General features: G+C 42.8%; 3 protein-coding genes across 6 annotated transcripts in view; all 3 read left to right on the forward strand.

The window, feature by feature from the left end:
* LOC133418771 (synaptopodin 2-like protein) overlaps window positions 1-11,364 on the forward strand; it is a 13,583-nt gene extending 2,219 nt beyond the window's left edge. The window contains exons 2-5 of the mRNA XM_061707605.1: window positions 1,387-1,538; window positions 2,222-2,503; window positions 2,661-3,049; window positions 7,884-11,364. Of these exons, the coding sequence (XP_061563589.1) occupies window positions 1,387-1,538; window positions 2,222-2,503; window positions 2,661-3,049; window positions 7,884-10,570 (3,510 nt within the window). The 3' untranslated portion in view covers window positions 10,571-11,364. The remainder of the gene's footprint in view (window positions 1-1,386; window positions 1,539-2,221; window positions 2,504-2,660; window positions 3,050-7,883) is intronic.
* Window positions 11,365-22,120: 10,756 nt separating this feature from the next.
* Window positions 22,121-42,473, forward strand: myoz1b (myozenin 1b). Its single transcript, XM_061708045.1, has 6 exons — window positions 22,121-22,263; window positions 24,479-24,553; window positions 33,701-33,867; window positions 33,941-34,007; window positions 34,101-34,287; window positions 41,851-42,473. Exons 2-6 carry the CDS (start codon window positions 24,481-24,483, stop codon window positions 42,080-42,082), a joined length of 726 nt encoding a protein of 241 aa, XP_061564029.1. The 5' UTR covers window positions 22,121-22,263; window positions 24,479-24,480; the 3' UTR covers window positions 42,083-42,473.
* Window positions 42,474-45,425: 2,952 nt separating this feature from the next.
* On the forward strand, window positions 45,426-152,895 carry usp54b (ubiquitin specific peptidase 54b). 4 transcript variants are annotated; one of them, XR_009770510.1, is made up of 21 exons: window positions 45,426-45,486; window positions 66,130-66,730; window positions 82,506-82,598; window positions 95,652-95,786; window positions 98,385-98,498; window positions 98,616-98,698; window positions 101,627-101,732; window positions 105,677-105,823; window positions 111,690-111,839; window positions 112,525-112,717; window positions 112,932-113,114; window positions 113,481-113,700; window positions 119,004-119,384; window positions 119,639-119,766; window positions 119,842-120,000; window positions 126,003-126,150; window positions 131,159-131,955; window positions 139,759-139,886; window positions 139,989-140,120; window positions 140,341-140,480; window positions 150,778-152,895. XR_009770510.1 is itself a non-coding variant. In XM_061708539.1 (20 exons), exons 2-20 carry the CDS (start codon window positions 66,575-66,577, stop codon window positions 150,862-150,864), a joined length of 3,540 nt encoding a protein of 1,179 aa, XP_061564523.1. In that variant the 5' UTR covers window positions 45,426-45,486; window positions 66,130-66,574; the 3' UTR covers window positions 150,865-152,895. The 4 variants fall into 4 exon arrangements, 3 of the variants coding, with proteins under 3 accessions (XP_061564523.1, XP_061564524.1, XP_061564525.1); XM_061708539.1 differs by lacking the exon at window positions 140,341-140,480; XM_061708540.1 differs by lacking the exons at window positions 45,426-45,486; window positions 140,341-140,480 and adding an exon at window positions 47,642-47,692.
* Window positions 152,896-241,671: the final 88,776 nt, after the last annotated feature.

The raw sequence follows: 241,671 nt of genomic DNA on the forward strand, positions 1-241,671 counted from the left end.
GTCAAGTGAGTTGATTAAAATACTTTCTATTTTTAGCTCATGCTGCTTTTTCTAAGTCATGGGGATTCTAAATAAAAACGAATGTAGCTGAGGGGCATGGTGGCGCGACTGGTAGTGCAGCCGTCTCCCAGCAAGAAGGTCCTGGGTTCAATTCCCACCGGGGACGCTGTGGGCGCTGAAGTGCGTGTTAGTTCCCCCATGACTTCAGTGCCCACACCCTGGGTGGGGTTGGCGAAAGGATCTTTCTGTGTGGAGTTTGTATGTTCTCCCCGTGTTCCCTTGGGTAGCTAATGTGTAAACCCTCACAAAAACATGCACAGTCCTGGGCTACACATGTCCCCTCTGGCCAACCGGGGCGCCAGATGGGGTGGGGAGGATCCGGCCGGAATAACATGATCCTTCCACGCGCTACGTCCGGCCGGAGAATCCTCACCCTGTCTGGTGAAAAGATGCGGCCTGCTCACTCCTCAGGATAAGGAGGAGACCTCCTGGGGTTGGTAGAGGATGGCAATGCACAGGACTGTAGCTTAGGTAGGAGCACAGTCCCTGGGAAAAAATCAGGGATAAAAAAATATTTAAAGAAACAAATGTAGCTGATTTTAGTACTATTTGTACATGAGATAGATAGATAGATAGATAGATAGATAGATAGATAGATAGATAAGAAACCTTTATATATAATGAATCCACCTAAAACATGCAGTTAACCCTCTGTTACCTAGTTACCCAACTATATACTACCCAGGGCAGTTAGAATGTACAATATGTTCATATAAAATGTTCAACATGACCAAGCAGAAGCTGAATAAACAAAGTAGTGGATACCTGTGCATCTCCAGATAGATGGAAGATGCTGAGAATGGGACAGGTTTTATTGTTTCTGCACAGAAGACTCACCTCAGTGATGCTGAGGTGAGCTGAGGAGACGAGAGGTGATACTGATGCTGCTGCGGCTTTATATGTCCCCACTTAAACAATTTTTACTGGTTCTTTTTATCAGACCAGACTAGATTGATTTTTCCTTTCATTTTTGTTCATGAAAAGCTTCTCATTTTTGTGAATTACTGTAAAAATGAGGAAATTCCCCAAGTTCAGAGTCAGCCAGTAAAATGACTAATTTGAAAGGAAACATATTACCCCCCCTTTTTCACAGATACTATACTTTGAAGTCTTAATGAAAGGTTTGGGAATAGCTTTGCTCAAAATATCTCTCTTTAAGGGAATAAAAGCCAATAAGTGTATGTACTTTGTACAAAAAGTCATCTAATCAATGAGATCTGACTGTTAGGTACTGAAAGATTGACCCAGAACTGGCTAAAATATGTGTATTTTCACCGCAGTAAGACATAAATGTGTGTGCGTTATGAACTTCTTTCCTGTTTTTAGGTACGCAGGCGCAGCAAAGCATGCCGAGCTGGACTCAAGGAACATGATGAGCTGGTTGCCATCGGCGACCAGAAGTGTGCAGAACTCAGCCACGCTCAGGCCATGAGCCTCATAGACACAGAGAGCGCCTCGCTGGACCTGAGAGTTAAAAGGTCAGGATTTGGACACACGTGCAGTTGTAGTTAAAGCTGTTGCACGTGACACAATCTTTGCATTGGAAACTGTTCTGTTTATTTTTTTATTTTTATTTTTAATCGTAGATCTGGAAATATGAGATTTAAAAAAATCTTGTTTAGAATATTCATGATTTATTGACTCCATGGTAAATGCTTAAATTTGTCTTTTATGTCCTAATGCACCAGAAATTATTTTTTTTACTGTTAAAATAAGCAACAATAACAGATTATTTCAGTTTTTACATTTCTCTGTTGCTGCAAAAGTCTTGTTTGAAGTAAATATTCTGCATTGAAAAAAATCTGCAATTTTTTTTAGCTTTATTTTCTTGGTCTTCATTTTTTTGTCTTTTTAAAGTAAATAGTTCAGCTTTTTTTTGTTTTCTATTACTTTTTTTAAACTCTGGAAACAGATACAAATAATTTCACTAACACTAAATAATTTTCAGCCAGAATTTAGAGTTAATTTCTTATATTTTCTCTTTTCAGAATCATGTTTATTTGGTCAAGTCAGGTCAAACAAGACTGGGAATTTGACTCGGTTATTTTTGCTCACTGTACAGTAAATAGACAAATTGCAGTTCTTATTTTGCAGTTTGACGTGATATTAAACAAACGTATGTATTTTACATATTAATCTTTTGTCCTACGTTTGCTTTCAGGGCCCCCCCTGGATACCACTCCTCATTTTACACCAGTCGCTCTGCGTCTCCTCGATCCTCCGCCAGGGTCCTAGCTGCCCCCGTGGCCTCCCTACTGTCCCCCACCGAGGGACCCAGGGGTGTCACCTCCCCCCCTGACAGCGAGGCCTATTATGGGGAAACAGACAGTGATGCAGACATACAGTCACAGACGCACCAGCGACGCCAACGACGCACCCCTCCTCACGCACGCTCTCCTGCGCGCTACGACAACCAAGAGGAGGAGACTTCAGAGATGAGCGGGTAAGAGAACTCTGAAGTCCCCTGAAATCTCAAGAGTGACAGTGAAGCCGATCCAAGATCCATCGTCTATGTCAACTTAACTACCTTGAGAGTCTTTCAGTGTTGAATTCCTACATTTAAACTGACAACAACTTTTGTGTCTTGTCATTGTTTGAAGATATGAGAGTGCTGCAGATGCAGGAGTCACCGTGCAGGGGCAGTGGGATGGTCCCTCTCTTCCTGGGGTGCCTCGTAGAGAGCTCGTATACCTGCCCCCCCAGACAGAGTGGACCACTCCCACACACACTCCACACACCCTAACCCCTCACACACTAACACCAACCCTTGATCAGGGGATGGTGGATGGAGAGGGGGAAGGAGACAGTGGCTTCCAGGAGACAGGGGGCAGCACTGCACCGGCCTGTGCACCTTTGGTGTCTCCAGAACGGGCAAAAGAGGCTTTGAGGTTGAGCTCCCGGAGTCAGCTGGTGCCCATGGTCGGACCCCAGCTGGGCCCCGTGAGTGACGAACTCTCCACCACCTACATGGACAAAGCTCGACAAGCCAGTGAGTGTATATTTAAACTGTTTATTCACATAACAAAACGCTTGAAGAGGCATTTTCTTTGGCACCCAGCCATAAGTGACACATTTATGCAAACTAAGCAGCACATGCATCACAGACTGAATGGGAGGAAGTAAGTGAGCTATGAGCTGAAAAAGCCGCTGACAGGGTATAGGATTTTTTTTTACATTAATTCAAGGCTGCTTGATCAAACAGAAATTGTGACTTTGTTCCTCCTCGTGCATATATACACACTGTATATGAAAGATGATGGTCACCACTGTGACATCACCCACTGGTTGCTCGTCCACTGGTTTCAAGTTTCAAGTTTGCCATTTTACCATCTATATATTGCGTTTTTGGATCTACAGATGATCGTCAGAAGATGCATCTGATGGTTCCACGATGGTATTCCAGAGGCCAGTCTAGAAAAGCAGGCGTCGGGGGCCAAACTTTATGGGAGGCCGAACCCTTCTCCTCAGTCCTTTTAACCGTTGTGTCTCCGTACATGTGCCTGACTCGGTGGGATCTATTGACTTTTAGTTACCATTTCATACCACCGGTGGCAGCACTCCACAACTTTTATTTTTTCAATGTGTTTAATTTTTGTTTTGAACATCTGTGAAGTCTGAAGAGTTGCTCTTACGGCCATGCAGGGCCGCCGCAAGGGGTGTGCAAACCGTGCGACCGCACAGGGCCTCGCGCCCCAAGGGGCCTCGCACTATGGGCCGTTTTTTTTTTTTTTCAAATTTTTTATTTTTTTTCCCCTTATAAATATCAACAGTCACGTTCCATTACAGACCTAAATGTGTACTAGTCTGTGCATATCAATAAATATATGTGCAATGATGCGCGTGTCTGTTGTTCAATACAACTGATCAGACCAAGCGCAGACACAAGCTGCTCTGATCCAGACGGGGGGAGTGTGGAACAAACTGTCACACAATGTCGAGAGAACGAGACAGAATCAGGAAATTTCGATCAGGGGATGAAAAAAGAAAAAAAACTAAAGAAAATGGAAGAGTTTAATGCCTCTCTGAAAGGCTCGTTTGATAAATTTGTTACAAAAATCACCGATCAGACCGGGTCTCAAGCAGCCGCGGGGCCCTGCGTCGAGGCAGGCCAGATGATGATGAGGCAGGGGAAGGTATCCAGTATTTTGCTAATTGGAGAGTTAAAATTGCGCATATAGACACCCGATCCGACCCGATAAACCCCAAAAATTTCGCGCGAGGGCCCCCCCAGCCATTTCGCACAGGGCCTCGCAAATCTCCCAGGCGGCTCTGCGGCCATGTATATATCATTAGTCTTGTGATTAGTGCTGACTTTTAGAAACTGTTATTCAGGTACCACCGTTGTCTTGGAGGACTGCACACAGCCTTGTATTAGAGTGCACAATTGTTGCAGCTTTTGTAAAATTGGGCAAATAACCACATGGGTCTCTGGAGACTCGCTCCTGGAGCCATCCTCAAAGAGTCATTCAATTTAAGTTTTTGACCTTCCTGCATAGACTTTAAAGTCACCACTTTGAATAAACAAGGCATGTTGATTTTCACAGATGCTTTCATGAAACTAAAGATAATGTGTACTTGTCTGCAACTGTATTTTGCTCACTTATAGTGCCAATGTTAGGTTCAGCTTTCAGTTGGTGTAGGCGGGTGCTGTTTTCTTACACTTTTGCATGGCACCAAGAGTTCACCTTCAAATAATACTTTGTTTCCCCTCCTGGTGAGGCACATTTATTTATTTATTGGTTTAGTTGATAGGGACAATGCAGTTAAAACATAGTTTCAGTACAATGACAGCAACTGATGTTCTGCACATAGAGTTTCTAGCTATTGCTAATTTGCAACTCCTGTCCCTAGATCTGATTGTTATGAAAGCGGAAAACAAAATCTGGTTACTTCAAACTCAATACTGTACCTCCTTTGCCCCAGGTTCACATATTCAATTCAAGTTTTAGTCTGCTGTGTGGTGAATACAACCTTTGCTAGATTGCCATCTAGTGGTCATTTCATGCAACTACAATCTCTATTTACATTCGCCTGCTGGCTGTGGTGAGGTGAGATATACCAGATACTGACATATGTAACCCCCCTCCTCTTTTTCCAAGTGCGGGGATCCCTGAAACATCAGTTCATGAGTACATCAGCCTTCAGAGCATTTGCGTATTTATAGCTGCTGTAGCCTCTGATTGACAGGCTGGGCATAGCTCTAATTTACAGACCAGGCGTGCATGTCATATATGAGTGGTGTGCTTTCAGTCAACATGGATAAGCCGTGGTGTTGAGATTCTAGTCTAGTATCCATTGGCAACAGTATACATATTTATGTCCAGAATCGAGACTGACTGATTCACGCCAACTCTCTGAAAGCTGAAGCTCATGAGACGGTAAACAAAAAAAGCTAATTAGCCAAAAGCTCAAAAATGCTGAACTTTGCCCCTTGACCTTTTATGTTTTTTTCACTTTTGCTGGCTGATTTGTCACTTCAGTAAGGGAGACAGTGATAAACTTAATAGCAACGCACTGACCGAGTTCTTGTTTCAGCGAGTGAATGTCACAGTGACGGATGATCTGTCATCAAGTTCAGGAACTCAATGAGCTGAATGACTTTCCTGTAGGATGAGGGTTTGGGTCTGGCACGAGGAGCTGCGCTATAGGACAAACAGGCGCTGCGGTGTCCGGGGACCTGCTCTTTCTCGTGTTACACGCAAACACAAAAACTGACTTTGGCTCTGCAAACGGGATTATGGGCTGTGCTGCTACAGAGCGGTGTGTTCGTCTGCGCAGCACTTTTACACAGGTGTGAGTTGTCAGCAACAAAGACCGGCACATCCGTGGAGAGTTATGGGGGCACTTTCTGCTTTAACCTATAAGTGGCTTCATGAACTCATGTGCATTCACTCACAACACACACACACACACACACACACACACACACACACACACACACACACACACACACACACACACACACACACACACACACACACACACACACACACACACACACACACACACAATGACACTGTAGCCTAAATATCCGGTGGTGAGAAGTCTTCCCCTCTGTGTGTGTGTGTGTGTGTGTGTGTGTGTGTGTGTGTGTGTGTGTGTGTGTGTGTGTGTGTGTGTGTGTGTGTGTGTGTGTGTGTGTGTGTGTGTGTGTGTATGTATATGTGTATGTGTGTGTGTATGTGTGTGTGTGTGTGTGTGTCAGACAGAGACCGGACAGGTGTTTGATGCCTGTCAGGCAGACGGACAGGAATAGAGGGTTGACATCATGCGTTGGTTTGGGTTGCCGCATGCAGACAAAGGTCTTTACATGGGCTGTGCTCTCATTGAGAGGCAGGGAGACAGACACTGAAGGGGCCCCCGCGCACAGCGCACATTTGGACTCTGTTTGGGCGCGCGTGGGTGGGCCTAAGGGACGATAAGGACACACACACGCTCAGTGTTGTGCGATGAGGGACCTCACACCTTCTTCAGGTTCAGATAGAGGTGGACACGCCGTGTATGCAGGTAAGCCCTCACGAGACAGACTGATGCATCTGAGGCTAAGTCCGTTCCTTCAGGTTAACTGGAGTGACCTTATTCCAGTTGCTTACCTCATTTCTTAGGCTTGGATGAAACTTTATAAACCATATTTCTGTTTGTCAGTATATTATAACTCCTGAACGATAAGGCCGAGATGACTTGACATTCAGTGCAGTAACCGCATGGATCAGAAGCTACAGGTGTTTTATCTCTGCTGGTGATGTAACTGATGGCATCGCAGCAGAGACTTTGTTGCTATACCACTTTGGTCCTGACTGGAAGACCACCCCCAACACCTAATGGATGGATTGGGATTAATGTTTTGTTTTTTCAAGCATTTATGATCCTTAAAGGATTAACATGAGGTTTCTTAATGTGGTAGAAGCAGCTAAATATGTGTAAAGTAATTCCAGTCCTGTCAACTCTATGAATCCTAGATTAACACCAATTAGCCACCAAACTAAAACAAACTGAGCTCCCTGGAAAACTAGAGGTGCAGATCTGCAGGTGCTGCTGTGGATTTTCATTATCTTTGCACTTGTGTGAGTGCACTTGATTATGCATCAGAACCACCGAAACAATGTAATCTGAAATCTAGTTTCATAGGAATCGTTAGTATTCTTTTAGTTGTTGACCCATGTATGGGTCCACTTTATAAAAGTAATGTGAAATATAAATGTGTGTGCATGTGTCTGCGTGTTTGTGTTTGTACCGCCTGCATCAGTCTATAGTTATGTTAGGAAAATATTCCCGACAAAGCAAGCCAAGGTACTAAAGAGACTCAAATAGCCTTGGACACATACAGTACACACATTTACATGTACTGGTGATCAAAAACACACACCGCTATGAGTCCATTTAAAATAAAAACAATAATAATAATAATAATAATAATAATAATAATAATAATAATAATAATAATGATGATGATCTAGCCCTGTGACTTTAGTTTTAAACTAATTTTACCCAGACCTTTTGTGGAGGGGAGACGCTGATCTCACCTTGTGTGAGTCAACTCTGCAGCCAGCAGGAACTCTTTGTTCTAAATCCACAACACACTCTCCTGTCTGTCACTTCTAATGCTCGTCCCAGAATCCTCGCTGTGATAATACCGCATCAATCAGGCGCCCACCCACAGCTGAGGAGAGCTGTCACACTGTCGCTGCTTCCGTGATTGGTTTCCCGCTCTTTGTCCTCTGTTTTTCAGATTTCCAATTATTGCTTCCCTCCTTTTTTTTGTTTGTGCTCATTTCAGCGCATTTGTTTTTAGTCTCTCACTCGTTCCTTTTCTTGTTTTGCAGAGCTGCCGCGTCGGGAGAGTGTGGTGGAGAAGCAGGTGAAGGAAGCCCGCACTAAATGCCGCTCTATCGCATCCTTGCTGACTGATGCTCCCAACCCCAACTCGAAAGGGGTTCTTATGTTCAAGAAACGCCGGCAGAGAGCCAAGAAGTATACTCTGACGTGCTTTGGGAAAGCAGAGGGAGACAGAGGAGCGGAGACAGAAGGAGAGACGGAGGAAGAGGGAGGAAGTTCTATCCTAAGTGGCTCAGAGGTTGATGAAGAGGGATTCTCGTCATCGTTTGACGAGACGTGGGATTCAGGTTATCTTGACCTGCTGGACAAAAGAAGCTCCGCCTGCCCGTCGACCACACCGACGACTCCAACCACACCAACAGCCAATCACGGCGCAGAACTAGACATCTCAACTTATCAATCTCCCCAACGCATGACTTTTGACAGTCAAAACCTGGAACTGCAAGACTCGATCAATCACGACTCAAGCCTGGAGAGCAACATCACCAAGCAGCTAGTCAGCAACCGCCCTGCACACATGTCTCCTCCAGCGTTGGCTCTGAACAATGGGGGGTCGGTGGCTGTCAGCCGGGCCAGTGTCGTTCTGACTCCGCTCTCTCAGCCATCCCTTCGAAGTCAAAATGGGCACAACGGCGACCCCAGTTCTAGACCTAACCCTGACTTTAATGCGAGCCCGAATGCAGACTTGCACAGCAGCGCCGGTTTCGGTCCTAATCCCAGTGTCCTGAACCGAACTGCACGCCCCTTCACCCCTGGCTCAAGCGCCTCTCGTGCATCTGTGACCTCCGTGATGTTTCGCCCTCCCCAGCCCAAACCTACAGGCATAACCATGGCAACCAAGCCTGTGGCAGCAGTATCCATGGTGAATATCCTGCCGACTCAACATCCACCGGGGCAAGATGCGAGGAGAGCGGTGTCTAGCACCTCTCTTTATATCCCCCCAAGAAATAACAGCAGTAACACCCCCTCCTCAGTTAACTCCCCCCCTTCAGCTCTCTCCCCTCCCTCCTCCCTGTCTTCTATATCTCTCTCTCATCCTCCCGTTGCCAAACCACAACATTTCTCTCCTATGCCCACAGTGTCTGTTACTCCCCCAACCCCCCTTTCACCATCTGCACCTAAAGGTTCTCCTATGTGTCCCCCAAGTGCTCAGACCTTCTCCCCTCCAGCTCCTCCACCATACCTCTCTCCTCCTGCTCCAACCTACCCACCCCCCTCCACCGTCAATTCAGCTGCACAAATCTCCTCACCAAGACCTCCTCCTGATTTGACTCAGGTCTCCTTCCCCGCTCCTCCTCCTACAAAACCACTCCCACCTCCACCTGCTCACCCTTACGTCAACACGGCAGCTGTAGGGACTCCTGAAATGACCCCCCTGGCTCCCGCCAGTCACTCAATGGCGACACGAGAGCAACGGATCTCCGTCCCAGCCGCTCGCACCGGCATCCTGAAAGATGCCCGTAATCGTAGCAGCAAAAAACCAATGTTCAGTGCACTCAAGAGCAAAGATGTTAACCCAAACCCTGACTTGCTGTCGATGGTCCAGAACATGGACGACCGTTTTGTAAGAGCCCCGGGTAATGAACCTGGAGCTGCCCCCAGTGGGGAGGCGGGGCATGAATCAGGGCCCGAAGAGGACTGGCTGAGGCTGGGGGCCGAGGCCTGTAACTTCTTGCAGGCTCAACGGGGGCCCAAGCCCCCACTCGTGGCTCCCAAACCACAAGCCCCTCAGGTGCCACAGCTTGCGGGAAAGGGGGGTCAGCTGTTTGCCCGCCGACAGAACAGGATGGATCGGTACGTCGTGGAGCGAAGTCCCTCTGTCACTGCGGCACCTTACTCTCCTGCAGATACAAGGGAGCCCTCACCCACACCTTCCCTCCCTGCGGCCTGGAAATACTCTTCCAGCATCCGAGCCCCGCCCCCAATTAACTACAACCCCCTCCTGTCTCCTTCTTGCCCCCTTAAGGCCCAGAAGAAACCCGAGGTGACAAAGTCTGGGACTGCTGGATCCAAAGGGCGAAAAGCAGGCATGAAGGCTGTGGACATCATGAGCCACCAGCCGTACCAGCTCAACTCCTCCCTGTTCAGCTACGGGGGCGGGGTTCCCCAGGAGACCTTCAGCCCCCAGCAGAGAGGAGTCGCAGGGGCTCCTCAGAAGACGGCCCGTGTCTATGAGGTGAAGCGCTTTTCCACACCCCCTCCGATGGCCACGGGACCCTCCCTCAAGGTTATCGCGCCTCGATCGGCGACGACGCTCGGAGAGCCAATGACACGCTCCGATGTCTCGTTTGCTCCGCCTACTCCCGATGCCACGCCCTACCAGCTCTACCAGCCACCGCCTCAGCCGTACCAGCCTCAGTGGGCCTCCTCCTCCCTGTGTTCCCCACCTCCTCCCGCTCCCACTGCTCCGCTCCCCCAGCTCCCCACCTTCTCCTCCGCTCCAGCTCCAAGCCCACTGCAGATTCCCACTTTTACTCATCCACAGTCCTCACTCACTTCCCAGGCCAACAGGCAGTTCAAGAGCGCGCCGGACCTGAGTCCTCTGAGCCCCGCTGCTGCCCCCCAGCAAGCACCTCCCGGCTCTCTACCCAACAGAGTCCCCAGGCCCAGGTTCAGCACGTCCACCCTGGGCCTCCAGCCTTGTGTGTGGCGTCCCGGGTCCACGATGCACTGAGCAGATCCAGATCCTCGTCCGGATCGACCGGGCTCCGCAGCAACATGCAGCAGCATTTTGCTTCAGACTTACCCATCTGTTCTTAGCTTTTGAATATTATTCCAGGCTTCAGCAAGCGGCTTTATTTGGACACACGTTTTATCAGAACGTCTGCTTGGATCGATCTGACATGCAGCCAAGTTTAATTTCTTAAGTCAGTATATTCAGTCATCCCGACACACTTGGCTGAACGGTAATTGAAGGGAACCTTGTGCTCGAAGATGGAAAATTCAGTGTGGAAACCCGAGACATGGTTTAGAAATTGAAACCACGTGCAGAGAGAAAAAAAAACGGGAAGAGTTTCTTGGGAAAACTAATAAAGTTTTGTAAATATTGTCCAGAATGGTGAAGTTTCAACATAAAAAGGGGAACAGAGGATGTGTTATGACAAGACTGCTGTGAGAGAGGTGTTGCAGAGAATGGGGAAAGACAAACAAGAAGATGAAATGAAGAAACACCGTAGAAATATCTCTGAAGTGACAAAAAAAGTGTAGACATGATCAGTTGCTTCACACTGTAAAAAAAAAAAACTGGTTGCTTTCTGACAATATCTTGTTTTGTTAGCAGTATTATTGTGTCACAGATATAAGGATTTGAAGATTGATGAGTGTGTTTTCTTTCGTAGGGTAATCCTTTAACGGTAGATTTGATTCCTCTTCTGTTGATATAAAAACAAGAAATGTATAATCTGTCTGTTTAGCTCTGATTCTTTTCCAAAGAGACATGCAGCTGAATAAAAATAGACATGACTCACATCAGCTGTCACTCTGTTTCTCCCTGTGTCACCACGTCACCCCTCACTCCCACTTCAGGTTACTGTCTCCCAGCCCTCCGGTTTATTATTTACAGTGGGGCAAAAAAGTATTTAGTCCGACACCAGTTGTGCAAGTTCTCCCACTTAAAAAGATAAGAGAGGTCTGTAATTTTCATCACAGGTATATCTCAACTATGAGAGACAGAATGAATAAAAAAATCCAGAAAATCATTGTGTGATTTTTAAAGAATGCATTTGCAAATTATAGTGGAAAATAAGTATTTGGCCAATAACAAAAGTTCATCTCAATACTTTGTTATATACCCATTGTTGGCAATGGCAGAGGTCAAACGTTTTCTGGAAGTCTTTACAAGGTTTTCCCCACTGTTGCTGGTATTTTGGTCCGTTCCTCCGTGCAGATCTCCTCTAGAGCAGTGATGTTTTGGGGCTGTCGCTGGGAAACACGGACTTTCAACTCCCTCCAAAGATTTTCTATGGGGTTGAGATCTGGAGACTGGCTAGGCCACTCCAGGACCTTGAAGTGTTTCTTACGAAGCCACTCCTTCGTTGCCTGGGCGATGTGTTTGGATCATTGTCCTGCTGAAAGACCCAGCCACATTTCATCTTCAATGCCCTGCTGATGGAAGGAGGTTTTCACTCTAAATCTCACCATACTTGGCCCCATTCATTCTGTCCCTACACGGATCAGTCGTCCTGGTCCCTTTGCAGAAAACCATCCCCAAAGCATGATGTTTCCACCCCCGTGCTCCACAGTAGGTACGGTGTTCTTTGGATGCAACTCAGCTTTCTTTCTCCTCCAAACATGACAAATTGTGTTTCTACCAAAAAGTTCTATTTTGGTTTCATCTGACCATATAACATTCTCCCAATCCTCTTCTGCATCATCCAAATGCTCTCTAGCAAACTTCAGACGGGCCTGGACATGTACTGGCTGAAGCAGGGAGACACGTCTGGCACTGCAGGATCTGAGTCCCTGGTGGCGTAGTGTGTTACTAGGGGTGTAACGATACACTAATCTCACGATACGGTACGATACACGATATTGAGGTCACGATAACGATACGATACGATACGATACGATATTTTAGCAGTATTTTTTTTAACAACCTTGCATGAGGAACATATCACTAGAAAAAAAATGGTCTTTTATTTGAAAGACACAAAATACAAAACAATGCTGTGCATTTGCCCTATTGTTACAGTTTGTAATTCTTTATAACTGTTTAAGTTTTAAGGAGAAAGCCAGGCCAACCATTTTCCACAAACTGAACTAAAATTAAATGTCAGCATTATGCATCTTCAGTTTCATACAAGTACAAATATTTAGCCACAAACTGAATAGTTTCTCTCATGTATGATTTGACTTTTTTCTTTTCCAGAAATTTAACAACTAAAATTAAATAAATAAATAAAAGTGAATAAATACATACAATTTTACATCATAAAACAGATTGATTCATGCTCACCTTCAAGTGTAAGAGGAGATTTATTTTTGTTAAGAAGGTTATTTTGGTAATTCAGGGTTCATTATTTTATAAATATATTCTTTATATTCTGATGTAAATCAGGGACTATAATTAAACTAGTCAGTTTATCTGTAGTGCTTAGTCTGTTTTAGATTGGGCGGAGTGATACGCCACAGTACGGCACTAGGTGCTGTGTTGACGTTCTAAAATCCTACACTGTTGAGCGGACATTAACATACACTGGAACTAAGCAGAAGTTGTCCCCGTGTTTATCCTACTCACGACCCGAAAAAGGTTTAATTTAATAAGGTAAGGCTTAACTCTACACCAGACTTAAAAGTTCAGAGCTCAAACCCCCCCAAGAGTCCCGTGATCGGGACCGCAAAACGGTACTAGTTTCTTCTGAGCGGAGTCAGATTTTGGTCCGCGGGTCGAGGCGCGGTCGCGGTCGGATGCGCGTTACTAGTCAACACAATATATTAATATTAATAACCCAATAATATCGCAATACAGTTTGTCACCTCCACGACACGTATCGTGATGGTTCCTTTGTTACTTTGGTCCCAGCTCTCTGCAGGTCATTCACTAGGTCCCCGTGTGGTTCTGGGATCTTTACTCACCGTTCTTGTGATCATTTTTACCCCACGGGGTGAGATCTTGGTGCAACCCCAGATGGAGGGAGATTATCAGTGTATGTCTTCCATTTTCTAATAATTGCTCCCACAGTTGATTTCTTCACACTAAGCTGTTACCTATAGCAGATTCAGTCTTCCCAGCCTGGTGCAGGTCTACAATTCTGTTTCTCATGTCCTTTGACAGCTCTTTGGTCTTGGCCAGAGTGGAGTTTGGAGTGTGACTGTTTGAGGTTGTGGACAGGTGTCTTTTGTACTGATAACCAGTTAAAACAGGTGTCTTTTATACTGATAACCAGTTAAAACAGGTGCCATTAATACAGGTAACGAGTGGAGGACAGAGGAGCTTCTTAAAGAAGAAGTTTAAGTTACAGGTCTGTGAAAGCCAGAAATCTTGCTTGTTTGTAGGTGATCAAATACTTATTTTACCCAGGAATTTACCAATTCATTCAGTAAAAATCCTACAATGTGATTTCCTGGATTCTTTTCCGCCATTTTGTCTCTCATAGTTGAAGTTACCTATGATGAATTACAGGCCTCTCATCTTTTTAAGTGGGAGAACTTGCACAATTGGTGGCTGACTAAATACTTTTTTGCCCCACTATATGTACTTTTTCAAAACATTTCAAAACTTTTTCTTTCTTATTAGATAATAGATCTCTTGTAATCCAGATATATCAGCTTCAGAGTAATTCATTTTTAGAAAATGTTGTGATGGAAGTTTAAACTTTGACCACCTGGAGTCACTGCAGGATCTGTCATCCGGACTTGTTGCACCAGGACGCTGCGGTTGACCGATCTCTGTTTCAGTTTAGATTTCACATTAGTAACAGCTCATCAACGATCATTCATTTTTCTTTATTCCTAGGTGTTGTTTTCCCCCGTAGAACTGTAAACAGGTACAATAAAACTGAGGCTCGGCTGGATTTCTGCATCAGTGTGTGATGGCTGTTGGCCTACATTTCAAAACAGCTCAATGACGTTCATCTCATGGCCTTGGAGCCGTGAAACCCAACCACAAATATGGATCTGACCTTTGACCCTTGACTGGGATCAGTTAACAGACGAGGCTAACTTTAGCTGCTAGCTTTAGTCCTGTTTAGGTGTAAAGGTAAGACCAGCTGCTGTGCTACCGGGACAGAAAAACACATGCGGACCGAATTCCTTGTGTTTGCCATATCTTGTTATCATCAGTGGTGTAAAGTAACGAAGTACAAGTACTTCGTTATTGTACTTAAGTAAGATTTTTGAGAATTTGTACTTTTATTGATACTTTCATTTTTCTGTACTTTTACTTTTACTTCGTTACATTTTCAAGGAAAGAATCGTACTTTTAATCCGCTATATTTAAAATTGGACACGTCGTTACTCGCTACAAATTAAAGTCTTACATTAAATGAAAATGTAGGCTATTGCCGTGAGAACAGCACACCGGGGGCTGATTTATGGTTCCGCGTTACACCGGCGCAGAGCTACGGCGTAGGGTACGCGGCGACGCACACCCTACGCCGTAGCCTACGGCGTAGGGTGTGCGTCGATTTAACGCGGAACCATAAGGCGGACGGGAAGGAAGGGGGGCGAGTGAATTGCCCGTGATTGCCCGGCGGCGGCTCCGTGACGAGACACCTGGGGCGGACGGGGAGACTCGGCCTCCCCGAGAAGGAGACGCATCTCCCGGGGGAGTTGCGCTGCAGAGGCGGGCCGGAAAGGCCGGAGGAACCGCTGTTGCGTCGAGGACCGATGAAGACTGAAGCCTGAATTATCGGTCCGCGTTAAATCGACGCAGAGCCTACGGCGTAGGGTACGCGGCGAAGCGCACCGTACGGTGCGTGTCGCCGCGTACCTTACGCCGTAGGCTCTGCGTTGGTGTAACGCGGAACCATAAATCAGCCTTGAGCGGCAGCCGACGCTCAAGCCAACAAAATTAAAATGGGGTAATGGAAACAAACGCTAAAGGGGTCAGAATAATATCACCATTATTTAGAGTTGTAAGCAAATTCTTGGATTCTTCATTTCTTTGCAATCCTTTTGAAAATAATTTTGTACTTTGAATTTTGTACTTTGTACTTTTTACTTTTTACTTTTGTACTTAAGTACATTTTACACCATGTACTTTTGGTACTTTATTATATTTAATTTGAGGTACTTTTATACTTTTACTTAAGTAATTTTCTTAATGGGTACTTTTTACTTTTACTTAAGTAATTTTCAAGCAGAAAATTTGTACTATTACTTAAGTACAATATTTTTGTACTTTTTCCACCTCTGGTTATCATTACTGATTATTGTGGTAAATCAGTTCCAAAATCATCCTTCTTGTGCACTCTTTCTCTCTGTAGTTAGATCCGACATGAGGCACCCTATATGTCTGTCTTCTTTTTTTTTTTTTTTTAGATTTTACAGTTTACTTTTTACAGTTTCTTATTAGTTTGTTTGAGTCATATTTTCTATGGACGTTTTCTGATTTTGTCGATATGCCAGGTGACCACCAGCTCCAAAAAGCAGAAATCCTGTTATCAGAAATCCAATTATGTAGACGTCTTCAACATCCTCGACCGACAGTATGGACAGACACACGACCCTCCACTTCTGCCAGGACTCCATCGTGTATCCAGCCGCACACGACCCGTCGGGGCAAGAGGGGTCCCCGCTGCCCTGTCTTCTCGTCGGTAAAATGTGGTCAATTGTGTTTAGAGACCAGCTGACCAGGGCCATGGTTTTAAAAATGTCGGAAGGTATGGAAAGAGAGGCGCCAAAATAGATTGACAAGACAGCACAAGACAGAGCAGCAGCAGGGCAAATAGGGAGGGAGTGGGAGAAGAAAGCATCCGCCTTCGCAGAGAGCAGGAAGAATCATCAGAAACACTATTAATATTCAGCAACAACAACAATAATAAGATGTACACCAGCCATTTTATAAAATATGATTTATTTTGAAGAAGTTCTTATTCCCGTTGTCTGTCCATTTCAAGTGGACTAAATAAGAGTTGACCCCTCTTACCCTTAAAAAAAAAAGAAAAAAGAAAAGCGTTGAAGAAGAAGAAAACGAGCTCCAGGTTAAATCCATCCAGCTACGGACCTGTGACAAGCCTCCTGTCACGGGCTTTCGAGTGCAGCTCCTGTCAGGCTGAAAATAGGCTGCAAGTTGCTAATCAAACCCAAAGGTTTGCTTGGTGGAGGAGGATGTACCGGGAGACTCTCAGAACGGGAGGGAAGCACATCAACATGAGCCCACAGGCATGTAAAACTTTCTTCTGTTTGTGTTGTTTTTCATGTTATCAAAAGCCCCTCGCCGCCTTGAACAGAGAAGCAGCGGGACTGACAGATTCGGGGCTCTACAAAAAGCTGTCAAATCTTTCCTTGTATCATTTAACTGGCAACCTGTGAATTCAGGAGATTTAGTTTACTCCATGTCACAAATTCTTCTTTTTCTCTTATTGCTCCCTATTTTAGACTGAAAGGAAATGCACTCTAGTCTTCTTTCAGAAGATTATACCCTTTTGTTTGTAGCCTCGCCTCATCCCGTTCTGTGGGTGGTGGGACTCAGAGTTCATCAGGCAGGAGCCCCTCATCCTCTACAAGCAGGTAGACCATCACAGGACAAATGCACCCAAATAAAAACACCTCAACTGATGCAATTTACTAAGGTTCTCTCAAATTTGGGCTAAAATGAAGAAAAGAAAAAAAGAACCAAAACAAATTTCTTGAAAAGATACTGTATACACTCAATTTGACAAAAGCAATACAAACAAAAAATGGGATTTGAAAAAAAAAAGATAAAAGCAAAAAAGCTACATGCAGAAAAAATAACTCCTGACACATATCTGTCACTGTGTGACTGACGTGACCTCTTTTTCTAGCTTGGGGGTAAATGAGGAAAATGCAGTTTTATATTGAAGTTTTTGCATTCTTTCAGCTCACAAACAAACAAATAAATACCCTTCAAAATGGGTTACACTTTAAATTGAAATGTATCTAAATTAAATTACTTAAAATGCTACATTTAAAATATGTTGTAAACTCTAGTTTCAATGTTGACTCCTGAAAGCTAATTAGCAGGAGTTAATTTAAGCTGATTTTCAATATCCTGTTTTGTGGACTATGCACACGGAGCAGGAACATGACAAAACAAAAGTAATGATGCTTGCTGAGGAATAAATCAAGACATTAGCCAGCCAGATCTGCCACCCAAAAGTACCATCTGTATTAACAGATGTTTCATGGTTTATGAATTTGGTTATTTTCTTTTTTTCTTTGTTGTAGCCAACTGTCTACTTTGTACTGGACTTTATATTTATGCAGCCTTCATACATAATGTAGTTCTTTGTTTCTGCAGTCACACAGCTGAATATGGGTTGGACAACACAGACGTCATCTGAATGTTACATTTTTTTTTTGTCTGCACACATATTAATGGTTAATACCATGCTGGTAAGAACCTAAGGCATATATATGTGCATTGCTAATATAAAATACATATGATATATTTTTTTAATATGTCATATATTTATCTTAATAATATATATACATATATATATATATATATATATATATATATATATATATATATATACGCATACACATACATATATATATACACATACATACACATACAAACCCTTTTTTTTGGGAGGGGGGGGTGACATCTGCTGCTAATCCAGGACGCGAGAACACACATGGAGGCGCACGTCGAGCACTGGAAATCTGAAAAAAACAAAAACAAAAAAACAAAACAGAACAGACACGAAACAGGCACGGAACCGGCAGAAACACGAGCAGCAACCGTCCCAGGTCCCGAGACCGAATCGATGCCCAACCGGCAAGAGGCCAGCCTGCCCGGAGAGACAGAGCCACCCCACCCGCCGACGTGGGCAGGTGCACCCGCCCCAACGAAACCGGCCCTCCAGGACCAAAGGAGCACCCACCGCATGGGCAGCGGGGGGGACCGGAGACGGGCCCGGAGAGAGGGAACCCCCCAACAAGGCGACACCTGCGCGGGCCCGACAACAGAGGGCCAGAGACCCAGGCATCCCATTCATTCATCCATTCATCCATCCAATTTCTATAATAATAATGATATAGTATACTAACAATAATAATAATAATTAAAGCTGCAAGCAGCGATGAACGGGCCCTCGCACCCTTGTGCACGTTCAGGCGTGCTGCAGTGGAAGCGCTTGTATGACTTGCATGTAGATTCTTCAGGCCTGGACATTTAGCGGATGAAACCACCCACGACTCTCTATACCAAACCATTCAAAAGTTATGGCAGAGAATAGGGATTATCAAATATCGACCAATCCGAAGAAGGGGCAGGGAGAATTTGCACCAATTATGGTCAAGGACTCAATACCGAGTCAGATAACACCCATCACGAGTCTTTATGTCAAACCATTCAAAAGTTATGGCAGAAAGTAGGAACTATCAAATATGGACCAATCAGATGAAGAGGGGGCGCGCTTTTTGGCGTTTATCGTCGCCACGGTAACGCTTTTGACTGAGAAAAGTAATGCGCGTCGTCGCAGGATCGAGACGCACATTTGGATGTATAACACACCTGGGTGCACGTTACGGTTCGGGCGAAGAAGTGGCCAAAGAAATGGCATAAATTGTGCCAAAATTACACGATTAATTCAAAATGGCCGACTTCCTTTTCGTTTCGGACATGGCGCCAAGAGACTTTTCTTTAAGTTGTGCCATGATACAGGTGTGTAGCGATTTTCGTGCATGTACGTCAAACCGTATGGTGGGGCTTGAGGCACGAAGTTTTCTAGGGGGCGCTGTTGAGCCATTAGGCCACGTCCATTAATGCAAACCATTAAATATCAAATTGTTCGGCAGGCCTGGCTTGCGTGCAAAATTTGGTGACTTTTGGGGAACTATCAAATATGGACCAATCAGATGAAGGGGGGACGCGCTTTTTGGCGTCTAGCGTCGCCACGGTAACGCTTTTGACTGAGAAAAGTAATGCGCATCGTTGCAGTTCTTTTACTTGTTTTTAAGTGTCTTAACGACCTTGGCCCTTCTTATCTCTCAGACCTGCTTTTACCATATCGGCCCTCGCGGACCCTGAGATCCTCCGGTAGTGGTCTTTTACCTGTTCCCAAAGTTAGAACCAAAACCTTTGGTGAAGCTTCATTTCACTTTTATGGCCCACCCCTGTGGAACAGCCTGCCGGAGGGCCTCAGGACCGCAGAGTCTGTCCATGCTTTTAAAGGTCGGCTCAAGACTCACCTTTTTAAATTAGCTTTTAACTGAGTCCCTTTTCCTTGTTTAGCACTACTTACTAATTTTTCCTTTATGTCATTGTATTCCTCTTAAGTTCCTCTTAAAGCTTTCATTAATTACTTATTTATTTTCTTACTTATTTACTTTTTTTTTTTTTTTTAATGTTGCTTCTACTGCCTTAGTGCCCATAAGTTATCTTTTATATTAACATTCATTTATGCTGTTTTTATCCTCCTCATGGGGGTCCTGCTCCAGGGCTTTATAGGTGGTGTGGGCTCCTCTCTGTGTGGGTCGGGAGGGTCTCTGCGGCGGCATCCCCTGTAGTCGTGGGCTTGGACGGCTCTCGGTGTGGATGGTTCCCATAGGATGGTGTTTCCTCACCTGGTCTATCAGTGCTCAGCCATACTCCATTTTTATCACAAGGGTGGGGGGTGCCGGGTGTGTATGCATCTGTATAATTATAAATGTAGAAGTGGCCGAAGAAATGGCATAAATTGTGCCAAAATTACACGATTAATTCAAAATGGCCGACTTCCTGTTCGGTTTCGGACATGGCGCCAAGAGACTTTTCTTTAAGTTGCGACATGATACAGGTGTGTACCGATTTTCATGCATGTACGTCAAACCGTATTGTGGGGATTGAGGCACAAAGTTTTCTAGGGGGCGCTGTTGAGCCATTAGGCTACGTCCATTAATGAAAACCATGAAATATCAAATTTTTCATTAAAAAGCCCACTTTTACAGGAGAAATAAACATCTGTATAGCCTGGCATCATAAACACGTTTGGTCCCCATAGCTAGAGTTCACATCCACAACAACTGTAAATCCATGTTATGATTAAGGGTGTGTATTAAGAGTGACAGCTGCATTGCAGTCCTTGGATAGCCAACAGAGGTGTCAAAAGTATTCACATTCATTACTCAAGTAGAAGTATAGATACTAGAGTTTAAAAATACTCCTGTAGAAGTTGAAGTATCAACTCAAGTTTTTTACTCAAGTAAAAGTATAAAAGTAATGTTTTCAAAACTACTTAAAGTATAAAAGTAAAAGTAATGTAAGGGGAAAAAAAGCCATTAAGGAAAAAAAGCCATTGAAAATGAATGCATCTTAGTATAATGCAAATATATTAAAGAACCATATATGTGTACTATTGAGCATTAACATGTGTTTCAGAGAGCAGAAGATATGATGACTAGTTGCCTATAAGTATTGTAATGGTGCAAAAAGTCAAACTTCAGAGGCATGTTATCATTTATCCTAACCTTTATTGGAATGTACATCCAAGTTTAGTTGCAGGAATCTGATGTAAGAACAAAACTGGACAAGAACATCTGTGCCACAACCACAACCAAATTCACTCTATCTGGATGGAGCAATTTAACTGGATAGGTTTTTTTTAAAGGCCGAAATGAAATAGAGTAACAAGGCTGTTTTTAAAATGTAAGGAGTAAAAAGTACAGATAATTGCGTGAAAATGTAAGGAGTAAAAGTAAAAAGTCGTCTGAAAAATAATTACTCCAGTGAAGTATAGATAACCAAAATTTCTACTTGAGTAAGGTAACGAAGTAGTTGTACTTCGTTACTTGACACCTCTGATAGCCAACTAAATGAGTTTATAGTGTGTGTACCAGCAGTGCTCATTAGGAGCTCCAGCAGTCCTTGTTTTAGTTGCAGTAAGACTCGTTTTGGTGGCGATATCAGATATGAGGAGGACATTTGCATTAACCTGGATCTGGTCATCAATAAGGTGTCATCCAGAGCCCCCAAAATTGGGCTTCAAATTCACCCTTCAGAACACCCATGGTGACATCACAGTTATTTTCATACAATTTGTGGATATAATATAGTCTCTATTAGCATCATTCATGTTTTGTTAGAGCAACAAGTGTCAAACCAACTGAATCATATATGTTATGTTAAGAGCTAAAAGGATTACCTGTTCAACAGAAATGTGGCCACCATGGGTTTCACCATTCAGTCCTTCTCTCCCCTCCATCTTCAGGAAACATCCTGGTTCTAGTTTCCTCCAACGTAGGCTTTCTGTTTGGATCCAGACAGGTTTTTGTTGCCTTGTCCCACTGATCTCATTTGCTATGTCTGTGTAAATTGCCGGTCACAGATAGCCGCTTGCCTCCAACACCGGTCACATGCGCTGAGCACGCATTAATCATGCACATGTAAATACCAAAGTCTGGCCAACTGTCAGAAGAGGCAATGAGTGGTTTCTCCTCACCCAGGGAAAATGATTATCAAGTAAACACAAACTGCTACTACTCATTATTAGTTACTTTCTGACAACTTCTGAACTTGAAACATCACACTTACCTCTCTTGGTGCCCCCCCCTCCTGTCCAGTTCACCCCCCCCCCCCCCCCCCCCCCCCACCCCTACCCGCACTCCTCAGACCTGATCCACAGCACCGGAGTGGTCCTGCTGATAGGGTTTCACTCTCCGCAGGGCAAAGAAGAGGGCAGGCAGTACAATACACGCTCTGGGAATCTAACATCCTGTTCTTAGGACCTGAGTCTTCCCGTGGATTCCTGGGTCTGACAGGTAAGAGCCAGGTGGGGGTGAACGTGTGCAGCGGCACTGGTGGTAAAGCTGAGGACGTCTCTCTCCCACATGCTTTGAATATCTGTGGATTATCTGGGACCTGGTCTTTAAGGAATCAGCTAATCTTGGATCCAGGCGATTGGATTCAGACCGGAGCTCCGCGGGCGGCAGCTTCTGGCTGTACGGGTCCCCTAGAGAGCCCAATCTGAAGGAATTACCGAACTGATATCAGTTTACTGCTGAACGAGAGAGCGATTAAATTAATGCAGTTTTGTGTATGATTTTACAATTATAATTCCTCTACAATGAGTTTATTTGGATATCGTTTAAAGCAAACTGGAAACACCTCTTGTTGGGCTTCTCCCAACTCGCCCTCGACCGGCTCTTACCCAACTCTGCAGTCGGGGAGGAATGTGGCCCTCTGCAGTGGAGTTTTTAGTCTGAGGGGATGGATGTATGTGTTTATTTGGGAATGTGCTGACTGATGCCCTTCCTTCTCAGCTGTCCCCTCGAGATTTATCTGGAGCTAAAACCGGCCGGTCGAGGGGGACAGGAGTGCCTCTTCTCTGCAGCGAGGTCGGTAACAAGACCCGGGCCCTCGCTCACAGCGCAGCCTCAATCACGCTGTCCCCGAAACATTTAAAAACACCTGTAATCCCCACTTTTTAATCCTGCCGCCGCCGCCAGCTCACATTAATCACAAGAGAAAAGCTATTTGAGCGCAAATCTGTGTGTGCGCCGGTACATTTGTGGGCTGTGTATGTTTCGCACTGACGACTGTCCACCTCTCCAGAAAGCGATAGATCACCGGCTCATAAAAATAGCTCACACGGGCCTGAATCCCCAGCTTGGAAATGAGCTTCAATTACAGCGGATGAGAAGCAATTACATTAACTGCCTCCCTGTAGACGGGGCCCTCCTGCTTTCTCCCTTGTAGCGGGACTCACCTCCAGCTTTACGTAATTGCTTTCGACCTGTGCAATTGACTGCAACATACTGCCTGGGCCCCGACCGAGCAGTTGGTCAAGACAGAGACGGGGAATTGGCGTCCTCAAGGGTGTCCAGAGATAATACAGCATGTTCAAAGTGTGCTTGACTTGATTAAAGAACCCCCCCGAGGTCCTGCTGGAACTCACTGCAATCTGAGGCTGATGCACAGCTTCATTATACACAAATACCTCTTGAGAATAAGCATGTACTTTCTAGGACAAAAATTGATACGTTTATTGTATCATGTTTCGCTGCCAGGCACCAACTCCCTGATTACTGTGCAAAGCTTTTTACTGGACGTATTAGAGAGCAAATAAACGTAAGGATTTCGACTATAATCCTTGGTATTGGATTAAGCCTGCACTATATAATCCTACAAATCAATTAAAGAGAAATGAGTTTATTGATAGGGCATGAAAAAAGACATAGGTGGACTACAGTGTGGCATAAAGTTAAAGTAATTGTTCTGTCACCACTCTGAACGCTTGAGTATGACGGCCACCTTGTATGATTTACAAGAAAAGACACTTGGAACTGTAAAACAGACCTAATCCATACTTCTTCTTTAATGCATGAAAACATAAATTACGGAATCTAAAGACGCTACCAACTTCAAAACTTTGAGAAAAAACACAACCTTGTTTCGGATGCTCAGATGCCAACACCACTCCCTAAAACCAGCTGCTATGGGCAAAAAAGGTGGTTTTGTACTGCATCCCTGTACAAATAAAAACTAAAAACATTTTTGAAGACATTTTTGAAAAAAAAAAAAACAACAAACAGAAAAACTGGCAGAATGTGTACATTCTGCTGGTATTGCTGCCTGGAAATTGAAGTTGAATCCAGAGAAACCAGGGCGCCCGACAGAAGTACACGGAAATGCTTGTCTTTGTTGGTTGGGATTAGATAAGAAACATGAAATGATTTGATCCAAGGCTTTGAATGAAAGTAGCTGTCTGAGACTGCTGAAGTTTTGTAAACCACCACTTGAAAAACCAAACCAAGCACTACAAGAGGCTTTGTGACTGCACTAAATGGGTTGGTTGTTTATTACAAGAGCTTGTAGATTTTTCACTTTTCATAAATTCTATCTAAAAAAATGAGAAAAAAACAAGGAGCTAGAGATGCAGGGGTATGTGATTCTCAGCCCAGAGGGAAGGTCTTTTTCTTGTAATGGCAAATATGGGTCTGAAAACTGAAAATGCTGCTCTTTTCTACCTTTTAGCCATGCCTCTCTCAACTCCTGCCCCTTCTAACAAGAGGAAGATCATCACCGACCTGTCCAACATCAGCCAGAATGGTAAAACGCACTCAAGAAAAAGAAAAAAGAGAACACATTTAAACAGTTTAAACAAATGTTGCCGCTGACTCTTGCTGGCTGCCTGGAGTACATGTATAAACTAAGCTGCACGGTTGTGAATTATTGCATGTGGTACTATGATACCGTAATTGAATATGGAAACAGACACAGAGTAACAAAATATCTAACATGCACGCGGGATCTCCTGAGGGATGTGGATCATTATCAGATGCCAAAGCAGCTGCAAACCTGTCACCATCACAGGCAGCAGGGATGACCAGATAGTACGTCTCTATGAGAATCTATGCAACCTGCAAACGTCTTGCCAAATGCAATTAAATAATATCCATCAGAGGTTTCGCTGTCTTTGAAACACATTGAAGGGTTAAAATTAGTTTTTGTGGTTTTCTGTCCCTTTGCTCTTCCCTTGTTTTAGTCACATTGGCTCTCTGTGCTCGGCGGAGGATTCTCCCTGTTTTTCCTCCAGAAATGTGAATCAGAGATTTTACTAACTGAAGGACAGCTCCCCCAGAAAACGGTGTTTTATGCAGTCGCTTCTGCCAGACCCACCGGTTGGTCCATCTGTTCAAACTCTAATTGTGCAGCTTAGACTGGTTCAAACCCAAAAGTATGTTGCTTTTAATTATAGCGGAGAGCCCAAAGTGGAAAATAAACACAATAATTAGGAAAACTTTTCAGTCATGGCTATTATATTTGTACTTACACTAACACAAAGGATTTTTATATAATATTCATAATAAAAAAATAATTTTTAAATTCGTTGTTAAGGAATGTTTAATTATTTATATACACTCACAGTCTCCCTTAGTATAGGCAAGACCAACAACAGTAGCTTGGGATTTTTGCAATACGTGCATGGCACTATGTCACGCGTCAACAGAGATAAATGTAGCTCACAGAGCTACATGGGACGTCGCAGTAGAGGAGACTAAATCTCAACTCACACTGCCAGCAGCTGCCACAGGAGCTGGAGGGGTGTAACATTTCCCTCCGTCGTGGGAGGTAATAGCAGCGGCGTGATGGGAGTTCAATGAGTGCTGTGTGAATTGGCATTGCTGAAAGGTGTAATGAGGATGTGAGGATGGCCAAAGAGGAGGAAATCACTCCATCCATGGACACTTTGCAGAAAAAGTAAAAAGAGATGCAGCGAACATGAAAATAATGTAACAAAAAAACATATGCAGCATTCAGATGGGAAAAAAAAAGATTTCTTTAACCACAATAGTTGGAGACGCACCGACTCAGCTTAGTGCACTATAGGTACTGCGTGAACCCCCTGCAGTGCTTAGAGGCCCGGCCGGAGTGTCCTTCCTGCTGAAGCTGGCTTTCTCCAGGTTTGGCACCATCTGAAACGCTAAACTGAAGCCAGGGGAACAACCAAGAACAAGCTTTGTTTTCTATTAAGGACAGACTGAATAAATGAGTCAGTGGCCAGAGAGGTGAGGGGCTTGTTGCTGACAATGGATCAGAAAGTAGAGGAAAGGGATCCCATGATGGGGAGGGGAATATTGTGCTTTCACTGTGAATACACGTGTGATGACTGGAGGCAGAATGAAGAGGGACTCACCAGTACGTCTGTGTGAAAGTGGTTTATGGATCTCATGACTATATTGACTAAAGCAAATATGAAAGAGTGGCCGAGCAACAGATCGAACAAGAGTAAATTTCAGACAGTGATGCACTGCGACCTAAATAACCTATAGGGAGACCCGCTGAGCTAAAAACCAATTTGTCCAGCTTTAAGTACACTTTCAGGGTATACTTGCCCTTTGCTTGAACACATACTTTACTTCTCTTCTGCTACATTTCCATTCAGCCATCTTCATACCCTCTTTGGTCTGTTCAGCATTATAATCATTCAAACAAATTTTCCAACGTTTTTCCAAGCACAAAAACCTCTGATGCCTCATACATTGTCCAATGAGTGGATTTAGTGACTAGGTTTTACCCTACATAATTCACTTCAATATTTACCCTTTAAAAAACAACCTTGATTCAAATTTTGCACCTGACATGATTGTTACAGTGGTGTGGATGAGACATTACACTGAAAGGAGGAAAGAGTGTGAAGTAAGAGATTCTCTGTTTGACGGGATTCACTGTCATGAGTTTGCCTCTTTATTTACTGACAAAATTCACAGTTTTGCATAAGATCGTTTACAAATTGTCTATGCTTTCTGGTATTTTTCCTGAAACTCTCAAAAAAACATCTTCAAGTTACTTACTCATGAGCAGCTATAGGCTGATATTAAACATACCCTTTTAGTAAAATCATAGAAAAAGCTGTTTTTCAACAACCGCACAACTTCCGAATCCTGACACTGTCAGTCAGGCTTTCAGCCACACCACAGCACTGAGACTGCCCTAGTTACTTGAACACAGATAGTGGCGACATCTCAGTCCCAGTGCAACTGGATCTCAGTGCTGCATTCAACATGGTACACCATAATACCTTACTACACCAGCTCAAAAACTGGCTAGGACTCAGTACTTAACTATATTAGAGTAAGGTAGGGTAAGGTAAGGTAACTTAATTGATACCCGAAGGTAGATTTGTTTGCAGGTAAAAAGTAGAAACTTACAACAACACCATACAGTACAGTGACAGTGACACAAGACAAACAGGATAATAACAAAACCGTCCTCTTTGCTTGTCCTATTTATTGTGAGTCCTATTTAAAAGACAAGGGGCTTCTTTGTGTCCATTGGCAACTATGAATCTGAGTGAACACAAATAACCTGTGGAGTTCCCCAAGACTCCAATTTGGGGCCTGTGCTCTTCAACACCTATATGCTCCCAACCGCTCAAATTCTGTAAACTCAAATGATAGTTTTTGGAGCCAAGAACGAAAGACTGAAAGGGAGCACTCAGCTTCGGAAAGTGATGTTAAAAAACCAACAACCTAACCTGAAATCTTGTAGTTGTCATAGACTCTGATTTCAATGGTCAAATTACAGTTTGACCATTACAGTTGTGAGGTCAGCCTATTATCACTCAAAGAACATGTCAACGATTAAAGGTCCTTATGTCTCAACAGGACTTAAAAAAACTTGTCCGTGCATTTATTTTTAGTAGAACGGACTACTGTAACACTGTCTTTACTGTAACAGTCGATCAGACAGGTGCAGCTAGATCAGAATGTGGCTGCTCCGGTCCTCACTAAGACCAAGAGAGAGGATCGTATAACTGCAGTCCTCAAACCTTCACACTGGCCTCCTGCCTGTCAAAATACTACTGTTAGTTTATAAAGCAAGTTTAGGGAAAGTTCAGTGTTTTTTGGTTCAGTTTGTTTCAATGGACACACCCTGACTTCGGGAGGAATTTCACTGCTAATATTTTCACTTTCGCTGCCTCTTTAAGAAGAGGAGTATGATATTACCAAATGGCAAGGATACTGTAACATGCCAGCAGCTTTATAATCAGATCTGGAAAAGAAGCATAATTCAAGCTAGGGTAAGGGAATATCAGAAGCATGGTGATGACAGTGTCACTGTGCTCAGTAAATCAAATTATAAATATTCATGCCAATACTTAACCACATAACACTTCACCACTACAGAAATTACTGCTACTTTAGCATTGTCTTTACATAGGAACCTGAGGTAACTGGAGCTTCACCTAATCTTTCTTCAAAAAGATCCATCACGAATTCACTGATTCTACAACAGATAAATTGCGTGCGCCATACATCTCGCCAAATGAGCAACATCTTTTGAAGGAGACTTGAGAAGAAATGAAGCACATACTAAAGAATGGAAACACTGCCGCTATTATGAAGGGGCAACAAAGGGCATGGCAAACAATAGCGGATCGCCTGAATGTTTAAATAGCCTAAAATACACATTTTGTAACCACTACTCTTAACGGAAAACGTTAAAGTCATATCATGCAAGGATTTGCTCAAACTAACAACTTTAAACTTATGAATGAACTTTGGAGGTCTATAATGTAATTTGCGTATCTGAGAGCGGGTTAATCCATGTTACTCTGGGTCTTGGATAGCTCAGTGATTTGAGCGGGCATCATTTACAGAGGCTATTGCCCTTGTGCAGGGAGCGCAGGTTTGAAGACGCGCAGGCTTTTTCCTGCGTGCCCCCCCCCCTCTCTTTATACCCGTCTCCTGTCCACCTACCTTACCACCTTTTTAAAAAAAACAAACGTTTCTCTTTTTTGTTACACATATTATCAATATTCATACAGTAGCCTACGAACATAAAAGAAGAAAAAATGTTGACTATAATGTAAAAATGACTTTTACTAAGTTAGAAGGTAACTGCTCACATATTTCATCCCTGTATTTGTTTTAGCCGTTACACTGACTGTATCCCATCCATAGAAACTTCATACATGGTACATCATTCCACTACTGAATATGCAACATAATCACACATTTTTTTTTTAAAGGTTTTTTTGGGCTCTAGTGGCCCTTTATTGGAGATGCAGACTGGAAAGGGGGTAGAGAGAGAGAACGGGGAAGACACGCAGCAAAGGTGCGCGGGCTGGATTTGAACCCGCGACCGCTGCAGGAGGAGGACTGTAGCCTCAGCATATGGCCCGCTGCTTAACCCACTGCGCCAGAGGCATATCGACTATTGGCACCTGTCCACACAGGTTAAGGGGTGTTTGGTTAATGGTGGAAAGAGCAAAGATTCATCAATTCAAAAAAATTAAAGGACCGGGGAAGGTTATGAAGATGTGCATATATTCTTTTAATGCCAAATACACTCTTCTGATGGTGCGGAAAATAGTGACCTTACTAAGATTTTTGGCACCCCTGACGTACTGTAGGAATATACCACTTGTGAAATATGTGAGCCCAACACAGATCACCTGTGCAACGCTGAAGGCGTGGCTCCGCCCAACACGATCACCTGTGTAGCGGTTAGGGTGTAGGTCCGCTTGGTGTGGTGCTGAATTTTGGGACCCAGCGGGTCGGACCTGTACCGAAACACCCCTTTTAATCTGAAAGCCCTTCTCAATATAAGTGCTTCATCATATACGTCATTCAAAAATGGGCGAAAATGTGACTTTTTTTAAACAGTCCAAAACAGACATATATGAAAGTATTGATCGGCGTGACCGCTGACTGAACAGATGAGGCACCAAGCTTAACTAAGCCTGGCTGTTAGCCTGGTCTGGAGCAGGCTAACAGCACAGGATATATCGCCATGTGCTACTGCTTTTGTGAAACCGAATCCAGGCTTAATTCAGCCAGGATATCCGCAAAATCCCGGCCTAATCCGGTATCCTGGTTTTGTGAAACAGCCCTCTGTTTCTGTTTGACTTAAAGCTGGATTATGGTTCTGCGTTAAATCGACGCTGAGCGTGCGCCGCAGGTTGCGCCGCAGGTTGCGCCGCAGGTTGCGCCGCAGGTTGCGCCGCAATTAGCACCCCACGGCACATGCCACGCCGTGACTGACGTGTACCTCCCAAAAATTGTAACTACGCGTCGAGAGGTCGCAGACCAACGCAGACCGAGAGGGCTGTGATTGGTTCGCTTGGTAGCAACGCATTTCCGGTTCGGGTTCGTGAAGCATTAGTGAACTTTCAGCGCTCTTTTCTTCGTGTGTGTGTGATTTTTTTTGTTTTGGTTTTTTGCACAATAGTTGTCCTTATCTCTTTGATTCACTGTGACCGGAAAAGTCGGATAAACCAATCAGGAAAAGAACGCACACCCCTATCGCTCGCGGGGGGTACTGCACCGCGGCGAAATGGAGTGACACAGAAGTCCGAAGGATTCACGACGGCGTCACGGCAGCGGCGTGTGCTCTGCGTTGGTGTAGCGCAGAACCATAATCCAGCCTTTATTCAGCTCTGGTTATTTGTTTTGGATGCACCGAGTTCTTGGATTTCTTGCATATCACAGTGTTTTTGGTTGAATTAATCTGGTTGTTTTTGCAAACCCCAACCTTCAGTCTCCTGCATTTGGGTCCAACTACAATCTCCAAGTTGTGACATATACAAAGAAAAGCTCAAGAAAAAGGTTTATACAGCCCTTAGTTATGTCCTTAGGAATAGGAAAAAAGCCTGGAATATACTTGCTGCAGAGACTATATAGCTTAACTGGATGCACGTTCCTCTTTTTGTCTTGGCAAAGGGACGCAGTCCTCTTGGAATATTGAACATTTTGCATTCATCTTCTTAGAGGCTGGCAATTTACAACACAACAGCTTCACTTGGGAGTTGGGGAGTTGGGAGTTACTTTCTTCCCATATGCTCAGACACTATTGAAGCAGAGTGTCCCAGTATGACTGCAGTTCTGTTTTAACATGTCTTGTTTTGAATTAGTCTCACAATTAACATTTGCATGATGAGTTTCTCCTAAAATCCAACCCAAACGGCACGAGAATGAAATTGAACATTGGTTTGTTTGTCTCTAAATATCCTTACATCTGTAAATCAACAATCTTTTCCTGCCTCTCATTAGTTTATTTTCATTAGTTCAATTTTGGTCATTCTGCTATTACATCAGCAGCCACATCTGTATCTTTATAGTTTGTTTTCAGTCATTAAGGAGCTTATCCTACTTACCCTCTATTTTGCCCTGGTTTATACCCCTACATCTCTCCATCATCCCTGCCCATGTGTTATTTTGACTGTTTGTACCGTGACTTTGTCAGCTTCTATCTTGACCATCTGTCCACTCCTGCCTCCATCAGCCTGTCCAGTTCCTCTCGGTCAGCAGCGAGCTCCGGTTTCACATTCTTCACAATTAACACTAATAAATACACCCCCACAGGAGGATTCGCTCCCCTCAGCAGCCTCGACTATTCTCTCTTTCCCCTCTAACACACACATGCACGCTTAACACACAAACCCTTGCACAAGCCTGATTTACGAGATACTGCTAACAGTCCTGGCTGCAGCGCTGCAATGCCAACTTGCGGCTTTAAAAATGTGCATGCGTGTATGGGCAGTTTATGGCTCAACTCCAGGTGTTAGGGGTGATTTCAGAGTGTATATGGTGGATGAGGAGAACATTTTTTATGAGAAGCTGTGTGGACAAGTGAAATCCATTAAATCTCTACATCAGTGAGAGACAGGAGCGGCCACAGAGGGGATGTGTATTATAAGGATTTCCCTCCATAAACAACAAGACTCATTGTGACATTCCCCAGTGCCCTCTTCGTCCATATCGCCTCGGCCTACTAACCCACACGACTCCACTTGAACGCATCCTTTAACACCACACAGCAGCTTCCCTCTCCAATTTATCAGAAGCACGGTCTGGCACCCTCACAATACACACAAGCCTTTTACAGTTTTATATATAACCCTCTACTATATCACACATGGGGTGCACCATTAACTTTTTTCTTTTTAATTTGCTAATGGGTTCAGGCAGGCGTAAATTAATCTGAGACAAGCCTGCACAAGCCGATCAATCTGCTACTGTGATGGACGTATTAGACCTTTCATACAGTTTAGTTTTTTTTTTTAAGTCTATTTTAACCACCTATAGAAGTTTATATTGGCTTTTTTTTTAAGTAATAGTTCATGATTCTTCTATACCAGTGGTCTTCAACCCTGGTCCTCGGGACCCCCTGTCCTGCATGTTTTAGATGTTGCCTTGCATCATCACACCTGATTCTAATTAATGGTCGTCATCAGCTTGTCATCCAGGTCTGCACAAGTCTGTTAATGACACAGTCACTTGTATCATGGTGTGATGAAGCAGGGAAAAACATGCAGGACAGGGTGTCCCGGGACCAAGGTTGAAGATCACTGTTCTATACGAAGAATGTTATACAATTTGAAATGAGCATCCCATGGAAAAAGAGTCTTCCAGAGATTAAGACAGGGAGGGATTTGTCATCTAAAGTACATTTTGTCATTTAAAATAGAAATCTCTGTATACCAGGTCCTAAAAACCAATACAGATATACTGTAATGTCTGGGTCTCCATGTGGCACAAATTAGCTTTTTTATGTTAAAATATCAGTTTCAAGCTCATTTGAAGAATATAATGTATCTATGTTACTGTATGTTAGGACCCAAATACAGGAAATGGAGACAGGAGTACAAACAAAAGTCATTTAATGTAACACATAGTACTGATCAGGCAAGAATCCAGAAAAAAAATCTCTACTTCTAAAGCTCAAGGAAAGCCCAAAATAATCAGGAAAACACACAGACTAGGAGGAACACTGCCAGGGAGCCAAACAGACCAGGATGATGAACAGAGGTTGAACAATGCCAGAAAAAGAGTCATGCAACCATGACACATGCAACCATGACACATGCAGCCATGACACATGGAACCATGACACATGGAACCATGACACATGGAACCATGACACATGGAACCATGACACATGCAACCATGACACATGCAACCATGACACATGGAACCATGACACATGGAACCATGACACATGGAACCATGACACATGCAACCATGACACATGGAACCATGACACATGGAACCATGACACATGCAACCATGACACATGCAGCCTTGACACACGCAACCATGACACACGGAACCATGACACACGCAACCATGACACACGCAACCATGACACACGCAACCATGACACACGGAACCATGACACACGCAACCATGACACACGGAACCATGACACACGCAACCATGACACACGCAACCATGACACACGGAACTATGACACATGCAACCATGACACATGGAACCATGACACATGGAACCATGACACATGCAACCATGACACATGGAACCATGACACATGCAACCATGACACATGGAACCATGACACATGCAACCATGACACATGCAACCATGACACATGGAACCATGACACATGCAACCATGACACATGGAACCATGACACATGGAACCATGACACATGCAACCATGACACATGCAACCATGACACATGGAACCATGACACATGGAACCATGACACATGGTGCTGCATGAAATTCTGGAGGAAACCACAGAACCTACCGAGATATGCTCATGAGCGGAGAGACCTTCTTTATTTTGGCCCAACAAAGAGATTATCTTCTGCTTGTATTCAAACAGAAACCTCTTTGTGGTGAAAGAGTGCAGGGGATCCGCTCTGTTTCCAAAAGCTCACAGAGTTATGCATTTTGCTGCTCAGTTCCCTCATTTGGCCCTCATCCTTTTTTCCTTTTCCTACCAGAGGTTGAGTCGGACCCCGAAGCCAGTGAACTGGACTTGGGCACCAAGATCAAGACTCCCAAGGATGTGATGCTGGAGGAGCTCTCCTTGCTCAACAACAAGGGCTCAAAGATGTTCAAGATGAGGCAGCAGAGAGTTGAGAAGTTCATCGTGACCAACGAAAATTTGGTGAGAGTGAAGGAGACTGGTGGACTTCTTGTCTTAGGTGAATGTGCGTTCTGATCAGATAATTGTCTTCCAGCATAACCTACAGAACCTGCTGACGCCCCCTCCTGTCCCACCGAAGCCTGAGATGCCAAAGGAAGAAAGTAGGCCCGTACATTCAGAAGTTACAATGCTCTGTTTCGGCTAAGTTTTTAACATTTCGTATCGCTGGTGCTTCTAAACCCGGCGTGTCTCAGAGGTGGAGGAGACGGTGGATGAAGAGGCAGAGAAGGCAAAGCGCAGGAAGGAGTATGTGCGCTCCTATGTGTCCCCGTGGGAACGGGCCATGAAGGGGAATGAGGAGCTGAAGGCCACCATGAATGCTTGCATGCCAGGACCCATCATGTTCCACTCAGACATGCCTCAGTACAAGAGCTTTAACAGGTACGCACATCCACTCAGACTCTAGGTCCTGTCCTAGTTTCACCTGAAACTAATTCACACCTGAATTACTAACTTCCATTTAAGAGCTGTAAACAAGCCAGAGAACTGTTTTGCAGCAATCAAATCTGTAGGGAGCCAGGGTGAACCCCTGCCTCTCGCCTGTGATGAGCTGGGATAGACTCCAGCAGACCCCCGTGACCCTGCAAAGGATAAAGTGGGTATAGAAAATGGATAGATGGATGGATGGTCACATTAACATGCCATTGGTAAAAAGTTTTAATAAGAACTATTAAACCACATGAGCCCCTACCATCACACCACCTCCACCTGCTTTACAGATGTGGCTGTCTGATTCTGGTTTTGATGTTCCAGACCTTTGCCAATCCTCCTTCCAGCTGTCCTTTCGGGGCACCTTGATCTAACTGGTTTGCTCTTTGAATCCTTCTCCTTATTTCAGAATTTGATGACTTCTTGATCTTTGTTCTCCTTCAATAGAGATTTTTTTTTATGAATAAGTGTACTCCATGGAGTTGATGGAAACAGTATGTTTCCCATCTCATTTCATCAGAGTACTCTCCTTTTAACAGGATGTACCAAACTCCTGGTGGTTCTGCTGTCTCTGTGATGGAGTTGTTCTGATTTTGCTGCCTGAGGACGACCTGTTTCACAAGAATACGATATGTAAATAACTCCTGACATAAAACGCATATGGACTTATAATAGCATCTCATCCAAAGTGGATTTTTCTCACAGAGCCCACATCTCTATGACAACCAGAAGACTACTGCTCAAGTCGGCTGTTTTTCCATGACTTTTAATGCTCCGTCGTCTTATAATAGTAATGTGTTGTTTATGCAGGTTGCTGTTCTTTTATTTTGACTCATTTTGCTGTTGTTATTCACTGTTTATTTATGTCCCATATTCTCCATGTGCTTTTGTTACATTTATTTTTTTTCTGAATGCATATTTTTGTTCTTGTCCTATTTTGCACTCTACAAATATTAACTTAACATTTAGACACTGTATATACTGGCCTGACTCCACCAGCCATGGACACAAGCTTTTTGCCACAGGTGGGAGTTTTTCTCCTGGGTCTGGCTGCAATTTTCCACTTTCTTCAAAGAGAAAGACTTTTAAACCCAGACCCGAGCAGCCACTACGTAAAATATATAGACAGTTAAGCTGTGTGCACTGGGCTCTTGGTTTGTGTTTTGTCCTTCTTTTTTTAGATTATTTTATTTTCAGCATTTTTTCAAGGTATATACATGAACACACAAACACAAAACTTCAAAACCCTCCCCAACCCGCCGCAAAAAAATAAAATAAAATAAAATAAATAAATAAAAGAGAGAGAGAAAACATAAATAACAAATAAATGAGGTTGAGAGGCAAGATAGACAACAGTAAGCGCTGACAGCAAAAAAGCTTATAAATCTACAACCCGTCCATCATAGAGGCTGACAATGTGTCCATATATGCCAAATAGGGTTGCCACATCTCTGTAAACGTTTGATAGTCTTTCCTGAGTGTATATGTTATTTTTTCAAGTGGAACACAGCTATTCATTTCTGAAACCCATCTTCCTATAGAAAGATGGGAGTCAGACTTCCATGTGATGGCAATACACTTCCTGGCAACACACAAGGCCAGTGCGAGAAACTTCTTTTGAGCTTTTCTTAATTGAGCATCAATTTTTGTAGTATCTCCTAATAGGCATGTTTGAGGATCTAATGGGAGACGCACTCCTAGAAGTTTTGTCATGATGTCAGAAAAATCATGCCAGAATGTGTTTAGTTTTGTGCATAACCAAGTGCAGTGCAGGAATGAGCCCTCTTCTATCCCACATCTAAAACACAGGCTAGATATCTCAGGTTTATATTTATGCAATTTCAGTGGCGTAAGATAGGACTGATGTAGAAAGTTATAATAGGTCAGCCTGTATCTGGAGTTAATAGTGGCAGTTAGACTTTTTTGACACAATTCAGACCAGAGCTCTGTACCCATCGTCACACCCAAGTCCAACTCCCATTTCTGCCTTGATTTATGTAAACCTGGTTTTGGAGCATCCTCCATCAAGAGAGAGTACACTTTTGAGATAAGACGTGGTGCATTACCCTCATGAAGCAGTCCTTCCAGATCATTGAGCATGGGTAAAGACATTTCAGATCCCAAAACAGATTTAAGAAATGATCTTAACTGTAAATAACAAAAAAAGTTTCTGCTGGACAGATCATACTTCCTCCTTAGGTCCTCAAAAGACATCAGGGATCCCTCCTCATAGCAGTCCTCCAAACGACGAATCCCCTTCTGGTGCCACATTTCCAGGGTCTTATTATCCACTGACATCGGTATGAGTTCATTCTGCTTCAATGGTGTTTTGGGTGAAAATATATTTTTTAGTCCAATATTTTTCCGGACTTCATGCCACATCTTGATGATATTAATCAGGACAGGGTTGTCAGTTCTTCTGGAGATAGTTTTAGGTGTCCATTTATAAATAAAGTCTGCAGGTATATTTTCTTTAAGAGCAAACATTCCAATTGAAACCCAAGGTGGGACATTATCCCTTTCAAAAAGAAAAGAAACGAGTCGCATTTGGGCAGCCAAATAATGTTTTTCAAAGTTAGGCAGTCGAAGACCCCCCAGTTTATAGTCCCATGTAAGTTTTTCTAGTGAGACCCTTGGAGTCTTACCATTCCATATGAATTGTCTAATATGTTTATTAAGGTTTTTAAAGAAACTGGTTGGCACTGGAGTCGGTAAAGACTGAAAGAGGTACTGCAGCCTCGGTAATATATTCATCTTAATGCAATTTATTCGGCCAATCAAAGTTATAGGTAAATGTATCCATTTCTGTAAATCCTCCATTATTCGACTAGCTAGTGGTAAGTAATTCAGCTTGTACACATTCTTAAGATTGTTATCTACCATAATTCCAAGGTATCTTATCCCACTTGGAGACCATTTAAACGGGAATCTTTGCTGATGTTCAGCATAGTCAAAGTTTGAGAGTGGGAGAATTTCACTTTTGTCGTAATTTACTTTATATCCAGAAACAGATCCAAATGTATGCAAAACAGTTTTTAATTTAGCAAGGGAATCAAATGGATTTGTTAAGTACAAAATTATATCATCTGCCATAAGGTTAATTTTATGTGTCGTTTGGCCCACTTTCATACCCTTTATCTCTGAGTCTTGTCTGATTGTCTCGGCCAGAGGTTCGACAGCTATAACAAAGAGCCCAGGGGATAAGGGACACCCTTGTCTGCTCGATCTACTCAAAGGGAAAGCTGTGGACATTTGTCCATTAGTGATTATTTTGGCTTGTGGTTTCCTATAAAGCGTTCTGACCCAATTAATAAAATAAGAGCCGAATCCGAATTTAGATAGAACCTTGAATAAATATGGCCACTCAAGCCTATCAAACGCTTTTTCAGCGTCCAGGGTAACAGCTATACTAGGTTCAGCATCCGAGGTTGCCATATGAATAATATTAAGTAACCTACACATGTTACTGGCAGAGGATCTCTTCTGGATAAAACCAACCTGATCTAGGTTTATCAATTTGGGTAAGAATTTACTCAACCTATTTGCTAAAGCTTTAGAAATCAATTTGTAATCCGCATTCAAGAGTGAAATTGGCCGAAAAGAGGAGCATTTTAAGGGGTCTTTGTTCTTTTTATGGATCACTGTAATTATAGCCATTGAAAAAGAATCAGGAAGGCTTTGTGTTTTAGATGCTAGGTTAATTACATCCATAAGAAGAGGTATAAGCAAGTCCTTAAACTCTTTGTAGAATTCGGGGGGGAACCCATCCTCCCCTGGTGATTTATTAGATTGAAGTGTAGATAGAGCATCTCCGATTTCTTTGGTGGTAAATGGTGACTCTAGAACCCGCTGGTCGTCCTGATTCAGTTTAGGCAACTCAATATTATTTAAGAATGTATCTATAGTGGTTAAATCTTCTGGTGATTCTGACTTATATAAATTAATATAAAACTTTTTGAAAGCTTCATTTATTTCTTTTGGGTTCTGTGTAATACAGCCACTTTCAGCTTCAATTTGGTTAATTGTTTTTGAACTCTCCTCTTTCTTTAATTGCCAGGATAGGACTTTATGAGTCTTCTCTCCAAGCTCATAGTACCTTTGTCTTGTTCTCAAAATATTTTTCTCAGCCCTATAAGTGCATAATGTATTATACTTAAGTTTTTTATTGACCAATAAGCTGTATATCTTCTTATCCCTATGTTGTTGAAAGTCTTTTTCCAGCCTAAGAATTTCTTTCTCCAATTCCTCCATTTCTGCAACATGTGATTTTTTAAGCCCTTTTGTATATGAGATTATTTGTCCTCTTAAATAAGCTTTTAATGTGTCCCATAGTATGAAACTATTAGGGGAAGAAGGACAGTTTGTTTCACAAAATAGTTTGATATGATTCCTGATGAATTTACAAAAGTCACTGTTTTTAAGGAGGGTCGGATTCAGACGCCATCTGTACATGTTGGGCATTTTATCAGGCATTACTATGGATAGAGTGAGTGGAGAATGATCAGAGAGTATCCTCGGTAGATAATCAGACTCTAATGCTCTGTAAGTCACTTGTGTTGACAGTAAGAAAAGATCTATTCTAGTATGTGAGTTATGACGGTTTGAATAATAAGAATAGTCAATGGTTTGGGGGTGTATTTGCCTCCAAACATCTGTTAGATTTAAGTCTTTCATGAATGATAGAGTAGTTAAAGCTGACTTAGACATTGAAGTGGTAGTTGCTGATTTGTCCAAAATTGGGTCTAAACAGAAATTAAAATCTCCTCCTATGAGGATATGTTCACGACCCCCTGATACTTTAAGAAAAATGTCTTGAATAAAAGAAATGTCATCATAGTTAGGGGCGTAAAGGTTTAGTAAAGTCCATTGTTCCGAATAAATTAGACAATTTATTAAGATGTAGCGGCCTAATGGATCACTAATCGTTTCCTGAACAGTGATGGGAATGTTTTTATTTATTAAAATAGCAACTCCTCTCGCCTTAGAGTTAAAAGACGAAGAGAAGACTTGGCCTATCCATCCTCTTTTTAATTTATTGTGCTCTTGCGTGGTAAGATGGGTCTCCTGGATAAAGGCTATATCTGTTTTGATCTTTTTTAGATATGTTAACACCCTTTTCCTTTTGACAGGTCCATTGAGACCATTGACATTAAAACTGACAAATTTCAACACTTTATCCATGTGAAAAGTTTTAAGATTCGACAGTAATTTGTCTCGTAGCCTCTCAACAATAAGCCTAAAGAAAATGTCTCTCTTTCAGTGGAACCAAACAAAAAAGCAACAACAAAAAAACAAATAACATAAAAACCTCCCCGTTCCCTTAAGCACCGACCCCCTGAACACTCGGCACCATCCAAAATCCCCAACTGGGACCCCCGTTGAATGCTCCTTAAAACTATCATGCCTAACTGACACCTTATTGGGCCTGGAGCTCTTTTGTAGCCCATATAAACTTATAACACTCGTACATAAACAACCTTAAATGTAAACATTGTAACACCCGCTTTAACCAGAAGTAAATGAAAGTGCAATCTCAAAAATAATTGGATAAGCTCCCTTTTTATCTATAATGTCCAAAATAAATTGGAGGAAAAAACGTGTAAAAAAAAAAAAAAAAAGATTAAAAAAGCAAATAAAAATAAAGAAAAAAATGGATATGGCGGGGATATCGTTGCACTTACATAAAAGTCACTATATAGTATGTAGAAAGGATATGCAGGAATCATTTCTCCTCAGCATTAGAGGAGCTGAGGTGCTGCACCTGTAGTCACCAGCAGGGGGCAGGACTAGTCGCCTCCCGGGAAGCCTCGCAGAAAAGATGCCGCTGCTTCGGGTGATTTGAAGAACTTTTTCTCTCCATTGGGTAGGAAAACTCTCAAAATCGCTGGATGTAGGAGGGTGAATTGGAGCTTCTTTGCATGCAGCTCCTTCTTAACATGGTTGTATTCCTTTCTGCGCTTCACCAGGTTTGCGCTCAGATCTGGGAAAAACATCACTGCGTTTCCATTGAAAGTGATCGGCTCACCTTTTTCTCTGGATATTTTAGCGGCTATTCGGAGGATTTTATCCCGATCCTGGTACTTAAGTAGACGGATGAGAATGGGTCTGGGCCGTTTTTCTCCTGGCTGGCGGGACGTCGGGGACCGGTGCGCTCTTTCAATAATCAGTGGCTCGGGAAAGTGCTGTTCTCCCAGCACAGAGGGGATCCAATCTGTAAAAAACCGCACCAGATCCGTTCCCTCTACGCCCTCCTGTAGGTTGACAATGCGTACATTATTACGCCGGCTTTGATTCTCTAGTTGGTCCACTTTGTCCACGAGAAAATCCTTATCCTTCAATAAACGGAGGACATGAGAGTCCAACTCAGTCAGCTTGTCTTCAGCTGAGCTGATCCGCTCCTCCGCCTCCGTAATACGTGAGCCCATCCCGTCTATCAGCGTTTTCAACCCCGAAATAGAATGATTAATTTCGGCAGTTTTGGCGTCGAGCTTCTGGGAGAGTGCTTCGTTACCGCGTTTTATTTCTTGTAGTATGGCGTGGCTTCCTCCCACTTCACCTTGCACTTCTGCAGCCATGTTGTGCTCAATGCTTGATTCGCATGCAACAGCTTCCCGAGAAGAAAAGTGGTCGATAATTGAGCTTTGCATCTTATTTCGAGGTCTCAAGTCCATATTCCACCAGTTGGATAAAGTCCGAGGTACAGCGGGCGTTATTTATAACTTAAAATCGAGTTTTCTTTAAGAGCTCCGGAGCACGCGTCTTCCTAGCTCAGCAGCATCACCGGAAGTCTGTTTTGTCCTTCTTAAACTAACTGTGCACTCACCAAAAAATGAAATAAAATAAAAAAAACACCTCCCAGATCGGCTTTATTTTAAATTCCCCGTAGCCGGACAGCAGAGGTTTTCTTGCACTTTTGAGCAACAGATAGTTTCACACTCATAACTGAGAGTTGAAAGTTTACTACTTGGGACCCCCGTCCTGTTGGATGACCCATCTTCAACAATGTGTGACACATTGATGTGGTATGTTTGGGGTTTGTGCTGATATGTTGTATTTTGTTCTCTCCAGACATGTTCTTGTTGGAGAGAAGATGTTTCCTCTCTGCAGAATCCGTACATGTGCAATCTTTTTCTACTTTTATCCTTCATACCTGCTTATTACAAATCGGGGTCACGGGGGTCTGCTGGAGCCTATCTCAGCTCTCTTCGGGCAAAAAGCAGGGGTACACCCTGGTCAGGTCACCAGCGCATCGCAAGTCATGACCTTTTACAATGAAAATACTAACTAAAGTCTGATTTGAAGCTGAATCTGAAGCAGTTTTTCTAAAACAAACTAAATGTGTTGTATTTATCTCAATTCAAAATCTGGTGAAGATCAACTGATATGCTATTATCCCCCAGTGCATAATAGCACTGGCAGATGGACAGAGGGTGTACTTTTTTCCTCATTACTGTGTGCTCTTTGCAAAGCATCTCCTTAGGTTTTTTTTCTTCTGTTTTTTTCTCCCTTCCCCAGGACGGCGCTGCCATACGGCGGCATGGATAGGGCATCCAAGATGCTGACCTTTGAGCTCCCAGAGCTCAACTTGCCCAGCGAGGAGCCGGAACCTCTTCTCAACAACCACCCTGACATCCGCTCACGGCCGTCGTTCAACCGCACGCCCATCGGATGGATCTGCAGTGAGGACAACTCACAGATCCACATGGACCTGGAGGTCCCCTTTGATGGAGAAACAGATGACCTGTGAACACCGGAGCAGACACGAGCATATTTACAGCACATACAGTCGAGGACACACATCCAACAATGCACTGGACCTCAAAATCACTCTCATATATGAAGAAAACACTTCCACCCGTGAGTAGGAGATGGAAATAACTGGTAGATTATAAGATTATAAATCCATTTAAACACACAAAGGAAGCTAACTTAATGGGAAGGAATTATAAAGACTCAAAGGAAAAAGACAAAGTATGTCCCTGGTCTCCTGTGTGCTTTCTTACCCTTAATTACAAATGAGTCTTACACTGCTTTTACATACTGTGAGCTAATGTGAAACCTGTGTGAATAGCAATAGATAAGCTCTCTGCACTATTAAAACATTGTAAATATGCAATAAACTTCCCCCTCACAGACGATCTAATGACTTTTCATTTTTGCATCATCTAGAATGGATTTTTTCTTCTTCTTTTGACATAAACAAAAAAGTGCTGCAGAAAAGAACCTACCCTGTCGCTTGGTGGCGTAATTACAGACCGACACAACCAATAACACAGAAGTATAAACGCCAGCAACGGCGTAGGGGATGTTTGTGCGTTGCTGCAGAAGCATAAATCAGGCTTTAGTCAGCTACAGTTAGCTACTTTAGCTTGGCTGACTTAGCTTATTCTAACCTATGGTGCTAATCAATATTACTTCAAACTCAGTCTTATCAAATCTGTTTTAACATCCTCATTTCAACTGTCGCAACTGAAACCACATCCAAATGAATGATGAGCTGAAACGAATCCTAACAGACCTATGGGCGCTGGGCCTTAAGTTTGCGGGTTTAGCTTCAGTTATTGCGTTATACTTTTTTTTTTCACAATTTGTTTTTTTATTGGGCTGCACGTGGCTTAGTGGTTAGCACTGTTGCCTCACAGCGAAAAGGTTTCCGGTTCGACTCCCTGGCCAGACGGGGGTCTTTCTGTGTGGAGTTTGCATGTTCTCCCCGTGCTTGCGTGGGTTCCCTCCAGGTACTCCGGCTTCCTCCCACAGTCCAAATACATGCATAGTAGGTTAATTGATGATTATAAATTGCCCGTAGGTGTGAGTGTGAGGCCCTGTTTACACGTAGCAAAAATGGTGGTGTTTTCATGCATTTTGGCCGTTCGTTTACACGAAAGCGAAGCTCAAAGTCACCAAAAACGATCAATTCTGAAAACTCCAGCCAAAGTGGATATTTGCAAAAACTCCGTCTTGTAAACAGAGGGAAACGGACATTTAGGCTTGAAAGATCCTTGTGTTTGTTTGTCTGGTGCACCATAAGAAAACCATTGAAATAGAATCAAAGTTACATGTAATACAAGCTTTTATTATATCATGCACAATGTTTTCCGGCTGGAGGTACACTTCTCTCAAACCACATAGGCAGGAGAGGAATGCACCCAGTGGTCATTGATTCAGTCGTATTTATACTGAAAAAGGAAGTGTTTGTACGTGAACCCCATCTGTGGAGCCATCTGCGGAGAAAGACACCCAAACACCTCACACCCCCAGCCCCACATCTCCTTTGATTGCCCCCCACCTGAGGTGTCAACCCAGCAAGGATCCAAGACAACCAAAACTTAGCTAAACAGTCTAGTCATAAAAAACAGGAGGTAATCCTAACATGAAATCCTAACAGGCTTCAGAACGTCACACTATGCGACAGAAACGTCACCAGTGTGATGTGTTTTTCAGGATTCCGATTGGCATGCTTCTCGTTACACTGCCGCCTGTAGGTTTGGCATGCTCATAGCACCCCTTAACAGCGTATTTATGTGGGTTCGTGTAAATGAAGAGATTTTGAAAACGATCTGATGTAAATTATGGTATTTTTCAAAACGTAGAGGGGGAAATATCCATTTTGGTAAATACCCGGCTATGTGTAAACGTGGCCTGAGTATGCCTGGTTGTTTATCTGTATATGTGTCCCTGCGATGGACTGGTGATCTGTCCAGGGTCGACCCCTGCCTCTCGCCTGTAATGAGCTGGGATAAGCTCCAGCAGACCCCCGTGACCCTGCAAAGGAGAAAGCAGGTATAGAAAATGGATGGATGGATTTTTCACTTTAACGAACATACATTCATAAACATACCACTCAAAAAGTGTAACCCTTTTATCCCCAGTTCTTGCGTTATACTTAATTCTTTGGTGCTGGTGTTTGTTAGGACCTGGGTTTGGTTTAACGTTGGTGTTCTGGGGTCTAGTCTTGTTTCTTCAGTCCTATTCTGTTTCTGTTCACTTCACTTCCTGTTTTACTTGGACAGTCTGTTCAGTTCTTCCTTCTTTTCAACCCCCAGCTGGTTGGGACAGATAACCACCAGTCTGGTTCTACCAGAGGTTTCTTCCAGTGTCACCGAGGGCTTGCTCAGGGGGGGGGGCATTTTATTGAAGAAAGGTTTTAGTGCAATCTGTTGGTTTCCATAGTGAATCAATAATTATTATTGTAATTTTATCAGTTATGTATTAACTGGAACAACTGGAATGAGTTGAACTGTGTTGCTGAAGTACCTTGAAATGACATTTAACAGGATTTGACGCCAAATGAATAAAGTTGAACTTAATAGAATTGTGGCAAATGACAAAGGATGGAGGCTTTACCTGGTGATATTTATTAGCTCGAAATCCCTGAAGATTTTCTGTATTTGCTATGTTGCCACATTTGAAGTGTAAAAGTAAAAAGTAAAATGTATTTATATAACACCTTTCACAGACAACGGAATGTCACAAGGTGCTCCACAAAAAAATAAAACAACATCAATTATAACAACATGAATAAAACACTACAATTTAAGTAGAAATATGATAAAAACAAGACAATACAGATGCATGAGCGAGGTAAAAAAAAAAAAAAAAGGCTCAGCACTAAACGGCGTCACCTAGCGTTTGAAAGTGTAATTACAAGCGCCACTTATTAATACCAGCTGCGTGTGTACAGTTGTCATTTTCACCAAGCACAAGCAGGTCAAAAGCTTCTGTGACCAATAAACAAAACTGGTCGAGAGACTCAAACTTTATAAGGAAAGTGTTGATTTACTGAAACACTAATGTCAAGCACACCTCCTCTGCCAAACTAAACGGTGTCGCCATGACTTCTCACCTGCTCTATGAATAGTGTGTGCCTGTGAACTGTGTGTGTGTGTGGGGGGGGGGGTCACGCTGGGGCCCAAACAGGTAAAGGATGACGTCATCGCCACTGTCACTCATCCCGCCGGGCGTCCAGAAGGCGGCGGCATCGGGCCGGCCACCCCGGGTCACGTGGTCCAGCCGAGCGGCCGACAGGCGCGGTATCGCGAGAGCGGCGCTGGATGGCGCTGGTGGGGGCCGCGGGCGCGCGCGGCTCGTCCTCGCCGCGGTGCGATCACACGTTGGGACACGCGAGCGGACGGAGACGGACAGACAGCAGCGGTGAGTGGAGACAAACTACACACACATGCGGGCGAGACAGACCCGGGGGAGGGGGGGTTACTTTGGCGTGACAGAGTGAGTGCGTGTGTCTTTACGCGTGTCGGCCAGATGCGGTGCCGTCCAGATGTGCCGGGAGGATGGATGACTGTCCACCGGTGTCCGGTCGCGCTGCTGCGTGGCTGGTCAGGTGTTGCGGGGTCAGTCATTCCCTCCTGCGCAGCTGCCCTGGCCCCCCACCCCGATCACCCCCACCACCCCCACCCCGCCGCATCACTCAGCGGGTCGTGTTCCTCACTTACAGGTGTTTCTGATTTCTGCGTTTGGCAACACTGTGGGCAGGGGTGCAGATCCGATGTAAGGATTGGGGGGGACACCAACGTGATTTTAATTTTTAATTTTTTGCCAATATGCAACTCATACCATGCCATAAATTGGTAAAGGCTCGCCAAAAACTACTGCACAGGGAATCATTTATTGTGCTTACCTTTCTTGTTTATTTGTCCTAAACAGCCAACAGTGTGTGTCACTGCTTACTTAACTGTTATATTCGTAAATCATAATTTTAAGGGTTTTGGGCATGTAGTGTCTACTCATCTCAAATTCTTCTCACCATCTTCCTTTTATCCTATGGACTACTTTATGCACGATCAATTGATATATGGATGAAATATGGAGCCCTAAACAAGTTGTTTAAACTAACTGATCATGTTTTAACACAGTTATGGTGGTAAACAGTTCTAAAAAAAAAAAAGGACCCATTGCTTTCATTCTGTACACCTCAAAACGGACCGTGGATGTATTATTTTTTTAGAAATATATTTATAATAAATATTCTACATATTCAACCTTTAAGTTTGAAAATACATTTGTTCAATTTTGAATAATTTAGGGTATTTTTATTGGGGGGGACAATTCACGTTTTTCAGAAATTGGGGGGGACATGTCCCCCCCGTCCCCCCCCGGGATCTGCACCCATGACTGTGGGGACTTGTTGATGGACCCCCCTCCCCCAGAGGCTGCAGACCCCTCCACCCTCCACCCCCCTGGGGGAGGTGGAGGGGTCTGCAGCCTCTGGCCGAGGCGGGTCCCCACCGTGGAGATTTACGGCGGGGCTTCGATCCGCGTGATTGATGCTCCGGCCCGCATCAGGACCACAGCAGCCGACAGGCCCCCTGTAGCAGGAGGGGCCGTCCCGGCCTCACGGTGGGGCCGGATCACACGCGGGACGCAGGTCTGCCACGGCAGCGCACATTCTGCCTCTAAACTAAAGTCCAATGCTGATTCAACTTTAACGTTGTACTTTATCACAGTTTTTAGACCTTATAAGTGAAACAATACATTTTTTTCTTAACCCTTGTACATTTTGGGTCAAAATGACCTAATTCTCCTTCCTTCTTCCCTTCCTCTTTTCTCCCTTCCATCTTCCTTCCTTCCTTCTTTACTCCCTTCTTTCTTTCCTTCTTTTCTCCCTTACTTTCTTCCTTCTTTTTTTCCCTTCCTTCCTTCTTTCCTCCTGCTCTCTCCTTCCTTCCTTCCTTCCTTCCTTCCTTCCTTCCTTCCTTCCTTCCTTCCTTCCTTCCTTCCTTCCTTCCTTCCTTCCTTCTTTCCTCCTGCTCTCTCCTTCCTTCCTTCCTTCCTTCCTTCCTTCCTTCCTTCCTTCCTTCCTTCCTTCCTTCCTTCCTTCCTTCCTTCCTTCCTTCCTTCTTTCCTCCTGCTCTCTCCTTCCTTCCTTCCTTCCTTCCTTCCTTCCTTCCTTCCTTCCTTCCTTCCTTCCTTCCTTCCTTCCTTCTCTCCTCCTGCTCTCTCCTTCCTTCCTTCCTTCCTTCCTTCCTTCCTTCCTTCCTTCCTTCCTTCCTTCCTTCCTTCCTTCCTTCCTTCCTTCCTTCCTTCTTTCCTCCTGCTCTCTCCTTCCTTCCTTCCTTCCTTCCTTCCTTCCTTCCTTCCTTCCTTCCTTCCTTCCTTCCTTCCTTCCTTCTTTCCTCCTGCTCTCTCCTTCCTTCCTTCCTTCTTTCTTTCCTCCTGTTCTCTCCTTCCTTCCTTCCTTCCTTCCTTCCTTCCTTCCTTCCTTCCTTCCTTCCTTCCTTCCTTCCTTCCTTCCTTCCTAACCGGCCTCACGGTGGAGCCGGATCATCGTGGGGGGAAACAGAGTCCCCCCCGCGGGGCGCAGGTCTGCCACGGCAGCGCACCTTCTGCCCTCTAAACTAAAGTAAAATGCCCTTTTAACTTTAACGTTGTACTTTATCAACAGTTTTTAGACTTTTAAGTGAAAGAATACATTTTTTTTCTTAAGACACAAACAGAAAATACTGCGTTAATATTACAGGTAGATCAGTTAATCAGCTGGATGATTACTGGCCATTTTTAAACAACTGGAATCAGCTGCAATTAAAACTCATATCCATCAAACTCCAGATAATTTGCTTTAAAAATAAAATAAAAACACGCAAAAAATAGAACAAAATACCTCTGCAAGCAAAAGTGTGTATAGATGGTTACAACACGTTTGTACTTTGCCTTTGCCCCCCCCCCAACCCTACCGAATGACGTTTAATACAATTTTTGAGTTGTTTGCTAATATGAAAGCATTAAACATTACTACAGGGTTACTTTGCAGCCATTTGGTGCCAAAATCACGGTTAACAGTTTAATGACGTCATTAATAACCCTCAATCTCCAAACTTTAATTTATGGCGTCGGTCAAATTGGATGAATGATGTCGCCAAGTGGCCAGAGGTGTCATGTCTTGACATCTCTACTAAGCTCATTGAATCTCTGGCTGATGTATTTCAGACAGTGTCTCTTCAATAAGGCACAACCTTTGAATAGTGTGACTTTTAACTTCAGAACCAACTACTTTTTTGATGTCCATTTGATGAAAAGATAACGCTGGTTTTAGACTCTTATCGTAACTCTCAAAGGCTTGAAAGAAGACAACTGGACTTTATTTTCTCTTGTTCTGTCTCAAACTGACGAAGTCCTCAGATTAGAGGCGAAACATCTTCAAGAACAAAAAAGAAAGAAAGTCCAGTTGCTTGTTTCAAGACTTTGAGAGATGATATGACAAACAGCATTAGTTTTTACTCAAAAGGGGGTGTGGTCATCTCAAGTAGAGGGGCGTGACGTACAGTAGAGCCGTCACTCATCTATTTATGATGTAGTCCATCAGAGGTCATTACTCATAATGGCATCACGGTTGACCTGATCGACTTCACCGACTCTGAGTCACAGACTATTCATAGAGCAGGTGGCAATTGATAACAGCGCACGTATAAACGACGCAGCAACACGTCCGATGATAGAAAAGCAAATTGTACCATGTGTATGTCTGACTTAATGTGAATAAGATAAGACTGAACTGTTATGAGCAGTAAGATGAGCTGATACTAGTAGCAGCAATGTTGGTCGCTTCAGTCAGAGAACGTGAGGTTTCTCTGAGTTTCCAAGTCGGATATCCGACTTCAGGGGGGCATTCCAGTTGAAACCTCCGACGCGGATCTCAGAAGTTCTGACTTATTTGTGCAAATGTGAGTGTGACCTTCCTCTGAATTAAACTCTCCCACACAGATGTTTGCAAGGGCATAAGGCAGGTATCTGCCTGTGCCTTAAAACAACACAAAGGGCTTTTCTCATGTTAAAACATCAATTTTAATTTGATTTCCAGAGACAGCTGGCTACTTTTTAAGGAGTGTAACTCAGCTCTCGCTGTTCCCTCGTGTCCTCATATGCTCGGATCTTTACAAAATCTATTAGCACCAGCGCAGCTCTGATGGTATATGACAGCTTTAATCTTTCATGCTGTTTCTACTGTACGATGAGATGGACTGTAGAGGAAGTTAATTTGAACAAGTTTGTCCTTAAAGCTTCAGTGCAACTGGAAATAACCACAAGGCTCGTGGAGTTTTACTTTCCTCTGGTGTTATTTAATTAAGCATAGTGGCGGGGGGGATTTGCTTGATGTCATGTGGCACTCTGTGGTGGGCCCATTGACACGTGACGTGAAAAACATGCTTTTCTTTTTCCAGTTCTTTGTGTTAAATGTTAAAAAATGATTTCTATCGCTAAGATACCAACAATTCTTTATTATTATTTATAAAATGACATGGTTGTTAACTTCTCGGGGTCACTAATTGATGTGGGGCTGGTCATGTGTGACTGATGCCGACTGCCGTCTTTGGGGCATTTGTTGACATTTAAGTGGAAGTGTGGCCGCCTGGCTCGCTAGGGTCACATATACGGGATTACGAAGGGGCTGATGTATAAGGATGGGCAGATTGAATAGGGGATGAAGAACGTGGGGAGGAAATGAAGGCATGTCTTCTCTGACCTTTACCACCCACCACATGTCCTTTTTTCATGGCCCATCCTCTTTGACAGGCCACTCTTCATATAGCTGTATGTTCCACCTACTTTTCTTTCTTTCCCTCTTCCTTTCCTTTTTCTTTTTTTCTTCCAAGTTTTGTTTCTTTCATCTTCTTCTTCTCATTTCCTGTTTTCCTCCTTCCTTCCTTCTTTTTTATTATCGGTTTTACAACATCTACCTCTCTCTCTCCTCTCATCTTTTCCCTTCCTCTTGATCCCCCTTCTCTCCCACTGCGATGACCTAAACATCCCAAAAACCTCTCAGGATTCCCAGCATGCATTGTAAATAAGGATGGTTACGTAATACTTGAAATATTAAGGAAAATCTTCACGCCTCTTTATGTTTTCTACTAATAGGATTAGGTGTGCACATGTGCCTCGGTTACGGTCGGTTGCATCTAGGTTACGGCGTGCACGTGGGTTTGTTTGTGTGCGTGCGTGCTGATAAAAACTATGTTTGTGTACACTTGAGCGTCGGGGAGTCTGAGCACGGGAGTGACCTTGACGCTTTCGCCTTCCAGCCAAAAAAAGAAGCAGAAAAAGAGATTTCTGCCCCGCGTATGTGCTCGCACATGAAGCTACACGTGCGCCATCTGTATGTTCGTCCACATGCGCAAGTTCTCCTTAGCTCCGAGGAGCGAAAGCGGGGGAGAAAGAGAGACACGGAGGGGAGGATGAACTCTGCGCCGTCCCTATTGTCAACCACGGCTATTTGAAGTTACACATAACCCAGTTCTGAGGAAAACCGCTGTGTCTGAGGGTCTGTGAGCACATGCTTGTGGAGTTTTTTCTCCAAAAACTGAAGGGAAAGAGGCAAACCTGAATGGAGAGTGAACAAGGATGGGGAGGAAAGGAAGTCTGCAGTAGAAAGCAAGAGAATAGGGAAGGAATGAAGGGAACCGGAGGGAGAGGAGAAAGACAGGACGAGGTTCAGAACAATCAGAGCTTTTATAATTGACAGGGATATTTAAATATCCCCGTCGCCTTCATGTTTGCTTCAGAGGGAGGGAGACGGTGCGAGAGACGGGCCATTGTGCTCACAGACAGTATCAGCTCTTTGTTCAGCTTGCTTGACACCGGTGTCGCCGCCGCCGAGCCACGCTAACCCACGGCAGGCCGGGAGAAAGAGAGCGACTGTAAACCCAGAAACGCTGTCTGATGTTAGCATGTTGCTTTCATCCAGCACTGAGGCCCGTGGTCGCCCGGTGGAATTCGTCCTTCACAGCTGAGAGAAATAAACAAGATCAGAAAATGGGAAACAAATGGGCGAATTAAGCTAATGAGAACTGGGCGAGATGCTGATCCTCTGAAGTACTCTAGATGGGCTTTGAACATTTAGGAACCGATAATGAGCTAGATGTTGTGAGCTTTGGAGCATGGCATGTTGTTAACTTTAGAGGGAAACTTTTGGAGCTCACTGATTTGGGATTGAACGTTCCTCCTCAAACCTGCAAACAGTTGTTAGTTGCTGTTTTACTCAACCTTCTGGATTTTTCTCTGCATTATGTCCTGTAATTACCAAACTTTAAAGGTTTTTACTCTTGTTCCCTTAAAACGTGGCAACTCTGTTTGAATAAGTTGATGCATCGCGGCATCTAAAGTATCTGCTGAAGGACTTTCCCTTGAGATTGTCTCGTCACCCCGAGGCGAGGTCCAGCGTGACTTAGAGATGCACCGATCAGGATTTTGAGGGCCGATCACCGATCTTGAAAACCAGTATCTGCCGATCCCGATTTTGCCGATCACCGATCACAGCGTGAAATCAATACATTCGTCAATATTGTTGTCTCATGTACATGACACTGACCTTGTATTATTAGGTATAAAAATTAGGAGATGAGAAAGTATCATGAATTGTCTGTTTTAGTTCAGGCTTAGGCAATGTGCAATATTTCACCCTTTAGAAACTCTTAGAGACGACTTAGACTCGGCTTACAAAACAAGTGTAGCTCACTAGCTTCAGCTTCCTGTGGTAATAATTATGTACAACATGTGCAGCAACACAGACAACAGCAGAGTTGTAAACTATAAACCTTAGTTTTCCTGTGGAAAGAGGAATATGGGCTCAAATTAATGCCATAAGTATTTTGTATTTGTAAATAAACTTTGTACTTGTAGAAATATTTTGTGCGTGTGCAAAAAATATTTGTACTTGCAAAAAATATTTGTACTTGTAGAAATATTTTGTGCATGTGTAAAAAATATTTGTACCTGCAAAAAATATTTGCACTTGCAAAAAAAATGTGTACTTGTAGATACAAAGCTACAAACTTTTTTTACAAAAGCTACAAACGTTTTACAAAGCTACAAACTTTTTTTACAAAAGCTACAAACTTTACAAAGTTACAAACTTTTTTTACAAAGCTACAAACTTTTTTTACAAAGCTACAAACTTTTTTTACAACTACGAGTTTTGGCAGTGTTTTGACGTGCCAAAACTAACAGCCAATCAGCGATCTTTAGCACGGGTTTCAAAGGGTTTCTGGAGAGCCAATCAGATCATTGCATCGCCTACTGACGTCGCCGCCATATTGGATGTGGCAAGACTGCGCTGCAAACTAATACAAGTAAATTGACTTATTTTCATAAAGCACCTTTCTACAAAGAAATGTACGTTTTACGTCTCATTTATTCATTCGCACATGCACTAATATACTTGGGAAATAATTAGGCACCAAATATAATATATTTAATTTTCTCAGACGGCAAAAATTAATAACTTTATTGATCCCACATAGGAGTAATTCATGTTATATCAGCTATAGAGAACAAGGTAGTGCCGAAAAACAATATATATCCCCCCTCACAAAAATAAGAAAAATACAGAAACATATTCTCTCATTAACAAAGCATATTTTACATCTTTACACATTACATTACATTTTATGGTATTGTTATTTTATTGTCTGAAAAATGGTTCAAATATGTTATTTTAATTTTTTTTTAATTCGTTTTGTTGATAAAAAAATATGTCTCTATTTTTGTGAGGGGGGATATATATTGTTTTTCGGCACTACCTTGTTCTCTATAGCTGATATAACATGAATTACTCCTGTGTGGGATAAATAAAGTTCTTATTTTTGCCATCTGAGAAAATTAAATATATTATATTTGGTGCCTAACTGTTTCCCAAGTATATTAGTGCGTGTGTGGATGAATAAATGAGACGTAAAACGTAAATTTATTTGTAGAAAGATGCTTTATGAAAATGAGTCAATTTAGTTTGCAGCCCAGTCTTGCCACATCCAATATGGCAGCGACGTCAGTAGGCGATGCAATGATCTGATTGGCTCTCTAGAAACCCTTTGAAACCCGTGCCAAAGATCGCTGATTGGCTGTTAGTTTTGGCACGTCAAAACACTGCCAAAACTCGTAGTTGTAAAAAAGGTTTGTAGCTTTCGTAAAAAAAGTTTGTAGCTTTGTAAAAAAAGTTTGTAGCTTTGTAAAAAGTTTGTAGCTTTGTATCTAGAAGTACAAATATGTTTTGCAAGTACAAATACTTTTTGCACATGCACAAAATATTTCTACAAGTACAAATATTTTTTTCACACACACAAAATATTTTTACAAGTACAAATATTTTTTGCAAGTACAAATATTTTTTGCACACGCACAAAATATTTCTACAAGTACAAAGTTTATTTACAGATACAAAATACTTATGGCATTAATTTGAGCCCATAGAGGAATGAAATCTTAAAATAAAAATTAATTATGAATTATTAAACTTTGCTAAAGCTTTAGCGATAGCATCCGCCGCGTGTCAGGAAACTCTTGTGAGTGAAACTCTTCACACTAGAACTTCACATGTCCCTCGTGAAGCCGACTGACACGACTGTCGTCCTGCATAAGGCTCTGGACTGTATATAGTTTGGTAAAACTCCGACAGGATTTCATCAGTTAAATATTTACGACGCGGCAGCGCGTACCTCGGATCCAAGCTGCAAATGGCGCGTTTAAACCCGATGTCTTCTATAACAGAAAGCGGCTGATAAGCAAGGCTTATGAATTCATTACCTCACGATGTAGTTCTTTATTTTTCTTGCTGTCGTTTATAAGATAAGATGGATCTTTATTGTCTCCCTTAGGAGAAATTTGTCTTGGACACGAGGCACGGCGACAATCATACTCCAACAAACATAAACAACCCTGAAGTCTTTGCCCAAACATAGAATCAACCACACTATAATTAACCCACATCAGTTCCCACTTCCAGAAAACCCATTACACAATAGAAGAAGAAACTTATTGCACAGAGCCCGACTGAACTAATTGCACGGATGTCCACATTATTGCACTGACCTACACAAAAGAACCTACACATTGTTGCAAAGCCCGACTAAACATATTGCACAAATGTCCACATTATTGCACTAACCTATACAAAAGAAACCTACACATTATTGCAAAGCCCGACTAAACATATTGCACAAATGTCCACATTATTGCACTGACCCCCACAGAAGGTCTCTGTTACGTTCAGCGGAGTTAGCGGCGTGGCTGCACCTCCTTTTCTTTCTCTGCCTTAGCATAAACCAACTTTGAAAACTCAATATACTCCTTCGTGTGAAAAAGTTTCGAATGTCTTATCAGCTTCGTTGTGTTGAAATTCTTTTGTAACATTCCTCCTCGTGGTATCTCCTTTGCACACACTTTGCAAACTGCAAACTTGTTGTCCTTTTCAGACATTGTAAAACTCCCATACCGGCGAGGCCATTTTCAGTGTTGATGTTTTGTAGAGACGGCCACGCCCCCTTAGGACAGCTCGATCTGAGGTGCGGGAATGCCCGCACGGGCGGTGTTTGTTGTTGTAAACGTCATCAGATCGGCTCGCTCTGAACTATTATTTTCCGATCTCCGATCAAAACCGATAGGGCATTTAGGCCCGATCCCTATCAGTGGCCGATCAATCGGTGCATCTCTAGCGTGACTAGTTCAGTACGGCAGAACCAGTTCCCACACAAATCCAGCGTCGAGCCCATCCGGCACTTTTGGGATGGCTGTCGGCCAGACGCCGCCACTCAACAGTTGCCAATCCTGCTAATGCTCTTGCGAGAGAATGGAAGCAAATCCCTGCAGCTAAATTCCCAAATCTGGACGGTCTGAAAGCATAAGAGCGGCTGCTACCGCAACATCTATGCATGCTTGTTTGGACAGAATGGTTTGCAGATATTCACATATTTCAGGCCGTAGTACAAAATATTTTGTTTCCATAAATGTGTTGGTTTTTTTAACAGTTTTTTTTTTTTTTTTTTTTACATCTTGTGAGTGTTTCACAAAGTATTATAAGAACATGTTAGCACTGAATTGTAAACATGGGAAACGTACGATGCGCTGCTCTCTTTACACCACAAATGACGAGCCCAGATGAATACTGACGTATGTTTTTAGATCTGCTCTTACAGATTCAGATCAGTTTAAAGAAATGCTTCTCCAAAATGAAGACTGATACAACTCTGAAACACTGTTTGAAAAAGCAGTCTTCAATAAGGGACATAACCCCCACCGCATACGCTCGTGCTAGAAGCATCCATAGCGTAGGTTTCCAATGAAGTGACGTCAGGCGTCGCAGGGACGATCTGCAGGTTCCTTGCGTCGCTCTGGCAGCGTTGCTTCTGTCACAAGTTGGGGAATTTTCAACTTTTCTGTCTTTAATGTGAACGTCAGCCATTCAAATTACAGGAGAATTCTCAGGAGAATGATTGCATGACTAATCTAGCAAACACCTTAACACGTCCTCACTACTGTAACTGGGCCCCTGAGCAAGGCGTAATTGCTCAGTTATTTATATACTTGGGGTCATGTGGTGCTACTGGTCGCTACGGGTCTTTCACTACCCTAAACCTTTGCCCAGGCGAGCCAGTGAAGGTTAATCAGGTCCCAACCTGTCAAGTAGCTCGATCCAACCACGGATCACCCCTTGTGATCCATGTTGTTGCTTCTTCAGCAGCATCTGATGTTCTTGACGGCTCAGTGCGGCCCCCTGATCCCCAGAACCTTGGGGGCTCTGTGAAGTGACTCACCGGAAAATCCTCTGGAGCCAGTCTCAGTTGGGTGGCTCCGGGTCCTCCCGCTCCAGCTCTGATATTCACCTGGGAATTCTGGGTATCCTCTCAAGCGTCTCTTTCGTCCAGTCCTCCCATGGTTCAGTTCAGCTTCCATCTAACCCTGATGAAGACTTCCCACCCAATCTCAACCCGAACCCACCTCCAATGCTGCCGAGCTCCTATAATGTTACATGCTGTAAGACAAAAGCATCAAAAGATAGAAGAGAGAACATGTAAAAGTTAATTGAAGCGCAAAGATTCAATATATTCACATAAACCTGATTAAGTGATAGGAAGAGATTGCTTCATGGGGGGGAGAGAGAAGTGGCAGACGATGACTGTGGAGGAAGAGTTTTCACAGGAAGCTAACATGATTTACAGCTATGTGGGTTAAAGAGTGGAAATTGCAGAGCGCCAGGGATCAAAGAGGCATCCAGCCATCCTACAAAGTCTGCCCTTGGATAAACCCTTGCAAATGTCTCGCATGCCAAATTCTTTGAGCTCAGGAATAGTTGAAAAACTGGGGAGAGACTAAGTGAAAGAAATTGAAGAGATAAAAAGAGGGTTAGGAGATGAAAACATGGGATCGAAATGTTCCAATAAAGGGGGGGAATTTGAGAAATTAAGGGAGAGGGAAGGAAGGATGGAGGCGATGCTGCATTATCTGGTACAGCCATATGTGATTGTCCTAGTTTTATAGTGGTAGTAGTGGTGGGCGTCCTCACATCAGGGGATGACAGAGTAGTGGATCCATAAAAACAGCTGTCTGGCCTAAATGCTCCCAGTTGTGCTCATCTGACATCTATCGATCCACAAGTAATCATCTGCTGTCAAGAGAAAAGCTAAAAGAAAAGAAAAGAAAACCCACACACATATTAAAGTCAACGTTACAGCAGGTCGACTGCAACACCACAAGATAACCGGGACACATTTGGACCCAAAAACCCTCTTGACCATCTTCAGCGTGTTAGGGATGATCTTACCAGATGTCCCTGAGGTGTGAGGTGTGGTGGGAGGGATGGCATCTGCTCAGGAGAAGGTTTGAGCTCTGTCCATCTCAGATCTTACACGCTGAAGATTAATAATCAGAAAATGCTGTTGCGTGGGGAGAAGTGTTCACCCCATTCTATTGAAAAAGAACTATTTTCTCTTGGACATTGTCCCGTCCCTCTACGAATTGGCCTAATTTTCCATAAATCTAGTCAGAATTGTTTCTATTTTAAACCAAAATATCTTTGCCAAGAAAAATGTTCTCGACTAGAATTCTGAAAACTTGCAAAATAGTGTCTCGTTGTCTGGAAACAAGTTTTTTTTTTTTTATACTTTCATAGAAATAGGTTTTTTGGTTATACTGCAGTAAAATTAGATAGGAAGAGATGCTGCAGTATTTCCGTCTCTTTTAGTGAGCGTGTTGTGCTGTCTGGGTCATATTTCTCCATACCCACACGCTAAAGGGACATATTTTTGTATTTTGAATATTTTAGTCAGTCAAGCCTCAAAATGAAAACTTGAAGTGGTTTCTTAATAAAGCACTTGAGTTTTGGCGTCTAGGCTCTGATCTAATCAATCCCCGTTTATTAGCCGTACGCAGTGATACGGGTATGTGTATTGCGGGGGGTGGGGGGGGGGGGTGGGTGTTGATGATGAACCCTCCTGCACCACAGAGTCTGAAAGCCATGGAGGAGGTGAGATTTTAAGAGCGTCAGCAAGCTCGCCGGGCGACAGACATCAGAAGGCATGTGAGAGACGAGTACCACTCGCTCCTTAAATAGACCCACGAACGAGACGGAGTAAAACATGCAGAGGGGTGAGAGCGAGCTTCAAACGCTGCACGACACGTCTGCCTGACACCGCTCCCGTACCGTGGCTCCGTATAAACTCCTGATTATTAGAGCGTCAGAGTTTAAACAGATTTGCTCACTAAAGTAGTTACGGGTCAAAGTGTGCACTTACTTCATTTCATTTCTAAGACTAAACAGTCACGATTGACCACCAAATAAGGGCATGTGTATATGAAGCAGAATCTGAAAGGCATTTTATGCATTTTTTCGTGACAACTAAAGCGGAAACAATGCCTGGAGACCAGAGGCTGTATTGGAAGAAGAGGACAAACCCCTGGTGATGTCACCCATATTGTTTCTGAGGAGTGTTTTTGAACCCTCCTTCTTCTCCCTCTGTGTGGCGCCATGTTGGAAATGGGCCAAAAGAGCAGGCCTGGGAGCCAAATTAGCAATTGTAGCTTGGAGAGTTCAGCTTTTGGTGACCTGAAATGCTAATTGATATTTCTTTGCAATCATTCTAATCAAATCTGTTTCAACACCCTCATTTTAAATGTTGGTTACTCGACGTGGACGGGTCCTGAAACAATCAGAGGGGCCAGCGACAGCAGGCCAGCAGCCTCCGAACCCTTCCGGGCCAACCCAGAACCGGTCCTGCCATCTCTCAGTCGAGTTAACGTCACAACGACCCCACGATATCATCACAAGATGATGATGATGCTCCGTTAGCTCTTTATAGTTCAGAGGTCAAGTCAGCTGAAACAGGAATTACTTCCAATTCATAAAATAAGTTAAAAGAATGATATAAGTGCTTTTTGAAAATAACTGTCTGCAGGAGGATTTATTGGAGCAATTGAGGAAATGATGGCACTAAGAATTTTATTCCGAACCATCATTTCTTAAAATGTGTGTTAAAAGCAATACGTCCTCCAGCGGCGCAATTTATACCAGAGTTTTGTTCATGTAGCAAAGATCTTTTTCTAATTTCTTCCCATGCATGTAAATTTATATGAAGCCATTTTCTCTCAAATGCTTCATTGGTGCTGCACCTCAGATGGAATGACCTCTATCACCACTTCATAAATCAGTTATCTCCCTCCCTCGCTATCTCTCTTTAACGCGCGCCGTACCGACAGGTCGACAAGCAGGTGGAAGATGCAACTTTACAGCTCTGTATGGTGGCCTCTGAGCAGGAATTCATATGAATTAATGATTTATGTGAAAATGTACTTCCAGATTTATGAAGATCATCTTAGGCTCGTTGTGTTTATTTTGCATCACCGCAGACGTCTTCTTTTAAGCTTACAATGAAGTCTAAGGTAAAGTAAAGCGTACCATGTCCACCCTGGATTCAGTTCAGTTTATGAAGTACCACAGGGTTATATGAGTCTTCCCAGGCTGCTTTTCTTAGTAATGTCACAACCTTACTGTATTACACGTGGAAACCCAACCTTTGACAGGCTCAAAGTCGACCTGCGGCTGATTTCCACAGGTGACAGGATGAGACCGTGTAGACTTCCTGCAAACACAGTGTGCGGCTGCACAAACGGCTTCCTCATCTCAGCTTCTCCCGGGAAACGTCTCCCGTATGTGCAGTTGCTGTCTGGGCAGCTTCCAGAGAAGCAGGTCTTCCTATACGGGGTCAGGGAATTTGATTGACTTGTGTCTTGACTCGCTTTGGCTGCCAGGAAGTCTCCACCATCAATACACATCATCATCACTCGCCAGACCAGCGTATGTGTGTGTGTCTGTGTGTGTGTGTGTGTGTGTCAGCCAATGCAGCACAGTGTGTTTCTGTTAAATCACATGGTGCAGCTTTTCCCCCGCGTGCCTGCTGCTTGGCCTATTTCCATGGTAACAATTTGAAGATGTGGGGAAGCGCACACGAACACACAAACAGACTTTCCACATATACGGCGCTCGTGTGAGGGCTCGCCACAGCGGTTTTTGGCTGTGTGTGGCTGTAGGGTGCAGCCAGAGAGAGGATGTGTGATCACAGACTCAGCGGGAGACACACACACACACACACACGTACATATTGTATAGTGAGACAGAAGCTCAGCATGCTCTGCTGTATTGGAGAAATGGCACACAGGGGGCATGCCATCCAAATCCCTTCATAAATCCTCCGGCAATTTGGATTTGTTTGTTAATGGATGAACAAACAAACAAACGAACGGACGGACGAGCGAGCGAACAATGGATGGACGGGCGGATGGACAGACAATCTGTCAGTGTGCAGCAGCACTGTGCGACACGTCGGCAGACTGTTATTTGCCATTCTTGTCGCCATATCAACCTGCATCTCTGTGAAATCCCCTCATCACTCCCCATCTCCCCACCCATCAGAGTGGCTATCACTATAGCAACAACCCACGCTTTTCACCTTCTCATTGCAGCATCCCTGTGCCCCCCCCCCCCCCCCCCCGGCTTTATGCCAAAAGGGTGCTGTGGTGTAAACGCACGCTGGCTATAAGGCAAGGGAGCTTTGCCAGAAGTAGGGACGCTATAGGGGAAGGGAGGAAGGGAGGAAGAGAGAGCGGAAGGAGCACTGCGGACCTATTAACTCCAGCCCTGCGATATTATGCAACTTTCTTTATACACACACACAAGCACACATTATAGGGTGACAAACCCATGCAGATTGCTTTTCTTTTTAATCATCACACATGTTCAAACGCTGTGCATGGTAGAGTCGAACCAGCATAAGCTCTCCATAATGTCCCTGAGCACCGATTAGGAAATGACATAACGGATTTCTCCGAACGGCTCCTGCGCCGTACCACTGATGGAATGTCGCTCTGAGTGATGCTGTGTTCATGTGACGACTTACCGGATTCACGGAAGTTGATTTCAGGCTGAAAGTACCTATCAGCTACCGTCTCATCACCGGGTCTGCAGGGATCAGCGGAGGGTCACGACGCAAAAGGCGCTCCTTTGTGATGAATTGTGACTCTCAAACATTGTCAAACATAAAATTAATTATTCAGGAACAAAAGTGAACAAATCCTGCTTTGAAACTAAAATGAAGGCGGTAGATGGGCAGTATTTTTCACAGGACTCAACGACTGCTCCTCAAAGTCTGATTGTTTTTCTTCTTTCAGTCTGGGGTATTTGTCGGCTATCTTAAAAATACAGTTGATATTTAGTATTATTTATTAACCTTTATTTAACCCAGCCCATGAGAGTAATAATCTCATTTTCAACAGAGCAGCTGAGAGCAACAGTTCATAAAATGTTTACATGTATACCACAAAAGATTGACATAACCCTTAAAGATGAGCAGGATTAAAGCAGCTCGAAAGACGTTTCAATTTCATTTAAAGGAATATTTGCTTACTTTACGAAGCGTCCGTCCCTGCCCCAAAGCGTGTATGCATGTAGGTAGATAGGGAGAACACCAAGATTAGCCTTGTAAAAGACAAAGCTAACCGTCTGACCTGAGCGTACAATGTGCAACGGTAAGTGTTCGAAGGTTTGTGATGAACCTGAGAGCTTCGTGCTGGACTGCGTCCAGTTTATGTAGGTACTGTAGTATGAGGAAGCGTGCATCTACATCACATCACCATTGTCCAGCACAGACATAAAAAGCATCACAGAAAGTCTCTTTTTGGGTTATAAAAAAGTTTGTTTTTTGTGAGTTGGACATGTGGCATAAAAGAGAGCGTATCACTCAAAAGAGAGCGTATCACTCAAAAAATCCCAGTATCTGTACTGTCAAACTAGATCCTGGAAATATAGTGATAGACGGAAGATTAAGGGAATTTGTTTAGTTGTTTAGTTTAGTTGTCATTTAAGTCTCGTTTCAACCGACACAAGGTGTGTTGAACATTTACACTGAACATTGTACACCATTTATGTGCTTATTGGCACGACAAACTTGTCAATAAAGATTGTTAGTGTATAAAATATCAAAAGGGGTCCAGGACTAATCCCTGAGGAACTCCCTTGGTTACACTGAGGTATATGGAAGTAATACTTTCTATTTGAACGTCTTGAGATCTACCTGGTAAAGGATTTTCAAAGCATCCAGCAGTAAAAACACTCAGCATGACTCAGTCTTCGCTTCAGTATGTTGTGATTGACTGTGTCAGAGACCTCAGACGGATCAATGAAAAGGGCTGCACAATAGTGCTTACTATCTATATATTAAATTACGACATTTATTGCATTTAAGGTTGCTGTCTTTTTCTAAATTCAGATTGATATTTTAATAGAAAAAAAAAAAAAAACTCTTTCAATTGTTTACTTACCATTGATTCACAAACCTTTGCAAGAACAGACCTCTTGTAAGATTTTCTTCCAGTTACCAGGATTAAACCTTTAATTATGTAAAGATGAAGCTATTCAGTTTCTTAATTAAAAACCTAGCAAGACATCCACTCAACACACCAAAAAACTGCAGCAGACACCCTGTGGTTATACATTTAGTCATGTACACTATCATGCCTGTTGGATATCTTAAGTCAAGGGATAACAATTGGGTAGAGGAAAGAAAATACATGAAAGTACTTTAAGATTTCTTTGGAACGTTGAAATCTCTGTCAACGTATGGTTGGAGTTTCAGGAGGTGCTTCGCAGTGAAACCATCCATCGGGCCGTGTCTGACATCTCACCCTACTTACTGCATTGTGCTTCACATATTTTGTTTGTAGTATACCCTATATGGGTAAATCATTGTATCCCACAATGCATCAAGTACTTTTGGTCACAATGATCCATTATGTTTTATCTTTGTGACAGCAGTGATGCAATGAATGGTACTGAAAAAATGACAAAAGTCGTACCCAAACACTTGTTCTGATGATGAGCGAACTGGGGGGAACTGCTCTGTACTTGAGAGAGAATATTGCACTATATAGTGAATGAGGGGGATTTCAGACACTTCTACAGATTTACTCTAGCACCAACTAGAGTCCAAATGCTCCTTCACACCAGATGGTTCTGGGTTCACCGTCACATTGGTAGTTCAGTGGTCGGGAATCAGGACTAGATTTCTATGAGTGATACATTGCCGAGCCATTTTTCCAATCGCCAATCAGTGATTGAGTCAGGTGCAGGGGACTCTAGAGGGAGAGACAGGCAACTGTCATACCACAAAACATTTATCTTTTATTCATTTGTACCACTGTTGCGGTTGTGTGAAAATCCTTTCCTTCACGTGCTCTATGTTTGTTCGTTCATGCTCAGTCCATTGTCAAATAACCAGCTGTGATTTACGTGGGGTTATGTGCTGTTACCTGCATGGGATTTGTTGATAAAGTTCAGCAACCTCAATTAGACAGGTTACAAGTTAACAACTTTCATAGTACTGGGTTGTGATCAAGTGACCAAGATGTAGACCTGCAGGTTTGCTTGAACCATTATACAAGATATGACATCTTGTTGACATCATGAGTTGCAGGCAAAAATCATTTGATTCAACAATTGCAGACATACATGAAGCTGGGGCTCAACTCTGTTTCTTTTGGAGCTGACCAAACATTTCCACCCTAATGTTTTTAGTGTGTCATCATCAGTCTTTGCAAGCTTTTTATCAGTCATAAAACTAAGATTTTATATTGTTTTGAAGTCAAAATGTATATGTATCTGTCTGCTGTACACCTTCTATTAGTATTTGCTCTTACAAGGGCATATAAAGTAAGTTTGTAGGGCATTTTGTGATACTTTATTAATAAGATAAGATCAAAAAATGTATTTTTTTTGTTTTGATATTTTTATTAGGGGGTAAGGCACAGTTGAACAGGAATAAACAAAAAAAAGATATACAGTCTACCTCCTTTTTTTTTTTTTTTGGAATTAAGAACAGAACAAAAAATCCACACAAAACAATGACAAATACACGAAAATTATTATATTCTTATATACAAGTAATATTTAAGTATTTAAGCTAAACAGTATGAATTAAAAAAATAGATGAATAAAAAGGGGGAAAAAAAACCCAAAAAAAACCCCAAAAGAAAAGTAAATAAAAAGATAAATAAAAAGGAGGAAGAAAGAAAGGAATGAGAGAAGAGAGGGAGGGGGGGGATCCGTCAATCAGGAGGCAGGGACTGGAGAGAGTGGAAGAATGTAAGAAAGGGAAGCCACTTATTATAAAATTTGTTGCAACTACCCTTCAGTGAATATTTAATCTTTTCCAGCTTCAGAAAAAACATGGTGTCGTTGAGCCACTGGGTACTAGAAGGAGCCTTAGTCGACTTCCAGTGGAGAAGAAGGTGGCGTCTTGCCAGTAAGGAAGTAAAAGCCAAAATGTCTTTTTGGTTTGAAGTAAACCGGCCATGGTCCTCTGGGAGCCCGAATATGGCAACATGGGGGGAGACTTTTATATTCACCGAGAGTATTTTTGACATGGTGTCAAAATAATTCGACCAAAAGCGAGAAAGTAGTGGGCAAGAGTAAAACATATGGGTTAAATTGCAGGACGAGGCATGACATTTGTCGCATTCGTCAGTGACACTGGGATAGATCTGTGAGAGTCGAGCTTTAGAAAAGTGGACTCTAAACAGTACTTTAAACTGTATAAGTGTAAGACGAGCGCAGGATGAACTTGTGTAAATTTTTTTAAGAGCAGCGTCCCACCAGTCATCCTCCAAATTTAGATCCAGTTCATCTTCCCAGGCAGCCCTAACTTTAATAACTGGAGAGAGATCGAAAGACAGAAGGTCATCGTAAACCTTAGAGATCAGTGATTTTTGAAGTGGATCATGGTTTAAAAGCACCTCCCACTGTAGAGTCGGCGGAGAGGATGGAAAAACTGGAAACAAAGCTTTAGCGCAGTGTCTAATCTGAAAGTATCGAAAGAGATGAGAAGGCGGGAGATTAAATTCACCTGAGAGATCCAAAAAATGTATTTGAAAAGGCTGATAACACAAGCCTGATTGTAAGATATCACCTCCCGCACTCGTGTACGCCAACTGTCTGACCAGTTAAAAGCTTGCAGTGTCTGATCAGACCACTGGAGGTGGCCAGTTGGAGCAGAGGTGATATATTTTTTTTATTTTTCAGAGCATCTTACCCATCCATCTTGCCTTAAAGCAGCACTACGTAACTTTTCCACCTTAATCTAATATTTCCAGAGTCATTGTGATGGTACATCAACTTCCAACAGGTTTAATGACACCTCTGTCATGGTCTGAGGGGTCTGTATCACCTTCACTGGCACTATGTACCTTTGAGGAGCATGGTAGGAACCCTGTCACACTAAAAAACTACAAATTTTTACGGCTTTGACTGCTTTACGGCATACGTCACTTCCCCCTCCTTCCCAATTTGTAGTCGAGACGAAAATGGGTGGGGCGTGGAGCGCAGGAGAAGCTGGTAACCCGTTGCTGTGTTGTGGCTGCAACAGCTCCACACAACAGACGTGGGGAAAAGCTCGCTAATGGTTTAACTTTTCACCGCTTTCCTGCTCGGAGGCAGAACCACGGAGGCCAAGTATCTGAGATAAAAGAGTAAAAGAGTCGTCGGCTCGGTTGGATCGCGGCTGTAACGACCAAACCTAACCTTCCACACAGACACACGTGTTGGATCGGGTTTTATTCTCCAGCTAAACGCAGTTGCTGGCCAGCTCTCTGCGGTGCGATTAACCCCAATCTGCAGATAAAACTAGTTTGTTGAGGAAAATATATTAACTATTTGTAGCTGCAGAGGAAAAAAATAATCTCACGAGGAAAACAAAAATATTGCTCACGCCTCGGAGCCTCTTCAACATAATATAGCAGTCAAAAAAAAAGAAAAGAGAAGTAAGAGTGATACAAAACATGTACTGTATGTTGTACTATTATACAAATTTATTGAAACACATGGGGAGTCAAACATTTACCAAAGCAGCTGCCAAACACTCCTAAACAAGGTATCCTAAGACGTGGGTTGTGCAGAACTGCGGCAGTAAATCCTCATCGGAGCTCCACTCTTTGATAGGGATTTCATATGGACCCAACCCATTAATAATCATTATTTTCTCCATATACCGCTCCCTGGCTTCCTTGTTTAAGGTATCCCGGTAAATTCCAGTTCCTTTCCAGCAGTTTAACATCTTTTTTTTTGCGTTCCGTCTGTTCACTTGGTGAAACAGAAAAGTAGTTTTGAAAGTCCGTCCCGTCTTCTCTCATCAAAACAAATGCACGCAACGGGAGTTTTCCGGCAGTACGCGTACTACGCGCTGGTGCTCATGGGAAACGTAGTGTTCTTTCTGGTAAAGCACTACCGATTTTTTCCAAAGGAGCCGCCAAACTCAACAAAAGCTGAAAGTTACGTTGTGCTGCTTTAAATTGAAAACATGTTGATGTTCTGGAATAAATGTCCCTTAGGCTGATTCTTTGGGACTTTGACTAGCAGTGTTTGTCACTAAGAAACGTATCATATTTTATGAATTAACTCTTTGTTTTGTAAAAAACTGCTAAAGGTGATTGTTTTTCTGTATTTTGAGTCTTACAGATGTGTCTTGTGCCTTACAGACAAAGTAAAAGAGGAAGAGGAGAAGGCATTGGAGTCCCCACATGGGAGCAGCAGAGCTGTCTAATCCACTTTTATCTGACAGAATCTGCCAAAGGACGCTTTGGAAACGCCTCCATGACTTCAAACACAGACTTTTAAATCCACGGAACTAAAAACAGAAAACTAAAAAGCCGACAACTGGCTCTAACAAGTGGACAGATTTAAAATTAAGAGCACGGCTGGACCGGAGGAGTGTTGCATGGGTGCCAAATCTCCATCCAGGACGAGCCACACTTCCTCAGTCAACAGCCTCCTCCTTCCTCTTCCTCCTTCCACTTCATCCTCGACCGTTTTTCTCTCATTCTCCACTTTTCTCTCTCATGGGAGTGACATAGAGGCCATCGCTTGGTCGTCCGCCCCGCCTCTTCTCCGCCTCGTCGTGGAAACGGGCATGTCCAGGTAGTGATGTCGTGGAAGAGGAACTACTTTGCATCGGGTGGCGGAGCAGCTGGAGGGGTGCAGGGGCTGGTGACCCCGGGAAACATGAACTCCATCGCACCCAGCAAAGGCCTCAGCAACGAGCCGGGACAGAACAGCTGCTTCCTCAACAGCGCCCTGCAGGTCAGTCCGGTCCCTCATCCAGCCGAGTTAGTCACCGGATCTCAGTCCGCTGCTTGGGTCAGTTATTTTTAGTGGGGTGTATTTAACTAAACAAACCATTTTCTTAATTTTAGTTGTTTTTTTTATTCACCAAACCTATTTCCGTGTTTGGGATACCAGAGTGCAGATATTTTCTACTCGCTGTACTGAAAAGTACTTCAAAAGTAGGCGTTTGCTGGACCGCAGTGCAGACCTGATCGAGAGTGAAGCCATAATGCTTTTGTATATGCGTGAACTCTTTTGCGGTAGCTGGTCTTCTGTGGTAAACAATTAAATATGATTTATACATGTGTCATCGTAACCTTTCTATTTCTCCACTCAGTCTCCCCTAAAATCTGGGGAATCTATAAAAAAAGGAGACAGCTTTTATTCTTACTTTATAAAAAGCCCCCCACTTTTGACTTGTTAAAAAGAAGAAAAGAAAAAAAATATACGTGCATATGTACAGTTTATACAGACATCTGCAGTGATCAGTCAGGTCCAAGCAGCTTTGCATCAGTCCATCAGGCTGGTTGACTCCAGGAAGCACTGAATGTCGGTCGGTTCTGCCCACAGCTGAACCCTTGTCCTTGTACTTTTATTTCAATTGGTGAATGAGATGTTGACGTGTGTTATAGCGCCCCTTGTGGACAAAACTTCCAAAGAAAGTCATATATGTCAAAACGTTTTAGTCTCAAGATGCCCCAGATTTAGTGAATATTGGATCGGTGACTTCAGACTGGTGCGTTTTAACTTTGACTTCTGGATTTTCAAAAAGTGTTAAGAGCTTGAAATGACAGAAGTGGACGGCAGTTGTGTCTGGTACCGTCCACGGCATCCGAGGAGGTATCGTTTTTGTTCTGCCACACAAAGGTGCTCGTTTATGAGCTGAAATATGATCGTGTTTACAACAGCCCCCCAACGTGGCAGGTTTGTTTCCATATGTGGTGTCGAGACGAATGGGCTTCTGAAATGTCTAAGTCCAGGTGACACTGCATCAAATTTCATGTTTTTATGCTTAGTGGGCTGTTGTTTTTTTTAGATATTGACATTTGTGAACAGAAGGAAGAAACCTTTGACGTGTGGGTTTGTGCAACATTTACCACACTTCCATCAAAGATGTGCAGTCGGCGATGTCGGGACATTGCAGAAAGCGGACGCTGGTGGAGGAATAATCTAATAATTTGTTATTTGTTAGGTGGTTAATTTTGAAATGCATCAACAAATCAAGGCAAACAAACAGCTTTTACCAACATTGTTTGTGGATCACGGACAAGACGTTCTGTGAGAATCGGACACATCGTCTAAAAGGAATTTCATTTTTCTTTTGCTTCTAGTTTTTATAAAAATTGGAGGTAATTCTAGTGGTGCAGATGGGTCTGGGTCGGTGCCGTAGACTCAAAGATTACGTGGATTTTTCTTCTTTTCTCATGGTTTTTGAGATATGATCCCCGATGGACTGTGGATCTTGGATCCCTCGATGTATAAAAAAGCCTTCACAGTTGGAAATTACAGTTTATTAGATTTTTTTAATGCTTTGACAAACCACTTAACAAACTTAGACTGCAATAGGAAAAAGAGCTGCAACTAACAACATAGTCGATTAATCTATTGATTATTGAAACAATTTATCGCCTAATCGGATTATGAATTCTGCAATAACTTAAAACAGGTTTTAAAATTAAGATTATTAAGATGTTTAAGGAAAGTGTAAACGAACAGCAAAACGTGGAAAATGATTTCTTCATGATTTATTTAACTTGTGTTGATGAAGGAACTTCTTAACCGTAACTCCTAGACCGTTTAAGAGTTCTAGATAATCCAGAAACTACTGGAAGTGGTAGACGATGGGAAGTTAACCGTTGTGGGAGAAGATGATGCAGAGGATGTGATTGAATGGAGACAGATGCTTCGCCGTGGCGTTCCCTGAATGGAAAAGCTCAAAGTAAAAGAAAACCGGAGAGCAGAGATGTGAAGCTTTGCACGCATTTTCGAGTCCTCGCGGCGCCCCCGGGCCTTCTGAAGTACGACCGCGCAGTCACCGTGAAGTTTATGGTCACACATTTGCATCGTAAGCTTCTCACTGGCGTCACTCCTGAATGGTTGGTGGAAATCAAACATTGAGATGGTTTATGTTTGGTGGCGTGTTTACTGGAGGTTTATCTGCACCACTCACGGCAGAGTTCTGTCCCGATGCGCTCAGAGCGTCGGGAAGTCCGAGGCATCAATCATCTGAAACAGACAAAAACGCCTATGCATTTATAAACTTTTTTAAGCTGTTGTATCGACTGATGAACGCCATTATTCCTCTGTTGTGACCAACCTGCAGCATGCAACAGACGTGTGATGACGTAACCAACTAATAATCCATTATTGAGTCCGTTGCCACCTACTGTTGTCCTCGATTTTCGCTAACTACGTCAATTATTCAATGCAGTCATAGACTGAACCATCAGAGTGTGTGTGGTGCTTTGTGCTGTTACACTCCTATATTGATATTTCAGAGGTCTGCAGTGATTTGGACAATGCTTACACACCATTCGTGCCTCCACAATTCCAAAGCCCGGCCCATCCACCCCTCACACTGCGGTAAATTGCAATCAGAGCATCGCAGGGATGAGATTAGTGCCATATTAATGGATGTTTGCATGCCTTACTGCCTATCTGACTTATGTGAACATCCAGTATGTGAGGAGGTGCTTACACTGCGCCGCTTCTGCTGCATCTTCTCTTCCTCTTCACGCATACAAAGACACTCTTTTCTCCTCCCAACACTTCCAGCTGGCACACACACACACACACACACACACACACACACACACACACACACACACACACACACACACACACACACACACACACTTTTATATATATATATGCCTCTTGACTACTGGCTTGAAAGAGGGAGAGGGGAAGAGGGGAGAGCGATTGGAGTAAGCTGAAGAGGGAGTAGTAGCGATTGGGCAGAAGCATAGGGAGAGTCCAAGGGTACAAAGGCGTAGATGCAAAGAGGAGAAGTTGCAGGAGGAGGAGAGAAGAAAACGAGATGAGGAGTATAGAGTATGAAAAACCCGAGGAGAAGACTAAAGGCGATACTGCGGGGAGAAAAAAAGGATTTAGAGAGTCCAGAAAGGTAAGAGGCAAAAATGAGTGTTGGGAGAGGTAGAGGGTCGGGTCGAAAAGGAAGAAGGGCGAGAGATGAAAAGACAAGGCGAAGTTTAATCATGAGATGAAGAAACTGCTTCAACAAAAGCGTGCAGGGCAGCTCCAGTGGTGAGAGAAGTGGGCCACCTCAAGGACACATGTACACACTCATGCACTCACACGCAGGGGACGGGAGGTTTAGCAGGACGCAGATAAGTGAGGATCAACTGATGGGAAGAACTGAGCTGCTTTTGGCAGGGCAGTTCTGTGTGTGTCCATGTGTTTGTACCGCATTTGCTTGTATTATCGATGTGTGTCAGCAGTTTGCTTTGTCAGATTTGGCATTAAGGTTCGAACGTCGAGGCTTAGGACGGACTAGCGTCTCAAAAAAAAGGTCAAACATGATGTTTTTTCTGGATCTCTTGTAATGTATGAAAACTTCACATAGGTTATGGTGTATGTATATATGTATGTATATATATATGTATGTATATATATATATATATATATATTTATTTTTTAAATCATGTTGAAATTGCTGGTCTTGTTTGAGCAAAAGTCAGAAATCGTTTGTATTTTCAAGTGTAGAAAAGCATAAAACTCTCAAAGTTAAGCAGACACATGTTATAGGAGACTTTTTGTTTTGTTATTTTTTTGAAATGTGGTGCTATGTTTTGACCAATGAGCTTCATTCAACTTGCTAGGCTGACGTCAATATGAAGGGTAAAACATGTGCTATTCCTTGAATGACCACTAGGAGGCTGGCTCCAAAATTAGAGCACAAATAAACATGTTTACAGCCGAGTAAAAAACAAAAAATCAATGCTTTTGGAATGTTTATCTAGCTTCCACAAGCATGACAACCTTATGTGGGGACATTTATGACATAATTACGGATGTTTTTCTTGACTGCTAACTGCTGTCTCTACTTTAGCTGCCTACCATTTGAGGTGAAATGCTTGAAGCTTGAAGCTGACACAGAATTAATCTCACTCTAATGATAATATGTACTGTTGATTTGTAAACTAAAGACGACTACGAACAGCTCTGCTTTGGCCTCGAAGGGACCAAACCCGAGAGGCGTTAGCCATATCAGCTATCTCCCGGATACGATGGATACAGTCCAGAGAAGGGTAGCCTCCTTTTATAGAAAATTATATTTTGTGTGTTTATTGATGAATGTCCCAGAAGCTTTGCTTCTCTACTCTAGCTGGACTTCCAGTAACTGAAGTGTTGTCCGGCCCCTCGGGCCGGCGAGTTAGCCCGGCGAGTTAGCCCGGCGAGTTAGCCCGGCCCGGCGCCGCTGCAGTAGAGCTGCTGTGTAGCAGCATCAGCACCAGCAGCGCAGATGTTTGTTCTGTGAGGGTTTGTATGAGGCGGAGAGAGAGATGTTGTTGGATAAGACGCGTAAATGCACACGCTCAGCAACTTTTCACAACACAGGTAAAAATAAAATAGCCAAAGGAGGTGTGGAATAGGCAGACTTTGATCAAGCAGAGGCAGCAGCGTGTGTGTGTGTGTGTGTGTGTGTGTGTGTGTGTGTGTGTGTGTGTGTGTGTGTGTGTGTGTGTGTGTGTGTGTGTGTGTGTGTGTGTGTGTGTGTGTGTGTGTGTGTGTGTGTGTGTGTGTGTGTGTGTGTGTGTGTGTGTGTGTGTGTGTGTGTGTGTGTGTGTGTGTGTGTGTGTGTGTGTGTGTGTGATGCAGTCTTGTGGAAAGCAATACCTCATTTATCTCAGCTCTCATATAGGAAGCTAATTTCAGGCGTGTTTTTTTCTGTGTTCTGTTATTAGAAACTGTAATTCAGCTCATTAAAAGTTTAACAGTGGTGCTGATTAGCCCTTTTTCTTGCACTCGCTTTCCAACGATTACATAAATTAAGTCAAATGACATTACAGGTGAGACATTCTGCTACTGAATCGACTTGAGAGGAGGTTTACAGAACGCTGTGAGGTCATTTGTGCAAAGCTGCAGTCTCCTGCAGACGGGAAAAAACACTAGCGTACAAGTCCGTTTCCAGTCTGTGACAAAGCAAAACAGCTTAGCCGTAATTGTCGATCTTGGGTCGGCTCCAAGGATAGTTACAGAAGTCGAAAAGAGTAAATATTTATCCAGCAATAGATCCACTTTATCCTGTAAAAGGTTGAGAGGAGCTGAGGTTTATTACTGCGGACGTTGAGGAAGAGGTGAGGATCAGCCTGGACAGTCGTTCGATGGGCTAAAACAGACTGGCGGGGAGGTTTTAGGCATCACCACTTAACCTGTCATGCCCAACTTTTTGACGACGGGAGGAAGCAAAAGTCAAGACGGAGAACATGATTCAAGTCTGCCATAAATGCGAATTTGAATAACGTTCTCTGTTACCCCTTTTCCACCAAACCGGTTCCAGCGCTGGTGCTGGTTCACGACTCGTTCAATTTGCAAACCAATTGAGAACCGGTTTGTTTTTCATAGGTGCTAAGGGAAGCCACGTCATTACGTCACTGCAAACGTCAGTTACGTCGCTGCGTTTTCATTTGTGCAAGAATTGAAGCTACAACAACGTGTTTGCTCTAATACAGACTTGGTAGCATCCTCAGTGGACCATATGGCTAAAAGACAGGTTGTCTTCTCCACAGACCACTGCTGCTTGCTGTATCCATATTAATCCGTCGCTTATTTGAAAATACCACCGTCTCACAGTCTTTCTATTGCCGTTGGACTTAATAACTCCACCCCCTCCGCTGACGTCAGCGGTTCTTTCCTCTAGACCAGTAAAGAGTTGGTGCTAGCTTGGAACCGTTTTTTGTGGCCCGGAGCCAGTTCTTTTGTCAGTGGAAACAGAAAGCCCGGTTTCCAACTCAGCACTGGCCCAAAACCAGCCCTGGAACCTGTTTGCTGGAAAAGGGGTATGTTTGTGATTTCGGTTTCCTCCCATATGAAGCTCACATGACACTTATGACCAGTACTCGAGTTGTAAAAAAGAATCAGGGGGGATGGTGGATTTTATCATATGGGGACAGATAATTTGTGGTGATTACAAATAATATAATATATTACAAATAATAGCACTGACCAAAACACCTGCAGAAATACTGCAGAAATGACATAGCAGCAGTTAAATGCAGCCTTCTGTAAGCTTTAAATATCCACTGGGCTTACATCAAATACATCAAAACACAACAATAAAAAACAGTTTTCTGAACTTATCAATATGCCTCTGTCCTTCACAGGATAAGTAAAATGGATGACTGCAAAAACTCAAAATCTTAACAAGAATATTTGTCTTATTTCTAGTTAAAATTTATAATTTTAGTAAAAGAAATCTCATTACACTTAAAACAAGATTCATCACTGGAAAAAACAACAATTTTCACCTGTTTCAAGTAGATTTTCACTTGAAATAAGTAGAAAAATCTGCCAGTGGAACAAGATTTTTTTGCTTGTAATGAGAAGATATAATCTTATTTCAAGTGAAAATGAACTTGAAACAGATGAAAATTGTCAAATAAGTTATTTTTCTGGTGATGTTGAAATATGTTGAAATAGCAGTAAAACCACATTCATTGATGAAATGACATGAGGGATGGAAAGGGGGGATGGCAGTTTTACAGGGGGGATGATTTGGACCGTTTTTATTTCAGGGGGGATGCCATCCCCCCTCATCCCCCCTCAACTCCAGTACTGCTTATGACACTTGTGCAACTTAACTCACCATTGCCTCCAACAGTGGTGACAACCATTCGAGACACATTCACTGTCTCAAAATGTTCTTGCTGCTTAACAACACTCATCCAGCAGTGACTGTTTCCTGTACATGAACGTGTACACGTGTAACGATGGTGATTGTGACGCCTCAAAAGAGGATGATCCCATGGAAGAGGAGGAGCCGCTGTGAACTTTTGACTCCGCCCCCTTAAACCAGCTTCTGTGAACAGACCTGAAAAGATTTGGTTAGAAAAGTAGGTTTTGTCCCGTATTTCTATAGTTTTCTGATCTCAAGGTGCCACAGACATTTTATTAAGACCTCGGGACCTTGTGAAAATGTTTGAGAAAAAAAAAAGAAGCATACTATGTTACTGTACTAAAACAACTAGATCAATAGCTGGTCTCTAAATCTTACAATTGCGCTTTTACGCTTGACTCTTAGAGGGCACGAGTGTGTTCAGTCTTACAGTTCTGTGCAGGGCCGTGCAGATACTCAGAAGGTGGTTTTTGTTGGCGGTACATGTTCTGTGCTGACCACAGCTCAGCTTTACTTCATTTTTTTGTTTGAGAAGTTGTGAGTGTCGAAAATTCAAATCTTTTTAGTAACTGATGAAGAAGCCGAAGAAGAAAGTTCAGTAAAGTCATTTCTGGTACAGTAAGTACACAGTCAGTACGTTTACATGCACTAACAGAAAGTCGAATTGTTGCCTTTATCTGAGCTTTTAGTGCCAGATAACGAGGTCCTACTTCAAGTTATTCCGGCATGTATACGCAACACAAGCTTAGCCAAGCTACTGATTCCGGGACTTCCCCTTCCGGAAGTGACGAGCCGCGGGAGCGGGAATAATAACAGTCACGGCATCACAACAACACGGTAACAGAAGAGGAAGAGGAATAATAATAATTTAATAATAATTTCAATTTATATAGCGCTTTTCACCTGAAGCGACAGATCTCAGAGCGCTTTACAAAGAAGACTAAAAACAAGACTAAGAAACTAAGACAAAACCTAGCTACTAAGTAAGATAAAAAGTTGTGGGCAGCAAAAAGATAACAAATAAATTTAAAAAATATGTGAATAAAAGGGGTCAAGGGAAGAGTTCAGGGGAAAGCCTGCTTGTAAAAAAGTGTTTTAAGGCCCGTTCTAAAGGATTCCACAGAAGGTGCATTCCTGACGTAGTCAGGTAGAGAGTTCCATAGGCGTGGGGCGGAGGCAGAGAAGGCACGGTGTCCCATCGTCACCGTCATCGTCAGGAAGAGGGAGACTTTGCTGCATCTTACCTGCAACATCATCAGGCTTAGTATGTACAACATTTACAGAGCTGCTGCATCATTAGTGTAAATTTTTTGGATGTTGTTGTCCTCCTTCGCGCTTGTTTACTAATTGTACCGGAAGAAAAGTGCTCACCTAGCGTCGCAGAGTCGAACGCACCTCACTCAATAATCGATTGTCTTGTTTACTAGGATTTCTGGGAAACTCCAGTTTAATCCTTAGCTAGATTGTTGCCAATAGTTTGATGTAGATAGAGGGACACGTTAAAAGCAAATTTTGACACACTGTGCACCTAAGAACTCTTGTACGTATTGTTAGCGGGTCATTTGTAAAGTAAACTTTGTCACTTCATTGTTAACTATTGTCTTAAAGGGGACCTATTATGAAAAACACGTTTTCTCTTGCTTTAACATATATAAAGTGGTCTCCCCTCAGCCTGCCAACTCAGAGAAGGAGGAAAGCAACTAAATTCTGCAGTGTCTGTACAGCCGCCCGGATGAGCCATCCAGTGTGATGTGGATCTACGAGCTGTTCAGATTCTGCTCCCGTCGTTACGTAACGACGGGAGCGATTTACATAGGTTGGCCACGCCCACAACTAACTCTGGCCAGAAGGACAACAACAGCTCCGACAGCCGGAGCTTCCGCCATTTTGTCGTAGCGGTGTATCGCGTCATTCGCGTCAGGCAGCCAATCCGCACAGTGCCTCATTATCATAGCCTCCCCGCCCACTCAGAATCCCACATAGAGAATGAGGTTAGAGACTGGGAAGATAAAGACATGGCTCAGAGGCTGAATTTTTAATTTATTTAGCAAAAACAATCAAAAGCTTGTTTTTAAGACATTCAACGCCTGTTTCAAATAGGTATTAGAGGCCATAATAGGTCCCCTTTAAAGTCACACTATGTAGAGATACCACTTTTGACCACAAGGGGGAATAATGTCACAATGAATGATGAAAAACAAGAAGACCACATGGAGGAAGCAGCACGCAACCACTAACAATACGAAGGAAAGGAACTAAAGAGATAACATTTAATAGTAGGTGATTTCTGTGTAGATGTATCAGTTTCAGGATCAATAGATCAGCTCACAGTTGGGTCTTACTGGGACCTCATGGGGATCGGCTGCAGCGGCCCGCTAATATTTCTTTTAGGAATGCATGCAAATTTACTAAGTGATAGCGAAGTCAAAACTGCAGAAAAACAAAGGGAGTGTGGTGTAGTCGCACTGTGACAAATGAAATTCAGAGGAAAAACGATGACATAAGCAAACGTGGTAACAGGAGACCGGGGCAGAACAGAACAGGAGGAACTGGGAACGTGGAGGGCAGAGATGAGCTGCTGACGGCAGCGGGAGGCAGGTGCGGCTGACCTGCTTCAGAAAAGCTCGACAAGCCTGTCCGATTGGGACGGTATTTATAAGAACCAGCTCACTGTCACTATGAATGCACACGTGGACCCATCAATGGGTAAATGACAGCAGCTGTGCATCAAACTGTCCTCCTGACTGATTATTAAGTTCTTTTAAGTTCTGTGCTTGTATTTGTGAAACGATGCATTTCAGCCCCTTTTGCTGTTTGTATTTATGTGTACATCTCAAATAGAAATGTATTAACAATGAGTACCTGTATTTATGTTTTTAATAACCAGTAACAATAGAAATAAATCTGCAGAGCATCATGTCCAGAATTTATTTCCAAACAAAACTGATTCTTTCCAGGGCCAAATGGACAGATATTAATAAAGACTAACTCAGTTCGGCAGTGATGATGTCGCAGCACAATGCTGTAATCAACTACATCTATAATGGGGGAAATATTGCCTGCTGCTTCTGTTGATAACTTCAATTCTCCCATCTCAGCTCTGATTCCAATTTTCCAGATACAGTAAGCCACAAAACAGACGGGGAATAGAAATAATTTTATTTGCACAGATGGAAATGAGTCGTTTATCTTTTTCATTGTTCTCAGCACAACTTTAAAACTAATGCAGACCCCAATTTTGAATCCCAACTAAGTTGTTAGATACTCTGAAGTTCAACCCCAGATGCAGCGTTGGATGAACCAGACCAAGCGGTGACACGGTTGTGCACATTTTCTCCTTGATCTGGTGGCCGCGTGTCCTTTCCTGACTTGCCAAACCTACAGCTCATGAACGGTACTGGAAGATAACAACAACTGAGAAGGACAGAGATATTTTTCAGCAGAGCTGATATATAGTGAAGCTGTGGATTGATTGTGTGCGTCAGAAGGAAACTGCACTAGTGAGGATCTAGACGGGAAAAGAGGCATCGAACTCAGGTCATGAAGAGTCTATGAACTCTTAAATATGTGAGAAAAATCCAGCATAACAGTTTCACCCTTCTGCTTCTTTCCACTGTTTATTTTTATTTTTAGATGCTGGCAAAGGTATTTTTTTCTGTTAAAAAAATTCCCCAAACAAATTCATATGTACTGATGCAAAAAACAGTTTTATTAAAGGGACTTTATGTAGCGATACCACTCCAGACCATATGAGGACAGCATGACATGAGACATGAGACATTTCCTGAGTCAGCCCTCGTCACAACTAAAATGTTTGGTTTTTGATTTGGTGTCAACTGATGGTGCGTCCACGCCGTAGTGAGGAACCCTCCGTCATGAGCTACACCTCAACAAATGTTACTCCATGTCGTATCGCCATGGACCACAACATGTGTGATTGGTCAGCTTAGCAGCGTTCTTCTTATTTTTTTAGCGCTATCACGACTTCTTCTTTGTTTTCACGCTGGGTAGAAGAATAGATCGCGACTGTGCCAGTAATAATTATTGATGCTTGACATTTATCGGCTCCTACTCACGTAAGATTAGCTTTGTTAGCTCGGTTTTCAATGTCAGAGCTCCATTTGGGAAGTAAAGAAACACTGCAAGCTACACTGCTGTGAAAGCAAATCCACACCGCCACCTAGTGTTTGGTGGTGGAACTACAGAGTGACGCAGACAACAACAGCCCTGCGGGTGTTTTACTGACATCTCAAAATAGTAGCCGTTCTTCTGGCGATATCTGCAGCACTTGAACAGTTTTTTTCTGTTTTATCTTGGCTTTGTATTAAGGGGACTATTTGAAATGAGTGTAATTGTATTCTTGAATTGCCTTGAGATGACATGTGTCGAGATTTGGCCCTTTATCGATAAAGCTGAAATAATTACAGTGGATCTATTTTTTTAACATGGTGTCAGAAAGGAGTTGTTTCTCTTTGATAAACTGGAATTCAAGTAAAATATCAGTAAGTGAGATTTTCAGCATTGAGTAGAATATTGAATACACCTGATCAGTCTGAGGATGTGTGTCCAAACTTGTCCAAACTCCTTTTGTCCCCTTTTCTGTGATGGAGGATTTACCATACATACATACATGCATGCATGCATACATACATGCATACATGCATGCATACATACATGCATACATACATACATACACGCATGCATGCATACATACATGCATACATGCATGCATACATACATGCATACATACACGCACGCACGTACGTACTGTACGTATGTATGTATGTATGTATGTATGTATGTATGTATGTATGTATGTATGTATGTATGTGTATATATATATATATATATATATATATATATATATATATATATATGTATATTAGGGCTGGGACTCAATTAAAAAAATTAATCGAATTACAGGCTTTGTAATTAATTAATCGCAATTTGATCGCATATCAATTTTAGACCTGAGAACAATGAGATTTCCTTTTTTTGTTTGTTTCAAATGGATTTTTGTATACGAGTGAATGATTGACTAGTGAAAACATATGTTCAATTTATAAAACAGTTTATTTTTATCAAGGTGGCGCTTCACCAAGAACAAATCAGTGTAATTTGCTATAAAGTGCAGTAAATTAAATATATGCAGTGTGCACATTGAATGAGACAGGTAGCCTATAGGACCTTCTGTAAACAACACTTAAATATAACTAAATACTTTCAACTCTTTCAAGTACATTCCAGAACATGGAAACACATTAGAAAACAGAGCACGCTTCCATCCATCCTTTTTTTAAAACAAAATTTCCCATCCACGGGACCAACAAGACCCTTTTCGTCTGCAAATTCATTCATCTTTAACGTGTGTGGTAACAGCTTAGCTTGTGTTATGACGATGGCCGCACTTCGCTGTAACACTAATGCACGTTGGTTGCAGAACCTTGAGAGAGAGAGTTGTAAAACGCTTCAAAAAAGTCCACATAAGTGTCATAACTCTCTCGGTGCGTCCGAAATGCCATACTAAAAAGTATATACTAAAAAGTATACTTAAGTTCAGCACACTTTTGAGTAAATATCAGTAAATATCAGTAAATATCTTTAGGGTGGAAGTATGTGATTTCGGACGCAGCCTCTCTCTCAGGGGGTCTGGTTGGTTGGTGCGCCGTCCGTGTGAAAGTCGTCCCGTGAGAAACGTTCCGAGGGGAAAAAACTAATACGATTAAAATGCGCTATTTTTTTTAGCGCGCTATTTTTTTTAGCGCGCTATTTTTTCTGTAATTAATTAATCGAAATTAACGCGCTAAAGTCCCAGCCTTAATATATATATATATATATATATATATATATATATATATATATATATATATATATATATATATATATATATATATATATGCAGTACTGTGTGTGTGTGTATGTATGTATGTGTATGTATGTATGTATGTATATATATATATATATATATATATATATATATATATATATATATATATACACACACACAGACCAAAAGTTTGGACACACCTTCTCATTCAAACAAATGGGGAAGTGTGTCCAAACTTTTGGTCTGTACTGTATATATATATATACATTATTTATATGTATATATATATATATATATATATATATATATATATATATATATATATATATATATATATATATATATTAATATATAGGGATATCAGGATATCCCGTATCAGCAGTATCTGCAGCCTATGAAGTTACAGTATTTCATGCACTAAGATCCTTACTTTCTGTTTTAGAGCGCTGTTTAATGGCTTTACTACCCATATAAAACTCCACTGTCTGAAGAGAAGTGCTGCCGTAGGGAAAACGAACTCGTAGATTCACATCTCACACAAACCCAAAGAGAAAGCAAAAACAGCAGCTACATCTTTTCTTTTTTTTTTTTTTTGTACTTTTTCATCCACGAAATACTTCAACTGCCAAAGAAAATTCAGAACCTGACTTATCTGTATCAAATACCAGACATGAGCTGACGGGGAGAGTTTCTGCCCGGCGTATACATCACTTTTGAAGTTTGTTAGTGATACTGTGGAGAGCCTGCCGCAGTCTCTCGGTTGCGTCCAACCCGAGCAGGCAAAAAAATTGATAAAAAAAAGAAAACTAAAAAAAGGAGGGGGAGAGAAACAAATGGCACAAATGGCAGAGAAAGGCCGAAATGAAGAAAACGGAGTGATGTAATTGGAGAAGGGGAGAAGCGCTGGGTAGATGGTGATGAAGAGAGATGGGTAGGGGGAGAGTGTGCCCTCCTTGTGGCTGCTGCAGTGCTGTGCAGGGAGCCGATTCATCACGACCAAATAAACTACGGAGAGGGAGGAGACAGAGACGGAGAGGAGGGGAAGACGGAGCGCACACACTGGCGTCAGCATGCAGTCTGTCATCCGCTGCCCCCTCTTTCCTCCACTTATCACTCTCTGCCTCTCTCGGAGTAAAAAGTTGAGAGGCATTCTGCCTTTTGCTTAGATATAGACACTGTATGTCCTCTAACTCTGCATGTGTGTGTGTGTGTGTGTGTGTGCGTGTGTGTGTGCGTGCGGTCCAGAGCACTTGTACTGCAGATGTCCGTTGAAGCCTACAGGACTTTGTTGCGTCAATATTATCTTTCTGTAAGCTGAATTAATGCACTAAGAGCTCTTTCCTCAAATTCTGCAAAGGAGAAAGATGAAAAGACAGAAAAGCTTTAGTTCACTTCTTTGCTACTTTTGGTGTTTTCTCTGTAGTGTTCTTGACTTTGTGCTGCTGTCTTCGTCAGTCTGTCCCACGGTACTCCTCATTTGAAGTGACAAGAAACTTGAGCTTTTGCAGAGGTGTCGCTCAGGAGGAAGCGACGAGGCTTTCCTCACGTAGAACGCCCCGTGAACGGTTGTCGAATATATAAATAACATCAGATTTATAATCCAGCGCTGTTAGAATATGAAGCTAAATCTCCTCTGTGGAAATGATATTAATCAGTATCAATCAAGAAAAGGCCTGCACATGTGCAAATGGACGAGGCTGAGGTTGCCATGGTGATACCTGAACCTTGCAGTGTGAAGCTAATTGAGCGGCCTCTCGCCGCAGCTGTCGCTGCCTGTCGGAGCTCAAACGTGAACCAGAGATATTAAAGAGCAGCTTCAGCGGGCAACTTAATGGAAGTTTGTTTCTGCAGACGTAAGAGGGTTTGTGCTTTATCTGCATGGTGATCTCACTCGTCCTGCTGTAGATCACGCAGCCTGTTTACGTCATTAGCTCATTTATATTTAAAGGTGAAGATAAAAACAAAAAGACCAAACCGTCCTCAGGCATTAGATTTCCTCTCTGACTTTCAAGCCTCATGGTTGATGTTTTTTTTTGTTTTTACTTTTTTTTTACTTGTGAATAAATAATATGTGAAGATGCATGTGATAATGTGACATTGCTATGGCAACCAGCGATCCTGAGCTGTCATCCTATCAATCCAAACTCCCTATAAGAGACAATTATTACCACTTGGTCCCAACTTTGGAGAAGCCTCCAGGCAGTTATGTCAGCGAGAAGATGCCCAGTCATCACCAATTAGTCTTAAGGGAATATACAAGAAAATGTTTTGTTCTGACTGCGTTTATGACTTTATTCCTGTAAATTTACAATTAAATCGCGATATTAGATTTTTATTCTTGTAATATTTTGACCCTATTCTTGCAATTTAAGATTTAATACTCCATCATAACTCGGTAACAAGATGAGACTGAAAAGGTTTTTGTCTTCTGTCAGACATGCGCAACGTTGCACGACACAGGATCCATTTAACGCTCAGATTATAGTGGAGGGAATGAGGTGCACCATCGTCACCGTGCTTGAGGATCCCAAGCATCGTTCTCTTTTTTCACTCTAAATCATTTATGTAAAGTTTTAAGGGACACGCCCACATTTTGGAAGTTAATTTGCTGTTGACCTCAGAGTTTGATGAGGGGGTATAAACCGTTCTCTCCGCAGTGACCCACTCTGAGACGGAGCCCACCACAGCCGGTTGTCTGCTCGCCCAAAATCCTGAATGAGCAAACGTGGCTCAAGATTGAAGACACGGACAGAGAGGAGGCAAACGACTATTTATAGTCAAACACACCAGAGCTCAGGAGCTGACAATATATACGTGTTAACAATCAAGAAAGACTGTCAGAGGAAGTTTAACAGAAAGCAACACACAAGGGGAAACCCCTTTAAAAATAAACAGGAAATAACAAGAAAGAGTAAACTGAACAAAAACCACTGGCTTCGGCAGAAAATGAGGACTAGACCTCAGAGAGAACCAGGCAATCGACAGAAACAACAGCAGAGATATAATGAAACACAGAGTAAAGGCGGCAGGAACCCCGGGTGATGACGGTGTGTTTTGTCTCTCAGGTTTTGTGGCACCTCGACATCTTCCGCCGAAGTTTTCGACAGCTCACCACTCACAAGTGCATGGAGGACTCCTGCATCTTCTGCGCTTTAAAGGTAAAACCTCAGCTGCCTGGACCTTTTCTCTGGCCTGCACTCGTGTCACGGTAAACCTAGAGCAACGCGTCCGTTACTGAGCTGTGTCTCGCTGCAGCGCTGTGATGCTCGGGTTTCTGTCGGGGCCATAAAAATCTTTTCAATTCCTTCTTCGATTTTAAATAACAGACCAGCAAATGTTTCTTCTCCTATTTAGTTTCTTTAATTCATAAATGCTGATGTCAGAAACATGAAGCTGTCGTCATTTAAATATTATTAATATTATTAACTTCATTTTAAATTCATTTAGAAAAACTGACGACAGTCTCTGTGGGATTAAAAGATTAAAAGTCACTTAAAGAGAGAATATTATTTTTCTTGGTCCATCATTTACTCCATTGTCTTTCCTGATTTATATTTCTTGTATAAAAATAAATAAAAAAAAATAAGATGACAGTAAATACCTCAACAGTACACTGCAGAAAAAAATGTTTTTACAAGACATGCATACATGAGATGAGGCAGCTGGATGGACGGTAGGAATATTTCTATTGTTTTACGTTCACATCATTTGAGATCCGATGGCTGTTATTAAGTGATGTCCTGCACTTTCCCAGAGACGCACCTGCAAACCCGTGAAAGTGTGTGTTTTTGTCTGGATAAGTGCAGTTTTCCTGCGAGAGCGAGCTGCGCTTCTGCTGATAGCCACAGCGGGGGGGTTCCCTGCAGCACGTTATATAAAGCACTGATCGTTTTGCTTTCTTGCTTCCAAAAAGGAGAAATAAATGTTTCCTCGCCAAATAAAAAAAGATGCCGACTACATTTATATATATCGTTTGTTTGCTCAAGTCAACATCTGAATCAGGAAACGTGGCTCATGCAAAGCTGTTCCAGCTTTGAGACACTTTCAGAAAATTGAGCATAAATTCAACAGTCCGTTTACATGCACTAACAGAAAGTCGAATTTTTGCGTTAATCCGACCGATATTGAATTTTTAAAAGTGTATAAACCTTAGCTGGGCTGTAGTAGAACCAAACTGAAGCTCTTGAGATCGAGCTTTTAGTGCCAGATAGTGGGTCCTAGTTCAAGTTATTCCAGCATGTATACGCAACCCACGCTTAGCCGAGCTACCGACAGCCCCGGGACTCCCCCTTCTGGAAGTGACGAAGTGAGCGGGAATAATAACAGTCATGGCATCACAACAACACAGTAACAGAAAAAGAAGAGGGAGACTTTGCTGCATCTTACCTGCAACATCATCAGGCTTAGTATGTATGACATTTACAGAGCTGCTGCATCATTAGCGTCCATTTTTTGCATGTTGTTGTCCTCATTCACTCTTGTTTACTAATTATACCGGAAGAACGCAAAAGTGCGTGTGGCGCCACCTAGTATCGCGGAGTCGACGCACCTCACTCAATAATCGATTGTCTTCTCGCGCATGTTTACTTGGATTTCTCTGAAACTCCAATTTCCGCCCTTAGCTAAATTGTTGCCAATAGCTGGATTTAGCTGTGCATGTAACCGCACTGACTGACATCATTTCTCTCCAAGGTTGATTTATTTGCCGTTTTGCCAACAGAAATTTTATTTAGTCTCCACCCGACACACTTCCATTGACTCGTTTCTGTCGCTCTGACTACGTCACCTCGTTCTACGCTCTGATTAGTAGTAGCGCTAACCAACTGCGTGCAAAGGAAGTTAGATAGATATCCTAGATATCCTTCTGAAAATAGGTCTGATCTGAGCTTAGTCTCGAATGCTTTGAGGGGTTTATTTCAAATAATGTAACCCCCCCCGCTGAACTTCTGGCCTCACTTTGCTGTGTGGCCGAGCAGAGCTGAATGGGGCGAGAGGCAGTATCAAGATAGAGGGAGAGTCTCCCCTGTTTATTTTATGGCTCTTCTTATTAACTATGAAGTGAGATTTAGCAGGTCCTGATGTGGCTCATGATTCTCACCTCCAGCGGTGATGGCGCTTTGACAAATACCAAATTCCTACTAGAAGCTGTTCATTTTATTTTAAGTTTCTTTGCTGAATGTTGGAGATATGTACTGGTTTTAAATGATTTTATAAAGTCTTTTTACCTGATCTAATTGGACCTATTGAGCCTAATTCTGCCAGTTCAAGAGTTGATTATCACTCAGGACTTCACTATTGGTATTTTCAGATGCATAATATTTCAGTGTGTTCACCCTATGGAGCACTGATCCTGAAGCAGCTGCACCAACACAACTTTCCTGTCAACTGTGAAGTGAACCGATCGTTTAAGCAAATGATTCAGTTCAGTTCTTTTACCCATTAGTGGACCCCACCCCCCTCCCTCCCCCAACTATTGATATTTAAGCTCAATAAAGAAATGGCGGTGTGACGTATCCACCATGACGCAGCATTACAGGTGGGCTGGAGGGGCTGTCAAGGACCATCCATCCATCTATCCACTGATCCATTATCCATACCAACGTATCCCTGCTCCGGGCCACAGGGGACTGCCTTTACCAGCTGTCTTCACACAAAAGGAAGGGTTGCACTCTTTTCTTTTTCTCTTCGGATTGATTATAAAGCCTAAAATAGAGACTGTGATGTAATACTTTGTTGGTTATACGGTAGTTTTCCTCTTCCTCTTTTTCTTTTACCATGTAAGACACACTCTGCACCGGATCCTCAGCTAATAAGTATATACAAAGTGGTCCATCCAAACACTTTGATGGTTACACAGTTACGGGTTGAATGTCTGTCGTGATGAAGGTCGGTGACATCATGAAACCCTCGTAATGAGCGAGCCTGATGCTGCTCCGTCTCGGCCATTTGTTGCATCAATGACAAAAATGTGTCTCAGTGAAGGGATGTGCTCTGAGGAGGTTGTGTGCGTGTGTGTGTGTGTGTGTGTGTGCGTGTGTGTGTGTTCCACATGCTGCTCTGTCTCCAGTGCTTCTCTGTAATTAATTGTCCGACTGAAAGTGCTGAGCCAGCACAGCCCACGCTGGGCCGCTGCACATGTTCACACACGCGCACAGGATGATGGGCGTGTGTGTGTGTGTGTGTGTGTGTGTCCACTTTGTGAGTCATATGTGGGTGTGGAAAATCAAAGGTTTTGTCACAGCGTTGAGCGTTCACATTTTCCCGTCAGCTTTCATTAACGGTTCTGCAGACGAGCGTCGTTTTCACAGGCCGTCTGCAGCCGTGCTCCCAACAGGCGCCGAGATAAAAGTCCTCAAATAACCCAGCAGGACACACATCACATGAACTTTAATGGTGCGTTAAATTTCCTAACAACCATTTTAGGAAACCGGGACATAAATGGTGATAATGGGTTCTCTTTATTTTGGAGGGATCGCATGTGAACTCAGCGTTTATCTGCAGCCGGTCGTCGGAGTAAAACATGAGTTCAGAGGCTGGTCCTCTTGAAATCACCGCAACACTTTGTCTCTCAGCAGCAAAAACGTCCTCACACACACACACACACACACACACACACACACACACACACACACACTGCAACGTACAGGAAGAGGAAAGCACAAGAAGGAAGGAGGAGAAAATAGGAGAAAAGGAGGCAGAGAGATGAATGGCTGTGGAAGCTGGCGGTGATTGCTCCAGTCGTCATGGCCACATCAGTGCACTTGTACACACACGCGCATATATATTTGTATATTCACGCACACCCACACACCTTACTCTCTTACCCACAAGCCCTCATACCTCATCCCTGCTCCTCCTCGCCTCCCTCCCTCTGTAGGGTATATTCCCCCTCCATTCTCCTTGGCGCAATGCTGCAGTCAGCGCAGCCACCGTATCACACACACACACACACACACACACACACACACACACACACACGAACACACACAAGTGCTCACACTTTTCCTTTTTCCTCTCTCTGTTTCTCTTTTCTCACTCTCTCTTTCCCACAGACACACACACTTCTCTCCGTCAGCAGGACTGCATTACCTTTCCCACTGCCAACCCTCTGCTTGCACCAACTCCAATGTGGCCTCTTGTTTTATATCATTTTAACTCCAAAATGTCACCTGAAATGAAAAAATAACAACTGAAATGTAAAAAAAATAATAATTTGGGGCTTTTTTTCTGAGTACAGTGTCATTTTTGCTGAGGTAGTGATGGATCCAGGCCCGGTTTTAGATGCTTCCTGTGATCACACCTAGATGGACTGCAGACAAACAGATGATCGCTGATGTGTCCAAGCGCGATTGACCCCTGAAGGGTGGCTGGTTCTGCTCGTGGCAGCGCTCTGTTCGTGTGGTTGGAAGAGGTCTGGTAGAGAGGAGGCGTCATGTGTGCACAGTTTCCTTCGGGACAATCATTGTGATCCAGGAATTCATAAACGTGAGGGGGCTGTATCTGACTAGAAATTTAAATGACAAAAAAAAAATCCTAAAGTCATTGGCGTTGCCGTCGTATTTTCTGTACCAGTGACCAAATGCGTTTAATGTGACAACAGGATGCCTTTTGCACAAGCAGCAGTCGTATTCAAGCACTAGAGTGATGTCATTGTGGGTCAGCAGGGGAGCTGGGAATGAGAGGCCGTCGTCCAACCTGGACATGGCGAGTTACAACTGGGCTAGCACTCCGTCTGGGTCTCTGAGCGAGCAGAAGAGCCACGACCACGTTATTGCGGTTTTGCGCCATTAGCACAACCTCGTTTCAGAATCCTGCATTCGTGAAGATTACGAGTTTAGCTGAAGGTTTGGGCATCGAAAGAGGTTCACACAGTACTTCATGTCTCGTCCTTTTTGTCCCAAAGAAATACAGTGATTGTCTACATGACTTCCTGCTAACGGGATCCGTCTGTGTAAAACATTAGATTTGGAGAAGTGAGGTCTAAGTAAACACAACTACTGTTTTAGCAACATTTCTTATACAGGCGGAGGATATTAGGATATTAACTAATTTCTTCATTCTCCTGATGAGTTCACGTCATCATCCCGTAAACAGAATTCCTCCACAGATTATTGACTAGATTATTGACTATATGTAGCAGAGAGTAGGCGGTGATTTCTGTACGCAACATTTTACAGTTTCTTTTACTCCAGTATCCAGTTATTACTAATTAGTTAGGGCTAAGGACATCCCCGTCATATTCTTTTACTCCCGAGTCTGAGTCCGAATCATTTGAATTTGAGCCGATATTGAAACCTGATCCGATACTTTGGAAATATACCTCCCCAAAAAAAAAATTAATTAAAGAACACAATTCCCAAATGGTAAGCAGTTGGAGCTGCTGTAGCGCTGCAGTCACTGTCCAATTTGAAATATTTCCTAATTGCAGCATTCCTGAAATGTCGAGGAACCCACCTCGTTTTCTCTACGTTGACGTCAGCTGGCGTTTCCAACTCCTCAGTAAGGAAAGCAGCTATTGGCTTTACAATTTGTATATAATTATAATGGGTGCTGTAGAGAGGAATAAAGTTGTGGGAGCAATAAAAAGGGAGTAAAACACAATAAATATGTTTACTACTAGGGGAGTGGTAGTCTAGTGGCTACAGAGGTGGGTTTGAGTCTGGAGGACCTGGTTCAAGCCCCGGAATGGCAACCAAGATGAACCACCTTGGGCCCCTGAGCAAGGCTTTAACCCTAATTGCTCCCTGGGCGAAATGGTATGTTTGTTTTCTCAGATGTAAGTTGCTTTGGATAAAAAACGTCAGCTAAATGCCAGTAGTAGTAGTAGTATAAGCCAGTACAGCGTCATTAATAGTTATTCTTATTACTACATTAATTTCAATTATATATGAAAAACTACCATTATTTATTTTTTAATGGCGCTGGACCAGTGCAAGATTAGCCTGCTCTCGATTTGCAAGACATGGATAGTTGACGTCTCCTGCTGTGACGGAAGCTGGAGGACTGAACCACCTGAAAGCACCTCGGGATGGGCCAGCGGCAGCACGGGCTGCTCGCTGAGAGGAGCGAGAATGATACAAACCTTCAAGTCAAAGTCTACAAAAGTCTTCAGTGACACCTGAAGAAAAAAGTGTTAATTTGTTCCTAGTTGCTTTTTTGAAAAACATTTTTTTCGAGAGTGTGAAAACTCACAAATTATAATGACAAAGTCGATAATTGGCAACACTGACATCAGCTCACTAGCTAACTGTTAATCTAGGTTGATGGTTATGCCTACTCCCTGCCTGAAACTGTAAGTCTTTACAGTGAAACTTACTGATAAATAAATAATGTGACTAAGTGACTTAAAAATGGAAAAGATTTCTACATGATCGCAATCATTTGGAAATAATGTGATTGATTTCCAGTCATGTAATTGGATCGGGACCTCACCAGCTGGTGCGAAAGCTTATGTGCATTCTTTATTAGAAAAGGCCTGATCATGCAGTTTTCAGAGCTTTACAAAAATTGTTCCATGCTGGTTCTTCTGAACAAGGAAACACGTAGCGCTCCTACCTCCTTACACAGAGCACCAGATCAACACTGGCATTTCACACATTTGATTTCCTCGTTCTTGGACGTTACGACGGACTTTTACACACTTAACTGCGAGACCAGGCTGCCTTTTCATAAGTAAAGACACTGCAGACATTCCAGTGGTGGTGCACTGTCCTGCTGTGCATCCAAACTTCCCTTGCACAAATACGACCAATGTGGATGATTTGTCTGAAAAAAAGCATTTCCTGCAACTTCAGCTTGAAAATCTGTATCAGGAATTTAGACATTATCACCAGAACATGCTTTGGGCTTCCAATGGACCGGGAAGAGTTCACTGATAGAAGGAAGATCACTTAAATATCTGGAAACAAACATCACATCATCTGGAAAAAGATGAACATTCAAAGATTACTTCTTGCAACAGGAAAATCTGAAGCTGGAAGTTTCCTAATCCACTAACCACTAACAACATCATAAATGTGCTTAAAAGCTCAAAGAACTGACTTAATTTAAAAGAATTTGATGTTTTCAAGTCACCACCTTGGACATTTCAATCAAATGTTGGATCTTACTGTTATTATATAACTGTATATTGTTTTTTTTCACAATCTGGTCATAATCATTTCTGTGTTTTTTACAAAGAAAAATGTCAGATTTTTAAATAGGGGTGTGTATTGGCAAGAACCTCACGATACGATACGTATCCCGATACAATATCTATTGTAACATTGTGATATATCAAAGTATTCTACTTTTTTAACTCAGTCAAAAACACAAGTTGCTGAACAATGGACAACTGCTCCCTTTTACTTTACTGCATTGCATAATAAGTGCTTTGTAGCCTTTGCAAACATATTGCATACGTGCTACATGACACTGAACACACTGAGGTGAAAAATATGAAGAAAATAAAGAGAAAAATAAAGAACATAGACACTGAAATTGGTAGCCAAATGTGTCAGTGAATCCATCCATCCATCCATCCATCCATCCATCCATCCATCCATCCATCCATCCATCCATCCATCCATCCATCCATCCATCCATCCATCCATCCATCCATCCATCCATACCTGTTTTATCCTCTGCAGGGTCACAGGGGTCTGCTGGAGTGTATCCCAGCTAATTTTCAGGCAGGAGTTACACCCTGGACAGGTCACCAGTCCATCGCAGGGACACATACATACAAACAACCAGACACACTCACACCTACGGGCAATTTAGAATCAACAATTTACCTACTATTCATGTTTTTAGACTGTGGGAGGAAGCCGGGAACCTTCTCGCTGTAAGGCAACAGTGTTAGCCACTAAGCCACTGATATGACAAATTCTGTTTTTGGGTTCCATGGCACGGTTTTTCAGTTTTGGTATATAGGTTCCTGTTTTATTTTGAAACCCATATCCTTGTGTTTAAGTTATGTCTTGACTTCCCTTGTTCCCATCTGCTCTGCTTGTGTGCACCTGTGTCTCCTCAAGCCTTTTGTGTATATCTTGTCCTGTATTTCCATTAATCCCTGCGGGTTTGTACTGTTTCCACCCTCCATGTTTTTGGTCATTCCTGTTCAGCAGTGCTTAAAGTTATAATAAATCACTTTTTTGCCTCTGTATTTCTCCTGCATCTGCGTCCTAGCCAATCCCGCACCGTCACAAATAGGGTGATGAAGTATCGCGATGTATCGCCGTATCCATAGTTTTTCACACCCCTCCTTTTAACACACACCTTACGGTGTGAAAATGAAATTTGGCTTGTTGTGATTGTTTGTTTTTATTGGCTATTTCTTCAAACGGGTCAAAAGAATACTGTTTGATTTATAAATAATGAAATCAGGATTTACATGCATTACCACTAATATTAGTGACGATTCTGAACTTTTGTATATATGTTTAGGAGTTCAACGGTATTGGTTACTTGACAGCAGCTTGGGTAGGAGCGAGAAGGTCTTGTGATTTGCTACTTTTTCTCCTCTTTCTTGGTTTAGGAGCAATCTCATTGGTTCGTTGTTCTATATTTTATATGGGAAATTTATAGTTGTTTATTAATGTTTTGCTCGGCTCCAAAGGAGGTAATCTTTTGTTTTAAGATGGTTCCTGTTGTGCAGCTGGGACTTGGATGAGAACACGTCATATTATCTCTAGATTACCCCGAGACCAGGGAGGGAACAAAAATGACATTAATAATAATGAAAGAGAACAAGTTTGGATAATGAAGCAGCAAATTACTTAACATTTCACTTTGCTGCATACAGGAAGGTGATAAGGAAACAGGTCGATAAATAAATGATGTTCCAAGAGTGATAGAAAACTGCCTGACAAAGTTGTGTATAAAATCAACATTCGCCCGTTATGGGGCGATGAGTTTCCCGGTCCACGTTAGTCAGCGGTACTGACTATTTGCTGCAGGTCTGACGCTGCTCACTGACACGTCTCAGAGAAGAAACAGCCTTGTGCGCAGGACAAACGGTCAAAATAACCTCTTTTTTTCATAGAAGTTCCTTCAGCGCTCCCGAATGACCTCAGCAGTTTTATTCTCTTTTCCTCAGAGGCCAAGTTTTGTAATTCATGTCATGTCAAGCCCTTAAATTCATAGCAACAGACACAAGTATTCTCACATTTTGGTGTTGAAACTGCAACATTTATTAATAAAGGCTCTAATAGCATCCTTCACCAACAAAAGAAAGGGAAGCCTTTTAGGGTTAACATGACCTGGATGACCTCTGAACCGAGGTTTTTCAGTTGTAGAGAACACCACAGTAATGTTTTTGTCTGCTAAAGGTTTCTGAAAGCAGTCTGGCTGGCTGTCCTCGGGTTAGTTCTGGTGGACACAGCGAGTTCAGGCTGTGTTGATGAGCTTCGTCTCCGAACGATTCCAGGCCAACCCAGAACCAGTCTCAGCAGTCTCTAAACCCCTTTTCCACCAAACCGGTTCCAGGGCTGGTTCTGGGCCAGTGCTGGTTCACAACTCCTTCAACTTGCGAACCGGCTGAGAACCGGTTTGTTTTTCCACAGCTCGGGGTGCTGAGCGGAGCCACGTCAATACATCACTGTAAATGTCAGCTACGTCGCTGCGTTTGCATTGGTGCGAAAGTTGAACCAGCAACAACGTATTTGCTCTAACACGGACTTGGTCCGCGTAGCACCGTCCGTGGACTGTAGCGCTAAAAGACAGGTTGTCTCCTCCTCAGACCGATGCTGCTTTGCTGCATCCATATTAATTTGTCGCTTATTTGAAAATTTCGCTGTCTTGCTATTGCCGTTGGTTTTAACAACTCCGTCCCCTCCGCTTATATAAGCGGTTCTTTCCCAGCAAAGAGTTGGTGCTACCTTGGAACCGTTTTTTCTGGCCTGGAGCCAGTTCTTTGTCAGTGGGAACAGAAAGCCCAGTTCCAAACTCAGAACTGGCCCAGAACCAGCCCTGGGACCGGTTTGGTGGAAAACGGGTATGTGTGCAGTCCACAGCGCCGCAGGACATGTTCTCTCTAATATAAGAATGATTATGCTCTGCTGTGTCTTTTTTCACAGCTCACAAGTTAATCCATAGTGCTAAGGAGCTTAAGTGACGGCTAACAATTTTACATGACTGTAATTTAGAAAAATTCTCTTTTTTTCTTTTGAACCAGGCTGTAATTGCATGTTCATGTTCACAGTTGACAAAGTTGCAAATGGAGGGGTTAGGATAAGGTGCTCGATCGGATGAAACTAGCAAACTGTTTTCACCTTTTCCAGTTCTGAAGTACCAGGAACCAAATTACTTTTTTTTTTTCCAATACTTCTGCTCTTCCATTTCTGAAACATCTTCTCTAGGACCCTCAGCTACACAAAAAGACACTTGAGTCCAACATATTCAGGAAGCTGGTTCTCCTTCTGCACAGAGTTCTGAAAAAAGCCAACCCTGTCTTTTACTGTCACCCTGATCAGTTTCCTGACTCGCTGCACGTCGTAACGTCTTTTCTTTCTCCCTCCTTGTTCAGTGTTGACCTTGTTCTCTGCATTTCTTAGTTGTGGATTCTAGTCTGCATTATTTATGTTGTATCTTGCAAATCAGTTTACTTTCTGCCCCTTAGGTTAACCTCACTTCCTGCTTTACTTTAATTTGTTTATATTTCCGTTACTTGTTTCGCACCAGGTTGTCCACTTTTATGTCAGTCGTTACCTCTTTTTTTATATCCCAGCTTTCATTTTTTTGGTTATCTGTCTGTATGTGTTCTGTACGGACATCCATCCCTTGCAGTGTTGTTGTGTGTTTTGTTTAGGTTAATGAAGTCCATTTTCTGCTCAGCCATCTACCTCCCGCCTGTGGGTCTGCATTGGGACCATCTCCTACCTCTCACACTGACAGCACCTCTGGATGCTGAACTAAAATTGAACCGCTGCGTTCACAGACAGATGACACGCAGTTTCTGATGAACTGTGACTGTGTGGGAATATTTTTTGCAACAATTCTGTGCTTTTCAGTCCTCGGGATACGGGGCACCTGCTGCTTTTCAGTCCAGCTCTCTCATCAGTGACTGAATTACCGCTGCGACGGAAACCAGCAGCGCACCAACCGCGTGCTCTGATACGTCAGGCCGACTTAGCTCTATTTTTGTTTAGGGCTGTTTCAGTGTTTTTCTTTTCTGTTTTTTTTTTTTTTGCGTTTTGTTTTGTTTTTGCTTTTATTTCCCCACAAGCCGAAGGTTCCAACCAACAAAAATTAGGTCATTTTTGTCCCTTGGCAATCTGGAGACAGGCACTGTGCTTTTATCTCGGTCTGCTGGGATGTTGCAGCTCTCTTACGTGTCCATCCTCAATCTAAAGTTGCTCTCCTTGCTACATTTAGACATAATTCACTGCAATTAAGGTTCAAAGTAACAGGATTTAGTCATTTCAAGGACTGTGTTTTCTCATAACACTACAATCTAATATTAATACAACCAGAAGAAATCAACCCAAGTTATGCAATCCTCTAAATGTGTCATCAAACTGTTTTAAAAGTCACAATGTGCTTGAGAGTAAACATCTGGGTTTCTTTCATTCTGATTTCAGAAGATGAACACTGAAGATGAGAAAGGTGGAGTCAAGTGAAATGGCTGACTCCACCCCTTAAAAAGTGAATCTGTTGTACTGTATCTCTGGTATTTTGACCAAATGATGTCACGGGCATTTCATGACCACTTATTTAACTCTGTTAATGTTTGACAAAAAGACAGTGTGTCTTTTTTAAAGTAAAATATTGTAAGGTACAGATTTGCTAGTGTTTACATCACTTGACATTTTCTTGTTATTGTGAGCAATTCAGAGCACTTATATGCTAATTAAAGCCAGGGGCTAAACCATATCTATTTTGTAAGCATTGCTCTATGGTATATTTAAGTTCCACTTCAGTGCTTTAAAGGTGGTGGGGTAGGGTACTATGTGGATAATGCTTCAGTTTTCTCCAGGATGAGCTAGAGGATGTTACCAGGGAGTAGGGAGGTCTGGGCCTTGTTGCTCAGGCTCCTGCCCTGGTAACCTCAACTCGGATAAGTGGAGCTTGATGGATGGATGGATGGATACATGGGTGGATGGAGGGACAGATGCATGGAGGTAGGCTATGCATAGATTGATGGAAGGATAGATAGATGGATGCATGGATGGATGGAAGCCAGAATTTTCAGAAAATCCAACTAATTGTGAATTTCCAGTCGCCTGGGAGTTGTGACTATGTGACTGCCAGATTGTTTGAAACTGAACCATAAACGCTTCAACTGAACGTCGTTACAACAGAAAGCCTTTTGAAGTCGTTTAGTTGAGATAAGGACATCATAACTTATTCTGTTCCTCCAAATATTTTGGTATTAAATGTGTTGAAGTATTTGGATCTAGTTTTAAACTTCCAAAAAAGTATAAAAATGTTTTTAGGTACAAACTATGTGGATAATGTTGACAAACTGATTTACAAAAAAAACTATCCTGAAGACAATATTCTTAGTTGTGCCACATGACTTCATTGTTTAGTGGTTCCTAACTTGAGGGAGTCTCCGGAGAATAACAAAAACATCTGAGGGGTTGCCAAACACTTCAAGGGATGGACGGCACCCCGAAATAGATCAGAGGAACTGGAGCAAAAGGAACTTTGAATGTTTGTGTACGAGGTCGTGATCAGCCTCACACAGTAAGGAACGAGTGGGTTCTAGTGGACCAAAGCGTCCCGTCCTGGCTAAAATGTCTGCTCCTGCTCTTTAGTGTCTGAATGCTGCCCTGAAAACACACTTCGGTGGCCTAGCTTCCTCTCAGCCCTCCTCAACAGTTTGCTTTGGCTCCTATTTTACAGCTACAAAGCACTCTCAGAGCTGTTTTTGTCAGGGAAAAGTGCACAGCAAACGTCATCTATTATTGATACGTTCTGATATCGAGGCCTCGGCAGCGGAGTTTGTTGTTGTGCTGCACTTCAGTTGCAGACAGGTTGGCAGATACTTTCATTTCGTCTGTTTTATGGGTCAACTGGCAGAACATGATGTCCATTTACAGGACATATGCATTCAGAGACCCCCCACCCCCCCCTCCCAGTCTCTGAGGGGGAAATACAGAAATGCATGACTACAACAATGCAGAGGGTTTTCAGGAGGAGGGTTTCCGGCACACCTGGTCTATATTTGAAGCGGTGAATGCAGAATTGATGGATTCTGTGTGTTTCTGTGCATTTTTTTTTTGCAGAGTATCTTCGCCCAGTTCCAGTTCAGCAGCGAGCGGGTTCTTCCATCAGACGCACTGAGAAGCGCTCTGGCCAAGACTTTCCAAGACGAGCAGCGCTTTCAGCTGGGCATCATGGACGACGCCGCGGAGTGCTTTGTGAGTCCGCTACTGGAGATGAAGGGTGATCTTAACTCCATTTAGTCACCTTTGTGGGACAGGAGATGTTCTCCACATTACAATGAGAGACGTGTGCTTTGTTTTATTTGCTGAATGTGTACGGTGTAATGCTCAGCTTAGCTTTGACTTTCCAAAACATATTGGGGGCTGATTTTAAGGTAGTTAAACACTGCTTTAAAGTTGTCAAAGTAAAGCAGGATTACTATTGCAACAACACATCATCAGTCGGATGAAACTAACCTGTCTCACGACGGTCTAAACCCAGCTCACGTTCCCTATTAGTGGGTGAACAATCCAACGCTTGGTGAATTCTGCTTCACCATGATAGGAAGAACAACTTTTACTGTGTTCCTGAGCTAAAACTACGTCTCCTGCTGCCTCTATCATCTAACACGTCATCAATAGAAGCTATTGGCCCAGGCCCATCGGCGGTCACACGTGTCGACGGTTCCTTACCGGTTTCAGGGCCGGGTGGGCTCTTATACAGGTCTTAAAGCATCTGCTCTAACTGCTCCTGAGTGTGACGCGTCTGCATCGTTAGGTAAAACCTTTTCTTTTGATTGTTGACTTTGGAAAAGATATGAATTCCTGCATTAGATGTGATATAGATGACTTAAATACGGTTAAAAATTAGTTGTATTACCGTATTTTCCGCACTATAAGGCGCACCGCATTATAAGGCGCACCTTCAATGAACGACACATTTTAAAACACTGTCCATATATAAGACGCACCGCATTATAAGGCGCTACAGTAGAGACTGTGGTTACGTTATGCATCCATATTAGACCAAGGGTCGGCAACCCGCGGCTCCGGAGCGGCTCTTTCATCCTTATACTGCAGCGAGAAATGTAAGAAAAGAAAAATATCTGAAGAAAATCGAACATTCAATGATGCCTGGGCAGATTAATTTGCATTTACCTCTGATGAGAGTGGCCTACCAGTATGCCTAATTTGTGGAGAAAAACTGTCTAACAATAAACGGTCAAATGTCGCAAGACATTTCAACAATACACACATAGCCTTTGCTGAAAAATATCCAGAGGGAGAAGAGAGAAAAAAAGCTGTTTTGGAACTGATCCACGTATAAGGCGCACCGGATTATAAGGCGCATGGTCAGCTTTTGAAAAAATTGAAGGCTTTTAGGTGCGCCTTATAGTGCGGAAAATATGGTACATGATCTTCTATATGTTTTTTGTTCGGTGTGTGTTACTTATTTTTGTTGAATCCGTCCATTACAGTAAGTTTCTTCTCCTCTCTGATTGGTCTGTTTTTTCCCTGCCTAATGATGGGGCCCTGTCACCATTCACATCCCGTCAGTCTCCAAATGAAGCGCTGCCATGAAGTTACTGTTGCTTGACAGCTTAAAACAGGCAATTTGCTCTAATTGTCAAACTGGAACAACAGTGTTGGGAAAAAGAGGCTATAACCAGATTTCTTTCAAACCCTTCAACTGCATCTGGAGATGGATTCATGAAAGTGAAGACTGACTTATCAAAACTGTCCCACTTCTTGACATGACTGGATATGTGACTAAACTGGCTGTATGTTTTACGGCTCCCCCATATCATCAGAGATATACAGTAGGATGTTTAACTGCTGCTGATGGCAACGAGTGTTCCTCCTTTTTGTGGACGGCATGGTGGACGGTGTTCTTAGACATCGACTTCTGAACGCGTTCTTGAGCCCGTGTGGTGATGTTCATGACAAAGTCATGCCTGTTTTAATGCAGCACCTTCTGAGGGCCCAAAGATGACAAATATTAAAAAAAAGATTTTCACCCTCGTTGCCTGCGCACAGAGATTTCTTTACTGAAGAGAGACTCCAATATTCTCTATTTATATCGGTAATCACGTCACTGACCTGTTGCTTTTAACCTAATTAGTTAGAAGTTGTTCCTCCAACTGCTTCTTTTTAGTACCACTTTCCACTCCAACCTTTCACTGTCGATGTCACAGCGTTGATCGAGACACGATTCGCCACCAAATTCACAATGAGATGATATTTTTCATGAAACAGAAGAAATTCACACTTTCTGCATTTGCTGACATAATATTATTCATTGACATGTTTTTTATTTTATATTAAGCATAAAATATGGATTTATGTGATTTGAAAACCATTATATTCAGTTTTTATGTGCATTTCATACAATATTTCAACTTTTATTTGGAACTGGGGGTTCATATAATCACTTTGCTCTAAATCATAAAAAAGTACAGCTTCGTTCTTTACATTTGCTAAAGTCCAGTTTGAGTGTGGTTCCTCTGCCTCCGTCTTTCTGCTTCACAGACCCTCACTGTAAACGTGTGTGTGTTTTATGTGTGTGTGTATGTGTGTGTGCCAGGGAGGCGCTCTCTGATCGATTGGTAGTAAATGTGTTCAGTCAGGGAATCCGCCGGCTTCCTATGAAATATAGATGCTGCTCCCACGGCCAGATTAACAAAAGCACCAACAGAGCGGTGCGATCAAACAAACCCACACACACACACACACACACACACACGTGCGCTGCACTCCTGAACTTAACCACACAGCACATACATGTTAAACCCGTCTCTCTGTTGGGTTTCCCAGGAGAACCTGCTGATGCGTATCCACTTCCACATCAGCACGGAGAGCAGAGAGGACATCTGCACGGCCAAACACTGCATCCCACACCAGAAGTTCGCCATGACTCTGTTTGAGCAGGTAGGAGACGCCGCTTTAAAGGGGCCGTCGCAGAGTTTGCGCCCGATTAAAAGAAAATAATCAAGGCAGGAAATGAGCTTGATGTCCTGTAACGAAGTGCGGGATCTTTGTTTGCAGTGTGTTTGTAACAGCTGTGGAGCCACGTCGGACCCCCTGCCATTCATTCAGATGGTTCATTACATCTCCACGACTTCCCTCTGGTAAGACCACACACACACACACACACACACACACACACACACACACACACACACACACACACACACACACACACACACTAGGGATGGGCGGTATGGACTAAAAAATGTATCACGATAATTTCTGGCATTTATCCCCATAACGATAAAAATGACGATAGAAAAAATACCAATTCAACTGGAGCCCCGAAATAGCTGCTCTAAAAGATACTAAATGCTACTAAACTGCCATGTTACACAAAAACCTCATCAACCGGAATTTTTCTTTCTTTCTTTCTTTCTTTCTTTCGGAATTTTTCTTTCTTTCTTTCTTTCTTTCTTTCTTTCTTTCTTTCTTTCTTTCTTTCTTTCTTTCTTTCTTTCTTTCTTTCTTTCTTTCTTTCTTTCTTTCTTTCTTTCTTTCTTTCTTTCTTTCTTTCTTTCTTTCTTTCTTTCTTTCTTTCTTTCTTTCTTTCTTTCTTTCTTTCTTTCTTTCTTTCTTTCTTTCTTTCTTTCTTTCTTTCTTTCTTTCTTTCTTTCTTTCTTTCTTTCTTTCTTTCTTTCTTTCTTTCTTTCTTTCTTTCTTTCTTTCTTTCTTTCTTTCTTTCTTTCTTTCTTTCTTTCTTTCTTTCTTTCTTTCTTTCTTTCTTTCTTTCTTTCTTTCTTTCTTTCTTTCTTTCTTTCTTTCTTTCTTTCTTTCTTTCTTTCTTTCTTTCTTTCTTTCTTTCTTTCTTTCTTTCTTTCTGGCTCATTTCTTTCTTTCTTTCTGGCTCATATCCATCCATCCATCCATCCATCCTTCCTTCCTTCCTTCCTTCCTTCCTTCCTTCCTTCCTTCCTTCCTTCCTTCCTTCCTTCCTTCCTTCCTTCCTTCCTTCCTTCCTTCCTTCCTTCCTTCCTTCCTTCCTTCACGCACACGTAGGTTGTGTGTCGTTTTAACGCACAACCTTAAATCAGCTTTACAGAAAAACATCATCAACGGGAATTTATCGTTTTTACCGCGAGATGACAAATTCTTACCGTGGGGAATTATTTTGACGGCTTATCGTGAACGGTAAAATATCACCCATTCCTACCCCACACACACCCACACACACCCACACACACCCACACACTCTGCAGTAAATCTGCCGTCCAGCTGGGGCTGGGTGGCAGTAGAGGAAGGTACGGCGTGTTCTCCCTACATGGGTTCCAGGTGAGTGCACGTGAACATGCAAACGCATGCATCATGCACACGTACACACGCACATACATGCTCGTGCACGTGCATTCATCCCTCCTGGACAGGTGGATGTTAATGCAGGTAAATCCGGTGAACACTGCTGCATAAAAATCACACTGAGTCAATGAGATAAGAAACAGGGGGAAGTAATCAATCAGCGCTTTGATTCAGCGCACCCAGGGGGCGGCGTAAATCTATACGGAGAACAGCGGGCCGGAAAAACCGAATGAGAAGGAAAATAAGAGGACACAACCCTTCGTGTCCCTTATATAAATGAAACACAGCGCAGGAAATCGAGGGATGAACTTGGGGGCAAAAGTACAAACAAACACACCATTTTCGAGGATAGCTGCGGGGGGCGGAGGTGCCGCCACCCGGCGTTCGAGCCCGTTAGCGCCGCCAGGCTATTTTTACCCTCAACGCGACCTCTTGTTTACAGTCTACACAGCCAGAAAACGCAGGAGTCAACATGGGCGAGATAATCCGAGGACAAAAAAAAGAACGCGAGCTCGGCTCGGACAAAAGTAAACCGCGATAAAAGCCGGTTCCTGTCTGCTGTGTGTTTTCTAATGGAAGAGGGGGGGAGGAGGAGAGATTTGGATGGAGTAAGATAACTTCCAAAAAGATGTGTCCATGTTATAACTATTCGTATTCGTAATGATAAACATTTGTATGTAAATAAAAAAGTTGTACCCAAAATTCTGCTGTTATACACATGATTGTGATAAATTATTAGGGTTAGGATTGTTTTTATGTGAGTATGAATGTAAAAGCTGTGAGTGCAAAGTCTTGTGAATACAACTCTAATTTCTACGACTACGAGTCTTCACTGTGAACACAAATTCAAGTTTATGGGTACGAGTTCGAAAAACTGTTGAAATGACGTCACAGGCAGTTCACAGCATAGACATAAGAAAAATAGAGACACATTTTCTCAGACTCATGTGTGTGACAGCAGAATTTTGGATACAACTTTTTTATTTACACACAAATGTACAACATTACGAATACGAATAGTTATAACATGGACACATATTTTTGGAAGTTATCTTACTCCATAGATTTGGATGTTTTTTTTTTCTTTTTTTAAATCGTTGTTCTTCAGGGAATACTTCACCAGAGAAATAACAATGCTGATTCACGGCGGAGCGACTCCCGACGGCGGTCCGTAGACTGAGACGGACTCTTTGATTGGGTATCTGCGGAGGAGGAGGACGCATGTTTGAGTTCGTCCTTCAGAGGATAATTGTACTTCAGAGAGGATAAAGCAGTGACACTTTAGTACAAAGCTGCGTTTAAGTTTTCCTGTAGGAGATCGTCTAAAAAAATACACTTTTGTGTCACAAGCCTTCGTAAGACTCACTTAAAGGAAATGATCCTTTAATCGCCCCGACGACCATATCTTATTACCCCACGTAGGGAAGCCGCGTCTCAGTTCAGATATCTCTCCTTTTCACATCCATTAATTGCTAACACATGTTTCCTGAGCGAGCCAGACTCCCTGACATAACTTACAAGACAATCCGAGGCTGGACGTTTATAGAAAATCTTTGGGTTATAGCGTCACCAGCAGCACCAGCAATTAGAAGCAGAAAGAGATGAGTCAATTTTGGTTGGACGATAAATCTCCGTCGCCTGATTGTAAAAGTCTCTGCATGGATTTCGATCTCTGACTGTGACTTTCCTGCGTGTGTGTGTGTGTGTGTTTGTGTGTGCGTGCAACGCTGCAGCAACCAGGCAGTGAGGATGCTGGAGTGCAGAGACAAAGCCACGCCGGACATGTTTGGAGAACTGCTCCGCAACGCCAGCAACATGGGAGACCTGCGCAACTGCCCCGTAAGAGCACACGCACGTCTCACTGCTCGTGAGGCTCATTTCATCACATCCCACGCTGAACATTTATTTGTCTTCAGTTTAGATTTGGTGTAATCCAGGTTGAAAAGTCCGAGCTTCCTCCAGATCATCAGTGGCAGGGTGTCCTTGAAGGCTTAAGCTTGAGTTATGGTTCTGCGTCAAAACGACGGCGTGCCTACGGCATGTGGTACGCGTCGACGCAGACCACACGCCGTCACTGACGCCGTCGCTGACGCCGTCGCTGACGCCGTCGCTGACGCCGTCGCTGACGCCGTCACTGACGCCGTCACTGACGCCGTCACTGACGCCGTCACTGACGCCGTCACTGACGCCGTCACTGACGTGCACCTCCCGAAAATTGTAACTACGCGTCGAGGCGACGCAGACCACACGCACACGGAGAGGGCTGTGATTGGTTCGCTTGGTAGCAACGCATTTCCAGTTTCCGGTTTGAAGAAGTCGTGAACTTTCAGAGCTCTTTTCTTCGTGTATGTGTGTTTTTTTTTGTTTTGCTTTTGTGCACAATAGTTGTCCTTATCTCTTTGATTTACTGTGACCGTAAAAAGTCGGATAAACCATTCAGGAAAAGATCGCTAACTAGTGGCCGCGGGGGGTACTGCACCGCGGAGAAATGGAGTGACGGAGAAGTCTGAAGGGTTCACGACGGCGTCACAGCGACGGCGTGTGCTCTGCGTTGGTTTGACGCAGAACCATAATTCAGGCTTTAGTTGTCGAAGCCAGGCTGAGATTTTTCTTTAAAATATACAACCAAAATGCTCAGTTTAGACCTCCAGATCACATGAACGTATCTACTGTAAGCTGCGACTGTGACGCAGCCTCTGCTGCGATGGAGCCGTGGAACTATCTGCAGTCCGAGGAGCCGGGTTTTTACCTGTGACTCGTCCAAGTTAGAGGACATCAAACCATCTGAGCCGTGTCCAGCAGAAATACGGCTCCTCAATCCCTCCTGTTCCCTCAGCTGCTCCCATCAAGACAGTGTCACACCAAGATAAACTCTTGTTTTACTTTTTCAGCATCCAGCTGTCTCCAAAACAGATTTTACACACCGAGCAGACGCGAGATAAGTGCCTATGTCTGTTACCACCAGATAAATAAGCAGAAAGTCTATTTGATTGGCAGCGGGTCAGGGTTTCAAGGACTTCTGATGTAAAAACTGTGCCTCATCAATATGCAGAGCACAATAATCCACTGTGGTGACCCCTAAAACGGGGAAAAGCTAAAAAAAAAAGTCAAAAGTAGTTGTTTTTGCTGAGTTGTAATTCTGACATATTGCACCTTTAATTTGACATGCTTCCTGCATGCATGGAGACGTATCTGGTCAAACTCATGGACTCCTGCCTCGCTGCATGGTTGTTTTCTTAACATCTGTCAGGTTTTGGGGTGGTTTCGCGGACACACCCACAGCAGACAGGACTCATATGCTGATAAATCACCGCTGTCTGCTGTGCATGTGCCATCCGACTGCATTAAGTTTTAATTTGCATGAATATTTAACTCTAATTAATCGTAATTATGAGAGGCAGCAAATTAGTGTCGTGAATCCACAGTAAATTTACAGCACTTAATTGCCGTGTTGTTTCTTTTTCAAGATTGAGTGGATGTGACAGTGGGGTCCGATCACAACCCAACGCAGGCGCTTCACTGTTTATGCTGAACTATAAATAGCTGCTTCCACCGTTTTAGTTTGGTTTTCTGTTTTATTTTCTTGGATAAAAAAAATGCCGTTCATCAGGAAGAACGGTGGGAATCATTCGCACTCGTTACTACTTTGCCAGGTTCTTAATTCCTCCGTGGTTTCCGTTCCTCTCTCCCGGCCCGGTCCGTGTTACATAAGGAGCGGCTCGTTTGCATTTTCTTCCCATCCCTCTCCTCGCTCTCTGTTGCCCCGGGGTTCTTCTTTTTTCCCGGCTCGTCCTCTTTGAGCGCCTTCACAGTAATCCATAATCATTCTCATCTTCTCGCAGCAGGATGTCTTGTTTTAAGAGTGGAAGAGAGGAGCGGGGTTCGAACCCTCTCGCCTGATCTAAAGTTTGTTTGAGGGGGAAACGCAGCTGTAGATCCCGCGTAGCCGGTGGGACGGGGGGGAAATGATCCGGAGATGCTTGGTGAAAGAGGGATGTATTTTCTCCCTCTGTTCAGCAGGAATCTCTTGTTTTACACTGCTGCTGAATCGACCCGCTTCACCTGGTCCTGTCTGCACAAGTATCCGTGCAGAGAGCCCCCCCCCCCGAGCAACAGCCTCCGCTGCACGCACCATTTCCCAGCCCAAACGTTGACACTGCGCACGCAGTCCTGTGGGAGAAGCGCAACCTGCCGCTGTTTACCTTCCGCCACTTGCAGCGTTGATCTTTTGTCAGCGCCACCTCGGGCTTTACTCAAACAACGTGGCGGAAGCAGGACGGGTTCCAATCACGTGGAAACTGAAGGGACATTTTCAGATCTTTTCCCAGCTTTTACTCTTCAAGTCTGCTTGAAATACTTGATATTCCTTGAGGTTCAGCCAACTAAAGCATCCTCATCCAGTATCCTGCTGGACATCAGTAGATCATTTGCATCTTTCAAATAGGTTCATTAGGAGGAAACAGGCCGGAGATTTCACGTGTTCAAATTAGAACAAAACAAAGGTTTCAAAACTTGCACTTAATCCTGCCTGATCTTTGCATGAGCTCTGTGGGAATCACTGGCGTTTCTGCGGTTTGTAAACAACAGTTTTGCATCGAATGAGATGCCGTGGCGGTTGGTGCTCTGCATGATAATGGGCTTCGTGAGCTGCCCTGTAGGTTTTAATGGAGCTAATCTGGAGGCCCGCTCCAGCCTCATCAGCTGCTCCTGGCTTGTTTTCTGGCTGCACATTTGTAATCAGGACGGTTAGAGGTGGCAACCAGGACAAGGCTGAGATCTAAAAGAAAAATATTTCCTTCCCTGTGTTGACATTCGAGGGTTTTTTAGTGTGTGTCAAAGCGACATCCATCTCCAGCTGTCACCACGTTGATAAAAGTGGGATTTTCTAGCTTTTCAGAGTTGTTTTTTTTTTTTGAGTTCCCGGGAAGCAAAGCATAAACATATTCCTAAAGTTGTTTGATTTTTCCTTTGAAGAACACCACAATCAGCATTCCCCAAATCGACCGTAGCATTTGACCGGCAGCACGGTTGCGTAACGTCTCCTGTAAGCGTCTACGCAGTCGCAAGCGGAAATAAAACATTTGCATATAAAATTCAGAGATGAGGCTGCACAGATCCACGGATCCACGTGTCACCGCGATGCGGAGCGGCTCCGTCGTCGTGAGCAGCTCTTCTCCGCGGCGAGAGAGAGCGCCCCGGCCCAGCAGACAGACAGCCCCCTGTCCCGGGGCGCCTTGGCCGCAGCTCCCTGGCCGGTGTCCGTGTCCCTCTCGGAGCAGAGACCCTGGCAGAAAACCTTCCTGCCGTCTCTGGTGCCAGCACAAGACGGCGCGCTGCCCGCAGAGGGCCGGTCCTGCGTGTGACTGTGCATAATGTGAGAGCGAGTGTTGTGTTTGGCAAAGCGTCCGGTTGCCGGGGTGTTCTCAGGCTGTTTCCGAGCCCACTCTGCCAACACTGCATGCAGGCCCGTGTGTGTCGGTGTGCGCGGGCTTTTGTGTGTGTGTAGCGGCTCTGCGGTGGGTCATGACTCAAAGGAAGGATTCAGAACACACGGTTCTGAACTCAGCAGAAGGCCCCAGGGACAAATACAAGTCAGCACAGCACTTCTTCCTCCATCGTTCTCTCTTACGATCCTTTCATCATCTCTTTCCTCTTATCTTTCGTCTCTGTACCTCACATTATTTCTGTCTGTGTGGACGATTGTGTTCTAACCAAATAAAGGGATGGTTTTGTCTTGACGTGCCTCAATCCCACTCTTCATCTGTTCCCCTGCTTCCTGTCAGAGCAACTGTGGGGAGGTGCTGCGTATCCGCCGGGTTCTGATGAACTCACCGGAGATCGTGTCCATCGGGCTGGTGTGGGACTCGGACCACTCCGACCTCGCCGAGGACGTCATCCACAGCCTGGGAACCTGCCTGCGTCTGGGAGATGTAAGAAGATCAAACTCTGCACACATTTTATTGTCTTTATAAAATATTTACGTGTTATGAACGCCTCAACGAACAAACAGGCAAACACACCCAAACTGACGCACAAACTCCCCCAGGCGTGGTGCTGAAATGAGAGCCGGCCAAGACCGGCATGTTTTTACTAACTCAGGTTGCCAGGACATCTGAAGATGTTCACATTTGACAGAAAAATGGATTCTTATGTTTTTAATGAGCCAAATTAAGTTTAATGATCCAAATTGCACCATTGGTTGGTTAGCATGTGGCTAACTTAGAAAACTGCAATACAACAATGATGAATGAATGAAACTGAACTCGGCTTCCACTTCAGCCGGATCTGGAGCTGACGTCATGGTTGGGAGCGTTTTACCAGCTATGCAGTGTTTCATCTGCACTCAGCGGTCAAATCGTGCACTGAGGTCGTATCCTTTAGTGACGTGGTTCTCGACTGGCCCGGCTCCGGGGCCCACCGGAGATGGTGCAGTCTGAACCTCAGATCGTTTCTCGCACGGACATGAAATAATAAAGTGTTACGGAATATTCAGTCGGTATGTCAGTTAATCAAGGTTATAAAGCTGAGATGACAATCAAAACATTTCTGTGTTTCTTGCAAAAGACATGAAATTAAAAAGTTCAACAACTCAGAAGTAGTTCCTAAAAGACTCAAAAACATGAAGCTTTACCTGAGAGCTTTACTTTAACCTGAAGCAAACGCCCACAACGCACTGGAAACGCGTCCACACGGCACAAGAGGTTTCAGCTGGTGTGGGATGTTCTTGAGGCCGGCATTTCTAAACTCAGAAATAAACATCCGCTCAACAATGTTGCCAATGTAGCCAGTTCTCAGTGTTGCCAAATGTAGCTATTGTCTGTTCTCAAAGTGGCTAAATGACATCACCACATCATCTGCATTAAATGCCATTTGTATTTAATCACGATGGATGCTGTTAAAGAAAGAAGTAAAACATTGTTGGTTTAATTGATTTATGCTTGTATTTACAATTATATTGATGATGTCAATGCAAATATGATATTGAGCAACTTTGCATATTTGTATACTTATACACAAAAATGATTGATCCTAATGTTTTTATTGTGTAAACCAGGTCTCTCTTGAAAATAAGAGCCCTTGTCACCATGACGATAACCTGCACGCGTGATTCATTCTCTCGACACACTGTTGTTTCCTGCTTCACAGCGGATCTCAGAGTGTTTGTGTTCTTTCCCTTTTTGTAACCGGCGTGAATGTTTTCTTTATAATTTCAAATTTCTCATGCAGAGGAAAAAATTAAGAAGCTGGATTTACATCTAAAACTTTGGAATGATTTAAGGCAACCCTTCTTATTTTAGCCAATAAAGAACAAACATAAACAGAAAAGATGTAATTCCCTGCTAAATATGACAAAATGCAAGAAGGGCCAAACTTGAACTTAGTATAAAAGGTTAAAAGTAATCTGCTGTTTGTTATCATGTTGTCTGAGAAGCTCAAAAGGAGGAGGCAAAATTATAGATAAGCACATTAAAGGTAAAAGACTATAAGAGCATGTCTTGAATGTGTGGAAGTGTAATGAAAAATCAAAATGATCAAGACATTCTGGAGATAAATGTGCTTCCCAGCGTCAGAAAGCAGGGTCTCAGTTGGAAGTACCAGCGTCTGCGATTGTTTTATTTTCTCTTTTCTTTTCAAAAGGACTTTCTGTTCACGATAGCAGAATTTGCACGTGGAGATCAGTGCTCCAAACTCCGTTACTGTGTCATGTGACAGCCAGTAACTTGTCTGAGCGGTTTAGGAAGGTGGGAGGCCAAAGCGGATGCTCATCCCAGCACACAGAAAAGAGAGGTTTTAGGACGCGCCGTCTACCAAAGCCAAAGCGTTTTTGAGTTAAAAGCAAAACGACTCTGTTGTGGTGCTTGATCAATATGAATAGGGATCAAAATAGCATGAAGTGGGAGCTTTGAGTGCGGCCATGGTGATTGCACCTCAGGCTGAGCTTCTAGAGCTTCATCCGCAGTGACGGCGGCGCTGTGCGAGCACCGAGCATGGCCTGCTCTTTTTGCACATGCACGACACAAAGGTCAAGTCAGCGTGTGGCGGCAGCCGCCTGGCGAACGCGTTTACCGTGGCATGTGCTTCACAAAGACGTGACGAGAACAGATTTATCGGTTTCCCTGGACAACTACATAAAATGTGTCAAATAAAAAAGCAATACAAACACTTTTAATACTCAAAGTGTGTTGGGGACTTTACTGGCAGCTGGCTTCTACAAAATGAGTAGAATGTCGCTTTTATCACGTGTAGATGACTAATTGTACTTCTGGCTCTGAACTGTTGAAGGTCGGGTTAACTCGCCTCTGAGGGTACAGTTAATCTCTGTTCAGGACTAATGTACACAGAACTGACGCAGGGTGGCGGATCGTGGGCGGGATTGGTTGATGACGAGACAAGGATCTTTGTGAGCTCCTGATCCTCAGAGCTGTGCACGTCATAAATCGGCATATTACCGAACCGTAATCTGCAACTGGCTACTAAAATGACAGACCGCAGCTTTGCAAGAAGCAAAACTGAAGAACCTGAGAAAGAGGTTTTTAGCAGTCAACGAACAGAACAGCAGGAGTGGCAGAGGGAGACTGCTGGTGGTGTCACTGTCTCCTATCGCCCTCAGAACATTCTGCTTCTGCAGAATGTTTATTCTGCAGGAGCAGAATGCCATTGCCATTTCTCGGCTTATGAGGTGCAGGAAAGCTCAGTGCCCACTTGGCCACTGAGCTTTTTTCGCAAATCAACGATCATGTGTTTCCAAGTTGCCGTTAAACTCTCAGAGCCGCTGAGTCTGGAGTCAGGAGCCTACTGTTGAATCTGTCCGTGAGGATGCAGCGCTCACCCTTGAGCTTGACCGTGGCCGCTGTGTCTTTCACGTACAGTTGAAATAATTTGCGGCCATCGCTGATGCTTGCATCTCTTATCTTCTGGTTTAATCACACCAGTTGGCAGATTTTCTAATGTTTAATTACTAAATTAGTTTAGAAATTAGTTAAAAAACTAATTTCATGTGCAGATTTTTGGGCCTTGGTGGTGTTAGTTTTAGTTTTATCACTCTTGAGTATTGTGAAACTAAATTGTGATATTATTTTACTCACTCATCCATGTTTTTGGGATGTCTTCTTGTGTTTTCTTAGTCGGGGTAATTTAAATGGGCCTATAATGTGCAAGTCAGTAATAATGCTTCCAGTACTATCAAGACTAAGCCCTTGATTAAATGGTTGCAATGAAATCATCACCACAAATACCAGTGAGAACAGGATTCAGTATATCTTGTTTATTTAATACAGTGAATTTTGAGGTAAGTAATTCAAATATGGATATGATGTTAATGAGTTTACTCGGCTCTTATGGGTCTTCATGACCTGATGATGAAATGTGCACGATCAGGAGTGCAGGCTCTGGCCTGATGGCGAGATGTGTTTCTACATCAACAAGGTTGAAAGTAGGCGACAATCCGGTGTTATTATCCTCGAGACTTTTCCAAAACCTTTCCTGTACCTCAATTTTAAAGTTTAGTCGTGTCATAGTTTATTGTCAAGTAGTTTAACACACACAAGGAATTTGTTGTGGTGATTGGTGCAATACAAAAGAGCAAATAATATTAAAGGAAAAAATGTACAAGTTGGTTCTAAAGTGCCGGAGTAATGAGTCTGTAGGAAAAAAATGTACATGAGGTGACCTGGGATGTGCGTTAATCTGACGATGATTGATGGATGTGAAGTCAGTCTTGTAGGCTATGTGAAACAATAATACTGTTAACGTTGTCTTCGTAGTGCCCTTTTCATCTCCGGCCAGTTTAACTGCAGATCCTTGTTGTGACAACCACGTTCAGCGTAGCTGTGAGATAAACTCGAAAGGTTGTTACGGTTAAATTGCTTCTAAGTTAGCCACATGCTAACGGAGAGCCTATCTGACCCCATGTGAGGTATTAACACACACAGGGAATAAACGAAGATGGCAGCATAGCTCAAAGGCAAATATAAATACTGAGGAAGGTCACGACAAACACAAAACAGCTGATGAACAACAAGTAAATGAAGCCAGGTGTGAAAAAAGAGCAGGAAGCTAAATTCACAAGGACAAGATCCTTTCAAATTAAAACACAAGCCTGAACCGAGAACCACGAACAAGATCAAAAACTGTAGCAAAGGAGACCAAGTTCAAAACAAAGCCCTGAGTTAATGACGGATATAAAGAGTAGGCAAAAGGTTGTTTTAAAAACCAGGTTTGTGTGCTTTTACCGAGACCAACTCCGTGTTTTGTGGCTAACAAACGCAACATTTGAGGAATTTGAGTTTTCTTCTTATAATGAGCTTTGTGTTTTCAGTTTAATCTGGCTTGTGCGTGATTTGGTTGAAACTGTGTCCAGTCCACCTTGAACTTGTGCCGTCGCCAGCAGCTACAGCTAACACAACACGCAAGCTACGAAGCCACCGGCACAAATACGCGCATGCAAAAGTACAAGGACATGCACGCACTCTCAGTGTACGTGCATGCAATACTAAATACGTCTACCAAAATTAACATATGTCCACGGGCGCTTTTGAAAAAGTCCACTTTACAGTGACGGCCGGAGAGGCTACGTTAGCCGCAGAGCTCCATTAGTTTCAGAGACGGCAGGATGTCCCGGCATGTCCTGCTGCGGCTCTCACGTCTCCCACAAACATGTTCCCTGATACTCTGTGTCATGGCTGAGTTTCGTTAATGCATTTTAATGCTGCTGTAACATCTTTGGCTGAATTCTAAAGTGATATCTATGAATAATGGATAAGTGAACATGAATATGTGTTATAGTGAGTCAAGTTTTTCCCCCTCTATCTTCTTTCTCCGTCAGCTGCTCCGTCTGTGGTTTTTATCCTGCCGTTGTGGGATGAGACTCACTGTTAGATACAAATCTGAAGAGCAATCTATTGAATTTCCTCCTTTTTCTTTTTTCTTTTAAGCGTTGAAAAGTGAATCCATCTGCTTCTCGTGTGCCGCCTCGTCTTTCGCAGCTCCTTCTTTCTTTTCTGTGTCGATCTGCTGCATCTGTTTCACTTTCTTTTTATCTTTGCTTCCCTGTTCCTCTTTTATTTTGCTTAATCCCTTCAGATGAGATCATTTGAAGGCTGGAACAATAATAACGAATATATTTTGATTATCCATTCTTACCACGAGTCATTTATCCAGCTAATTGCGCGCACTGTGGCGTGTTCTGGTTTCAGCTGTTAGAATTTGAACCATTTGCTCCTTTTCTCTGCTGTACATCCTCGCAATATGAACGACTTTGCCTTTTCGGAGCATTGGTAGTACAAAAGAGGTGATTTGAATGTCACCTTGGGCTGCGAAAACTGCTTGTTTTTTTTTTTTGGCATTTTCAAGACTAATGAATTGTTAGTTGTAGGCCTGAAGCTTAGAATGATGCAGGTCTCTGCAACAGCAGGTAATAAAGGTTACATGAAAGCACAAAGGGGGTAGGATTTTCCAGGAGAGGATTATCCATTGGTACATTGCCAAATAAAAAGTAGAAGTTGTAGCATCATCCACAGCAGGTGACCTTTGTGCATCATTTGCAGCGCGTGTGTGCAGCACTCTGCAGTTTTAGTGCTGTTTGCAAGACAGGGGGAGTAAAGACTTGAAAGAAAAACCATGCAAGAAGCCCTATGCAGCACATACCGTAGAGTAGGTGAGCAAAAAGGTGCTTGTATTCACATTAACTCCTCTGTCTCTGTCTTCGCTGCCCGCTGCACACCTCTACCCTGCATGTGCCCCCTCCCTTCCTGTCTCCTCCCCCTCCCTCTCGCCCTCCCTCCGCTATCTCTCTAGTTGTTCTACCGTGTGACAGAGGAGAGGGCTCGCCAGGCGGAGCTCTACTTGGTGGGCATGGTGTGCTACTACGGCAAGCACTACTCCACCTTCTTCTTCCAGACCAAGATACGCAAGTGGATGTACTTCGACGACGCCCACGTTAAAGAGGTGAGACAGGTTTTTGTTGGGGGGGTGAGTTTTCATTGCTGCAGCGCAATGAGGAACGTACTGATCGGCAGCTGCTGCATCCTCAGCCGTGAATGGGAGAGCAGGGCTGACAGAAACTGTGCTGTAACGGAGTGCGAGTGCAGGACGGTCGGGCTGCTTTTCCAGTGGTGGCAACTTGAGATTTATTTTTGGTTTTAGAGTTCAAAGCCTGGGCTTGCATAAGTCTTCAATCTTACTGATAAAACTGACTGTTTGTTTATATATATATATATATATATATATATATATATATATATATATATATATATATATATATATATATATATATATATATATATATATATATATATATGTATGACAGGTATATATATGACATAAGTATTACCTTTGCTTTTCAAAGCAGCAGAACTGAGGAAACACGTTTGCCTGCACATGTCCTTGACTCTTCTGTCAGTCACACTTAAGGCTGTCAATCATAAATGTCATCAGATCAGTTTGGGCTATCAGCAGCACAAATTGTATTTGACCTTCTACTTTTAAAGAAATGTGCTTATTGTTATAAGCAGATACAGACAGATGTCCTTCCTCATCCAGCTGTGTGTGTGTATGTGTGTTTATATCCGTCCTAATGCATATCTGTGTGTGTGTGTGTGTGTTTGTGTGTGCTCCCCTGCTGCACCCCCAGATCGGCCCAAAGTGGAAGGACGTAGTGTCTCGGTGTATCAAAGGCCACTATCAGCCCCTGCTGCTGCTCTACGCTGACCCCCGTGGGACGCCGGTGATACTGCAGGAGAGCCCCAACCCTTGTACCAGCTCCAACCCGCAGCTGGAGCTCCAGCACTGCAGCAGCAAGGCTGGTTACGACAGCGAAGACTCAGGTACAGCAAAGACCGGCACTCTGCCTCCCACCAGAGCAGGTTATTTATCTTCATCAGCTCGTTGTGTGAGAGGATTCGGCTTTAACGCTCTGACCTTCAACCTTTTAATCCAACCTATGCTGCTTTATACTGCAGAGCTGGGGCTAATTTGACTGCCTGTAAACAGAGCAGGCATATGCAGCATTACCTGTTATATGTCTTCCTCCATTTCCAGGTCGGGAGCCGTCTATATCCAGCGACACCCGCACAGACTCTTCCACGGACAGCTCAAATCACCGGACGTCTTGCAGTCGACCCCTGCACCAGTCCACGGGCAGCCACCTCTCCAGCGAATCCCAGACCACCGTGGTCTGCAGCTACGACATCGGCACACCGCCACTCGGGGCTGACGCTGGAGGTAACGCTACAAATCCAAGAGGCAATTACTGTATTTCTCTCAGCTGCGCTATAACTTTTTTGAAGCATCTGCAAGTGCGCATCTGGCTGCAGGGTTTTTCTGGGAGTAAGAGCGTAACAAGCACAGCACTCGATGTAAATACAGTTCGGAGCAAGCAGGGGTCAGTTTTGAAGTTTGGCTGGAAATAAACTGAGTTGTTTTTGCGCTGCGCCTCATCACTGCAGACTCTTCAGGTTATGTGCCTCGTTAGTGCTTATTCTCACATTTATTTGCACTGCTGCCTACATAATTGCTCCCTGTGGGATAAATAAAAATGTTATTGGATTTACCCACGCCTCCTCTCCCTCCCTTCCCTACCACGTTCAGAGTCAGCGGTGGAGGGCCCCCCCAGGCCCCCGTCTCCCCCCCTGCAGGAGTACAAGGAGACGGCCGTCTTCCTCCTGTCCTCCCGCAGGCCTCTCACCTCCTCGTCGTCCTCCTCTCGTCCTCTGTCCTCCTCCTCTTCGTCAGGAGTCGGGGGCTGCGAAGGTGGGGTTGGGGGGCCCCACTGGGAGGATGAGAGCACGAGTAGCGAGAGCAAGTCCAGGTACTGCACCACCGATTCACCACGTCCTGCCATTGAATTTGCATTCATGCAAAGTAAACACATTTTATTATTTATAATAAACTTAACTTTGTTTAAGTAGCACTTTCCTGCAGTCTTATCCTCCATGTCTGCGGTTTTGTCCACTGACGCATACCCTGAAACGAGAATAAAACACTGTTTTATTGCAGAGAACATCTTGAAGATACTGAACATCACTTCCTCAAGTAAAAGTGCTGACGTATGACAAAGTGGAACTACAAAAGTAATCTAATTAAAAGTAGATGGTTTATGTTTATCACATGATACTGAACTGTTGATAACAATTATTTACATTTTTCTGTCGCAATAGAGTATATATACGACTGTAAGAGTTATCTAAATGATTAATGGTGAAGAAATGAAGACAAAAACTCAAATATCTGTTTGTTTCCCATTTTTGTGGTCATCGTTGAAGAATTTAAAGGAACATCCCAGATTTAAGTCAACTCTTGGACTATTATTAGATGGTAGGGAGTGTAAACTTGCACTGGGGACCTAATTACGTGAATAAAAGCAGTTTTTTGGCTCCATTGCTTTCTATGCAAACATCAATTGCCATTTTTGCTGCAAACATAGATTCAGTTTTCACTCAGAAGTGTTTTCAATTCACGTCCCTAATGGAAGTTTACACGTCCTACCCCGGGGGTGTCCAACTCATCTTCACCGAGGGCCACATCAGCATAATGGTGGCTCTTAAAGGGCCAGATGTAACATAGTGTAAAATAGTGTAAATGTAACTAAATATAATGTATATTAAATGTAACTACTCTGTTATATATTGTTAAATAATTTTCTGTATTTATTACTCATTGAAGTTACAAATATGACATATTAATTTGCATAAATGAAAAAGAAAATGGGTTGCTCTTTTAACAATAATCCTTAAAATCCCAAATTTGTCAGGTTAAGAAAACCCCATTGCTCCACTGGTCAATGATCAAACTATTCAAGTAAATAAAGAAAAATATTGTCTAAACACAAGTTATGACATCAACTTAGTTTAAAACATGTTTAACACAGTTGGGGTCAGAATAACATACAACCAACCAGCTGCTAAGAACATGTGTGACAAAAACAAATGTTTGCACGCAGCCTTGCAGGAGGAAACATTTGTCTGCACAAACGCATAAACCTGTACACAACAAATAAACTGCTAGACATAAAGTAGTACTTGTAATAAACTGAGAATAACAAAATACGTGTTGTCTGAATTCACAACTGTGCCTGAACACACCAAGCGGTTCCCCTCTCCACCATCCTCATCCATTCATCCTGTCCTGAAAACAACAAACACCATAACAAATGCACAAACATTAAATTGCACTGAGTTTAACTATTTTTATTCTGGTTGAAATACATTTTATTACCGTATATTTTAATTAGGTTTTTAAGAATGTTTACCTAACTGTTTTCTGTGCAGATGTCTGACACCGTTTTCTTCGGCCAGTGTGTCAAACGTCTGGTTTTAGCTCTTGTGCTGTGGCAACATGTAACACAGCGTGGAGGTTGTCACCAGTGATGTGTGATTTGTGCTCGGTTTTGTTCAGATTCATTATTGAAAACATCTGGTCGCACAGATACTCCCAAACATAGCTAGAAACAGGGGCAGCATGGAGCCAAAGCTGTGGCATCTCACCAGGGGGACTGCCCAGCGTCCTGGAACTTTGCTCTCAGGTCACTGTCGCTCTGAAGCTCGATTGACTCCAGCCGAAGGTGATGGGGCACACTGCTAACATCGGTGGTGGAAGGCCTGGGAAAGATGGCAAAGCTCGAGTGCTGCGCTCTGCCAACCTGGCACATGAAAAAGCACTGGGAACTGAGGCCGAAATGCTCTGACAAACTCTGACAACTTTACGCTGGAAACATGTGATCGCATCTGCGTGATCACACAAAATCACACAGCCACGCGCCCGAATGAACTTCACTGTTCTCGTGACTGTGGTCAGTATATTCTCCATCCCCGGCACCTTTCCACACAAAGTTTCTTGGTGGATAATGCAACAATACGTTATCAGAGGTGTGTGACAGTTATGATCTTCATTAATCTCAAACAGGCCCGTTTTTCCTCCACACATTGCAGGAGCACCGTCTGTAGTTACTGCCACCAACCTTTCCCGGGGGCGATCCAGTTTTACTTATGGACTTCTCCATCGCTTCATAAATATCCCATCCCGTCGTGGTCCCATGCATGGCAGCTACAGTCAAGAGGTCCGACTACACGCCTCTAATAAAAATAGTTAGCTGTGCCATGTCCGTGTTGTCTGTGCTTTCATCAACGGCTGATGAAAAAGCTCTTAGGCCAGCTGTGTTGACAGGTTTCCTGCTAGCTGCTTGATTTGATCAACGATGGTGTTTCTTGACAAACTGACATTTTTAAAAGTCTGTATTTGCTCAAACACCTTCAGCATACACTGCTTCAAAAAGGAAGCCTCAGAAAAAGACTTCTTCAGCAACAATAACTGGCGGTGGCTTTTGTGAACACATTCTGTTGTGATCGCAGTTTGACTTTTAATTCTTTGGCAGTTTGTTGTTTTTCTTGAAGGCTAACTTTAGCATACTTGGCTCCGTGTTTGGTGTCAAAATGCCGGAGTAGATTGTACTCTTTTTTTTTTTTTTTTTCAATATCTTTTTATTTCACAAAAGAAAGGCAATCACAAACATCCTAAATAACAGTAGGTCTTTACAATTTTCTTTTGTGCACACCAGCGAAATCTCGCCTACAACCCACCCCTCCCACCACCACCCCAAAAAAACACAAAAACAGACACACGAAATAAATTAAAAAAAAAAAAAAAAGAGTAACAGTAGGGGCATCAAAACTCAAATACCTACAGATACATAGGTTACATAAAGTAAATAACCACAATAAAACAGCAATCAGCGTATGATGAAGTTTACAATGAATGAAGCTCTAAGCCAGAAAATAATGGGAACCAAAATTCTTGAAAAAGATGGCCACGGTTATATTTTTCCAATGTTAGCTTTTCTAATGGTAGAAATGTTGTAATTTGGTCAATGAAAGTCTTAAAAGATGGAGGGGAATCGTTCTTCCAAAATAAAAGTATACATTTTTTTGCCAAGTAAGTTATCAAAATTAATATCCTGCATTTTTTGTTATGTAGTTGTAAATTATATGTGTCATTTAATAAATATAAACTGCTGCTTAAATCAAATGTTTTGTCCAGGATTAGTTGTGTTAGGGAGTGAATTGATTTCCAATAATTTTGTAAGCGGTCACATTCCCAGAACATATGCTTAAATGTCCCCTCCATCTTTTTACATCTTGGACACTTTGATGAAATATCCTTTGATATTTTATGCATTTTTATTGGAGTTAAGTAGAATTTGTGGATGAATTTAAAGTTAGCTTCCTTAATTTTATTGCTTGTAAATGGGAAATGTACTCTTTCACAGATATTTAGCCAGGCTTTTTGTTGTAAGGTTGTGCCTAATTCCTTCTCCCAAATTGTACTCTGTAGATTGTACTCTTTGATGACTGACACCGACTCATAACACACAAGACATGCTGGTCCTTCTCCCCAAATCACAAACATATATTTCTTTCCATCTTTCATGAAACTGCCTCCATCTGCATCAATCTTTCACTTCCTGGACATTAGGGGATAATTTTGTGGATATTTCTCAATCTGCTCAATCTCACTTCCGGACACTACAATCTTGTGGCGGGAAGCTGCCACTTTGTGGGTAACATAGTAACATAATCATGTGTTATGTTGTGGGTAACATAATCATGTTACCCACAAAGGGGGAATAGAAATATTGTGGGAAATGTAGTTTATGGTCAATGCACGATTTAAAGCAACATAGACCTATTTTAAGAAAACCTGTTTTTTGGGGAGGGGGGTTTACAACCAATTAAGCACACATGCGGTGTAATAGTAGAGGGTTGTTTAAAATCCTGAATGTTCTTTTAATTTAGTGAGATCTTTAACAGTTGTATAAGCTAAACTATAGAGAATCGTCTCTTTAGTAGTTCCTGGAAATCTTAAGCGAAACTCTTTTACAAGGACTGAAAAGCCAGAAAAGCCGAGCACCGTCAGACTTGATATGTTGCACTGCACCACGTTTAAGACAATACCAAATATTCATCCTATTAGTAAGGGCGTACTCAAATACATTCAGTTGATTAGCAAGGACCATATTTACTGAAATATAGTAGACAAGGAATCTAGAAAAAATCAGTAATGGCATATGACTCACACAAGTTCACAGCTTCAAACGTACAGTATGTTTTGCTTCGTAAATTTATCTTACACCTCGAGTATTTGACCAGACTGTTAGATTCATTGATTTAAAAAAAAAAAAAAAAGATGTGAATTGAAAAGTGGTGACTGAGAAAAACTAATTTGAATTAGCCCAAGTAACGGAGCCCCAAAGGAGCTCCAGGTGGGACACCTCTGGAAAAAAGTGCAGGGTAAGAATAAGGGTAAAAAAACAATTGATCTGACCTTTCACTGCTCTTGAAATTACAAAACAAAAACCTCAGATTAAAAATAATACATATCATATTAAACTGCGTGATAATTAATTTAGCCGAAGTTCAGAATCAGGGTGTGAAAGGGTCCATCACTGCGTCCGAGGCAGTTGGTCCCAGGTTGATTAATTGTCCATCATCAATAGGTGGACGGACCTCTATAAAAGCAGAACTTTTGCCAGATTGCTGGTTTGGAGTGTTCAAATTTATATAAACATAATGCCAAGGTGGACAGATGTCAGCAATGTTCTTAGAGCAGCAATTGCTGCTGATTGTCAATCAGAAAAAGGTTATAAGGATAGCTTAAAACATTATGGAGTCCATGATTCTATTGTGAGAAATATTATTCAAAAACCCTAAAGAAAGCATCTTCTGTGTCAAAGAACATGGCAGCATGGCTTGAGGTTACAAGGCTGCATCTGAACAAACTTCTGGATCAGTGTTCTCAGGCCTTCTCTCTATAGACTTGTTGCATCCCTGGTATCAGTACTACCACGTCCCTTCACATTGTTTTATTGTCGTTGTTTTTGTTTATACTGTATTTTATTGGTGCTTTTTTCTTGGTGACTTTGATGGACTGATTGCTCTTTTAACTTTGTACGGTGACCTTGAGTATCTAGAAAGGTGCCCATGAATAAAATGTATTATTATTATTATTATTATTATCATTATTATTATTATTATTATTATTATTAGATATTAACCATCATTTAATTTGCTTCGACCGCTACAGTAACTGTTTTTGCCCTCCCCATGTGTTCCTCTGTAGTTCCTCTGGGGGCCGTTACCGGCCAACCTGGAGGCCCCGGAGGGAGGCCCTGAACATCGACAGTATTTTCACCCAACAAAGAGGCTCCCCTTTGGGCTACAACACTGTCCCTGGCCCCCCTCCCCCTCCGGAGCCCCAGGACCCCTTCCCCTCGGCGGGACCCGTTCCACAGCCAGGACTGCAGGACGTGAAAGGGAGGGCTGCCGGCGAGGCGGAGCTGGGCTTCGGGCTGGTGGGGCAGCCCCGGCCTCTGGGCGGCGGGCGGACGATGGGTCCCCCCGCTCCCCCGCCGCTGAGAGGGGTGGAGCACCAGCCACGGCTGATCCAGAGGATGGAGAGTGGCTACGAAAGCAGCGAGAGAAACAGCAGCAGTCCCGACAGGTAGGACGCTCACAAATAACGATTACTGTCTCTTCCTCTGTGCGTTTGCTGTTCATCATGTTGCTGCTGTTTGTGTTTTTTTTTTTTGTTTGTTTTTTTTTCGGTTCCATTTCACTTTATCAGCCTGGAACTGAAATGTGACATTAACAAGAACAAATGATGCAGTAGAAGTGCTTCATAACAACAAATTAAACAGCGAACACATTTGTCTGTCTGATTTATCAATGTTTTTCTCTTTTGTCTTTTTTCTACAGGGAGGTGGGGCAACAAAAACAGGTGCTGATGTCCGGACCATCTTGGCGTTCAGTGCCCAAATCAAAGAGTAGCGGTGCCATTCTGCAGGAGCTGCCATCACCCAGCTGGGGGACTGTCGCCAACACAGGTGAGCCTTTCTACATGCGTTTGGATGTAGATGCTCGGACCTGCTCTCATCCACTCTCATTGTGCGTGTTTTCAGGCTCTGGCCGCAGTGAGCTGGATGAGCTGCAGGAGGAGGTGGCGAGGAGAGCCCGCCAGCAGGAGCAGCAGAAGCGGAAGGAAGCTGAGCGGGAGGCAGCCATGGGATTCAACCCCAAACCCAGCAAATTCATGGACCTGGACCAGTTGCAGCACCAGGGTATGGATGCAATAGTAAATACTAGATAGATATGGGTTCTGGATATCATAGTATTTATATTAAGTGCAGGAAGAGTTAAAGAGCACTAGTAGCTTGTAGAAATTACACTAGAAATGTCAATTTCTGAGATTTTTCTAGTTTAAGTTCTAAATTAGTGAGAAAATTGTTACTACATATAAGGCAGCAGCATCTTTTACTGCAGAAAACTAAAGTGCAAAGATCCATGTCTTATTTATTTAACATTTTTATAATTTCATCAAATGTCCAAGTTAAAGTCTTGTCTGGTGCAACTTCAGACACAAATCTGTCGTCTGGTCTGCTGTCCTCCTGTCTGAGTTCATATTTATGTTTTGTTCTCTGTTAGTCTGTCTCTTTATCCGTCTTTGATGGTCTTTTTTTTTTAAATCGTCTTTCATTTCAGGTTGTTTCATATTAAATTGTCTATCAGACTTTTTCTGTCATGGCGCCCCTTTGGCATAAATCCCAACCCTGGTGCATGAATAAGGTCTTTTTTTTTCTTTCCTCAAGACTCTGTGGCATTAGTGGCCTTAATTGAAAGGGTTGGGGGGCACTGCGTAGGGTCACAGGCTGGGACTCTTATGTCTCCATAGATGGCCCTGCTAGACCAGTTGAAATCTGGTGTTTCATTTTAGTTTCATTAAAAAAAAAGAGAGAGAGAGAGAGAGAGAGAAAACATAATGTACAACATTGTTCTTTTCCGTTTTGTGTTTTCTGTAAGTTATTTGGGACATTTTGATACTAGATCCGAAGATCAGTTACTACCTATTTAAATTAATCTGTGCATATAAAATAATATTGTCAGGTTTTACAGGAGCCACATGCAGAAAATAAACAAAGTCCTTTTATTTAAAAAAAAAAGTGAGGCAGTAGCAGGAAATCCAAAATAACAAAAACTTGAAGACAGCAGGCAGGAAACGGGCAAAATAAACAAGCATCAACACAGGAGAAACAACTGTGAGCATGACGAGACAATACTTGGATCAGCCTGTTCTGAACTAAACATAGTTTTAAAAATAAAAACAATAAAATGAAACATGTGCAGGAAAGAACAAATATCAAACGTCTTCATTTGTAAAGTTCAGGTCACTTTACCTCTGCATTAATGGCTGCATTGGGCCGAATCTCCACTGCAGATCTTTTCAAAACACTAACATAAAAAAAAGCTGTGATCCTTAAGTTGCTGTATTGAATAAAATGTACCAAATGCATTTCAATCAGTGCAACAAAACAGTGCAGGTTTTATTTCATTGGTAGCTGCATTGAGCCCTTTTTGCACTGCACATGCTTTCAAAATGGAGCTGCAGGCTTTCAGCTGCCATTCTCAAGTCATGCTCAGTGTTAAGCTTAGATTAGAGAGGGGACAGCTGAAATGTCAATCTCACAGAGGCAGGATGAAGGCAAAAAGGAGCAAAATACTCATAGCCACCTGCCTGGGGAGTCTATGATCCCCCTCTGTCCTCTTTCTGCCTCCATCCCTCACTCTAAGTCACAATGTCTCTCTCTGTGTCATTGACATGGTCTGTTTGTTGGGTAACCTAGAAGTGCGTCAGTCGTCCGGTATCGAAGCCAGGTTTTACCTGCTTTTTCTGAGAAGAGAAAAACAAACCAGGAGGGAGCTGAGCAGGCCACAGACCTTTAGAAATCTACTGCAGGATGTTTACTGACCTGCACGGAGTGTAAAAGTGTTTGTACTGTAGGTGAATCCCATATATATATAATCCGGTTCAGTTTCAGAGCTCCAGTGTTTTAGCCAGCCTCCAAAGAGCTCAGTGTGTGTGTGTTTATTTGCGTAAGTGTGTGCATACATAGAGAGTACCTGTGTGCCAAGTGTATGCTCATGTGAGTGTGAGATTGTGTGTTCAACTCCATCAGTAGGGATTACTTCCCATCCTGTTACAGTTCTGTCACGTCCTCAGTGGCTCTGGATGCTATGTCCATTTAAGGGTAATTAGTTATTTGACAGCCTGTATACAGTCTTGTTCTGTAGGTGTTGGACAACAGACTGGGGACCCCGACCGTAAGCTTTTCCCTGATAATAGAAGTTTCCCTTTGGTGATTAATAAAGCACTGTTCAACAGAAATGAATGGTATGCTGCAGGGAGGAACGACCTTGGGACAGGGCGGGTTGCTACCATGCAGGTGAACTTGTACAAGATAGCCCTTCTTTCCAGGCTTCAAGCTTTGTGATGCTAATCCTAACGCTCGGATGAATCCTCCACTGGTAGCAGCGTGCAGGTTATGGATGTGGCGATTACAAACTATTCCTTTACTGGCTCTGTGTGATACCAATTGTTCATCTGATTGGTCAAGATTTACATATGACTTTGACAGACAGATGCTAAGCTCAGTCACCACCTAATTATTTTTAGAAAGTGCCTTTCTTTTCTCGAATGATTCGGCAAAAGAACAGATGGTTCTGTGAAGGAAGCCATCTGCTGATGTACTTCAAAAAGAAAAAAAAAGGCGATAATGGCCAGAACTGGAAAGGGTATTTCTTTTTCTTTTTTGTTTTAAGTTGGGTAGTGTGACGTGTATATGAGTAGTGACATCAGCAGAAGAAAACAGTCGCGTGCTCTCGCTTTTTGAGGACAAAGTCTATGAATCAGTGGTTGACTTTGCCCAGCTTTTTATATACGGGCTATACTTAGTTATACTTAATACATAACTCATCTTTAGAAAGTTATATCTCAGGAAAGACACTTGGGTCAAACATCAGACAGGAACGGGTGGTCAGTGATCAAGTCCGCTTCATAATAGTTGCCTGGCTGGTCATACCAACTCCATTCAGTAGTAAAGGAGGTCGGATAACTATCATAACCATAACCATTGTTATCTATCTGTATCTGTTAGTACAGAACCTACCAAACCATCACAAGAGAGGTGGCGTTTGTGTAGTTGATTCATACATGACAGTCTAAGAGCCAATATTCAAAACAATGTTGTGACTTTCATTCTCTGACTGATTGTATGCCTAACCACTGGCATCCAAAAGGCAGGTTCTTCTTTTTAGTAATTACGTTTTTTTCTAACAAAAAAGAAAACCACGGGACAGCACACTTGCATAGTGATTCAGCATATATATCTACTTGGACTTGAAATAATCAGCTCTCATCTTCACATTTGATGCTAACTTAAAAAAAAAACAACTAACTTTAGAGCCAGGAGAATAACTTTCACATACTGGTGTAAATTAGCTGTCCAGCCAAGCATCTTCACTTGCAGACTTGGGATCTGACTTGGGAATGACCATCCAACACAGTCTTACGTACTGGGCACTTTTTCTTTTGTGTCCAACATAATAAAGCTGTAATATATCAGTCATTGACTACAGTTTTCAACTGTCCCCATCTAGGATGCTCATGTCGTTATGTAACCACGTCAGTTTAGGTATTAAAAGTTGAGTGGCAGATTATTCTTTTTTATATGTATAGATCATTAAAAAAGGGTGGTCCCCACAAGTAATGAGCAGAAGGGCGGTCTCCACTCACCATAAAAACCAGTATGTGTGTGTGTGTGTGTGCATGTCAGTGTCTTTTTGTGCATATTTAACACATGCGTCCACATATCACATGTCTTGTGTGTGATATCTTTACCATCAGGATTTACTGTGTCCTGTCTGTCCACTGGCTTCAGGGTGTTCAGCCTCATGCATCTGACACACACACACACACACACACACACACACACACACACACACACACACACACACACACACACACACACACACACACACACACACACCTCTACAGCACTAAGACTACAATCAACCTTGATCAAGTGAAAGGGCGACTTGTGAACGAACAGATGGCATCTGTGAAATTACGTAACAGATTTTGTGTCCCTACATCCGTATCGATGGATTCAGCCAGACTCCAAACAATATGCCTCAGTGTTTTAGAGGACATTACAGCCAACAAAAAAACAGAGCTGGCGTCAGCCTGGCATTGTTCAACCTCTAGTTTTCAAACATTTGCAAACACAAGCCACGATGTGTTTACTCCTTTAACAACTTTCTGAGCGTGTTCGCGAGGCTACGCACCGAAAGAAGCTCTGATTCCAAAGCAAAACGTTGGACGTTTTTATTCCTGTCTGGCGTTTGCGGCTTCATGAATGTGTCAGTTTTGATTCTCTCTTGATCCAATGTTGATTTTTGACTCACAAGCTACTGTTGGATTTTATATATAGATGCTTTCACAACAGAAAAGACAACAAAATATTTTAGACTTTGTTTTGTGTCCTTGATATATTTCAGGAAATAGAATTAGATCTTTATCTTGGTTATGAAAAACCTTGATGTGGTACCTTCAGTATGTTGATGGAAATGAGGACAATATCTGAACCTTATCCATGTTTCTAAAAATCCTCCGTTGTTAAAGACAAAATTAGCTGAGATGGTGAGAAATCAGACACTCAAAATGTTTTGATATCATCTTTCTCTTTCTGATAATGATGCTGATTCCTGGCCTCCGGGTGTTTGCTGATCCTGAGCACCAAGCCGATGCGACAAACATAAAGTTTGTTGTTTTTTTTTGATTGTCTGCACTTCTTTCAGCTGACACAAAATATGATCAGTCAGTCTCATATTGTTTGAAGAAAGCAGTTTCAGAGATGTATTTCCGAGCTTGAAAACAGATATTAAATTACGCAGTGAGATCCAGCATTTTCAACGACCGACGGGGACCTACAGGCGTCCGGGACGACGAATTCATCAGTTTTGTCTGTCATTGCTCTAGTTTCTGGCCTTCTTTGGGCAGTTTGTTCTCAAGTTTGCCGCTCCGTTACGTCCATCCTTTTCTTTTGACTTAATAAGTTTGTGCATTGTCACACCACGACTCCTTAAATGCTCAATAAGGTTAATTGGGTTCATTTTAGCAACATTCATGCCACCTCCAGGGACAACAGCGTCGCATAATGAACATGTTGCAGTTTTCCTTGGTGGACTTTCCCAGACTAAAAAAGGGTCATATTGCCACTATGATGCAGATGCTAGATTGCCGGTTCTCTACCTGGCAACTCTAAACAGGAAGCTGGAAGCCAGTATTGTTGAATCTCTTATGCTGGTTTTTAGAGGAGCAAAAAAGAATCAGTTCTGTTTATGAAAAAGACTTGGTGTTGGATGGCGCACAGGTATAAATACTTGCAGATCCCAGTAGCCCTGTTTTAAGATAAGATAAGATTGTCCTTTATTTCTCCCTCAATGGGGAAATTCACTTTGTGCAGCAGCAGTACAGTTTTTCAGCAGTTTCAGGATCAAACAACTCTATCAGATACAGTTTCATCACTAGATCAGAAACCAGGATGCTTCCTCGCCTCGACTGATCAAAACCTGGTTGAGACTCACAACCAGAATGCCGATAGTTGTGATTGGATATCGCAGGCTGCTCAAAATGTTATAAACACTCATTAGCTTCAGTAATTATTGTTCAGGAAAAGGAAGTAAAACAAAATCTGAGCTAAAGCAAATTTGGTGTAAAAAGGAAAATACTGCACTGCAACTGCTGAAATAGCTTAAAATGAATCAACCGTGGATTGTTTTATCAGATCTTTCTGTCACTGCTGCAGACGGCAGCATTTTAAACTCTGTGATTGTGTGGTGGGGGGTTCGTGCATATTTTGCTCCGATCATTTATCCGGTCCTTTGGCATCAGCGGCGGTATCGTCTGTGCAGACATTTCTGGGACAGTGAACACTAACAGTCTAACTTTGCAGCTCTGTAAAAGTGCTCATGCTTAGACTTACAGCGGAGGAGTGTAGAGCTTGCAGTCCTCCACCATAACTGCTCCTTCTGCTCCTCTTCTGTTTTCTCTACGTCTGTTTGTCTCACTTGTTCTGTCATCCACATGTTTAGCCTCTGTCCTAATCGTTGACTGTCATCTCTTTCCCGTTCTGCTCCCTCACACCTCCTCTCGCTGCCGCTCTGTCATTATATCTCTCTGTCTTTTCTCTTTTTTTCTCTCCCGCTCCGTTGTTAACATCCTCAGCTGTGCTCAGACCCCTGCATGAGGCTAACGCTCATAGCGGATTGGCTGTAGCTGCGTGCATGAGGAGCACTGGGGGCCCAGTCAAATGCAGGCAGGAACAGGAAATGGAACGGGAGACAGCAAGCGCCCGCCCACAAGGGCCACGCAGGTACCACCCCCCCCCCCCCGTGTGTCTGCAGCGGTGCCTGTGTCCACATCACCTGAGACTCCTCCCTCACTTGGTGTATATGTGTGTGTGTCGTCAACTCGAGCTTGTCCTCAAACCCGCCTCAGGATTCGTGTGTGTGTGTGTGTGTGTGTGTGTGTGTGTGTGTGTGTGTGTGTGTGTGTGTGTGTGTGTGTGTGTGTGTGTGTGTGTGTGTGTGTGTGTGTGTGTGTGTGTGTGTGTGTGTGTGTGTGTGTGTGTGTGTGTGCGTGTGTGTGTGTGTGTGTGTGTGTGTGTGAAACCGCCTCTAAACCCTTTCGTCTGTACGTGTGTGTCTTCAGCTCTGGCTGGTCAAAATCCCAGAAGCCCCATTTCTTTGTGATCCCCAAGCGTTGCGCTTTCACATCCTGCCGTATGTGTGTGTGTGCAAGTGTGAGTGTGTAAACCATACACAGATACTTTTTATCCCCTTTGTGTGTTTGTTGCAATGCAGTAAAACCCTGCTTTGCTGTGCTGCTATCAAGAGTAAAGAGAGAGAGGCAGAGTTTCTCTCTGCTCCTCGGTGCTTCTCTCCTTCCCTTCATGGTTGCTGTGCTTGTCTCCGTGGCTGTGTGCTGCTGGTGTGTCCTCGTGTGCGCTGTAACGCTGCAGCCCGTCCCTGGGCCTCTGTCCTGTGTGCTGCTGTGTGACTGCAGTCACAGATCCTGGGCTGTGGTCTCTTTTCCTGCTCTTGGCTGCTGTGTTTTTGTGAAATTTAATATTGAAAACATTTACATTTAGTTTCCGACATAATGTGTTGAAAACATTTGAAATGATGATTACATGATACAAAAATAGAATATTTAGAGCAGGGATGTCACTCATATTAGGTAGAGGGCCGCGTTCCTTCAAATGAGACCTTAAGGGGGCCGGATAATTTTTTTACATTAATCAAATATCAATATAACTCAAGTCAACATAATTGCATGTTGGTACATGAAAACACCGGTAACACAATGTAAAATTACAAATGTAGTAGAGAAAAAAAATAGCCTACCAAATAATTTTTTTTTCCTAATCATACTACTCTACTCTTAACAATAATTACAATGAGTCTGAGTCACTCACAGAGTTAACAAAAAAATAATAATCTACCAAAGAAAACATTTTTTTTATTACTCGTACAACACTTTTTACAATTTAAATCTGAGTCAACCACTGAGTTAACAACTCATACAACACTTTTTAAAATTTAAATGAGTCACTTACAGTTAACAAAAATAGTCTCATAAAGAAAACTTTTTCCCATCAAACAACTCTAAACAATTACAGATGGTGTTTGAATCTGAGTCACTCATTAATTATAAGAGTTGTGTTGATCTGCCGAGAGGTGCGTCTACGAGCGGGTGCACGTGCAGGCCCGGTTCTACGAGGGTGCATAAGCATGCATTGCACCCTCAGTTTATGTGTTTGCATGCTCAGTTGAAAAGACGAAAAGAAAACTGGCAAATGCGCACGTTAAGCCTGATTTATGGTTCCGCGTTAAATCGACGGCGTAGCCTACGCCGTAAGCTCTGCGTTGGTGCAACGCGGAACCATAAATCAGCCAGTGTACGTCACTCATCTGCTTCCAGCGAGGTTACCTGCACCAGCAAGACGCTGTTCTCTGCTGCTCCGTTAACACAAAGTAACGATGGATATTCGGAAGTGGTTTCAGCACAACGACGCAAGCAAGTTTACAGGACTGTCTCAGAAAATTAGAATATTGTGATAAAGTCCTTTATTTTCTGTAATGCAATTAAAAAAACAAAAATGTCATACATTCTGGATTCATTACAAATCAACTGAAATGTTGCAAGTCTTTTATTATTTTAATATTGCTGATTATGGCTTACAGTTTAAGATTAAAATTCCCAGAATATTCTAATTTTTTGAGATAGGTTATTTGAGTTTTCTTAAGCTGTAAGCCATGATCAGCAATATTAAAATAATAAAAGGCTTGCAATATTTCAGTTGATTTTTAATGAAACCAGAATGTATGACATTTTTGCAGTACAGAAAATAAAGGACTTTATCACAATATTCAAATTTTCTGAGACAGTCCTGTATATTTATGGTTATATTGATTTTTGTTGCTATGTTTTATTTTCTGTTGCTAGATTGTCTGATGGGTGAGTTAGCCCAGACTAAATGTAGCATTTTCTTTATTCTGCAGCAATATTGCTGAAATAAAGCATTTGAAATACACTTTAAATATTCTTGTTTTGCTAGTATCATTCCACTTGAAATTATGGGAAAATGCATAATTTAGTGTTGAATAATTTCTGATCTGAGATGCAGCCCTAGTCATCATTTTCTAGAACCGGCCCTGTACACGTGCATGTGTATGCGTGTGTCCGAGCGAGGCGCCGCAGCTCAGTGCAACAAGTGAGCGCAATTGGACTAATAACAGCTCGAGCCAGAGACAATGAGATGACACGAGTGCTGACATAAAGGCAAGATTATACAGGAATCACTAGGAATCGCTGGAGAAAAGAGGAAAAAAGACCAAAGAGGCTACCGGTTTTTCACGCGTTTTCTCCCGTGATTCCTAGTGATTCCTGTAATCTTGCCTTTCTGTCAGCATGCCATGAACAACTCGTGTCATCTCATTGTCTCTGGCTCGAGCTGTTATCAATCCAATTGCGTTCACCTGTTGCGCTGAGTTGCGGCGCCTCGCTCGGACACGCGGATACACATGCACGTGCACCCGCTCGCAGACGCAGCTCTCGGCAGATCAACACAACAATAAGCTAGATTTTCTATTGGTGGTTATGAAAGGCAATCCATTGTCCAGAATAGTCTGTTGAGATGGTTAGTCCAGCTGCCCTGTTTTCAGGAGATTTATAATTTTTTTTTTGATTTATAATAAAAAAAATTTATTTATTTATTTTTTTTTTTTACATTATTATTTTTCCGTTTCCACCCGGGGCCGGATGAAGCCTGCTTGCGGGCCGGATCCGGCCCGCGGGCCGTATCCCTGACATCCATGATTTAGAGCATCATACGTTGCACTCTGGCTTTTGTGATAGTTAATGTTGAAGACCATTATCAGTGAGGATTTCCAAGCATTTCCTTATTCCAGCATTCAGTTTAAAGAGTTTGCTGCAGGTCAGTGGCCTGACTTAAACATTTTGAGGGTTGGGGCTGAATAAGCTACTTGAGGTTCAACTTGGGTTTTTACAAGACTTTCATAAAAGCGTTAGAAATGAAAAAGTGGGTTTGAACACATTCGTGTTCATTATGACCCGAACTTAATACCTTTTGAAACTTTGTGACACAGATTTCACTTGATGGTGCTAAAGAACAAAAAAAGTGCTTTCGAGCCTAATTCCTGTTGCAGAAAGTGTGACAACTAGCAGAGACAGACAGAAAAACAAATGTGCAGACAAATGAAGTCAAACGCAAATGTAATATATATATATAAAATAGACTGTATAAGAAGAATGTTAGTGCAAATTAGTTATTTTAGCTTGGCTGGACTAGCTTATGTTAACATATGAGGCTAATGAGTGTTACTTTACATTTCTCCTGATCCAATCTGTCCAAACCTTAGCATTTCAATTGTCGCTATTGAAACTACATCCAAAACGAATGCTGGCTGCGCGCGGGTTAGCAGCGCTCCAACGGGATGCTTAGCGGATTGCATTCAAATCCTTACGCATAAAATCAGTCTTTGGCATAAAACAACGTAAACATAGTCATCATTTTATCTCTCAATCTCAAGAACATACATCTTTGTACAGGTATCAGCAGCCTCGCCTGTGTGATGTAAATCAAAGGCGTCATGTGACTAAATGGTTCCTACATGAAAGTCTTTGTGGTTATGGAAGTAAAAGTTTATAAAAGATTATCAAGAAACTTACAGCTGCTGTTAGTTTCCAGGAAGAAGTTAGATATTTAGTATCTGAAGTTATGAGCAGACAAGCTAATCTGACCATGTTGCTATAGTAACAGAGGTAGCTGTTTTGAAACTCTACAACCATCCTGTCTCGGGTCCTGCTTATGTATTCTGAACTTTTTGTAATTATAAAGTTGGAGAAAATGATCAGCTGCTCTAATTGTTTATTTTGAATAGTTTATTTTGATTTTAAACTGGAGCAGTACTTTAAAAAAAGAAACGTAATCCAACAGTTAACAGTGGAAGTTAAGAGGAAAGAGTGGGTGGAAGTAAAGCTCTCAGCACTCAGCTTCTTTTATTACCTTCCTCCTCTCCTCTATTGATCAACATAAGCCTCTGATTTATAGCTTGCTGCTGCAAAGCCTTCTGGGTAATTACTGAGGCCAAAAAAAGAGACAGGAGAGTTAATGTGCAAGATGGGGGCTGGCACTAGCGTAGACACAAATGACTGGGGACGCCACACAAAAATAGATACATTTACAGACTTGTTATTCACACGTAGCAACACACTCGCCGCTACGCTGACAGAATGCAGAACGTGTTCCAAGTCACTGCGGAGAGGATCCGCTAATGTTCAACATTCATCATATCCTCCATATATCAGTGTATGTAAATCAATAAAGTGATATAGTAGCCCGGTGTGACTGAATTGCTCCGTATGATAGGAGCCGTTTATTTCCGTGGTGATGTACTGCAGCAGTCCTCGGTGCAGCAAAGAGCAGACGTCTGCTTTGGAACTCCGACTGAAGTCACATCCGTGGTTGTTTGAGATGCTGCGATCAGCCGGTGGAGTTTTGTCATCTATCAGCAGCCCGATCGGCGGCCGAGTTTGTGCTTGACTCATCAACAGCATGTGCTCCCGTACACAAGGCAATGCTTGCACACGGCTGCATCCCTGTGTGTCGTACCTGTTCTGCTTGTTTGACCAGGGGCGCCGTTGTGACCTTCCCTCAATGCGGTAACTCACCTGACGTCAGAGCAGAGCAGCTTTTTTTTTTTTTCCCCGGCTTTGTGTTTTTTTTGTTTTTTGTTTTTTTCTCCCTGCTGCCGGCTCACTGACGCCCTTCTCCCCCCCCCTCTGTCGTCCTCTAGTGAACAGCCTGGCTCGGTCCAAGTTCTGCTGACGCCCAATCAGGAGGAGGAAGAGGAGCAGGCGACCGGCGGCCAGGATGCTGCTCGGGGCCGGGACCCGCCCCCTCCACCCTACCGGCCCCCTCTCCCCCGACCCACGCTCACCCTCAGCATCGCTCACCCCTGCGCCCCCTCCAGGCAGGGGGAGGCGGGGAGGAGAGGGGAGGAAGGGGACGTCGGGGCAGAGGGGACGGGGGTGAGGCTGTGTGAGCTGCTGCAGGCAGGGGGGGTGAGTGTGAGACCCCTGGGGAAGCACTTAGCCATCTCCCTACCCTCACTTCCTCTACGTCTCTGGGATGCACACGCCACTCACAACTCACAGTCCACACAACTTGAACCTTCAAATGCCCCACCTCCCCCCTCCACTCCTCCCCCGCTCCCCCCTGTGGAAGCTTCCGGGCCCAGGAAACCTCTGGCACCCGTCTGGCAGCCGCCCCAGCCTCATTCCCCCGGCGGAGGGGCTCCGTATCGGCAGCAGCAGCACGCAGCCACAGCAGAGAGCAGCACACGTCACTGGTCCTCCTGGAGCCTGGACCGCCCGGACGCCGTGGTGACGCCGTACCACACGCCCCCCGATCGCTGCGTTCCCATCAGGCCTCAGACGTACAGTCAAAGCTACAGTTCCCAGTCGTCTCCAGGGCCCTCCGTGTCCCAGCGTACCCCGGGGCGACACGGCGACCCGTCCTGTGACCGTGAAGAGGCTGAACTGTCTGAGCTCGACTCCCTTTATCAGGCCAGTTTGCTGGCTGGCAGGCCAGGTACACACACACACACACACACACACACACACACACACACACACACACACACACACACACACACACACACACACACACACACACACACACACACACACACACACACAGGCCTCTGCAGGTGCCACATGTACAGGTTCTACAGTCCTCATGGCCTGTTTCCTTCTGCTGCATTTGTTTTCCCTCTTTCTGCCCCCACTCCCTGTCTAGTTACTGTCATTAAAGGCCACTGAGAGCACAATTTGAAGAGTATCCATCCACAGAACCTTGTGGAACTCCGTTAGTCTTTATTCATATAAACAAACTGGAATCTGTCAGTTAAATAAGGTCTAAACTGGGCCAATGCAGTTACCTTAATGTCAATAACAAATTCAAGCCTGTGTAGTGAGATTAATTAGATCTAAGTAAAGACTCAATGAGGATGTCTGAGGCCAAGAGGGGATTGTTGTTAGTTTTCTGTGGTCAAATATGGTCTTAATTCTGTGAAAATGTCACATAGTTGAGTTTACAGTTTTTCTAGAACTTTAGAACTCTAGAATTTTAGAAATATGAGTGAAATTCGATATAAATCATAAATGTATATCCATAAATAGATATAAATGAACTGGAGGTAAGTGGTGTGTCTGATCAAACTGATCAGATCCAATATGAAAATGTAAATTTAAGGGAAATAACCTGCATGGACAGTGTGATTGGGATAGGGTCTAGGACAGGGGTTCTTAACCTTTATGACCTTGGGGCCCAATTTTTTCAGTACAGAGTGGCCCGGGGCCCATTAAATATTAACACTTTATAGCAGGGGTATTCAACTAAAACTTTAAGAGGTTCATTCAGAGAAAATTTACTCAAGCAAAGGTCCAGAACATCATAATATATATATATATATATATATATATATATATATATATATATATATATATATATATATATATATATATATATATATATATATATATATATATATATATTATGATGATATATATATATATATATATATATATATATATATATATATATATATATATACATATTCAAGTAGCCTCATAGTTGTATCAACATCTGCATCTGACTGTTATATTAAAAAAATTTGTAACTTGAATTACACATATTTTTTTCTCTTAAAAATAAAATACATTTTATTTTATTTTTCAAATGCCATCTTATTTTATTTCTCTACCAGCAGTTTGAATTTCCCCTTTTCTTTGTTAATTGTCTCAACACATTTTTATAATAAATGAATATAAACATTGGTGAGCCTGGAACGATATTTAGTTTTAATTATGTTCATTGTGGAGAAAGCTGCTTCACAGCTGTATCTGGACCCAAATATGGGCAGGATGTTTTAAGATGGTCAGTTTATTTTATGTGACTTCAGTTCAGACTTGAGTGGATATGTTTGATGAAAAACTTTGTGTTTTGTTTCAGTGGCGTTTCACTTTCGCACTTTGAACGCCACGGTCTCTGAACGTATGAGACACTGGTTTGGTCCCAGTGGGAAGACTGAACCAGGATTAATCTGTCCATTCTGGGTTGAACTTCACTTTCCACCTGTTACGCTTCTCATCTATAGAGCCAAGCTAATTTCCGTATTTTGACGACCATTCGGGCGCCGTGTGGAAAGGAGCACCCTCAGTTTTGTGTCATTTCTGTATTAAAAACACACACACGGCGCGCCGTGTGGAAACGCCCCGTCAACACACTCGGAGCGCCGCCTGAACACACACACAAGCATACAAGTGTGCATATTTAAAAATAGAGCGGGAACAAAACTTAGTTTGATTGTACTTTATTTAAGATATTACATTAATCAGTTGTCAGAGGACTCAGCACGTCAGGTTTCATCCGAGCCTGATCAGCTGAGACGGCCAGAGCCCGCAGCTCTCTGGCTGCGGAGCAGCCGAGTCTTTCCGATGCTTTTGCGAAAGCCCGAACAGTCCAGTCCAGCAGACACGTCAGCCCACGCATCTACAATCCTTCAGCAGTAACGACGGAGCGAGCGGCACCGACCTCCCCGGCCGCGGGGACGAGCCGGGATAAATGATCACGCCGCGCTCGCTCGCTCTGGGCGCAGACCCAAGTAAACGATCCCTGATCCTGGCGGATCTAAACTCTGTGCAAAATGAAGGATTTACTCTGTAAATACACACCTTTTCTCTTACTATTACACGTACAGCTAGCTGAGTGTCTTCTCCTCATTTGGTTGGGAGTTGCTATGCAGTCCCGCGGCCCCCGCGGCCCACACGTACAAAACCATAGGGCCGCGGCCCTATGGTTAAGAATCACTGGTCTAGGAGACTTATTAATAGTCTAAAAGAAACTATGACATATCAGAGGGAGGCGTGAGACTGATGTCATGAAGTCTTTTAAAGAAATACTTGGCCCACCACCGTTATGACTCTATGTCCGCCTGGCTACAGTGCTGAACAAAAACCCAGGCCAGTGAGTGCATACATCTATGTTTCCAGGTTTAGTAGGATTTATTTTATGGATTACTTTAAAGTATCAAAAATATGAATTAAACCAACGAGACAGCCCCCTTTGATTATGTTCACAATTCACAGGGCAACACAAGCCATAACGTTGAAAGAGACACACCATTGTGTTGCATCATCTTTAATTTCAGTTACTTGTTTTAATCATTCTGTAACTGAGGATATTGTTTGTTCTTTGCTTGAATGTGTAATACAAGTTTCAGCTGCTCAGTCTAAGTGAGCCATTGTTTGATTCTCCTCGAAAACACTGTAGGTGTTGAAAGATTACTGCTCCTCATAATTTTGCTTGTACAGTATGTACTGTATGTTTGAAAATGCTCAGTGATACTTGACAGAGTTTGGCAAAAGGGCTAAACTACAAGCTATCTATGCTTGAAGTGACTCTTGTCATCTTCCACTTTCCTCAATGCAAATTCCAGTGATCCTCATAGAGGAGCACTGCCTGCTCTTACTTACTTTACTTAGGCCCGTCGCTCCCAGTGGAGCATAGGCCACCGACGACTCTTCTCCATTTAACAACGTTTTGGGCTGTCCTTTCTGCCTCCCCCCAGCTGATTCCATGGCTCTTGAGTTCTGCCTCAGTGTCCCATCTCCAGCTGTTTTTGGGCCGTCCTCTCTTTCTCTTCCCCTGGGGGTTCCAAGTCAGGGCCTGGCGTGTAGTAGTAGCTGCCGGTTTCCTCAGGGTGTGTCCGATCCATCCCCACTTTCGCATCAGTATTTGTTTCTCTACTGGCCCTTGTCTTCCTCTCTGCCACAGTCTTTTGTTTCCTGTCTGTCCAGTACAGCCTGCAGTTGGTGGTAGAAATCGTCCTTCTTGTCCTCTTCGGCATCATTTGTTGGAGCGTAGCATTGGATGATATTCAGTTTGATGTCTTCCATCTTCGTGGCGAACTTGGCGGTGATGATTCGTGAGTTGACCGGTTCCCAGCCGATGAGAGGGCGTTGTGCTGCCGGCGCCAGCATCAGAGCCTTCTGTGTGTGGGCCGCCCTCTTCTGTGTGCCCGGAGTACAGCAGTCTCTCTCCAGATGTTAGTCTCAGCTGCCCTGTCTTTAGCCACCTCGTCTCACACAGTCCCAAGAGAGAGATGTTGTAGTTTCTCATCTCTTGTGCTACCTGGACTGTCTTTCCCAGTTCGAACATCGTCCTAATGTTCCAGGTGGCGATTTTGATGGTTAACCTGGGGGTTAGAAGGGGAGTCGGCCTGGCAGCTTCCTTACGGCTTTCACTGCCCCTCGTCATTAGCCCCCTATGTGGAGGCCCTTCCTCTCCCAGGCCGTGTTGTATTTGAGTTTTTGTCGTCAGTGTTTCTGTAACAAACCTTTTTTTTTTTTACGGGATGGGGATGTTGGTCCCACGCCCAACCCCCAACCTGGAGGACCAGGGACTGCGCTTCGTCTGCCTCCTACCCCTTGACCTGTCCGGTTTGGTTGAACCTGCCAGGGGTATAGACCCCCTCCGGCATAGCTCTCAGGGTCATCGGAGTACTCAAGCCTCTCCACCACGACAAGGTGTGCAGTGCAGGGAAAGGATCTTTCATTTCAGTTACTTGTTTTAATCATTCTGTAACTGAGGATATCGTTTGTTCTTTGCTTGAATGTGTAATACAAGTTTCAGCTGCTCAGTCTAAGTGAGCCATTGTTTGATTCTCCTCGAGAACGGCAGAAAATATGCCTACCGTCTTTGTGTTTCTGTCAGAGATTAGCTCATACCCAGCTCTGTTTCTGCTCAGACTCAACGTGTGTCTCCCTCACTGCATAATACACTTCAAGGTTACACTGGTTGCAGCCAAGGACTGTGGCTGGATAGACTTCAAAACAGAACTTCCCAAACTAACCATTTTATTTTTTGTTTTAAAAAAAAAGCTTCCTTAAAGGAGCTTGAGACCGGATTGAGGCAGGATTTATGAAAAAAATCTGTATACGTTTTAAGTTTTCTAGTAATAATGTCAGATGAAGCGTTCCAAACCCAAAAGAATGAGCCCTCTAGCGTATCTCTCCTTTGCCTTGAACAGGCTGTGTGCTGCAAAATGTGCTGCAATTCGGGCCCAAATTTCCCGCGCCGTCCTGCGGATGTGACGTCACATGACGCTGCATGCGCGTTCTCCCCGTTCTCCCGTGCCGGCTTCACTGTTGGCTGCAGTACCGCCGACGGCCGTCGTGGTGAAGGGTGGCGCTAGAGAGTCTCATTTCTTAAAAGGAGCCTCATGCTCCTTTAAGACAATATCATTGAGTCTTCAAACACAATAAAAAGAGAACACACTACTGTAAATGGCAGGTGTGTAGCATGGCTCTGCGCTGGAGTATGTGGCATATTGAGAATGAGATCTTTCTGCATATGGTAGTTGAGGAACTAAAAGGCTCAGCAGCTTCTGCAACACAAACACAAGCCTGTAAACACTGTTGCAGCGTTGCTGCAGACTGGGACTGGGGCCGGGGCCTACGCCGGGGCTTTATTAGCCATAGCAGCACCCTGAGGGCTCCAAGGTCCCTCATATCAGCCGTAGCTGCCTGCCTTGACTCCCTGAATCTTTTCACAGTTTTAGACTGTAGATGTTGAAAGATTACTGCTCCTCATAATTTTGCTTGTACAGTATATAAGGCTAGTGACAAACTGTCAAAAAGGGCTTTAGTTTTAGAGATACCCCTACCGGGGGTAGAACAAAACCTAACAATGTTTTTCCTCATCTCTAAGGTCTCCCATATATGAAATGGATTCTTAGGTTAAAATATTTTACTGCAAACATTGTTAAATTGATACATATTGTTATACACCTCAAACCTAAAAAAGAACCAAAATGCATATTAAAGTGTTATCTCAAGTATGGATAAAATGTGTCATATGAGTGTATAATTAATTTAATGCATCATATATAGCCATAAGTTACCTGCTTAGTTTGCAGCAATATTGAATTGGTCAGCTGTGGAGGCTTGATTATGTCAATCTTTCACTTTCTTTAATTTGTGACACCTCATACATTGATTGATGTACCACACTGCCTATGCATGGTATCTTTACATATTTGGTATCACTGGATTCAGCACAACCCGTCTTTCCAACAAGCCATGATATGTGTTTCTATGACAATTCCTGGCCAGGCAACTATAATGTAAATGAGAACATTCTGCATAGATATTCTTTTTTGCATGTCCGCTTATTTTAGTCAAGTGTTCAAAGGTCTCTAGATGTAACACACATCAAGATATTCACATCCAGGTTATTCTAATAGGTAAAGCAACTTCCTGACCACAATTATGTCAAGTTTCAAACCTGTCAGAGCTTCTGTTATTAATCTACATGAGTTTAAATATCTTAACTCCCATACGGCCAGGCTGCATTTTGGTTCTTTTTTAGGTTTGGGGTGTATAACAATATGTATCAATTTAACAATGTTTGCAGTAAAATATTTTAACCTAAGAATCCATTTCATATATGGGAGACCTTAGAGATGAGGAAAAACATTGTTAGGTTTTGTTCTACCCCCGGTAGGGGTATGTCAAATTTTTTGGGGCATTGTCACTAGCCTATATACTGTATGTTTGAAAATGCTCAGTGATACTTGACATTGTTTGGCAAAAGGGCTAAACTACAAGCTATCTATGCTTGAAGTGACTCTTGTCATCTTCCACTTTCCTCAATGCAAATTCCAGTGATCCTCAGAGAGGAGCACTACCTGCTCAGGTGGTTTATTAGATTATGAGTTTACCCTTAGTTTTCAAAACTACGAGACAATCAAGTGGTAATCTTCTTATTTTAAGACATTGTTATCACCATGTCTTGCTCCTTCTGGAATCATCCATACATACAGTAGAAGTTGAGTTGCATCAAATATAATGTGCTTTTCAACTTCTAAAATGAAATGAAATCTCTCCAAAATGTCTCTGAATTGTTTACCAACAGTATCCGCAGCATCACGTAATGTCAGTGTACAAGTCGTAGCCCACTACGATATTATTGTGTGTGACTTCCTGCCAGCTCGGCCTGGTGTGTGTAAACTGATGCAGCTTGGCCTCTGAGTGCCCAAATAGACTGGGTGCATATTAATGTTGGAGCGGCACTGCAGCACCTCTGGTGGGAACGCTCTCACTGACGACAGCGGCAGCGAGTCACAGCGGCTGTCGCAGCGTAGCTGTTCCACGGCACTTCCACACCCTTTTTTTGGGGGGGGGGGGGTCTTGGGGTCAGACTTATCAAGATGGCATTCCAGCTTCAAGGGCCGTTTCAAATGACGCCTCAAACCTGGAATTTAGGAATTCAGAAACACTATCAGTCTTTGGTGAATACTCCTCTTATACCCGATACTCAGTACTCGAGTTGAGGGGGGATGAGGGGGGATGGCATCCCCCCTGAAATAAAAACGGTCAAAATCATCCCCCCTGTAAAACTGCCATCCCCCCTTTCCATCCCTTATGTCATTTCATCAATGAATGTGGTTTTACTGCAATTTCAACATTTAGAGTCATCACCAGAAAAATAACACCAGAAAAATAACTTATTTGACAGTTTTCACCTGTTTCAAGTACATTTTCACTTGAAATAAGTAGGAAAATCTGCCAGCGGGACAAGATTTATCTTCTTATTACAAGCAAAAAAAGATTGTTCCACTGGCAGATTTTTCTACTTATTTCAAGTGAAAATCTACTTGAAACAGGTGAAAATTGTTGTTTTTTTCCAGTGATGAGTCTTGTTTTAAGTGTAATGAGATTTTTTTTTACTAAAATGAGACATTTTAACTAGAAATAAGACAAATATTCTTGTTAACATTTTGAGTTTTTGCAGTGATCCATGTTACTTATCCTGTGAAGGACAGAGTCATATTGATAAGTTCAGAAAACTGTTTTTTATTGTTGTGTTTTGATGTATTTGATGTAAGCCCAGTGGATATTTAAAGCTTACAGAAGGCTGCATTTAACTGCTGCTATGTCATTCCTGCAGTATTTCTGCAGGTGTTTTGGTCACTGCTATTATTTGTAATATATTATATTATTTGTAATCAGCACAAATTATCTGTCCTCATATGATAAAATCCACCATCCCCCCTGATTTTTTTCTACAACTCGAGTACTGCCGATACTGACTCCTTCACCTGCCACTACTACTCTTATCTTATCTTTTCTTTTTCTTTTTTTCTGGATTTTCACTTTCGAATATTGAATAAAATGTTGTGAATGAGATCTTAATTCAGTAAGAATTGTAGCTTCAGTTCTCGTAAGCTGCGGGAGGGTCAGCTGATCAAAAACAGAAGCAACACAAGGTTTCAGCTCGTGTTTTGCAGAGTAAGCTGAGTTCGTGTTTGGACCATCTGTGTGTTCTCAGGCTGCAGCCCGTCGGAGCGACTCATCACCAGGGTGGGAGGGCAGACTCGCTCCAAGACCCCCAACGCAGACATGGAGAGGAGTATGTACGGGGCGGACTGCGCCAACACGCCCACCTACCTCAACAAGGCAACGCTAAACTAATCATTTCTGCAGGATCCCCTCACATGTTCGCATGCAGTCAGCCGGAGGCCTTTAGGGCCTTCTGACAGACATCTTCTACCTCTACAGCCAATGACACTGCGGGACGCACATTTCCGGGTGGAGCCTGACGATGAGGAGAACCAGAGACGAATAGGACGCAGCCTGAGCGGCACGGTGGTGACCTCGCGCCGCGGCCGCCTCACCGCAACCCGCAGCTTTGTGAGTACAATCCTCCTGCGCTCTGCCGCCTCTCTGTGGCCGTGCTGTTGAATTGCATCTCCCCGATGTCCCCTGCTCGCACTTTACACATTGCTTTTCCGTGTGCTCTTCTCCCCCCACTGTCTGTCTCATTTCTTCCTGTTGTGCTGCTCTTCTGTTTCCAAACCTCTCCTCCTGGTCTCTGCTTCTCCTCCTTCTCTCTCGTCTGTCTCTCTCAAAGGTGAAGCAGGCTGATGTCAGTGCCTCTCCTTGCTTACTTCCTCTCTTCTGAGTCCCTGTTGCTATTCCACCACTATCACCTCCTCCATCCTCCTCTTCACCAACACCTTCTCATCACCACTTCCCTTCACCGCTTCACAGGTAAACACAGCTCATGTGATGTTGTACCAAGTTTTCATTTTAGGACAACACAACTCACTTGCACCTCGAGTGAACTCAGCTGTGTTCTGGTTATGCTGCTCGGTGTACAAGTACGGGGCATTTCAGGAAAAAAACGTTTATAATCAGGTCAAAACTATAAAATGAGTCTCGTGCGTTATTAGGACAAACACCTTCTGGCAAATTACAGGACTGTCTCAGAAAATTAGAATATTGTGATAAAGTTCTTTATTTTCTGTAATGCAATTAAAAAAACAAAAATGTCATACATTCTGGATTAATTACAAATCAACTGAAATATTGCAAGCCTTTTATTATTTCAATATTGCTGATTATGGCTGAAAGTTTAAGATTAAGATTCCCAGAATATTCAAATTTTTTTAGATAGGATATTTGAGTTTTCTTAAACTGTAAGCCATGATCAGCAATATTAAAATAATAAAAGGCTTGCAATATTTCAGTTGATTTGTAATGAATCCAGAATGTATGACATTTTTGCATTACAGAAAATAAAGGACTTTATCACAATATTCTAATTTTCTGAGACAGTCCTGTAGGCTCATCTAGCACAAATATAGGCAAATCCACACATTGCATTTAGTCTTATCCGGGGAATTTTGATAACTTAAGAGCCAGAGCGAATTTACGTCCTTGTGCAGCTCTGCTATGTGATCTTTTTCTTTTTACATGTAGATGCGGGGGATACAAACGGGGTGGGAGAAGGGGGTGGCACCTGCTACAAGTCTAATGAGAGAAACACAAGAAAACACACAACGGGCACACAAGCCTTTGGAATCTCCAAGAGATAAAACAAACAAACAAAAACACGAACAGGCAGAGACATAAACAGCAACCATTCCAGGTCTCTCAAACTAAATCAGGACTAGGCTACTGCGATTATCTGCCCCCGTAACTGTGGGGTGAGCATGTAGGTGAGTGAGCAGGTGTGTATGTCTGTGTAAATGTGTGTGTGTGCAAGGTGAAAACAAGGCTTTACCTGAAGTGCAACTAGATTGAGGTTGCAATTCTGAAACGGGTGTCCAATCTACAGTAGGGAGGCTGGACATAGTCCAGATCTAGTATTTCATTGCCTACCGTGTGCTGACCGTTTTCAGGTTTACTTCAGACTGAGTCGGGAGAAATTTAACAGAACCAATCAGCACTTTTTAAATAAATGTTATTGGATATTTATTTTCTGATCCAAGGCTTTTCTCTTTTTGTAACAGTCTGTTTTTAATCTTGTGTCGTACAGCTGTGTTATGGCAGCACGGTGGCTTAGTGGTTAGCACTGTTGCCTCACAGCAAGAAGGTTCCCGGTTCGACTCCCAGGCCCAGCAGGTTCTTTCTGTGTGGAGTTTTCATGTTCTCCCCGTGCTTGCGTGGGTTCTCTCTGGGTACTCTGGTTTCCCACAGTCCAAAAACATGCATGCTAGGTTAATTGATCATTCTAAATTGCCCATAGGTGTGAGTGTGACTGGTTGTTTGTGGGGACTGCGGGTGGAAACTAGCATTTCTGCTAAACCCGGTGTATTTACACTGCTTAATGTAGTGTTCATGAATATGCATTGTCCCGTCTAAATAAACTTTGAAAAGAAAAGCAGAAGAATCACTTCGCTCATTAAGCTTGACTCTTCTCAAATGTTTAGGGAGCTGATGCGCATCGATCCAAAGTGCACACCGTCTTTCAGTCATCCTTCCAGCAGAGAAACTGGGACTTTTAATTAATCTCAAAGCTCAGCGTATAAAATACAAGGCGCATGCATGGGGGACATGCGTGCATGAAATATTATCCGTGTCTGCAGGGGAGCGTGCATAAAGAGCATCTTAGTCCGGCCGCTGCTGCATACTCCCACTTTGGGGGTTTATCTGATGTGTGTTCTGCTACTACCTGAAAGCCGTCACATCATTTACTGTTTGCAAAGGACCGGTAGCTTGTCTGTTAAGTATTATATTGATAAAAGACAACACATTAAATGATGCTTAAATGAGCATATCGATCAATATCTCATCGGCATAGACAGGACATTCAACAAAGTTCCTGCCTCCACAGTTTGAAGTGACCAGTTAAAGTGACCAGTTAATGTGACCAGTTAATGTGATTGAACATAACCGTTATGAGACATAACCTCTTGAGAGGTTTGACATAACCTCTTCATGCAACTGTATGAAGAGGTTTGAGCACGCAGCCTTCGCAGCTCCACGCTCACACGAGCTCAAATAGCAGAGCGTTCCACTCGTGTGGAAAAGTGAATACTACTCTGCAGTCTGATATGTCATGCATGTGTAAGTTAGATCAAGCATGTATATTTATGAGACCCAGTAACGCCATTAGAAATCTTTAATTGTCTAAAATAAATAATACATCATTGATGCCACCTCTCTTTAGCTCTTAATTTAACCACACTAACAACAGAGGTCCTTTTATACAGTTATGTGCAAAGGTTTTAATCTTGTGTTTCTGTGTAAAAAAACACAATGAAATCATTGTGGGTCTTAATTAAAGCAGCACAACGTAACTTGCAGAGTTTGGCGCCATCTTTTGGACAAAAGCGGTAGTGTTTTACCAGAAAGAACACTACGTTTCCTATGAGCACCAGCGCGTACTGCCAGAAAACTCCTGTCCCGTCGCGTGCATTTGTTTTGATGAGAGGAGACGGGACGCTTTTCTGTTTCACCAAGTGAACAGAAGGAACGCAAAAAAAAAGATGTTAAACTGCTGGAAAGGAACTGGAATTTACCGGGATACCTTAAACAAGGAAGCCAGGGAGCGGTATATGGAGAAAATAATGATTATTAACGGTCTGGATCCATATGAAATCCCTACTAAAGAGTGGTGCTCCTCGTCGGAGCGCCACTCTTTATAAGGGATTTACTCCCGCAGTTCTGCACAACCCACGTCTTAAGGCGGGAATATACTCTACGTTGGTGCCTGCGTACCCTGCGTACGTGTCTGTTCGGCTCCCAGCATACCTCGCGTACCACACGACGAGAGCCCGTCATACCGGTGGTGACCGATAGGGGGCAGCAAGCAGAGCAACAGTTGGAAAAGCTACTTATATTAAGTAGCAGAAGTAGTAGCAGCAGCAGTGGCAGCAGATTAGAAAAACGAACAATTTTACAGGACAATTTTGGATGATGTAGGAGATTATAACATTGTGTGAATGTGTTTGAGTGTGTATGAATGTTTGGTGGTGGTTGGAGGGGCCGTTTGGCGCGATATGGCAGCCACGCTCCCGTCAGTCTGCAGCGCAGCTGAGCTGTGGCTACAAACGGAGCTACCACCACCGGGGAGAATGTGTATGAATGAATAATGATCTCTGTAAAGCTCTGGGTGCCTTGAAGGAGCTATATAAAACCACAGCATTATTATTATTAGTATTACTCTTTATTAATTTTTATTACTTATTTATTATTACTTTTTTACCCCCTTCCCTGTATGTGTCTGTGTGCTACGTTAGTTTCCCCATTGAGGGAGTAATAAAGGACTATTTTATCTTATCTTATTATTATTGCTTATTATCAAAAATGGATAGTCTGTCCAGACTAATTTATCCGGCATTCTCCTTACCCATCTCAACAAGAATGACGAAACAATAAATCCAGTTAATTTTAAGTTCATATGGAGAAATAGATGTCAATATATAAGAAAGATTAACATGGTAAAAAACTATGATGATGTTGAATGTGATTGATTTCAATATTATGAATGGTGTCTTGAAACTGAAATGGTTAAAATCTTTCCTTACAAATAGACATTCCATCTGATTTATTGTTCCTAATATGATTTTCCAAAAAATGGGTGGAATAGACTAGAATAATATTATTTTGTTGAAGACAAGTTCTTCATTCACAAATGTAGATTTTTTTAAGACCAAACCATGTTTGACCCATTGGAGAAATGAGCTAAAGCTCTTGAGTAAGTCCTTGAGTCTTGTTAAAGAAAAGAAAGCCCTTAAACTGTTTTCTTTACTTGAAAGATATGATTTAATATAAGATGGCCCTTGTGAGTTATTTTTTTTTATTTTTTATTTTTTATGTTGTACAATAATTAAATTCTCAGTGTATATTTTGTAATATTGATGTTGCTCAACCCAAGGCAAAAGTTTGTAATTCTGATATGACTTTTATGTGCTTTGTTTGTATCTATCTTTCAATTAAAAAAAACAAAAACATTCTGGTGTAAAATTAAAGTGAAGTTAAAGTGAGTTAACAAGGGGGAAGTTAACCTGCATGGAGAACTTTCTCCAGCTGAGAGCAGCAGAGCCAGCTGGGATCAGACCGGGAACAGCGATACTAGCGGCCAGAGCGAGAACTGCAGGTCGCGTACGCGTTCAGTGTCTTTTTGAGAACGTGCATGTCGACGCGCCGATTTGGACGCAGGATACGCAGGATACGTGTGACGTGACGTCACACGTATCCTGCGTCGCGCATACGCGTTCTGAACGGCGAGTATATACAGCCTCTTAGGCTACCTTGTTTAGGAGTGTTTGGCAGCTGCTTTGGTAAATGTTTGACTCGCCATTTGTTTCAATAAATTAGTATAATAGTACAACATACAGTACATGTTTTGTATCACTCTTACTTCTCTTTTCTTTTTTTTTTGAGTGCTATATTATGCTGAAGAGGCTCCGAGGCGTGAGCAATATTATTTTTTTCCTCTGCAGCTACAAATCAAATAGTTAATATTTTTTCCTCAACAAAATTAATCGCACCGCAGAGAGCTGGCCAACAACTGCGTTTAGCTGGAGTAGTGGGGAATAAAACCTGTTTGAATGATCCGACCCCGGTCTGTGAGTGTTTGTTTGTGGTTTAATAAACCTGTGTTTTGATCCGACGCCCGTCTGTGTGAGTGTTTGTTTGTTTACTGAGGAACGTTATGTTTGGTCGTTACAGCCGCGATCCAACCGAGCCGACGACTCTTTTACTCTTTTACTTTGTTATCTCAGATACTCGGCCTCCGTGGTTCCTGCCTCCGAGCAGGAAAGCGGTGAAAAGTTAAACCATTAGCGATCTTTTCCCCACGTCTGTTGTGTGGAGCTGCTGCAGCCACAACACAGCAACGGGTTACCAGCTTCTGCGGAGCTGCGCTCCAAGCCCCGCCCATTTTCATTTCGACTACGAATCGGGAAGGAGGGGGAAGTGACGTATGCCGTAAAGTAGTCAAAGCCGTAAAAATGTGTAGTTTTTTAGTGTGGCAGGGTTCCTACCATACTCCTCAAAGTTACATAGTGCCAGTGAAGGTGATACAAACCCCTCAGACCATGACAGAGGTTCATTAAACCTGTTGGAAGTTGATGTACCATCACAATGACTCTGGAAATATGATATTAAGGTGGAAAAGTTACGTAGTGCCGCTTTAAGAGAAATAATAACAGATTACTTTTCCTACTGCTGTATTATCCATCATCATAACAAAAATCAAGTGGGCAGCACTATGATTCAGTAGCATGTAGATCTCTTTAGCAACTGGGATAGAAATTTTAATTTTAACCCTTTGCTGTCTGAGATTTGAAATAACACCCCCAAAAAATCTTCTTCAAGTGTTGATTATATTTTGAATTAAAAACACAATTTTGAATATAAAAAAAAATAGAAAGATGTTGGAATTTGAATTTTGAAAAAAATAAATAGAAATTGTATTTAACAGTTTCTGAATAATTCTTTTTCCTATCATCGTGACTACATTGGGTATTGTTTGTATAACTTTTTTCCCCCTTTTTTGAATATGGCGGTGGTTCAGAAGTCTCCAAAATTAATGTTTCGAAAATGAACATCTGGCATTATAGGGTTAATTTTAGCCACTGAGCTGCTCATGAGTACAATACGTTCGGACTCATATTTTGTTCATAGAGTTTTGGTATAGCTGTCTCACAGAGCTGAAAACACATGTTATGAGGACCATGTATGATTTAGTCCAAAGCATTGTCATGCTGTCAGAATCCTGAGACGTACGTTTGGCTCGTTTGAATTCTAAAGTTAAAAAGTCCTCTATCTGGAGCTACATTGCCAAGTCTTCATTTTCTTCTTTTAGTTTTCAGTCCTACTCAGATATTGCACTCACAATAGTGATTAAAACGTGTTTACACAGAGGTATCCCATACTTTTTTTCCACGAAAGCAGCAGTAACTTGTAGATACTTCCTGGATGACGTGACTGCGGTCTCACCCGGTCTGAGGACGTTGATCCAGACGTCTTGTGGTTTGTTCAGATCCAGTTTTGGGACCCTCAGTCATGTTTCCAAACCAAACACATTTGTTCAATTCAATTCAATTCAATTCAATTTTATTTATATAGCGTCTAATACAACAGAGTTGTCTCTAGACGCTTTACAGAGACCCATACCCAGAACATGACCCCCGAGCAGATATTACATAAACAATGGCAGGTAAAAAACTCCCCTAGTGGGAGAAAAACCTTAAGCCAAACAGTGGCAAGGAAAAACTCCCCTTTAGGAGGGAAGAAACCTTGAGCAGGACCAGGCTCATCAGGGGGGACCCTCCTGCCGAGGGCCAGACTGGTGGGTCAGGGACGGCAACAGCACAGCAGGCAGGTGGAAGCAGCAACGGGATGACCGGGGGTGGGGACCGCAGGCCAGCACACAGCTCCCGAAGCTCCGGCCCAATCAGCAAGTCCCAGGTTGGGGTGCAGGGTCAGGAAAAGACTTGTGCTCCGTAATGCAAGCTACAAGCCACCCATGGCCACCTGCAGGACAAAAGAGAGAAAAGGGAGGAGAAGGGGGGGGCAGCAACGGGATGACCAGGGGTGGGGACCGCAGGCCAGCACACAGCTCCCGAAGCTCCGGCCCAATCAGCAAGTCCCAGGTTGGGGTGCAGGGTCAGGGAAAGACTTGTGCTCCGTAATGCAAGCTACAAGCCACCCACGACCACCTGCAGGTTCCGGTGTCCGGCAAAGGATGCTGCAACATGGACAAAAGAGAGAAAAGGGAGGAGAAGGGGGGGCCAGCACAAGAAACTACAGGAGCGACTCTGACACACTAAAGTTTACACTACCTAGAGATTTACCAACACCAGCTAGAGGTTTACTAAACACTAACTATAGGCTTTACTAAACAGAAAGGTTTTAAGTTTAGTTTTAAAGGTGGAGGTGGAGTCAGCCTCCTTAACCCAGATTGGAAGTTGGTTCCAAAGTAATGGTGCCTGATAGCAGAACGCCCGCCCTCCAAATCTACATTTAGATACTCTAGGAACTACGAGTAAACCTGCACTCTGAGAACGGAGAGCTCTGACAGGAACATAAGGCACTATCAGGTCTTGCAAATAATGCGGAGCTAAGCCGTTTTGGGCTTTATACGCAAGTAATAAAATTTTAAATTGGATTCTGAATTTTACGGGTAACCAATGGAGCGACGCTAACACTGGAGAGACGTGGTCTCTCCTGCTAATTCCTGTCAGTACTCGTGCTGCTGCATTTTGGATCAGCTGGAGCCTATTCAGCAAATTACTTGGACATCCTGCTAACAACACATTACAGTAATCTAGTCTAGAAGATACAAACGCATGAACTAGTTTTTCTGCATCACTCTGTGAGAGGATTTTCCTAATCTTTGCAATATTACGGAGATGGAAAAAGGCTATTTTACAAACCTGATTGACATATGGTTTAAACGACAAATCCTGATCGAAAATAACACCAAGATTTCTCACAGTTGCACTGGAAGCCATCGCAACACCATCTAATCCCTTCCTAAGATGCTCTGGACCAAGAATGATAACCTCTGTTTTATCTGAATTTAGAAGCAGGAAATTGTTGGTTTCCTTCTAGCCGAGCTGCCATGTTTTTAATATTTATCATTCTCATTGTTGTGTCTGACATGAAGCACTATCATTGCTCATGTACTTCCCCCCTGGCATTGTGTTAACACACACCTGCACAGCTGCTGACCAGTGCTTGGTACTTGGTACTGCCCATATGTTTTTTATTTATTTTTTTATTTATTTTTTCCACCTTTTTTGCTTCATATGTGACACTGGATTAACTTATGTCTTATTATTTGTCAGTTTTATTTGCCTAACACTAAGACCTAACATGATCGGGTGATTTTATCAATGGTTTCTGCAGAATAAAACATGTGATTGATACTTTTGCACATAACTATATCTGTCCATTTGGCCCATTGCATGTTTGTGTGTCTTTAGTTAAAAGTTATAATTGATAATGAAAAAGTTGCCTAAAGTTTTAGCAGTGAATTAACAAAAGGAACTATGATACAGCGACCGAGGCGCAACAAATCGCACGCTCTCTTTCCTGAGCACCACACACCTTTCCTCAGTTGTTTCCAGCTCTTTCCTGCCATGTACCTTCTCCCCATGTGCACTTCTGGCCTTGTTATAATCAATGTTTTATAAAGTGTTCTAGGTAGGTAAAAAGATTAAAAGGAAGTTCCTCGTAGTGATGAAATCTTAACGCAACTCTTACAATGAGGACATCATCTGGCTTCAAGTTAAAAGCAGATCCTGGCTGAGATAAAAGCTCTTCTCTAAGCACCCTGGCCCTGCAGTGAAGCCCACCGAGGAGAAGGGGGGAGAACTTTTAAGGGGATCAACGGGCGAAGGGGAAGAAGACATTTCTGTTTAATTAACTCACTTAATGGCATCGAGTTAATGAACACTGTAATTAGGTGGTGCAGGGAGAAAGTTTGTCGTTGATATTCTTAGAGATGGACTTGCATCTCTTACAACTGCACGGTGACGCCTGCAGCAAAGGTACTACATAAAGTACTGATACAAGGATACTTTGGAGTCACAGAAATACAACTGAGCAGCAGTGATGATTAATGAACTTAATGAGTTAATTAGTGTAGTCTTGGTTGATCGCTAGTTTGTTTTCTACAGCTGTTCGTCATTAGATCCAAAGTTTAAAAAAAAAAAGATCCAAAGTTTTTAACAGAAAATATTAAATTTACCATTGTTACGCGGTGTTTCTCCATCAGAGGGGTGATGGATCAGATCCACATCTGGGAAGATTGGGGGTCTATAACACGGATCGTGGGCCTCCACAACAACTGTTGTACGCGGCTGATTAGCGCTGCGACACAGTCAGAGTAACGAACAAGGCGACGTGTTCAGAGCGATGAAAACGAGTCGTGTTGCGTAGAAGAGTAAATCAACTACTGGTGTAGCTGCAGGCAAAACAAGACAAACATCTGCCTTACAAAGGAATCGTTTGATGTGAGTCTGCTGTTCACTTTTCAAAGATAAAGTCTGAAACTTTTACTATCGCTTATTCGAACGGCCAATATTCCTGCAGTTTACATCCGGATACAACGTCACTGCTCCTCGTTTTAAGCATCTTTAAGAGTCTCTCACACAATCCCGTCCCCCCTCTTGAAAAGATGGAACCACCGTCCGTCCCCGCCTGCCGGTCCAGAAGCACTGCTTTCAAAATCCATGCAGCGTTGCAGAAATGGGCCAATCAAGTCAGACCCGCGGCCTCCAGGGCCTTGAGGAGCTCAGTGCACACGTCATCCCTCAGAGCCTTTTAACCAACCTGGTGACTTTGAGCTTCAAGCCCATCCCAGAGCCCACTGTTGCTCAGCAGGAAAACTTGTGTATTCCTACGTCAGTAGTTCAAATAGGGCTGGGCGATATGGACCAAAAGTCATATCTCGATATTTTCTAGCTGAATGGCGATACTCGATATATATCGATATTTTTTCTGTGCCATAATTGGGGTTTCCCCCAAAGCATTATAGCATAGCATCTCTGTTAGCTTCATTTTTTCTGAGGCAACCTCTTAAAAAAACAGTCAGTTTTAATACAAAGCCTCGTGCCAAATGTCACACAGGTTCCTTTATTAACAGAGGTCTGCACAATATCAAAATGTATAAAACAAATGAAATAAAAATAAACTGCCTGCAAATATAGAATAAAAATGCCTCTTGAATAAAATAAAACAAATATCCCTTTCCTGCATAACAATTAAATTAAAATACACTGTGCAATTAATACAATGTAGACAGTAACAGGCAGACTTTTCCACTGAGGTTGACAGTTGTGCAAATAACAAAACATTTGTGCAAATCTCAAATAAAACAAGTCAATTTGTCACAAAATAAGCTATATCAAAATCATAAAAAAAAAAAAAAAAGACATTTTCGATATAAACGATATTGTCTTGTACCATATCGCGTTTGAAAATATATCGATATATATTAAAATCTCGATATATCGCCCAGCCCTGAGTTCAAGGTTATATTTAACAAAAGTACCTCTGTAAATCTAACCCGGTGTCCATCGGCTGTTGCCTCTGTTTCCTCCAGGAGCTGTCGGGGGGTGCGGGGAGTTTCTGGCTGTGTCTGACGGGGGTCAAGCTGTCGTCGGACCAGAGTCCTGCTCTCCTCCAGTAACGTCTGGTTACGCCCACCTTTCCACCGGGCAGCAGCAGCGCTCAGGTTCTCCACAGCCTCGCCCCGGCGGACCTGGAACCGGCCTGGAGGGGTCGGCTCGACCCCCCCGTCCTCGTTCCTCCTCCTCCACCCACAGACACATGCACGCACACATGCACATCTGCACTGACGTAGAGCCCCTCCAGCACCTGCAGCACCCTGCTTTGCCCCTTCTTGCCTTCGCCCTCCCACCCTCCTCCTCCCCCTTGACCTATTATTCTGTCTATGCAGTCACTCTGACGCCCCCCAACTACCACCCTGAACCCCCCCACCCCCCAACTACCCAGGACTGTTGTTTCTCGTCTCCCCCAGGGGTTTCAGAGGGTTTCCCTGTGCAGTCGGCTTGTAGTCATCCGATGGGAACTCGTCCTCCGCCCCACGGGCCCCCACCTCGGGGGGAGACCCTGACAAAGTAGCCACGCCTCTTCCTCTTTCTCCACGGGCATTTCCTGTTGGACGTACGTGTAGCTGAACTGAGTCTGTTTCAGATGGACAGCCATATTTTTCTCTCTTCGTTTTCCTGTGTTTTTCTCGTGTGTGCACACCTCTAAATCCACCCAGACTGAACTCTAATAACTAAAAGTCATGTACAGAAAAACTCATGTATGAAACCTGTATGTTCATTAATAAGACCTTATGGAATGTTGATAATGATAATTAACAAATATTGATAAACTAAAAGTGGTACTTCCTCATGTCTGCATTTTAAATAGGAGTGGAGTGCACTTCACAAGTGTCTAGCTGGAGTTTCTCCCCCCCTCCCCACGACCGCTCGCCGACCTATTGACAGCTCTCCCGTTTCTACCGGGAGATTAAACAAGAAAAGCGCTTCCTTTTTCCTCCGCTTCTTGGACTCTTTCTTTTCTTCTCGAATCTGTCTTTTTATTTTTTATCTCTGGTTTGCTTTTTCTCTGTTGGACGCGGGAAAACGGTGGCACCACAACCGGGCCGGCAGGGCAGGAAAAGCGGAGACGGAGCGAGCGAATGTAGCCGTGGAAAAGGCTTCTCTGGGGCTTTTATTGTGGCGAGGCAGATGACACAAGTGCACTTGGCAGGGCCGTTCGGCAGAAGTGCACTTTCTGAAGGCTAATTGACAAAGAAGCAAGCGGAAGAGAAGAGAGCGGCGTTTGTTTTACTTGGAGGCCTCAGGTGAACTTCCACTGGAGCTGTTTTCGGGACCCAAATGTGAAGAGAAAAGCGCTCACCTTCAGTCTAATATAAATATGCTTTATATGATAAATCCATGTTAGAGGTATATTTTCAGCCTGTGAGCTATCTTCAGCGATGTCAACCAATCTTGAGCAGTTGTTATACACCTGTGGCCCCCTCCCCCTTTATGGAGTAGCATTCTGACATGTGTGGAGTGCATTTATTATATGCTTTATTCAGTATAAATTAACAAAGCCCTTATATAAACAAATGGCCAATGTAAAGTTTTTCAAGAATTTACTAATGTTGACTGATTGTTGTAACTAAACCAAAGGTTGCCACTTTTTATTTTTCATTTAGGTTCATTGTTTTGTTGTCGAGTTGTTACTTTTCGGGGTTCTGGATGTGGGAGAATGTAGCCAATTGTAGCGCATGAGTCCGCTATGCAAATCAACCCTCCCTCCCAATCCTGCATCAGAGACGGCCAGGAGGCAGACACACCCCACCGACCCGCCCGCGGGCCCCCCCTCCCCCACCACGGACTCTGGCCGAGACACGGGTGGCACGGAGGCCGACTCTCGTGTCCAGCGCTGCCGGGGAACCTCGCTGCTCTGGAGCAGCAGGGCGGAGCAGAAGAGCGAATGAATGTAAATGAGCAGAAAGCGTGAGTTTGTGAATGATCCGAGGCAGAGACGGGTGGACGGCTCGACCGAGATGGGATTTTTTTTGTGGGTGTGTGTAGACTTAAGTGTGTGTCAGTTTTGGGGTGGTGTTGCTCGGGAAAAGAGGGAACCTGTATTTTTGCAATAAAGTTATTACCGATGCACTCCTACAGGGGGTGTAACCACCGTAATGTGTCTCCGTCGTCATTTTTTTATATTTGTGAAAAGGTGATGGCGTGCAGAAGGACAACTGGACAGACCCTCAGTATTTATTTTAGACCTATGGGGGCGCCATTTTGGCTGGAATCTGCTGCACCTGACCCCAGTGGGTCCAAAGATGGGCAAATGGGTAAAAGAACATAAAAAAAAGGGTGAAACGTAGCTATGGAGACCTTGTTGTTTCAGGCTATGAAGATGCAAATTTGAACATTTTCTCATTTTTACATGAGGGTTAATAGAAGATGAGATGCTTTTGGAGTTACTACTACTACTACTACTGTCATGTAGCAGACGCTTTTATCCAAAGCGACCAGAGGTGGACAGAGTACTCGACCCCAGTACTTGAGTAAGAGTACAAATACTACTGGTCAAGATTTACTCCGTTACAAGTAAAAGTAGCTCAGTCAAAATATTACTCGAGTAAGAGTAGAAAAGTACTTGCTTTTAAAGGTACTTAAGTATCCAAAAGTAAATGCTTTTAAATTTACTTTAAGTAAGAGTAAGAGTAAGAGTAAATTTCTTATTTTCCACACCAGTAAATTACTATATTTTTTCTAAATTAATTTAAAGATCTTTTAACTCTTGTTTCTGAGAATTAACTCTTTGAAACCAGCCTCGTTTTTTACTCGGTCGAACTCAAACATTGAGTTAAGATACGGTCAAGGATTTAGTGAAAGTCCCTGCTCCGAGTCCGGCTCATTATCAGACTCAGACGACTCAGCGGATTGTCTTTCTTCTCCTGACGCAGGCGTAGCCATTGTTGCGGCTCTGTCTTGACTTGTTGCGGCTCTGTCTTGACAAACGCAGGCTACTTTGGCGGTATCGTTTTGAGGAGGCTTGACGTATTTCCGCTTTACGTACATCCCAGTGGAGAGCGTGCACTGTGATAGGTCTCCTCCTTTGACAAAAACAGCTTGTGTCCAATACGATTTTAGGGAAGAAGAAAAAAGAGCAGACCTGAAAGTAACAAGTACTTTTCAGCCTTCCTAGAAATTTACTCGAGTAAAAGTAAAAATATTTGTCTTGGAAATGTATTCAAGTAAGAGTAATAAGTACCAAAGAAATCTAATACTCAAGTAAAGTACAAATCCTCTGGATATGTACTTAAGTACAGTACTCAAGTAAATTTACTCCGTTACTGTCCACCACTGAAAGCGACTTACATCTGAGAGAACACCAGCAAGAAATCACATAGGAGGTTTCAGCTGGATAAGTGCTGATCAGTCTGCTGAGGGTCCAGTTGGACACTGGTGCTGCAATACCAGTGCTAGAATTTCTTTTTTTTTTTTTTTTTCGCCCAACACAACAGTCCCTTTATACAAGAGTTGGTGGAGGAAATGCACTTTTCTTCCCTTCCAGGGTCATGTCAGTCCCTCGGGCAAAATCAAGGATGGCCCTCATCAAGGCGAGGGGAGACTTCTGCAGGAAGTCTCTCTGGGGTGCTCTTTAAAAGCTCATACCGCCACCTTCTAGTCCTCATTTTGGCTTCATGCTGTCGTCTTGAGGAGTTGAGATCCGAGGAAAAGCAGCAGCATGAAATGTACTTTATTTATATAGCACCTTACATCGACCTACAGGTGAACCAAAGTGCTTTACAGAATAAACATACAATCAAGACAAAAATTGCTTGCAGAATAAAACAAGAATAAAACATACCATCAAGACCAAAGTATAAAAAAGTGTCGCCACACTACTGGGTATTAAAAGCCACCCTGAATAAATACGTTGGATGGCGTTCAAGATTATAAGGATTCACGCGGCCGATTTATTCTGTCTCCGTCTCGCCTTTACTCCATCCTACTGTTACACCTTCATTCAATTCAATTTTTTCAATTCAATGTTATTTATATAGCATCTATTACAACAGAGGTTGTCTCTAGGTGCTTTCCAGAGACCCAGAACATAAACCCCTGAGCAACCATGGGAGCAGAGGTGTCAAGTAACAAAGTACAAATACTTCGTTACCTTACTTAAGTAGAAATTTTGGTTATCTATACTTCACTGGAGTAATTATTTTTCAGACGACTTTTTACTTTTACTGCTTACATTTTCACGCAATTATCTGTACTTTTTACTCCTTACATTTTAAAAACAGCCTTGTTACTCTATTTCATTTCGGCCTTTAATAAAAAACTATCCAGTTAAATTGCTCCATCCGGATAGAGTGAATTTGGTTGTGGTTGTTTCAGATGTTCTTGTCCAGTTTTGTTCTTACATCCGTTCCCTCAGATTCCTGCAACTAAACTTGGATGTACATTCCAATAAAGGTTAGGATAAATGATAAATGATAATGCTCAATAGTACACATATATGGTTCTTTAATATATTTGCATTATACTAAGATGCATTCATTTTCAATGGCTTTTTTCCCCCTTACATTACTTTTACTTTTATACTTTAAGTAGTTTTGAAACCAGTACTTTTATACTTTTACTTGAGTTGATACCGCAACTTCTACAGGAGTATTTTTAAACTCTAGTATCTATACTTCTACCTGAGTAATGAATGTGAATACTTTCGACACCTCTGCTTGGGAGCCTTACCACCTTGGGAGGTAGGAGCAGATGTTATCTTCCGCAAGAGGAAGGCTGCAAACTCCTCGCGGCCTAAATGCCACCAGGTTTTCAAGCATAATGAGTCCGTGAGGCAGAGACCGGCTGGACTGACACTTACAAACTTGACTGGAGGCGCCGGCCACTGGGGTAGCGCTGCTGCATCTCCACTTCCTGAAGCCAGGTCGTTGTCTTCCTCCTTATGTCTACCATAAAACAGAGGATTACAGAGAGCTGTAACAAAAAATATGCCACGGGACCTCCTGTGAATGTACCGTCGGAGAGGGGTCTCTGTGTGTCAAAATCCCACACGTCTCTTGCAAAAGCAAACTCTATCCTCAAAACAGTGTTAACTCTTCACTAAATGGTATTTCCTTCTCAAATGCCAAACACATACATCATTTGAGTAGACATTTCTAAGCACCCACTGAACACTGATGTGCAGAATGGAAGACACTATAGTATGAATGGAAAACACTATGAATGCCTCAGTAGAATCCTGCATTTATATGTTCAGTGTTACACCTTCAGCTGTTGGATGTAATGTATCACCATAGTATTCTTATGTATAGGCTACTCAAATAGAAAACAACACACAATTATTTACTGTAACAACAAATACAGTAATATTTTATAGTATTTGGACTCAAAATGTGCCACTGACATCACAGCAAGCTGCTCCCCTCTCTCAATATTGCCACCATCCATTGTTCTCCAAACAAACCAGGAGCTCACCTGTGACCCTTTTATGGCAAATTGCTGATTGCATATTTCACAACAGCCTTTGTAGTTTAGAAATGTGATTGACTGTGTGTTCTGTGTGAACAGCAAGAGAGGGAATTCAGGAAGAGTGTGCAGGATATTGGGAATTGTGTGTAGTGTTGTGAGAAATGTGTGGTATGGAATGGGAATTTGAGTCTAGAGCAGTAAATGTGCTTGGAGTTCAGCAGGATTGGTTCAGCCACACATTGGCTGAACCAACATTGTGTCTGATGTTCCAATAAATGTGTTTAAACAATTGTGAAAAACTGTAAGCCTTCTAGCAGTTTTCTCTGGATTGTCTTGTTGCTTTCGACCCTGCCTGTTCCTGACTACTCTGCCTGCTCATCGCTTGGCTGGTTCCTGGTTGCTCGGATCTCCTGTTTCTGTGTCTAAGAAGGACGGATTTTTGGCCTGTTCCGGTTGTGGACTAGCACGTTTAGCTTTGGCTGATAAATTGTGCTATTCTTGGTTTCCACCTCACGACAGGCACTGTGCTAATTGGCTGCCTGATATACATACACCGCTACGAAAAAATGGCGGAAGCTCCGGCCGGCGGAGTTAGTTGTGGGCGTGGTTTCACGCATCGCTCCTGTCATGACGTTGTTACGTAACGACAGGAACAGAATCTGAACGGCTCGTTGAAGCCACATCAGACTGTACGGATCATCTGGGCGGCTGTACAGACACTGCAGAATTTGGTTGCTTTCCTCCTTCTCTGAGTTGGCAGGCTGAGGGGAGACCACTTTATATATGTTAAAGCAAGAAAAAACCTGTTTTTCATAATAGGTCCCATTTAAGCTTTAAGCAAGACATACATAACATACATTTTGTGTGAATACTGCTGACGTTAGTGGGATTGCTGTTCTCTTCAATACTAATAATAACCAATAGCTCTTATTATGAATATTAAAACCACTTTATGAGACAGAAGCTATATATGTGTGTGTGTGTGTGTGTGTGTGTGTGTGTGTGTGTGTGTGTGTGTGTGTGTGTGTGTGTGTGTGTGTGTGTGTGTGTGTGTGTGTGTGTGTGTGTGTGTGTGTGTGTGTGTGTGTGTGTGTGAAATAAAAACTGCAACACCCTAAAGTCCTAAACCGGGAAACACAGCAACAACGTGTAAGTGGAAGACCCAGCAAACCTCTGCTGTCAAACTGCAGTTTGCTCATCTACCACTAGATGTAGACGCCTCATTGCACCACACAGGCCACATGTTCTTCAATTTAATAGCGTTTGACAGAGCTTTTGTTGACAAAACAGGAGAAAGAAAGCAGAACAGAGCAGAAAAACGGTATGAATCAATAGCCAATGACGTTCACAGACGCCTCCTTCCTCCACACGGGGATTGGATGTGATGATTGTTTTACATCTGCGTCTATGTGACTGTGGACATACTGTATGTTTACGTCTCCTGTCTGGGTGGCCTGAGTTTGAAGCTAGGAAGGTGTCTGCCGGTAAATGGACCGTTTTACAAAGCAGCTTTCTAGAGTCTGACGTGGAAGCGCAGGGGTCAGATCCCCGACCCTGTGATGTGCAGACGACCGCCCTCCCTGAGCCGCAGACACCCATGTTGTCGTCTGGCGTAGTCTTTTCACGTCGGTCCTTTCCGCTCACATCTAATACAGATCGGTGTGGCTGTGATAACATTAAATGAGATGAGTAATACCATAACAGCTTCAGCAGATTTCAGGAGACTTCAACAGGCTGACCAGAGCCAGAGCCAGAGCCGGGGACACACGAGGGAAACCACGAAGAGGAGCTCAGCATGTGGACGCTATAACTCAAACTTGTTAGAAAATGTACACAAAGGAAGTGATAGGTTTCCATAATGATAGATAAATTAGTAATACGTCTTTACCCTGCAGAACGCCCTGTGTGTGAATTTTAAAGGCCCAGAACTGAGCAAATCTGACAAGTTAACAACTTAGATGTAGAGTTGAGAGCAAGATCATTTCTTAATTGATTAATGAGTGGTTGCTAAGAGACGTTTCAATCTTTCTCACCGATGTCTTCAGCATTTATTAAACACTAAAACAAGCACAGAATCATGGCAAAAATAAAAATGATGTAGAGCACGTGAATACGTAGAATAAGTAGATATTGGACACAAAAGTGAGGAGGACGGCCTGCGTTGTTTTTAATGTGTCATTTTATTTTAAAGATGCTTCTGAGACTACAAATGTTTGAAGAGCCAAACAAGTCATTGTGGCAGGGTGGAGGAGCTGCAGCCACTCAGGCTGACGGGACACAGGTGTGGCCCGTCAGCCTCTCCACCCTGCCAGCCTTATAAGGGAGAGACAGAGAAGCTGCAAGGAGGACTGGGAAGCTGCTGGTCGTGGTGCTTGTGCACGTGTGTCCTGGGTGTGAGGTTCCGGTGGATTAAATAAAGGGTTCTGCACTAAACTCAGTGTCCTCTCTATCCTGTCGGTCGGGCCCCGTAGCATTCGCCGTGCTACAGTCATATAATCAGGAACTTTAAGAGTTAACATGCTAACTGAGGTCTGCGTTACACAACCAGACCTTGAGGTGAACCATCTCTGGGAACACTGTTTCTGGCAAAGACATTGTCAACATCTTTCTTTACTTGTCTCGTCGTCTTGAACGTTTTCCAATTTCCAAATGTAGTTTAATTGTTCTAACTCTAAATTAATGGACACAAAACTGTTTGGAAATGGTCTTAAAAGCCTTCCCAGCAGGATAAGCAGCCGCTCCTCATTGCATTGTTAAAATACACCTAAATACTTCTTACCTCCCAGAATGTCTTGCTTTACAGAGCTGATCACGGTGACTGATGACCATTTAATAGATTGCATTGATTAGCTGCTAAACAAATTCAGTTATTGCTTATAGATTTATAAAGTTCATCCATGTGTAAAAAGCCATCAGAGAAAAATAAATAATGCATGAGACATCTCAATTAAAAAAAGAACTAATCTTGATGACAAAAAAGAGAAGAAATAGAAATTAAATAAAAATATCTACATTAAAAGTTACATCACAAGTATAAATACAGTGTGGATGTTGCAACGAATGCAAAGATAAGGTCAATAATGTCTCAAAGCCTTTATTGTAAGGAAGTGGGTCAGCAGAGATCACAGATTCACTCAGAGTACAAAGCATCTTTTTAGGATTTGGTTTCCTGGAAGGAAAAAACATCACATTGGAAGAAACTGTCACACCAAATACCGAACCTTCATAATCAAAAACACTACACATGGAAGAAATTAATGAAAAACCCCTTAATAAAATAGAAGAATGATGAGATCAGTGCATGAAGAAATGCATAGTAATAGAGTAGAAGAATCTAAATGTATTAATAAACAAGACTGTGGTCGTCTTTAAACGGAAGCATATGACATCAAAATGAAGCTGTCTGCACGCTCAGTGCAGTGTTTTTGGACTTGGTGAACTCCCAGTACCATGCTCATCTGTAACGGCACAATATGAAGCCAATTTAGAGCCAGTCAACCAAAACAATGCATTGGCCTACCCCTCAAGCTGTAAATGGATGAAATTCCACAACCAAAACCAGTCCACAGGAGATAAAAGTACTCAATAAAACCCATCCGCTGAGTGGAAAATGACCTGGAAAAGTCAACCCGGGAAGTTATGATGTGTTACCGTGTGAGTTAAAGCCGTTCCATGGTATCTAAGTCAAGCGAAGCGACAAAGGTTTAACAAGCTTATCATTGTCAGCCATAAAAGGTGTGAGGCTGTTGTTATTGATACACATGTTTCAGGTAGTTGCAAACAGCAGTCGTCAAGAGACTTCTATAAAAGCCACCCTCTGGTGCAGGAAGGGAAAAAAGAAAAAAAAAAAGAATCAAGGGATCACCAAATCCAGCGAGATTTGTCCTCTGGAGAGCATAAATCCTTGTACAATATTTCACGGCTATCCCTCCAAAAGCCTTTGAGTTATTTCAAACTGGACACAAGTGGTGGGCTGATTACAACTGGCAGAAGCTGCCCTCCCCCGAGCCAAGCTGCTGGGTGGAAATTGTGTGGATTTCGCGACACAAGCCCATGATTCTTGCAGTCGGCTCCGATTTACTGCAGAATATTTCATTCATGATGTGCAGGTGAACACATGTCCCGGTGGGAAAGTGTCTCATGACAGAGTCCAGGTTTAAAAAGGAAGAAAATAAAAATCCGATGACATCAAATACCATGACATGTCGCAGACGCGCTGTCATGCAGCCGAGCTCCCGTGGAGGTTAAAAGAACACCCCGCTGATCCAGGATGATAGTGTAAACTCCAGATGGACAAGTCCACAAAATAGCAAATCTCACAGAATCCACGGATAAGACTAAGAACCCTAGTAAAACACGGTGGTAATGCAGAAACTAAATCTGAACCACATGACGCAGAGGGACATGTGTGGTCCATTGATACGCTGAAGGAAGGAAGACGCAGCTGCTGGAGTGCTTTGTGGCTTCCCGGTACACAAGTGAGGTCAAGCAGCAGCCGCCGGTGGTGGTCCAGTGGTGGTCCCTCTCAGAATAATTACATCAACACGGGCCTCCAAGAAAGGGATGCTTGGGAGTGGGAGATCTTTTCCTGGATTGGTGTGATTCACGTCCGACTGGACTAGACGGGCCAGGAGGCTCGTTCACCACTCGGCTTGTTTTGACTCAGCCGTGATGTGATGGTAAAAATGTACAACAATATACTTCTTAAACACAGCTTTGTCACTCAATAGCTTGCGTTAATGAGATTTTAGTTTGTCCTTCTTGGGCTGATCACATACCGTCAGACGATTGTGACGTGATGAATATTGTTGGGAATGAAACGTGAGGTCCCCTTTTCTTTCTTATTACTTTTAATGCAGTTTACATGCAGTTTCAGTACGATGTGCGGGTTATCATAGCCTCACATCAACGACGAACAGGCTGTTGGAAGAATACAGGCGACTGAACGGTTCAGCTCAACAGACTGAGACATGTTGCTGACGTTAACTTCAAACGTGCAAGTAGTTTTCATGAAATGGTCAAATGTGACTCTCAAAATGTGCCTGTTTCGGTGTTCTGTTGTGTACATAATATGGGTTTACGCCCGCCTCAAATATTTGTGTTCTGTTATCATTTACATTTTATCCAACATCCCCATTTCTTTTCAATAGAAATAAGCCACACTGTTTAATTAGCCTTTTCTCTACACATCATGACATCACAAGTTATAAGAACCACAGTTTTATGTCACAACACGTTATAGTGTAATAAGGTGAGGACATGAACAAAGTCTGGTGCTGAAATACTAAGAATCCTGTGGGTTGTGGGGTGGTGTCTCGGTAGACTGGGTTTGCTTTCCATAGACAGTGTTGCGCAAGTTCATACTTCTGATGAACTAGTTCAAAGTTCAGTTCACATAGTTTAAAAATGAACAGTTCACGTTCATAGTTCACTATTTTCATTTTGAACTAGTTCAAATTCAGTTCATTTCAATATTTGTAGGTGAGAAGTACGAATGAAACGCCCCCCACCGTATACCAGTGGTCTCCAGCCCTGGTCCTCAGGACCCCCTGTCCTGCATGTTTTAGATATTTCCCCTCAGAACCCTGATATAAATGACTGTCATTAACAGACTTGTGCAGACCTGGATGACAAGCTGATGACGACCATTAATTAGAATCAGGTGTGATGATGCAAGAAAACATGTAAAACATGCAGGACAGGGTTGGAGACCCTGCTGAATACAATCATGTATTGTCCTAGTGGCGTTTCAACTTTATTCAGAGGCTGTAAATCTCCAACATTGTAGTGCATTATCAATTTGTCTACCTGTTACTGGGAAATCAGACCTCTTGGTCTTTCTGGGAAGTTTTTTGATTGTTAAGGACTCGCAGATATTTTCTCCCACTGGACGGATGCTTTAACTCCACATGACGTTTAAAATTTGAAGTTGACGAGGCAGACGTTCCGACTTGTTTTCTCAGTGCATGTGGACATAATTTGCACAGAAAGGTTAGATTTCTACCGTCAGACTCTTTGGGAGACAATGTGTAAAATTCCCGCAGATAATGATAAACGGATCATCATCTGACGGCTCGCTGACGCTGCGTCTGCAACGTCTCTCTTCACCTGTCAAGGCTGATTTATGGTTCAGCGTTAAATCGACGGCGAAGACTACGGCGTGAGGTACGCGGCGACGCAAACTATACGGTCCACACGCCGCGTAAGTAGGTGTAACGTGGAACCATAAATCAGCCTACATTTGTAAAGACTGCACCGGGCTCGTCGAGCATTTTAAATGTGCGCGCCGCCCGCTGGTGAAATAAGAAGGATTATTCCGTAATAATTGGACCTAAACAGTGAAGCTCACATAATCTGAACAGATCAAATTCCAGTTTATGATCTGCAGAATGAACAAGTTCACGTTCAAGTTCTTTATGTGTAAATATGTTGCGTTCAGTTCAGCGTTCTCACAGAAATGAACGTGTTCAATGAACGCGTTCATTTGAACGCGTTCATGCACAACACTGTCCATAGATGCCTTTAGATCCAATCAGTGACAGTTTAAGTTTGCAGGGGAGTTCTGTTGTGCTCTCTGGGCCTGAGGTAGGAAAGTGCTATTGCACAAGTTGAGCAGAGGGAAGCCACGTATTAATTGCTAAGGTGGTCTCGCATGGCGCATCCACACTGCTAAAATGGGCATAACTGGTAATCACCCCTAGTGTGATTGACACGGTTGTTTGATGCTTCTAATTGGCCATTAAACCTGCATCCTCCTCGTTAGGTTTATACTCATCTATTATTGTATTTAGTGCTCTATCATAACACTACCAATCACTAGACGTTAATGCAGGTTATTTTCTGCACTTTTATAGCTTGCAGCACTTCCTTTTGTGTATTTTTATGTTATGAACCTCAGGCTGGGCAGCACGGTGGCTTGGTGGTTAGCACTGTTGCCTCACAGCAAGAAGGTTCCTGGTTCGACTCCCTGGCCCGGCGGGGTCTTGCTTTGTGGAGTTTACATGTTCTCTCCGTGCTTGCGTGGGTTTCCTCCGGGTACTCGGCTTCCTCCCACAGTCCAAAAAGTTGGTTAATTGGTGATTCTAAATTGCCCGTAGGTGTGAGTGTGAGTATGTCTGGTTATCTGTATATGTGTCCCTGCGATGGACTGGTTACCTGTCCAGGGTGTAACCCCTGCCTCTCGCCTGAAAATTAGCTGGGATAGACTCCAGCAGACCCTCGTGACCCTGCAAAGGATAAAGCGGGTATAGATAATGGATGGATGGATGGATGGAACCTCAGGCTTGGCACCAAAACGAATAAAACTTATGTGAGCTAGAGCTGCAGTTTATCTTTCTAACTGACAGGAAGATGATCAACAGGAAGTAGTATTATATTTGTTGCAGTCTGAATTGCCCCAACACACATCACCTTAGAGGTTTTGTCACAGGGAACCAAAGTTATGGTGGATGTACATCACCAATTTAACATCCTTCAAGGTGTGCTGAAACCAAGCAGAGCATTTGGCGTGGCGTGACCAGGAGGTGTAGCAATGCAAGTAACAATATAATCATCACATGAGCACCGTGACCCGTCAGAGCACTGATTCAGGAATGTGACGAGTTTGGAAAAGAGATTCTAGAAAACTGGAAGGGTGATGAAATCCAGGAACTTCCAGGTGCTCGTGTTATGCTCTCTGCATATCTACCATACATTTTGGAAACACACTACGAAAGAACAACAGAAACAAATCACAAATGTTTCATACATTTAAATAACTGAAAGCACTCATGAGAGGCTGGCCGACCCGTGGGGTGGGTGGATCGGTCAGCGCTGCTGAGTCCCAGCGGTTTCACCGGTTATCGTGTGGGAGAAGAGCAACAGGTGGGTTCCACTTCAACCTCTGTACATGTAGAGGCAAGATAGCGGCGGGTGAGAGAGTTGGACATAAAATGATCCGTCAATTTCCATTTAAGCCAACAACTGGTCAGCCTGTCCAGCAGCTCTGTGTGCAGTTTGGATATGGAGTCAGTGATGAGGAGAAGGTGACAGGCTCAGCCAGCTGGCAGAGCTTCTGAAGTATCCTGTTTAGTACAAATGACTCTGAATTTAGTCCAGTGTTAGTTTAGATTATTTAAAGGTCTGACTCAATGGTCACATTATCTCCTCATCACTTTGTCGCAGTGCTAAATAAATGGGCTGTGTGTCTGGGAGCACCATTACTCCCTTTACATGCTGATGTGTATTAGTATAACAGTTAGATTTTTGTCATTCTTATACTAAGTGGTTACTTAGAAGTTGTTGAGCTTCCAAAAGTGAAGTGAAATATATTCACAACAGTTCTTCACTATTAGAAATGTATTGGTTCATCTGTTTGCCATAAATAAATCTGATTAAAGGTCTGGAGTTGTTTCAGGTATTAAGTTAAAATTTGACAGCTAAGGGGAGTTTGGCTGGAGACACCAATGTGAAGTCCAAGGAGATCGCAATGCAAGTGAGGGAGGCCATGATTGGGGTGGAGAAAAAACACCACCGATTTGTAAGAGAGACAGTGAAAACCTGAGGTGTGGACCAACCAACAGCTTGATGCATTCTCTAAAAGGAAGACAGCTCTGGTGAGATCAACAACATCAAAAGCTGTGATCAAATAATAGTTGTCATAATGGAGAAAAACCCCCTTCAGAATATCTGACAAAATATGACAAGATATTCTGTCATCATTGTCAAATCAATCAAGGAAAAATAGAAAGGAGACATTAGACTTTTTCAGAGAACACCAGAAGAAGCGTCCCATGATTCTTTAGACAGATGAAAGCAAAATAAACTCGTACCGCAATGATGGGAAGATGGTGAAGGAATGGAACGGCTCCTGTGTCAAACATGGGGGAGGCAGTGGTGTGGTATGAGCCACACTTCCGTGTTGAGTCTTATGCGGAAGTAAGATTAATTTAAGTTCCTCGACGGGCCGCTGGAGTAAACGAGAGTCAGTCTCTACTGACCTCCGTGTACAAATGTCCAATTTTAGACCAAAAATAAACATATTTACAGCCTGTTTCAAAAATACCTTTTGTTCTCAGTCATTTGATTTCATATCCATGACAACTCTGGGGGGGGGGGGTGAATTTTTTTGTACCACGCCAGGAGAGTTTATACTGTATAAAGCAATACATGTATCACTTAAATGACTGACTGAAGGTCGGGTCAGCCAGCAGCTAACCGCCATCACATCCTCATCTGGAGTCGTCATGCTACAGCGTTTAGTGAAGTAACCAGTACAACTGTGTGAAACCTTGGTGTTTTTCTGATAAGGGTTAGTCGTTTAAACAGCATATTAATCATGTTTGTAAAACATAATTTTTCCATCTCCTTAATATCGCAATGAATAGCAGCATCCTCTCCTGGAGTGATGCAGAAAAAACTAATTCATCCACCATGTCTCTCCTGTTAGCCTCACTCCCCTGAATATACAATCCAATTAAAAATTCTATTAAATGGTAAATGGCTTACACTTATATAGCGCTTTCCAGCTGTACTCCTACAGCCACAAAGCGCTTTACACTGTAGACATTCACCCACACATGCATACATTCACCCACCAATTGTCGGCAGAGCTGGCATATAACGGCGCTGGCCTGACAACCGGGAGCAACTGGGGATTCAGTGTCTTGCCCAAGGACACTTTGGTGGACACAGGAGGAACTAGGGTTCAAACCACTGACCTTCAGGTTCATGGGCAAACGCTCTACCAACTGAGCCACCTTCCCCATATATTAATTGCATATAAAGTCCTAAACGCCCTAGCTCCTCATTTAGTAAAGCCTCTAGTCAGTGTAAACTCTAGTGTGTTAGGGCCAGTAGACATAGTTGCAGCTACGGGACCAGACTAGAGCAGCTGGTCTGAAACAGACCATATATGCTGCTATAGAGCTACGCTGCAGGGGGACACCAACAGGATCCACTGAGTGGTGCCCATCACACCTTCTTCTCACCCCTCTTTCTCTCCCCTTCTTCTCTTTCCTTTCTCCAGATCAACCCTCAGTTAATAATTGGAAGTATCTCATCACCATAATTGTTGTCCATTGTTGTCATAGTTTGTTGTGCTGGTCTGCCCCCTCTTTTTCTGTTCTACATGTTTGCAGGCCAGAGCCTCAGGAGCTGCATAGTGACCTGCAGTCCCCCCCTCTGACCACCTCAGTTTCTTCTGTCTACAGCTTTTTATATAGTCGTCCAATTAGTACACAAACTAACCATTTATCAGTAATATGTACATAGAACTCTTCTCTCTGTTCTTCATTCTCTCTTTTCCTGCTCCACTCGGCTGGCCTTTGGCAGGAGGGTCCCCCGTTATGAACCAGGTTTTTCCTTGCCACTGTTTGGCTTAAGGTTTTTCTCCCACTAGGGGAGTTTTACCTGCCATTGTTTATGTAATAATTGCTTGTGAGCAGTTGTTCCGAAACAGGGAGCGTTTCCCCCTAAAGATCGGTTCATTTGGTATATGTGAACACAGCAATCGAGCTCGGATGCGGCACAAAACAAGCGAGCCGAGATCTCCTAGGAGAGGTGGTCTCGGCTCGCTTCCATTCCAGACCTGGAGCGGTGCGTTTGTAGTGAGAACATAATCGACACAGCACACAGAAACACACAGAAACAAACCTTGCTTACGATGCTCCATAATTGTTGTTTTTCCCGGGGTACGGAAGAGGAAACTCCTTCCGCGTTCATTTCTGACCAATGAGAGAACAGTTGGTTCATGGCATTTTTTAACAGCTTTGAACCGCTACAGACGATTACCTTGTGAACACAAACACCACAAACGAAACAACTGTATCGATTTAGCCACTGAATCGGAACAAAACAAACGGGCCACAGGTCTGAAAGCACCCTAAGGGACAGGCACGTGTGACTGCCGATGGACTGGAGTCCCTGGTGTTTATTGATGATGGGACTGTTGTATAGAGGTAGGGCTGGGTGGTATGACGATATTAGATCATGCAGGATTACAACGTGAAGACGATCTTTCAAACTGCAGAGATCGTGGGATCGTCTAGGACACATTCTATAAATTGCAATTCTATGCCGATGCATCGACTCACGAAACACAGTGACGCGCTTTCCTACCGCCTCCTTGTTTGTGTGTGTAGCTGTAGCGCATGGAGAGCGATGGCTGAAAGCCAAACAGAGTTGGTCACAATAAAAATTCCACATCAGTTATATGGAATTGGTTTGTTTTTTTTAGCAACTGATAACGCTCGAGCAAATGTAATTTGCAAAGCGTGCACGGAAACCGTGCGCACGTCGGGTGGTAACACAATCAATTTATTTAATCAGTTGAAGAGGAAGCACCCCAAGCAGTATGCCGAAAGCCAAACAGCGAGGGGCCTGGCGGGACCGCAGGTGGTGGCGGCAGCAGCGAGCGCAGGACCAAATGAGGCAAAACATTAATGCAGCTATTTGACAGAGGCACTCCATATGAGAAAATGAGCAAGCCATGCATAGAGGCAGGGCAGTTGCTAGGAATTCTGGGCCCCCTTAAAGAATATTGCCGTGGGCTCTTTTTTTTTATTGCTGTAACAACAAATCTAACAAAACTTTTTTTGTTGTTTTTGGCTACTCAAATGTCGCACTAACACATCTTTACAAGACCACATTGAACATATCATGATAACGTAACAGACGTTCGTTTGATGCTCATAATTAGTGATTAGCCTTGAATGCGTCATAATACAATCCACTGCATGTGGAATGATACTAGCAAAACAAGAATATTTAAAGTGTATTTCAAATGCTTTATTGCAGCAATATTGCTACCTCACTCACCCATCAGACAATCTAGCAACAGATGTTTCTTACCCTGAAAATAAAACATAGAAATTCAAACTAATTTTATCTATACAGCTCAAAACCATCACTAAACATGACAGTCATTTCAAGTGGAATGATACCAGTCAAACAATAATATTTAAAGTGTCTTTCAAGTGCATTTTTGCAGCAATATCGCTGCAGAACAAATAAAATGCTACATTTAGTCTGGGCTACTTCACCCATCAGGCAATCTAGCAACAGAAAATAAAACATAGCAACAAAAATAAATATAACCATAAATATAAACTTGCTTGCGTCGTTGTGCTTGAACCACTTCCGAATATCCATCGTTACTTTGTGTTAACGGAGCAGCAGAGAGCAGCGTCTTGCTGGTGCAGGAAACTGCTGGAAGCAGATCAGTGATGTACACTGGCTGATTTATGGTTCCGCGTTGCACCAACGCAGAGCTTACGGCGTAGGGTACGCAGGGACGCGAACATACGGTACGCGTCGCAGCGTACGCTACGCCGTAGGCTTCACCGTCAATTTAACGCGGAACCATAAATCAGGCTTAACGCGCGCGGATTTGTCAGTTTTCTTTTCGTCTTTTCAACTGAGCATGCAAACACATAAACTGAGGGTGCAATGCATGCTTATGCACCCTCGTAGAACCGGGCCTGGTTTCAACTGCATTGCGCACTCTAGCCCACTTTTACTTGGAGAAGAACAGTTTTATGTCCTGGGCCCCTGCTCTGCTGCTCCTTTTCTAACTTTTTCTGGTGCCCGGATTTGTGCTTTTTGGGGGGCAGGATAGCTTTCCACCATCTAGCTACTGTACATCTAGTCCAGCTGTGCTCTCACGTTCGCGCAGCGCGCTGCTCACTCGCACAGAGCTGGGTGGACCAAACCACTTTTAAGAAGGGAAGGGGCAAAGGGAATTATCGAAGTGATTTAAATTACAGAATAGTGACTGGTGGCTCTGTTTGAATTTGGATACATTAGTATGAGTATATATTGTGTATTATGTATGCATAAATATTTTTTTCATATGTTACTGGGGGGACCATGTGTGGGCCCTTCTGGACCGTAGGCCCTTATAGTTGTCACCACCTTTCCCCCCTATACGACGGCGCTGCATAGAGGTAACAAAAGCTGTTAAACCCAGGACATGCTCGAGAGATTATATCTCTCAGCTGGCTTGGAATGGTTTCTGTATTTCACGGAGGAGACAAAAAGGGTAGTCAGGGAGAGGATGGTTTGGACCTCTTTGCTTGGGCTGATGCCCTGTGACCCAAACTCAGATAAGCAGAACTTTACTGGATTTTAAACTGCAGAGTGAGACTTCACAGTACAGACGGATAATTATCCTAAACATATTATGAAACTGTGGCGTAGAGACAGGTGTGCCAGTGCCACCCACCAAGGCCCCTGGTACACCCAAAAATGTTATGCATTTTTTGTTTTTGTTCAACTCTATCAATCAATCAATTTCTAGAATCTCTTTTTGGGACCATTCTCTGTAAACCCTAAAGATGGTTGTGCATGAAAATCCCACTAAATCAGCACTTTCTGAAATACTCAGACCAGCCCGTCTGGCACCAACAACCATGCCCTGTCAAAGTCACTTAAATCACCTTTCTTCCCCATTCTGATGCTGGTTTGAACCGCAGCAGGCTGTCCTGACCATGTCCACATGCCGAAATGCATCGAGCTGCTGCCATATGATTGGCTGATTAGAAATGTGTGTGAACGAGCAGTTCGACGTACCTAATAAACTGGCTGGGGAGTGTTGATAAGATAAGTATGATAATACAGGCTTGCCAAAATGATCCGACTGTTAAGCCCAAGTTATAATGAGCAGTCTGTGTCTGTTTTTATAATTAAAGGGCTTGTTGAGAGCCATGGTTTGTTATTACTGATGAGAAAGCACACAGCATGTGGAATTCTTATGAAATATGAAGGCAACTGATATGAAAGCAACTGTTTTTGGAGCCAGATAAATCAAATATTCTTTAATGGCCAAGCATGCCAACTCAATCGATGATTTTCAGGTACCAAGGATAAAAAGGCCCACAAGCAAGCAGCAACTGATGTGGCTGCAGGGAAGTCTGGGAAAACATCTCCAGCAAACCGCTTTTACTCAAGTGACAATTGTTAAGTATCTTGTTGCTCAAATACTTTAGAACCACAGAAAAGTCAGTTTCTTCATTTAAAGTGGCTTTAATAACAAAATAGTAAATGGCATATTTTGTGACACCTCAAAATAAGAGGCTGAGATACTTTGATCCCATCGTGATTGCTTTATTTAAAATCCATTGTGATTAGGGTTGCCAACCGTCCCTTGAAAAACGGAATCGTCCATTGTTTATAAACTAAAGGACGCGTCCTGTGTTGAGCTGAAAAGGGACGCACTTTGTCCCGTATTGCTGTGAGTCAAAAAATAGACATAAAATGGCATTGAGCTGTTGAGTTATTTTTTCTGTTTTACTACAACTGTAGCCTACATGTACAGTCATGGCCTTTCAGGCACAAATGTGTTTACTACAGACTTTCTGATTGCACTTTTGTTATTGCACTAAAAATGTGCACCATTACAGAAATGGATGTTCTGCTTTCTTTCTATTTCTTTATATTAATTTCAATATCAATTTTAAGTTAAGCAGGACAGGTTTCTGTTTAAGAAAGATACTTATTTTATTCAGTTCATTTTGTTATTTTGTATTAAAGTGAATGGCTGGATAATAATTTGTTTTCCCTGATGGGCATTCAAAAATATGCATCTAATCCAATTCAGGTTCGACTCAAACAGTTAAAAAATCGTTTCACTCACAAAAAAAAGGGGCTAAAAAAATTCACCACGCCAGGAAGGGTGAAGGCAATTGTGATGCTGTAGAAAAGTAAAAATGAGAAAACTTCTGTCACTGTCCAAACACTTCTAGACCCAACTGAGGTAAAGTTTGAGCCGCGTTCCTTCCCGTGTTTGTTTGGTGTGATGATAAAGATGCAGCTCCCTGCTCTCCTCCTCTCCTCCGGTGCTGCTGTCTGTGACGCGCAGGCCGCTCCTCTTTGTTGGGATGCGCTGCGGCGCCGCACGTGTGCTGCTCTCACGTGCGGCGGTGGCAGACAGGCGTGCGCCCCCGCCGGAGACTCGGCAGAGCCAAAAATAGCCTCCCGGAGGAGGGGAGAGCAGCTCAGAGGAGAGAAATAGAAAGTTTGGGGTTATTTTTACCTCCTACACGTCCACGTGCTGCATCCCACCATCCCAGGCGTGATTTCTCCTTCCTGTAAAACCCCTTTACTCTTTTTTTTTAATTCATTGATCTATTTTTGACAGGTTCAGCCTCGCTTACCTCCAAACTATAGTTTAAAAAGTTGAACAAAGACTTATTATTATTATAATGATATATTACAGTATAATTATAATATATACAGTAATTATTATCTACTGCCCTTATTTTTAACAGCTTGTGCTTTTTATTATTTTACTTCTTTTCTTATCATCTTATTCTTCATTTTTTCAATCTTATTTGTTATTTACTGTCTAGTTATGTCTTGCCGCTTTTAATGTCAATGTAAAGCACTTTGAATTACCTTGTGTTGAATTGTGCTATATAAATAAATTTGCCTTGCCTTGCCTATAATTATTACAATTATTATTATTTTCTAGTAGTATTATTAGTATTATTATTATCATTACTGAAGCTATGAGTGAGTGTTGTAAATATAATATATAATATAAAAAGTATGATATAAATTGAATGTATGGCAGTCCCCCCCCACTATGTTGGAGACATGACTGCCTCCAGTCAGGCGTGGGCTGCAATTTACCTCAAAATGCACACAGACCTCTGAATGAATGTCAGCACAGCATATGAGCCACCCAAATTTGGTTGCAGCGGCTATGTACATCCGTGACAGCACTGTTGCCATAGCAACCCCGACATACCCATAAGCCTCTTACACGTGCAGAGTCTTGGTCATTCAGTCTTTTCCTCATTTAGTCATCCATTCATTATTCTATTCAGCAATTCATTCACGTTTCTTTTGATTTTGTGTGTGTGTGTGTGTGGGGGGGGGGGGGGGGTATCTACTTGTCACACATGTTGGTACTGTATGTTTTCAAAGACAATGCTCTGACTTCAAAGGGGTGGCAAAAAAAAAACAGATGACAGTGTATATTTTAAAGAAATCTGATGAGTAATTGCAGTAATACAGCGAAGCTCCGTGTTGCAAAGAAATTATTATATATATATATATATTTATATAATTCAGCTTTTTTTTTTAGCTGCTGTTAGGGCTGCGGAGGTTCTGGAGGACTGCAATACAGCACTGTTAGGATATTTAAGCTCTACGACTCTCTCTCTCTCTCTCTCTCTCTCTCTCTCTCTCTCTCCAGTGAGAAAAAGTAAGCAGTGAGTGCACAAAAATATTTGATCATTAATGTATTTATACAATAGCGCTTACAGATGTTTGTTTTTGTAGTTGCCAACAACAATGAGTCCTTTGCAGACAATATTTGCTATCAAATATAATATGCCTTCATTTCATAATGGCTCCAGATATTGGAGCCAAAGGCAGACACATCTGGCAGATAGTGGATTATTCAAATGAGATTTATTGAACATTTATTGAATTTGGTGGTGAATAGTACTGGAAGTTAATCTGTGGAGTGAATAGGCGGAGTACTGCCAAGCAGGGAGGCAGGCGAGGCAGTGGGAAAGGAAGGGAGACATCCCGGCCATGTGGACCCATGCGGATTAAAAGCGGGCCACAGAGACTGCTCTGGCTTAAAATGGGCAAATGACATGCCCCCACTTTGTTTTCAGTTTTATGGGCCAAAACCTACCCAGATAAAAGTGTACTAAAAGGGCATAGGCTAAGAAAAGGGGAAACTGTGTGCCAACACAGGTGGGGCCACTATGAAACCTGCAGACAAACCCATTTGTAGCCCACTTTAAGACCACTTTTCTTTCTTCTTCTTTGTTGCATCACAGAGTGCAGTGTCATGTTTTTTTGTTGACAGAGTTTATTTATTTATTTATTAAGGATTCCCATTAGCTGGTGCCATAGCAGCCAGCTAGTCTTCCTGGGGTCCGCAACACATACAGTACAATCACAATTAAAAAGCACACAAAACAAAAAACAAAACAAAAAAGCCAAAACAATACATACAATAGATAATAGACAAACCCGTCATCTAAAACAAATCAGATATAAGCCCTCTTATCACACAAATAATAAACCACTCGTTAAACTCCGGCCATGTCCCGCCGTCACTCAAGACTGCCATTATCAAGCCCCTTCTGAAAAAACCCAGCCTTGACCCAGAATGTCTTTCCAACTACCGGCCCATTTCCCATCTTCCATTTCTGTCCAAGGTGCTTGAAAAAGCTGTTGCCACACAACTACAGGAACATCTTCAACAACATTCTCTATTTGAAATTTTCCAATCTGGTTTCCGTACTGCCCATAGTACTGCCCATAGTACAGAGACAGCTTTATTGAGGGTAACCAATGACCTTCTCATCTCCGCCGACTCTGGATCCCCCTCCCTGCTCATCCTCCTTGACCTTTCAGCAGCCTTTGATACTGTTGACCACCATATCCTCCTAAGCCGTCTGCACACCGACGTTGGTCTCCATCACTCCACACTGGACTGGTTCACCTCCTACCTTGCTGACAGGACAGAGTATGTCAGCTGTGGATCTTCCAAGTCCCAAACAGCCCCTGTTACGTGTGGTGTCCCCCAAGGATCTGTCCTATGACCTCTCCTTTTTATCCTGTACATGCTGCCCCTGGGTCGTGTCATCAGCCGGCACGGCATCTCCTTTATTTAGATGTTTTTATTATTTTTATGCTTTTTTACTTCTAGTCTTTTATGTGTCTTGATTTTTTTCCCCTTGTTTATGTTAGCACTTTTATTCAGATTTTATTCATGAGAGATTATTCATGAAAAGTGCTCTACAAATAAAATGTAGTATTATTATTATTATTATTATTATTATTATTATTAGTATTACCCCCCTCTGTAATCTGGAAGCCAGATAACTCTGCATCCACATCACGGCAGGGGAATTAAAACCATAACATTTTAGTTTTTCATTTAAAAGTTGTCACGGTTTGTTACTTCCTGTTTTATTTTGAAGCCCATGTCTTTGTGTTTGAGTTCTTGTTTGACCTTCCTGTTTCCTATCTGCCCTAATCGTCTGCACCTATGTCTCGTTAACCCTTGTGTATCTGGTCTTGTCTTTCCCTTGTTCCCTGCTGGTCCGTACTGTTTTGTCCTCCATGTGCCATGTCATGTTTTTCTGGTTTCGTCGAGTTTGGGTTCTTGTTTTGATTTTGGATCCTGCATTGCAGCGTTTTTAGTTTAAAGGGGACCTATTATGGCATTTAATGTATATTTTAAAACAGGCCTTGTCTCTAGTTTTACCGCTTCTAACCTCTTTTCTGTGAGTGATCCTAAGGGAAGGGGAGGCTATGATAATGAGGCTCTGCACTGATTGGCTGCTTGAATGACGTGTAGACGTGGTCAGTGTCTCTCTGCTTCCTCCCCAGTTTGGTGCTTTATTATTGTTCATGTGCATTTTCTTGGTTTACACTTTTCACACAACACCCCACACAAACAAACAAAAAAAATTAAGCAGGAGCAATCAGTCAGTATGTTTACATGCACTAACAGAAAGTCGAATTGTTGCCTTAATCTGACTGATTTTTAAAAGCCGTGTGTACACCTTAGCTCAGTAGCGGAACATATCAGAGCCGGGCCGGGGGGCGGGGCATATGACCGGCCCGGTCATATGCCCCTTTGCAGCTGTTGGGTCCCTATTATCATCGCTACAGCTGAGAGACAGAGAAGGAAATAAGCTAGGCGGGTGGGCTATTATATCAACAATTTACCACAAACTCACATATTCTTGCTGACAGTGTGTCTGTGATTGTTCTAACTGTAGCTACCTGTAAACCTGCTCCCTGAGCATGATGCAGCTTTTGGCGTCCCGGGTCCGGGGATGAATCTCTGCTAACAACGTGAGCTTCATCTCCCACAGGAGGAGGATTAGGGCCAACAAAATATGCGTCTAGCTTGGGCAATTTGGCTTTTTCTTGCTCCCTTTTTTCTTTTTCTTTGCCTTTTATCGCTCCACTTTTGTGTTTCTAACTCCCGCTCATGTTTAGCTGTAGGATTACTGCCTATGTTGACAAGAGATCGATGATGACGTATGACGTTGATAGACGGCTGTTGATGACCAACGATTTTACCCAAAATACATTTGGAGATTCACTTGCAATTTTTGTTTTAATGTTAACTGTGAGTGTTTACATATTATACATACTTTGGGCCCCGGGCCGTGGGGAGTACCGCCCCCCCCCCCCGCACCCCCCGAAGCCCCGCCCCTGCCTTAGCTGGGCTGTAGTCGAACAGAACTGAACCTCTTGAGATTGAGCTTTTAGTGCCAGATAATGCGTCCTAATCTGAGTTATTTGGGCATGTATACGCAACCAATGCTTAACTGAGCTACTGAGGGCCCCGGGACTCCCCCTTCTGGAAGTGACGACACCACGAAAGCCAGAATATCAACACAGTAGGAGAAGAAGAAGTGGAACTACAAAGAACTAACCGGAAGAACGCCAACACAAAAGTCTTCTCGCGCATGTATGCTTGGATTTCTCTGAAACTCCAGATTAATCCTTTGCTAGATTGTTGCCAATAGCTTGATGTAGACGTGCATGTAACCACCCTGACTATGGCATCACAGTTATTTAAGGTTAACACCACCCCGACTCGACAGAAGTAAAATGAACTCTGATCTGCATCAAAATTAATTTAACCAAACTGGATTATAAATAAATTTGACTTTTTTTTAATTGGAATGAGGTTAATTAATTTAGATCATAATATATCTGAATTCAACTAGTTTTATGAATAATCTTACTTGTGAAAGGGCCCTATACAAATACACAAGCAGAAGTTTATGATTTATGCAGCAAGGATTGAATGTGTTTTCCAGCCCACTGGATCTGCTAGCACTTCTTACAGAGCACAACGCTGTAGCGCAGACATGCCTCAAAGAAATGTTTGTGGTTGTGAGGGAAAGTCGGCCAATGATGGGATGAAGAATGCAGCTTGTTTTTGAGGCTCAGCTAATGTATTTCTTCTTTATTTATATATTTCATAGAGGACTGTTTAATGAACAGGGCCCGGTATGCCAATAGATTTGCATAAAGACTAAAGCTGAGAGTCAGCCCTGTTTGCTCGTGATTCTGGTTGTTTTCATTTCAGTGTGGAAATAATCCACTGACCTCAGCTGCTGAATCTCAGACCTTTTATGCTCTCCTATAATAGCACACACACATGCAAAATTTCTTTCGTTGATCATAACATCAACACAGCCTCAGTTGTTGGTAATAACGCAACAAAAACTACTTTTGCATCATTAGGGTTTTCATTTCTCACACGCAGATGTTTTCTGACTCAGCTAGTATTTTAACACACTTTATAACTGGATTCAATTGACTTTGATTTGATCCGATCAGCTCGGTATCAGGAGCAGCCGCTTGCTTGTGATTCTTTATCTTTGTCAGCCTGAAATAATTACAGGCTTTTGATGTTATGCTGTGTGCAAAGCTACTATAGATACTATAAATTCATATTAGATGACTGAAAATGAGCATGATGTGACCCCTTGACCCGCTTTAGTCCAGTGAAGAGTTCTCATACATAAACTGTAGCTGTTAAGAATCATTGTTGCAAATAACCTCACTTTAAAAAAATATGCACCTTTTCTCTTTGGTTTCACATAGCTTCATTTATTAAGTTTCTACAATGACATCATAGGTGATAAAAAAGGAAATTTTCTATATTTTCAGATAAAACAGCCTGCTGGAAACCCAAGAAATTAATGTTTACATTTGTCTTTGTAGGGGAGACAGCCGACACACAATCCTTGTGTGACCAAGAGATCCGTCAGTTCCAGCCAGCCTTTGTGACATCACACTCCAGCTGTAAAAATAATGCTAAATACTTTGCTTCAACAAGAACTGACTGCATATTCATTTCATGTGGACGCAGTGTGTGATAAACCATCAATGACCCGAGTCAATACTGTTTCTAAATCATAAATAAAGAGAAATTAAGGTATATTAGTTCAATATTTCTGATATTTGTGCTTCATTATATGATTTTCTTTAGATGGGAGGGACAAAAAAGAAGCAGCACATTTTGACTGATTATATTTTGATTATCAGTATCAAGCTGAGTAAACGCACACCCAGGTAATCAGCGTTCAACAGTCAAATACACCGATAGAGGAGTATGATGATCTGCAAAACACATGGCAAAGATAAGACTAGAACACAGGACTGAAATAAAGCAGGATTTTTCACCGCAGTCATCTGGAGGGCAAAAAGATTAAAATGAAATGAAACATCAGTCTGCTCAGCTTTCTGCCCTGTTACCCATCAAATATCGACTGATTCACATTTTCTTTCTTTTTTTAATGGTATAGAGGATCAAAGAGATGACATTTACCTGCAGTTCTGTTCAAGTGCTTTTGTTTTTGCAGAGGACTGCGAGAACACAGACTGTTTCACATGAAACGACATCTTTCTAGTTGATAACTTCACTTCTTTTCACAGATGACCATTTGCGGTGGAAGCGCACACGACCACCCGATTACGCCTGAAGCTCGCTCCATCTTCTTGGCAGCGTCTCTGAGATCCATCTGAAGGCCCAGAGAACGAAGTCAACATTAGCGACTCAGATTGTTTTTAGCGCACTCTCTTCACCAGGGGTCATACGTGCGCTTCCATCCAGGAAATCGACGAATTTTTGTCTCAGAAGTGAGTGTTTTGTGCAGCATTTTTTCCCAAGCATCTAACGTTAAATCCAGCAGATTTTTTTTTTTTTTTTTTTTTTACAAACAGCAGTCTCATCGCAGCTGGGAGACACGAAACAGTTATCTTTGAGCGCTGTCCTGATCTACAAAAATGTCTCCCTGACAAAGAGTGTTGCCATTTTTCACAATCTACTCACATCTGTACACACATGCACACTTTTACTGCCATCTTTGAGAGGATATGGGTTGACTTAATGCAGCCCCCCGGCTCATTCGCCTTTCTCTAATTCAATCCCCAATCTAACCAAGTCTTAAACAGCACTTGAATGGTCAAGGACAAGGCACTTGAGCAAAACGTCTTCATTTCTAAGGTTTAAAATTCAAAACACAGAAATCAAGTGGCTTTTTTTCCCTGTAAAATAACAATCTAAACCTGCTTTCAAGGGCTCTGATGACATTTTCTGCAGCAGTCCAGGCAGAATAGCGGTGCAAGGGTTTGTTTTTTCTAAGCTCTGCTTGCTGGCAGCGAAATAGAGCGGGGATATTTAATGCATTCTACACTGCTGGTTAAGCAATACAAACAACAAAGCAAAGCAGGAGAATATTGGCTGGTTGCTGAATGCACAAGTAATAATCAGAGCAGTTATTATTGTCAAATTGCTGCTTTTGATTTCAGCTTTCAGCAGCAAACGCAAAACGGTTCCTCTCTTTTAGTGAGAGCCCCCTCGGTGAAGTTTAACCTTCAATCTGTCACCCATTGTCAATGCTACGATCTTTTTTTCTCTCTACGAGACTAAACAGTCTCCTGCGTTGCTGTCTTTGTGTTTCTTTTTCTTTCCGTCCATTATGTCTCCCTGTCAAATATTTCAACTATCTTCCTTCTTGAGGCTTCTACAGATGATATTTGGCCGTCTCAGACGAAAGATGGTCATCGTGAAAGAATTGTAAAAGTATCCGTCATTGCAGGTGAATGTACAGCTGTGTCAAGTTGTACGATGTGATTGATTCTTTGACCGCCATTACAAAGACCGCCTCATTTAATCTTCTGACCGTGGCCGAAATCCTACAATTCCATCTACTGACCTAGGCCACTAGAGCCGCAAAGAAAATCTTTAAAAAAAAAAGTAGTAAAACATACAAGCTCAGTAGCTTTATGAGACTTTATGATTTGCAGTAACAGAAGTCAACACTGTGAATGCATCGCAAGTAGGGATGGGAATCGAGAACCAGTTCTTGTTCAGAACCGGTTCATAGTGTTTTAACTTCTTGGAATCATTTGCAAACTTTGCAAACAATTCCCTTTTCGATTCCAGTGGGCACGAATGACGTCATCACGTACGTTGTGTAGCAACGCGTGTAAGCCGGCAGTTAGTAGTTGGCTTACGGCAGCTATTGACTGTATCACTTGGCACCCAAGTGATACAAACATTCGAAAGTCTGGTTACATTTCAGTAAAAAAGACGACAACATAGCAACTTGCAATACTTGCCAAGGGGATATTTCGTTAAAGTGGGGAAATTCAACCAACATGCAACAACGTTTGCACACATATCATGCAATAACAATCAATGAATGTCGCGTTTTCAATCCTCTCCGGACTAATGTCAGTAATTCTTCTGGGCTAATAATACTGCAGGTAACTAATTAACTATCATATAACGCCATTTGCCTCATTATTGTCCTTTTTTTCCAAATGGGAATCGATAAAGAACCGAATCGTTACGCATAATCGAAAATGGAATTGGAATGGTAAAAGTCTTATCAATTCCCATCCGTAATCGCAAGCTGTAGCTTCTTAGGTGCAAATAAAAGCGACTGCAGAGCGGTTCATTTTCATCTTTTGTTTACTGCTCCGGACGCTGACAACCTACATAAGCAGATCTAAGTCGTGCAGTGTGCGAAGACTGTGAAAAAATTGTGCAGTCTGCAGTGGCGTTAACTCTTCTGTCATCAGTTTTGAACATCACAGGTGAAATTGTTAACGGAATAGTTGCCAGTCAGTATCACAACACTTTTAGGATGTTTGCTACAGGTCAATCCCCCAATCCTTCCCTCCACAGTCCTCCTTCCACACAATGTCCCTTAGTCCTTGGATCTTTTGAGTCCATTTGCAATCAGTCCTATTTTCTCCATCTGAACTCGTGCTCTGCACCCTTTCAAACATCCTCGCTGCCTTTTTACTTCCACATCTCATATCTCCCCCCTTCATCCCTCCAGATCAGGTGGCTTAACTGTTCCCTGTCCCTGATGCCGCAGCCTCAGCCAGAGAACGCATTATTAATAATATAGGCTGCTGAAACCATGGGTTCAAACATTGTTTGAAAGAAAAAAAGAATAGCTATTTCATTTCAAATAATATAAGCCAATAGGTTAGGAGTTACTCAAAAGATTTGCTATCCCAATCTCACCACCGTCTATAGGATAGTGATTATATCTCCCGTAATCACACAGAGATTGGCAACCATGGTAAATCACTGCACGATTACGAGGGGAATATTTAGTCTCACAACATTTACATTCCTGTCTATTCCCGTACATTACATTTCTTTTGCAGTGCGACATATGACATCACTTGGCTTTTTTGTGATCTCATTAAAGCTGCCAGGCACCAGTGGCACTTCCAGCCGGCTGCTTTGTCCAGATGAATCAGTGTGCTTTTCCCACGTTTTAATCTCTTGTAGCAAGGATTCACACACACAACAAGGCAATCAGGCACAGTATGTGCTGGAAGCAGGAAGAATGGGTGCATATTTATCAAAAATTGTGACAACAAGATGGAAAGGTATTCTTAAAATGCAACACGGCCGGTCTCTGAAAAGCAATGTGGGACGCGTGATCTTCAGGGCTCTGGTGGCACTATGGTACCAAAAAAATTAGTTCACAAAAAAACATTATTCTGAAATGAAATCATTGCCCAAGCTCAGGAACAAAGTTTAAGAACGCAGCTCACAATGTCAAAAAAATCCAGGTCAAAACCCAGTCATTCGTGGTTCTCGGGATAAAGCTCATTCAAAAAAAATTGGTCAGACGAAGTCAACGCTACAGAAGATTTTTAATGAAGTAAATGCCATTTCCTGCATTCTGGTGCATTTTATCAGGTTGTTAGACACCTACTTTGATAGAGAGGACTTGGCCTTATTCTTATAAAACTGTCTAACTGTCTCAAACAAATCTGGGATTTATGCCATTTTTGAATTCGGATGAAAAAGCTGAATCAAATTTCTCGTTTGTGTGCACAAAGCTGGCAAATAAAGTAAAAAAAATAAAAAAATAAATAAAAAACGTCAATCTTGTAATGTAAAGAAAACATGCTTACAACTAATTTGATCATTCAGTTTCAGGTAACATCCTACATGCGGCTAACTTGACAACATATACGAACATTGTATGATGGCAAATAGGCCAATATTACCGCTTCCTGTTTTGAGCAGTTTGCACTGGTGACTTACTTCAGTCGTAAACTTAATGCCAGAGACAATTGATAAACCGGGTTCTTAACTATCTTTGTTCATCCTAGTGTGCAGTGAACCGTTGTAGATTATCAGGAAAACCTGGAGTCGATTTCAGTGGTATATTATTCAATATACACTTACATACATACATACATACGTACGTACGTATATATATATATATATATATATATATATATATATATATATATATATATAGTACAGACCAAAAGTTTGGACACACTTCCCCATTTGTTTGAATGAGAAGATGTGTCCAAACTTTTGGCCTGTACTATATATATATATATATATATATAGTTGTTAGAAGTCACTAAATTATGTCGTCACCTAATTTGCATAATTTCTCATTCGTATCTAATTGTGATGGATGTTGTAAATGAGAAAGAAACACCCTGATTATGTTTTATTGCATGGGCAGCATGCAGATCTGAAAAGGAAGTATCAACACTGAAAGGTATATACAGGTTTAAGAGCAACGTATGCTCTCATTTAGACAACAGTCGTGTTTCAATAACAACTACATTTGCGCAAAACCCAAATATCTAAAGAGAAATCCTGTAATGGAAATGGCTTTATTAAAAAAAACAACAACTTCCAAATATGGCAAAAACATTTTTATGAGCAACTATTAAGAGGACCCTTGACTGTTGACCAAACTTCTGCAAGTTAATGGCAACAGCCTCATGATATTGCAGACAGATCAAATACTATGATTTTAACAAAGCCAATAGAATATTTGAGTGAGCCTATGTGGCACCAGCTCTGACTGTTGCTAGAAATAGCCTGAATCTTTAAGGACAACGAACCCAGTGTATCACAGATTGGCAGGTGTTGGGCTGCAAAGTGGAACAGAATGAAAGCCCACTTTGCACGGCCGCACCACTTCTGAAAGTGCCCACAACAGGTATGTAATGAAAAAGGAAGGTGGCCTTGTCAGATGAATTATATGTGTGCTACCCCTTTGTCAAGTGAATGTGCATCATTTACCTGGAGAAGAGGAGGCAGCAGGATGCACAAAACATAAGAGATGTGTCAGCAACATTGGTATATGCAGGGACAGCTTGTTTTGTGCTTATTTTAGCGTGTAATCATCATCAGTAATAACATATGTTTAGCAGCATAATCTACACCACAACACTGCAAAAAAGACCTTGTGAGTGGTTTAAGGAACACAGGAATGCGTTTCTTAATCCTTTGTATCCTGCAGTCTCAGAGTTTGAGGGATGTGCCAGAAAAACAAGTTACATTTAAACACCAAATAACCAGATAGTAAGAGTTTAAGAAGGTGCTGCCAACATCTGGGTGAGGGCATATTTAGACACGTCACTGCTGTTTCAGCAAAATGAAGAGAACCTTCACAGAATTATTAGAGCAACACCAAGGAGGTTCTTGTTTTTTTTCCCCATGTTGAAATGATAGTTTTAGTTTCATTTGAAGAGATATAAAACATGTATTATGAAATGTTGTCTAGCTCTTGCAGTGTCCAGTCCGTGTGCTTTCAGCCAGAGCACCAAATGTAATGTTGTACGCCCGTCCAAGTTGTCTCTTGCATCAACTCTGGTTTTACAGCACTATGTCACACATATTTACTTTGATGTCACCTGTGATGTCATCAATAGCTTTTCAAATACTTTTGAAGCCTCTTTTCAATTTTACAACATGGAGCCATGCGAGCAACTACTGATGCTGCCCAACACTGGTTAATCTATAACTGGGGTACATGGGTGGAATGGGTTGGCCTGAGAGCCGTCTGCAGCCCACTCACCTTTGGTCAGTTAGTCTGATACTTTAGCTCAGCTGGCTTAACTTGTGCTGACTTATAACACTAACTCATGTTAGTGTTATAAGTATCATTGCATTCATTCTGACCAACTCTACCCAACAACACCAAAACGAGTGCTGCCAGAGCTGAAATGAGGATAGGAAGAGCACAGCCGGGGTTCCCGCTGTTGCTCGGCCCGTCGCTCGCCAACTGCCAAAGGTTCCCATGTAGGACGAGACCCCCGCCACCTATCACTTCTCTGCTGGCTGCGCCGTGTTTGACGTTTCCTTCATGAGCGTGATGAGATCTAAGGTGACACGGGAGTTTCTAACCCTCTACATATTGTATTGTTAACATATTCAGTCAGTTCTTTTAAACGTTAGCAAACTGATTTCACTTTTATATCACCAGTTCCTGGGGCACTGTGCATTTAAATATTTTCTAACATAAACAGTTGTACATCAGATACGATGAGCTCCTATCCGAGTTCATTTATTTGAACTCTGTCCTTCCAGCCTGCTTGTCTCTTGGCATCTTGTCATGCTCTCTGGGAGGAATGCGCTTCTTCTCCGAGGGAATAGATGAGAAATGGCTGTCTCTTGCAGAGCGCCACATTCACAGCCTCCCTCCCCGCTAAAGAAATAGATGTCTTAAAAGCGCCTGGTTTAAGTTGACAGATGTAACTCCTGAAGACACATCAAACATGCCTGACATTTCTACAGAGGATTTTTTTTTTATGGCTTTGTTACATGTGCTTCCTTCTTCCTGATCTTGTTAAGAGATGAAAGTAAATTAGAGATGTGGGCCCTGCAGGGGAGTTGGTGGCAGCACCATCTTTATCTGGGTAACTGATGCTATCAGCTCGTAGAGACAGACGCTCGGCTACCAGTTCTCGTTCCACAAGTGAGATGAATCTCTCCTTGTAGCTTTCGTCTTTGCTGACCAGCACGAGTGTCCTTATCCCTGTTCCCCATGGCACAATATTAATTGGGTCAATCTAGATTGTGTGTGTGTGTGCGTGTGAGTAACACGAAGGCCAAACATAATGGACTAAATTAATATGGACTATGGTGCTCAAGTGTATTTACATTTGAAGATTGTGGCGTGGCAGACTTAATAGGCTCCATGTTCCTCTCTTTCATGTTTGAAGCCCCTGTGTAACATTTTTATATGCTAGTCATGTTTCTTGTGTCCTTTTTTAATTAGAGTGGCACTGATCTACGTCTGTATTTGCTCTGGTGAGCACTACTCTAGTTCCTCTAATGCACTGCACCTGGAACAGGTGTAACCTCAGAAGTGAAGCCCCCGTGTCTGTGTTTCGTGCAGCGCGTTCAGGATACAGAAATTTTGTCTACAACGATTTAATAGTTTTTAATTTCATTTCAGTCTGATTATTTTAGTTGAAGTTTTTGAGGTATTGACTTACAGAAATAAAAAAATAAAAAAACATGAGAAAAATCCCATCCACAGGGCCAACAGATCAAATACTGAGTAATTAAGACTGGAAAAAAACATTAGTAAATCGGAAACCAACAAAGTAAAAAGTAAAATGAAAACGGGAAATTTACCTGCAATTCCATTTCAGTTAAGTGTCGCATTGTTAAATTTAGTTTTAATCTTTATTTCAATTATCCAGATTACACACACACACACACTTTTTTAACTTTTAGTTTATATTCAAATCTTTTTCTCCTAAGGGCCTAAGCGTCTGTTGTAGTAACGGCTTTGTGCTGTCAAACTAATGTCTAAGCTTGATGAAACGACGTTTCTTACTGCAGTCACGGGAGGATTTTAGGAACCAAGTACAGGATAACAGGTTAGAAAAGTCTTGTGAGTGAATTAACAGGGAGGTTTATTCAGCTGGAAGCAGGCAACAGTCCCTGGAAGACTCGAGGAACCAACAGTGCTGACTGGCAGGCTGGAGAGCGCCCTGGAGCAGACGCACCGCTCCTGCGGGTGTTCGATGAAGGCGAAGGATCCGTGGAGGGGCGAGCTGGAATCGTGATCGAGGCAGATGCAGTATCAGAACCAGACAGACCATCAGCGGGGAAAACAAAGTCCAGAGGGAGCAGACAGAAGGATTGTCTTGGACGGGCAGAGGTTCAATCAGCATGGCAAGCTACATCCAGAGAGAGCAGGCGAAAGACTTGTCGTGAACGGCAGAAGGTCAAGCCAGAGACAATACGACATGATGGCTGCAATCCAATAATAAGTGCATGCTGCAAAGACAATCTGGCACTGATTGAGGACTGGGTGCAGCCTAAATGCTTGCTGGCTGATGAGCAGCGAGGAGCTGCAGCTGGAGCAAACAGGTGTGAGACATGAAGCTGATGAGGGGGTGTGGCAGGGAGGTGGGTGAACTCACTCACCACAGCATGAGCCGATGGGGCAGAACGGCATGCTGCTGCACATCTCATCCAGCTTATCATCGCTCTCCTGCTGACTCTGAACTGAAGCTTTCTTAGTTTTTTCCCCCCATAAAATATCATTGATTTATAAAAAGAGAAAACTTTGCTAAAGTAAGAAATCACAACACTGTCAGTAGCATGTGGCTAACTTAGCTGCACCTATCTTAATCGCTTTCGGCTATAGCGAGTTTATTCAACGTTGAGCCTGACTGCAAGTGCAGGTTCAGCGTACCGCTGGTTAAAGTGGACACTGGAAGCATGCAAAGAGCTTGAGTAGTTTCTGATTTGGTAGCTTCCCTTTTGCCAATTCAATTCCCTTTTGTAAGTTGTGAATAACAAGTTAACGTCAAGGTTGGGACAAACGCTTCGATTCTGAAATGCAGAGTTTGGATTCAGTGCAGTTGACAAGAAATGAATTGTTTTATTTTTATTTGAGTAATCCTCCATCTTCCGCTACTTCACTCGAGTTGCTGCCATGCAACTGCCAAGATCTCAGATGTTGTAACCCACTTTCCTTGATAATGTGTCTAATCTCTCCCCCTTTATTGAGAAAGATTAAAGTGCTGCTCGGCACCGAGGACAGACCGCTGCCTCTGCTTTAGCTGAGAACATGGAGCAAACAAATGTCCCACCACCTCTGCTCTATCAAGATAGTGGCCAGTAAGTGTGTCAAATGTTCAAAACTCAATTTCATGTTCATTTTTTCAGTGTATATCCGTCATCATGGAGACATCATTGTCAGTGTGGATGCACTTATGTGCTTAAAAACAGTGAAACACCTGATCTGGAACGTACAGGATTTAAGAAACATGCAGGTAAAGTGGTGTGACTTCTGCAACTTAAAGGGGACCTATTATGAAAAACACATTTTTTCTTGCTTTAACATAGTATATAAAGTGGTCTCCCCTCAGTCTGCCAACTCAGAGAAGGAGGAAAGCAACCAAATTCTGCAGTGTCTGTACAGCCGCCCGGATGAGCCGTCCAGTGTGATGTGGCTTCTATGAGCAGTTCAGATTCTGCACCCGTCGTTACATAACGATGGGCACGATTTACATTGGTTGGCCTCTGATGCGTGAAACCACGCCCACAACTTCCGCCATTTTTTCGTAGCGGTGTATCGCGTCATTCAGGCAGCCAATCAGCACAGAGCCTCATTATCATAGCCCCGCCCACTCAGAATCCCGCATAGATAATGAAGTTAGAGACTGGGATGATAAAGACATGGCTCAGAGGCTGAATTTCTAATTTATTTAGCAAAAACAATCAAAAGCTTGTTTTTAAGACATTCAAGGCCTGTTTAAAATAGGTATTAGATGCCATAATAGGTCCCCTTTAAATTAACTTAATCTGCGGGTTAAACTGCAGTGGGGCGGTCCTGTGTACTATACTGACTCTGGCCTCCACCAACGTTCCAGCGCGGCTCACAAGTGTGACACCAAATAAAAGAGGTACACTTGCACGTGAAGCCTGCTCAAACACGTGGAGTTTCCAGATTTAAAGAGTCCCACACAGGTGGGCCACAAGTCCTTAACAGCTAAAATGAAGTGAAGCAGATGGTGATGTTCACGGCCACCACCTCCAGGTGAGAGAGATTGCTGGAGCTGACTGGAAAGTAAGGGTGCTTTCACACCTGTCCCGTTTGGAACAGTTGTTCCGAAACAAGGAGTGTTTCCCCCTAAAGATCAGTTCGGTGAAATAAAAAAATTTTCAATTCGGGCAGGCAGGCGCCGCTGAGCTCGGCAGCAGAGCGGTCCACTCTTGCGCCGGCAGCACATAAACGAATGGGAAAGCCGGCGGCGGTCTACGCTTTGCGCCCTCTCTGTGAAAGGGGCTTTATATCCATTCTTGTTTTTCCCGGGGTACGAAAGAGGAAACTCCTTCCGCTTCATTTCTGACCAATGAGAAACCAGTTGGTTCGCGCATGGCATTTGTTAACAGCTTTGAACCGCTATAGACGGTTGCCTTGTGAACACAAACTCCACAAACGAAAAACGAAACAACTGTATTGATTTAGCCCCTGAATCGGAACAAAACAAACGAGCCACAGGTCTGAAAGCACCCTAAAAGATAAATGAATAAATAGATGATAAAAATATAAAAATATCCACATACCCAAATTAAAAACGGAATATCCACCTAATGAACGAATATCCAGATATCAAGGTATTTGGGTTCGGGGATTATTTGTCCAACAATATTTAAAGAGCATATTGCAGGTTAGAATTTTTTCAAAAATGATACCTGACCTTATGTGAAAATGACTATGTGAGAAGTTAATGTAGGATTTAATATGTTTTACAAGACATAAGGGCACGTATTCAGAGGAAAAAGTGGCTGATTTTAGCCAAGCTCGTACAAACGCTTTTTTTTTCGAACACCGCGTCATATGACGTAGCACCAGGGAGACGTCTCCACAGCTGCCCCATCTGACTGCCCAGACCCCGTACACACGTAGCCGGGTATCTGCTAAACCGAAGATATTTTCCTACGTTTGGACCTGTCATCCACATGAAAACGCAAATAAACGAATGTTTAAAAAAACTCTGGGCAAAGTGAAGATTTTTGAAAACTCCGTTTATGTACATGCGTGTAGACAGAGACAGAGAGCAGTTCTGCGTTTTCCAACGTCACATTATGCTCCAAAACAACAACAAATCTGCTCTGAGTCTGACGTCTAACGTGCGATCCAGAACTGCAGATGATCCACCATCTGTCCTCCAAGCTATTTATTAAATAAATGGTCTCTGCTCTTGACACCGTTACACCGACGCGGAGCCTACGCCGTAGGGTACGCGGCGACGCGCAGCAGGGCTGCAGCTGGGCTGCGTCGATTAACGCGGCAGCTCCGCGGCGGACACCGGGGGGACTCCAGCTCGTTACCCGAGAATGAGGCGCCGCTCCCGGGGAGCTGCGCCGCAGAGGCGGCCCGGAGGCCGGATGACCAGATGATCTACAGGTTTGGAATGCTTATAAATGTGGTCGAAAACGCAGATCTTCGTTTATGTGTGGAAGGTTTTTTTTTTTTTAACAACGATGTAATGTGGATACTCATTTTTTATAAACGAAGGGGGGGAAATACGGGGAAATATTCGGGTTTAAAAATACCCGGCTATTTCGGATGCTTTTAATCAGAAAAAAGAGAAGATAATAAGCCTGTTTTCTGTTTAGAAAGTACAAACGTAGACAGATTACAAGTACTCACCCGTTTTTAAGGAGTTATTTTCGGAGTTTCTTTCAGGAGCACGGAGCAGGAGTGCTGCACTGAATAAAGGCGGATTTATGGTTCCGCGTAAAATCGACGGCGTAGCCTACGGTGTAGGGTACGCGGCGCACGCAGCGTTCTGTGCGTCGCCGCGTAACCTACGCCGTAGGGTCTGCGTTGGTGTAACGCTGACCCATAAATCAGCCTTTTAAAAAGCGAGTTTCAGCTGTCAATCAAAAGAACGTGGGGGGCCTAACGGGTTCGTAATTATAAGGCTGTGGCCTGTCATATTGGTGTGAATACACATTCACAACCTCTTCAGTGTCACAACTAACATTAAGATCCATTATTTTTCCTATTGTTGAATTCACCGCGCTCCCTGGTGCCACGTCACTTCCGGTTCAACTTTTTCAGATGCGGAAGTAAAATACTCTCACAAAAACAACTCCGGAGGTCACTGTAGTATATATTTATGCGTATTTCAATGAAAATTCAGTTCCTACATTATTTTCCTACACATTGATTCACAGGGGTCTCCAACCTGCAATATGCTCTTTAAGTCTATGGTCAGTAAAAATGGCCACGTTACCATGACACTCCTACAAAATGGACCGAAACGCATTCGGTAAAAAGGTGAAGGCTGGTCACCGGTCAAGCTGAAAAAAATGGAGCAATGAGGAGTAACTAGGCAACACTAAATTATTACCTAGAGTACGATGAGCAAGTTAATACTTACTTCATTTGTTCTCTAAATAACCAGCTACAGCTGCCTGCTGGATAGATTTACTTGGACTTTACTTAGACAGGACATTAACAACGTACATCTTTTCCATCATTTCAAACCCCCAGGGGCAGACGACCCTACTCCCTGTTAACTGTTTCTCTCACCACCAGCACCACATACTTGGTCAGGATGGGGAATTAGCTAGAGTGTTTTTAGGAATTGGGATTAGATGAACTTTGAATTTGGACTCTATTGGAAACATTTGGAATAATCAGATTCAAAGGAATTTAATTAAATTGTATTCAAATATAGTTGAGCTGAACTGGATTGCCTATGGGCTGTATTGGACTTGTCTAGTGGGTAAAGTGTCTTGAGATGACTTTTATTGTGAAATGGTGCTGAAAATGTTAAAGTAGAACCTATAATTGGATTTCCTTGAAGAATCCAGGAAGTTGCTGTATTTGATCAAGAAAGAAGGCAGAATTACCCAGATTAATGATGTTTGGACATTTGCCTCCATCATGTTTCACCCCTCAGAACATCACTATTATATAAGCTGCACAGCAGCACAGCAGAAGACTCGCTTTATGCTTGTTGTTGTTGTTTTGTTTTCTGCAACAGGCACATCTAACCAACAATCAGTCCTCAGTGACACATTGAGGTGTATTTGGATTTTTCTCTGCATGGAAAGAAACCCAACCCAGGGGAAAATCCTTCAAGTTTACAGATCCATCAAGTGATTTGGATCAGAGGTAAGACGTGAATCGCCAACTCATAAATACCTTTCAGATTTCCAAACACAGCTATCTCCTGAAAAGTCGAATAGAAATAATACTGGGATAAAAAAAAAAAAACACCAGCCCTGGCATTTAGTGCACCAGACTGTACCTTTTGTGAAATTTGTCACAGTTTCTACAACGCTTTAAAGCAAAATGATAAAACTAGAATTCATAGAGACATACTTAAATAACTCAGTATAGCTGCGAGCTGTCAACAGTTTTCTATGTGAGAGTGTGACGCACATTCAGCACCACTATACAAGCTTAACAGCGATGCAGTGAGAATAATAAAACGAGAAGTCTTCCAAACATGAGTGGATCACGGCATGACTACAGCTCACAATACGAAATTTTCTCTGCGACCTTGTCGTTCATATCACACATGACCTCCTTATTATCTGGTGATTTTTATTTTATTTTTTATGTTCCACTCACATTTATAGCTTTAACAGTTTACGTTGCAATCCATCTTAGCAGAGAATTGCTCTCTAGATTCATCTTTCAGCCAGTTGGTCTGACGGATGTGTGTGGATTTTGTAAAAACAGTTTGTGTGTTAAAATGTGGATGCCTCCGATCCCCTTGAGCTGCGTCTCGTCTGGCAGTGACGTGCCTGCTGAAGCTTTTTGGTAATTATCGTTACTTCCTGAAATTAACTATCCAAGTGTAAAACCATGTTTCTTTTGTCCTTGATTTGAAATGTCATGTAACAGTCACCCAAGCAAAAATTAGCAATGCTGTTAGCCACATTTTCACCCATGATTCAATACCATTTACCCTTTTAAGTCACAAGACCATGATTTGTTTGTATATCTCTCCTCAGCTGACCTCTCTTCTCTCCACATTCAGTGGATTATGGGAGATGTTCCCATGATCCTCTCTATGTATTAGACTGTCAAAGAATTTTTTATTAAAAAAACACTTTTGGGCCAAGGTCAAATCGTTGAAGCTGCATTTGGGTATAAAAATAAAAAATAAAAATAAACAAAACAAAACAGAAAAATAACATTATGAACTAAAGACATGAAAAAAGGACAAAAAGGGACTTTGGCCTAAAAGAAGGTGGTCCCTCTGGCATTTGTTCATATTCCAGATGGGATCTTATGTGTGTGTCCTTTGATCTGGGCAGATTTGGGAGAGAGAGATTTACGATATCTATTTGACTGATAAATCATCAGTTAAAAAGAGATAAAGATGACATGCCGCTCTGCGAGGTGTGAGGTTTGCTTGTTCTCCCCGTGCATACTGTATGTCAGGGAGGGCATCCAACATGAAACACCTTACCAAGACCAAGTGTGGGGTGACAGACTCAGCTGTGAGGGAAGGACAAAGCTGGAACATGATTGCTTTACTGAGGGAAGAAATTGGAGATTATGGGATGGGAAATAAAATCCTGACCCAGCAGAATAATATGCTTAAAAATCAGCTTCTGAAACAATGAACAATGTTACAACAAGAACAGCTGGAAGAAAAGTCAAGAAGCAAACGGTGACAGAACCGTCTCTGCTTGTGAACAATGTCGGTCTTGAGCAACAGCTTCTGGAGCTGGAAGAAAGACTTAAGGTGGAAGAAAAGAGGAGGTTCCAGTATTACAAGGTTCAAGGTTCCTTTATTTGTCACACCAAATATATTCAGACATACAAGGAATTAAATTGCGTTTCCCTCTCATCCACGGTGCAATAAAAGCCATTTCCATCAGGGGGGATTCAGGGTGAAACCAGCAGACAGGAACCTCTAACAGGGTCCACCGCCTCCTCAGCAACTTCAGCCGGCGTGTCTGTAGCGCCACACTAGAACTGTTACCTGAACAAATAACACAGCTGACCACGAGCTGGCAGTAACGCACACACGTTGCTGTTCGCAAACAGCCAGTAACATAAAAGGATACAAAAAAGAATAATACAGCAAAAGAAGAAAGAAAAGAATAAACAAGTTAACAACAAGCGCCAACCATCTCACTTCTGCATTAATACCCCACCAGGTAGTTCCTGTTGCCCAAACTGAGTACCGCTCCTATGCTAACCTACTGTAGGAGCGTTTTCGTCCCGTAAAGTTTCCTGAAGGCCACTTTTGCAGAGGTTCTAACTGGAACCTCTGCAAATGGAAACGCACCCAATGCTGGATAACAACTTCAATCACTAATGTAAAGTACAAGAGCTGAAAGACCAGCACGCAAGTGCCAAGCACTGCATTGACCATGATGATATGAACACATGTCCCATAGATGCACTTGAAAATGAGAGAACATCACAATTCAACAAGCTTGACAATGAGCTCAGACAAGTGAAAACTTTGTAAAGCCAGTGGATCCAATTCAGAAACTTTGACTTGAACTCAAGTCAAACAAATTTGATGGAAGAGCACGATGCAGCATTAAAAGAAACGTCAGCCTGTGGAAAAGAAGTTTGTCATCTGAATTACAGCATCAAACAAAAGAAAGTGAAAGAAAACAAACAACTACTGTAAGTAGGCAGCTTATGTGGTTTGGCATTTGTCCGGCTTTCAGTGAATCTAAATTTAGCACAAAAAGTAAGAAAACGGATGTTTGGTAAATTATTTCTTTGTTGTAACAATGCTACTTGGCAATAAATCTCATACTGCTGGAAAGCCTGTTCATTTTCCTTTTAAATGGTGCCACATTTGTCAGGAACATTCACTTGTGGGATGAAATAAATTACTGTTGTGGAAATTTTATAAACTGCACAAAGTAAAGTACAGGGGCCTCATTTATAAAGCTTGCTTGCGCACAAAACAGGGCTTGAAAGATGCGCAAGCCACCTTCTACGCAAAGGTTGGGATTTAAAAAGAAAAAACTAACCAAAAAATCTGTGTATCCCTATGCCAACCCTGACCCTCCCGTAGGAACAGTCTTAAGATATGGGGAACTGGCGACGCAGGCGGTGAGGTGGTGAAATGAAGCCATATTCATGTCATACTCTTAATAATGTCATCACATATCAGACTTATAATATAATAGCGCTGATCGTGCCTAATTATGCCTAAATTATGGTTCCACGTTAAATCGCGGCGACGCGCAATGTACGGTGCGCGTAACCGCGTAACCTACGCCGTATGCTCTGCGTCGATTTAACGCGGAACCATAAATCAGCCTTGAGCAGCACTGAGGGGAGAGGGGAGGGGAGGAGGGGGAGCGGGGCTCCCGTCCCGTCTTCGCACAGAGTGTCTTGATGATTTGTAATTACAGGCTGAGCCTACCGTTAGTTCTTAAACTGTAAAAAGTGGGGGGGACAAAAACATGAGTTTGAAAAGTGGGGGGGGCATGTCCCCCCTGTTCCCAGTGGAAATTGCGCCCTTGCGCCTCACTGCGTTTTATTTTCACTCGCTTTATTTTATACTATTTATATACTATTTATACTTTTACTATGACCACCAAATAATGTGGTTTTCCTGGCCTCCACCTCATCCATAACATCTCGATCTCAGTCGAGAAATTCAGTGGCACGGTGGCTGGACACGTCTCATTCATCCTGACGCCCAAACAGGCTGCAGGAAGCCGCTGCGCATGCTCAGCAGGCTCATTCATATGCAAATACTACTTTGCATTGCCCATTTATGGTAAAAGGTGGGCCGAATTCAGCTGCGCAACCTTCCTGCTGGACTGTGATTTATAAAGCGAACATTGCGTTCAAGTGTGCGTGCACACGGTTTTATAAATCCAGATTTTTTTTTGCGCCCGCCATTTTCGGCTTTTGGGTTTACGTGCACTTTTAGTATAAATCCTACGCAGTCTTTTATAAATGAGGCCCCAGATCCTTAACAAAACTACAACACCGTTGAGCTCGAGATTACCAAAGTTTATTTTAACTGATGCGCATCAGGAGAGTCGACGTGCAGCACGCAGGCTGGACGAGTCGAGTCTGAGAGCAACATGTTGTTTGACTTCTTTTATAGAGGTGTAGTCCTTTCTGCATCTACACATACATTACAAAAGAGATGCAACACCTTCATCTGCATCCACATCCTATACACCCCCCTCTATCTAGTTGTATTTACAACATAATATCATTAAAACTGAGGTTGTCTGGTCCATATTGAAACTGTGTTAAATGTTTTCTTTTTAATTATGTAAAGTATTGAAACTAATGAATTTTACGTGTTATTTGTCCTAATGTTTAAGCTTTGTTCGTGGGCAATGTTTAAAAGGGGACCCAACATTTGTTTGTTCCCATATGCTGAAGAATTATTTATTTTTCAATGTTTTTTTTTTTTGTTTTTTTTAACAACTCTATAGACTTCCTTAACTTTCAGCAGGAGAAATGTAATCAAAACAAAATTTGTTGTTGGACATTATTTCTTAACAGACCATGTAGGACAGATCAGGACGATGTACTGTAGAGCAGCGCATTTTTGTTTGTTGTTGATTTTCTTTGAACCTTTTTAGAGGCATGACATTTTTGAGAATAAAACAAAGATTAAGATTAAATTAAGTTATTCACTTAATATTGCGGATGATGTTGTCCTGTTGGCTTCATCGGACCGGGACCTTCAGCATGTGCTGGGGCGGTTTGAGGCCGAGTGCGACGCGGCAGGGATGAGAATCAGCACCTCCAAAACCGAGGCCATGGTTCTCCACCGGGAAAGGGTGGCATGCCTTCTCCGGGTGGGTGGAGAAGTCCTGCCTCAGGTGGAGGAGTTCAAGTATCTCGGGGTCTTGTTCACGAGTGAGGGAACGATGGAGCGTGAGATTGACAGACGGATCGGTGCAGCGTCCGCAGTTATGCGGTCGATGTACTGGACCGTCGCGGTGAAGAGGGAGCTGAGTCGAAAGGAGAAGCTCTCGATTTACCGGTCAATCTACGCCCCTACCCTCACCTATGGTCATGAACTTTGGGTAGTGACCGAAAGGACAAGATCGCGGATACAAGCGGCCGAGAAGAGTTTCCTCCGCAGGGTGGCTGGACGCTCCCTTAGAGATAGGGTGAGGAGTTCGGTCACCCGGGAGAACTTCACATTGAGAGGAGTCAGCTGAGGTGGCTTGGGCATCTGTACTGGATCCTCCTGGACGCCTCCCTAGGGAGGTGTTCCAGGCATGTCCCTCCTCCCTAGGGAGGAGTTCCAGGCATGTCCCCCCGAGAGGAGACCCCGGGGAAGACCCAGGACACGCTGGAGAGACTATGTCTCTCGGCTGGCCTGGGAACACCTCGGACTCCCCTCGGAAGAGCTGGAGGAAGTGTCTGGGGTGAAGGAAGTCTGGGCACCCCTGCTGAGGCTGCTGCCCCCGCGACCCGGGAACGGACAAGCGGAAGAAGATGAGTGAGAATGAGTATTCAATTACTCCTCTATTCAACTCAAGGCACTCAAAAATGTCAAATTATTTGTAGTGTATGAATATATATATACTTATACTATACTTATGTGAAATTGGATTTGGATCATCAAGCCACACATGGCAGCCTAACATTACTTACATGTAGGTAGAAGATAATATAAAGTCTCAGATATTAGTTTATTTATACTGAAATGACAAGATAAAGAGTAGCACTACATAATGTGGAGTACATGTGTAAAAGTAAGGAGTAAAAGTCAGATAATAAATCAGAGCTTTTCTTTTTCTTTCCTTACAGGGCAACACTGGCACTTACACAGACGACAAGAATTTCAGATATCTTTTAAGCCCCGTCTGAAAACTCACTTTTATTATGGGGCTTTCATCTGTTTCTAATGATTCGTCCTTTGGAACATAGCGATGACTATTTTTACTTACCTCCATCTTCCCTTTTACATCTTTCTTCTAAAGAATTTGTACATAAACAATAATTATTAGAAACAGATGGTCAAGGACAGACAGGAAGAATATCCTTGAGCAAAATTAAAACTGCAATGCTTTATCTGTTGTCAATTTCTTTTTGGAAAAAAAAATCCTGATGTGACGCGTCTTGGTTGGCAAATGGCTCAGCTTTCCCACCCTGGAGGCTGCTGGTCTCTTTTAACATCAAGTTTGGATGAAGGGAGCTATTTTACAAACAGTAACTATGAGAATGGAAAAGTGGGCTTTGTCGCGAGTGTAACCCATTATAAAGGTTATTTGGAGATCAGCTGCTAAAAAAATGTAATAAGTGGCAGAAGTTTTCAATGAATTATATAGGAACAGAAGATGAACTGATAATAAGTGACTCCTAATCAATTTAAATTGCTGTCTTCCAACAGGGAAAGGTAAAATCATAAATCCATCCATCCATCCATTATGTATACCCGCTTTATCCTTTTGCAGGGTCACAGGGGTCTGCTGGAGTCTATCCCAGCTCATTACAGGTGAGAGGCAGGGGTTACACCCTGGACAGGTCGCCAGTCCATCACAGGGCAAAATCATAAATCATTTCAACAATTAAGTAGTTTATTCATGCGTTTACCTACTGTAAGTGTTGCTTGTGTTTTGAATGACATGCAAATCTTAAGGGGTTTGTATGAGGGGAGACTGCAGATTTATTGAGCGATCTCATGTAGAAGTAAGACATGAATGAAGTTTAACATTCAACATTCTAAATGCTACCCATGTAAACATTGTCTGAATTTATACGACAGGATTTGAGATAGTACAGATGAACACAGATGTATGTATGTATGTATGTATGTATGTATGTATGTATGTATGTATGTATGTATGTATGTATGTATGTATGTATGTATGTATGTATGTATGTAATTAAATAAATATATATATATATATGAACAAAAACTATTTGTGACATCTGCAAATAGTACTAATTTGAATTCTGAAGATAACTTGTAAGTGTAATTAATATAAAGAATAAATAATATTGAACCCAAAACTGACCCCTGAGGTACACCACAAGCCAAGTCCAAGCCTGAAGATATAAACTCTCTCATCTTCACAACTTCATCAACTGTCTCCTGCCTCTTAAATAACTCACAACCCATTGTAACTTGACCCGTCATATCGCTCCAATTAATTCAGCAAAATGTCATGATTAATTATATCAAAAGCTTCTTCAAGAGTTATAAATATTCCTACAGCCAAGTACATGTGTTCAATAGCATTTTTAATTGCTTCAACTGAATCCATCAAAGGCAGCGATGTTGAACTGTTCGTTCTGAATCCAGATTTTGGAGAATTGTGGGAGTAAAGAAACAGCCCTATAAATTGTGGAATGGATTTTATTCCCAGTTTTAAACAGCAGTACCATTTTAGCTATTTTCTTTTAAGTTGGACATTTATGACTTAGAAAAAAATACATTATAGGTTAATGTTTCTGAGATTCCATATCAATATAATTGCGATCAGTAGATGTTTTACATTTGAATTTTTTCACAATCCCACTTACTTCATTCTTGTCCTCTGCTGTGAGGAACATTGATTCTGAGTTCTTTCCAACCAAGTTATTATAACAATCATATGATGGCAGTAGATCTCGGCTTTTTACTGTCAGGGTCGGACCAGCATTAACAAAATGAATGTTAAAGCCGCCGACAACATCATTCATGTTGTCTCGTCTACTATCATTATCCATGAAGTATTGAGGGTAATCTATTTGATCCGGACTATTTTTAATGATGCTATTTTATATCTTGTATATTGCCTTAATATTGCTTTTGTTAATAGTCAATTTACTATAGTATTATTTTATGCATGATCTAGTTTAAATCTTTTTTGTCTTTAATTCTATTTTTTTATATAAATTTTCTATATAATACGAAAGCGTAGAACTGCCATCATATTTGAATGAAAAGTAAAGCCATATCATGTTACAGTGCCTATCATAAGTATTCACCCCCTTGGATGTTTTACCCTTTTAGTGCTTTCATAAATCAATCCTGGTCAATAAAATTTGGCTTTTTAGCACAAAAATTTACTGGAAAAAACTCTTTAATGTTTACGGATTGTCATCCGTAATCATCGTGCTGCTGCGCTTGGCAAAGCAACCTGCCGTTTGCATTAACGCAGCATTGGCTAAATGTGACAGTAGTTTTTTTAATTCACTGTTGAGTCAACATGTTAAACAGGGTTTTTGTGCTGTAAAAGTCTGTTGGCAGCTCTGGGTATATTTCAGATCTACTGATCCACTGAAGGAGCTGGTAACCTCAGCTAGAGTTGATTGACATACAGTGGCCGTGTTCCTGCCGGCTTTCCGAGCAAAATGGCTGCACAAACCAGGTTCAAGATCCAACCTGTGACTCTCGCTGCATGTCTTCTCTTCTTCAAAAACTTCTTGTCTGGGTTTTTTAAATAAAGCATGAGAGCCACCAAAAAGAAAAAAAAAGAAAAAGAAGGAAAAAAGCTGTGAAACATAAAAAAAAACTTAGCTTTATGAGACTCTGAGAGAGAATCCCATTTGGTGGAGTTGCCGAAACAGAAGTCAAGCCTATGAAGACATTGCCAGTTATCACATTTGTATCTGTTATGCCACATTATTCCTTTGCAAAACTGACATCAAAAATTGGTCAAGTCACCCGAATCATGACCAGGACCACATTCCCTCCGCCAATTATTTTTTTAAGCACACATAAAAGCGACTACACAGCGGTTCATTTCACTTTTTGTCTGTTTACCGTTGCGCATGCTGATGATGCAACCTACCAGAAGGCATTATCATGCAGTCATGAGTTGCTTTCATCATCCTTTAAAAGTGACCTATAGCTGCATTTAGGCAGGTTTCCAGCTGGGGTAACAATGCACCGGGTAGATGGCTACGATCCTGGTAAAAGGTAATCAGCAGGGGAGAAAATCTATTCAATTTGAATGAATGCAGCACGGTGAAATGAATCCAGGTGAAATAGAAGATGTAGTTCCCATTAGCATATTGATTTTCTCTTCAGTGTTTTTCAGAATGTGTGTATTTATACAGATATGTTGTTAGTTGTTTTAATTGTTTTAAGTTAATTGATACAATGGCAGTCGAGCCCATCTCAATAATCCTGAAGTGGAAGAAACGATCCAAGTCACTGTGTTCTGAAGCTTTCTTAAAGGTCAGCAAAGAATGAGGCAGATTTCAATGCAGAGCAGAAAGGACTCAGCCTGTCCACCTGTGTTTAGCACAATTTCAGCGCATTTTCAAGTTGTACTACTAACTGATCTGAACATTTGGATGACAGACGGAAAGGCACATATCCAAATGTTTACCTCTTTCTGGTCCATGTATGAATGAGGCCCAAAATCAATCTGAGAACTACTGAATCCGTGCGCTTTTTTTACTGCCTGAATGTCCCATGGGCATATTTAATCTGGGCAACATAGGAGGAAAAAAATTTAATTAGGTTACTTTTTACCCTGCAGTGTAAAAGCAACCATCAAAATATTTAATGACTTATAATATAGAAGGAATATAGCTGTTTATTTAATTGTATTTAATTAAAACTTTTCTTCCACACAATTTTTCTTCAAGGCTATGACCACTTCACACCATCTTCAGGTTTCTAAGCCACTAGGAATTTGCTTAATTAAAACGACAAAACGTTTTTTATCGTTTTATTATTGATTATATTATTACCTGCATAAGTTTCATCTCTAACAACAACAAAAAAACAACTAAGGTCAAAAGGTCTATATTTATAGAGGTGAAACAGGGTACAGAGCTTTTTAATACAGTAACATCACAATTAACAACATAATAATGATTTTCAATGCAAAACAACTGATTCTTCCACTTAAGACTAAAATCATCAATCATCAGCTTTTTATTTTCAGGGGCATAAACAGTGTTATTTAAACCACAGCAATTGATTGGCAACAGCACAAACAAGACCAATTCATTTCTTCTTTCTGTATGTGCTTCAGGAGAACGAAGTGCAACTTTACTTTTTACTCCTTCTCACCTCAATGTTTTGCCTTAGCTATAGTGGCATAATGGCTGTTTTCATAACATCAGTCATCTCAACACATCTCTTGACCTTGATGCTGCTCTCTGTGCATCATCATTTAATACTGTGATACTGGAGCAGCAGCTACAGTGGTCTCCATACTGTTCACACACATCTCACGAAGGAAATGTGCTCCTTTGATACAATCTTTACTGTATTTTTGAATGACATATCAGCGTTAATCATCCGGATAACACCCTGAAGTCAAACTGGACACAGAGAGCCACAGAGAAACACTCCTCTTTCCCCTTTTCATGATAAAACGAAAGTTACGCCTGTAACTACGGTTCTATGAGTCCCGGATGACCGCCAGGCAGTGCTGTAAGCACTGGATATCTCCGAGCCCTAGCGGCGTCTCCCCCGACCTCTGGACGTGCCGGGGGGGTGATGGTCGAGGCCAACTCCCTGACGCTGCTGGGGCGGTCCGCGCACAGGGGGGCGAAACCCCCCGGCAGGCTGTCCAACGGGCCGTTGGGAGCTGCGCTGGCTCCTGCGGGCAGGTGGCTGGGGGTGACGTCCAGGGGCGGACGAAGGGCCCCTCGGTGTACTGGAAACGAGCGCCCTCCTATGAAGGTGCACCAGTCGCTGCCTGGTCTCATCGGCCAGGGCGGTGCGGTTCAGAGCTTCCAGGGCAGTTGCCCCAAACAGCTCCCCCGGTTCTGCCGGTGCCTGACGAAGAACCCTACGAGCAGTCTCCGTCAGGGGTGACTGCGCCAGCCAGACATGACGGCGCGTGTGCACCAGGGTGGACATCAGCCGCCCCAGCTCCCTCGTCTGGGAGGCAAAAGCCTGTAGGGACACATCACACAAGTCCCGTGTGGAATCATCCACCTGTGCATCCTGCAGGGAGGTGGAGAGAGCCAGTAGCAGATGAGAAAGGGTGTTCCCCAGCCGGCCGATGCACGCCGCTGTGTCATAAGCCTTGCAAATATCCCCATCAGTAACCCTACACTGGGTAGAGGGGCACCTGGGATCTGGCTTCAGAGCCTCATCAGGAGCCACTATCAATGCTGCAATGGAGGGCTCGATGGGGGGGCATGTGGTGGAGACCAGCCACTGCCGCGTCCTCCATCGCCGTCAGAGCACGGTCATCAGCTGTTAGCCTGGAGAAGGCTGTGACATCTCTCCAGCATGAGTGCAGCTCCCTCAAAAATCTGACGAAGGTGGAACGGTGAATCCCACCGGAGAAGGATTGCGCCTGTGGAAGGCGCTAGAGGCCACCTCCGCACAGTGTATCCAGCTGCAAGTGCGCCAGGGCAGTGCGGATAACGCTCTCCACGGAGGAACAAGCCGTCCCCTCCCGAGAGCTCTGGGCAGATGAGTGCGAGGAGAACCCCGAGCGCTGTGAGGCCGGGTCCCCTGATGACACGTTGAAGTGGCTCGCCGAGGCTGCAATGGAGATGGCGTCCTCTGGCAGCGGCGGTGGCGACCCCAGAGCAAACTCTGGCATGGCAGGTTCCACCTGGCCAGTACCAGGCTGCAGATTGAGGAGGAGCGCCTTCATCTGCTCCATGTCGGCGGCCAAGCGATCTACCTTAGAGGAGAGCTGGCTCGTCATCCGCCGTCGTTTGGGGGCCCCCACCACTCTCTCCCGGCTGGGATGAGGGGAGGCTGGCCGATGGCTCCGGCTGCTCAGGGCCCAGGCACGACACGCAGAGGTCCTGGTCATCCGCAGGATCCAGGGCGGCCATGCACCCTGGGCATGAACGCTCCATCACAGCGACCGGTGGGAGAGGGAGCGGACACGCTGCCGTCACCACGGATGTGCCGGTGGGAGAGGGGAGCGGAAACGCTGCCATCACCACAGCGAGCACAGTGCCGTCACCACCAATATGCCGGTGGGAGAGGGGAGCGGCCACGCTACCGTTAGCACGGCTGTGTCAGTGGGAGAGGGGAGCGGAAACGCTGCCGTCACCACAGCGAGCACGCTGCCGTCACCACCAATATGCCGGCGGGAGAGGGGAGCAGCCACGCTACCGTCAGCACAGATGTGTCAGTGGGAGAGGGGAGCGGAAACGTTTCCGTCACCACAGCGAGCACGCTGCCGTCACCACCAATATGCCGGCGGGAGACGGGAGCGGCCACGCTGCCATCACCACGGCTATGAGAAAAGGCAAAAAAGGTGTCTTTTCCCAAAAGGAAGGGAACAACCCTCTCTTGTTTCTGTTCTTTTTTTCTTTTTTTTTTTCAAAAGAAAAAAATAACTGCAAGGAAAAATAATAATGTCACATCAATAAGTGGGAGAGGGAGCGAATGCTGCAGTCACCATGAACGAGCCGGTGGGAGAGGGAGCGGAAACGCCGCCGTCACCACGGCCGCAAAACAGGCCAAAAGGGCGGCTGTTCTTTTCCTTTTTTCTATTATATATTTTTTTTTTTTTAAGAAAAAATAACTGTAAGGAAAATAATAATGTCACCTCAATAAGTGGAGAGGGAGCGACTGCTGCCGTCAGCACGGCTGCAAAGACAGGCCAAAAAAAAAAAAAGGCGACTGTCTTTCTTTTCCTTTTTTTTGTTTTAGCAGAAAAAACTGCACAGAATATTCAGGTGTCGGGCGCAGCCAACAGCTTACCTTCTGTCAGCTGGGCTGGGGGGCGGGGCGGGGAGACGCCGCCGCAACCGAACACCAATAAATACAGCGCGGCCACAGCTTCTTGGAGGACGAAAAGAGATCGTTACTCCTACCTGACGGCAAGAAGCTGCACCGGGGCCGGCGGTTTAGGGAGGAAAGGAAGAAGCTTTCAACCAGCCTTCTATTTCCGCCCTCTACTTCAGCGTGACGCGAGAAGATTGAGGAGATGATCCCATGCTGACACCGGAAGTTATAGCCCTTCTGGGGGTCATGCAGGGGTCACGGGTGACGTGACATTGTTGGTATTGTACTCGACATGCGCATGCGCGAGGGGAGATATCCAGTGCTTACAGCACCGCCTGGCGGTCAGTAGGGACGAAATAGAACTACTGATGCCTGACAGAGGCAACATTTCTGCATTCATAGAGTGCTGTTCCACCATTAATCTCTGGGGTCAAACATGACCCTTTCAGGACCTTTTTTAAATAAAACTAATTTGTAATTAACTCTGACAGGAATAAAGTGGAACATAGATAACAACACAATAAAAAAAACATTGGCTTCTCATTAATAGTGCCAGAGTTTTGACAGCTCACTTATATTTTTACATTTTTCAGCATGTACTGTGACCCCTCCTCAGAACCAGCCACAGCTTTATGTCTCATTACACTTCAGCAGGAGACTTTGCTGTATACATTTTTCATGATAATTATGATACCATATCCTTTAAGTTTAAGAAAACCAGGCTATTGAATTTTCTGTTTTAATCTTAAAAAGACTGGAAAAGAGAACAAAGGATGTCCTCAAAGCTTTGATTAAACAGCAACAATAGGGGTGCCTATGATTCTTGTCTATCAGTGTGTGTGTGTGTACATTTTTTTTTTTTCGTGCAAAGCTAATCTTTCTTGCCATAGATCCGGGGGGTAATGCTCACAGTTGATTATAGGTATTCCTGTATTTTTTGTTTTTGTCCAGGAGGGGTTTTAACAGTTTGTTTAATGGCCTTTTCTTCTCTTCTGTTGGATCCAACAGTGAGCATTACCCCCCGGATCTATTGCACGCTTAAAATTCACAAAGCGGGCGCCCCACTATGACCCCTCGTAGACAGCATCGGCTCAGTCACCTCCAATCCATCTAAAGCACCTGCTGAACTAATAAAACCTCTCCTCGGACTCACAGACCAACACTGCAAGAACACATAAGAGCTGGCGAACGAATTAAAAAACATCACAAAGCCAAAAAGGTGAAGTACTGATTTCCCATAAAGTTGCATCCCTCTTGACAAAAACTTGGATACAAGTAATACTGTCACATCCATGTACTTCCAGTTCAAAAATACCATACACAAACAGAAAGAAGGTTTCGCCATGGGAGAGCTTCTGTCAGCCGTCATGAGCAGTTCTTTCATGAAGGATCTAGAAGAGCGTGCCACCATCATCACCCACACACAAGACAGAATTGAGGAGGTAAACCACATCCAAAACACCCCAAAAACTGCCAATATCCACCATGGGCCATAGAAGGAGGGAAACAACAAGCAAAACAAAAAGAGACCAAACTTGGATGCTTGTTTGGACGCTACGCCAGCTGTCGTCAGACAAGAGGCAGGGTGTACTCTGGGGAACTCACCAGTCCATCCCAGTTCACATTGAGACAAGATCAGGCGAGTTATTTATTTATTTTATCCTACATGAAACCTCAAAATTGAAAGATGGGGTACTTTCTTTGTCGTTGAAGTATAATTAAACATAGGGCACTTGGAACCGATGTATTAAACATGCCTGTCTTCAAAGTCTCAATCCAGAACTTGTCTTTGAAGAATTATGTTCAGTTTTCATCATACACCGGAGGTAGTTATGGTGTTCCACAGGGTTCTGTGCTTGGACTTATACTTCACTTTGTATATTCTTCTATTAGGTACTACTATTTGACCACATGGCTTATTAGTAGGCTGTGCCAAAATTACTTTGAAGAGCCTCCATGTGGTCTGTGATGCTGTGATGAGAGTGTTGATGAGGATTAGAATAAGAGGCCATATTTCTTCAAATTTAGCTCATGTCATGCCTCTGTAATCCAGGATATAATTTACATTTCTTCTCCTCAAACATAAGGCATTAGGGGGCTACGTCCTTATTTTAAAGACCACGTCATCCAAATGGAGCACTTTGCTTTAAGATTTGCATGTCTAATTGCGTTTCCTAGAGTTTACAAAAGTAGAAAGGGAGGCAGAGCCTTTGGTTATCAGGCTCCTCTACTGTGGAACTCCAAGTTAATGTTTGAGATGCAGATACCCTCTCTACCTTTTAACTCCAGGGTTCAAATGTTATTTTTGGACTGGAAGAGACTTGTTGTCCGTTTTAAACACAGTGCATAAGACCTCAACATCAGGCGGTAGCTGGCTTTAAACTCTGTTGTTGGTGTGGTCAGCTCTCAAAGACAAAGTTAAGTACCTAAGTAATGGCTCAAGTGATGGGGAAGTACTTTCATTTCATTCCATGCACCCTTTTTCTCATGTTTTCTCATGCTGTTACAGTTTTTGAGGCGGTCTTTTGGGCTCACCGTTGCTCTACATCACATTGTGCAAAGTCCATTTTTTTGGCTCTTTCCTTTTGTAATGGTCACCACCGCTGATCATCAAGTTCCACATATTGGTTTGGTTCAGTGGGTTCAGCATATTACCCAGGAACACTTTGGCCCATGACACAGCAGGAATAGTTCCAGTTGGAGGGCAACCAAGTGTACACACTGTGCTTGACACCATATTTTTCTCAGCTTGCCAGTAGCTCGATGACTTGTTGCAGCATTTATCACCGCCATCTTACAGTTAGCATCAAAATGTCTCCTCCTTTATTTCCTCACTCGCCCTGCATCAGCATCTGCATTTCTCAAACCCCTTGGCGCTGTTATGACCTCATAATTAAAGCTCTAATTCTTATGGCGATATTCAGGTTGCTGGCAGTGGGAATGCAGATATAACAGTAGAGGTGTTTGAAAGTCTGGACACACAAAAATATCGAAATTGGAATTTATTAGGATTATAATAGGATTTAATTGGATTGAATTTAATGGGACTGCCCTCACCTAATATGTTTTCTTTTCCAAGTACCTTGAGATTACTTTTGGTTTGGCACTGTACAAAAAAAAAGCTGAACTGAATGAAGAGGAGCATTGTTGAGTGGACTGTTGAGTCTATATAGCATGTGGTTATAATTACACCTTGTCGGGCTTGTATTATAATTCAGTTTTAGTTTTGTCTTTGCTATATTTTGTACCAAATCTATAGTTAAATATTCAATTGACAATGAAAGCTTAAAGAGAGAGAAGACTTCGAAGCATCATGATCACTGTGAGGCTGAAGAAAACTGGCTGCCATGAAACACTGCTGCTACAAAAACAGAAGGTACCGTTTGCAAACATCACCTATTAGGACAAAGAAAAGAAGATCACTTATTCATCTGTTACTTTTCTTTTCTATTACAACAAAGACTTGTTTCTGTAAACCATCCTCTTAAGATACTACATCAAGGTTGAAAGAGAGATTAGATGGACATTTGTGAAACAGATCACATAATTCTGTCAGTTGTCGCAGCCCCAGAAACTGTGACATTACTCGCAGTAGTTGTTGAACTGGTTGTTCTGGAGCTGTTCCAGGTCCCAGAGCAGCTTACTACTCTCAGCCTGCACCTACTGCCCCTGCCAGATCTTTTACATAACCGAAGTAACTGGAACACACACACAGATACTCACAACAACCAGATACAGTCGAGCTCAGTGTTAAAGCTCTCTCAGCCGGCTGTACGTTGGATACTCAGACTGTACACATACACTGTAATATTTGTGGACTGATCTTCCAAAGCTTAAAGTTTTGCATCTAGCCATCGCCATCTTGAGTTTTTATAGTCATAAGTGACGTGCAAGTAGCATGCCTAGCTACACCCATTTTGGGTGTGGTACCCCTTTCATTTATACCAATTTCCACCATTGAAAACATATCAAACCGATCCCAACAGAGCAGGGGTGGCCTTTATGCAATGGCTCAAAAGGTGCGTTTCCACTAGCATTCAGGGTAAACCTGCCAGACAGGAAGCTTAACAGGGCCGACCGTCTTGGCCCCTTCAGCTGCAGCGTTTCCACTACACTGTAGCGCCACACAAGAACCGTTGACTGAAAAAAATACTGCAGCCAACCACCAGGTGGCGGTAATGCTCATCTTTTGCAGTTGGCAAATGGCCAGCAGAAGAATGAAAAGAAGAAGAAACAAGTAAACAATGGATGCTACTTGCTCTTTTTTTTTTTTTTTTTTAAACATACACCTACATACATAGCGATTGAGATTAAAAGAACCCCCCCCCCAGTCGGACCTCTGTATTCGTGTAATATGATAATATTACACGAATACAGAGACCTGAACTGACTAGTCGGTCTATCCATGGTTTTTTTCATGTACTCTCTAACTGCATCAAATGTGTTCAAAAGTCTCTGGTCAAAATGCTTAAATGATTTGTGGTCACATGATTTAAGTTTACGTGAGAAGGCTGAACGTAATTTCCTGCTTTTAGAGGACCCAATCAGCAGAGACCACCCACCAGGTAGCCCCTCTAGGCTGAAAAATGACCCTCTCCTACTACAGGGCCCTTTTTTTTTGCCCCCGTAAAGGTTCCTGAAGGCCACATTACAGGGCTGTTCCTGGTAATGGAGACAAGCGCAAACGGCCCGGCCCTGAAAAATCTACCCAGAACTCCCACTAGTGGAAACACGCCTATAGAGGATCATCCAACAGCAACAATTCAAAACAACCAAGATGGTTGGAGAACCTCGAACCTGTGTTTCTTCTCCAAGTCACACCATTTAGAAGTCTTTTGTCGGTACGAGACTGCTTTTTGGTCTGTCTGCATCACTTCTCTCTTTTCTCTAACTGGCTGTATGCCTATTCACTGGTGTTTCTTCTGCATCCGTTTGTACTGGCCCCTGGAAATTAAGGTTAAATCCAGAGGAAATCCAGACTAACCAAACGAATTCTTTGTATAAAAAGAAAAAGAATTGGGAGAGCTGGTTATGGTAAAGTTCAAGGGGAAGCCATTTGAGAATTAGTGGCTGTATGTCCACTGGACCCCAACTGATCCAATTCAGACAGGTTATATAAATAAAAAGTTATACAATGGCAAAGTTATGATCAAATGCTGAAAACATGTTTATTTCAACTGTGAAGAGGAACATGTGAACATGGAGGAAATGTGGGGTCTTTACACAAAACCCCTGTTTTTGGCATTTCCTTTTTAACCAAATCTTTCGTTCTTGGAGGTTTAATGGCATCACTCCAGCACCAGCTGCAAAGCTGTAATTATTCATTCCATCCAGCTCGCAGTGACAAACACTTCCTCGCATGCTTTTAGCATTAGCAATCAACAAAGGTTGTTTTAGGGAAAATCCACCCTAATTCTGAACACATTAATACTACAGAAAAGAAACGCATTTTAGCCAGTATTGAAATCAACCCAGGGGGTATAGATGAAAGAAAACTGCTTTGATCAAACCGAGTTTATGCAGTGCATTCATTTCACTTTTGAACTGCTGTCCTGACATGTGAAAGAGAACGTAATAAGCAAATACACAGCAAAGCAGAATATACACCAGAAAATGTTACAGCCCTGTGATAGACTAGGGATCTGCTCATGTTGCACCCCGCCTCTCCTTGGGTTCAGCTCCTGGATATGCAACTGATTAAGTAAATTACAACAGCATTATATCTAAATGGGCACATAAGTCCCCTTATGCAAGGCTTTATTTGACCTTTGAAGAAACTAAGGCCTTGAATTGATAACAATTGTACGTTCAGTCATGCAAAAAACTCAGGAGATGAAAAACGCATGACATATTACAGTGCATCAGGATTAGCTTAACAAAAACAAAGTCAATTAAAGCTGCAAGCAGCGATGAATGGGCCCTCGCACCCTTGTGCACGTTCAGGCGTGCTGCAGTGGAAGCGCTTGTATTACTTGCATGTAGCCGTCTTCAGGCCTGGACATTTAGTGGATGACACCAGCCACGACTCTCTATATCAAACCATTCAAAAGTTATAGCAGAAAGTAGGAACTATCAGATATCAACCAATCAGAAGAAGGGGCGGGGCGGGGCTAATTTGCACCAATTAAGGTGAAGGAGTCAAAACCGAGTCTGATGACACCACCCACGACTCTTTATGTCATACCATTCAAATGTTATGGCAGAAAATAGGATCTATCAAATATCGACCAATCAGAAGAAGGGGCAGGACTAATTCATGCCAATGAAGGTCAAGTACTCAAAACCGAGTCAGATGACACCCACGACTCTGAGTCATCGGACTCGGTTTTGAGTCCTGGAACATAATTGGTGCAAATTAGCCCCGCCCCTTCTTCTGATTGGTCGATATGTGATAGTTCCTACTTTCTGCCATAACTTTTGAACGGGTTTTGATAAAGACATGTGGGTGGTGTCATCGGACTCGGTATTGAGTACTTGACCTTCATGGCCTAAATTAGCCCCGCCCCTTCTTCTGATTGGTCGATATGTGATTGTTCCTATTTTCTGCCATAACTTTTGAATGGTTTGAGATAATGAATGGGCGGGGCTTATTTGCACCAATTATGTTCAAGGACTCGAAACCGAGTCAGATGACACCACCCACGACTCTCTATGTGAAACCATTCAAAAGTTATGGCAGAAAGTAGGAACTATCACATATGGACCAATCAGTTGAGGTGGGGGGGGGGGTCAAATGCTTTTGACTGAGAAAAGTAATGCGCGTCGTCGCAGGATGGAGATGCATATTTTGATGTATAAACACACCTCGGTGCACGTTACGGTTCGGGCCGTATTAACTGCCGAAGGAATGGCATAAATTGCGGCAAAATTACACGATTAATTCAAAATGGCCGACTTCCTGTTCGGTTTCGGCCATGGCGCCAAGAGACTTTTCTTTAAGTTGCGACATGATACAGATGTGTACCGATTTTCGTGTATATACGTCAAACCGTATTGTGGGGCTTGAGGCACTAAGTTTTTTTCTGTATGGACTGATCAGATGAAGGATGAAGGGGGGGGGCGCTTTTTTTGGCATCTAGCGTTGCCACGGTAACGCTCTTGACTGAGAAAAGTAATTAGACCCTCCAGAAAAACGCGGGCAAAAATCCTTGATTCTGCGGGCTAAAATCCTTGATTCTGCGGGCTAAAATCATTGATTCTGCGGGCTAAAATCATTGATTCTGCGGGCTAAAATCATTGATTATGCGATTAAATGTGCGGGCTTTTTATGTGCTTTTATGCGGTGAAATTGCGGAATATGCTGGAAGTTGCGGAATTTGAGGGAAGTTGCAAAATATGCGAAATATGCAGGAAGTTGCGGATTCGGCGCTGAGCTCTTCCCTCTTAAATTCGTAGGAGAAAAAAAAAGGAGAGCGCAGGTGGAGAGAAGAGGGGCGGTGGCGGCCCGGGGGCCGGCCGCCTCTCTCCCTCCAGCCCGCGGCTCAGTCAGTGCTCGGGTGATTTGCCGGGCGCACCGGTGCGACGAGGGGGACGAGCCAGAGCTCCGTCACCCCACGCGTCCGCCGCCAAGATCCCCAAGTGGATGGGAACGTGAGTCCGCCTCCGCAGGCGCAGTGGTGTGCAGTCAGCGCGGATCCTGAGTCCCCCGGCAGCCGCGCCCCCCGCGCAAGTGCCACTCTCTTTTTCCTCTCACCCCCGCGGGTGAGAGCTGCTGTTTGAGGGGTGACGGTTTCTGCGAGGGGTGCGGAGGTCCCCGGGCGGGTCCCGCACGTCGCAACCAGGCGTCCCGACATGTCACTCACAACACTCCCCCCTTTTTCCAAACTTTATGCGAAAATGTGCGGCGATGATGCGGTGAAATCAAGCGAGCCCCGCATAATTTGCATATTCAGCGCGGACATATGCAATATTAACCCCAGTAAAAGTGATTTTTCTGCACCAGACATTGAAATCCACGGAAGGTCTGTAAATCCACGGACAGCCGTGAAATCCGCGTAAATTTCCGCGATCACGGAATCGCGGATTCCTGGAGGGTCTAAGTAATGCGCGTTGTCGCAGGATAGATACGCACATTTTGACGTATAACACACCTGGGTGCACGTTAGGGTTCGGGCGAAGAAGTGGCTGAAGAAATGGCATAAATTTCTCCAAAATTACACGATTAATTCAAAATGGCCTACTTCCTGTTCGGGTTGCGGCCATGGCGTCAAGAGACTTTTCTTTAAGTTGCGACATGATACAGGTGTGTACCGATTTTCGTGCATGTACGTCAAACCGTATTGTGGGGCTTGCAGGGATTAAAGAAAAAAAATATTTTTGACTGAAAAAATGTTTTCAGGCCCAGTTCATATTCCTTCGCCATCTATGCGCTGCACCACTTTAAGAATGGCCCCTTTTTTGCCGTGCGGTTGCTTCCCAAAGGTTTCGAGTAAAAAAGTTAAATGCTGTATTAGCCCTTCTGTTTTCTGTTTTTTATCACCATTTGATTCGATCCGATACTAACAGAGGTGTCAAGTAACAAAGTACAAATACTTCGATACTGTACTTAAGTACATTTTTTAGGTATCTATACTTTACTCCATTACTTATTTTTCTTCCTACTTCTTACTTCTACTCATTACATTTTCACACAAGTATCTGTACTTTCTATTCCTTACATTTCTAAAACAAGCGTTACTAGTTACTCTTGGCTTCGGTTTAATGTTTATAAATATTTATTTCACGTCATGTGCGCCGCCATCCAATGCAGATCATTGGCACCATCCACGATCTAGTCTAGTTGGACGAGTCATATAACGCAAACACTCATTGGTCAGCTCAGCTATTCGTCAAATGTGTGCTGACACGAGAGGAGTTCAGCAGAAGCAAGCAGGTGTATGGCAGGTCCTCTTCAAACTGGCTGCAAAAGCACGTACAATGGCGGACTCAGGAAATGATGCCGACGAAATGTCTGAAAGGTTGGACACAAGCGTATCGGGAGATGGAGACGGAGACCAACAAGACAAGTGAGCTACTACACTCTTGTAAGCCTCAGACGTCTAATATGTGGTTTATTTTACCATGTTATGTAATCGTGTGCCTTCAGTGTTTTTCACTGTCTTCAATTGTGCTGCTTGTGTGTCCTGGGCAATTCTGCCCAAAGGCAAAGTGCAGCAACTACGTCTTTTGGCAAATTTGAGTTTAAATTGAAAATGGTCCTCATAACACCTCCTTAATCTTGCAACGAAGCCTTATGTTCCGAATGTGTCCCATTTTAGAGATATTACTGCGTTATATTTGCAGTAACTATATCCTCCTGAGACCCAAAGGGAAAAAAGTGTTTAGATTTCAATTTTTTTTTAATTATATTCTAAGGTTTGGGGGGGTAAAAAAAACATTTCAAAGATTTTTTTTTAAAACTCAACCGTATTAAAATTTTACAACATGTGTACTGTAGTACACGTCAGGACTTAATTGTAGTAAAACAGGTGTGTCTGTGTGTGTGTCTGTATGTTGTGCAGTGCACATGTGTGTATGTCTGTGTGTGTGTTGTTGTGGTGTGTGTGTGTGTGTGTGTGTGTGTGTGTGTGTGTGTGTGTGTGTGTGTGTGTGTGTGTGTGTGTGTGTGTGTGTGTGTGTGTGATATTGCTGCGTTAAATTTGCAGTAACTATATACAATCTAATACCAAGGCTTTGAAAGGCCTTTTTTCTCAGTTGCAATGTTGGCATAGTTACTGCACTTTGCCTTTATACGACGGAACTGAATTAACAATTTAATAGCTTTCCTTCATGTCATCTCTCCAAAATTGCTTGAATTCAATATCCAAATATTTTCATCATGTTTTTATCCTGGGTAATTGTGTCCAAGTGTGTATTGTGTGAGATGGTGGCCACTTGTGTATTTAGTGTATTTAGAGGAAATGTGGCTGAACAAAAGTAACAATGTTGACAGTGCCCTCGTAATTAACTAATGATTAAATGTTTTGTTGTATATTTTGCAGAGAAAACACGTGAATCATCTAGAGAGATACAAAGCTCACACTTCAACTGCCCCTAAAAGAAAATCAGACGGAGCACCACCACAGCAAGTCCCAGAACCCAAACAAGCCAGATTATGCAGCAGCAGGCCAGTGTCCCAGGCCAGTGTCGATAAATAAATCCTGAACTATATTGTGCAAGGTCTACATGCAACTAACACAGTGGAACAGCAGGGATTTATAGATCTGATACAGCATCTCCAGCCTAATGTCAATGTCATGTCCCACAACACAGTAGTCAACAGAATTCAAAAAGCCTCTCTTGAAATGAGAAACAATCTCAAAGCAGCAATGACCAAAATTGACTTCATCGGTACCACAACAGATTGCTGGACAGCATACAGGCGTGGATTTCTTGGCGTAACAGCACATTGGATAGACCCTCAGAGTATGAAAAGACAGTGCGCTGCCCTAGCCTGTAAACAGATGACTGGGCCACACACCTTTTCTGCCCTTGCCAGCGCATTAAACGAAATTTACAGCGAATTCAACATCAGAGACAAAATTACACGCACCACGACTGACAACGGGTCCAATTTCAATAAGGCTTTTAAGCTGTATGGGCAAACTGATGAAAACAACAACCCATGTCCTAGTGTCGAGAGAGATGAAGCCAAAGATGACCATGATGATGGGAGTGATGAAGAACAGAAGAGTGAGGGCATGGAGTTTGTTGAGGCTGGAGCGATTCTTGATGAGGATGACTGCCTGGAATACCAACTACCCAGACACCATCGCTGCGCTTGCCACCTTCTTAATTTGGTGTCAACTGTTGATGTTGAGGAGGCCAATGTAAACAGCACCTACAAGCGGGTTTCACGTTCAGCTTTTGCGAAGTGTTGGGGACTTTGGAACAAAAGTGCAAGATCTACCACAGCAACAGAGGTCATTGAAAAGAACTGCAAACTGCAGTTATTGAGGCCAAATGCCACAAGATGGAATTCCCTGTTCTTGGCAGTCGAGAGGATCATCAGAATTACAAGGGAGCAGGGAGAAGCAGCCATCACAGCCGTATGCAGCGCACTGAAGATAGCCATGTATGTACCAACACTTTAATGCATGTCCTCTAATTACAGTATGTTTTACTAACTCATTGTGCAGGTGATTTGTAAAATTTGTTAGTTATTTAATTGAAGGTGTTTTCTGTTTCTCTGATTCAACAGGTTCACACCTGTTGAGCTTGCATTCCTGGCCGAATACATGAAGACCATGGCCCCGGTGGCGAAGGCCCTGGATGTCCTGCAGGGCGAGAAGACTGTGCAGATGGGCTGGTTGGTGCCAACAATCCCAATACTCAAGAATAAGCTCCAAAACCTCCGCCTTTCCACCAAGTTCTGTAGGCCTTTAATTGATGCTCTACTAAAAGGCATTGAGAAGCGTTTCGGACACGTCCTCACAGAACCAGAGCTGATCGCTGCTGCAATTCTCGTGCCCAAATTCAAGACCAGCTGGACAAGTGACGACTACACCCTGAGACTCGGTAAGTGCTCCTTTTTTTAACAATAATATGGGTGGGTGGGGTACATTCATGGCTGAAACTGTTGGCACCCTTCAGGATTATTTATTTATTTTTGAAGTTTTTTAAATAACCATATCAGGCTTTTATTATCCAAAGCAGCTGAAATGCAATGCAATGAATTGTACAATTTTTCAGTGTTGTAATGTCAGTGTTTTTGTCTTTTCCCAATATTCATTAGGCCTTGACTACATCAAAAGTAACTTGAAAGACCAAGCTGAGAACATTCAAGCTGAGAGCTCGCCTTCTTATTCAGAGGAGGACTTCTTCTCCTCAATCAAACAGGCCAGTTTCCAAGAAGATGCCAAACAGCTGGAGACTTACCTTGGCTCCCCAGGTCATACCATGGATGCACATAAGACTTTCCCAGCTATCTGCAACCTTTCCCTGAGGCACTGCACACTGCACTCCCAGCCTCAGCTGCATGTGAGAGACTGTTTAGTGTAGCGGGACTGATCTTCTCTCCAAGAAGGGCACGTATTGATCAAGACAAGAACTTTGAGAATCAGCTTCTTTTGAGGCTCAACAAAGCATTCTGGTAGTCTGATCGGGTATGCCGTCTTGGAGTCTTGATCGTCAGTTATGACAATGGGGAAACCATGTTATATGCAGTAGGATTTGAAGTTTTTTTTTTTTTTTGATGGGACTAACATACTTTTAGTTTGAATGCAAAATTGTAGCACTCTTTGAATACAATAAAGTTTGAGAAAGAACATGCTCCTTGAGTGACTTTGTCTTTGACAGTAATGGGTTAATGATTGTGTTGTATCTTGGGCCACTTGTAGAACTAATCAGTGTTTAAATTGAGCTTTTAATTCATATAGTGGCACCTGGCTGTTTTTTTTCAAAGGTTACTTTATACTTTTATACTTTAAGTAGTTTTTGGAGCACATACTTTTTTACTTTTACTTGAGTAAAGAGGTCAAGTTGATACTTTGGTACATGTGTGTACTTTTGACACCACTGGATATTAATGTGGGTTAGTGTTATTAAAAATGTTTTTTGAGCTGTTGCCTGAATTATACTGTAAAATAACTAGTGAATTAATTTCACCACAATTATTGTGAAATAACTAAAAAATAAATAACTCAAATGGGTCTTTCAATATCCATTTAAAGTGCAAAAAAGAAGGAAATTGCAACAGCTCATGCAGTAAACAAATCATTTTCGCTTGTCTAATTTATTCTGTCACCAGACACACATGTTGCCATGAAGCATCAGGGATTTTTCAGGTGTCATGACAAACCGTGTGTCCAATAACAGAAGAAACAAAACAAGCTATAGTAAATATAGATAATATTAACTTCATTGAACTTATATAACGTTTTGAAATTTAAGCTGAAATATCCAAAACACTGAACACTGGTTGTGCACGGGTGGGGGTGTGTATGAGAGCTGCAGCGTATCATCCGCTCTGCAGAGAAGGTGATTGGCTGCAATCTTCCATCTCTCCAGGACCTGCACGCCTCCAGGACCCTGAAGCGTGCAGGAAAGATTGCAGCAGATCCCTCCCACCCCGGACACAAACTGTTCCAGACTCTTCCCTCTGGCAGGAGGCTGCGGTCCATCAGGACCAAAACCTCACGCCACAAGAACAGTTTTTTCCCGTCTGCAGCTGTCCTCATCAACAAGGCCCCGGTCCCCCCCCCCCCCCCCCCCCCGACTACCACGGACTGACCCCCCATCCTACTCTACGTTACATTAACGTAAAAACTCCAATCCTGTAACTTTTGTACAGACTCATCCGGCACTTTCAAATCTCATATTGTACATTTCTGTCTATACTTTTTACCTATCCTAAGTTCCTAAGTCACTTTTGTACAGACTCACCCGGCACTTTAAAACCTAATTTTGTACATTTCCGGTCTACATTCTATTTTACTGTTTATACTTTTTATTGTTTATACATTTAATTTTATTTTATCTCTTATATATTTGTTTTTATATTTGTATTGTGTTGCACCAATCCCCAAAACAAATTCCTCGTGTGAAAACTTGGCAATAAACCCTTTTCTGATTCTGATTCTGATTCTGAGTGTATATGAGTGTGTCCTTGTCTGGCGATTCAATGATCTGCAAGTTTTGCCAGCACACAGTTGACTGGACATGTACTTTATCGGCGACGTCTGTAGTAGGTGTAATAATCATAATTCTGTATTACAGTACGAGGCTCTCCTCGCGTGCTGCGCGAGTGAGGTCCGTTTACAACGCAGGTGGTTGTCTGTGTGAGCGGAGATTACCGCATATGGCAGCATAAACACAGGCTCAAACAGCAAGTGATTTCCAGCATTAACAGTCCAGTAAACCGGTTGTTCCGTATTTCTGCGCTGGTTTCTCAGGCAGCCGCTTCGACATGTTTGTTTTATTCACGAGGGCAGCGGGGGCGGGTGGGGGAAAGAAGCGCAGTGTCCCCGGCTCTTAATGACCCCTCTTGCAGCATTTTTTCAAAAGAAAACTTAATTTAGTTCGAGTTTTAAAAACCAGCGCTTTGTTAACGCTACCGCTGCTCTTCGACGCCGTGTTCATTGTTTGATAGTTTCACACCACGCGCATATGTAAATTAAATGACGTGACTACTGGTACCCCAGTCTCTGACAAGTCAGTCTTCCCTGAGGGGCGGGGGCAGGGGCGGGGCTTCAGGAGGGGCTGGAGGGGCGGCTGCCCCCGGACCCGAGTCTCTAGGGGCCCGGGCTGGCTGTTGATGTTTTTTTTTTATTTATTTTTATTTCATTTCGTTTAGATGTGACGGTCAGGCCCTATCATATTTACAAGGGCCCAGTAATAAATAAGTAAATTTAAAAATGTATTTAAAAAAAAATATCACAGTAAGTCGCGGCTAAAATCGTCATCAACAGTGTCATCATCGCTCACTTGCAAACAGAGCTCAAGCAAGGTGCACGGCAGGCATAACTATGAGTGGAAGGGCCTATAAGCATAAAAGTGGAGCGACAAAACGCAAAGAAAAGGGAAAAAGGGAGCAGGAAAGAGCTAAACTGCCCAAGTTACATTCATTCTTTGCTTGTCCTAATCCTCCGGTCAGAGATGAAGCTGACCTTGATGGCGGCGGCCCGCCAAAAACCTCTTCTGCATCGGAGTCAGGGAGCCAAATTAACAGGTACAGTACTGGCAGTCACCGACACTTTCACCAAGGAAATGTGAGAGAAAAGTAGCCTACATTGTTGATTCTCATGCGGTAGCCGCCTAGCTGATTTAATTGTATGCCTCTCACAGCTGTAGCGATGAGGATAGAGACCCAGCAGCGGCAAGCTGCTCCAAAGGAGAGAAACCAGACCCGAGTGATGAGGATAGGGACCCAAGCTGCTCCAAAGAGGCGCCAGACCCAACACTTGAACGGCAGCAGCCCCCCCTCCTCACCCGCGCTACAAGTGGATGTATCGGGCACTGAAAGCAGCAGGTCTCCTCATCACGGCACGGGTGAATCTCAGACCATAAATGCTGAAAACTTTCCTCTGCATAGTTTTCCAACTGATCGGGCCAATTTCCCGGAAAATATCGAGGACGCCAATATCAAAAGATATATCCTTAAGATGGGCCCATGCATACCCAAAAGTCCATTTCCCACCGATAAAGACAATCGTTGTTTTTCGGAAAATTATTACACCTCCACCACTAAAGCCGGGATGAAATTGGCACGCAGTTGGTTGTGCTATTCACCCACATTAGACTGCTGTTACTGCGAGCCTTGCTGGCTTTTTGCCAACCGAAATGCACCTTACTATAACAATGCGTGGGTAAACGGAATAAAAGACTGGAAACACCTTTCCTCCAAAATTGAGAAGCATGAATCTACTCAAATACATATTGGTGCATGCGTAATCTATGAGCAGTGGAAACTCAACGGCACAATAGACGCTGAAATGGAGAGGAATGTGCGCAATGCAGCTCTGTTTTGGAGACAGGTCGTAGAGCGCATTGTAAATGTAACACTGACCCTAGCTTCATGCAACTTGGCGTTCAGGGGACACAGAGAAGTTCTTGGTCAGGGAAATGCTGGCAACTTTTTGTCCATAATCAAATTATTAGCTCGCTATGACCCCATTTTGAGAGAGCTAATCAACCGACCAGAAGGATCAGTGAAGTACCTAAGTCACCAGATTCAAGATGAGATTATTTACATCTTATCTCAACGTGTGAAGGCCGACTTAATTAATGAAATAAACGAAGCCCCGTTTTACTCTATTATCATGGACACAACGCAGGATGTGTCAAAGGTAGACCAGTTGAGCCAGGTTTACTGTTATGTAACTGTTCTTAAGAATGACAGGGACATTGCTACAGATATACAAGTGAATTAAGTGTTTTTGGGGTTTGAAGCAACTGCGGGCTCATCAGCTTCAGAGCTTGAGAGCAAAATCCTGGGCTCTATAGAGAAAAACAAAATAGATCTCTCGAAATTTCGCGGACAGGGATATGATGGTGCCGCTAATATGAGTGGTGTGTATTCAGGTGTACAAGCAAGAATAGCGGAGAAGGAGCCCCTTGCCCGTTATGTCCATTGCGCAGCTCATAATCTCAATTTAGCACTCAACGACTCTGTTAAAAACATCCCTGGAGTGAAGCAGTTCTATTATACTGTAGAGACACTATACAACTTTTTCGGTCACAGTATCAAACGATGGGCATTGCTCAGTGAGTTTATGAAGCAAGAGAGCAGAAGAAATATTACATTAAAGCGCTTATGTCCCACTTGCTGGTCCTCTCGCCACGATGCGCTTGTTGCGTTGAGGCACAGATATGGAGACATTATGAAGGCCCTTATCAAACTATCCCTTACAAGTGACAAAAAAGATGAGCGTGATGAAGCAAGTGCCCTCAAGAATGCCATAAGCAAATTTTCATTCATATGTTTGGTCAACGTGCAGACCAAGATTTTGGAGTGCGTAAACGCTGCCTCGCAGTTGCTGCAAGCGAAAGACACTGATATCCTCAAAGCATGTACTCTACTGAAAAATGCCGTCAGTGTTTTGATGGAGTACAGGGAGCAATTTGATGAGGTAAAGTCCACCTCTCTTGCTCTAGCCACTAAATGGGGCAGTCAAACACAGTTTGAAAGAAGCAGGGCGAGAAAAATTAAGCGTCACTTTGATGAACTCTCTGAAGACAGCCGCCTCACTGACGCAGAGAGCAATTTTAGAGTAAACGTTTTTAATGCCTGCCTGGATATAATCATCCAGCAACTGTCCCGAAGATTCAGCAGCTTATTTGGAACTGCAAACTTGTTCGAGGCCATTCACCCCAGCACACTGCAGCACGCACAGGATGACGAGTTATACCGAGCTGCCCGGCGGCTTACTGACCACTACAGTCGGGATATCGCTCCCAGCTTCCCTGGCCAGCTGCTGTCCTTTAGGACATGTTTCAGGGACATTATGCCAAAGCAAAAAACTGTCACGGATCTAGCCAAGGTGCTGATTGTAAACCATCCAGCGGTGACTTCCACATTCAGCAAGGTTTGCACAGCCTTCATGCTCTTTCTGACTCTTCCCATCACTGTTGCAACCGCCGAGCGGTCATTCTCCAAGCTAAAACTGATAAAAAACTATTTGAGGAGCACGATGGGACAGGAGAGACTGAGTGGACTGGCCATGTTGTCCATAGAAAATGATCGAGTGAGGAAATTGGATATACAGCACATAGTGGATGAGTTCGCGGAGCGCAAGGCACGTCGCGTGCCCTTCAAATAGGTGAGTAAGCCTGGGACATTAAACTGCATTAATACAGAATTAAGGCGAGTGGGTTTCAAAATTATGTCAGGGTCCGACGTTATATAGCCTATATATATATATCACTGACAGGTGATCACAGGTGTCACTGACACTGACAGCGCACGTCTCCACCTGTGACAGCCTGTCACAGAGGTGGAGACGGCTCAGTGATAATAATGTTATAATTAGACACATAGCCGCACGTCTTCTCAGGAGGAAGTGCTGAGAAAAAAAACTCTCACACTGATTCATTTACTTTTTATTAATGAACTACGCCAAAACTGACAATCTTCATTGGGTTTAAAGGGCCCGGTCCTTTGCCCCGCCCCCCGGCCCGCCTCTGACTCGTTCCGCTACTGGGCGGGGACGAACCCGCCCTCCTCTGTTTCTGATTGGCTAATACCAAGGCTCTGGCTAGATTTATTGGTTTACAACAGCGTCCGTTTAATGCACAACATGATTTAATTGGATAGTCTAACGGCTGATTTATGGTTTCGCGTTAAATCGACGCAGAGCCTACGCTGTTTTTAACGCGGAACCATTATTCAGGCTTAAAGGAGCTTGAGGCCGGATTGAGGCAGGATTTATGAAAAAAATTTGTATACGTTTTAAGTTTTCTAGTAATAATGTCAGATGAAGCGTTCCAAACCAAAAAGAATGAGCCCTCTAGCGTATCTCTCCGTTGCCTTGAACAGGCTGTGTGCTGCAAAATGTGCTGCAATTCGGGCCCAGCCATTTTGCCACGCCCATTAATGCAAACCATTAAATATCAAATTTTTCGCCAGGCCTGGCTTGTGTGCAGATTTTGGTGACTTTTGGGGCACGTTTAGGGGGGCAAAAAGGCCCTCCTTTCGTCAGAAGAAGGAAAATAAAAATAAGAAGAATAAAAATTCCTTCACACTGTAAGTGCTCGGGCCCTAATAATGTAGAAGCGGTGTGTAAAAAATGAAATGCCCACTTACTGCTGCCATAGGATTTATGTGGTAGCGTAGCAGCCAGGCACCCTTAATCATACACACTTAATTAATCGACCAATGCTCGCCGGGGCTACCCAAAGCTGCTGGCTAGAGAAAACACATCAAAATAAATAAATACATTATATAAGCAGTTGATGGACATGACTACTTGTGTTCTTGGTGTTTCCTAGCAAAATCTAAACAGATGTTGTTTATGCCCCCCCCGCCCCCCCACAAAACAACCATAAACACAGTCACAAGCACCCTTATGGGGAAAAAACACACAGAAAGGCCCCTGCTGGGAGTCAAGTCAAGAAACTTTTGTTCTGAGGCCGTAGTGTTAACCACTGAATGCAGAGGCCCGCAACAAGGCAGGCAACCCAGGCAATTGCCTTGGGCCCCGAGGGATGGCTGACGTCAACAACAAAATATTGCAACTGCTTTAGACGCTGCAATGGCAACGCATACGAAATGCCCAGGGCCCTTTCCAAGTTGTCACTGGCTAGTTCCTAGTAGGAGGCCTCGACAGACGGCTGATATCACTCCATATCTTTTTATCCAGGATTCTGGAGAAACTTGTGCTATAACAACTACAGTTTTTTTTAGGGTGCTTTCACACCTGTCCCATTTGGAGCGGTTGTTCCGGAACAGGGAACGTTTCCCCCTAAAGATCGGAACGTTTGGTATATGTGAACACAGCAATCGCGCTCTGAAACGGCACAAAACAAGCGAGACGATTCCATTTGAGACCTGAAACGGTTCATTTTTTTTATTTGTAGTGAGAACATAATCGACACAGCAACCGATACAACTCCATTCATTGTGTATGTGCGACCGCGGCACAAGGAGAGGAGTCGGTGCAGCCTCCACCACCTTCTCTCCTATTGGACGTGCCGAGATGTTGTCCCAGCGCGGCACGGTGAAATTAAACTATGTTCAATTCGGGCAGGCGGCCTCTCAAATTTTGGTCGCAAAATGCGAGCATTTGGTCGCAGTCTGGAGCCCTGATATGTTAAAGCAAGAAAAAACGTGTTTTTCATAATAGGTCCCCTTTAAGGTTTTTAATGATTTGTTGTCAATCACTGACTCTGGAGATTCTGCCATCCTGATCCTCCTTGATCTTACAGCTGCATTTCACACTGTAGATCACGACATATTAATCTCCCGTCTGGAACACTGTGCTGGCATCAGAGGCACTGCTCTGAAATGGTTTGCATCCTACCTAACAGACAGACGTTTTTCTGTTTTCCTGGAGGGATCGGTATCCCCTTCTGCTCCTTTTGGCGTTCCTCAAGGTTCTATTCTGCGGCCTATACTCTTTTCCCTGTACATGCTCCCCCTGGGATCCATTCTTAGAAAATACAACATCTCTTTTCACTGCTATGCTGATGACACGCACATTTACATGCCATTAAAATACAACGACTCCCACTCTTTTAAAAGTTTACTCCACTGTCTGGAGGACACCAAAGCCTGGATGGCTTTAAACTTTTTAAACTTGAATGAGAATAAAACTGAGGTCCTAGTTCTTCGTCTGTCAGGTTCGAACAACCTAAAAGATCCAACAGATAACACAAAAGAGAGAAAGACAAGAGGTGTTACATTTTTACTTGCAAGGAGAACAGAGATGCGTTCAGTTACATCTCCTACCGCTCTGAAGCGCACTCTGCCGACCCCTCTCTTTTTATTTCCTTAGGGTGGTCCCTAGTTACAATAAGAGTTACTGTCACACCGTGGTGAGGTTGTCTTGTCTTGGGTTTGTTTTGTCCTGTCATTTCCTGTTTCATTTTGAAAAATAATTGTCCTCTCGGTTCAGGTCACTTGCCCTTCCTCACGTGTCTCAGTCTGATTGCCCTAAGTGTTTCCCCCTGTCCCCTATTTCCCTCCATGTGTTTAAATAGTCTGTGTTCCCCTTGTCTTGTGCCAGAGTGTCTTCGTCCTTGTCCTGCACCAGAGCCTTGGTCCATGTCCACAGCCATAGTAATCGCCGTAGTAATCGCCATAGTAAGCCGTTTGTTCCTCGTGATGAGTGATTTTTTTTTGTAATTTTTTCCTTAGTTAAATTTCATAGCCCTTCATTTTCCTCGTTCAAAAGAGTGATTTTTTTTTTATTTTTTATTTTTTTGTTTGTAAATTTTCTACCTTAGCTTAGATTCATAGCCCTTTGTTTTTTCCTCGTTAAAGAGTGATTTGTCATTTAACTTTTATTCTAGCTTAGATTCATAGTTCTGGGTTTTTTCCTCTTTAAGAGTGATTTGTGTTTGTAGCCAAAATATTTTATATAGGCAGGTTTTTCCTCCATACGGAGCGTTTTGTGTTCACTTGTTTCTTTTTATTAGAATTATTTTTCCCTCCTTGGAGTGTTTATTGTTCTCTCTATAGTATAGTGTCTAGTTTTGTTTGTCACTCGGCCCGAGGTCTCCGGTGAATTCAATAAAAGCCTTTGTTATCTAATATTTCTGCATACGAGTCCTGCTTTGAGTCTTGGCCTGGCAGTTACAGCTATAAGGGAAAGGGAAAACAGAGTTGCAATTCTTCACGTTTACATAACTCATTATCTTCAACATGATATATGTTGCTCCTCCTTGACCTTGAAACAGCAAGGTATATCTTCAACAGGGGGAGCAGTTCTTGTTTTGCACAGAAAGCTCTTTGATGACTTTATCCGCAATCACACTATCTGACTTCTCCTATCTGCAAAACAAACTCTACAAATTTGAGTTGTACATACACACCAAACAAGCTTGGTTTATTTGTAAAGGCAATTGGAGTAAATATGAGATTACTCTATGTTCAATTATTCAGCCCGGCGAGGGCGGAGAGCGCCGGTGCGGGTGGCGGTGCGCTGCAGTGCCGTGCAGGCTCTGGAGCCACGGCTACGCCGTAGGGTACGGCGTAGCCTACAGTGTAGGGTACGCGGCGACGCGCACCATTCTGCGTTGGTGTAACGCGGAACCATAAATCAGCCTTCAGTGTGTGCTCTGTGTGCTGTTCTGAACTTCTCTGTTGTGCTCATTTTGCTGGGACGTTGGGTCCCTCCGCCGAGACACAACTTTTGCGGTATGCGTTCATTGTTGTGTCTAAAAATGATGCGCAGTGCCCACCCAATTAAAAACGGTACAGATATTCTGTGATATTTTTCTTATATTTATAAAAAAATAAAATTATAAAAAAATAAAGGATCCCCATAACTTTGATTGGGTGGGCAGGACGCACGACGTAAAACCGTAAAACCGCACGACGCACGTAAAACAGGCCTCGGTCTTGCACCTTCTTATATCTCAGGTCTTTTAAATGTCCATAGACCATCTTGGGCTCTAAGGTCAACTGACCAAATCCCTCTAACAGTTCCCCCCTCCAGGCTAAAGAGCAGGGGTGACCGGGCCTCTGCAGTAACTGGCCCCAAACTCTGGAACGAGCTGCTGCACATACACCTGGCTCCTTCTATGGCTGTTTTTAAATCTCATCTTAAAACTAATTTTTACTCACTAGCATTTAACTTGCCATAATTGTTTTATTTTTTTTTACATTGTCCTGTTTTGTTTTTATTTTCCTTTCGCTTGTCCAGCACTTTGGTCAGCTGTTGTTGTTTTTAAAGTTCTTTATAAATAAACTTGAACTTGACCTTGAACTGAAGGCCACTTTTACAAGGCTGGTAATGGAGAAACGTGCAAAGGGCCCCGCCCCGAAAAGTCTACACAGATCTCTCACTAGTTTAAATGCGCCTTCTGGCTGAGGAGGGGGTTGGCCCTGTTACAGGTTCCTGTCTGGCCGGTTTACCCAGAATCCTTGCTAATGGAAATGTACCAGTTGTGGCCATTTAATCCTCATTTCCTGCCATCTAATTTTGATTTCTGATACGTCTATAATAGTTTTCCACCCAGCATAACTCCAACAGGCTGTAATTGTTTCAGAGCAAGAGAGATAATCACTAGGAGAAGCTCTTGCTGAAAAATAGAAAATAAGGGCTTACTGATTTGTAGATTCAATGGTTTAGCAATGCCCACAGCTCCTACTATTCAGCTTTATTTATATAGTGCCACATCACAAGAAGTATAATCTCAAGGCACTTCAACAGTACAATTCAACTCTTCCAAATTAGGCCAATTAATATAGAGCCAATTGAAAAAATAATTGCCTTGCTAAGAGACTTTTCTTCATTACAATCAGCCATCCTGAGCAAGCACAAGGCGACTGTAGAAATGAAAAACTCCCCCTTAACAGGAAGAAACCGCTGGCAGAACCAGGCTCAGGAAAGACAATGATCCACCTCCACCGGTTGGGAGTTGAGAAGTCAGAAAAGAGTATAGAAAAAGAGCAACAACAGATCAGGAACACCTGGGGCCTGTTTCACAAAGGAGGTTCAACAAACTCTGAGTTTTCGGTTTCAGGAAAGGTGTTCAGAGTTGGTTCAGTCAGCTCTGAGTATGTTGACTCTGAGTTACCGCGACTACGAAAAGCCATGATCAGTGGAGGTCCGATACTGTGAGTCACAATGACAAAGCATTGGCAGAAGTTAGCCTAATTTTTAGTTCACTGGAACATATTAGTGCCATCAAATCATGAAAACAAGCACATATACAGACAGAAGTGCAACACGGCTGTTACCCCGAAGGAAAGAAGGTTGACATTAAAGAAAATTGCAGAGCGAGTGAATGTGTAAGATGAATGAACACCTCTTGGCGAAAAAAACAACTATAACGGTTGAACATAAATTGGGCTAAAACATATTTCAGACAGGTAAATTAAACGTAACAGGTGGATTTATTCACATTAAAAATTTGCTATGAATGGAAAAATCAAGAGTCCATCCTGTAACTGATAAATGGGGATTTCTTTACTCACAAGTCTGAGCAAATAAAAGATAATGTAATCAGCAGGAGACTCATTATTTTGAGCATTTAATGATATCAACATTTAAATCATGTTAATTAGGCTATTTGACTTTGAAGCTACTGGAATATAACTAAAACTGGAATGTTAAGTGTGTTAGTTGATGGGGGGGGGGCTTATGAGTCGATCACTTCTCTCAGTTCTCCATCATTCACTTTATAATAGAATATCATAGAGTGTGTTCAATATCCACGTTCGTTATTGATAAAACGGACATTTGCAAATAAATAACGGATTATAATTAATGACTCAAGGTATTTTGTGTGAACTATGAACAGACGTGATATTTGTGATGCATAGAAGGACTGCTCTTTAAGAAGGACAATGCTCTTTAAAAACCATCACGATGTCACGTGTACAAGTTTGGTTTGACTGGATTAAAAGCTTCTCGGATCATTCATATTCTTTTCTGACACAAATGCCACATGTGATTGATTAAATTGAATCTGATTCAGCTCTGTGAAGGGGAGGAGAGAGAGAGTAACTCTGACTATGTTGAAATAAACCTGCTCTTGACCAGGTTTCACAGTTGGTTACCATGGTAACAGACTCCGAGTACGATTTAATTTTTTTGCTTTCTGAAACTCAATTTAACCCTCTCGCTCAGGGTTAAGTAAACTCACTTTGTGAAACGGAAAACTCTGAATTTCCCTGAGTTCAGGTTCAACATACTTTCCACATAACCCGCTTTGTGAAACGGACCCCTGTGGGACAGGAGGATAACAACATCATAAACAGCATTAGAGTAAAAGAGAACAGAGTGAAGAGAGTATCACGGGAGGTCCGCCAGTAGTCTAAGCATATAGCAGCATAAGTAAGGGATGTTTCAGTACAGTACACCCTTAGACTGACTTAATTTGATTAAATCGATTAAATCTTATTACTGAACTGAATTCAGATGATTTGGTGACCTGTCCAGATTTAATAATCACCAGTGAATCATCAGTGAAGTTGTAGGTTCATAAATAATTTGTGCAGGTTCACGAGACACATAGGTAACGGCTGTAGGTGTATCGAAATTGGCTCCGTCTGAATTGAATTCATAAAAAAAGTGGCGTAATCTACAACACATCAAGATCACTTTCTTAGACATAGAAGCAGTGAGGACATTCTTGCATGTTTTGACTAAACATATGGTATTTAGGTGCACCTGGATTTTTGTTTGTGTGGAAAAAAAGATAAAACCAAAGGGAAAACAGTAAAAGTTAAGAAACAAAACCTAAACTAATTCCAACCAGTCCAAACAAATCAGGTGTGAAAGCATCAGTCTGTGCAGCTTTAGGCAGCAGATGTGCATGAACAGAGCTCTCCTGCCTCAACAATCAGTCACGTCACACAGGCAATATTCCACCTATTCCTTATCTCTAACATTGCTATTTTTTTGCCAAACCTTTTCATTTGTCTTTCATATTATAGTTATCAGTGTGATGCATTTCACATGTTAGAGTAATGTCTGAATCTTTACCAACCTTATTCAGGGAGCTGACTTGAATTTGAATTTAGTTTTTTGTTATACACTGCCTACTGCGTGAGAGTGTTGTACCTGAATCATGTGGTTATCTGGATGTGGACTGAGGATATGAGATCACAAGTGATCACTTGAGACACATCATGAAATGCTCATGTGCACTATAACCTGTCCAGGAGAGCTGCATTTGTAGCAGCACGGAAACATCCTGATGACAAATGTGAACAGCCTCTCAGATCAGATTTCCTTGTGCATGTAATTTTAAAATTCCACGGTAAACCATCACTACACGTTTAATCTGAAGGTCTTGGAAAATCGAACGTGACAGTAAGCAGCAAATCGGTCACCCAGGTGATCCAGAGGCGCATTTGTGTGATGATGCAGGATACTAGATGTAAGTACAAAAGAATGACTCATATCTGTGATTTTTGTTTTGTTGTTCCAGGAAATATTAAGAATCAAACTCCATGTGCTTTTTTCCATAAGAGTTAACCCGGGGCAACGTCTTCAGTCCTTGATTTAAAAGGATGCACTCTTTTATTTTCTTAATCTCCACAGGGCACTCAGCTTGCTTGATCTTGTTTTCTGACTGTGCAGAAGCAAACTGTTTCAAGGTTGCAGTTAGCTTTGTTTAAGGATCCCAACTCAGTGGTAACATCTGAGGCTGATTATGGCTAAGAGACCCACATTGACTGACATAAAGAAGAAGATAAGACTGCAAGTGTGGGGAAGCAGGTCACACTGTGGGGATGGGATCATACATTTCCCAGAAATCTCATGAGGAGCTTGTGTACCCATGACTCGCTTAAAAATGTATGTATTTAACTCAGAGGCCATGTTAAAAAAAAATAAAAATAAAGCATTATTTCAAAAAAAGTGAAAATATTATCAGATTGCCAGATTATGCTTTTATATATGCTTTCTGAGTTACTTATGAGCTCAATAAACAAGGTAGACATACTGTATATCGTACTATTCCTACACACAAAATAATTAGCTTGCAAGGTGCTGAGAACACTTCAGTGATCAAGTTTTTTTTTTAACATCAGCTCTCGATGACATCATGAAGAGCAACATTTCTTTGTATGCTCATATTCTTCAGGCAGCGCACTTCCACAAGACCAAGAGCTTCTGCAGACATTTGAAAAGCGGATGTTTAGAACTGCACAGCAAGTGAGGTTTCCATCCTGGTGGATCTCCCAGTACTTTTTCTAAGTAGTTTGATTTTGAGCAACCCTTCCTGAGGACTGTTTTATGAACAAGGCCCAGTACAACACCAGATTTGTAGTAACACTAAAGCTGGTACCCAGGGGAAACCCAAGGAAGGCACTTCCAGCTAGACCCACCCTGGGTGAAAAAAAAAAAAATCACCATTGGATGCCTGTGATCTTCCACTGACAATGATCCAGAAACTTTGCTGTCGTCTGTGGGCTAAAGCTCAGTTAATAAGGATTGATACAATGTGGAAAACTGCCATATACTGCAGTCTGAATTCATCCAACCATCCTTATTTTACATATTGCTATGTGAAGGAGGCTCAGGGTTTAGTAGCTGAACAGCCCTGAGAACAAAGGTTGTTCTTCTCCTCTGTGTTCTGAGTTTTGAAGGGTGCCATTCATCCGCCGGGGTTGCTATATTAATACCTCTGAGTAGTTAAATGCAAGCTCATATTGTGTGTCATCACATTTTGTAGCGTTAGCATCCAAATTTACACCATGAAGGAATGAAACCATGCTGTGAACCTTTACTTGAACCCGAACTACTGTGACATCTTATTTCACACCTAAACAACAATGTTTGGGAAAAGCTGAAAATATAGTGATATATTTAGCAGAGTTATTTTAATGCAAAAATCACATCACATCAAAAACTGCCTTTACAACTGTTTTGTTCACAGTTGCATTAGAAAAAAGATGAAGGTTATTCTCTGTGAATGATAGAGGCAGTTCCAAAAGATGAATGGACAATGGATGATAGAGGATGTATGTTAATGCCATTGATGACTCCACTACATAAGACCTTTTTCAACAGCATCGTCATAATTTAAAGGAGTATTTTAATGTACTTTGCGCACCTGTAACCATTGTAAAAATACAATTATCAGTGGGTTTTTCATCCATCCATCCATTTCTATACCCGTTTTATCCTTTGCAGGGTCACAGGGGTCTGCTGGAGTCTATCCCAGCTCATTACAGGCGAGAGGCAGGGGTTCACCCTGGACAGGTCACCAGTCCATCACAGGGCCAGATATACAGACACACAACCAGACACACTCACACTCACACCTACGGGCAATTTAGAATCACCAATTAACCTAGTATGCATGTTTTTGGACTGTGGGAGGAAGCCGGAGGGAACCCACGCAAGCACAGGTGGAGTATGCAAACCCCACACAGACAGACAGACTCCCGCCGGGCCAGGGAGTTGAACCAGGAACCTTCTCACTGTGATGCAACAGTGTTAACCACTAAGCCACCGCACTGCACGGTTTTTCATGTTGGTGTTATTAATATTGTTAGTGTTCCTTCAAGCGTTTTCCAGATTGACTTTGTAAGCCTTTGGCCTCTAATCTTGTGTACAAATCTCTCTCTCTTACATACATCAACGGCAAAAAACATTCATAACTAGTTTTTCAATCTAACAGGAAAATGTTTTCCCTGTCTGAGATGCAACATAATGTGTTAGTCTTGTGCAGAATATGCATGCGAACACCATGCCAGAGGTGAGATGTGCCGTAGGCGTGACAGAGCGATTGAAAGTAGAGGTTGGTTTGCATCAAGGATCACCTTTGTGCCCTTTTTTTGTTTGCTCTGGCGATGTACAAGCTGATAGATCAAGTCAGACAGGAATCCTCTTGTACTATGAAGCTTGCAGATGACAGTGATCTCTGTGGAAAGAACAGTGAATGAGTGGAGGAAAACCTGGAGAGGTGGAGGTATGCAGTAGAAAAGAGAGGAATGGATGTCAACCGTAGCAAGACAGAGTACATGTGTGTTATTGAAACGGAGGTGAGGGGAATGGAGAGGTTACGCAGAGTAGATGGAGGAGGTCACCTGTTCAGAACAGTGAATGTGGAAAAGTGGTGAAGAGTGATGATGTGTGACAAAAGAGTGGCAACAAGAATCAAAGGGAAGGTCCATAAGACTGTGGTGAGATCACATATGTTATATGGTTTAGACACAGCGGGAAAGACAGAGGTCAGAGCTGGAGGTAGTGGAGTTGAAGATGCTGAGGTTCTCTTTAGTAGCCACAAGGATGGAAAGGATTGGGAATGAGCTGATCAGAAGGACATCTCAGGTTGGCTCTTTAGGAGACCAAGAGGGACCAAATTAGGATGGTTTGGACATATGCAGAGGAAGGACAGTGGATATACTGGAGGAAGGATGCTGGCCACGAAGCTTGATGGCAAAGAGGAAGACTTATGGTTGTGGTGAGAGAGGACGTGCAGCTAGTTGGAGGGACTGGAAGGAGTGGAAGACGGGATCAGATGAACAATAAATATTCACTGTGGCGACCCATAAAGAGAAAAGCTGAAAGCAGAAGAAGAAGACGAATTTGAACACTGTTTTCATATGACAACAGTAACCTTTGGTATTTGATAATTACTGATACATGACAAAAGATAAGCTGTGTTATCACAAAAGGCTCCTGTTTATCCTTTAATTTAGGGGTTAACCAGCATTAGTTCAAATATTTGTGCAATAAGCATATAATTTACCATGCTAATATTTGGTTTCCCTGGAGGTGGGTTTATTGACTCTTAACGCTGTTTAAGCAGATACAGTGTTTATTGAAATGTGTTACGAGGAGCAAACATGTAATATCCTGAACACAATGAATTCTCTGACCCAAAACTGGTTCATTAGATATAAAACTTACAATAAATACTCTCAGCTCTGAGCCGCCTGGATGGCATGGGACCTCCGGAGGAAAAAATAACCTGTACAGCCTGAACAGGAATCAGGCGTGAAGGGAGGACTGGCTCCAAGGATCATGCCATACAGTGTGGTATTGTTTCCGTCTTTGTATTAGTTGTGTCGTTTGTATAATGCTCTGGTTGTGTAAGTACGGACCCAATTTCTGATCCTCTTAATATCGGCCAGAACTCAGCATCATGGGACCAGCTATTTTGTTGGTCTTGCAGGAGCCAAAGGGCCGATTGCAAATACTCAGAGCCCACAGCCCTGACACACGAAATCAAAATACACAACACCCATGCAGGAAGGATGTGTTTATTTGTAAGAGAGTTCAGTGAGCAGGGAGGAAGATGAAATTAAATGTTTGAACATGCTGCAACCCCTAAACTCACATACTCTGTTTGTGTGTGTGTTTTCACATGTGTGGGGGGCTGGTTGCAGAGAAATCCTAAAATGATTAAGGTGTTATAAGAGAGACAGATGTGCACAAAAGTATGCCAATGCGTGTCACAGGATCCTGTCACTGACATTTTCATCTTAGCCAATCACCGAGTGAAAAAGTAATTTCCCACAGGGTTAAATTTGATCCGCTCTATCGCCGAGCTTCCTCCAAGCGACACATAACATTCCAGACAGGAATTTAAGGAAGCTGAGGAGCCAGTTTATTCTTTATTATGGGGCATTAAGCATCATTAGAGTGCAAGATATAAATAGTATTGTTAAGAACGGATATGGAATATTATTACTTAACAATAAAATGGGTTATGGGGCAAGGGTTAGTGTGCCACAGTGTACAAAACCAAAAACAAAGAAGAATGAAAGGAGGTTCTGGGAAGCAAGTATGTTATATCACAACAGTCGTGTCATAAGACCTTCCAGCTTGAACAAAAACCGGAAACTGGTCATGCTTAAATTCCCAAATATCTTTCTTCGGTTTCTGACAATCAGCCATTATTCCTTGTGGAACGCAGAGCGTCTCCACCGTGTCTACATCCACATGTAAGGCAGAGTGCTCACAGCTAAATGTCATCTTAGATCTGTCGAGGTGAAAGGAGCGGTTTATTCCTCCATTCGGGAGCAGTCACATCTGAATGCCCCGGGTTAGGGTACTCATCTCCCTGTATTGTAACTCAGATGAACTTCTCAGAAATCACGACACAGAGAGGCACCTTTTATCTCTGTCAATGTCCAATTGGGCGTCCAATCATAATGTCACAATTATGTTTCATCATTGAGGCTGGAATTCATTCCTCTAGTTTTAATGTAGTCTTAAGTATATATTTTAAGCTTTATTTACTAAGGATCATATCAATTTGTTTTTAAAAGTAGTTGTTCGTGGATATTTGCTTAAGGAGAATGATCTCACAGCACTGCAATGCTGCTCAGTATCTGCAGCTTGCTGTGATGTTTTCACTCAAGATTTCACAGTTTTTCTTTGCTCTCAATGTCCTCATGGTGTTATTTTTTTGCGCAGAGAAGACTGCTGCTTGAAAGTAAGAGTAAGAGATCTTTCCCACAGGAGTTGATGAAAAGCAAATAATATAAGACTTACCAGCTCCATTAAAGACATTTGGCAAACCTAGCTTAAGTAAAGCATCAGGAAAAACATGGATACTAACCAGAGTAAAATGATATTTTGGCCCATGTCCCATCTAAGCCCATATTGTGGGGCTATAGGCATTGCGTGCACCATCAAAACTTTGTCCAGGATATCCACCATGAGCAGGGGTGGACTTACCGTTAGGCAAATCTAGGCGGTTGCCTAGGGCCCCAAGTTCCTGAGTGGCCCCGTAAAATCCTCATACACTAATGGTTAATACAGTTATTACTTATTTGCGCGTATTAGTTATATTTATGATTAAAATCCTCTTGCTAAAATGCCAGCAGAATGCGTATCGTATTATGTGTGTGTCGGTGCCCCCCCTTCAGTGTCCCCTACATTGGATCAGTCCATCTTACTGCGCATGTGCGGAACAGATCCAAGAAAACGGTGGCAAGACGAAAACAAACAGCAAAAAGTGGCGAGAGAGGAAGAGGAGGGGACCGTAATCGAGAAGAGAAAACACAACACAAAGATGAAAAGAAGCTACCCCACCGGTGATGAAAAGAGGAGGAAGAAGGAAGAAAAGAAAAAATGACGTTGATTATTCGTTATCAAGTGAAAACAGTGGGCAGCAGTGGCTCAGGAAGTGGAGCGGTCATCCAATAATCAATGGTTTGGCAGTTTGAATCCCGCTCTGCGCTTCATAGTGTCCTTGGGCAAAAAAAAATGTATTTGATGTATGTGATCCATCCTAAGTATTCTAGAACCTCCTGGTAAAAATAATACATGTGTATTCTGTTAAAATGTATACATCTGTATAATTGACCTGTTGCTTTATGTGTTGTCTTTTCATTTCAGAGGACCCCATGCCTGCCTTTACCTTGGGACCCAAATTTCTTAAATCCGCCACTGGCTATGAGGAGGTTTGGGTTCTGCATTGGACGAAGCTTCGTAACATGCTGACACCCACCTTGTAAATGTTTGTATTACCTATGGCCATGGTTGTATTATAGTTTTGGCATGACACTTACACAGTATTTAGAAATATATTGATAGAATTAGGCCGCAAAATCACTGCGTTTCCCTTAAATCATGTTATGCAACAAAGTTGTGTTTTCTCCTCTCCAATAATAATGGCAGTAGATGCAAATATCTGCAACAGCTTGTTGCAAAAAGCCTTCCAGGAAGTGGTTTGTAGACATTAACTAGCTTTTTAAGATGCAGTTATTGATGCACGCTAGTTCTCTCTAGCCGTCAGTGAAAAGCTCTGACTTAATTTACATTAATAAGGAAGAGGATGTGAGCATCACCTGCTGTGGCAGCTGATCATTCCGGGAGAACATGTTGGTGTGAAAGAAGAAAGAAAATGTTTCTACTGCTTTATAGATACAAATATTAAGTCCAAGTCGCTTGATATTTTTACCCCCATAAAAGCTTTCCCCTTTATTCTGCAGTTTGTCTTTTTTTTTTTTTTGTCTGCACACATATTAATGGTTAATACCATGCTGGTAAGAACCTAAGGCATATATATGTGCATTTTTAATAGGGAATAAATGTTCCAAAACGCACACACAAAAACAACTTGATGTTGGAGTGTTGTATAAAGTTAATCCAACCTGTTACAGTACAGTATATGCTTGGTATGTCTCAGCCAATCAGGGCGCTGGTTGTTAGTATGTAGGGACTCAATAGGAGTGGTTGCCAGGTTCGCTATTGTCAGCGGTTTTCACGCAACGGGAACACGATCTGGCAACCTGTTTTTACTAACAACAGTTTCCTCACTTTACTCAGCTCTTACAGAAAAAGCAAAAAAAAAAGCCGAACTCATATCACTATTGCAGTATTGTAGAAAAACACGTTTTGAGCTTCTGACTTTTTTTGTTTTTGTTTATGCCAAAGTTTGTTTACTTTATAAGATACTGCACGGTTAAGCTCCCCCATCCCTAAATCAAACTGCTTTCTCAATTGCAGCAACCAAACAGTGGAGTGCCATCCCTTCAAATATTTGATGTTAATCTTAAAAAATGGTTGAAAGACAGTCACATTACTTGTTGTCATTAAGATAATGTCCTTCTTAATGTTGGCTATAAGCACTGGTCTGTCCTACAGGTCTATTTATTATTATAAATATACATGTAAATATTAATATACCGTATTTTCTGGACTATAAGCCACACCTGCATATAAGCCGCATCCGCTCTATTATTAAAAAAATAATAAAAAAAAGATATACAAGCCGCACCTGCATATAAACCGCATCCGCTCTATTTAAAAAAAAAGATATGCAAGCCGCAGATATTTATGTTGTTAGGTTAGATATTTACTACATGTACAGAAGGATTTTGAACTGTAAATGATGTACATGTTTGTACCTAAATAGATCCTTTCCTAACAGTGTCTTTTAACACGGCAGCAACTTTGCTGATTAAAACGGGACAGAACCAAGAGAAAATAACCAGTATTTATTTATCTATTTATCTGTTTGAAATCTGCTTCTACCTACTTCTATCTGCTAAAGAAGAAGTAGCGTATTCTTCTTTGCATTTATTTTGTCTTAGTTTTGATTCTAATTCCGGTTAGAGCGCCCCCGAGCGGTGGAAGAAAAATCCACAGAATAGCCGCACCTTTGTATAAGCCGCATGGTTCAAAACCTATAAAAAAAAGTAGCGGCTTATAGTCCAGAAAATACGGTAATTAATATTAATATGATGAATTTAATAATGAATTTAAAATATCGCCCGTCTCCACTCCACTACAAATTGTCAGACTCAATTATTGATCCAAAAGATTAGGTATTTATTATTTACAGATTCACAGCGCGCAGGCCAGGATTCAAACCCGTGATTGCAGGAGGACTACATCCTCAGTATTATGAGCCGCTGCTTAACCCACTGCGCCACTGAGCAGCCCTTGACTTCCATATTTCAGCTGTGAGCAGCTCAAGAACGGGCCGCTTTGATGAATCGTTCATTACAGTTCTCAAATATAATCGATGGTGGCATGTCGTTTTATAAGAATCTTTTTGCCCAGAAGAAAAAAGAGCGACAACAACGACCCATATGTTCTTCTCTCGAAAAAACACACCTGCACCGCGGCTTTAGGAGAAAAAGACGCTACGGAGCGAGTCGGGATGCAGCGGCATCAGAAGAGCAGTGAAATACGCACCAGTCACAATTTGTCCTACTGTACATATTGTATTTCCCTGACCTGTTGAATCAATTAATTTTTCAATATTGTTTACATGTGTCATACATTAAACAAAACAATAATTATAATAATAATAATATGTGTCAACTGAAACCCTGAGCTTATTTTGTCCTCCTTCTTACATTAATAAGATAATAAGATAAAAGAAGAAAAAAATTAGATGAAGTAAAAAAAAAAGAAGTAAAATAGATATAATAGTAATAATGATAATTATAACAGTAACAACAACAACAATAATAATTAAAGCTGCAAGCAGCGATGAACGGGCCCTCGCACCCTTGTGCATGTTCAGGCGTGCTGCAGTGGAAGCGCTTGTATGACTTGCATGTAGCTGTCTTCAGGCCCGGACATTTAGCGGATGACACCACCCACGACTCTCTATATCAAACCATTCAAAAGTTATGGCAGAAAATAAGAACTATCAGCTATCGACCAATCAGATGAAGGGGCGGGGCTAATTTGCACCAATTATGGTCAAGGACTCAAAACCATGTCCGATGACACCACCCACGACTCTCTATGTCAAACCATTCAAAAGTTATAGCAGAAAATAGGGACTATCAAATATTGACCAATCAGAAGAAGGGGCGGGGCTAATTCAGGCCAATGAAGGTCAAGTACTCAATACTGAGTCTGATGACACCACCCACATGTCTTTATCACAACCCGTTCAAAAGTTATGGCAGAGAATAGGAACTATCAAATATCGACCAATCAGAAGAAGTGGCGGGGCTAATTTGCACCAATTATGTTCAAGGACTCAAAACCGACTCCGATGACACCACCCATGACTCTTTATGTCAAACCATTCAAAAGTTATGGCAGAAAGTAGGAACTATCAAATATGGACCAATCAGATAAAGGGGGGGCGCACTTCTTGGCGTCTATCGTCGCCACGGTAACGCTTTTGACTGAGAAAAGTAATGCGCGTCGTCGCAGGATGGAGACGCACATTTTGATGCATAAACACACCTGGGTGCACGTTACGGTTCGGGCGAAGAAGCGGCCAAAGAAATGGCATAAATTGCGCCAAAATTACATGATTAATTCAAAATGGCCGACTTCCTGTTCGGTTTCGGCCATGGCGCCAAGAGACTTTTCTTTAAGTTGCGACATGATACAGGTGTGTACCGATTTTCGTTCATGTACGTCAAACCGTATTGTGGGGCTTGGGGCACAAAGTTTTCTAGGGGGCGCTGTTGAACCATTAGGCCACGCCCATTAATGTAAACCATTAAATATCAAATTTTTTGCCAGGCCTGGCTTGCGTGCAAAATTTGGTGACTTTTGGGGCACGTTTAGGGGGGCAAAAAGGCCCTCATTTCGTCGGAAGAAAAAAAAAAAAGAGGAAAATAAAAATAAAAACGACATCTCCTACAGATACAATAGGGCCTTCCCACTGTAAGTGCCCCCCCCCCTCTCTCCCCCCCTCGAAAAAGGGACGTGATTCACGTGAGAATCATGCGTGAATAACGACAACATAAACTTGGTTATGTTACTTCATGCTGCAAGGAGCCAGTGCCTACGGAAAACAGAGCATGCCTCTTTTTGGTACGGCACATGACCCGTAGATGCAACAAAGGTATTTCTATTATGAACTTAGTTTTTTTTAATATATAAATTATCGTTAAATATTAAAAAAAACTAAGTTCATAATATTTGCAGGAAAGAAGAAATACAACCCTGGGGAAGCTAGGATCTCCATTGAGGGTAATGAAATCAGTAAAGTTGCTTCCACACCATTCCTGGGAGTAATGGTTGACGAGAAGTATTGCTGGAAAGAACACATTGACACGATAACAAAAAAGGTTGCGAAATCAGTGGGCATCATCAAGAAAATTAGTAGACTTCTAAATAGAGCCTGCTTAAAAACCTTATATTACAGTTTAATATATCCATATCTAACCTATTGTAATATTGTGTGGGCTAGTACCTATCCTTCCTACCTCCAAAAACTACATGTACTACAAAAAAGGTTTGTCAGATTGGCAACAAAATCTGCCCCATTGGATCCCTCTGCACCTCTATTCGCAACCCTCAATATACTAACCATTCTCAATATAAACATCCTTCAAACTTGTATTTTCACCTATAAAACAAAATACCAGAATTCTGAACTACCTGAACATTTCCAGCAATACTTCCAGTCTAACTCTAGTTTTCATTCATACCAGACTAGACAATCCAACCAGCTGCATGTCCCACTATATAGTACCACCAGGGGTCAGTTCTCCTTAAAATACAAAGGTGTCTCCCTATGGAATGCCCATTCCCATCTAACGACGAACTCATCCTCTCTGTCCACCTACAAAAGAAGTGTAATTAATAAATGAATTACCCAAGTAAGAAACTAAAGGAAAGAGATATACCATTGATATGATGATTATGCCTTACCTGTGTTGCTTTGCCAATCTTTTGTCTCGTTCTCTCTGTTTTAGTATTCACTTTTATTGTATTAGTATTTTAACATTCTGCAGTTATTTTTATTTACTCTGCTTGTTGATTGTTTTTTTCTTGTTTGTCTTCTTTTGTTTTTGTTTCTGTTCTAGTTTTACTTTCTAATAAGAAACAAGTCATGTAATGTCCTGTAAACGGCGAGGTCCTTGCATAAGCCCCCCTAGGGTTTCTGTCCTCACGTGCACAACCACTACCTGTTATCTTTCCTCTGGAAATGAATTATCATGTCATGTTTATGTATACATTCATGTTGTGCAAATTAAATAAATAAATAAATAAAAAAATTGCAGTTTTGCAAAATATTCCTTTATTGATTTGCCAGAAAAGCCACCTTAGGTAAGCCTAGAAAATGTTTTGTGACGTCGGACTATATGGGATTTTTCCGAAAATGACATGACATGTTTCCATATGATGTATTTTGTATTCACAGTTCCAATTTGTGCAGTTTTCAAGGTATTTATCGCATACTAAGCTTTATTATGTAAAATCACTCGCTTTTGATTCGTAAGTTTGCATGTGCAGCTAGTAATTTGGGGGATGCAGAGAATCTGCGTGATCTGCCTCTCAGCATCTCAGCTCAGTGTACTAAAAAGAATCTCCATCCACATTAAACCAATGTTATCACATGTCACATAGCCATCCATGCTCACTGGATGAACACAGGCAGAAAACACTGTGGAAAATAACATTTGTTACATGTTGCTCACAGAATAGTCTGTCTCCATATCACAGTTCTACAAAATACAGTGTTTGGTTGCATCACATCTGAATATTAGGGACAACTGAGTCAGCAGCGCTGAGAGAAAGGCCAGGCTCTAGAGAGCAGCTGTATAATGTGACGGGATTCTTGTCCAATAAACAATCGTTGTGAGTTTTACCAGTGTGCACTGTTTGTACAGTCAAGTATTTATACTATTTAATAACTTTTTTTTACCGTTTTACGTAATTTAGAGGATTTTTCAAGGTGAGGCCATTCACAACCCTGAGTAGAAAAGCATGCATATAATCCATTACAAAAGTAAAGATGACTTGAAAATGAAAACTGTGACGGTTTGGTCAGTTCCTATTTTATTTTGAAACCCATGTCTTTGTGTTTCAGTTCTGTTTTGACTTCCCTTGTTCCCATCTGCCCTGATCGTCTGCACCTGTGTCTCGTCAACCTTTCTGTGTATATCTGGTCTTGTCTTTCCCTTGCTCCGTGCTGCTACTGTGTACTGTTTCCACCCAACTTGTCATGGTTTGGATTATTGCTCTTGTGTTTTTTGTCAACGCTGCTCTGCAGCCCCTTTTGGTTTATTTTTGTCAATAAATCACTTTTTTTGGAACTCCTGCGCCTCTCCTGCGCTTGGAAACCCATGTCTTTGTGTTTCAGTTTTGTTTGTTCTTGCTCTTGTGTTTTTTGTTAACCCGTCTCTGCAGCACTTTTGGTTTATTTTTGTCAATAAATCACATTATTTGGAACTCCTTGCACTTGGGTCCTCATCCATCAACTCTTGGAAAAAAACAACCCATAAATAAAATAAAAAAGGAACCATAGCAACGATATTTTGTGGTTACAGTCACATTATCACGTTAATTGCGAATAATTAAATTACAGGCATATTTAGCGCGTTATGTTTTTGTTTTTTTAATCGCTTAATCTATTTTTTTTTAATCTCTAACTTTACTTCTGTTTGCAAGTTGCCTTTATTATGAAATCTGTGATTGTGTGGTGGACATGGCTTGAGTTGTGGGTGGAAAACAACGGTCAGTCATACCTTGAAGTGGACGTTGATTGGCTGTCACTGTGTGGGCGTGGTTAGCTACGCTGGTAGGATCCCATTGTAGCTACTCACCGCCCCCATTGTAGCTACTCACCGCCCCCCTCATGGGGGGGTTGAGTAACGGAGAAGAGAGGTGAAAATGGAGGAGCATGTGAAAGTTGTTGGTCCAGTGAATGTAGAGTTTACATTTCTAAAACGCCCCGACAGCACCATTGATAAAGGTAGATTGATATGTGTTGTTTGAGGAAAGGACTTTGCTCACCACCGAAGCAGCTCAAGTTTAGCCACATAAACGCAAAGCACCCGGTCGCGAGCGCAGCTAACATTAGCAGCAACGATGTTGCCCAAACTAAACTCGAGGACAGCAGCCCGCGCATGCGCACGTCTGCGACCGAGAGGCTGGCAAATGTTCTTGCCAAGTGGATGTAAATGGCTAGGACTGCGTCTGTTAAAAAAAAAGACTTTATAAAGCACTTTTTTTGTTATATATCAATCTTTTGATCTGCCACAATAATGTAATGAATTTAAAGGAAAGCTCCTCAAGTTGAGGGCTTTTTCAGTTTTCATTGTGAGTTAATTTTAAAAATAACTTGAGTTGCGGCACATTTGATAGTGAGATGGGAGATAAATTCATTTTCATGGGACACTGGAACCCTGAGGCACCATGTGTGTCTTGGTTAACTAAGATGTTGGGTTTTGAAGTATCCAGTGGTGCCACTTCCCCTGCATATACTAACCTTTTTTCTCCCTTGGGATTTCTTGCATTGTTGCATTCCAACAGTATTTCCCGCCAGTCCATGTATGCTATTGGGAACCTTTAAGCAAGTGACAACTATAAGGGGGGTGCTAAAAGAGTGAGAGAGATCCTGAAGACCCAGCTGAATAGGAATAACTAAGTCCCCACCATCAACCAGTCATCAGGTTTCCTACCGGGACAGCAGCTTGGACACTGGAAGTGATGGAAGCCACCATGGTGTCAAGACAAGAAAACTCAAGCTGCATGACTGACTCCACAAGAAGCAGACGGATGGCGGAAGGGGATTAGTGAGTGTCAAAGCCACTATCCGGGATGAAAAAGAGCTGCCAATTGTAACGGTTACCGAAGGTAAGTATATACATGATGTCTATTGAACCAGTATCAGTAAGGTCTAGGAACGACTGAAGAGCCTGGAAACCTGTGTCAGCAGAATTACCAAACACACACACACAACGGAATAGTTTGAATTCAATGTATTGTTCACAAAATAATAAAGATGAGTTTACAAACCCTGCCTACCTAAGCCGGCTTCCTAGTGTGCACAAATGCACAATAAATGGGCCCATAAAAATAAATAAAATAAAATAGAGGTTCCTTCAAAATAAAGAGTTCAATGTCCAATGCGTACTGCTCCTTTAGGGAAAGAAGCAAAGGTCTTCTTGTGTATGAGTGTGTGTTCTTTGATGTCTGTGTTCGAACTACCCGGGTAGATTTTGAGTGTTAGTCTTATCTGTCTGTTAATGAAAAGGGAATCGACGATGCTGTGCTCTGCAGATGGATCCTGCAGCTGGCCACACCGCGTTGCTGGTTCCTCCACAGTCAATCTTCCATTTAAACTGGCTCGCC

This window comes from Cololabis saira, chromosome 19 (assembly GCF_033807715.1).
Source record: "Cololabis saira isolate AMF1-May2022 chromosome 19, fColSai1.1, whole genome shotgun sequence".
In the NCBI taxonomy this organism is placed as follows: Eukaryota; Metazoa; Chordata; class Actinopteri; order Beloniformes; family Belonidae; genus Cololabis; species Cololabis saira.

What these genes read in the sequence shown, in the direction of transcription:
- usp54b (XM_061708539.1), top strand. Translation starts at nt 66,575, where the DNA reads ATGTCGTGGAAGAGGAACTACTTTGCATCGGGTGGCGGAGCAGCTGGA. An exon ending in ACGACGCCCACGTTAAAGAG is followed by an intron (nt 111,840 to 112,524) that starts GTGAGACAGGTT and finishes CTGCACCCCCAG; the next exon opens with ATCGGCCCAAAGTGGAAGGA. An exon ending in TCACCGCAACCCGCAGCTTT is followed by an intron (nt 140,121 to 150,777) that starts GTGAGTACAATC and finishes TGTTTCCTCCAG; the next exon opens with GAGCTGTCGGGGGGTGCGGG.
- myoz1b (XM_061708045.1), top strand. Translation starts at nt 24,481, where the DNA reads ATGCCTCTCTCAACTCCTGCCCCTTCTAACAAGAGGAAGATCATCACC. An exon ending in TCGTGACCAACGAAAATTTG is followed by an intron (nt 33,868 to 33,940) that starts GTGAGAGTGAAG and finishes ATTGTCTTCCAG; the next exon opens with CATAACCTACAGAACCTGCT. An exon ending in TGAGATGCCAAAGGAAGAAA is followed by an intron (nt 34,008 to 34,100) that starts GTAGGCCCGTAC and finishes GGCGTGTCTCAG; the next exon opens with AGGTGGAGGAGACGGTGGAT.